We start from the raw sequence: 281,098 nt of genomic DNA on the forward strand, positions 1-281,098 counted from the left end.
GCCCAGGCTGGGCACTCCCTTCCTTCCCTTGAGGGCACGATCCGGACACTCGGGAAAAGCACCCAAAAGGGAAAAATCCCCCTAAAGAGAGGGAAAAAATCCCCTAAAGAGGGGACAGCTCCTTTGTTAAAGAGTCCATGTAGAAGGACAAGCATGTAGGTAGGGAAAAAAAAACCCAAAAGACCTATGTCCCAGCCGAGGATAGAGGCCCTTAGTCAGCAACACTGGGGAGCTTTACCTTGGTCCTACATCCCAGCTCTTGCACCAAACATTTATTTTACGAATGAAAAATGTCACTTGAGATGGACAAAGAGCTGAAGAATAAATTAGATTTCTCTATTAGAAAGAAATGGCGTAATATAATACACACTAAGGTAAAACATTTGCAACAGACACGAAGTCTAAGGTATTTTATTATATTTTATAGATTAAATATATCTTCAGTAGAGTCTCTTTTTAAAACACACAAAAGGAAAAAATACATTCTTCATGTACATATGAAATACTGACCATGTAGCAGGGACCATGTACAGTGCAAAATATGAACACAGCTACACAGACATCACCACCCTGGATGATTATCAAGCTCTTTCTACAGTAAAACTGGAACAAGTTAACATTTCTGTTTCCAAAAAGAAATCCATACCCTTCCCTTCCATGGCATTTTGTGCGATTGTGCAGGAAAGGGTTTAATTTACTTTTTAAAGACATTATAAAATCCTTGCATTGCTTGAAAAATTATTGAACTCCTCAAGCTTTACCACTTTCACACATTCACAACTGTAATACAATTTTTATTGTGATTGCAACCCAACTCCAAAAATCCAGGGAATAACAGTAATATATATAACCTGGTATAGAGAAAGGAATGAATCAGAACTGATTGTTGCAATGGTCAGGATGTACCCAACATGTACACACACATACACAGAGGGTAGATAGCCAGGTGTGACAGAGCATGTCCTGTTTGTCACGAGTTTAGAGTGAGGGCACGGGGTTGCACGTTTCACTTGGGCAGTAGATCTCTAGTGTCTAGTAGGGGATGTCATTCTGGTAGTACTGGATCATGTCATATGTTCTACTCCTAGAGAAGGAAAGCAAACCAGAGGTAAGGAAAAGTTTAAAAAAACACTACACCCATTGTCAAGAAACATTCATCAGGATCTCACAGAGACAAAACACGGGTGAAGGAAATCAGCTGCTAATCAAAACTAGCTCTCCATTCTTTGAAGGCATTGTGAAGGCCCAGTTACTGTTATGGACAGCACAAAACATCCTGCTCTTGTTTAAACTAGTTTTAAAATGTATTTCCACACTTCCCAGTGTGGCAACAGCATCAGCAGCTTGGATCCTGTGTTTGGATAAGCCACAAGCACATTACATGGCATTTGCAGCTTGTTTTAGGAGAAGGAAATGCATAATGAATCAATCAAGATCATCAGGGCTGCATGGAGACAGGATTATATGGAAATAAAAGTCATCTTAATTAAGGAGAATGCTAATTAATGAAAATAAAAGTGCAGGGAAATAAGAGCATTAACAGCAGCATCTCTGATGAGTGACTGAGCAAACAGATCTCAGCTTGTTACAGATAACTCAATTATCCATGGGTAGAGCTTATTCAGGTCACAGATTAACCATGCCACAGGTAGAAAAGCTCAGGCTTGTCAGAACTAAGCTGGTTCTGGCCATTCACACACACCAGTGTCACTGCCTTCACCCCCCAATATTAATCTGAGATTCTGAGCAGGTGCACTAGGGAGCACTGGAACCTCCATTCTAATGGGGCTGTATCTGAGCCAGTGAGTGGCACTGGTCTCAATCTGACCCCATATGGAACGACACAAGAGTTTGTATTAGACTCTCCAATATATCCCACAAAGTCTGTATTATCTAGCAAAATAAAACATGCATTTAAGATGTTTAATTATTACATTTATTCTTTAGTCTAACCAGCCATGCTATTTGACCACCCTGGACTTAGGTCTTCCTTCCCAGCACAAAAGAGAGGAAATGCAGCACATTCAGAAACAAAGCTGCTATCCTGCACTATCAATGACTCAAAAAATTTTGGCATCTGACTGATAAAACTCTACTTTTCAGCTCTGCTCAAAGCCTGATGGCCTTCCTTTAGCCATAGGGAGAAAACATGCATAGAAGCCAAACCTGTTGCTGAGGAAACAATTCTGGATGATCTTGATGATGAAAGTTGCAGCCTCCCTTTCAGTCATGTTGGGGCTGAACCTATGTCTATATACAGAAAATCACAAATAAGAGAAAATTAGTGAGGTTTCCTTTGAACATGGTACAAATGTGTCTTTGCACAAGCTCAGCCAGGTGTGATTTCACTTCCTGCAAGTAGCTACTTCTTGTGAAACCACTTGGTACAAATGACATAACATTTTAATAAAAATCATTTTCCAGTTCACACATATTGCTGACTTACTTCAACAGCTTGATTGTCTGCCCTCGGAAACAGGGCAGCCCCGTATCCAACATCAGGGTAACCAGTGAGACCACAGCATCCATGTAAGGCCTAGAGAAAAAGAGGACAAAACCAGAGCATTCAGACTCCTGCAGCCTTTGCAGGTAAAGCAGACAAACTGAGGAGTTCAATGAACTGGATCCCACCTTTTTCTGTAATTAAATCAACACAGATAATGCTCTTACATTTGCTGGTGAAGCTACACCATTGCTTGCAATCTGTCACTTTAATTAAATGTCACTCCTTTATGCTGGACTGTCAGAATGCTGCAAGATGAAGTCTCAAGAAGGATTATGCAAAGTAATGCTTTAGCAAACAACATTTCTTTGGCATCAGAAAGGTGAAGCAGTGCACCAAAACAGTTCAAAAGGCTGAAACCAGCAACACCACACAGAAACATACTATCTTTTAATCTTAATTACTCTGGGTAATTCATTGCTACATCAGCCCAGTTTCCTTTCTCTTTCCTGTCCTCTTGCTCAGAACATTTATTATCTACCAGGCTATTATTCTGCTACTTGAGTGACACATTTGCTTTGTCACAAGAACTTTGTCCAGACTGTTTCCCCTCAAGGAACCAAAATGATCTTGATTCCAAGACAGTAGTTTCTAATTGTATTAACAGTGCACTAAATTGTGTAAGGAAATGTGTGAAACATCCCATTTATATATTGACTATATAAAATTTTAAAATATAACATAAGGACAGAAAAATACAACAAAGATAAGATGTAAAATAGCAGGATTATTACATTGTTTCAAAGTTTGCAAGACTACCGGGCACAGATTCCCTACAAATCAACATTTGTTATAATTTTTTTCTCATCTGGCTTTGGGCATGCAAGAACTTCCACTCTGAGCAGCTAAGAACACCTTACCTGACTGCCAGATAGCCTCTGACACACATCTCCATAAACCATTTGAATGGTGTTGCCTCCATTTTCCCTCCCATTATCATCACCATCTCATCAGTCAGTTTAATGTCAGGCTCCCAGCCCAGGTTTCCACCAGGTGAACTTTCAAACATGAATCCAAAATCTGTGCACAAAAGATAAACTGCCTCATAAACTTTGTTGGTTAATTGTGTGCTCTTAAAGCTGACAGAAGTAAGAGATGTGGATTGCATGTATTAATGTAAACATTTTAACTGCAACTAGAAAAAAGCTTTGGTGAAGTGTAAGAATACCAACAAAAGCATCATCACCATGATATGAGAATAGATGTAAGAATGGTGATATCAAATAAACTGCTGAAATATTTGTGCAGTTCCAGAAAAGCAAAGCTAAAGCAGAGGTTACAACCTCACACAACTATATAAATCTACTTGTCAAGTTTAATTCATACTCTTTCAGTGATGAAAGGAATCCAAAGACACATTTCTATCATTAAACACATACACACAAGTATCCATGCATGAGTACATAAACATGTGTCATCCATACATATGTGTGTATACACTCTCCTGAACCTGACAAAACTTTACAGAGCTAAATTGACACAGAATCAGCCAACACAAACACAAAACACTTGGCACGAAGGCATGGAAACCTTCCATGAATGTTTACAAACAGTGAAACCAGTATACAGATGGATCTAAGGGGAAATGGCTTATTGTCTGTTATCAGCAGTACTTAAGAGCAGAAAGCAAAGGTAATAACTGACATTCAGAGGTGCATATGACTGACCAATATGAATGATGTGTCCCTGTTTGTCCAGCATGATGTTGCCATTGTGCCTGTCTTTAATCTGGAGCAGGAACAGGAGCAGACTATAGGCAGCCATGCTGCGGATGAAATTATAGCGGGCCTGTACAAACAACAAGTTAAAACAAATCAGAACAACTGACAGAATTTAATAACTCCCCATCAGGAGATGAGACAGACAAACAAAGCTTTTTTTCTTCCATTCATGATTAGTTTGAAGCAATATCCAATGACATTCTCCATACATCTATAGCTGCAATTACTTCCTGAGCTAACTCACTAATAGCTAAAAATGAATTATAAGCATCAGGAATTAGATACAGCATTCTAGTAATCATTATGCAATTATTTGTTATTATTCCTTAAAGGTAGAATGTTTCTCAGTTGATATTTTGCTGTGCTTGCCCACTGATATTTTACCTTCTGGAATGCAAGGGTAGACTCATCTCCATATTGCCTTGTAAAATAATCATACATCCCAAAGTCTGTCTGCCTGCCCAGCTGGTCACGGGACGTGCAGTCAGGAATGCACTCAATAACACCACACTGCAGGGCAAGAAGAGAAACAGGTTTGTGAAGCATGCTCCCAAATATATTTTGTTCATGGCTCTTGGCAGTCATACAGGTTCTCTAGGAAATGTGGGGAAGCCTATAGATCACCAAATAAAAATTTTCTAGTTTATTAATTTAAAAAAAAGTATATCCTCTCTTTTAGGATTTCCATGCAACTAAGCCAAACTCTGTGACTTTCCACTGCTTTGCACAACACAGTCCCAGAAATCAAACAACAGTGCAAGCAGCAAAATTTCAGAGCCAAAAGCTTTAGAAAGGCAGGAAGCAGGAGAGGAAAGACTCTATTGCTGGTACTCCAAATATTTGGCATAAGTGGTGTGAGCAGTACTCCCTTGTAGAATGGAATTTTTATGTATGCTGGAAGAAAGTATTTTTGAATTTTCTACAGCACAACAGTTAATTGCTCACTTACCCCAGGAGCTGTGGCCACCACTCTGTATGGAAACACAAAAAGATCCAGGCCTACCAGCTGAAATATATTCTTGAAGAGATCGATGATTTGTAAAGCTAACATGTCCTGTCAGACAAGAAAAAAAATTGCACAAACATTACAGGGGTTACAGGTCATAAACTGGATTATAAACATGCTCTGAAGAACTCTGAAGTGCACATTAAGTTAAGCAGGTGGGCAGATGTGTGCTTGTGTATGCACTAAGGGGGAAATCAAAAAGGGAACTGATAAATGCTGTGTGAGTGGGCAGCAAGCAACACTGATGATTTAACTGCTGACCTAAGAATGAACTGCCTATCACCCTTTGGTAAAAGGGCTATTAATAACTCCAGGGATAATAACCAGCATTCCCTCTTAATCAATCAAACTTCAATGTACAAGATCCCACCTTAGGAACTAAAGCTATATTACCAATAGCTCAATTGAAAAATAAATTCTGTGAAAAAATTTTTAAGGCTTGGTAAACCTGTCTTGACAGAATGGCCTTTATTTCCAAACCAGAATTTCTCTAGGGGTACCACACAGTTCTCCCTCTCAGTCCATAACTAGCAGAGATTACCAAAGTTCCAAAGGAAAATACTTCTATATTAAAATTATTTCCTTTTTATGCATTATCACCTACAAATCTGCCTCCTCTAAGTGCAAAGCCCAAGAGCTTTGTACCTGTCTGCAGTCATCGCCCACTTTAAAGATTGCAGCCTGCCAGCAAACCTTCTGACTGTCCTCATCCTCCTCCTCACTCTCATTGATGGAGTCAGAGCGACAACGCAGACCTGCAACAAGGGAACCAAGCAAAAAGCACACATGCACTTGAATTAGTCCATGGAATTCAATTTCAACTTTCTGTCATGACAAGCCCTCTGCACTCAAACCCACAGCATTCCACTGCAGTGCACCACAGATATTTCTGCTTTACAAGGCAATTATCATAAGACAGTTTCCTTTGTCTACTGGAATTAGAACATCTCAAACCGCTGTTTGTGATTTACCTGATAAATGCCTGCATTGCGTTGAGCCAGTCAGCTGGAAACTCCCACAAAATGTCTTGTGAGAGAAAATCTGCCAAAATCTGGATTTTGCTACTGTCTAAAAACCCAGAAAAGGCCAGTGATTTCTATTTTAGTCTAAAGTAACTGTTATAATTTCTTCAAGAGCCCTGTGTGCTCTTGCTTCTTGGAACTTTAAAAAAAAAAAGTTTTCAGCATTTTCTTCTCTCTTCCTTTGATCCAGTTTAATTTCTCAGCTGAATCATGGCAGATAAAGTTCAACACAGAAATCCTTTTTCTGCAGTGGTACAGGTCACTAAAAGCAGGCAGTTTTAAAGGCATTGCTGACTATTAATTAGTAATATCAATGATTAAGTTGCAGTTACCTTCTTTTTCAAGCTCACTGACTCCACATCGTTTCACTTTGAATTTGGCAAGATAGGGTGCTTTTGCTGCACTAAATTGCAGAAGAAACAAAGATGATGATGAGTGCAATTAGCCAAACAAAAATTTATAGAAAAATATTTGAATGTCATTAATTAACAAGCATATATATATATATATATATAAAATAAAAATATAACAAGAGCATGGTACCTCTGCATAGGAGTTCCTGATTTGTAATCAATATCCAGAACAATTGCTTCAGGATTGCTGGGCAAGTAACAGCCTGCAAAACAGCAGACAGCTGAGAACAAATCCACTGTGAGACAATGCAAGTTGGACAATAACTGATGTCAGTGTCTACAACTTCAATACATTGTTTTGAATTAATGTTAGAGAGAAACTGGAGATTACAGTCTGTGAGCCATGAAGGATGTGGCATCCTTTGCATTAGTGAGGGATTTCCAGAAACTAATAAAATACAGTTTTGAGCTAATACTGCAGAACCTGTACCACAGAAAGGTACAGAGAGGACATCTCTTACAACAGTCCTGAATTAGATGTGGCAGCAGCCCCAGTGGGCAGTGCCCTCAGCCACCAACACATGGTACAAGGTGTGAGACCTGTTAGAGGTCAGGAAAAGCTTCCATTAAACTCCATTTTAAAGAGAAGATTCAGGCTGGGAAAATGTACATTCAAGATTTGAGAGTATCCTCTGATAATGACATTTCAAGGGAATGCCTGATGGAAGAAAGGGGAGAAATTAAGGAACTGGACATGCTTCATTCTTGAAATAACAAACCTCTCATAAACACCACGTATTTTAAAACAAGGTGGTAGAAAGCAAAAGAGTTTATTTATCCTTCCTTTTCAGACACACACTTCTACTTTTATCCACTATATGCATTATCTAACTTGCTTTTGGGTAAGTTTTGATGCACTATATAGATATTACTGGATGGACAAAAATATTTGAATTTTTTTCAAGAAAGAAATAATCAAACAAGAACAGCCACCAGCACCAAAACTGAAATCTCTACAAACTGCCACTCATAGGGATTTCAAGATCTGCTTGCAGAAAATAAATAATCATGTTGAATGCAAAAGCCCACAATTTTATATGACTAAATGACATCTTACCAGGCTGCACTTTCACCTCAGACAGAGCACTCAAACAAGCTTTTTTTCTTTCATCTCCTTTAGGGAATGGCCTAGAAAGATGAATTACCTTTTAATTATCTGCATATTATACATTACTCTACACACTAGCCTCAGGTTTGTTTCAAACTTACACAAACTGAGCACAATTTCTGAAGTACAATTCTTACTTGATAATGGCTGAAACATTGGTGATTTTATTGAAGAAATCAAACTCCCGTTGGTAGAACTCCTTGGCTGGGCCAGACAATGAGCCAGTTATCTCCTCCACTAACTGCTCCAGAAGTTCCCCAATGTCAGCTGCATGTGAAAAAACGGAAGCATCTGTGTCAGAAGCTTATTTCAGAAAGTAAAATGATATGGGTGATGGAAATCAGCACCTTTGGATGTTATTCAGAAAAAGGTACTGAGGGAACCAGCACCCTGTCTCTCTTCACAGACTCTATCAGGCACTGATGCAGAATGGGCCCTACCTCTATAAGTAAAAGAGAATTTCCCAGCTAAAAGTATTCTTCCTGACAAGCAAGAAGCAGGAAGAAAATTTAGATTGGACTAGGAAAAGGAAAGGAGTCAAGTCAAATTACATTTTAAAGCACTCACGATCTTTTTGATGTCCTTCTTCATCCAGGTAGATATTGGTTTTCATGTTCCAGATGAACTGGTGAGCCAGGAGCTGAGATTTGGAAGCTGCCCACAGGATGTATTCCCTAACGTAACCCATCTGCAACCACAGGCAGACCAGTAAGGATCAAAGTTCTACAACTCTCAGACTCAATATTACTGCTTCTAACAGCGATTCTTCAAACTCAGAAAGTTTAAATGGATGGAAAGAAGACCTCTGCACCCTCTCATTTTGCTAAAGAGATATGAATGACAGTGTATTTTAAAAGGTAGCAACCTGATCTTAAATTGTTTTCAGCTTTGTTACTGACCTATTCTGTTATTCTCATCAGCCTTTCCCCACCTCTAGGCCATTTTCCATCTGTTCTTTTTGGATTTCAAATCTCTTTGAGCTCAGAGCATCTTCTACTACGTCTACAAAGCACAGTGTAACAGGGACACTGGTGTTGCCTGGCATCACCACATGCTCCTGTAATACCAGCAATCTACACAGTGTCACAGGGACTGTACAGTTTGGTAAGAACTGCATGTGCTGGAACAGTTCCACTGAAACTCTGGAAATAAGAAGACACTTACGAAACTGAAGTGTCCAAGAAAATCCTACTCCTTCCAGCAGCCACATTCCCTTTCCTCTACCTGCAATTACTTTTGTAGTCTGTAGGTGTTTCTAGAGGTGTTTGACTGATATTAACAGACAGGTGTCTGATGTTTGTGCTCTGCACTGCAGAGTTCTCAAAGAATAACTGCAGTCAGTCACCTACACTGTGGGATGGGAATATGTTCACCTGAAAACAAAGCACTGACCAGAGTTCACTGCCTTGCTGGCAGGTGGAATGATCTCACATTAATGAACTCTGAACTTGGCTGTCAAGCTTTACTTTGGCTTCTGCAAGATAAGGCTGAGATCTGATTTCATACATGTGATAAGCACAAGCCATGCCGAGATGTCTTCTCTGGTTAACTCTACAGCAAAATGATTAAGGGTAATGATTTAACTTCATTTCTCGTTGTCTCATGCAGACCTCCAAAAGCTCTATTTAAACAGAGTCCTCACCTGGGGTTTCCCATAACAAAATCTCTTTCCTGACAGATAAGCTACACAGTCTTTGTCAAGTTTATGTGTTCATAAAAGAGGTGTATCCAAAACCAGCCAGCCCCTAGAGACAATTTTTCTTCTATGTATTAAAGATAGGATAATAATAATCAGCATTAGATTATGCTTAATTTTTGGTTTATTTACTGCTTTAAATCTAAAAGCTGCATTAAAAATCTGTTTTCTTCATGTGCAGCTGATTCATAATCTCACCTTGTCATACCGCAGTGCCTGAACAATCTGTGGAATGTAGAATAAAATAGCATCCTGAAAGAGAAGGGATGGCAGGGCTTTACTGTTTTGCTTTAGTAGTCAGAAAGGAAGATGAGTCACATATACAGAGAAAAGCTCCTTTCAGTTAGGTGATAAACAAAATCCCACTGCCTCTTCATTTTAAACTATGCATGCAACTCTCTCATATCTAAGTATTATTCTGTTTAGTTACTCCCTTCAAAAATATAATTAATAATCATGTACTTCATAGTCCTAATAGAAGTCTGACAAGTGCTAAAAAACAGCTTTCTGCACCCTTAGAAGAAACAACTTTATCTTTGAAAGAAGAGGCAAAAGAGATAATTTGAGAATGGCAGTCTGAAGAATTCAGCTTAGTGTCATTTACAACAAAGCTGCAAATACATGAGCCAGGTTTACATGTGAAAATCAACGTCAAGTTTCTATCCCACTGTGTGCACATTCTGCAGTGTGCTATGCCCATTTAGCACATGCCTCTCCATGGCATTAAAATGAAACTTGTGGCCACAGTGACCAGGGCCATAACTTCCCCTGGAGTGTTGAGGCTTTCCAGGGACTCTTCTTACCGGAGGGAAAGATCTCAGGACTTTAACTCCGTACTGGGCTGTCAGAGGATGGGGTGGATACATGCTGGAGAAGTAGGACAGGCCAGTTGGTGGATCTGTGGGTGCCCAGCACAGGACGTGGCTGAGCTCAGGTGCATCAGCATCGATGGTGTGCCAGGTAACCAGGTACTGAAAAAGCAGGTCAGACACATCAGGGGTTTGTAGCACTCCCTGGTGTGTGGGTGCTACACATCAGACAGTAATGCTGTCATCTAGCTCCCTCCAGCAGGGCAAGTGAAATATAGAACATTCGTTTTTACAAAACCAGAGCTGTTTTATCGAATGCATTTTTTTCCATGGAAACCTAGCTGTTGGAATCACCTCACCTCCCAAAAACCAAATGAAGTTACTAAAAGTACAATCCAGTTCTTGTACATGGAGAAAGAAGAAAGGATGAGACATTTTGAAAGGGTCAAAAAAGGTTCCATTTTCTTCCCATCTATGTTACAGGTGATATACACAGTTCTGACAAGACTGTCCCTCACAGGACTAAAGTGCTCTACAGCAGATCAGCATGATGAGCCTTCCTCACTTCCAGACCTTGGCCTCTGGATACACAGAAAAGTTTATGCTTAAAATAACTTCAGCAGCACTCATCATGGCTTGGTCCATTGATCTTTTCACTTATTTTGCCAAAGGAACAGAAATGGTGGTTGTGCTGCAAGTGATGAGTTTTGAGCCATTTTGTGTACAGTGAGAATACCCAGAAGTAAAATGCACCATTAGCTAACTGGCTACCTCCTCTTACTGCTGGGATTCTCCTCTCAGCATCCTATTTCCACAGCTATTCTGTTATTCTCTCCTAGCACTAGAACATACACCATAGTAAGTCAAGACTGTATTTTCCAATACATCTGAGTGAAATGGGCCTCCTGGGGCCCTGTAACAGTAAAAATATTCACAGGTACCTTTATTGCCTCAGGAACATCACTAACAGCTCCCGGGTCCAACCGGACCAGACGAGTCACTTCTGTTCCAATAGCTTCAGTGTTCTTAAACCTAAGTATAACCAGGAACACAATAGCATTATTAGAAAATTTTGATGGCTTCTTCTATTTATGTGAAGATGAGAACAGCAGAAGGCAGAAAACTATATGCTCAATAAACATAGTCCAACTATGAAGTAACATACCCCAATATGCTTGTGGAAAGGGGATTCTGAAATAACTGGTCCTCATCCAGTGCTTTTGTATAAACCAGTTGTATTTCAGCCCACTTCCACTAGTGGATTCTTGGCTGAAATATTCTGTCTGGGATTCTACAGCAAGCAGTGTACAGAACTCTACTTGGCAAAAACTATCACTGTCGTAAGGGGGAAAGAATTTCCTTTCCCTTCCGGAGCCAACTATGCAAATTCTCCTATAATAGTAAAGGGCAAACCAATATCTAGCAAAAACACTGCATTCCAAGATACTTTTAGCACTGCTTAAATGCTATGCTTGCTAATGGGCTGAATGCTATTAAAAAACAAACCTGATTTCTTCTGAATCAAACACTGTCTAAGCACTGGCAAAGAGCAGATGGTAGGAAAGGCAGGTGGACTTCATTAGTGACTGAGCCAAATGAGTCTATTAAGTAATCTAGTTCTTTTCAAAGGTCTCAAACAGTTGTGACAGTATACAAGAGGCTGCAACCAGCAGCAAGTGCTATCAGTATTTACTGTAAATACTCATTCAACTTCTAAGGCAGCAGTAATTGCATTGGTTGTTTCTTTTGAAATATCTCACCTGGTAGGCAGCTGCACAGCAAGATAAGGAGAAATGCTCCAAGCCAGATTCACATTATCCTTCCACTGCTTCTCACTAAGACTGATGTATTTAGACCTCCAGTTTGCCACACTGCTCTCTCCAGTTTGATCCAACTCTAGCTCAGGGGAAGACAGTGGATTGTACCATGTGATCAAGCGTTCGATCTCAGTAGCCTGAAGAAAACAGGAAAAATAAAGGGTTTTCTGGAAGAAGCAAAACACTCTCAATGTCATACTTTAGTTTATATATCCTGCAACAATAAGAGGGTCTTAGAAATTCATACAATTTGCCCATCCTTCTGATGACTCACCAGCAATGAGAGCAGTAATGTCCTGCGCTTCATGTAGTACTTGTGCAGCTGTGTCCCCCTGTTTGTTTTCTTGGACATTCCTGGAGAAAAGGATTTAAAAGTTTTCAGTGGCTTTTGTTCAGCAGGTGAAACTGTACTTTCAAACTGTCCACAGCTGGAAACATGGACACAGAAGAACTGAATGGCCACAGGACACCTGTAACTTAGATCAGAGTGGCAGCAGGAAGTCAGCATTGCAGCCACTCATCGTGCAAGTCTTCTTTGAATATATGGAGTACAATACAGAGATATTATTGTAGCCAGCAGTGCATTCCCTTTAGGAACACGACAGTCTTCTAAAAAGAAGGAGCACTAGCTTTAAAACTGTACAAAAATACAGTCCACGCTCTAATGTCACTCTGCCCCAAAAAGCACTAGGGGCATGTTTCCATAAAGCAAAAAATTTCCTTACAGGATTTCAATACAACTTGATCTCTTCTAGTCTTATTTCTCCTGCACAACAGAACTGAACATTCTATCAAAAAACTTAGGTGATATCAGAACTTTCCTCCTTGTCACCAGTGAGACTTTTTCTGCCTTTGATTTTCAGAGTCTGGCACTGGTAGCTAAATAGCCTGCCAGAATATGAGCCTGATGTTTAAAATAAATATTGACTTTAAATATCCGAACATAAACTATGCTGTAAAATTGGCTGTAATGAGCTGGTTACAATCAAAAAAATACCTGATTTTTTAGATATGGTTGACATGCCACTGGACAAAGGATAAGTATTTATCCATCCTTGTGTAGCCTGTTGCCGAGATCCAACATTGATATCCAGGTTGCTCCTGGTGTCTTGATTATCTAAGAACAGAGCACAGATCTGATGTAGAATCCAAAGAAACCAGACACTTTTAAAACAGCACTTAAAGGAACTCACCAGGTGGCACAAGTTGGCTGGCAGTCAGATACTTCTTGTCTGAGAACATTGCTGTCCAAAACTTGATCAATATGCTGATATCCTCACGGAGCCTCTTTTCTCCTTGTGTAGGGAACTTTGAAGGACAGCTTGAAGAAATCACACAAATAATGTAATATTGAATGCATTGGGGGAAAAAAACTCCCAGCAGTCAAAACCCCTCACCAGCCTAATCAAGCTGTACTTTTTATTCTGACTGAAGTCTACAAGGATGAGACCACACATCACTACATTTTATCCTCATGGCTTGATTATGTCTGACTGAAGAGCACAAACTTCCAATTGTTGCTGAAAATTAGGGCAGCAGTCTGTCAGCATCCTAGATTCATTTGAAAGTTATTATTAGGATTGAGTGACCTCTGCACATTCAGACATTCCTATCAATTAAATTTTCTTTTGTGCCTGTGTCAAATGTTGAAATAATCAGATTCAGTGTGTCTGTACTTTGAAAACAATGAAACTGTATTTCAGCCACACATACTATAACAGCAATTCTTTAAACCATATAACTCTAGATATGATTCTGAGCATTGAATAAACTTAAATAAGAAAAAAGGGGAAAAGAACAGAAACATTGCTGCTTTTTAAATCACACATAAAATCTGAAACTAATACCTAAGCCTCTTTGAGATAATTAATGAACCATACTTAAGCACAAGACAAGTTTCTGTTAAAGTGGATAAAAAAGGAAAGGAAGAAAAATCACTATAAGATAAAAACAGTTGCTGCTTTGAAGTATCACTGAAAGTCAAGGAAAAACACAAACGCATTTTCAGTGAGTTGTTTCAAAATAAAGAGTACCTGAAATAATCAAAGGCAGTTGAATAAATTTTTTCTCTCAAAACATTTCGGATAGTTGCATTTGGAACCACATCAGCATGCAGCAAAGACAAACCCAGGGTCAGCAACCTAATAAGCAAAATAGAGAATGGAAATGTTGGCTCTCCTAAAATGGTGACCAATACCCCACCATGCAAACCACAACTACAGCTGTAAGTGCAGCCTGAGAAGTGTCTGTTTCAGAGCTCTTAGCAACCTGTTCACATTATCACCAGTCTGCTTTAAAGCTCTGACTGCTGAACCACAGAAAGTGAAAGCCTTCAAGTCACAAAAGCTGAAAATAACTGATGAAGCAAAGACTAGATTCATTACTAGATCCATGATGTGGGCTATTCATTATATGAAATCATCTCATGAAATTTCCTGAAACACCAAAAAAAGTACTTTCAAGCTGAAGTGATCAACTTCTGCTTTTGAAAACAGAGCTTAGACTGCATCACTGCAGGCGTTTAAAGCAATTCTCAGCACCTGAAGCCAAGTTAAACATGCAGTGTTTAGCTGTTTTCTTCCATCTCTCTATAACCTTATTTCCCATTTCTGTGATTGCAGAAGGAAAACCCAGGAGCACTCACTTGAATCGGGGCCCAATGGCTGCCACGTGCCGGTTCAAGCTGCCTTTGGCCCCCCCGATGTTCAGGGACAGGGAGCGCTGGAGGAGGCTGGAGAAGATCTCGATCTGGTCAGAACTGCAGTATTTGGCTATTTCAAACCTCTGCACCAAAAACTGAGAAAAAGAGACAGACATACCATGCCTCCTTTGACCTTTCTGAATTTCAAAGCCCACCCCTAGACTTCTCTGTTTCAAACACCTTTCTCCCCCTCAATGTTTATGCTCATCTAAACAGAGTGGCTCTCCTGGCTGTGAGCACATGACTCCAGTCCTTCCCCAAATCACAGCAACAGGAAATACAGACTGCCACCGGTGGGACATTCAGAAAAAATACACACCTCTATCCAGATGTAATGTGGGGTCACCTCTGGTGGACAGGGCCTTGGCTGGCTCTCCTCTGAGGCTGCTAATGGATCTGCTTCTTTCTGCTCTGCAGAGAACAGCCCAACTTTCTGCTCCACTGTCATTTGCCAGGCTCCTGCCATTTCCCGCATGAACTGCAAAAAGGAAGGTGACAGAGCTTCTTGTTTCAAGAGCATCTTCTTACATGAAAAGCACAAACTTTCCCCACAGCACACACAAGAACCTACTACATCAATTAAAATTCACTGCAGACTGCAATGCTAACAGAGAGGCAGAGACAAGTCTATACATCCCACCTGAAAGAAAATGTTTCTTCCATATACTACATTACAAAAGGAAGAGAGACACCCCCAGAATCTCAGCTAGTAGCTGAGACTAAAGGCAGCAGCAGCCAGGCACTGCATTTTGTTGAGGACACTGAACTGTTAGATCACCCCAAGCCATCCATCCTCCTGCTCCACTAAAGGTTGCTGCCTCCCACACGAGCCCAGCAGGGACAAGCACACACCAGGTTCCCATGACCTGCAGGACATGGTTTGGCCCCTGAGCACACTGAACACACTCTGGCTGATCAAGCACAACATAAAGATGGCACCTAATTCAGTTTTGCTGATCCTGCTCTCAGGAGCAGCATCCTTTGTAGTAAGGGGGCTGACAAACCAAGGGTGCTTCTCTCTTCTCCTCAACCAGATACAAAGACATTTCCCCAAATGCCCAATGGAAAAAAAATGAAACTGATGCTTAAGAAGTCAACCACTGAAACCTGCAAGTAAACTCAACTAAGTAAATTCAGATGGATGATTATCTCCAGCAAGTGAAACACCTGGTGCTCCCTAAGCAAAGCAATTACCAGAGGCAGCTTTCTTACTGCACCATGCTGAGTTGCTTTATTACCATTACATTGATCCCATCTCACAAAATACAGCCAGCTTAGCCTGTTACAGGATTAGGACATTTGCAAGCCTATATTTTCATGTAATGGTGCAATACCAGATACCAGAGGGTGATTAATGAGCAGGGACACTGATTTCTCTTTGTTTCAAAACACCAATTCTATAGTTTGTGATAGTATAGAGTCAGTTCATGAACAGTTCAGGCATCTCATCAGCAAAGTAAATTCTACAGCTGGGATTCTAACAGGTTTCTTTTGCTGTAACATTTATGTTGTTGAGAAAGGTCTGCTTCCCACAGTCCACCTCGTGGGGGTGCTCAGACTTCCAACAATACAGGAACAGAAACTTCCTGGCAGGCTAAAGTGATTAACAGTACATTTAAACATCCTGGACACAGATTCACAGTATCTGTGAATCTCCCAAAATCTTCTCTCTTCCCTCTCACAGGGGCAGAGAATGAGTAATTAAATCACTTCCTACCGGCACTTCTATTCCATTCTTGGCAGCCAGCAGCCACTCCCAGCAAGCAATTGCTGTTTCCATGCCATGCTCATTGAACATTCGCAGGGGTCCCCAACACAGATGATGAAGGAGCTGGGGATCACAGTCTGAAAACAAGCATTCACTCAGATTTCTCCAACAGAACAACTGCTTTCCACATCAGCATGAAATTGGTGTGCACCATAGGTAATAATCAGTTCCTAATAATAAATAGCTTTTGGTTTAAGGAGGCTTTTCCCCAATATAAGCTTAATTGAAAAAATTCAAAACACAGTCTTGCTGCAAGTTGATACATACTGGGTTGGTATATGGATAGTTTTTGTAGTTTATTATTCTTGGCATTCACCATCAGAAAGCAGAACTCCATTTGGTTTTCATTACCTTTGCTGCTTATTAGCAGTGCAGTCAACTTAAACATGGCCTGGGTGTAGGATTCAGTATTGCTTGATTCAAGAGCAGCATTCAGGTCTTTGACCATAAGTTTATTCAGGTCAGATGTTCGTCCTGTGGCATTTGAGAACTGAATCATTCCAGAAACCTGTAAAATTGAGGGGGGTTTTCAACAAAGAACAGTATTTTTAGGCATCCAGTTAAGTATTGGTCACATGCTGATTAGGGAACTCCACAAACAGAGGCATCTTTTATTACTACTTTACCAAATCCTTAGCTTTAACTGCAATCTAATCTTTAGCTTTATCTAATCTTTAGCTTTATCTGCAAGACTAACACTAAAATGATCTGTTTAATAAGCTAGGAAAACTATACTCTTTATCCTGAAGGGATTTATAGACTATGTTTCATGTAACATAGACCCATACACCAGTATGGGTTGGAAGGACACCATCCCCTGAGAAGTGATGCCAGAGCTTCTGGACACCCCACATTCATAAGGAACTCTGTACTTACTTCTCCTGCGTAACGGTTGCGCAAGTTAAGAGAAGCCATGAAGTTGGAGTAGTCCTTCTTCACACAAGTTGGTCTTTCAGTTAGCTGGGTTGCCTATGGCCAGACCATAACAAGGTGTTTATACTGCTCATATCAAACCATTTGCCTCTTTATCTTTTTATTTCTTCACATATGTTTTAAATTTCCTTATGCTTATAATCATAGTAGTATCAGGACTGTTACATACAACAGCACCAGGACTGATCAAAATCAAGAACGGACTATGTGTATTTCTTCCACAGATACAGGTTCACAGAATATCCTGAGTTGGAAGGGACCAATAAGGATCATTGAGCCCAACTGCTGGCCCTGCACAGGACAAACCCAACAATTACACCACACCACTGGGAGCATTGTCCAAGCACCTCTTGAACTCTATCAGGCTTGGTGCTGTGACCACTCCCCTGGGAGGCCTGTGCCTGTGCCCAACCATCCCCTGAATGAAAGAACCTTTTCCTAATACCCAGCCTTAACCCCTCCCTGCCATAGCTTCATGACATTGCCCCCTGTCACTGGTCCCCAGAGAGGAGATCAGTGCCTGCCCCTCTGCTGCCCCTTGGGAGGAAGTTGTAGGCAGCAATGAGGTTTCTCCTCAGCCCTCTAACTTGTCAAGGTCTCTCTGCACAAAGGAACAAACAATACTCACGCCCAGAGTGGTGTTCTGCCTGTTGTAGCCTGCAAAGTGCAAAACACTTTCTGTAGCCATGGCCAGCCCAGTGTGCTGGGACAACCCTGATACCCAGTTCTGGTGTTTGTTTAGGTACTCCTGAAAAAAAAAAACAAACCAAACTCCAGAATACTTCATTATCTTCAAAACAAGGCAGCTCATAAGCAAGTGCTGCATCACTGCAAACCATGGGAAACTTAATCACACACAACTGTGACAAAAGACTGTCTCTACTCATCCCTTCCAGGCATTCTTCCCCTGGCAGTAAGATTTTCTGAATGTCCTCCTAATTATACAGAGTAAGACTCCTTCTATATTCAAAATGAATAAAGTTATCAAGATAAATGCTTGAAGGTTGTGATCTTCTCTTAAAAGAATCACTTCTGACAAAAAAAAACCCTTATGAGATAAAGTATTTTGGACTACATGGAAGAAGGGAAAGTAATTAGTTGTCCTTTCACACAAGGATAGAATCCCTTGAGGCTCCTTTTTTAGGAAAGGAAATATAAACCTCAGGTAGATTTGCAGTGTCCAAGATGTGCAAAAATCAAATTTTCACAGAAGCAGGCCCATTACCTGTAGATGAGATTTTGTAACAGAGGGAGCCCATTTCATTGCCTCTTGCAGAATCATCCCACAGCGTGCAGCAAAGTCCTTCACTATACTCTAGAATAAAAAGCATCAACACAATCAGTAAAATACAGGACACTTAACAAGAGGAACTGGTCTTAAGGGTGTAATAAGTAACATTGGGAGCAAGACAGTTGTAGCAACATGACATAGTTAGAATTTTCTGTAACAATTGAATGTGCCCTTGATTAAAAAAGAACTGTCATACTTTAAGTCAAGTAAAATAATTTTAATTTAGAAAAACATAAATACTGTGTCATACCCTATTAGAAAAATCTTACCTAGGGAAGTACTTTTAAAAAATGACCATTCAGGGTAGCTCACTAATTTATCTCCAAGCTATGAAATGAGGGATTATTTCATTCTTTGATAAATCAGGGAGGGCCACCCACCTCTCTGGCTTCATGCGTGTCAGGGACTGTTATTCTGTATGGAGCATCAGGAATGTCATAGTATGGTTGGTCCTTGTGAATGTCCTAAAAAGAAACAATTACCAACTCTCAGTAAGAGAAAATTCATCACCACCTGACATTAACACCACATTTAGCAAACAAGAGGCCTGATTACCAAACCTTTTTTGCTGACATTTGCTCTCAATTTGAACATCTCTAAAAGAAACTGTTTACATTCCAGTTTGATTTTTAGAATATATAATTTCAAAAATCCAAAGCACTTTCCTCAACATTTAGTATTAAAATAAAATTCTATAAAGCATTTCCATCTTCAAAAATTCTAGTATATAACAGATTCAGGAAATATGGATACACATACACAGACTGGAGAGAATGCAATCTAAAAACCATAATTCACAGAAGACCAAACAAACCACAAACCAGAAAAACACCACCAAAATTTTATTTCAAATGAGACATTTCAACAATTGTAAACCACATCTGACAACAACTTTTTAGCACTGGTTCTACTACTTAAGAAATAGGATTGCAAAGATAATTCTTGCTTCACAGAATTTAAAATGAAGATTTTATCAATCTTAGTAAAAGGAAAACCAAATTACAAACTCAATTAAGTATCAAATAAATGCAGAACAAAGTAAAAAAGAAAAGTTCTAGGAAAGAAAAGCACTTACTGCACTAAGAGACAGAGACAATGTCTGCAGAATATCTAACATAGTCTTCAGCACAGTTCCACTCCACAGCAAGTGAGGAAATCTAGAGCAAGACAGAAGTCAGAAACACAATAACCATGGAGAGCTGAAGAAGGCCATTATTCCATCAAGGGAGCTGCTCAAAGAGCCAGGTTATACATCCCTAGGTAAGCTCATACTCAACAGAAGCCACAGAGCCTCACAAGAGCCTGGCTTTATCCAGAGCCAAAAGCTGAGGAAAGCCATTGCACAGGAGCTGAGACTGCACTTCTATCATGGGCACTTTGCTTTGCTCCACCCATGGCAATACTAAGCAGACACACATTTTAACCAGGGGTTTCTGAGCTCAGGCTAAAAACACCACTGGATGTAATTTTTCAAGGAGATGTTTCAGCAGAAGTAGCAGCCAAGAAATCCACTTGACCAGTGTCACCAAGTGCCTAAGCAACCACTAAACAGTCATTGTGAAAAGAGAAACATGAAATCTATACTCACTTGTCTACCAGCCCAGATAAGTATTTGTCTGCAACTCTCCTGATCCTCTTGTGAATGTGGTTGAAATTCACCAGCAAGAACTGAGCATGTCTCTCCAGCTCTTCCTCATTCTCCTTAGTTTTAGGCTAAAAAACATGCCAAAGAGAAGTATGAAGCTCCTAAAGGAACAGACAAACTCACTTTCATAAACTGAAATGAGAACATTTATACAAATTCAAAATTTTAGTTGCCAGATAACCTACTTTATCAGCCATCATTGTCAGGAAAGCTTCAAAGACCTTATCAGCAACAGCTATCACACACTGCATCATGCCTGAGGAATGGAGAGAAGTGACAGATTTCATTGTCAAAATTACATTTGTTTTATAAACCAGGCTTAACAGTTAAAAAGTGTTTATGTTTACTCAGCCAATATTGAACTTGTTTCAAAACAAAACCAGTGTTCTTGGCAAGAATAAAGCAGCAGCAATCTGGTGAACATGATTCATTTTGTTATATAGCTGCTTGATTTGCTTCTGCTTTGCAGGCCTGGAGATAATTGCCTCATACCTCAAGTTGAGAGGAAACCTAGACAGGTAAATCTTACCAGATTTGTCTTTCTGAATTGCTTTATCTTCAAAATAGCAAAACATGACTTGGAAGCGATCTTGGTCAGTTGAACGTAGCACCCTAGGGAAGGAGAGTTTTGTAAGTTGGCATGTTTGGGGTTTTGTTTATTTGTTTCAGGTTTTGTTTATTTCAGATTTTGTTTGTTTCAGGAACTAACTGATTGGGTTTTTTTTAGGGTTTTTTTGCTGTTTCATAAGTGAAAAAATGAAATATAGATAGACACAAACCTCATATACTCCAGGCGGTAAACAGAAAGGAGATAGGTGGACATGGCAAAATCCAATTTATTGATCAACGCTGACACCTCTGGAGGAGGATCCAAGAGATTGATGATGGTGCTCCGTAATTCATTCAATTCAGCCTAGAGATGAATACAAGAACTTATCTGAGGTGGGAGTCTTGTATTAGAGTTTGTGTCCTCAAACATTCATTCACCTATTTGTTAACATTTCAACCTTCACAAACAATATGTCAGGATGCTTCTGCCTACAGACTCAGACCAACCTCCCCTGACTCAGCAAGTCACAATGCTTCAAATACAGAACAGAATTCAATCTGGAGTCAAGCTTCTGGCAGAAATAATTGGTACTTCCCATGCAGTTATTCCAATGAAGAAATACAATTCTTACACTAAATGCATGCAAGTTTGACCAACATCAGCACTGTCCAGCTCCTGAAACCTCATGGACTTGTGCCAGTCTTTGGTGTCACAGAACTATGTATCCAGGCACAATGCAGATTTCTGTATTATTTGGGAGCCAAAGGGATTTCATAAGCCAAAAAGAGCCCTTGGGCAAAATCTGTCCTGTAAAATCTATCCTACAAATTCTAGGGAGAGAGAAGAATACCAGTATCAAGCCAGAGCAATCTCAACATTTCTTTGAAAGCCTGAATGTGTTTTTTCCTTTCAAACTTTGTTGATTTTCTTTTTTTAATCAGTGCAAGTTTTGTCAGGTACAAAATGGATGAAAAAGCACTAAGAGGCTCCATCTCCACAAAAACTTGGTTTCTACACCTAATCAAGGTGGTGTTGCTATCCCTCTAAACACTTAGGTCCATAAAACTGACCCCAAGTTACTTATGCACCCTGATGTCAGAAGAATAGCATAACACAACTGCTTTTCACTAATAGGAGGCAGGTTGAAGGGGTGTGCTATTTCAATATATCACAGGTACCATGTCATTTAACACTGGCAGACATAATGGAAGGAGGTAATAGAAGAAATTAATTCCTACAGAAGTCACGGTGTCATTCTTCATGGCAGAATTGTACTGCAGAACAGATCGCAGTGGCTCTTTGCTGGGAAAGGTGAGTAATGGAGACTTGGTGGCAATTTCACACACACCTTCATACCACTCTTCTGGCCAAAGACCTGGAACAGAAGTAGAAAGGTGGAATGAAGCATTAAAAAAAAAAAAAAAATCAAGTTTCACAAAGTTACCTTTACCAAGCTTTGCACTACTTCTAGGGCAGATTTTTCATGCTCTTAAGCACAGACACTCAATGCACATGATCCATGTTCCAAACTTAGTAAGTGTACTTAGGTGAAGTTTCTACTTAATTAACATTGTACCCCATGTGTCTTATCTTCCATTTCAGAAATCTGGCTATCAAAACTCAGAACTAAGGCTATTAGGAATAAAACTAAGTACAAGTTGTATTGTGCTGAATCTGACAAAAAAAAAAACACCTGCAAAGATTTAAAGAAATCCCACCAGAGAACTGTCATGTAAGTTGTTTCCTTTGAAGTCTCTATATGCCTGTATTTTTTCTACCAGCTACTGGGAATGGTTTGCACAGAGTTGTACTTAGTTTCATCAAAAGTTGAAATGTGAGCAGCAATGCAGAGTACCTGATCCTTCCACAGCAAATCCCATCAGCACCGAATACAACCAGAAATCGCGGAACAGCTTCTGCAGCCTGGGCTTGGCCTCCTTGATGGGTGGCAAGCGTCTAGTGAGCTACCAAAGAGATAAAAATTAACATCAGAAAATGGTGGGAGTTAGAATAAATTAACTCCACACTAAGAAATCAACTCATGTACCTTCTTTACTATGATTTACAAAGGTAATATTCTTTGTCACCTGTGAAAACTAGCATTATATTGCTATTGTTATATTATAGAAATTAAGTTCCTTTTGGAGAGCTGAAAGGCTAACTTTGAGATGCCTGAAGTAAGAATTTCCTTTGTTTTACACAGGAATAACACCATGCTGATACAGTAACCTCTGAGGAGAATACATAATACTAGTATACTATCCACTGCAGGGAGGAAGAGACCACATGGTCCTTTAAACTGTCCCAAGGACAATGGCAGGCAGCTTTGCTTCAGTGTAAAGGAACTCCAAACCAAATAAATATCAGTCAAAACCACTTCTGGTTGCTATTGTTTATCAGCTTTGTGGAAATACATTGAGGCACCAATTGGGGATCTTTCATTGTTTGCACCCACGCACAGAATGACATCAGTTCTGAAGAATTTACTATCTAAACAAGAAAGTAAAAGAGCATTATTTTCAACACACTTATTAAAATTCTCTGGTTCTTTTTGCACAAACAGCTGCTACCATTGGAGGAGCAGTATATCCTCTCAGCCAACATGATTTACAATTTTAGATAAATTTATATAACAAAGATCATAGTGTGTTATCCTAAAAAGAGTTAAAGCACAGGCAGTGTAAAAAAAGTAAAAGAAATTGTCCATTAAACCACAAGCTTTATTCAATATGACTGTATATTACTACTGTAAACTTTATTAACAAAATGTTACATTCTAACCTAACTTGAAGAAGTTTTCTCTAACCACAATAATTCTCTCAAGATATGAGTGCCAGCAGTACTTCAGTGAAACCTTACATAAAGCCAACTTCAGATGCATTTGTAAATCATGAGGGAGATTAGTCATTTAAAAAGGAAAAGCATTAAAAAAATCTCTCTATTATAATAAAATCAGTCTGAGTTTAAGCTGGTGAACAACACTATGGTAAAAAGCTGTTTGTGCAATGGAAATCTTTGCACCAATACAACACCAGCTGAAGAAACCCCATCACAACCACAGAGGCCTCAAACACATTTGCACTAAGATGCTCCCCCCGTCCCCATTTCAGCACAAACAGCAGCTACATGGCTTTTCCTGTCATTAACAGTCAAGTTTATGTGCATGCTTGGCTTTGAAACTTTACATACACACTGATTTTTGCTCAAAGATCTTCCTCAAAAGGGAACAAGTACCTGCAAAGCTATAAAAGTAGTTCAACAAACAACAGAGAATTCAGCAGAGATCACTAGGCAAGGGAGGGATTTTGGCTGACGAAGTAAGTTTAGCAGTGTTTGGTTTAGAGAATGTTTACTTTGGGAGATACACAAAAAAGCAGCGTCAAAGTTCAGATTTAAACCCTGCTGTTCCCTTTACTTGAGCTTTTCAACACATCCTTCCCGTACAGTGGCTTAAAGGTAAGCTTCATTTACCTCTCCTGTGATTTTGGGTAGATCTCACCAAAGACATATATATTGCAGAGAAGGGAGAAGTTTTGCCTGTGTAAGTGCAGCTGAGCAATAACTGAAGTTTGGTGAAGATGAGAATGTAAAGTTGGGAATACAGACAGCAAATTCTGCTGTGCCAAGAGAGAAAATGTTTATCAATGGTTACTGGACAGAGTATCTCAGCCCTAAGGGCCTGACTTCTGGGGGCGGGGAAAAAACAAATGAATTTATGGAGAAACAATAAGAAAAAGACTGACTCGAGATGCTCAGTCACAGTGTAAAACAAATTCTTATTTGGATACTTTCTGCAAAACAATGTATTCTTTTATATGGGAGGATCACCTTAAATGGTTTTAGGATTTAAAGCAAATTAGTCTGGGGGAGAGTTTCAAAAACTAATCTGTCAGCTCAGTTATTTCAAGCCTGTTACAACATGTTTGAAAATATTTTCCTTCGAGGTTTTATTCACTGATATACAGGTCAGTGAACAGGTACAGGTATGTGAACCTTTATACTTTGCACAACAACTCTCTTTCCTAATTTAAAAAGCATTTTAATCAACACCTTAGTGAGATTTTCATTTTAACTGTATTCAGTATTTTGTCCTGTATTATATTGTAAATAACTGTCTTTTACTCAAGAAAGTGTATCAATTGAGATTAACTTTATAAATTCATGAAAAAACTTTTTAGTTAAGTCTGAGCAAAACCCCTGGCCTGGCATTCAGACACCCATTCAGTTTCAGGTAACAGATCTATTGAACACCTGCATTTTGATCTCTGACTGTTGCAGGAGGCAATTACACTTTTTCATATATTTTTAAGATCACTTTACTGCACTCAATATTATTGTGAAAAGTCTCTCAGACCTACTTCTTGGTGGAGGGTTTTACAGCTGAGTAAGTCTGATGGAGTCTCTTAAAATATATACTGAAGAAAATTCTTGATTTAAAAAATAATTTTAAAATGCAGTACTCAATGTCTTCAGTAGATGAAGAGATTGATTAAGTTTCCCTAAGAAAAATGCAGGTTCTACTTAAATGTATTCTCAAACAAAAAAAGTGAGGTTACAAATCTACAATTGGGATCATAGTAACCCTAGAGAAACAAAGCTCTGAAGGGAGCCCAGAGAGACTTCACACCATGAAGAAAACAGAGAGCACTAAGAGTTCTGCAGTGCTACAGAAAAGTGAAACAAAACATAACTAAGCCAAAAGCAGAATCAAGCCAATCCATTACAAAAGTGGCAGATGAGGACAGAGAGCTGCAGAAAGGGAGCACAGACATTGAGTAACCCGCCCCAGTAAGGCCCTGAGCAGGCCAGGAGAGGCGTTTATGCCCAACTCTCCCCCCAGTGCAGCCCCACGAATGGTGCTCAGTGCAAACTCGCGTCCTTCCACATGCCCAGATCGCCCTTATTCACCAGATTGCTGCCTTGCTTTTCCAAAATACTCCCACAAAATTTCCATTTTTGTTGTAGCTACAGGATGTTTGTTTTTCAAATTTTTCAGTGCATCTCAGCCTTCTGGTATGTTTCTGCAGGGGATTTGATCAGCAGTCCCTGTTCTTCCTACCAAGCTCAAATCTTCAAACTTAACTTCACACTGTATTTTCAGCACACACTACTCACACAGTTAGTGCACAGTTCAAGTGTAACAGTTTAAAATAAAGGGTCCCACATATTCTGGGTAATGAGTTTGTAACTGTTGAAATATGCCAGTAATGACCATTTGTATGGGAGGAGGTCAACCAATTCTTTGGCAGGCTGGAGGCATTGTGTAAGCAAAACCAATTACCAGTAAAACAGACTTACCCATCTAACTGACATCTGTTCCACTAAAATACAGTGCTGTCGAATAGGGTAACTATAGATCTGCTGCTGCCACAGAAATCAGCATGAACCTAAAATCAGGGAATAGATAACTAAAATTCAATTACCCTTGACTCTCTCAACTGTGTTGTTTTCCAGGCTTTCACCAGTCAGAATGAAGTTCCTATTTCAATTGCTTTCCTTCGCTCTCATCATAACCTCCACATTTTGTGGAGTCAAGGACGTCACTGAGCACTTTGAAAGCCTTAAAGGTGCACAGCCACATGAAAATGGGACTTACATGCCAAACCTACCACTCGAGTTCCACAGAGAAAACACCATCACTAATGACTTGATTCCTGAAGAGGAGGAGGAAGAGGACTACCTAGACCTTGACAGGATACTGAATGAAGATGACTACAGTGATGTTATTGATGCTGCCCCACACATGGTTTCTGAAGTTCAACAAGGAAATATTCTTGAACTATTCCAAGGCAAAACCAGAATCCAGCGCCTCAATATCCTCAATGCAAACTTTGGCTTCAACCTTTACCGCAGCGTGGCAGACAAGGCCAGCTCCTCAGACAATATTATCATGGCTCCTGTTGGTATTTCCACTGCAATGGCTATGATTTCCCTGGGCCTGAAGGATCAAACCCAGCAGGAAGTGTTATCAGTTCTTGGCTTTCAAGACTTCATTAATGCCAGCAGCAAATACGAGCTCATGACCGTTCACAACCTCTTCCGCAAACTCACCCATCGGCTCTTCAGGCGCAACTTCGGCTTCACGCTGAGGTCTGTCAATGACCTTTATATCCATAAAGACTTTTCTGTCCTCAATGATTTCAAAACCAACATGAAAACATACTACTTTGCTGATGCCCAAGCAGCTGATTTCTCAGATCCCAGTTTCATAGCCAAAACCAACGAACGCATCTTGAAGCTGACCAAGGGATTAATAAAGGAAGCTCTTGTGAATATAAACCCTACAACACTGATGATGATTCTTAATTGTCTTTACTTTAAAGGTAAGACTCTATTATTTCAATCTCAGTGATGGATTTTCTCAGTTTGCAATGCACTGCCATATGTCATTAGAAATCCCAGACAGAATTAAAGTCTAATGTACACTACAAAAAACCTACAGACTCTCTCATTAGGAATCTGTATTATTACCCCAATTTTGCCTGTTTCTGTAGCACAACAATGCTCTGAAGTTATTGCATACATACAGCAAATGCTTACTACTTCCAAAACCTTAATGACTCACAGTGAGACAGAAAGACAACATATGCATGCAGAATAGCCCCAGAAAGCATAAGCTTGGTAAAAGTACCAGATGGGGAGGTATAGATGCATATGCAAGTCATTAGTCACATTTAGTCTTGGTGTCACTGGAATGCTACAGGTCGATTTCAGTTAAAGCACTTAACATCTCTGAAGCATTCAGGACTCATACAAATGACTACAAAGAATTTCAGCTTGAAGGAAGCAATTTTTTAATATGATCAGAGCGCGATCCTTGTTAACAAGTCCATACAGGGGACCTAAGAGAATAACCAAACCACTGCTCTTCTACAACTAAAACCAAAAAACATTCACTACATGGAAAATCTCAGTTAATTCAGCATGAATGGTCTGCTGATATGGGCTCCTTCATGCATTAGTAAAGGCTGAACAGTTAAAGAGGCTTGAAGTAGACTCTTCAATATATTCTTATTATAAACCCTTATTTTCCATGTCTTTACATTTAAACTAAGAGCCTGTGGTGAGATTTTCAAGCTAAGTTATCTGCCTCAGGTTGAAAGACTGTTAGTTTTTCAACCAACTTTTAAAATTACATTAAATGAGCCAGAGGTGGGAGGTGTCAATGAAAGAAGAACTGAGGATAAAAGGAAATCTGTTTCTGACTGTTTAAGATGAAAATCAAGTGACTTAAAACACAGGTAAGAAAAGACAAATTACCCCAAAAGGTAACAGTGTTTGCAAGTACAACACACTCCTTTCCATAATTCATAAAGGAGTTTATTTTTCCCCAGTTATGTTCCTGCTTCCAGGAAACAAAGGCCTCTCTTACACCTGCCATCTCAGCAGGTTATAGAAGCAACATTCCTATAAATGTACCTTTTCCCACTCACTTGCAAGGAATTACATCCTAGAATAATGCCACTTAGCCCTAAAAGAATCTGAAGCAATCATTAGCACTAAATCCAGTAATCTCCTATTCTCAGGTACCATCCAACAGGCACTCACTTGTATCCTTGATGACATCCCTGGTGATCACATCATATTAAATACAGGGCTTTACTGCTTGTTAAACCTTCCTAAGAAAAGGACTATACAAATTGAAACAGATACTTTTTTTTTCATAATTAGGTGAAATTTGAAATACCCTTTTGCTTAATTCTGAAATTTTTACTTGTGCCATCTCAAAATAACAAAAAAACCACAAAAATAGACAGTTATGTTATTGGAACTCTTGAGCCATCAAGATTAAAAAAAACTTCAGGGTTTTTCTTCTGTCCTCTTAGTCCAAATTACCTTGGTGCCATCTGCTGAAGGCTGTAATTTCTAACCCTCAAAACAGAGATCAATTCTCTACTGCTCTCATTCTTTTGTCTTACAGTGACAGTCACTTGAGAATTCTGCTTTGAGTGGAACTGAACTTTTTAAAAGCAAGTTCTGCTCCTAGGTTTCTTAGTTTCCACAATACTCCTTCTAACATGCCAAATTTTGTCCACACCTTTCCATTTGCACTGTTTGTACCACTGCAGAAAAGTTCTGTTAAGCCCTCAGGACTCACCTGTAAGCATTTCCAGATATACAGAGATGCTCAGTACAAGTGAGATTGAGTAGTGGGATACTTGACAAACAGTGTGAGGTTTCCATCTCCTTTTATATTAAAGACCATCAAGAAACTATTGGAAATTATTTATGTTGGTAAGAAGCACATTTTATCTTGTACAGATGTCCAGCCTGCTCCCCATCTGCACAGTTCTGAATAATCATTTGAGATTCCTACCAAGTAGGACTTGGTTATTTTAGCCATGACAGTTCTGGTAACTGACAAATGGAGACAACAATGGACACAACATCTCAATGGAGACAACATCTGCCACCACAGATGGATCCAAAAGACATCTAGGGGGAAGATTCAAAACAGAAAGTCACAGAAGTCATGAAGTGCCAGCTGGTTTCAGCTGGCCACACAGCTCCTGCTGGAGATCAGTATTCTACCCCAAGACAAACACATTTGCAAAACTGAATCCAAGAAAAATGTTCCCCAGCTCCTCTCTTTCATCAGGAAGAGCTGAACATGTCTCCCACCCCTCAGTGAATGGCAGAGCTGCTGAGGCTTCCCTGGCCCACAGCAGCCCCATGTCTTTGGACAGCTGGAGTCCTTCACCTGTGAATTCTGCTCCCTGAAAAACAGCCAGATACTGGTTTGGGTTTTCCTTGGGTTTTCCTTGGAAGTGAGACTATTTGTTTGGGAATAGCATAATCCATTTTATACCCCATACCTTTCAGACTACTAACCACAGTCTGATCACTCCTCAAACTGGTCCCTATCAGCCTGACCTGTGCAGGAACTGTTAGAATGAAAGACAGACTTAAGGCTTTTCTTTTCTTATTCACAGTAAATCTGGCAAAGTCAGACTAAGGAATCAATTAAGGTTATATTGCAGGCTCTCCACACAGTCACATTGCTCACATGCTTGCCAATGATGATCTAAATTCCTGAGTTTTTACAGGAAATACTGGTAACCCTACTTTCACTATAATCTTCCAGCTCTGTCTGCCCCTTAAGAAATGATGTTTATTCCAGAGCCACAGTTCTATCAAACGACCAATAGAACACTGCATTTAAAAAACCTTCTTTCCAACAGTTAATAAATACTTCTGGTATCCAGAGTATGTCCACATAAAAAGCTTAAAACCCCGATGGCAAAGCTTTCTGGGCTGCAAAATGTGTTGGACTGCATTATTTGGGCATAAACTTGTCAGATTTCAGCACATCTACAGGAGCCTGTTATCCCATCCAACTGGACCATAGAATTGAGCAGTCAACACCCCAATTCTTCAGGTTAAGACAGAAAATGAACCATTCTGAATGGACTAAGGTAACATAATGCCTTCAGCATAGCACCTTTATGCAAAACAAATACAGCCCTTGCTTAGCTTGATACAGCACTAACATTCTCCAAAGAGGTGCCTTCAGAAATGGATTCCAGCATCACAACTCTCAGAAAACACAGCTGGGTCAGCTGTTCTGCTAGAAGCAAACCCATCTGTTTAAATTTCAAGGTTCCTCACAGGGAAAAATAATACACACCAATCAAATTCTTATTTCTGGTTTGTGTTCACCTGCTTTTCTAATTCAGAACACTCAAATCAGCCCAATGGCAAGTTGAAAGCCAGGAATTTCAAAGTCACTTTAAAACTTGTCTTCTAATTCAGGCTCCACTGAAATCAATAATCTCCTACAGTAAATCCCAATCCAACTGACTTAAAGCTTAGTGTAAATCTATTCTGGGAACATTTCATTAAACAGCCACCTAGGGGTTTATCTGTCTTCTGCCTTGTATGAGCAGGAACTTGGGAGAACAAGTTTCCAGTGGAGATGACCACGAAGCGAAGTTTCCGGCTGAACGAGAAGCAGACGGTGAAGGTGCCCATGATGCAGACCAAGGGCACCTTCCTGGCTGCTGCTGACCCCGAGCTGGACTGCAGCATCATCCAGCTGCCCTTCGTGGGCAACATCAGCATGCTCGTGGTGCTCCCACACAAACTGGCTGGAATGAAAGCCCTCGAGAAGCAGATCACACCTCAAGTGGTGGAGAAGTGGCAGAAGAGCATGACAAACAGGTATCTGCTGAAAAGCACATCTTGGTAAAGTCTTTATGTATTTTCTTGATGAGACTCATGAGGGTTAAGTAAAGCATGCAGAGGATAATATATTTTGATAAAAAATATGGAAAAAAACCCTCCAAAAATGGATTTATTGAATTAAAAAACAGGACTGGTGATCTCTCAAAATTAAAATACCATCAAGAAATCAAGGATGACTGAGGTAGAAAATTGTAATGAAGTTTCAAAATTCTTTCTATTAAGTATTTAATGATGTAGATTCAAAGAAAACATTCTTACTGATTAAGTTTACAATGAGGAAAAACAAGACTGTGAAAATAACATTATTCTGCACCAATAATCTCGGTCACATCAGCTTATGTTCCATTCAGCACTGAGCATTTCAACAGAGCTGGGTGTAAAAGGAACACATTCCATAATCAAAGGACATTGCAATTATGGGAGAGGAAAAACAATAAAGCCTCCCTTGGCAAAGATGACAGGTGTATCTGCCTTCAGACTTGATAAAAGGAGATGATTTGATGTGCTATCCAGGAATTCAACCTATTTCTGTTGTACACGATAAGTGACAAATCTCCAGTTTAGTACTTCGGAAAATCTGACAGCTCAACACTTGTTACAAGCACGCACTGAACTGCTCAAAGTCACATACCTTATACACATAAATAATGCAAATCATTATAAATGAAGCATCAAATTGGCAAACAAACAGTTTTCACAGGGGAATTAATTTGTTAAAGCAGTTTTAAAAGTCATGATGCTGAAGTTTTGAAAGCAAAAGTATAGTCCTGTATATCTGTGTCCTGCTTGCTGGAAACAGCAAAAAATCCAAACCATACAAGGTCTGTAGAGCAAAGGAGTCATGCACAGAAATATCTGCTTAGTCATTTTTCCTTTTTGTGTTTATTTTTACTAGAACAAGAGAAGTGGTTCTGCCTAAATTTAAGCTGGAGAAGACTTATAACTTGATTGATTATCTGAGATCCATGGGAATAGAAGAACTGTTCAATGGAAAAGGAGACTACTCTGGCATATCAGATGAGAAGATCACCATTGACAGGGTATTTACTCCTCACTTCACCTCCTCTCTGATTAAACTCTATCACCATTGACAGGGTATTTACTCCTCACTTCACCTCCTCTCTGATTAAGCTCTATCACCCAAAAACATGGCAGCTCAGTAATAATATTACACAGTAAGCTAAACCAAGATTTTTTTCCTCATCCTTTCTGGAGGATATAGCAGGGAGGATTGTGGGTTTGCCCTTGTCTATTCACATAATGAAGCACATGTTTAATCAGATGCAAAAGCACTAAGAGTGTTGTGGTCAGTCAGGAACAGGCTTCTCCCCAGAACAAACCACAAAGGTTTTGGTGCTGTGTAGGGTGACCAGCAGGGGTGTGGGATATGGAGCAGGGAAGGCTGTGAGCACATCATTCATTTACTTAGGAGAGCCTCAATTTCTCTGATTTGTTTTCCTGTTTTGTTTCTCTGAACAGTTCAATCACCAAGGCACAATCACAGTGAATGAGGAGGGCACAGAGGCTGCAGCAATAACCACGGTGGGGTTCATGCCTCTCTCCACCCAGATCCGCTTTGTGGTGGATCGCCCGTTCCTGTTCCTGATCTACGAGCACCGCACCAGCTGCCTCCTGTTCATGGGCAGAGTGGCCAACCCAGCCACGTCTTAAAAACAGAGAACATCCTCCAACACTCTGTTACACATGGGCTGTGTAATTAATCATATGTTAAAATACCAGTATCATAAAGGAAAATTTATTGTCGTATTAGCCAATACAAAAGTCACTGGTATAAAAAGAAAATGTATTATCTACAGGTAGTTTCTCATGAGTGGACTCACAGCAGCAGATAATTTGTCTGCAATTAGTGTCATGTACTGATACAAGTGTATTACTAGCAAAAAAAAAAATCACAAAGTACCTTACACTTTGTGTTTTGCAAGTGTATAAAATGTAATCAATAAAGTGTTTAGACTATCTGGAGTCTTGAAATCTAGCTCTAAATTTGTGCTAGGATGTCTGTTTATAAATAGGAGTAAGGAAATCCTGAATACCTGACCAGCCATAGACACATAAGTCTCTCCTGGGCATTTTACACAACCTAACTTGAAACAGATCAAATTTCAGTCTCCATTCTCTCTTTTGCTTGCATCATTTAATGTTCAGTGAATACATACAATGTGTATTAACATTCAGACTGATGCACACAATGAGCCTCATGGACCAGTGTATGAAGTATGAGGAGACAGAAATGTCTTGGAGGAATGAAATACTAAGGGACCCACTGCTTTTCCCTGATCTAACTTGTATTGCTTCAATACTTCCTCTGATCTTCATTGGTTCAAGAGGTATCAGAATTATGCCAGCCTGATAAATGATATAAATATCTTCAGAATAGCCTTTAGAGGGAAAGCAGTCAGCAAAATGCTCTTTTCACTGGCTCAGTATCACCTAATCCTCTCTAGAAAAAAAGCCATTTATAGAAATCACTCTGTTAATATTCCAGTGCACTCTCCATGCTTGATTTAATGGACAAAATCTTTCAAGTCACTGCAAACTTTCTGAATTGTTCTGGTAACAACACAAATTCTGTTCAAACGTGTCACATTTGAAAATGAGAAGATTTACCCACACTCTGTAGAATATCACTGCCTACCTGGTACAAGGAACAGAGCTGCACCATACATTCAAATTATTAAAGACAATGAACATACTCACCTCTGCATACCTTACTTTACATCATACCTTTTAAAAAATGTGTCTCATAATCCAGTGAGAGTATTTTTATTAGTTTCTGCAATATCAAATACTGTACCAATCTATCCATGTACATTATAAGTTTGTCTTATGTTAGCAAAAACACACAAGTAACCTTTAAACCAACCATTATTTTAAGAATTAGGAATTTTCTTAAAAAGGTGGTTTTCCAGTATTAAGTTTAACTTGTTGATTTAATATTGCTTTTATATATTGCTGTTTGTAATTTTGCATCTACTCCAGTTATATGCTCTATGCACAAAGCTTTTCAAGCTGCCAGCCAGTGAAATACTGGTATTTGATGATTATGAATGATGAAGAGCTGACACTGAACAGGAAACTCAGATGTTTTCCCCTATTCCTGTCTTTTAAGTCCATCAGGTGATAGACAATTTTCAGTACTGGAAGTACACAACAGAAATTAACATTCATATACACATTTTATTGTTTTATCTGTATGCAAAAAGGAAAGCATATACAAAAAAGAAAAGCATATGCAAAAGCTTAAATATTCATGCCCTAGGTTTAATTAGTCTCTCAATGATTGAATGAGCTGGAGCATCTGCAATATGGGTTTTGGGGGACTTAATTATTCAAGGCAAAGAGGTCAAGCAGAAAAGCAAATCAGCTACTGCTCAAAACTCATGATCTTCATACATTGTGCAAGAAAGTCAAATATTTGCTTCAACAACCATAATGTAACCATTAACTCTTGCTTCAGATTCTGGCACTATCTGACTGCATTTAAAGGTCACATTGGTTAAGAAAAATGCAGTTATCCCCAGCTATTCAGAACAAATATACCATCAATAAAAATTTGAAACAGAAAAGTAATTCCATAAGTTATACATTAAGTCTCTAATAAGCACTAATCTTCTCTCAATATGCAAGGAATGGTCCTGCTTGCACTCAAATCAGCATCACTGACAGCTGAAAAATGCCACCCACGAGAACATCTCAATGCAGGACTAGCTGACTCATGCAAAACCTGAGCAACTATTGAATAAGAGTGATCCAAGACATTTATAAACACATTTCTTTAAAGTTAGGAACTGGTCCTTGTGATCACTGCTGAATTTGGGGAGGGCTGATGTACAAAACCAGTGGAAGAGATATGGGAAGGAAAGGAACAGTCCTCTGATCTTTAACTAGTGCTAATTTTAGACTGATCTCATTGACAAACTTCAGTGAAGGGGTTTGAGGGGGCAGAGTATGAAATGAATTCTTTTTTCCTGCCTGTTAATGGATGTGCAGTATGAACAAACTACAAGCAGACATCCCTACTGCAAGCATGGGATATGTTTTTCCCTTTCGTCCCAGCAGCTGTGCAGGAAAAGTTCCAGAGAATAATTCAGCTTCAAGAGGGAAACAAGCAGCATGATGCCTTTTGTCCTTCAGGAAGTTTGTCTATGGATCTTTCAGATGTGACTGTTTTTTGTAAAAGCTACAGCAGTTAGGCAAATAGACCAACTGACCTGGTAACAAGCCTTGGATGTATCAAATTTTCCATTGGAGATCCAGATCTACAATTTTTTCCTGAATTAGCACTTGCACTTTGTTAAAAAAAATGGGTTTTTTCCCCAGAAAAAAATTATATCCAAGAGTGAACACAGATATGCTTTAGAATAAATGAGTCTGGCATGGACATCAGTGTCCTTGCACATTTCCTAAAATGCTTTCAGCCTGACAGTCAATTCTCATTTCAGAAGACATGGGACACTTACCCCCTTCTTTATCAATGATTTTTTTTTTCCTTTTAAGAAGCAGAATTCACTTTGGTGCCAAATTATTATTTATTTTTTACTTTGTTTCTGTTAATTTTTGCTTTTCACTTCCCCTCAGGCTGCAGATACGTGCTGTTTATTACACTGCAGGCCAAATATTAATCAAAGTAATATTCCCTGCAGTATCATTTAGCTCAAGAATCTCCTGAATTCATGGCTTGAAACAATCTAACCCTGAATCACAAAAGATTCTTTATTTTCAAGAGATTTGTCAGTAAATGAATGTTCCCCTCCCTTAGAGCTAGGTGCATTATTTTACATTAGTACTACATTTCTCCTGGATGGTAACCTCTGCACTACAGTCAATCAAAGCATTTTGCTTGAAATAGCAGCAGTATTTCATAAATGCAAAAAAAATTATTGTTTGCAACAACTGATCCATTGGATACTCACCACAGCAATGACAGGAATAAGCACACCCAGGTTCCCTGCACTACTGGAGGCCTGAGAAGAAAAAGGAAATGCTCAAAACATCTACAAAAGCATTTCTAAAGTATTTGCTAAAAGACATATTTCAAGCATCAAACATTGCAATTACAATTCTGTATCTTGCAAAGAGATGTGCACAGGGTGGTCAGGAGAGCACCCATGAAATCCACAGGACTCAAAACACCCTGGAATCTTTTAACAAAGCTTTTCAGGTTTTCCTCATGGACTACTGAAGGGGATTTTTTTTCCCCTGTTAGCACACAGTCTGCAAATATTCAATAACTGCTAGAAAAATGATCACATTAAATGGGTGGCCACAAACAAGTAACAAATGTTTACCAGAAGTTTCATTTTACTATCAAAATGAAGCCAAAAATAACAAGCCTGTAAAAAGACATAATTTCCAAGAATTTATTTAAACAGGAGGAGCAGCCTTTTCCATTGAAATATAAGAAGCATACGGAAAACACCAATTTCCTTTGGCTTTTTAGGACTTTTTAAACTGCAGCTATACAAGTGTGTTTGCTCTTGGCCAAGTAGAGTATTAAATAATTGAAAACATTCACTGTGCACAGCACATCATTTCTCACCTTTTCTGATCAGGGAAACAGTGATGGCACAGACACCACACTGAGACATCTCTCTGAGGTATTTCCCACCTCCCATATCCCTCCACACTAGATTTGGGAAAGAGGGAATGCTCCAGTTCCCTCCTTACAAGAGAGTGCTGGCCCCACACAGATGAGGCAGGGAAGATGTGCTAACAGGGTACAGCTTTGCATGAAGTGGAATAAACCAAAAGGAAGCAATTTAGAAAAGCAAAAACAAATAAGAAGAGAGCAATAGAGAAACAAAGCCAAATAGTCTGCAGATGAAACAATAACGGTACAACCCAACCAAAACAAATTTCAGTTATCTTTCCTGGAGAGTCAAGATAAAGCAAACAAAAGATGGGTCTTAAAATATTTTTGAAGGGAATAAAATAATAGCACAGAAGATACTCTAAGGGGTAGGGACAACTGGGAAAAGTCACCATGGTTTTTTGTTAACTTCAGGACAATCCACTGCATGTGACTCACTGCTTCAGAGTTAGAGCAGAGACACAAACTAACTGCAATAGCCAGAACCCAGCAGAACTACACAGTTTCTGTAGAAAACCCACTTTTCTAGTAGCACTTTTTGTTAAAAAAATATCAGCATATCAGCTTCTTTATGATAATACATGGCACTGAGGCTGAAAAAGATGGACTGACTTCCATTCTTGGGCATACTCAGAGAAATCCATGTCAACTATCAGCAGTAGCAGAAGAAAAATAAGATTTTTTTTCTTCTTCTCACAGAAATCCCTTTTGAGTGGTTGAAAATAGAACAAAAAAATCACTGAACATTTTAATGTTTATCAAGCAATTTTTAGTGTGTTGAGAAGAAGAGACATAGGCAAACTAATGAAGAAAACCTTGCTTTTCTTTGGGGAGCACAGCATGGGCAGTGTTTTACCCTCTTTACCTCTTCTTGAAAATGAAGTCTTCAGAATACCTTTCATAACCTGTACTCTGCATTGAGTAGAATGTTCTAGTGAGAACTGCTCTCAGGATCTTCACACTAAAGAAACAGTGCCTCCTAGCTCAACCCATCTGCACTCTGTCATTTCTCCATGTGCAGAGTTGCACAGCTTTCAGTCAGTGCAGCAGTTTGTCTCCCATACTGACTCCAGAGCATCCCATGCTTCCCTTTGCAGCTCTGACACTCAGGCAGCCTCAGCTGAACTGCAGCTATGCCCTGGTTTATCTGGGACACTCCACACAGTCAGTCAGGCACCCAGACCTGCACTCACACTCCACCACCAGAATGCACCTCAGGCTTAGCACAGCCAGGGTGTGTTCAGCAGTGCCACCCACATAGAGCACAGCTGCACACAATTAAAAACCAGTGCATTTCTGACCTTCAGTGCTGGTCCTTTTTCACTTGCTCTCTCACTAGCTCTCTTTCCTTCGAGCCCGAGCTGAACAAAGAGCTCCAGCAAGTTCATCAGCAGCTCATCCACAAGGTGCTCCACCTGGATGTTGGCAGCGATGTTGGCCAGGGCGTTAATGACTGCTAAGGAGCAGTGCCTGGGGAGAAAGAACAGTTATGAACAAGCAATTCCTCAGGTTTTATACTGTCAGTGTTTTCTTCATAATACTGGCAGTAATTCTTGTAATAAGGCTACTGACATATTTCCACCCAGTTTTTTTTCTTGCTGTTTTTATGAGCAGCATATCATTTTACTGACAATTGAAATGCAATTGGTATTTAAGTGAAAAACTATTTTTAAGTTGTGCCTTTGGAAGATGTTCCATTTACGATGCTGTCATGGCCACAAGGAAAGGACTCTAAGTACTTTCCTGTAGCAGACAAAAAAGCAGCCAAGGGCAGTGTTTCTGTTTTGGGAAAGCTCTTGAGCAGAAGAATCACAACTCATATCAGTTGCTGAAGCTGAGACTGCATTGTTAAAACCCACTGACAGGAACAGTCCTCTCAGCTGCTCCCATTCTGCATTGAGAGGTATCCAGCCCATCCCAAGTACCAACACAGCCAGTGATGATCTTTACTTCCAGCGGGGACAACAATGCATAACTTGCATACAAAGAATTAAATTGTTAATGGTTTGCATTTAATCCGTAACAAGTACCAGGATCACGTTAAAAAGAAAACAAACCACACTCTCAGCTTTTCTGGGCTAAGAGATTTAGTAATTAATTACTGTAATTACAGATAATGTAAGTCATCAATTATCTTTCACATTCACCGACTCCTCACAGAGATAAAAGTTATCAATGCTACCTGTAATGAAAAGCATTTTCAGGAAACCCTGCGTTTTGAAGGGCTATTATTTCTAAATTAATGTATTTCTTTTTAACATCAAAGAACAGTACAATTTACAACCTTGTAATAAAACTTGATAGTGGGAAAAAGTGAAAAAACCCAAAGCAGCACAAAGAACACTTGATAGAGTTTTCACACATTTAAGGGACACAGCCAAGTGTTACCTGTATCCATGGTCCTTATAGTCTTTTGTGGCAGAGTAAACAACTGAGCTTGCTTTAACACTGATTTGCTGAAATAGATTCCACACCTCACCATAAATGTATTGCTGCAAAAAACCAAAACCAAATCATTAAGTAAAGCTTATTGAATACAATCTCTCTAAAGATCAGCCCTGTAAAATGCTCCAAGTATTACCAAGTTCTTCAGATAGATGTGCAGCCACAACCTGACAATGGTTTCAGCTTCCATGAAGCAAACAGTACAAGGGCTTTTGTGAATATTTTAATTTGATCAAATTTTAGCAAATTTATTATGTTCTTTAATTCTGCCTTCCTGATGGAAACCATTCTTTCAGGCTTCTGAGTTCTGGCAATTAATTTCTTGTTCAGATGCACAAATAACATTTGGAAAAAGTAAGTTAATCTTTATATGAGTAGAGAAGACAATCTTCCATACTTCTAAATGTATGAACCAACAAGACTTTGAAAGTTATTTACTGATACAAAAAGAAAATACCCTCCACTAATTTGTGATCAGCCAAGTTTAAAAAATTTGTGACAGGCCAAGATTTTCTTCTTAATAACCTTTGAAAACATTGAGTTTGATGGGCTTTATAGTCTTTTTTTTATATAAAAGACTTATTTTCTATGGGGACTCATCTTCTTTACAGGGACAGCACTTTACACATTATCACAGCTTTTGTTGTCTGATATCACAAAGACTACAAAGTACAAGTGTCTACCTGTAGTGCAGAAAAGAGAAGCCTTAAAGGCCTTCTGCACATGCACTTCCTAAAATATATTTCCATTTAACTAAAGGAAAGGAATCATGAACTGGCATTCCATTGGCCAATTCTTTTCTTACATTTCCAGTGATGACCAAACAGCCAAGCTGATCAATGATGAGTACATCAAGATGAGAAGGTGGCTGGCAAAACTTCTGCTGTAAGATTTGCAGGATGGGTTCCATCATTTTTGGGGTGTCCCTCAGGGCCACTGCAATGTGCCCTAGAGCACGAATTGTGTGGTCAGGAATTAAATGAGCTTCCCTGTTAGGAAAACAGACAAAAATCCCAACCTGATAAATGGAACTGTTCAACAAGTTATCAAGACCTCAGTTACATTTCAGATAAGTAACAGTTCCTATACTAAATTTAAACTTCACCAGCAGCTTTAATACTGCCACTCTATACATCCCCAACATTAGAGGATATACCTGCACAAGCTGATTTTCAAAATAAAAAATAACCTCTCCCAAACTCATTATTGAGGAAGTCCACACTAACCCATGAACAAACTGTTCTAAAAACATTATAAAAGGCAAAAATGATGGGCAAAATACTAAGACAGTCAGACCAGCAGCTACAGAACCTCTCCAATGAGACTTCTTGGTTAGTGAGGCTCTTAAAAGCAGAGCAAAATGCCACAAGTGACAAGATGTGTCTAGCCAAAAAGGACAGCTGAAGCTTGAAGAGAAAGCATCACTCAGCTGAGCACTCAAAACTGGGTAACATTCACCAAAGATTTGCTGATTCAATCAGCTAAAACTGAAAATACCTCTCAATATGAAAACGGGCTCAGCTCTGCAAAGACTTGGCATGGGAAGACCTTGACCCCATGAACACGCCCATTAATCTCAAGAGACATTTAATTCTAAAATAATGAATGCTGCCAGTACTTGTATCTTAGAATAAGTCTCAGATTCACTGAGTGAAGGAAAAATTGCTTTTATGACTGACTGACAACTCACTTATCATTCTCCTGAGAGATGTACAGACGGTTGGATAAACTGGCAAGAAAGGCCTCAACAATCACTGAATCTATGGTCAGGCCAGCTTTCAAGCACCTGCAGTAACAATGGACAGAAAAAACACAATGCATCAGTAAAACATATCACTTTTAACTACTGTAAATTCATGCTATCTATAAATGAAGGAAGCAGGTTTATACTGAAGAATAAGAACTGATTGCCAAGGAACACTATAGATACATTTTAAAAAATGAGCCGAGTTTCTTCTTCTGCATTCTCCAGAAACAATAATGATGGGAATATACAATAAGGAAAATTCAGAATCCACTGGTTTGAAACTTTAATTCCTTGTCTCTAGTCACTAACTATGTCTTCCCTCTAGGCCTCTGCAGCTGTCTAAAAGGGAAGAATAATCACTGCCCACACGAGTGTGTGACAATCCTTCTGTTACATGAGGCTCAGTCAATGTGACAACCTAAGCTAAAAACAAAAAAAACCTATTGAGTATCTACAAAAGCACCTACCTACTGAAAATGGTGACTAGCAGACATGAGAAGCAAAACAGTAAGACTGAACAATAATTTTACAGTTAGGACATAGACAGAACCAAGAGATGCCTGAAGGGAAACAAAGTCCCGACCAAACAAGGCACAAAGACTTCATGGCAGCACAGAGCAGAACCTTCTAAATGGGCACTGTGCTTTTCTGCCAGGGAGACAGCACATGTCCAGCATGGTGCCAGGGAGACAGCACATGTCCAGCATGGTGCCAGGGAGACAGCACATGTCCAGCATGGTGCCAGCCCCCTCTTACCTGCAGATGTTGTCTATGGCAATGTCACGCAGCTGCTCATACATGGATGGCTGACCCTTCTTGCTAGACATTACATTTAGAGTGGACTCTGAATGCTCGTTGGTGACACTAATCTTAATGTCATTCCCACCTACTAAGAACACAGGAGTACAGAAATCAGCACCACTTGATGAGCTATACAAGCCATTATTGCATTTGACTGTTCCTAAATTATTATTCCTAAATTTAGCCACTTACTACTTTACCGTTTTGCTCTAGCATTACAATACTGCTTTTGCATCAGCAAGTGATTTGAATTGAACATTTTTCTTCAGGAAACCATCCCTCAATATTAAAATCTATAAACAACAACAAAACCCTGCCAAATGCCAAGACAGTCACATGGCTGGAGCAGAGGATGGGTATGGGGAGTGTGAGGAACGTGACCTCGTTCACTCTGGAGAAGAAGCAGCTTTGGACAGAGTCAGTGGCTGCCTCCCAGGCTGCAAAGTAGGCTAGAGGGCAGACAAGCAGCCTTTGAGGAGAATTAGACACAACAGCCTCAACTCCAAACAAGGGAGGTTCCAACTGGGTATGTGATTCTTTTCCCTCACTATGAGGATAATTATGCACTGGCTCTGGCTGCAGAGTCCTACTCAAGACAGAAGTGCTCAGTGTCAGCAGAAGAGACACAGCAATTCTGCTGCTTACCCTTAGATATACTTCTACCAGAATTTCATTTGTTTCCCTCCTCCCCATCTCCAAAAAAATGTACACAATTCCATCTCCATTTCCACCTACAGCTGCATCACCAGAAAATACCAAAATGTATGAAAAAGCCACAAAAGTTGGAAAACAATCACTCTGGAGCATAAACTTTTTTCCTTTACCTGTGTGATACTGGCTGTGATATTTGTAAAGTTTCACAAGCACTGGGGAGGGTATCACAAGAAAGTCTCTCAGTGATGGATTGACAGAATGAACTACAACAGGGAACCTCTCACACAAACGACCCAGACCCTAAAAAGGGGAAAAAAAACCAAAAACCAAGACAAAACCAACAAAACATAGCTTTAGAATAAAACAGCACTACTTTTATTTCAGCTGCAAGCTTGTAACTTCAGCTCAATACAAACAAACAGAAAACAAAACAAATCCTACACAGTTTTGAGAGGTTCATTTTTTAGTAGAAGATTTAGATACTTTAAGCCTCTAACTGTTTTAGGTTATTCCAGAGTGTGTCATATACCACTCAAGCCTTGCTGCTCTCTTCCTGGGTGTTTTCACAGGAGTTGCATGGAATGAACTGCATTCTCCAAAAATAAAGGTACTGTACAAGTGCCAACATTTAGAGGAACCTTATAACTTACAACTTATGTGGTGAAAAACACCACATTTGTAAGACTGGATAAGTGCCCAATAAGAAGACAAAAATTAGAATAACCAAGGCTTAATCTAAAACCTCACCTGCCAGTCCCAACATTTTAATTATTTGTGTAATGGACTAAGAAGCTAAATAGTTCAAAAACTAAATCCTGGTTAAAAACCCCTCATGAATATTATTCTTCAAGAAGTAGCTGAGCTAAGAAAATTCTAAAAGCAGTTCCTAGTTTTCACACCAAATCTCTGAAATCCAAATATAGAACACAGTGATGGAAAGTAATAAAAAGAGCAGATAAAGTGTTCTAGCAACCTGCAAAAATCCCCAAATTCTCATTCACTGATACAGTGAGCAACTGCAGTAATTAATGACAAATACTGTAAAGACATACCTGCAAACAGCAAATTAGCAGTGGCAAGTGAGCAATTATGACTTTGCTTGAGGTTTTTGACTGAAGCTTCTCTGATAACTTGATGCACAGGTTTTCTGCACCTTAAATAAAAAAAAACAACAGAAAAAACTGTTTTTGATTTGTTATTAGGCCACACACACCCCAATCCTTACTGGAATTTCTAAAATAATGAAGACAATTTATAAGCTTCAATCTTGTGGTATAAGATTTAGTGCTGCTTCTGCAAAAACAGTTTTAGAAACTTAGCACCTGCAGCAAACAGCTCTGTCAAACACTGTGACTGAGAGAATGACAGCACTTAAAGCTGATTTTGAACATACTTCACACTGAACAGAAATTAAATACTGCAATGTCCAAAGGGAAAAAATACTCCACATATTTCAGCAGATGTAAGATTTATACAACAAGAAAGAAAATAGAGGAGAAGTAAGAGAGAGCTTCCCAGTCCTGCTAGCAATGAAGCACTTCAGAAGAACCACTGAGAAATATTTATGACATTAAGAGCAATAAATAAAAGAGAAACTAGAAAATAAATATGCATGCAATCCAGCATTTATAGCATCCCCCAGAGATAAGTAATAGGAAGTTTCTGTTTCCATTTCTATAAAGAGATGTTTAACTACCCAGCCAACCTTTGATGGAAGTTTTACCCTTGTATTCTAAAAGTACAAAGTATTCCACTGAAATTTAATATTTCTCTGAGTACCATCTACTCCATAAGTATTTCTACAACTTAGAACACAACAACCAGACACTGCAGAGACCAAGGAGCATTTTTTTACTTTGCTCATCTTTCACAGCCCACACCATGAGATCCACACAGGCAGCATTGGCCTGACAGCGCAGTTTTAATGGGCTCAGCTCGTTGTGCAGTCGATCCACATCGTGGAGGATTTTCTGGAGTTCTGACTGGCTGCTGTTGAACTGCTCCAGCACAAAATCATGGATTTCCTTCACAAATGAGGTGGGAAGGTCTAAAGAAAGAAAAGGAAACAATATTATACTGTTTGACAATATTGACCACAGCATATCCCAGAAAACTTACTTCCTCTCAAACCACAACATACTGAAAGGATGAAAGTCAGTGGATCAGAATAACAGCATATATAACAGTCATTGCTACATTATAAATTGTATTATTTAATCAAGTTTATGTCCTGTCTAAAAGATAAATATCATAACAAGTCCAGCAGCGAACAGACAATTCAAATGCCACCTATTAATCCTTGGGTGGGTGGCCAAAATATTTTTTTCTACTTTCTTAGCACCTTTGTAATACAGAAACATTTCAAAATACAAATTTATTGCCCTAAGTAGAGTTCCCAGCAAATGCAAACCCAATGCTCAAGCACTCAATACAAAGCAGATGATGCTTGTGATCCTAAATATAATGAAGGATAAATAAAAATAAATAAATACTATACCTTTCATATAGTACAGTGTGTCTCTCAGCATTTTAAACTGAGCAAGGTAAAGAGGGTCACTGAAGGTTTTGTAATAGAGATCTGTACTACAACAGGTCTGAAAGACAAAAGAAGCAATTTGCTAGATTCAAAAGGAAGTATTTTCCATTATACAAATAAGTCAATCTCACTCCACCTCCACAGAGTAAACAAGCATATAAAACAGGTACAAGAAATAACCTCACAGCTTTTCCCCCCTCTACTTTTAATAAAAGTACAGCCATTCAATGCATTTAACAAAATTCAGTCACTGTTTGATTTGAAGAGTGTGTCTGTTCTCTAACAATGGGGCTAAAAACAAAACAAAACAAAACAAAAAAAAAAAAAAAAAGGGGGAGGTCTCAAAGCTCTCACTTTACTGAGATGGCAAAAAGAGAGGCTGAACTTGTCTCCACTCAGGCCTACATTTTGAACAGGGCAGTGCTCAATGGGAGGCTGACAGCAAAGCAGAGTCATTTCTGCACATATTTCAGCACACACCCCTTTCACCACAGCTTTATGCCCTGAGGAAATGAGGCAAACTCCATAAAATGTGTGGAGGCTGTGACAGAACTGCACCCAGGGGAGGGGAGAAGAAGAAATAAATCCTTGTTCTGAAAGGAGGACTCACAGACCTAAAGAACCAAATCTGCCACCTCAGAGTCCATGAGCTGCAGCACTGACAAACTCATAGAAATGGCACCTAAAAGAGCAGCAGTGATTTCCAAGCCACAAACTGAAAACAACCAATGCATTTCATATATGTGAAAAAACACAATGTCACTGCAATATGCAAGAAAGACCTTTGTCTACAGTAAACCAGTTTTGGGCAGCCAATGCTGTAATTTATTAAGACAACAGAGCTAATGTAGGAAAATAACTACTTCCTCCTATGTTAGTGAAAAATACCACCCCCCTTCACCCTTTTTACACAGTCCAAGGCTAGATCTAAACCTCTGAAATAACTGTTCAGAAAGGAAATTAGTATCATTTTGCAAAGAGGAGGCATACCTCACATAGGTAAAACACTAATTTTGCAAGTAATAAGGCAAAAAATGAAGTATTAAAGTCATCAAAGGAGGAAGGTAAAACCGTACCTCTGAAACTTCAGCTATAACTGCATCTAAGGTCTTCAGAAGAGAATCCTCAACTATCTGCTTTACCTATGGAGAAAAAAAAAAAAATAACTAAAACAGGATGTTTCCTGTTAGTGACTCTAGATAGGAGCAGAATATCATTTAATAAAATTTTGCTTATGCACAGAAAATACAAGTCACTTCACTATGAAGCCTCAGATGAAATTAAGGCTGCAACAAGAACATTTGAGCCTCTCTGCTGCTCCAGAATAGCTGATGCCAGAAGCAGACAGGGCCTGCAGCTTCTGTCACTTCTGTGAATTCCCAGCAAACCCTTCAGGAAATCTCACTCTCACAGCAAAACCCAATCTTCTATTTCAGCAACTAGCAGTATGCAGGTTACACCAGAACCAGTGGTCTGCAAGACTCAAGCAGGAAGCAATTGACATAAACTTATTTAATTTTCCAAATTCTGCGTGGTTATTATGGGAGCTTTCCAGAATGCTATTGAAGCATGACATTAAATGCCATAAAAATAAAATTACACAAAGCTTGAGAGACAAAGGCTGTTGTTTTACCTGCTTAAAAGCTTAAATTTAAACTGCATCTATTTCTAGCACATATCTAGAACACAGAGTCACTGCAATCTTCAGAAGGAGCCATCACACACCATGTTCAACAGCTGCCGGAGCATTTCCAGTGGGATGTTAAACTCTTTATTGTTGATACCATTGAAGAGAGGAGAAACTGAAAAGCTGGAGCTGATTGTGGAGAAGTAATAATCAGGATCCAGTGCACTCCCATCAGGAAGATATGAACCTGATCAGAAAAAAAATAATAGAAATACAAGTTTGAGGAGAGAAAGGATATTAACTGTCTTTAATGGAAGCATTTAGCCACTACAAAAGAATTCTTTCTAACACAGTCTCTACCTTGGCAGAGGTGCATTTCAGCTCATCTACTGGTAAATTAATACAGAAAACTACAATACAATTGTCATTACAAGTTTACTATCACAACAGAGAAATCATTACAGTAACTTGTGTCCATGTTAGAGATACTTCTGACAAGCCTTTCCACACTACTGATGTGCCTCTACCTGAAAACATTTGTAAATGCCCCTTAAATCAGAAGCACAGAGATGCAAAGAACAGGTTAAATCAAAACTATCTTGCAAGGTTTTCCCCTGGATTAGATGAAACAAAGACATAGCACAGTGTTCATCTTAGAATAGGCATCAATTCACCACAGCAATTTGAAAGCAAAGAGAATCAAATTATTTTTTAGATTCAAGTACTCTATTAAGCAAACAACTTGCTCAGCAAACTGCTCTTGGCTCTGTTTCCTCTTGAGAAATTACATCTCATGCCTTTCTGAAGTGCTCAGCTGGCTGTGCTAGAGTAATGTTCTTGTGATTAACAGGCTTTTAAGCAAGACTATTTATTGATGACAAAAAAAAAGGTCCTCAGCTCTTTTTTTTTTTTTTTAAGCTGTTAGCCTTGGCCAGAATAAAACCAAGGTCACTACTCATCTTCTTCAGAAGGCAAGACTATCACAAACCCTATCAACAGAAGTAATACAAGAACTGACTGCAGCTGAAATATTTGGTAGAAGTTAGTACAGAAAATAAAATCCTGACTGCAATAATCATAACCCTACCAGAGAGAGAACTAAATAATCCAAAAGATTTTACAAAGTTGTCCGCCTAAAGATTTAAGATTATTTCTGTTCTACTACAATAGTAACTCTCTAACCCACAACCTTTGGGTTTTGTTTATTTTTTTAAATTCAAACTATACAGACCACAACACTGAAGAACACATTGGTTCAACACAGTAGACAGAAGATAAAAGGTCTGTTCCTACTTGGCAATTTAAGAATTACTCTGTATGACTGAGGAAAAGATGCCTCTAGAAATAGCAATGTGAAGAAAAAAGAAAAGCAATGTGGAAGAAATTAATTTAAGCTAGGGCTTGAGAGAGGAGAATAGCCCAGAAACAGAGAAAGCCCAAACTGTTAAAAACCTGAAAGGGCCAGACAAAACCAGAGACACAAAACAGCTCAGATGCAGAGACAGTCCTCCATGTGATTCATGAAGGAGAGTTTATTTTTAAGCCCTCCTTTGATTTAGAACTCACAGATGGAGCTCTACCACAGCTCAGGAGTTAAGAGTTTGCATGTTAATTCATGAAACTTTCTCAGGTTTTGGCCTTTCATGGTACAGTAACCAATGCACATTAGTGAACAATGTGAACACTCCACTCCAGTGTCTTTAGTATTTCTGCCTTCAGAAAATTACTGGGTCTTCCACAATGGCCCACATCACACTCACTCCAAATGGAGCAGTTGTTTTGGATTTATACAGTGTGCCACAAGCCTCAAAATTCCAGACCCTAGATCAACAATGTAGTTGTCTACTGAAGCACAATATTAACTCTTGTTCCTCAAAGTTACTCAGCCTAATCTCCTGAAATCTTTCTGGCCTTGCTGAATTAAGCTCCTCAGTACTAGGCACTGCCTAGCAGGAAGGGAATCAAGAAACAAGTAAAAAACAACCGAGCCTGGAAATTACTGCTGTTCATAATTACTTCCTACTGTCTTTAAACCACAATTTTTTAAAAAATCCTATCCAGTATGTGCCACTGAATTCCCATAAGAATTCTAAAGGGCAGAGGAAGGAGTCAAAAGGTTTTTTGTTTTAAATTTTCTATAAATAGCAACAAAACCCCAAATCACAGACTGTTCCTTAAGGTAATCTACCTTCAAAGTAATGAATTGCAGCAGGTCCTCCAGGAGAGCTGGGAGCGGGAAGCCCACGTTCAGGACTAACCTGAAACATTGCATAAAAGCTGTATTTTAGAAAATATTTATAAAACATTTTAAAACTTGTCAGGGAATAGATTGTACACTTTAAAATGAAACACAGCTTCAAGCAAAATTAACAGGAACTACATAGTGCTGGGTCTGACAGCTCAATTCCAGCCAAAAATGGGAAGTTAAAAAAAGCCAGTTCAGTGCTTTTGGCTAAAGGGAAGAGATCAGTGATGACTCCTCTACTATGAAACTGTAGTTTCAAACCACAATCTGAATCCAGTCTTCCCCCAAGACAATGAACATCTACAGCTCCTGGTGAAACCAGGAAGAGCTCCTGTATCCTCTTATGAAAGCTTCAGCCATTAAGTGCCAGCTTCTCGATTTTACACATATACATTACAATGCCTTTTAATGATAATAACACAAGGAATGGGATTTGCCAAATGCTCCATGTAAAGATTTACTAGTACAGATGCTACTTGAACTGTCACTGCTTGTTCTGTAATTCTAGAAACTACAGAACTATTTTGAAACTCAGCTGTAGAACCATAATAAAGACATTTGTATCTGCTCAAACAATGTGTTAAGAGATGCTGCACATCCAGGCTTAAGTCTTAACTCCACTGAGACTGAGAAATCATCTCAGTGCTGACTCCAACACAGAGCAAGTCATACACACCTGGGTGATGCTGCATACACTGCTAGCCTTTCTCTTCAGCGTTCCTTCCTGGCAAACAGTGAGCAGAGAACTGGGAAGAATTGATCTGAAATCATTGAAGGATCGACGGCGAATTCCTTCGAGCTCTTCTGGAACTCTCAGGGAATGTGGGGGAATTTTAGGAAAAAGCTTTGAAAGGAGAGCCTCCTCTGAATTGCTGTAGCGACCAAAGGCTCGAGAAATTCCTATCAGGCAGGGCACTGCATACTTGCATAAATATTCTGGAAAAGAAAAACACATATAACAGCAATTAACAGTAGAACTTCCTCTTCATGGTTTTGCTACCACTTCACTAAACTGTTTTTGCCTAAACTGTTTTACAACAACTGATTTGTACAAGCAGAGGAAAAACCACGAAAGCATCACAAATGACTACAATTCTGCTTCTGTATTTTCCAGTCAGCAACAAACAGAACAGAGAAGTGCTAAGGGAAGCTGAAAGACAAAACTCACTTCTCAGGATTGATCCTGATAACCAGCAAACACACACAAGAGAAGTTCAGAGGACAGGAATTACAAATACAGTAACAATTTTATCACTACCTTTATCATGCATTTGTGGTGTCTGGCACATTCCCAACAGGAACTGCATTACTTGTAGGACTGTATCCACGATCTAAAGTCATCAAGACAGACATACAAAAATATCTTTTGGTAAGGAGATATCATTATCTTACACCAGATCATTCTAACAAATGAAACTTGTAAACATTAACGTAAGCACCTCTGTGATGATTTCTTAATGTTGTGTGACTAAAAGATTACATTGCCTTCACTCAGGCTACAGAGCTTCTCCTGTAAAATCTGCAGTGAGCTGCAAGTACTACAAAGTGCAGCACTCCCAACCTCAGTATCAAAACTGGAATTTTAAACTCTGGGCTCAGCAACTGACACCCAAAAGTAACTGCAGAGCTATGAATATCCTGTAGGTACTCGACTATTAACACAAGCAAATTAATGCATCAGTGCACACGCTAAGGCAATCAGCCCCTTGCTGACAGGGAGCAGCTGTGCTCTCCTCCAGATATTGGTGAGGATTGCAGCACTGGAGATCTGGGTAATACAACAGCACAAACTCCAACTCCACCTGCTCTCGGAAAGATGCATCCCTGTAAGCCACGTCAGATAACAAGGTCACTAAGCAGAAGCTGAAGTTTTCTGCCACTGGAAGCAAACCTGCAAAGTAATCAAGAGAAAATCAGCCACTTAAGCCTTGTTAGAGAGAGCCAACATAGAAAGAGCAAACTATAACAAAGCAAGAAGACACAAGTGACTCTCATGTCAAAGTTCTGAGGCAGACTGTAGACAAAAACAGTAATACATACAAAATTTAGAAGCACTCTAACCATCCTAATTTCAGCATAAATGTTAAAAGAAAAAATCAGAATTAAAAACCGTCCCAGGCTTTCAGCTTATCAGAAAGAAACCTTAATTATGTAATACCGTATGAAAGTATTCTTACATTAAGGAAGCAAAGAATGAAGTGGTTTAAACAGCAAATAAGCATCAAAGCTAAAAGTAGAGCAACAAATCTCATGTTCCACTCTCCTACTGTGGCTACTACACAATCTTCTCCAGTTTAGTAACAAAATAAATCGAACACAGAACTATTTGGAAACTGCAATTCATCAAAAGCAGCAAAGCAGGAAAACAGGGATCTATTCAACTTCCTTTGGCTTCTAAAGAAAATCAATATTAAAAGACATCAAGCCAGGAACTAAGTAAGAACATAGCAGGACTTCTCCCCTCCCCTTGAGTCATGTCCTGAACAACCTTTGCTATGTCTATCTCCTGGCTGGCATTCCATGACAAAGATCAAAAACTCCAAACATCACCTCTGCCTTTCCGTGCATTGCTTTCTTCTATCCACTGCACTTTGGGAAGGCCCTTCAGGAGTCGCAGAAGGTAAGGAACCACATGGTCCTTGTGCTAAAGAAAAAATATTCTATTTAAAAAGGGGAAAAAATGCTGAACCATATAATCTCAAGATATTTTAGAGGTACAGTAAAATTACATTAACACACAGAACTTGCTTCTAATGATTACTCCACAGGCTTCTTGACTATTGCAAAACTGATTTCAAAACAAGCAAATGAAAGTAACCCAATTCAGTGCCTTAAATCCGAGCCTTTCACTCCAGGCAACAGTTCATTCTCTGTAAAAGCTGGAGAAGTCCAGAACAGTATCTAACCCCAAACACTTTATTAACTGACAGTAAGCTCCCAAAATAAATTTAAGACAGGTAAAATTCAGAGTGCCAGTACCAATTCAGTACATGTGACACATCCCAGGGCCTTACACAAGCCACTTAACACATCCATGTAACACTTCAGCTCCCTCACCTGCAAATCAAAGCACAGCACAGCTGCCTTATATAAAAAACCCAACCAAACACAAAAAGGAAAAAGAACAAGGTCAATAATATCCATGCAACCATAGCACATGGGTACTAAATAGGAGGCAATTCAGGCTTGATGCAAACCTTAGCAATATAAAAGAATTTAAAGTGAGGTCTAACAGCATTGGACCTGGAACTCTGTCCATGCTTCCCCTCCTCTACACAGAACAATACCAGGCCCAGCAGTCAAAGGGAAGAGAAGCAGCTTGTGCTGGCCCTGCTGGCAGACACAGAAGGGATGCTTGTGTACAATGCAGCCTGTGTGCCCTGTCTGTCTGTCTGTTTATCCTGGCATGAAAGGGCCTATTGCAAACCTGGCCTTCAGGAGTGCATCCCTGTCAGTCAGGAGCATGTGGGAAGAACATGCCATGACACACCTGGTTTGAGTAAATCCTGCTGGATACTCTTTCCTTTCTCTGCTTAAGGCATGATGACCAGATAACACAGCAGCAGTTTGGCTGTGGCAGTGCCATGGCTCTCCTGACATGCATCCATCTCTTATCTCTGATCTTTTTATCTACTTTTATGAAGACCAAATACCAACTTTTCATTCATTGAACAGCTAAACTTGAATTAATCCAAGATCTTTGAAGGTAAATAGGTAGCCTAAGTGGGAAAAATACCTGAAGGTCAGATTCAATTAGGAAGATTCCTAAAGCAATAACAGCATCCCTGCGACGTTCATCCAACTGGAAAATCCCATGGAAATCCACTGGACACATACAGAGCAGCTTTTGTACCTGAAAAACAGCAGAGGGAAAGAACAGTGGAACAAGATTGGAAACCAAATTGAAGCTTGTTTGAAGTGCACAGTGGTCTCTCCACCTTCTGGGATACATTTGGCAATGTTACCCTCTTTCAGTCATCAATCTCAGAGATATATCCAAGGGCCAGGAAAGAGTGAGGAATGACAGAAACCAGAAAAAGGCAGAAAAATCTCAAGTAGATATCAAACATTTTTACTACAATGTCGGTCAATTTAAAGGTTTTCTTCAACACTTGATCAAAGTGCTGAAGTATGATAAAGCCTTCGTTCCACTACTTCACTTTCAGATGTGCAGGAAATGTACAGCAGGCACTTTTCTTATATTTACTCAATTCTTGTAAGCAAAAAATAGGTGGATGGAGCCTTGATACAGCTGCACCAATGCCTCCTACATATACAGCATTGAACAATTAACTGTTACCAACCTGTGTATGACTCCTGCTCAAATCCTTTCAATGTAACAGATTAAGTATTCAGAATTAATATTCTCCCACTATTCACCTATTACTTTACTCCATACTTAACAAACACACATTTAAAGAATACATCAAACCTCCCAAATACTTTGTTATTCTACGGAATTGTTAACAAATGGGAAAATGCAACAAGTATCTTGTCTTTTTACAAATTTCCGTGATGTTAATGTTCCTTAATGTTAATAAATACTATCTAGAAAGGCCCTTCATAATAAATAACTATGATTGACTCACCTATGTTTGAATGCCAAGTCACTTCCTATTTAGATAACTCTCTGAACATCCCACCTCAAAACTTCTCAAGCAAGAAACAAAGTCCCTAGAGGATCAGAAAAATTGACGGGATGCTCAGTGGAATTCAAGGTTCTGGTCCTTCAGCTGCCAGACCTCCTAATTTCAAGACCTGTAGCACAACACAGATAATCCTCTTGCTCACTATAAAATACAGTAGAGGAAATATGAACTTTGGAAGATGACTGCTGATACATGTGTTCCACATCAGGTTACATTTACAACAACATGAGTGAGCAACTCTGGCTAGATATGAGCTGTTACTGTCATTGAACCGCTGTATTCTGTCAAATTGGGGAAAAAAAAAATCCCTGGATATTTGTGAACCAACAGCAGGGCACAGAAAAATTACTCACCATTGGCTGCCACACCAGTGGAACATTTCCAGAACAAGAAATAAGAAAAGAAGGCTGCAACAGCTGGCCCAGAACAAGCACTATAGTTTTCATCAGCACAGAGCTTTTTTCAGCTATTTAGTCACGATTGCTGCCTGATGCAATTCGGACATGCTGTCACTTGGTGTCCAGACCCAGCACACCAGGCTGTCCATCCCTGCGGTGGGCAGCCCCTCGGGGGGAGGGCACTGCCCTCACAGGGATCCCCGCGGTTCTCCCCTCAGCACAGCTTTATCTCACCCACATTTCACCCGGCACTGATTGCGTCGCCTGGATTTAACCAGATACGTGGAGGAAAGCCACCAGCCCTAATTAGGTTGAGACTAATTATTCCCACAAGACTATATTCTACAAATTTGGGGGACACGCAGCAAAATCCAGTTCCTTGCCCCGAGGGTGCGCTGCTGACCCAAATTTTTGGGTAAAGCTGGCCCACACGAGCATCCCTGAGGCCCAGCTGCCCCGAAGGCAGGGACGGACGAAGCGGGGCTGACAGAGCCCCCTCAGAGCCCTCAGACAGCCCCGCCCAGGCAGGGCAGAGCCCTCGGGGCATCTCCCGGCCCGCGGGCACGTTCACTGCCCCCAGCCCGCTTCCCACGCGTGACAGTGCCGGGGGGGGGCTGGACACCCCTCACGGCACGAACAGTGCCCAGCAGGGGCCACGAACGGCACCGGGCGGGCTGCCCGGGACTCCTGTGCACACAGGGGCCACTCCTCCCGCGCACGGCCCCCCCGCCACACGCGGCTTCCACGCGTGACAGCCCCGCAACCAGCACACACGCAGCGCCCCACGCGTGACGGCCACTCCCCACAAACGCCCCTCACCTTCTCCAGAGGCGCCGGGTTCTGCACCGCCAGCGACCGCGCCAGCGACAGCACCGTGTTGAAGTAGAAGCCGCGCGCAGTGGCCGGGCTGCTCCCGCGCCCCGCAGGGCCCGCGGAGGGAGCCGCGGCGGTCCCGGCCGTGGCAGCCGCCGTCCCGGCCGCCGCCGCCGTGGCCGCCGTGGCCGCAGCCGCCGCTGCCGCCGCCACCGCCGCGGCCGCCATGTTGTGCGGGAACGGCGCCGGCCAGCTCGCCCCGCCCCCGCCCGCGAGAACAGCGGCTCCCGCGAGAGCACGACACACCAATCACGCCGCAAAGATGGCAGCGCCCGGCGCGGCTTCACTTCCGCCCGGTGGCCCGCCCTCCCTGCCCGCGCCCCTCCCTACGCAGCCATCCCTCCACGTATTTCCCTCTCCCCACCCCCCACCACAATAGTTCCGCCCAGCAGCCGCCTGTCCACCAGCGGCGCTGCGGCGCGCTCACCCCGCCCCGCGGGGGGGAGGCGCTCGGTGGCTGCGCCCAGCGCTTCCGCCCGGCGCTCAGTGCCGTAGGCGGAAGCAGTGGAGCGGCCGTGGCCCGAGGTGGGGGCTCGGGGGTTCCGTGAGAACTCCCCGCGGACACTCTCGCGGTCGGCGGCGCCATGTCGGCGCTCCCGAGGAGCTACAACCCGTTCGCGGAGGACGAGGAGGAGGATGTGGCGCCGGCGGGTCCCGGCGGGGCGGGCGGCGCGGAGCGGCAGCGGTACCTGCAGCAGGAGGTGCTGCGCCGCACCGCCGCCACCGCCGACAGCACCACCCGCTCCCTGTCGCTGCTCTACGAGTCCGAGCGCATCGGCGTGGCCACCTCCGAGGTGGGTCGGGCCAGGAGCGGCCGCGGGGCCCGAGCGCTGCCCCTGCGCTCCCCCCTCCGGGAGGGGAGTCTTGTTCTCCCTGTCCCCCGGACAGATTCCTGAAATGCCTCTTTACTCGGGGTTTTCCAGCCAACCCGTCCCTGTGTTTTCTTGGGTTTTGAGGGAAAAATCCCGGTTACAGCTTGTGTGTCTGGGCGGTGCTGAGGCTGGGGCTCGGCTGTGTTTTCAGCTGCTTTCAGCAGTTCTTACTGATTTTTAGCTGACAAAAAGTTTTTAGCAGTTCTCTTGGGTAGATGAAGGGCCTTCCCTGTTAGTTGTTTGTGATGTGCTTCAGTTCACCCTGATTAATCATTTCCTTCATTCCTCGGGCCCTGTTTCAGCACTTTGTGCTCGGGCTCAGCTCCTGTCCATTGTGTCACCTGCTATAATGGGATGTTCCTTGGGTGATGTGGTTGCCTAAATTAACCCCAGAGCATCCCCAAGCTGCAGCCAGTCCTTATCCTCAGAGGGCTCTTGGTGGGACTTCTGTGAACTTTCAGACTCGTGATTTGTTTGCCCAGGAAATCGCAAATGAGGAATCAAGAATTCAGGCTTGACACAGGGCCTGTGGTAAAACTTGAAGTCTGTGTGTTTGTGCTTTATTGAGAGGGGGAAAAAGAGAATATTCAACTAAAATTTTCCAGACTTCAGCAAGAATATGAACACAAGTTCTTTGTTTTGCACTGCTGGTAGCTGCAGGCAACTTTCCTGCCAGCATTAATCTTTGGATTACTTTGGAATAGCGCTTGTGCTGCTGAATTAGAAAATAATGTACTTCTATACAGGAAAATTCCTAAATCCTACACTGCTCAAATTAACTAAAATATTCCAGTCTGAAGAAATTCTGTTTGAGTTTATTTCCTTTGCTTATTCTATTTCTAAATTATCAGAAACATCCTAGTAAGGTGAAAATAGAATCCTTTCCCAGTTAAGGTGCCATTCATAACTAGAAATTTTCCTGCTTGCTCATTCCCCTGCCATAAACCTGTGTATTTCCACCACATCACCCATCTGGTGGTCAGCCATAGATGAAAATATCAGCTTGACAAAAGACTAGTACAGAAAACTCCTGGATTGTTTGTGGTAGGTGCCAGGAACCCAGCATGTCACAGGGATGAGGATTTTACAGCTGCTTAATGCAGTGCCTGACAAGCAACTGTTGATTGAAATCCCTGGAGGAAGGGGAGCGAGGGAAAAAGCTGTTTGCCCTCAGAAATAATCGGCACAGATGAAGGAACGCTGTTATTTTCCTTCAGAGTGTCCCCTTTAGTGTTAATTGTTTGGTGTCTCAGTTTATCCTGGCTCTATGGTCTGTTCTCTCTGTCAATGTCAAATCTGTTTCTGTCAATGCCCTCAGGAGCTCGTCCGGCAGGGAGAGGCTCTGAAGCGCACGGAGCAGATGGTGGATAAAATGGACCAGGACTTGAAAACGAGTCAAAGGCACATCAACAGCATCAAGAGTGTCTGGGGGGGCTTGGTAAACTACTTCAAAGCCAAACCACCAGAGAGCAAGCCAGAGCAGAATGGAGCCCCTGAATATTATGCTAACAGCAGGTAAGTGACATAAACTTTTTATCTGGGACTTGTCTCCCTTAGCATCTCTGAAATGTCACCAGAAAATCAGAAAATAAAACATCTGTTGGTTCTTTCAAACTCCTGTAAACTCCTGACAAATCTCCTGGAGATTTGTATCCCAGCCTTCATGCTTTGAATTCTAGGGAATTATTTTCATTGTTTCCTGAGGTGATCTAGCTGCCTTTTTTCTTTATGCCAAGGTCAATAGTAAGGCTTTTTTTTTTTTTTAACAGGTTAAAAGAAGCAATGATGTCTAGTAAAGAACAAGAGTCAAAATACCAGGAAAGCCATCCAAATTTAAGGAAGCTAGATAATTCAGGTTTGTTGTTAACTTTATTTTGCACTGAATATACCTGTCATCTATGTGGGGCAAACTTGGAGAGTGATGAAGACAGAGACCCTTCAGCCTGCCCAGATGCTGATTTACCTTGCTGCCTAACATCTGGAGATTGTATCCCAGCCTTCATGCTTTGAATTCTAGGGAATTGTTTCCATTCAAATCTTTATCTCCAAAGTGAAGATGTTATACGTGCTAGAGGCTAAAAGCACCCAGTGCTTATATTTGCAGAGAATGCACAGGTTGTCCAGACGGGGTTTCCCTAAGTTTGCCAAAATGTTGCACGCTCAGAGGTTCTCCTTTTAACCATTATTTATCATAGTTTTCAAATACTTTGTCATTGTTATTTCAGACATGGATTCTAACCCTTCATACAGAAGCTATTTCTTGATTCTCAGAGGGTGGTGTATGGAGTTTGGCCTCATTCCTCCTCCTCTTAATCTGTTAACTTCTGTGAGGGCTTTTCCCAACCAAATAACTGTTTCTTTATCAAGTGAGCCTGGGTTATTTCACGCAGTAAGAGTGGGAAAGCAGCAGGATATCGATGATGATGATGATGATGTGTGAGTAAGGGAATGGAGGCTTCCAGTCCGTGCAGTGCCGAGCTCTGTCCAGCAGAGGGCAGAGCGGCTCCGGCCGCCTCAGCCCTTGGTGCCGGTGACCGTCCCAGCCCTCGGTCCCGCCCTGGTGGGCGCAGGGGGCTCGGTTTGCTTTTCTCTCCCAACTCTCTGCCAGAACTACAAGTGGCAACCCAAAAGAGAATAATTGTAGCTTAAGTGTTCATTTTGAGCTGGCCTATAGACAGCTGGTACTCTGGTTGTGTGATTACCTGGTAGCTGTGTGCAAACTAATTTTTAACAGCCTTGCTAAAACTTCAAAACCTCTTCTCACATGCTTTTTTTTCATTATATAATATTCTGTACTCTATACTTATAACAGACAATGACTTCAACAGAGCAGATTTAGTTTCTTCAGTGCAAAGTGATGCCTACCCAAAGAACCAACAACTGCGAGCTTACCACCAGAAAATTGATACCAACTTAGGTGAGTGAGGAAACTGAAGCTGTTTGGTGTCATACAACTGGGAATTTTTGATTCCTAAGCTAGATAGAATTATTGAGTGATATATTGCCCACACTTTTTTGTTTAGTTAATGTGTAAAATTTGATGATAATTAAAAAATCATTTGCTTGTATTAGCATTTCAAAACTATATACGTGGTTCATCAGTTTAGACCCAAATAATTTAAAGCAACGCACAGCTCTTGAAGTACATGTTTTGTTAAAAGTTGCTAAGAACTGAAAGACACTAAATATTAAATTTGTGGATTTGCTGCATTTCTTTTATTACTTCTCAAAACCATCCAACTGAGTTTGCCTTCCTTTGTTGTGTAGCATGTAGAAAAAGTGCCTGTTTGCTTACATGTGTCACTGTGTAGCTGACCCAGAAAGAAGAGGTTGGGGAAAAATCAGAAAGGAATAAATCAAAGAGAAATAATTGGTCATAAGAGCTAGTGGAAGCCCATTTTTTCTGTTCACAAGCTGTGGCAAACTTACTAACTTCAAGAAGCATTTATACCAATCAATCATACAATGAAATTCTCACCTTTTGGTCGCTTAGAAAATCTAGAAATGGAAGTTTTTAATCTGTAATAGATAACTGCTTAAATCTTCAGTGCACTGGTCTCATCTCTGCATGAATTTTAAAGAAAAACAATTGAGGTGGTGAGCATACTGTGTATGCTGAGCAGAGAATATATGGACCAAATTTTTTAAGAGATACCCTGTAATGTAGTTTTTACCTTTTTAAAAAAATGTATCTCTTGTGATAAAGATCCAGTTTGGTGTTAAGCATTTGCTTAACAGCAAATGTAAGATTAAAAAAGGAGGAAGTGACCATTTCTGGTAGTAACAGTAAACTATGAACATACCAGTGCTTCCTCTATTTCAGGGAAACACTCACACTTGAGGAATTGTATCTAACGTTTTCTAACCCAGGCTTTTGGAGAAGAAGGAATCCTGATAGTGTCCATGTAGATCATCTGTGTTTCAGCACTTTGATTCCTGATGGTCCCTCTCTACCCTGACAGATGAGATGTCTTCTGGGCTGAGTCGCCTGAAAAGCCTTGCTCTTGGCCTGCAGACGGAGATAGAAGAGCAGGATGATATGTTGGATCGGCTCACAAAGAAAGTAGAGACGCTGGATGTCAACATTAAAAACACTGATAGGAAAGTCCGACAGCTTTAAAGGATTTTTAGAATTTCTTTTGTTCAGTGTTGGTTCATCCTGAATGCCTCATCTCAACCGATCTCTTAAAAAAATCTTGGGCGGTATCTGTTTCTCTCTTTTTTCTGCTCTGTTCCTGGTTCTTTTGTCATTAAAATTACATAGCCTTAAGTCAGCACAATATTTTACATTTCCTCTTAGTCTATATGGGAAAAGTGCGTGTGGAGTGGCATCCCCCAGCACTGGGTCAGGTGCCCCCTCAGTTGTGTAACCACGTTGTGTGCGTGGAGGGATTCACACTCCACAGAGCTGCAGTGTCCTTAGCTGGGAGTGTGATGAGAAAAGGAACTGCATTTTTGCCTCTGTTTTGGGCAGGGGGCAGGGGGAACAGAAAGTGCTGCTTTGTTCAGAAGAAATGTTGCTAATTCTGTTTACCTACGGATATGTTAAATTCAGAAAAAATGCTGATTTCCAGCTGTAAAAATATTTTTAAGTGACTGTTCTGCAGCATTTCTGGGGCTTAAGGAATGAACTGTTCTGTGGAAGTTGTAAAATACCAAGGGTGTCATGCAGTAATGGTAATATCCTGTGTGTGTTCCCTTTCTTAAGATGATTTTGCCCAAATGGTGCATCCACTGATTGTGGTTTTTATGTTTGGGTAACTAAATACTTTTGCTATTACAGTCTTGTCAGTAAAGATCTCTAAGGGTATCTTCTGGTCTGCAAGAAATGTTCATTGACAGTGACCCAAAATGTTTGGGTAACAAAATCAGGACTTAAATGTGTGTGCTCCTAAAGATTCTTTTGCAGAAATGGTCACCATCTGTTTTTAATTTTCTGCTCTTTCTCACCTTATTCATTTAGGTGGTTATTTGAAAAATCAGCTTCCATTTTAGAAATGGAGAGTTGATCTGATAGCACAAGCAGATTGTAGAAGACTGTTCTTTACATTTATTTCAGATGTGATTAAAGCTAGAGCAGATGCTGGGCTTAGCTAATTAATGTGACTGTGAAGAAACTCCACTATGGTTCACATTGGCTCAGCAGGTATGAATAATTCCTGCAAATGAAGAAAAACCCAAAACCATTTTTGAGTCTTCCAGATAGAATTTGGGCTTTCACTTTGTTTTGTTCTTTTGTAAGGGTCACTGTAGAACAAAATCACAATTCTGCTCCAGCCTGAAGACATGACAGTGAGAACTTGCTGTCTGTCTTGAAAACAAGCAAGGAACTCCTGTTTGGAGAGGCCAAGGGACCTGTGTCAGTATTGGAACATCACAGGTGACAGTGTGTGGCTAGGAAGAGATTGTTTCTTCTTTTGAACTAGTGCCATATTGCCTTATGAATTAAAGAAAGACTTTGGTGTTCAGGGCTGTCAAGCTTGTCCCCCTCACAATGTCACATTCACACCCCACTCATTCCTTTTTCGAGGGATGTGTTTCCTTGAGCTCACTTGCCATAAGGTGCATCCAATTGTTAAGGAGATAAGAGAAACTGAGCCTTTCTTGTTTTACTGTGTCTCCAGAAAGTTCACTCGTAGAAAAATAAATCACTAAAAAAGCTACACTTATTGGGCATAGTATTATGGAAAAAATACTATTTCTGGCATACAGGCAGGGTTGAGTTGTGAATTAGATTTAAGGTGAGCCTCTGTTCCCTTTGTTACTGATGGGATTGATTTCAGTCCCCCCCATAAAACATCTCTTTTGGAGGGTCATAAAACTTCAAGAGCAATTGAGTACCTTTAATTGCTTTTTAATTTTTCAGTTTGTATCATTTATGCACATAAATAATTATAAATAGCCTATTAATATTAATATATCATTTTACTATTTGGGTTTATACCATGATTAATTATCTTACTCTCTTAGAATATTTATTAATTATATAATTTGATGTCTCAAGATAGCTGATACATTTATTTTGTAAATTATATAGTTGCTAGTGTTCATATGTTAAGTACCTCAGTGAAGGAAGATCAAAATTTTGATTATACCTGGTTTAGTATCTTGTTTGTTTAATTACCACTCCTTTTAGTGTGAAATCTGCCTTCACCTGTAAGCAACTGGGTCACAACTCAGTGTTTGCTCTGATAACAAGGGTGGACACTGAGTGAGACTTTCTTGACTAAGTTATGGCATATGAAGGAAAAATGTCACTGAAGGATCTGGTTGTGTTATGTGTGGTAAGAAATCTGAACCTTGAATCCAAGCAAAAATCTTTGATTTAAGGGTGAACTGTGCTGCCTTTCTGATGTAAGCTATTCCATTTTTAGTCTAAATGACTTCACAGAATTAACTCAAGGTTTTGAGCAAACGTTTGGTTGTATTGGCTTTATGAAATAACCAATGCATCCTGGATATCTTTGATGCCTTTAAAAACACAGGCAGGGAAGGGAAATAAAAAATAAATCCCTGTTTGTGCTTTGAGAATGCCCTGATCCAAGCAGAGCAGAAACCCAGGATCTCAGCCATGTGGAATCTATTCAGAGGTCTAACTCCTCCTAACAATCCCATCCACTGCCTCAGTAATGTATGCCTGCCTTTCCTTAGGTTTTCTTGCTCTGTTGATTATTTTGGTTTGGTTTTAATGGCCTTGTTTTAAAGGATCATTTCCCACACTGGGTTTTTTTTTCAGGGGAAAAAATGGTGCATGGATATAAAAGAATTTCTGCTACAAACTGAATTGCTTGTCTCTGCTTTCATATTGATTTTTGCTGATAACAAACTTTAGTCCAACTGACATGAGGAGACACCACTATTTTATAATAGTGATGATGTTTTTTATCTCTTGGAATAATTTTCCATCCTACAGGAAAAGGAAAATAACCACATGATTTTTGTTTTTCCAGGAAATGCCATTTTGCATGTATAGTGAAGGATTTACTTCAGTAGCTTTTCTCACCGTTTCCTCAGATGGACTTTTATTTCTTCTTGGATACTGTTGAAAAACTTAAACTGTGTAGAGTCCAGGACTTTCAGAAGTTTTATTTGCACTCATGTGCTAATTTTTGATAAAATAAATTATTTTGCCTGCATATTCATGTTGGCATATAAGCTGGTGTTCTTGCAGCAAAATAGCTCTGGTTAATTTTATTGGCTTGGGTAGAACTTTAATAAGGTCAGAAGAAGATGTCAGAAAAAGAAAACATTTTAAGTATTCTTTATAAAAAGCAAATTTCCAGTTTCTCAAAAAGTTTGCTAATTAATTTGGAAGAGATCTTAAACACTGGGAAGTAGCATATGCCCTTCATAACTCGGATATAAAATTCTAAAAGCAGCAAGGAAAAAGAATGGGAATAACCAGTATCTGATGACTAGACTCCTAGGTGTATTTGATTTTTAAATTTCCTGAGCACTGAATTAAATCTTGTAACAAATGATATGTAGCTGAATTTTAGACTGTACTACACAGATTTTTTTGCTGTGCTGAGCTGTATGGCCCCTACTGAAATCATTGGGACATGATGATGTCGGGGGTTCTTCCAATGTGTGAAATTCACCTGAAATATTTTGCTGCCTAGTAGTTCTTGTGAAGTGATGTCATTTGTTAAATGGTGAAATAGAAAATACTTTCCAACCAGTCTGCCTTCTGAACAAACATTTTTGTAGGCATTTTTACAAGCATAACATCATATGGAGGATATGTGTTAATTTTTACTTTGAAACACATAGGACTTAATTTTCAAATCACAGGTAGTGATTATTTGTGTCTATGGCTTTTTTAAATAGAACTTTAATTCTGTGCCACCCAGGTATAACACTTTTTGTACAAGTCAAATTGCATTATCTTTTATTTAAATGCTAAACTGGACTGTAGTTCAGCAGTTGAAGAGATTGAATGCAATGAGTATTGAATGGCAAGACAGTCAATAAAGGTGCTTATTGTTCATGAAGAGTCGTTGCATTTATTCCCCAAATTTTTTTTATTACAACTTCATTGATGCTCTTCCCCCTTAATATCTGTTAAAACACAGGACCTACTCTGTTAAATTTGTACCAGCATGGACATAATTTTGCAGCTGGTGGGTTTTGTTTTCTGAGAACAAAAGAGGGCATGACATTTCTATGTTATTTGTAAACAAGCATTTATTTTTGCAAAAGAATTTATTTGTGATGATAAAATAATTCCAGATGTTGCTTAAAAAGTAACCTTGCCACAGTATTTGGTATTATCAGGAATATCAATAACTGGATGTATGCATGAACATGGGACAGGTGAAACAGGAGTAAGGCAAAAAAAGATACAAACCTTTTTGAAAACTTTCTTGTGGTATTTGTGTGGTCCCAAATTTGGTGATGGTAGAAAACTTGTGAATGTCTTGATCTTCAGGTAGGTTCTTACTCGGATGTGAAGGGAGGAACTTGGCTTCTGAATTTTTTTGCAGTAGAGATTAGTTGTACCAGTACTATTTCAGTACCATACCAGTTCTATTTTCAGAAGTCCATATAAGTTGTGGTCCTGCTCATCCATCTGATCTTTCGTCACTGACTTTGGAAAGTTATTTTCCTTAAGCCATATCCCTCATCAATTTTCCATGCCACCCAAGCAATACATTCATTACTGAAACTTGTGTGATTTAATAATTTCCTGGCACAATAATTCCAAAACATGTGGGAGGAAAAATGGAGAAAGATTTTTCCATCTCCAGGTATTTATTTTACTGCATGAATCCTCTCTCTTGACCCTTTTGAATGGCTTTCTTTGAGCTGGATTTCAGGTGCTTGTTGAGCACTTGTCTGAGAAAGCCTTTCATCCTTGCAGCCAAAGCTGGAGGGAGGGAAGCTCATTCAGAGGAATCCCATGTACCCAACTGCTGTAGCATTTCCAGCTTTGGATTCCTGGAGCTGTTTTCTTTTCCAATCCCCATAAGCTAAACAAACACCTTTTTTTTAATCACCTGCTTTACTAATCAGTGTTTGAAATGCAATATTGAGGCCTTACTCTCCACTCAAGCCAGCTGTGCTGGGTTTACAGTGGCAGCCTGCCAGGAGCCCGAGGGCTTCACCTGTGCCCAAGTGAGGCAGGGTGAAGAGCACAACCACAGCAGCTCTTCTGTGGGACACAGCCCCCCCTTGCTGGTTTCCACGTGTTACTGGACACCATCAGCTACTGGCAATGACAGAGCAGTGGGGTCTGGCTGCATTAAACAGCAAGACACTGGAGCCTTAAATTAAGAATGTACTGATTTAGGAAATAGGTGTGTATTTATGTTGAGCACCACATTAAAACCATTAAGGTTCCTTGTATCTTTGCAGTTGGGCACATGCAGATGTACTACTGAGTCAGCCTGGCTGTGCTAAGGACCCCAGGAGCTCTCCAGGGAATGTCTCTGCTTCCCCACGTGTCTCAAGTGTCAGGGTTATGGAGCTGATTCCTGTGAGAACAATTTTCGTTTGTTATTTGAGAGAATCATTAATTCCAACATACCCTTCCCTGGAGTAGTGATAAATAAAGGCATTAGATAACATTTCAAGATACATTTGTAAAGCCTCTACCACCTTTTTTTGTACCTGCCTGAAAGTATAAAATGAGAAATCAAGAGAAGGAAGAGAACTTCTGCTGAGTCTCAGATGCTCTGTTGCCCAATTGCTCAGTCAGCTGTAGGCCATGTAGTACAACATAATGCAGTTTTATTTTAACTCTCATCAACTGCTCTGCTGTTTTAGTACCTCTGTAGTACGGAATGACTGGAAGATTGCCAAGTAAGGGGAAGTCTGTGTGTGAACAGCCGGGAGGGATAATACATAAATCTGCTGGAAAGAGGCAATTAAAGGCAGCATTGAGATAGAATGAAAAATAGACAATATTGAGCCTCATCAGAAATAGCAACATAAACAGCAGCTACTGTACTGTGAAGTGACCTTTGCTGTAAATAACTGCATTTTACAGAAACCAGATGGATTATGAAGTCTGTGAGCAGACTTACAGAAAGCAGTTTGGTCTTCAGGAACACATCCACATTGATGTTTGGCATGTGCTCCTGGCCCAAAGGGACAAGAGGTGGCTTCTTCCTGCTGTTGTATCTACAGAGTCCAGGGGGGAGCTGCAAAGCTGGATTACATGCAAGCCAAGTAGAGCTGAAAATAATTCTGCATGTCATATGTAACTATGAATGGAGATGACAGAGGAAGTGATATCTGAGATCAGCAGTGTCATAGATGCTGCCTTGTTGTTTTGTAAGCCAGCAGCTGAGGAGGTAACACACTTGTGAAAAGGTCTAACACACAGGTCTCTGGTTAGGCAGGACCTCAGAAAGCTCTGCCTAACCAGACCTTGCCCAGAGCTGACCATGACCTTTGGCATCGTCAGCACATCCAACCACATCATTTTTTAACATGAGTGGGTGGACTGGGAAAGGACAGACCATTCCAAAATGTTTATGTCACAAATGAAAGTGGACTCAGGCTGTGTTTTAATCCTATGGCCTAGATTTGACTACCCTTGTTCTAGAATTGATCAAAAAGCTCAAGACTTCCCTGTATTCTACTATGTATTCTGCCATTTTGCTGCCTTTATGAAGGAGTAAGACCAGTCACAGCCCAGACATAGCAAATCAAGCTCCTGTTTGCAGACACAGACTTGGCAATATGCATTAACTGAACATAGTTCTTGCATCAGGCAACATATCATGTGCTGTCTCAGTCACATTCTGAGCTAGGAGAGAAATATGCACATATTTAAAGATCTTTGGGGCCCGTGAAAGTGCTTATTTCTTAACACTAAACATGTTTCTTTCAATTCTTTAGTTTGCCTCTTCCAGCATGACCAAAGAAACAGAAGAAGAGCTGCTTGTTATTAACATGTTTCAGTCCTCATTATATGGGTAGAAACATACAAAGATTACCCACTTTTGGTGTGCTGTAGCTCCAGCCTTACTCCATCTAGAATTTAAGCACTGCACTCTGGTTGAGTTGGAGCAAATGACTTGTGGAGAGCTAAGGTGAAAGAGGGAAAATTCTGGCACTGGGGGTAGAAATCATCCCTTTGCTTCCTGGATGCAGTATGGCTTGGTATAGAAAGCAGGAGGCAACTAAAAGCTACTCCATAAGAATCTTCATATATTCTTTTTGAAATTAGTACTTAATTAGATCACATTTTTTTCCATTATAAGGACCAAAAATCTGCAAAGAAACATGACAACAAAATGCTAAATAAATGATTTAGCTAGCACTTTGTATGCTTCCCTTTTCATTTTTTGTGTTAGCTTAAGAAACACTACATATCTGGAACAGCACAGTTTGCCAAAAATATGATGTAATTTTTTTTGTTTCAGGGCATCCCTTGGGCCTTTAGAAAAGTAGAAAGTACCAAATACTCTTTAAATTCAGGAAGATCTTTCTAAAAAGATTAATTATATTCTAAAAAGACAGCATTGTAAATTCCCTCTGGTGCTTGTTAACGCCTCTGCACAGGTTTTCTCCCTTTTTTCAACATCCCTCACAAAGTAGCATCAGTTACACTGAAAGCTCTGGCAGAAAGGGGCATGTCTGCCTTCATCTTGTGTCATCTAAATTCATTCTAGTGACAGGGTTGCAAAGTGCTGACGTATTCTTCTGCCTTTTAGGCACTGAGCACTAGTAGGATTTTTTTTAGGTAGACATTTCATTATGAGGTCTTCCAGCTTGTAAGCCTGTGCTTGCCTACATTTTATTCCAGCTCAGCCATCTTGTTTGTTGTCCATAATCTAAAAGGTAGTAAATGTGTGATTTCCCAACCTCTCTGGGAAATATCTTTGTGTTGTGTTTGTATCTTGAATATTCTAGTTAAGACTGAAGTTCCAGAAAAGCCAGTCTGCCACATTCAGGTCATTAAGAAACAAGAAATGCAGAGAATGTCCATTCAAACCTGTACCATAAAGAACTCCAGACAGAGAAAGCCAGGAGTGAATAAAAAAATGAGAATGACTTTTATCTTCAGCATCCTGAAGTTCTATAAGCTGATAGAAGAAAAAAAATACCCAGGGCCTTTGTGTTACATAAAACAGCATTACATGGTCTAACAAAAACCTGTTTTTGAAGGGGAGAACACAGTTCAGAAAATAATGGTGGTTTTGGGAGAGGATTTTTGAACCTATATTTAAAGCTAATGCAAAGGTACAGATTCATATAAAAACAGGAATTTGGGCATAAGAAAAGGGAACAAAAATATTTTATGAACAATAAAACTAACTCAAGAAGGTACTGTCCTTGGTCAAAGATTTTTTTTTTCATGATTTGCACTGACTGCTTCATAAATTTGCCAATAAAAGCTGAATTCGCACCTCAGCCATTCCTTCTAAATAAAAGTCTCTCCATTCTGGCTGCCTATGAAACTTGCTGGAATCCAGTACCTTTTGAGCTCATTCCTCTGTATCACATATGGTTGAATTTGGCCAATGATCTCAAAACTGACTGTGTTGGGGAAAAGGACACAGGTAAACATAGCAAAAGCACACTCATAAAGACTTCTTCCTTCTGAAGGTGGGGGAAATTCTCAGATGATGAATTTAGAGAGTACTTCTTTCCAGGAGTAGGAGAATGGGAAATATCCTGTAAATACCCTTTAGAAAATAAAAGGTCTGTTTACCATCCCTATGGTTTACCAGTAACTGCTTTTCTTGGCTTCATTCTCTTTCCTGGATAATAGAATAATGTTAAGAAAATGAACACTGAGGTTTTCCCTCTCAAGGGTCTATTTCAAAGGAAATAGCTAAAAGGCCCTAACAGCCAATATATTCAGCATTTCTCAAATCACCCTATTCATCTTCAATTGGACAATATTGGCCAGGCTGTAGGACGCTCATGATAACCAGAAGACCCCTCCAGGTCCTTTCCAGCCCTTTCTCATCCTCTGTTTATGCACACTGACTAGTTCTGCTCCTAAATGTTAATTAAGGATCAGATACTTTAGGCTAAAATTTTACTTGGTCTATATACAAACATAGCTTGGATTCTGTTGTTCCAAACCTAGTGAAATTAGCAAGAGATGCATGCTGGATTTATATGGGCTGCCTCATCTCTTGCCATTGCTCATACTTCCAAAGAACACATTCACTCTCTACCTGCTTGATGAATGAGCTGCCAGAGAAAACACTCTGGAGGAATTCAGCTTCTAAAAAGGTTGATGTAGGATGCAGCCCTGATGCATTTGTCAGGATTTTGAAGACAGATGTTGCCTCTCCTGCCCTTTATCCAGCTTTGCATCACTGACCACTACATCCCTGTTTTTACAAGGCTGGGCTGGAGGAGTTGCAATTTCAGCTAAGAAACTGCCATGCAAGGAATTCAGCACCTGTGCTGCAAAGCCTGAAGAACAGCAGTGCCCAGGGAGGAGCAAACAACTCTACAAATGCACAGAGAGCATCGATGCTGCTGTTCTGTTCATGAACAGAAATAGCTCCTTCAAATGGAAATGCTCCTGGAAGGCAAGAGAAACATATTGTTTGCACATTGCAGGTAAATTGTGTATCACCATGGCATTCTCTGTGGGGAACCTGAAGACCTCCAGTCTGCAGTGCTTTAGACACTCCTGTTCATTCTGACATTAAATGCTATCAGATTCTGCTGATGGAGATGACAATCTCCAGCAGAGCTTTCATGTGCAGAGAATACAGGATGGAGTCTCACATACTGAAGTAAATTCATAAAGTGATATGCCAAGAGTAAAATCCACCATAACAGGACTCTCTTGAAATGCTAAGTGTGTATAACACCATTCTCTTGTCAAAGAATAAATTAGACATTAAATAATTACATATTAAACAATTCCACAACAATCTTTACATTTCAAATAACTACTTCAAAAACATCACAATTTTTACCAGCTTGCTCTCAGGAGCTTGCACAATGACTTCCAAAAACCACAGAAGAAACTCATCCAGAGCCTCAGAGTGCTTTGTATGACCCAGAGTTATGCATTCAGTAAGAACAGATGGAAAAGGATAATTGAATTCCAGGCCAAAAGAGCATGATTTGAATGGAGCTTTGCAGTGAAATGAAGGACTGTGGGACATGTACAAGGAGTCAGTTCTGGAAGGGAGACAGTGATAGAAGACAGTTCTTGACTCAGCAGCAAGGAGTTTGCTGGAAGGAGAGAGAACAGACAGAGGGAAGGAAAGGGGCAGGCTCGCCGTCTCCAGGAGACAGCTGGAAAGGAGTCCAAGGAGCGAGGGTGTGGTTTGAAAAACAAGGAGTACAATTTCAAACTGGATTCTCAAGCAAGCAGGGCAGTCAGGGCCTTGAGATGCATGAAATGCAAATTTTCTCCACAAGAGACCAAATCAGAACTTTATGAGTTGTTGTGACACGCTATCATTGCTGCACCAAAACATCTTTGTGCTGAGCCAGCATTCCCAAGGTTTGCATTTATCTGTTAGGCAAAACGCTGATGCTCTGACAGTGCCAGGCAGCACTCATCAGCTGAGAACAGATGTGGATCAACATCCTGTGTTCAGTGCTGTGCCACATGCAGCAGCTCTCCAGCAGTTTGCAGTGATCGTGCACAAGGATGTGCAAGTCCAACCCACAGATTCCTTGTTTCCTGGAGCTGCAATTTGAGGAACACTCCAAGTGTTTGGGTGTTCCCACTCACGCAGGTCTCCTGCAGTGGATCCTTTCTCATATGGGCCAGAAGATGTGCCAGTGACTTTTTTACCTTCTTGAATCAAAACAGGAAAGTGGCCAAACATTTGGAAATTGAACACTTGTGTAGTTAAGCAGTGATTTGAACGGATGTTGTTGAGCAAGAACCCGAGAGAAACATTTAAGAGAAATGCACATTGCTTTTTTCAGTGAGACTTCCTTGGCTGATTCTGTGGGAAGAAGACTGGGAACGTACATACAACATTTTTCCATGTAAATAACAGCCCCTCCAAGACAAGAATGTAGCTCTTCTCAAACACTGGAAAAAGAGCATCAGGCTGCCATCCATAGGATGAGCCAGAAACCCAAATATTTGGATGAGAGCAACTTCTGAAAAAATAGAGAAACATTTACCAGGAGCTTTTCCATTTGCATTGTTAAAGGATTGCTAGGGATTACACCCCTCTCAGCTGCTGGCTGCTGTGGCTCTGCCTTGGATGAAGGAGCAGGGGAGTAGCAGTCAGCTAATCACAGGGGCACCAACACAGCAAACCATTAGAGACCTTTTACATTCCCTTTTAACAGACTATAGACTGTAGGAAAAATACCTTAAATAAGGCCAGTAGTGCCTTTTTATTGAGAGACCCCAAACTAAATATAGAAAACAAGGTTAAAAGGCTCAGTTAAAACATCCATGCACACAGCTGACAGTACAGAGGTCAGTTTCTTTAGCTGTGGAAGCTCAGCAGGCTGCAGAATAGAGAAAATATGGCAAAATACTTTTCCTGGTTTTTTGATTTGTGCCAAAATGTCCAACACGTTCAGCTCACTCTTCAGAGCCAATCACACTTGCAAAGAATCCAACCCTTGGGATCAGCAAAGCCAGGTCTTATAAAGGACAGATACTTAAACACAGCAGTGCAAAGTACAAATGAGAAAGACATCAGCAGACAGAAGTGTGGCAAAGCACTTTTACATAAAGTGAGATTTTTTTTTACTACAGAAATTATGGGATGCTGTAATTAGGATTTGGCCAGCTGGGAGTGGGCATGAAAGATTATATTATTAAAATTGGAGTGAAGAAATATAACAGACCTTTAATTTTAATTATACTTTAAAAGAGCCTTGGTTTCCTTAGCCAGTGATCTTTCCAGTTCATGGCAGCAGTCTAGTGCCAGACTACTAAGATTGCACACAGTACACAGTGACTTTGTAATTCTTAATAATAAAAATATTTCAGAGACAAATATGTTGTCTCTTTGTCATAATTTTCTTTAAAATATTAATGATATTAAAATATATCTCTTATAAGTATGTACACTACTTAAGAGGCACTACTTAATTTGTACAATAAGTGATGAAAACATGTGGTTTGTTTTTTGGGGGTTTTTTGGGTTTTTTTAAGCAATAGATATAAATTAGCAAAAATAGGAGCTCTAGATGTAATTAATTAGCATCCATAAAGTGAACGTGAGGGAGAGAAGTTGACAGACTCACTGTACCAAAATGAGCTGGTGACAAATATGCCCTGATGTCCCACTGGTAGTCTGTCTCTGCAGCACTGCTCACTTGCCCTCATTTAGAACTCATAACCACCAAAATTAAACTGCAACTTACTAACCTACAGAGCAGATGCTACTCAAACCCCTTTGGACCACATAAAGGTTGTCTCCACTTTACCTCCAGTTTTTCTTCATTCTTTTGAGAGACCAGACTGTGGTGCATAACCCAGATCCTGAGTCCTCTGGGGAGAGCTACAGATCCCAGATTTCTGCAGGGATGGGGCTTTAGCAGCCTCTCATTCCTACCTCAGTCCACTCTAGACCATTCTTCACCAAGGGATCCCCATGGCTGCAGCCTGTGACTCTGTGTGCCAGTAGGAACCCAGGTGTCTCAGCAAACCATGCCTATTATCCCTTTGGAAACTTAACCCAGTTTTATCAATTCCCATGTATTAAAAATGAATGAGGTTAAGTGAAAATAATGAGGTTTAAATTGTAATGTATATGAAATTGTTTTAATCTGCCTCTGGTTTTGAGTCTTCAGGGGTCCTTTGTTCAGCTTTATATTAGAGATTCTCCTATAATCTTGTGTTTCCCAGAGCTGAGCTCTCTGGGAAAATGTGAACAATACAATGCTCTGGATAAAAGTGCTGGAGCCAGTACCACTGCAGCTGTTTCCACCTCAAAGGATTACTGTAATTTAGGAGAAGTATAATAGCACTAACATTAACTTCACCTTTCTCATCTAATGCTAATGGGCTGACTAGGAGGGAGAGAAAAAAAAAAAAACTGCTGATGAATCTCTTACATGTTGGACTCTTCACTTCTCGCTTACTGAAGAGCTTCCAACTCACAACATCAACTCTTGGGGAAGGAGCCCTATTTCTATTTAGAAATTGAACAGGGCAGAACAGTTGGGTGGTTTTCATGGCTGGTAATTGGTCATAAACCCCTTGAACCTACCTTTGGGCATGACTGCAGGGAGCAAAGCCCGCATGGTACTAGGATAAGTCAGTGGGTGGTGGGCCAAGAGCAACCATCTGACCCAGCCAGAACCCAGTGCCTTTGGGGGTTCTGGGGCTGTCAAGGAGGAGAAGTGTCGCACTTTGGCACAGGCAGCCACTACGAGAGATGCCAGGCAGGCGGCTCCCGGCTTCCAGTGCCCACCTGGCAGATCCTGGGTGTTCCCCGTCTTAGTCCTCACCTCTGGGGCGCTGAGGGGAGCATCGCCCCGGCACCGCCGCGCGGCTGTGGGGAAGGCAAGGGAGAAGCCTCGAGAGCCGGTGTGAGGGGGGGCCGCGGGGACCCCGGGGGGCCGGTGTGAGGGTGGGTCAGGAGGAGCGCCGGGGGATCGGGTGGGTCAGGGGGCAGCCCCGGGGGATTGGGGTGAGGAGGGGTCAGGAGGAGCCCCGGCCGGGGGTGAGGGTCGGCCGGGGGCAGCGCCGGAGGGAGCCGGGGAGGGGGCCGCGTCACGTGAGCGTGTGTGGCAGCAGCGGAGGGATACCTGCACTCTGACAACCCCTCCCGCCCCTCTCCGCTGGCCGTAGCCGCGGCGGGGACCACCCGCTCCTCACAGCCCCATCCCCAGCCCGCGCCCTCAGCGGGAGTGAGAGATAGCGGGGCAGAGTCGGGCGGGAGGGTGAGGGCGGGAGAGAGGCGGCGGCGATGGGCGGAGGAAGAAGCGCGGCAGGGAGGGACTATTTGAGGAGACCCTGGCAGGCTGAGGTGCGGAGTGATCCCGGCGAGTGAGCGGCCCCGCACTGAGGCCGAGGAGAGCGGCGGGCGCGCCGGGCGCCATCCCAGCCAGGGCTCCGCGCCTGCGCCGCTTCCGCCGCCGTGAGGGGAGCACCGGCGGCTGCCCCGTTTCACCGCCCGCTCCTGCCCCGCGCCCCTGCCCCGGGGAGCTCGCCCCCAGCCATGGCCCAGATACTGCCCATTCGCTTCCAGGAGCACTTCCAGGTGAGCGCAGGGGGGGCAGCAGAAAAGGCACGGGGTTGGGGTCCCCCTCTTCTGCCTCACCCCGTCTTTAGGAGAGGGGGGGAGGGCTGCGGCCTAGGCGGGCCGGGGGAGCGCTGAGGGCGGGGAGAGGGGGCCAGGCTGCGGGGGGATCTTCTCCGTCCCCTCCTTCCTTCCCTGCGGAGCGCGGCCGCCGTCCCGCTGCGCGCCGCGGGAAGGAGTACGGGGACGAGCCCGCCCCCGGTGCGGACTCTGAGCTGCCGCTTCTGCTCATCCATCCGTCGGTCCGTCTATCCTTCCATCCCCGGAGCTGCGTCCCCGCGGCGTGCGGAGCGGCCGCGATTTGTGCAGAGTCACTCGTCGCCTGAGGGACCTCCCGCTCCGGGGAGGGGGCGGCGCCGCGCCGGAGCCGCGCTGCTCGCCCCGGGCACCGTGGGCGCTCCCCCGCCTCAGCTTGGGTGGACGCCGCAGTCTTGCAGGCGGATTGTGGGTTTTCCTTTTCACCTAAACGACCATCAGCCTCTGGATCGCGAAGGTTCCTGGGAACCTCTTTTCTGCAGCTGTGAGGAAATTGGTGAGATGAGGTGCAAGAAACCATTTGGACTTGGAAGCTGCACAGCCGCTGTCCCTCTTTCCAAACATAACAATATTAAAAAAATCCTCCCTCGGAATGACATGGTTCTGTTCTTAATATCCTGTGAAAACCATAACGCCAGCACTGGAAAAGATCCCTAGCTAATGGATGCAGCACAGACAAACCGGTTTATGTGTTTCCTTGTGACCTGGTGGTGAGGGAGGGTTGTAAATGGAGTGAGAGAATAGCAGTCTCTGAACGTGCAGTTTGAGGCAGGAATTAAAGGAATTTGCTAAATGAATGAGAGAACAGGAAGTGGACTTGGCAAGTCATCCTTCTGTCGCTGCACCGCCCCTTTCTGTCAAATCAGGCATCCATTTCAAAATACGAACTAGGTATCATCCCCCAGTGTGGACTGCATGCCACTCTGGGCATTTCAGGTTGGGAAATGGTTATGGCCACTTCCAGCTCCCTTTGGTATGTATTTTTTTGCTTAACTGGAAGAACTGTCCTGGTGACCCTAGAAGGAGCTCTAGCCAGAAAAAAAAAGTAGAGTGAATTCCAGAAATATCAAATGTCTCTGTCCAAGGGAGGAGACAAACCTGTGTCCTCTGAGTTTTCATGGGTTGGGAGAGTTTAACATGGTGAAGAATTCTCCCACCCCCTCCCTGCCAGTATCCACTCTAGCAGTGATTATAGTAACCTCAAATAGGTTTGTAAGAGCTGCAGAACAGCTGGCTGGGTAAGAAACTTGGGATCAAAGTGATTTTGTTGTCAGACTCTTTTTAGAGAGCATATAGTTCTTACCATTTAAAACTGGCAAGCATAACCAATCCTGCTGATTGTGTTTGATCTATACAATAGCAATGTGGGGACATCCCACTTAATATGCAGGAGGTGTCCTGTGCTGCTTTGCATGTTAAATGACTGTTCCTGTGATTACCAGTGTTGTGTGTCTTGCAGCACTGCCAATATCAGCATTGTGCTACCTCAGGTTTGGGTGAGGGGCCGGCCCACCTGCTTTTCAAGGGTTTTGTACTGAAGTCATACTCTATTTTTTGCTCTTAAGCAATTTGATCTTATTGAAAAGGCTAAACTTGTGCTTGAGTTAGTTTTTCTCAGCAGGAAAGCTGCATGGAGGAGCAGGGAGAACCCTGGGGTGTCTGTTGCTAGCATGTAGGAACAAACTTCTTCAGCATTCACTCTTTGCTGTGTATTCCTTTGCTTCTCCCCCAGGCTGAGTGCAGAAGCCCTAAAGCAGTACTCTGCTAAAGTCAGACTGAAATCAGTAGTAGCTGGGAGTAGGCATGCAGTAGCCTCCTCATGCTGCTTCTGCAGTTGTCCCTACATGGTGGGATAAATAGGGAGGGAAAATGGAAGGAATGTAGGAACTCCTAGTGTTTGCTCTGGCTGGATATCTGCAGTACAGTTATATCAGCTCTAACTCACTGGATGTTGTAAACTAGAATCAAAAGTCATGAATTAATGTTACGTGGTGCTTGTTGTCTGGTAGAATTTGTGAAGACATTAGGCCTTCTCTTCATAATACTACACTGCCACACATATTTAGCCTTATCAGATTAATCTCTCTCCCCCCCTCACATTCCTTTCAAGTAATTGTCTTGACTATGGTTAAATTATCATATTTAAAATTAATATGGTAAATCTACTGTGCTGCTTTATGATAAAGCCAAAAAAGTTTAAATTCCATGTAATTGTTGTGTGTTCCAGTGATCCCAAGTTGTAAAATCGTTCTGTGCCTTAATTCAATCTGTGTACTGTTTCTACCTGTAGCCTTTTTAATTAATCCAGCTGTAAGTGATTAGAATATCAGTTAGTGCTATAATTAATTCCAAGTTCAGCCTGTTGCTGATGAAACATTATTTCCCTTAAGTTCAGTGTCTTCCCGAGGTAGTTGTCTGTACTTTACTAAAAGAAGAATTGAACCGTGCAGAAAGTGCCCTCCAGAGAAGCTAAACAGAAGTTGCAGTGCTAAATACTGAACGCTTCTCTCCCACTCTCTCTTGCTGGAAGTGGAGAAATGGTAGTGTGAAGTGAAACAGTGATCTTGGTCCATGTAGAATTGGAGGAGTGCTAGGGATCAGGCAGAATGTTTACGTTCTTTGTGCAGCTCATTTTATCTTACATTGATCATCCTTCTAACTGTAGTAGTTCCAAGCCTGTGCAGGAGGAGTGACTGCCAGTCACAGGGCATGTTAAATTTGAAGTTGTTACACCTTGTGTGTTCAAGTTGTGTGTGAGCTGAAGGACAGAGAATGGTTGCAGTGAAAAAAAGATAGCCAGGTCTTGATGTGGTAGAAGGAATTCAGTCTGTTTGTTTAGCTCCATTTAATGCAATTGAACAGTTATTTTTAGATATGAACTCTGTCACTATGAGTCTTCACAAATTCATTAAGAACTTTCATCTTGCTCATTTTTTCCCCAGAGAACATTGGAGTTTTAAGTTCCATAGCAAGGGAGGGGAATAAGACAAGGACTTAGTTTTTATCTGTCTGGTGACTGCCCAGCTGCAGCAGTGCAAACTATGCCAAGTCCCGCTGCACTGAGTTACTCGTGCATACTACTTAAGCTAATGTGATTTAATCAGGTTCTTAACTCCAGCATTTCTGTTGGAGCAGTGAATTATGAATTATTTACCAGATTGAACTCTTCCAAGGGAATTGCAGTTTACAATGGAAGTGCAGTAAAAGACCAAATATACTGGTAGATAGAGTGGAAGCAGTACTACTGGAATCCAGTGTACAAAGTGTTCCTGATCTAAAATTAAACTTTTCCTTCACTTAGTCATTGCTTTTGTCTCCTTGTGCCTCTGAGCTTTTTTCTCACTAGCAAAAATCTTTGCTTGTCTACGGGGAAAACTGTTGCTTAAGCAAGATCTCGGGTTCCGAGATGGGAACCTTGGATGCACAGACATCGTTCTGCTGCCTGTTCAGAAACCGATCCAGCCTCTTGAGCACAGCCAGCTACTGTGAGAAAACTTGGGTGCATGACATGCTCTCAGTATGCAAGTGCTGCACATCTTGGTGCAGCACTGACAAGCTAAAATATCCTGGTTTAAGCATAAAGGATGTAGATTGATTTCCATCATTTTCAAGACAAAACCACTTTGTTTGGATAGTCTGACTTGTCTTATTAAGAATTACTATGTGTTGTGCAATAGGCATGACTGAGCTGGATGGTTTTCATAAGTTTGCTTTGGTTGGATGTGTGCACTTAAGAAGCACTCAGGAATATTTGCAAGCTGTTAGTGACTTTTTAGATTTGTTTTCAAAAGGTAGGGCTAAATATTATGACTTGATTCAGCTATTCAGTGATGAAGAGCCTCAGTTTGCTCATTGGATTCAGAAGTGCCCCTCGCATGGTAGTGATAACTCATTTGATAGATGATCCAATCCTCATCACAAACATACAGAAATAGATTTTTGTGTAGGGAGTAAATGTCACTTTAGATGAAAGCCTGATTGCAACTGCAGCTCCGACCAATGGTCTTGCATGTTTTAGGTCTTACATACTTCCTTGGTGTCCCTCAGCTGTCAAAATGGGAACTATAGCAGGAGATGAGGTGAGGGTGAGCAGTTGAGCAGGAATGTCCAACAATTACATGGACATCCTTACTGGGGATGATTAGAGCTTTATGTAGTTACATGAGTTATGGGAAGCTATTGCTGCATTCTTGGTTTGCATTACATTTAAAAAGATGTGTGCTTACAGAGCTTTTGGCAGGCAGTTTTTATTTGGGTGCATACAGCCTCTGTCCAAGCCTTACTCTTTTCTAACAGCCTTAGAAACAACAGTTGATCACATCTAGCAAGCATTTATGCTAGAATTATGTGGCATGAAGCTGAAATGGGATACTCACACTAAACTCTGAAGAGATACTAAATTCACAGAGTTCTGACTCCTTTTAACTGATGGTAGGTCCCAATTACTGGAGTGTCAGTATTAGACAGTAAGGCTTAATTATTTCTCATTAGAGAAATAGGCTTAGTTTGAAGACTAGAGGTGTCAGTATCTGAGTTGGTCTGTGCTGGCTCAGCCTGGATTGCTGCACTTCACAGTAAGGGAAGTGCATTTGAAATCTCAATATTTAGTAAAGCTCTTGTGTAAAAGACATCTTGACTTAATTTCTTAGCAAATGGTACAATGCTGGTAAAGAAAAGAGAAAGACTAAATATCATATTAATAATGGTCTTTTATCCTAAATATCTTTGTGTCTTCATTCATGTTGAGAAACAAATAATACATCTTAGTTTAATCTTTACCATGTCAGTAAGTTCTCAATATCTGTAAAATGCTTGAAGGTCTTATGGTGTCTAATGCACTCTGTAGTAGTACTGGATATCTATGAAGCAAAAGTCCTTGTTTATCTGTTTCATTCAGCCTGATAATGAAAATGGTTCTATGCTCTGTGTGTAGCGAAGGGGTGTTAGGGCAGGAGAGGCATTAGGGTGTCACCTGTGGAACAGAATGTCACCCTTTCCCCTACAGCAAGGCTTGCTGTAACCTACATGGGGCTGCTTGGTAGGGCTTAACTGGATTACCCAAAAGTAAAGTGTGGGTGAAATAATGGAAATTATGGTAAATGGAATAATGGAAATCGTAATAAATACCTCTGGAATGACTGTGTAGTGGTGAATCTTTATTTTCAGAAGAAAACAGCCTTAGTTTGAGAGAGGGTACTGCTTGACTAAGAAGCATAATAAAAAAATGAAAAATCAGTAGTAGTTGAGAGGCCTGTTATTCACTTCTTTATGAAAATAAACTGAAAAATCGCTAATTAATATATATATATACACCTCAGTAATGATCTGTAGCATCTTCACCTGAGGCTTTTAATCTGCATGGCTAAGTGCTTGCTACTTTCTGTAATAAAGTTATGCTGATTTTATTCATGAGGAAGGGGGGAAGGTGCTTTAGAACAATATTTTTCAGATCATCATGGAAGATTTGTCCCATCCAGGGTAAAAGTGATGCTGGCTGATAGACGTTATTTGATGGTAGAGGGATTCTGCTCATATTCTTCTGTATAGTCAGTAAGAAATACACCTCTTACAGTGCCTCACATATCTCAGGAGGATACAGGCCATTCCCCTAACAGTAGGAACAGTCTTCAGTGTTTTCAGACTGTTAAACTGTGAAGTGTTGTCGTCATTGACTGAGGCTTGCAGTATTCACATGACCCTCCTTTAGGGAGTACTGGCATTTAGCCTTTAGAAGATGTGATGGGTTTCCCTAATAATGATGGCAGTGATACTCAAGCAGAATTTAGCATTACGTTTTCTGAAGCCTTTGCTTGATTTTATCATGTGTTAAAGCGGGAAATTCTAATACCAGAGTGTGATGCAAAATCATACTTGTCTTAGTAAAGATACCCAAAATGTTTTCTTAAACAGGGACCAGACTTTGAAGTGAATAATGGTGGGTTTAAAGCTGAACTTCAAGGAAATGCCTCAAGGTTCTCACTTTGCAAAATGAGTGTCCAGGGGCTGTTTCTTGAAGAGTAGGTCAGACTGAAGCACACTAATTGAGAAGAGACCTTGAAAAAGCTGTGTTTCTGCTTCAATACTCTGGAAATACATCTGAATTTGGATTAATTAAATCAAGTTAGGAACTTAGCTGTGCTGCAGTTAAATTTCTTGACTACTCTCGTGACTCTTAATGAGACTCTTATAATGGACTGTACTCTGTTGGCAGATGGACTCAGAACATACTCAACATCAAAGTACATAAGTGTCAAATAGGTGAACATGTAATTTGTGGCAATATGTGGACATTGTCCAGTGTAGAGCAAGCAAGCAAGAACAGTGGAATTAAGAGCCTGTCATTTATTCTTCTGTTATTCAAGTTCACAGAAGTGTGTGGAGCTACAACTTGCCTGTTTATTGGGTGCTAAAACATTGTGTGTTAAATGTGAAAGGTACACAAGTTGTCTTGGTATGAAAACTTCTTTCCTTCCTGACACAGAAGCATGTATTAGCCACCTACCTGTTAGATTTGTTTTCAAAACTCTGGGTGCAAGTGTTATCTGATGACCTTGTGCCTAAACCTTGATTTTCTTTTGGAATGAATGGCACCTGCTGAAGTTTGCTGTTGTGTATTAAGTATTTACCCCTGAAGTGAGATGTTAGCTGAATGGCTCTCAGTTCTGCTGAGAAACACTAATGGCAATGAGTAAATGTCTTTTTATGCATTTATACATTTGGCTGATACTACATTACTGAAAGTTGAGTCTGTTGAGATTAGCAATTACTGAACTGAATAGCTCTTCATTAGTCAGCTCAACAGGAAACAAACAATTCCTGAGGCGTTCTTGGGCACAGTCCCGACACATCACACTGAGAGGTATCTCTGTTACATCCCCAATTTATGATTTAGTGAGTAGCATTACAGAAACTGTAACAAGCCATGGTCAGCCGGCTCAAACACACTAAGGCAGTGTTTGTGATGCCATCATGGGACTTCTTGCCCAAGGGATGGAGTCTATTGTGTGAGGCTCCTGGTGGTATGTATCAAAGGAGTGTAATGACTCAGTGATGCTGGTGGTAGACTCTATTCTGTCTCCTTGAGGGCAGTAATTTTTCACTTGCAGTGCCCTGAAAAGCAGTATAGGTTAATCCTTTGAGAAGCTTCAGTGAAGCTGATGCAGTTCCTGTGCTTGAAAAGCATTGCTTTGGGGCATAAAGCAGGTGCTCAGGCTTGTTACAGTTATATAAGATGCAGCTTACAGACGTACCAAACCAGGCTGTGCTGCATAGGTAAATCTGATTTACTGTGGACCAATGGAACAGTGATATTTGTTCACTACCACCTCCTCCTGTTGACTGAAATTGAGAGTGAATGGAAATAAAGTTAACACAAAAGGATGAAAATTATATATTTACATAGGTGTCTTGTAGGGGAGTCTGTTTGGCAGCTCAGAATGACTCCAGGTTACATTTAGAGTAACTACTTTGTTCTTACTGTTGTGTGGTTGAGCACAAGTTATGTTTTTAGAGCTGGACGTACAGCTGGAAGGGGCCTGCATCACTACCCTTGCCTTTGTTGAGCCTAAGGCACGACATCTTGGGCAAGGAGAGATGAAATGATTGTTTATTTTAACACATCTTTCTTACCTTCCACTGGTAAGAATTAGGTATTCTGTGAAGTAAGATGAGCAAGTTCACTTGTAGGCCAATTGAGACCTGCTGTGTAGACTTCCTTCTACACTGTTGCTAGGAGGGGGTTACATAAGGGTAATTGATTCTTTCTGTACTACCCTCTGATGCTGAACATCATCATTCTGAATGACATTCAACACCTACATTTTGAACATCAAATTTACCAGCCTTGCTAAAACTGGAATAGTGGTCTTACTGCTGGTGTAGTCTTTAGTACATTACTAGAACCAGGTTAAGTAATAAACACATAAGTTAAAACTCCTTTTAGTTTGCATCAATAATACAACTTCAGAATGTTTTTAGGACCTGAATACTGACAGTTGTGTAGTTCTTTGCCTGTGGAACAAAGAGACTCAGAAGATAAATCAGAGTTCAATAGTGTACACTCTAGTCAGAGAAACTTGTCAGTCTTGCATTTCCTTCTGGAGGAGATTTAGGACATAGAGGCTTGAGTTAGACCTTCAACATGGGAAGGATAATAAAGTACTGTTTTCTTGTCTTTCTAGCTCCAAAATTTGGGCATTAATCCAGCAAACATTGGATTCAGCACCCTAACAATGGAGTCTGACAAGTTCATCTGCATAAGGGAGAAAGTAGGAGAGCAGGCACAAGTAGTGATAATTGACATGAGTGATCCAACAACACCCATCAGGCGTCCAATTTCTGCAGAAAGTGCCATCATGAATCCAGCCTCTAAAGTAATAGCGCTCAAAGGTGAGTCACCCTTTATGACTGCAGTATGAAAACTACTCTTTAGCTGTACTACTTATTAATGCTTTTAAAAATTATCTAAACTTTCCAAGAAGAATGTATATGAGGATAAGAATTCTCGCCTGAACTTGCATGCTGTATTTTTGGTAGTAGATCTTTCAGTAATCTATGGATGATTTGCCTCCAAGTGGATGTGAGTTGCTTGGACCTGGCACTGCAGCCTCCTATCCTCACTGAGGACCAGGTCAGCATCTGGTATACTTTCCCTTTAAACAGGTATTGTAAACGTAATGGAAACTTGTATAGATGAATAGGGATGTAAAGCCATATTTTCTGCCCTGTTCTGGTCCTTTCTTGTAGCTCTGAAGTTTTTACTAGATGTCATAATATCATAAGGATGGCCAGTAAGTGTAAAAGTTTGAACATAACAAACATGTTAAGTTTGACAATCATGAGGTCTTGCAGCTAGAAGACCTTTGCTTACTGCTACCTGTGGTGTTGTTACTGCCTTTAAGTAGCACTCTGAGCTCAAAGTAGTAATTTTAAATTCATGTCTGGCTCTTTTCTCAAATGACCAACATCTGGTATTTAATCTCAATAACTGTTACTGACTATGTACTTTTCTTCCTGCATCTTATCTAAACAGATGGTGAGTGAACTTTGTCCTGATATTGTATGTTTGGTAGTACAGAATGGTCCCATCTCATAAAAAGAACTGAACTTTAAGGTAGCCATTTGACAGTTCACTTCATGGCCAGGTGGGGGAATCTTAATCCTCAGCTGGTATTACAATGATCATGTTCTCCATTGGCTTGTTTCTAACCATTTGGCTGTTTTGACTATTGACTGTACTGAGTGAAGGAGGAGAGTGTGCTTTAGTGTTTGTGTGTATATGTGATGGAAGTACAGTTGATAGACAAAATGAAGTTGCAATATTTTTATGAGAGACCTGCTAGCATGTCCTGTGTGCTATTCATTTCTGCTTAAGTGTGGTTTTTATTGTGAAAAATCATGGTGAAATTACTTGGGGGTCCAAGAAACTGTCCTCAGAACTGGTGCGAAACCTTCAACTTCTCTTCTTTGATCTCAGGCTCATACTGACATCAGGTGAGAACTAAAGTGAATATTGACTTCACTATAGTCATAGTTATGCATCTTCCAAAGGACTGCCTTACCCTGGGTATAGGTAAAGGTAGTAATGAAAAAAAATTCAGATCTGTTATGAGTTTACTCTCCTTTATCTTGGACCCCTTTAAACAGACTGTATTGGCAAGGAAAGTGCCTTCTCTACACTAGCAGAGCTTCATCTACCTCTTAAAAGGAAACTACATAATCAGGTTTGAAAACTAATATACTAACTAAATGGATTATCATCAGCTTCAAAGAATATAGCTTTATTCTTGCCAGTTAGGACTTGTTCAAAAGGAGTATTGTTCTGTCCATTCAGAGTGAGTAAATCTGTCCTCTGAACCGACAAGGTTGAATTAATGATGTTATGTTGACGTGCAAAGTTGTGTTGTCAAGTGTTGCAAACTTAATGATCTCTTCTATAAATAATCTAGTGATCAAAAGGTTGGGTTAATAGAGCTACCTAACCAGTATGTTATCCATGATAACACGTGGATTAAGTCAGTCTGTCACTCCAGACTTTTCCCTGCTGATCAAGTGAGGCTTCAATAGTCAAAATGGTTACATAATGTGACTCAGTGTGCCATGATGGGCAGTTGCTCGTAATCCCAGGATTATTGAGCAATAAATGTAGAAATCCACCCTCAGAAAAAGAAATGAAATGGTTCTTGATTTTAGCTGATGTACAGTATGCACAATTTCATTTCTGGATTGCATGTGGCATTCTCCTGGTGTACCAAGATTTATGCATTGTCCTTGTGTTCTTGGTCCTCTTGCACTGCTCTGTACTGGGAGTGCTCAGCAGTGGGTGTAAGTGGAGAATGCAGCATTCGAGGGTGCTTCCATTCTTTGTGTAATGGAGAAATGTCATGCTCCAGTCAACTGTAATGTAAGTTCTTGTGCTGATGTTCAAAAATCGAATCTGCTTACTTGATTGCACCTGTATAGTCTAAATAGATTCACCAGTTTGGTAGTTTGATCAGAAAAACTTTTAAGTCTTTTTGTCTCGAATCTTGGTGTAATAAAGTGTTCAAGTAGACATAAGACTCAAGTGCACACATGCCCTCACTATGACTGTATAGCAGATCCTTCTTTCTCAATCCAAATAATACAATATAAACATAATTCTTTAATAGTTTAGTTACTATGAATTTTAGTTACTGTGAAGTTTGAATATATGTTGCCACGTTTAGGGAGTTGTAAAGCAGTAGTTTCTGCAGCTCCCAAAATCCAGGGCTAAACTGCCTAGTGAAGCTTGTAGAAGCCATTTCCAACTGTGACATAACAGTCAAATTCAATCTAGAAAAGAGACAAGCATGAGCTCTTAGCTGTTTATCACATTCTCCTATGTTCTTAAACCTAGGAAAGGCATAATGCTTCCTGTTCAGGAAGTCTGTCCTGAAGAGCAGTTTTTCTGTATGGGTATTCTGGGATTGTTGTTTAGATGGTGACCAGAGCCCTTCCAGAACTCCTTGTCTACTGGCTGCATGTGAGGCTGCACACCGTGGGAGTTGAAAATCCATCTTTTGATAGCACCAGGCCATTGCTGGACAAATTGTTGTCCAAGAGAGTAAATACACTGTTTCCAGCTATCAGTTTACCAGGCTTACTGCATCTGTCTAACACAGTAAGTGCATGTGCAGAGCAAAGTGTTCATTAGCAGGCTGCTTTTGGTCCCAGGGAAGCCAACGAGCTCTCCTAGGATGTTGTTGATCAGGTTGACAGTTCTCAATGCTGTTAAACCAGGCAGCAAATGCTGCATGTGATAGCTCTTAAGTCTTGCATTGTCTCTTGGCATTGCATTAAACTAACATGATCAATTTATGTATAAATTATGCTAAAACATTATAGAGCAGTTCAAGATACATATTAACTTGGGATTAGTAACTCCTGAATATGATTTCTCCATGGCCAGCAGCCTTTATCTATCAGCAAACTCCCAGTTTGGCAGTCACAAGTGTTACTAGCAGGAAACACTTCTGAAATGGGGATAGAAATAATGGCATTACAAGCCAATATTCCAGCCGTCTGAGTGGGTGTCTTGTGAACAGAAAAGAATATTCCTAGAGCTGAGTTATCTCATCTGCAGTAAAATAAAGCATCACTTTGACTTCAATGAAAGGAGTGGATTCCCTTATTCTTTATAATTTGGTTCAGTTAGTTTTAAGCCTACTTAGCAGGATAGGGCTTCTGGTTGTTTAAAAGGACTACTGAAATCAAGCCTAAACCTGCAGTGTAGTTTCCTAAATCATGAAGAAGTAATCTTAACTGGACCTAAAGCTCCAGACCTTCCTGTGGGCTTTCTGAGCGTTTGACTGTCCTCTCCAGTAGATACTTGTTGTACGAAGCCCATCTAGTTCAGTGTGCAGTTCATCCAACAGGAAAACAAAATGGGAGCTGTGATCTTTGGCTGTCTGAAGCTGTTTCAAGTCTCATGCTGTTTGACTCAGTCCAGGTCATCTACAGCAGCTACTAAATTGACATAAAGTGGAGCCATTCTTTCTATTAATTATACTGAGTGACATCTACTAGACATCTGTAACTTGGCATACCAGTGCTGCCAACTGGCAGCACAAGAGTTTACACAAGCTCTGTAGCTTAGGTTGTCTTTTTACTACAGCTTACAGTAAATTGAAGTGTCCATGCTTGTCAGTTGTTGGAATGTCTGTGTGAGTGTCCATAAGGAGATTGTGTTGGTTTTGGGATGGTACAAGTGTTGGGGTGGAGAGGGGATTCTATTAAGAGTCAGGTGTCAGAGGAGACTAAGATGTGACAGACACTAACCCTGTCTGTAGCACCACTGGAACAGTGGCTTAAACTGGGTGCTTGTAAATGGGCAAACTACAGGATGGCCATTGTGGTAATTGATCTGTGATGTTTCTTGGATTTTGTCATACTAGCTGGGAAAACACTTCAGATCTTTAACATTGAGATGAAAAGTAAAATGAAAGCCCACACAATGGCTGAGGAAGTGATCTTCTGGAAATGGATATCTGTGAATACGGTTGCCTTGGTGACAGAGACAGCAGTGTACCACTGGAGCATGGAGGGAGAATCACAACCCCAAAAGATGTTTGATAGACATGCTAGTCTTGCAGGCTGCCAAATCATCAATTACAGAACAGATGAACACCAAAAATGGCTGCTGCTGATAGGAATTTCAGCACAGGTAAGTTCCCTGGCAGCAGTATGTTATGAAAGTAATTGGGAGAGCCTTGGCCCCACTTCACTTAATAGCTGCTGTAGTTTAACTCTGGTTTCTGTAAATAAAAAATTCAGAACTATCTTTTGTGTAGAAGTAGCCTGACTTCTAGTTTGGTTCAAGTGTTGGAGGAGGAGATGAGAGGCATTTGCTGCTTTTGAATTTACTGTCCCAAGGGTCTTGGTACAAACATTTGAAATCTTTTCTCTAAAAGCTGACCTTTCTTTTTTCTAGCAAAATCGTGTGGTTGGTGCAATGCAGCTGTACTCGGTTGACAGAAAAGTCTCCCAACCTATAGAAGGCCATGCAGCAGCTTTTGCAGAATTCAAAATAGAGGGAAATGCCAAACCTTCTACCCTCTTCTGTTTTGCTGTGAGGAGTCCTGCAGGAGGCAAGGTAAAGTCTACAGCTACGTTCCTGTAGTGCCATAGGTAGGTTGTTTGCATCAAACTGAATGTGGAATTCAGTAGCATTGGATATGCCACAGCTGCTGAGCAGTCTGTGCAGGGCTGAGGTAACACCACAGTAAATGCCTTGGCTTAACTAGTCTTGTCCTCCAAAACTGATGAATTGACAAGTGTGACTCAAAATATCGTGAATGGGTTGTCTTGAATAGGAATAGTCACTTTCATAAAAAGAGTGGTTGTTTGGGGTTTTTTTTATTCTTCTCCCAGGTTTTAATTTATCAGGTTCCAGAAAATGTAACATTCTGAATATGTGGAGCACAGCTCCCAAGACTGTTGGCCAAATGTGGCAGATGACTTCAGTAGCATATCTGAGGAAAGGAACTTCTTTCATGTGGCTACACTTGCAGGCAATCTTGTGACATGAACTCTTTTCTTCCTAGCTGCACATAATCGAAGTAGGTCAGCCAGCTACTGGAAATCAGCCATTTGTTAAGAAAGCTGTTGATGTGTTTTTCCCACCTGAGGCACAGACAGACTTTCCTGTGGCAATGCAGGTAAATGTTTGACCCTCCCCTAAAAATGAGCTTTATAGCCTGGCAAGGAGCTGACATATGCTGCAAAGATTGCTTTCTATAGTGCTTTGCTGTCATTCTTCCTAGTTCTGGGAGAGGTGTTAATGGGTTTGTGGGAGGTAGCATGGACATTAAAACAATAACTTAAATACATAGACTGCTCCTGTATTTAAAAAAATTAATAAACAAAAAACCCCCAAAAATTCTACCAAAAAACCCCCAAACCAATGAAACAGACCACAAAAAAAAACCCTTGAGAGTGTGTTCAGGGAGAATGTATCCAACATCACTTTGGCTGTTCAGCTTCCTACTAAAGTTCCATGTTCTAGATAAGAATATTAGCATACCTCCTGTAGTAGCAGCAGTACAGAAAAGGCAATTTGGGGCATAAGTGGGAGATTCTTCAGGAAAGAACAGAGCTGGTTGCTATCACAGACCACATTTCACTTAGCATGTTTCTAGGACCAGAAATGTGTCATAAAATCAGACTATTTTGGAGCATAAGACTTCTGACGAGTCTAATAGACCAGCTTCATAAATAGACCAAGAGATGCCCATAACTAAGGTGCATGTGTGGCAGGATTCATGTGGCTCTATACTTCAGCTTAAGGCTTAATTAATAAAACATCCAAAGACTTCCAAGGGGAGAATACTTTTATGTCTGAAGACCCTTTTGGCTTGAAAGCCTCCCCAGTTTCAGTGACTTGACAGATAAACTGGAGTACTCAGTAGATGAGCTTGGTTTAGATTCTGCTGGTGCTTTGGGTAGGCTTTGTTGGAAGAGAATGGGATTATCTCATTAGTATTTCTGAACTAGAATGCTAATTCTAGACTAGAATGCTAATTATGCCCAAACTTTTCTCCTCAGCTTGGCTTATTAGGATGAGGAGTATGTTCTTTGCTGCAGATGAATTTTAATTTCCCTTCAACCTCTCTTCACTGGAGCTGTGCCTGCAAATGGCCAGCAAAGCTGTTCATTGCTTTTGAGTCTGAAAGGAAGAAGCCTGAAGCTATATTTGTTCTTAATGTCAGTACAAAGGCATGTCACTGCAGTGCTTTCTTGTGACTTGGCTAAAGGCAGCTGTCTTAAGTGTTACAATCTTACTAGTTTTTACTAATAAAACCCTGTCTTTGGCAGATTGGAATTAAGCATGGTGTGATTTATCTGATCACGAAGTATGGATATATCCACATGTATGATTTGGAGTCTGGAGTGTGCATCTACATGAACCGTATTAGTGCTGACACTATCTTTGTCACAGCTCCTCATGAACCTACCTCAGGCATTATTGGTGTGAACAAAAAAGGACAGGTAACAAATCCACCATGCTGTTTCTGAGCCTTCTAAAGTTCAAATGGAATGTAACAAACTTAAGGAGTGACTTGATGCAACCAATGTCATGGACGAGAGCAAGTGACTATTTGATTAATCAATTTTTTATGTCTACCAGTGTAGAGCTACTTGAAGAAGAACTTGGTTTTTTACTAATCTGCTCCTTCACTGATGAGCTACATAGCCATTTTGTTGTTGTATTTCATAGTAGTTGTGGAAAGGACAGTACTCCTCAATATGCCTCTTGTCCTTTCCAGGTGCTTTCTGTCTGTGTTGAGGAAGACAACATTGTGAACTATGCTACAAATGTTCTCCAGAATCCTGACTTGGGACTGCGAATGGCTATACGGAGTAACCTAGCCGGGGCAGAGGAGTTATTTGCCAGAAAGTTCAACACACTGTTTGCTCAAGGAAACTATGCAGATGCTGCTAAAGTAGCTGCATCTGCACCAAAGGTAAGTAACTCCAAAGGTAAAGCTTAGAAATCATGGAAACTTGCCTAAGCTTAGTGGATTGTTTAGGTCACTTACATTTCAGAGCTTGACATTCAACACATAAAGAAGCTGTAAGGAGTGTCTGCTATCCATTTCTAACCAGACTGGACTTTTTGTGGCCACTGACTTCCTGCTAGAAAGTCATTGATTTGATGGTCTCTGTCCTGAAGGTTTAACAGTAGATGCTTCAGTTTATCCTTCAACCTGCTTTTTTTACTAATGCTATTCAGTCTTCACTAATCAAACACTGCTTCTCTCTATCTTGTGCCTGTTCAGGGAATTCTACGTACCAGTGATACAATTAGGAAGTTCCAGAGTGTACCAGCTCAGCCTGGGCAGGCCTCTCCCCTGCTCCAGTACTTTGGAATATTGCTCGACCAGGGACAGCTGAACAAGTTTGAATCTCTGGAGCTCTGCCGCCCCGTCCTGCAGCAGGGCCGCAAACAGCTTCTGGAGAAGTGGCTGAAGGAAGACAAGGTAGGCTCAATCGTGACATTAGCCTACTTCTGTTGCCTTCTAACAGTTGAGTGTGAACAGCACTTTGTTGATGCTACAACTCTGAATTCTTCTGCTTGACAAAATACCACTTCTGACTTCAGCTGGAGTGCTCGGAGGAGCTGGGAGACTTGGTGAAGACGGCTGACCCAACCCTTGCACTCAGCGTCTACCTTCGAGCTAATGTGCCAAACAAAGTGATCCAGTGCTTTGCTGAAACTGGCCAATTCCAGAAAATAGTGCTGTATGCTAAGAAGGTAAATAATTTATTACAAACTGCAGGCTTCGTCTTATGTTGAATGTGTCCATTGTGCAAATCATAGTATATTACTACGGTCTAAAAAGTCTGCAAAAAAATCAACTTCAAAGCATCCAGAATTTTATGAAGTATTAATTTAATGGACTGGCTTAAGCTTATTCTATAGAATAAAAGTAAGATACTTCCAGAATTCCTCAGACTTTGTTTTGTAATCCATAAAAAAAGAAAAATTGCTTAATGCCTACTTTTAAGTTTAGGACTTGATAACTATGCCTTTAGGACTATTGAAAAATTTATTCCAGGCAATTTTCTTACATAGCCAGAGAATTGCCCTGGCACAAGTTCAGTTACTAAGTAGGTGAATACTGAATTTCTGTGTCAACAGACTAGAAATGCTTTTGTCTGAGAATTCCTGGAAGATAGGGGATGGGCACTGCAAGCTCACAACAGTTTATAGTCCCTATGCTAAAGAATCTGAAGGCTTAACAGAAGTGTGAAGCTTCTAAATATGTATGACTGTTTCTGAAATCTCTAGGTTGGCTATACCCCTGACTGGATCTTCCTACTGAGAAGTGTGATGAGAGTCAGTCCAGAACAAGGCCTGCAGTTCTCTCAGATGCTGGTACAGGATGAGGAGCCACTGGCTAACATTAACCAGGTGATGCCCACAACAAGAGTACTGGTCTCATTCTAGGCAGAGGGAATAGTGTAGTACTATTCTGGGGACTGGTAAGGCTGCTTCACATCTCTTGTCATCTTGATTAGAGGAGTGACTAAATCATCTAGTTAAGTTTGGTTTCATTGAGTCTTTAGAGGCACGTGTATTCTCAAGTTCTTGTGGAAGCTTTCTGGTTTATTGATAGTAAACTTAGCACAATCTTAGTCTAAGCAATAAAGTGTTACTATCCTAGTGTTGACTTTAATGGAGCATGTATCTCCTCATGCAGATAATTTACAGGAAGATGAACAAATAAACCTAAGTTCAGTTCTGGCTGCCATTGGCCACTTCTTGTTAAATGGATGGAGAAATAAGGGAAGATTTTGCATTATTAAAAAATGAAGCTACTTGGAAAAAGTCCTGGCTTTATTTCTAGCAACCATCCCAGCAGGAGAAGGGATGAACTTTGCATGTCGTGTTAGAACTAAATAACAGTGGGTGGTAAAGTCTGGCGTAATAGCTCAGAGTAATGCACTTCTTCCATTCTAGAGACAAAGGAAATGTGAAACTTGTCTCTCTATTACCATGATAGTAATACTATGAAAACAAGGGAATGCAGCATGGTAGGTGCTGTGATAGCCTGTTCTCTCAGTTTGAGACAGGTTAGGATCTTGGCACAAAGCTGACAATAGGGGATGCAGTATCATAACATCACCCCAGGACACCTGTCTAGCCAGGCTTTTTGTATGCACAGAAAAATGTACATGTGTGTATATAGACCCCTCTTCTGTAACTTGTCCAATCTCAACAGATTGTGGATGTGTTCATGGAGCACAGTCTTCTGCAGCAGTGCACATCCTTTTTGTTGGATGCCCTGAAAAATAACCGCCCTGCAGAAGGCCACCTTCAGACCCGTCTCCTGGAAATGAATTTGATTCATGCCCCACAGGTACGACCCAGTTCCTCCAAAAAGGGAGAGACAGTACTGGACTTGCACAGAATAGGATGTCTGATACTGCTATCTATAAGTCTTTTAGTAACATGAAAGTTTACTTAGTCGCTGCTGTGACTTCTCAACAACTTGTAGCTGCTGTGATTCTCTTGGCAGTTTTGATTTCTTGACAGTGAATATGAAATGTAACCTCCTAGGTTGCAGATGCCATTCTCGGAAACCAAATGTTTACGCACTATGATCGTGCTCATGTTGCCCAGCTGTGTGAAAAGGCAGGCTTGCTGCAGCGAGCTTTGGAACACTACACAGATCTCTATGATATTAAACGTGCAGTTGTTCATACTCACCTCTTGAATCCTGAGGTAAGTGTTGTCCAGAGTAAGAAAGTGATGTGAACAGTCTTCAGCACTTCTGCAGCTGCCATAAAATGGGTTGTAGGTACTGAAGTAGCAGAGTAGCTGTGATTCAAGAACATTTGTCCAGTAAATGATTAAATTGTAATCTGTACTTTCAGTGGCTTAAATCTGACCTCAGTTCCCCAGGTGGGCTTTTCAAATATTATTTCCGAATGCATTTTTGTGATTGTAAATACAGTGAGTGTTTGTTTTTATATCTTTGGTCTTAATTCATGGAAGACTTCTCTCTAGTGGCTGGGGTAGTAACTGTCTAGTTGGCCCATCTTAGACATCAGTCAAATCCTGTGTGAGTTACTGAGTAAAATTTCTTTCTCTTTGCAGTGGCTTGTGAACTTCTTTGGCTCCCTCTCAGTTGAGGACTCTGTGGAGTGTTTGCGTGCCATGCTGTCAGCCAACATTCGGCAAAACCTACAGCTCTGTGTGCAAGTTGCTTCTAAATACCATGAACAGCTTGGCACCCAGTCTCTTGTGGAGCTTTTTGAATCTTTCAAAAGCTATGAAGGTACAGTATTAGAGGGAAGCAGCTTACTTGGAAGCGCTGCTGATTGAAGCTAATAGTAAGGATTGTAGCTTTTATGGGACAGGTACTTTTCACATGTCTGGATCTTAGGATACATTTATGAAAGTGAGCTCATCACAGTGAGTTCTAGGGCTAGTTTTGTTCTAGATGATTTCTTAACTCTCTTGAGTAAAGATCAGAAAGCATGATGAAATCTGAAAGAAGGGAAAAGAATCTTTCTGATACTCCCTGCAGTTGACTGAAAGCTGCTCTGTCAGCCAAGCTGAACTCTTTAAGTCACAAGCTGAGGCCCATACAGCCTTCACTTGCTTCACTTCTAACAATGTTAAACACATGTGACTCTTTCCAGGACTGTTCTATTTCTTGGGTTCCATTGTAAACTTTAGCCAGGATCCAGATGTTCACTTCAAGTACATCCAGGCAGCTTGCAAGACTGGTCAGATAAAGGAAGTGGAAAGAATCTGTCGTGAAAGTAACTGCTATAACCCAGAACGAGTGAAGAACTTCCTGAAGGTAAATATTCTGCCCAGGGGATTGAAGGGTCTTCTGTATATTTTGCTTAGCAGCAGAACTATAGCTTTCTAATGGAGGGAAACACCAAGAAAGTTTAGTTGGCATGGCTGTGAATAATCTTTTGTTGTTTTTTTCTCTTTCACACAAAATACAGGAGGCAAAGCTCACAGATCAGCTTCCTCTCATCATTGTCTGTGATCGGTTTGACTTTGTTCATGACCTGGTGCTCTATTTATATCGCAATAATCTGCAGAAGTATATCGAGATCTATGTACAGAAGGTAAGGACTTGCTCTTTACTTCATTATAAGGAACTACAGCATAAGCTGCTGCCTCTTTTTTTTCACTCTCCCAGTGCAGAGGCTCTTCGTTAACCTTTTGTCTATCACAAAAACATTATTCCTGGAATGTATATTCAAATGTTAGTTACTCAAAGTTCTCCACTCTGAAGCATAATTGAAATTGTTAACTAGAGCTTCCACGTATGGAAGACTGGGGGTGCATTATTAGTAATGCTAATAACTAATTTCAATGATGGTGGCTTATTCTAGGTGAATCCTAGCCGGATACCAGCAGTGGTTGGAGGGCTTCTTGATGTAGATTGTTCTGAAGATGTCATCAAGAACTTGATCATGGTGGTGAGAGGGCAGTTCTCCACAGATGAGCTGGTGGCTGAAGTGGAAAAAAGAAATCGGTAATGAAAATGCATCTGTAGGCACCAGTGTCGGGCTTCCCTGACCCTGCTATACACAAATGGAATTGCATGCAGTTTTGTTGAATGATAAAGTACTGATACTGTTCTGTGTTTCTCTGTAGAAAAGCAGTTCAAATTTGCTGGTCGGTCTTTTGATTGATTGGGTCATGTAGAAATGCCTGACAGCAGTGCATCATGTATAACATGGCTTTTGAACACTGCCATACAGCCAGCCATGGGATGTACCTTCGGAATAAATTTGGATCCAACTGTCTTGACAGTCAGCTGCAGGCCCACAGCAGCTTCTGTAATTAATTTCTAACTATCTGTAAAATGAACAAATGGCTTGAAGCGTGAGGTGCCAGCTAATACAACAGGAGTTGAGAGATTGTAAAACTAGGGGTATCTGCAACAGTCCCTGATGTTAAGCTGCAGGTCTTCCACTCATTTAAGACTCATTAAAAAATAACTGGCTGGTCTGTGTTTGCTTTTAAGTTTGACCAGCAGACTTGTTTGAAGGGGAAGGCCAGGTACTGAGTGGTAGCTGTAAAACACACCTCAGTCTGACTTATAAACCTAAAATGTTTGCTTCTTCAAAGGCTTAAGTTGCTGTTGCCATGGCTTGAATCAAGGATTCATGAAGGCTGTGAAGAACCTGCAACTCATAATGCTTTGGCCAAAATCTACATTGACAGTAATAATAATCCAGAGCGCTTCCTTCGTGAGAATCCTTACTATGACAGCCGTGTAGTTGGCAAATATTGTGAAAAGAGGGACCCTCATCTGGCCTGCGTTGCTTATGAGAGGGGGCAGTGCGATCTGGAACTCATAAAGGTTAGCAAAACTGCATTTTTAAGCATGCTTTACAGAACTACTTGCTGCCTGAAGTGGAAGCCTGTCTGGCTATTAGTCCAACACTTGCAGAATCCTGTCTTGCAGTCTCACTCAGGAGTTGAGGCAGGTGGGATTCTTCTATGTGGAGACAGTAAATTTTATGCTGATGAGAAGAACTTATGCTATATGTCCAAACTAGAATTGTATAACTGGAACTTTGAAGTACAATCCATGTCTTTCATCCACTGATTCTGCTTGAAATTCATTTTTTTATTAGGCCCAGGTAATGAATATGCCTACCATTAAAGCTTTGTTAATTTTATTTTTTTGAACTTTGATGGCTCAGCAGGAGGAGCAGGCTGTCATCTAGCCTGACCCTACAGTGAAAGAAAAGTTTCCCTGAAACTAAAACAGGGCTTGTAGTTTTCCTTTGTTGTGATTGACCCATAGACTTGCTCCAATACTTAACCAGAAATGAGGAAAATAAATGTTGACAGTTGAACTACAAGGACTTACTCCAATAGCATTCCTCTCCTATCTTTAAGCTTGTTGTTCTTAGAACATCCATCAGAATTTCAAGGGCAGGTGAAATTCTCAGGGTTCTCAGATACTTTCTGGTCTCAATGTGAACACCAGAGCTTAATGTCAGATTAAGCCAGTAGTGCTTGTGGTTCCTGAGAAAAATATTCTCCTCCTACCTTCCATATTGGTATATGCAGAGAATGTCAGCTATCAGCATTAGAATGGTAGTATAATCCAGGCTTGCTACTGGATTAAAGTGAATGACTTTGCAGCCTGAAGTATTTAATTTTTAAGTAATATCATCTAGCTGTTAAAAAAGGGCTGGCTACATTTGTCTCCTTTATTTCAGGATATGAAGGTGGCTTTGAGTTGTTGTTTGCTAGGAGGCTGCTAGGATAAACTTTACCATTTGAGTTAGCCATTAAAGCCTGTCTGTACCAGTTTCTTCCCTGAGCTGATGTTCTGTGAAGGTGTTTCTGGTTGTGGAATAAAGATCTTCTTCCTGTAAGAATTATTCTTGAGATGTTGTTGTCTCCTGGAAGAAGGGTCAACTCCTGCAACTGATAAAAGTAAAGTATAAAGCAAAATTGTGTTAGTACTGATTTGCTTACAGCACAGTAATTGAGATTCCATGGACTTATTTGGATACTAGCAATGTGAGCTGTTGCTGTAAGATGACTTAGGCCTTCAGCTTTCTACTCTTCAAGCTGGAAGTTGGAGCTAGTGGTACGAATAGGATCACAACTGGTAACTCTCCCGTGGTGCACTTCTATAAGGAATTTCACATTTATTCTGTACCCTTAACACCTTAACAAGAGAATCCAAGCCACTTGCTATTCTGAACACTTGTAAACATGTGTAAAGCTAATGACACCAAATACATAACCTACTTCTAGATTTAAACAGCTGCACCATTCCTCAGTTCACTACTTAGCACTGCCCAGGCAAGTGGCTCCCCTTTCTAGATTTAAAACTTAAGTTCTTCAGGCTTCTGCAGGTCTTCACTTCAACCAGAAGCAAATAGTTACTGTGAAGCCACAGTCAGAGTGTTTGTGTTGGGCAAAACCAAGAGAAGCTATAGAAATTCTGCTGGAGATCTTCTCCATGAGCCTTCCAGATCAGAGGTTGGGTAAGAACTTGTCTGTGGCATTTAGCATTGGTCAGAAATTAGTTCTAGTCAGTCTTCTAGAGTGTCTGGTTCATAGCTAGCTAAACCTGTTTTGTGGTACTGGCCCTTAACAGTAATGCCAATAATTGTAACTTCTCCTTCAGGTGTGCAATGAGAACTCCCTGTTTAAGAGCGAGGCTCGCTACCTGGTGCGCAGGAAGGACCCTGAGCTCTGGGCAAATGTACTGGAAGAAAACAACCCGTTCAGGCGGCAGCTTATTGACCAGGTACAGCAAAAAGGCTCAACTTCCAGTCTGTCAAGACCTCAGGATGTCTCAAACATTATGGAGCATTTAAGTAGCATTCTTCCCCCACGAGACCCCTTAAAGCCTCATCTCACCATACAGAAGTTTGTAAGAGTTGGAGTAGCAGGTATTAATTCTGACCTTCATGGTCAGAAGATGTAGCTACCAGTAAGATTTTTTTTTTGTCCTGGAGAATGACCTTCCTCTAGGAAATTTGTTTCCCATATAGATGCAAGATGTGATTTTACTTCTGTATAAAATACAGCTAATAGCTGTTTCTTGCTGTTTTTATCAAAATTCTGAAGCTTTAATTTGTACTTCACTGGACAAATAACTTGACAAATGGACAAATACTTAATTTGGGGAAAACACTTACTAGTTTCCTACCTTTGAATCTAGGTTGTCCAAACAGCTTTATCAGAGACACAGGATCCAGAGGAAGTTTCTGTAACTGTGAAAGCTTTCATGACTGCTGATCTGCCAAATGAACTGATTGAGTTATTGGAAAAAATTGTCTTGGATAATTCTGTATTCAGTGAACACAGGTAAGAGGAGAGCTTTGTCCTCAAGTTTAGCCTAGTCAGAACCTTTGTTTAGGTTGTGAATGATCCAGGTTATCATGGGCCTCTTGGTTGCAAGACCTAAACACTCTTCAGTGTTTATAATAAGGTGAAAAGCTAGAATTTGGAGTCCTTTGTACTTGAAGAACAGAGCTAGTTCACACTGTGTAATTTGCAGTGATGTGTTGAGGCCGGAGAACATTAATACTGGTAAGCCAATTCTTTTTGAAGCTAAATGTCAGTGGTTCTCAATCTGGTGATGAAATGTTATTTCTAGTGACAGTAAGTGGGTTTATTTTTTCACGTGTACAATCCATGTCACTTAAGCAGGTGTTGCTGTGCACTGCTTATAGCCTATGCCTTCTGTTAACCAAAGGAATCTGCAGAATCTGCTGATCCTAACTGCCATTAAGGCCGACCGCACCCGAGTGATGGAATACATCAATCGGCTGGATAACTATGATGCCCCAGATATTGCCAACATTGCCATCAGTAATGAGCTATATGAGGAAGCCTTTGCTATATTCAGAAAATTTGATGTCAATACTTCAGCAATTCAGGTGAGGTGTGGTTCCTGCATGGTGGTGTAGAATGCTTCCCTGGACAGAAATGGCTGTTCTAAGAGCAGTTAACTTCATACTGCTTACACAGAGCAGTGTATACACTTGAAGAAAGATTTGTGTTAGAAGGGACAGTGTTACAGCACTTAGATTTTTAACTTGGAACTTCAATTTCAAACAGGTGCTGATTGAGCACATTGGCAACTTAGACCGTGCTTATGAATTTGCAGAGAGATGTAATGAACCAGCAGTGTGGAGCCAACTGGCCAGAGCACAGCTCCAGAAGGACTTGGTGAAGGAAGCCATTGACTCCTATATAAAGGCAGATGATCCATCTGCCTACATGGAAGTCGTTCAGGCAGCTAATAGGAATGGTAAGGCAAAGCATCTTCAACTTCAGATTGCTTGGATGTGAGCTAGGTTATTGCATTTACATTAGGAACTATTGAGACTTAGGAATTCTGTTTCAGAGAAAATGGGAGCAGTCAGTACATGGAATGGATGAGTCAATGTTAAGTGAGATTCCTGTCACCAAGATTGTCTGTCTTGCTACACCAAACATAGACCTCTCCATGGAGATCATTTGGACTGTTATCTAAAGTATCACTAAGTATAATGTATTTATTTAGCTGTATGTGGCAGAATTGCTTGCCAGTTGGATTGCAGAATGGTAGCAAGAAGTCCAGTCTTACCTGGAGGTGACTTGGTGTTGACAGGGAATTCCATAAGTCAAGTGCAAATGGCTTATTATCATGGTGGAGGAGAAGTTTGAGCCTCCTTGTGAAAACTGTCCCTAAGGTGGGCAAGGTAAACAATACAGAATGACTAAACATAGGATCTTGCATATCTCTGCTTTCTTCCAGATAATTGGGAGGACCTAGTCAAGTTCTTACAGATGGCCAGGAAGAAGGCTAGAGAGTCTTACGTAGAGACAGAACTTATTTTTGCTTTGGCAAAAACTAATCGTCTGTCAGAACTGGAGGAGTTTATTAGTGGCCCTAATAATGCCCATATACAACAGGTATGTCTTTGTCCACAGTTTCCAAGTGTGACTTTCTGCTTAGCTGACCCCTCGTTCTTACTGCTACTTTGGTTTACCTTGGGCTCCTCATTCAGGTCGGTGATCGCTGTTACGAAGAGGGGATGTACGAAGCAGCAAAACTTCTCTATAACAACGTATCCAACTTTGCTCGCCTGGCATCTACCTTGGTGCACCTTGGGGAGTATCAGGCAGCAGTGGACAGTGGCCGCAAAGCCAATAGCACAAGGACTTGGAAGGAGGTAACTTAAACTTGTGGGTTTTAATAGATTTTAATTCTAGAACAAGTATTATGGAAATACTTATTTGGAGCTCTTAGTAGACCTCAAATTTGGTAAAGCTTTGTCCTGTTAACTATTTGCTGACTGTTGTGACAGGTCTGCTTTGCCTGTGTGGATGGAAAAGAATTCCGCTTGGCACAGATCTGTGGCTTACACATAGTCATCCATGCTGATGAACTTGAGGAGCTGATCAGTTACTATCAGGTAACTGTTAATATTCTAGAAGACTTGTACAGCATACTTGTATCTGCTAATAAAGTGGTCACAGAAAAAAAAGATACCCTGGGAGCTAATAGTTAAATTAATTTTTTTTTCCTCTCTTATTTCTTAGTGGTGATGTGCATTTTTTCTGTAGTAAATGGAGAGATAATAGTTTCCATTGTGCCTTCTTTTATAATTCTCTCACCTCATTGGAATCAAAAATCCAACCAGTTCAATGGAAAGTCAAAGCATGTTGTATTTAAGTAAATATGCATTTTAGCAAGCTTTATTAATCCTTATTTTCATAACATCCAGGATCGTGGCTACTTTGAAGACCTCATTGCCCTTTTGGAAGCTGCTCTGGGCCTAGAGCGTGCTCACATGGGGATGTTTACTGAACTTGCCATCTTATACTCCAAATTCAAACCTCAGAAAATGAGGGAACATCTGGAACTTTTCTGGTCTAGAGTTAATATTCCAAAGGTATGCAGTAAGGTAGCTGCAAGTGAAGGTGGGAAGCTGCCAGTGAATCAGACCTGGTGCATTTTTTTGTTTTTCTTGTTAGGTGCTCAGAGCTGCAGAACAGGCTCATCTCTGGGCAGAACTTGTATTCCTGTATGACAAGTATGAGGAGTATGACAATGCAATAATTACTATGATGAATCATCCCACTGATGCCTGGAAAGAAGGCCAGTTTAAAGACATAATTGCCAAGGTAAGTAACTTGGTAACTGAAGCAAAGTGCTGAAAGCTTCTTTCAGGACAGAGACAAAAATGCACAACAGAATTGCTGTTTAGAAAACAGTTTGGTTAAGTTACTACTCAATTTCTCTGCTGTACTTAAAACAACTTCCAATTAGTTTAACACAAAGAATTAATCTGATCTTACACTATTTCTTTTTTGCTGTGCAGCACATTCTGTTGAGTGGCAGCAGCTAGCACAGAATGTTTTTAGAGGCTGCACAGGATCATAGGTCACAAGCAAGAGGCCTAACCTCCTTAATACCTTCGAGCTGACTGCTGTTTTAGTCCGAGGCTGTAGCTGTTCTTGAAAAATTTCTGCATATGTTTCCAGCTGTTTTGGTGTGAGAAGTGGGGTGGGCAGTCCCATGAGTACAGCAGAGAATAGTGATTTGAGAAGTAGTTTAAACAAGATTTAAGACTGAGTACACTCTTACTGCTCTTGGGGGTTTCAAGGAAGCAATTTAAAGACTTTTTAAGGCTACAGTCTTCAGTGACTTCAGAAGTTGACAAATGGTCATATTAACTGTAATGGCTGCCTGTGCCAGGACCTCTTCAGTGGATTAGAATTGGTTCATAATGCCCCTGGTAGCCTGTGGTTTCACTGTCTGGAAGCAGATAGTACAAGAAGCAATCATAAGATTGAACAAGAATTCTGCATCAGTGTAAAACTTCTGACCTCTGGAAGGAAACTTAAGCTGTTTTTTTAGTAGGAGTCAAATAAACTTTGTGCTGAGTTAGTGGTCTGAACTAAGCACCTTGGGCTAACTTCTGTTTAAAGTACTAACTAGTATCTGATCATGCAGGTGGCCAATGTGGAGCTGTACTACAAAGCTTTGCAGTTCTACTTAGACTACAAACCTCTGCTGATCAATGATCTCCTGCTTGTATTGTCTCCACGACTGGATCACACCAGGACAGTCAATTTTTTCTCAAAGGTGAGTTTGGGAGATTGTAGGTCAACAAAAAGTCCTCTTGCTCAAGTTAAGATACTCCAGGCTCTGGCTGGAAAACAGAGTTGACATCTGTTGAGTAGCTTTGCCACCGGTATAAAGGACCAAGAAGCAGCCCAGTCCTGGCTTGTTAGGGGAAATGCAGAAGAGTAGCATAACTGGCCTTGGAAACTGTTTTATTTTACTCCTGGCAATACAGGATACCTTGTCTGAAGGGTTTTAACAGTAAGCACAAATTCTTGTAATAAAAAATGGGAACTTGTTTCAGGAGAATACTGTGTCAGGATTGCTGTACTTAATCTTGTATTGGAAACATCTTTCCAGGTTAATCAGCTATTTCTAGTAAAGCCTTACCTGCGTTCAGTCCAGAACCACAACAACAAAGGAGTTAACGAAGCTCTAAACAACCTTTTAACAGAAGAGGAAGATTTCCAGGTGAGCCCCAAAAAAAACAGCTTGCTAAGCCTGAGGAATGGTTCTCTGGCAAAAAAAGCTGCTGACACAGTAATGTCCTTGAGTAGAAGATAACACTTCTCCAGTGCAACAGAGAGAGGGTGTGCAGTCAGATCCTTAGCAGGCAGGAGTCTTGAGATGTCAATGATTTGCAAAAAAGCAGGTGCCACGGATGTTTTTCTCAGAGCAGACCTCTGAAAGGTCAGTATCAGGTATGTACTCAGTGGGACAGCATTTCAGTAAATAAACTTGCTTCTGGCCCCATTGGCTGCTATTCGAAGACAAGCTTTGTCTTTTTATGGTAACTTGCTCTTCTAGTCTGAAGTGGGTATGACCAAGTTAGCATCTTGCTTTGTTAGAAAGTATCCTTTGGAAAGGTGCATGAAACGCTTGGGTAAATCAGTAGTAGCCACGGTATCAACATCCAGCTGGCAGAACTGAGCACTTGTACACTAGGAATAGATGCTTCTCTACTCTAGTTCTCACCTACTGCCATCTGGAAGCACGTGTAACAACTCTCTCTCAAACAGGGTTTGAGAGCTTCCATTGATGCCTATGACAACTTTGATAACATAACATTGGCTCAGCGTCTGGAAAAGCATGAACTAATTGAATTTAGGCGTATTGCAGCGTACTTGTACAAGGGTAACAACCGCTGGAAACAGAGCGTGGAGCTGTGCAAGAAAGACCGTCTGTATAAGGTGAGTTAATGACACTGCAGAAATCTCCTGGATACTGAATGTTTGTTAGTTTCAAATCTAGAGTTTTAATTTGTAATCCTTCACTAGAATGAAAGACTCTTAAAGCAGAAGTGGTTGCAGTTTCAAATGCATGTCTTAAATCTAATTTCATCATGTTGTCAAGTATCTGGGGATGTGTCTCTATCAATCATTGGCATCTGTACAGTATGTACCTGTATCAATATGGAGCATTCTCCAATAGGCCTCAAGTCACAGGCTCTTGTAAGGGTGCAGATGAAATGCAATTATAGTGGTATGCTCTTCAAACCTGTAGTGAGTTCTCACAGGCCAGTTTGTGCATAGTCTCTAGGAATCTTGTTGGATGATGTTAATAAAGTATTTGGCTTACCTCAGAGTTGTTGTGTGTGGTATCTTGCCTCCTACAGAACATGCCTGGTGTTGTTAAAGACTAACTTCATGGTATGCCAAGTACTCAGCTTATCTGGCTCGCAATAATGTGGATTTAAGATGTAGGGCAAGATGTTGACAGGCAAAGGTCAACTTAACTGTTCTTTTCTTTAGGATGCTATGCAGTATGCTGCAGAGTCCAAAGATGCAGAGCTGGCTGAGAAGCTGCTCCAGTGGTTCTTGGAAGAAGGCAAGCAGGAGTGCTTTGCAGCCTGCCTTTTCACATGCTATGACTTGCTGCACCCAGATGTAGTCCTTGAGTTGGCATGGAGACATAACATCATGGACTTTGCAATGCCTTATTTCATCCAAGTGATGAGAGAGTACCTTACCAAAGTGAGTATTGCATAGGCTAAAAAGCTAAGACTTTAGTCTGCTGTATGATTAGCATTATGTAAACCAGAGCTCTTTGCATATATTTGGAATATTACCATTCCTCATAGAGGAAGTCTTCTTGAAGTTCTGTAGGTTTCATCACTCCAGGCTAGCTAGCAAAGTTAATGAATAGATGCCTTGGCACTTGAAGAGGTCTAGTTAAACTTCTGCTTTTACCGGTAGACATAAGCAAGTGTGCTTCTCACAGCAGCTCCATAGCTGATGAACTGAAAACTTTGTGAGGACAACACATATATCACTTTTATCTTTGTGTAACTATGAAAGTAAAGTCCCCTTATTTCCTAGAGTAAAAAGAGCATAGGGCTTTTGAGTGCACATTTTTCCTATATCAGCCATAGGAGTAGACTGCTGAAGGTGTTTGGTCTTTGAAATGGAAAACAGAACTTTAGATTCATAGTCTGGTTGTACAATACTGATATTAAGAGCTGGTCCTCAACTGAGGGAAAAGAGATTCCGATCATGTGTGGTCCTGAAATGCTTGTCTCAAACAGCTCTAAGATACTAAGCTAAGATTCTGCCTTGGAAGGCTGTAGGATTGCATAGGGCATCACAGTAAAGAACTTCATTAAAATGAGGAATGTAAAAGTGACTGCTTCAGGTTGCTGCTAATAAGTCATGTTAAGTATTCCCCTCTGAATTTTCTTGCAGGTTGATGGACTATTCTATAAGGTGACACTCTGATTTCAAACTCTTTGTGTTTATTTGTGTCCCTCAATATCCTAGGTTTCTTTTACAGGAATCTAGCTGTAGCTTCTGCCAGAAGAGCAGTGTAATTTAGCTCTAACTCATTTCCTGTTCACTTTCTAATGCTAAAAGGATAACTATTCACAAGCAACTTGAAAATCCAACCAGACTCTTCTCCTCTTCATGGGACACAAAAACAAGTGCTTGAGGAGGGCTTTACTTTGGGCTCCTTTTCACTGTATTACATGTTTTGTGGCAGGGAGGATGCTGTTCATAACCAAATAAAAGCAATTGCCATGTAACAGGATGTGTTCCAAGGGCAAATTGCTTTTTACACTGTAAATTACCAAAGTGTGCAATAATTCAGGCATGATGGTGAGTTTGTATAGTGCCATGAAGCTTCTGTAAACTTCTTGCCTGTTGGTGTGATGAAAGTACTTGCACAGATCTTAAACATCTCCTACTCATATTTCACTCAGGAGAAACTTGCCACACAAGTTTACCTGAACTCTTCCATATGAGGTTTAGGTCTAAAATAATTTATCTTAAACAGCTGGTTGGATTTACAAGTAATCATGTGTACTAAATATGGGATAACTTGCCAGAAGGAAAATCTGCATGGTGAAAGTGGTTTACAGTGAAACTAATTTAGTCTGTTGAATTAACTGCAAAACATGAAATTGGAGAATGGGCTTTTTAAATGTGGTATGTCTAAAATTGTCATGTAACTAACTTCAAAAGCACAAAGGAATAGATTAGTTTTGGTGGGGTGCGTACATCTTCCAGAGCTTATCTGTCTTTTCTGCATAAAAAAATGTTAAAGCACAGAGTAGCCTCTGTCCCAGGAGTCAGGCACACGGAGTATAATGACACTCACCTGGAAACCTTTTGAACCAGTTCTAGGCAGCAGAGCCAATGTGATCTGTCTTTCCTAGAGCTGCTCATCCCTTGTTGGGGATGGCTGCTCTCGGCATTCCTGCCGTTTGCCCAGCTGAGGGCAGGACTGTGCTGCTGGCCAGAGCCACTGTAGGACAGCTCCAGGGAAAGGCAAACCCAAGAGAGCTGAGGCTGGGGATAAGTAGAGCAGGACAGGTAGTTGGAAATGGGTACCTGTCAGTTGCTTTGATCCATGGTAATTTGGATAGCATTTTTAACAGCAATATTTGGTGTTACTCTGGAAAGCTCTTAGGCTGACACCTATAAATGAACCAGTAAAGACCTGCTGCCACTCAGGTTGTCAATTTGAGTGGCAAACTTCAAAACGTTGAGGAAACTGTTAAACACCATATCTGGATAACATCTCTAAAGTTTAACAGAGATCCCTCTTGAAGCAGTTCTCAGACCAGATGTGATCCTTGCAGTGGGAAAGGAGGAGAGGAACAGCTGAAATATAGCATTGAGCTAAATGTAGGTTTGCCCACAATGTTAATACTGCCTGTACCAGGATGTGAAGTTGTGTGACTTTTATGCCTTGTAGACTTCAGTCTCAGTGGTTCTCTTCTGAAAGATACAGCTGGTTAAACCTGAGAAGGAAAGTACTGTTGCTCTTCAGATTGCCCTCCACACCCACAATCTAAAGTTGTGTTTAGGGCTCCTGCATTACTGTAGTGCTTCCACAAATTCGTTTAGCATGAACAGAGTTTTATGTGGCACAGCACTGAGATCTGTATAAAGCTGATACTACTAGGCCACTTTCCATGATGGTTCTAGAGTTTCCCCTAGAATAAGTCTCTTGTGAATACCAGTATAGTTAAACCAGTACCTTGCAGCCAGGTTAGACTGTAGTCCTAGATTAGATCAAACTTCATGGGCCTGGAATATTTGCAAATATCTGTGAGGTGTCACTGAAAGGGAGAAGAATTGTAGGTTAATAGGTAAATGTAGATTAGGCCCATTTGAGATGATGGACGCTCTGTTGGGTTTGAGTTCTGGATCATAGTTAGCAGTGACTAGAATAAGGCCCCAAAAAATGCTTCCTTTGAAAGTAATGAGTTCCTCATCTGCATTTGAGAGCTGCTGCTTATTGCAATACACCTAAAAGAATTGGGAAGTCAGTTTTACAGCAAAGCTTGCTGGGAAAAGGCAGACTTCGGTAGTCTCCAACTTGGACTAAAAAGGAGCACTTGATAGCTGAAGTACCAGGCATGAAAAGCTTCACACAATGGTGCAATTCCTAGACAAGGCCTTCATAAATCTCCTGTTCACTTCAATGTAGGTGGATAAACTTGATGCTTCTGAAAGCCTAAGAAAAGAAGAGGAACAAGTAGCTGAACCCACTCCAATAGTATTTGGTAGGTTTTAATTGATTACCTGTTGTCACTCTGGTCTCTGTTTGTGGAGGCAGCTTACATGATTACATTGTATCCAAGAAAACTGGTTTCAACTAGATAGTAATTGAAATGGTTGTCTCTGCTCAATGAATTGTGTAAATTGTTGAAGTGACATCTCACTCTTACAGTACTTCTACTCTTCAGATTAAAGTATTGCTCCTCTTACATGGCTCAGATCTCTACTTTAGGAATCATGTTTCAGTATGGTAATAGGACAAGGGATACCAGGGTGTTGCCAACCCCAGGAATAACTTAGCATGAAAATTCCTCTTCTTATTCCTGTCTGAGGAATGTGTCTGCTTTCTGCTCTTCCAAGTAGAAAGGCAGACTGTCTTTTTAGCTCACGCATTTTAAGACATGTGCAGCCACCATGGCTGTCTTCAAGTGTGGTGCTATTTTAGAAGCCCTTCTGAAGAGGCATTCTGCTAACAAGCACCTAGAAGTGGCTGGTAAGGGAAGGATGTGACTGGTTCACTGTCTGATATAAATGTTAACCTGCATTTAACAGATGCATGAGGCATGTGTGGGCCTAGTGATGAAAACAAATCTGTCAAGGTGTGTTCAGACCCTTTGCAGCACCCTCCAGACTGTGAGACCTAACAGACCTAACTATTTGCTTGACTTGCTTTATTCTCTAGATCTGACCATGCATGGGTTAAATAGTACCAGTTTGGCTTTCAGTATGGTCTCTTCAAAACAAGCCATGTTTATTATGACCTCAAGATCAGTGGATATTCATCTTCCCTCTGCATCCTGCCTTGCTCTTTCGTAGCTTCCTGGTAGCAAGAGCAGATGGCATGGGTGCCTTCTCCATGGAATATGTTGGAATAGTGTGACTTGCTGGTGTGTGCTTGCACAGGGGCTGATTTTTAGCTAAAGCCTAGTAGTCCTATCACATTGTACAGCTAGCATTAGGGAAGGTTGGGATCTTTAACTAACTTTCTTTTTGTCTCATACTTTCCTAGGCCAGCAGTTGATGTTAACAGCAGGCCCCAGTGCAGTACCTCCCCAGGCAAACTTCCCATATGGATACACAGCACCAGGATTCACCCAGCCGCCTGTTTATGGTTTCAATATGTAACTAGCTCTCTGACAGACCTTCACTGTCTCTGTTCTCTTCCTTCCCATCCCTTTTTAACTTCTCCAAGAAGTGTACAAGGCACAGATGACCTTCTGTTGGCTGAACACACTTGCTGCCCAGCTCAGTGAGGAGATTTCAGCAGGATGCCTGTTACTGTTATTTATTGATTATTGTCCGGTTACATTTCAACCTCTGAAAGGCAGCTTTTGTTAATGACATTGTGAGACTCTTGTCTGAAGTTAAGGCACTATTTCACTAACTCATATAGCAATAACTACTTGAGGCCAGGGGGAAGAGAGCATAATTTTCTTTCTTTGGAAAAGCCCATTGAAGGCAGCTGGGAAATTGCCTGGCACCAAGTTGTTAAAGCTTTAGCTGAAGCTACTGATGTAGCAGGGTTGTTAACAATTCAATGAAACATCTCTTTAATAATGAATTGTTGAAAGCTTGTGTACATCTGACCACCCCATTTTATTTGCATTCTTATGTGCAAAAGAAAATGGGCTTTTCTAATACTTGTGCTCTGAATGTTTAGAGGAATATTGGGAAAGTTTCCTTTTCTGGACAATAATGCTGTTGGAGTTCAATACTGTTGGGGTTCAATACTGTTGGAGTCTGTTCTCTATTTTCTGGAGTAGATCTGAGACTTGAAGAAAATAAATCTTCTCATGCCAGAGAGCAAACACTTCCCAGATCCTTTTTGTTTAACAAGAAGAGAGCATGTTACTTATTGACGTTAAATGGTACTAAAAAAACCTCAGCTGTGTGTGGCAAGAGAACATGGGAGTGTGCATGGGCTGCCAAAGCACTGGAGATGCAAGAGCACAGCGTCAGGGTTGGGGACGTACTGCTACCATCTTGAGGCAGTAGGGAGGGCCATAATCCTGACTTTTTATTTGCACCTTTAACTGATTCTGGCATTGGCTTCCTGCCACACCATGTTCTGACCCTGTCTGGTGGGCAGAGTCAGCACCACCTGAGTGACCAGGGTGCACTGACTCAGTTCTGCTATGCTGCAGTAGGATCAACAGCGTGTCCATCACCCACCTCTTCCTTTGAGAATGCCAACAGGGATATATTATTATTTTGTGCCACTTCAAATACATGTATCATTAACGTTTTATGTACTTAGATAACAATGTATAATTTATGGTTATGAATCTTGTGCTAATCTTGAATATTATAAAAGTTCAATTATAAATGTAAAACTGCAGTATCCACCGTGTGGTTCTAGTCTTACTGTCTTGGGTGTGGGGACTGGCTGGTAGTAATACACTGCCACTCATAGCATCAGGTTTCTTAAACTGACAACTGAGGATGCCAGGCAGGAAAAGGGAGATTTGTGCCAAGGCACGGAACAGGGGAGGCCTAGTAAGGAACTGAAGGGAGTTGTGGTCTCTTCACCAGACACATCAGCACAGGCTGTCACATGGGGAGGGTGTGTTGCAGGAGGCAGTCACATGTTCTCATGCTTTCATTCATGGGCCTGGGAAAGCTTCAGTCCTGTGTGGAGGGAGATGCTGCAATGAGAGAGAGTCTTCTCTGCTGAGATACATCAGCACAGCAGTGGTTTTGGTAAGCTGCACCCTTTCATACTGAGTCCCACTTTGAACAGGGCAAAACACCTTTTAATGCAAACCAGTGGAGGTTGTCAGGGTTGTGGAATCAGTAGCAGCAGACTGTGCTTTGGCACAATTTTAATTGTGTGTGTTTAATTTTAATTGAGTGTATTGTCTCCTTGGTCACCACACCATGGCAGCATTGGCAAGGGGATGCAGCCCTCCTTCATGATGGATGCCAGAATACCCCAAGTGTTGTGGTAATGTACTAACCTCAACTTTGTACTGATCAGCACTCACAGCTCAGCTTGAAATGCTGAGCAGGTAATTAGTTCAGGAAAATCTCCACTCTGTCCAGACTTACTCACTGCAGGAATTAGCCAGGTAGCTTGCCATTTTCCAGGAAAATAGTACTTCTATTTTGTAACCAGTTCCTTGTCAGTTGAAATAAATTGGGGTAAGTCAGCTGAACTGAAGACCAGCTCTAAGATTAGTATCACTGTAGGACTTTCCAACATACTAACTTAAAAACGGGCTCTGACTTTATAGCAGCAAGTGCAAGCCAATGATGGAACACAGTGAAGTGCTAGATCAAATGCTGGAACAGCTCCTGACTGTAAGAGAATTGAGGTAGCCTGGGGATCCTTAATAGCCTCAGTCTAGAAATCTAATTACAGGAGTGACTGAGCTCTCAAGGAAAGCAAAGCTGCCAGCTCTGATCAACAGTCTTGCTTTAGTTACTCTCCTGGTATTTAAGCTCTTGCTAAGTAAAATGGCTTTTATAAATTTTGTGATCTTGCACTCTGACATGCATTCAAAACAGACTCCCTGCCAATACAGTGCAGCTGTACCTAAAACGTGGAATAAACTCTTGTTTGTTACCAAGGTACTTCACTGCTTCTCTGAAAGTGAAGTCACAGCAGGAAATAACTTCTCTTTTAGGGGTTAGGTGAAGGATTTACTTCATTTCATGAATTTGTGATGTCCAAGTTTTTGAAAACTTGGATAAGATTGTTTTGCTGAGAATCTGCTTTAAAGCTAAGCTTCTTGCTAATTCCCACCCCAGTGACACAGGGCTGGTGCTGTCCTGTAGAATGATGTGGTCATGCAGAACCTGCTGCAGCCTGCAGCATCTGGAGACCAACTTCCAGACTTACGTCAGAGGATGAGTTGCTTGAGACTACATACAGGCTTTTACTGCCTCTTGTTTTCACTGTGAGAAACAGAGTATGGATCTCCTTCTGTGTAATGGCTCTTGCTATTTGTCAGACCTTAGGGGAATCTTCCCTGGTCTGCCAAACTCTGGGTGTGTATGTACAGATCTGGCATCAGAGAAGACAAGGAATTCACAAGGGGAATTCAGGAGGAATGCATTGCTGGGGTAAGTCCTGTTTCTTATTTCATGTAAAGGTGTGGTATTTTACAAGACTTCATTTCCCTTCCTCCTTTTTAAGGACTCTATAATTAAATGATAGCATAGCAGAAGGAAATGATCTGGAGTATATTAGCTCCTTAAAAAAATAAAAATTCTAGGCAGATGAAATCTGTTGAAGTTTGTGCAAATAATAGGCATGATACAGTGAAGACAGTAGTAACTGTAGGGTCAAAAGCCTAATTCTGATTTAAGAGTCTTTTAGCAGCTGCCGTGCTGAGAGTTGGCACTTCCAGCACAACATGGATCTTTAATTGGGCTGTGGGAAACAAGGAACAACTTCCCCCCCCCCCCCCCCCCCAGCAAATTCAGCAGCAGTTACTCAAAAGCCCAAGAAATTTCCTTGATTTATTGAACTCTAAAACTGAAAAACAAACCTCAGATGCCTACTCAAATGAGTGTGAGTAACTTTAGTACTTTGGCAAAGCTGACTGTCAACTGCTTGTAATTAATGCTTATGCCTGGATGTGTGATATCCTAATTGGCAGGCTAGGACTTGGCCTCTGAGAAATTCTTAGTGTGACTGAATCAGCATGACAGTTTTTCAATCTGCTGAAAAAAAATGAGGCGAGAACTCTTGCAGATCTTGGTGCAGGTAGCACTGTATGTACCAGGTTCTCATTACAAGCAGTTTATCAAGTGTATGCATTACCTTATGACAGTGTTATTTCTCATCTTTAAAGCTTCTTGCAGTCTTTCTGGGTCCCTTCTGTTCTGCTGTAAATAGTTTGCTTTTGCACTTGGTTCCAAGCTGACTGTATTTCCTTTTTTGCTTTACAGGGTACCCCAAGACTGCTTCAATCTCATTTGTTTCCAGATAAGGACATAAGGCTGGAAAATGCTTGACGACACCAAAGTGCTTTGTGACACTGGTGTGTAATTAGGCTGGGGTTTGCAACTGAATGAGGGTTTGCTATAGCAACCTGCAGGTGCACCAGTCCAGTTTAATGCATCTGGAGCCATTATTTTGCACCTTCAGCAGGTGTCCAGCCTCCAGCGAGTTGTCACTAGTCTAGCTTTCTCATTTTTCAATATTGTGCATTTTCTGTGGGCACCTTTCCAAAGGTAATGACAGATCCTGGCTCATGTTTTACTAATACAACACTGCAAAATTCTTAGCATAGATGTGTTTTTCAGTTTGTCTGGAGCCTTTGCAATCTTTCTAAAAGGCAACAACATCCATCTGTTTTCTTCCAAGCTAATATAAAGTTGACAGCTTTTAAGCTTAAGATGAATTTGAAATACAGGCAGTGAAGTCCTGTCTTCTATGTGTCTGAATTTAAAAGTCCTGAGTCAGGTTCTGAGCTTATTCAGTTATGCATTTCCTGTGTAGTTCAATGACTCATGATTTTTTTTTTCTTGTCTGTTATTTTTAATCAAGATTGTAAAATTTGTTTGTCTAAAAATCTCCATTTCTCCTTTCCCCCCAGTGGTTATGAAAGGAAGGAATTACAAAGTCTTCTGGTATGTTGTTTTCCACAGCACTGTTCTCCAACATTATGCAGAGCAAAAATTCCCCAAGCAGTGGTTATCCAGATGAGGAGCTAGGAGTGAGTTTGGGTGGGAAATGGTGCTTAATAAATCTTTGAATTGCTCTCCTTTTGTAAGGTACTTTTTTTTTTTTTCCACTTAGGGGGTGGGGAAATGGCCTTACCAACTGCTAATAGAGTTTGTCAACTGGAGTTGCTTTGCTGAGTAATACATCCTGCTGTGAGGGATTCACGCCATGGCAGGGTAGCAGAATGATAATCAGTACATGCTGTACATGGGCTTACTCTCCTGAGCTGAGTAAGGCCCACACAGAACATAACAAGGACTTCTGTGGTGCTTATGAGAGGCTCAGTCCTGGTAATCTCAGTGAATAATCTTGTGTAGCAACAGGAGCTCTTTCTGCATGTGTGCTCTGCTCAAGTGGGAATCGTTTGGAATAGCATCATCTTGCTTGTAATCACAGCAGCTCCTGCAGCACACACTTCAAAGCTGGGGAAATGTTGACTCAAATCGGCAGTATTTTCATTTCTTGAAGCCAGTTTTATGCAGGATCTGTTTTGCATAAAGGAATTGTTTTGCCTCAACAGAGAACCTGAGAGAAAATGAGTCTTCTTATTTTATCATAAGACCGCAAGTGATGGGAATTAATAATGCATGGAAAGGTTTGTAGTAGTTGATGAGTTGTAACAATTGTGATAATACATCTGTTAACTCAGTGAAATGAAGAGGTTCTTTGATCCCAGGATATATAATAGGAAGTTATGTGCCCCATACTGACCTCTCACGGTCTCTGAAACCATGGTGTGCTGTCTAGTACCAATTAAATAAAAGTAATCATAATTTTAGGGAGGGGCAAGGGAGGAATAAGTTGGAACTAAGTGTCAACATGTAAGTATGTGCTTCTGAGGATCCAGAAAACTGTCTGCAATTGCTGTTTGTGTTTGAAAAAATAAATTGTGCAAGTTGCTTTCATTTTCAGTAGCTCTTTTAAATTCTGATTATTAGGGCTTGGAGAGGTGCCATAAGGCACACAGGCTGCAGCAGCACCTAAGAATTTCACAAGTCTTTGTATGCCAGCAGAAACAAGCACCAGCCACCAGCAAGGGAAATGAGTTCAGATTGTCAGAGGGTTGTTTCCATGAAAATTCCTGAAGCGAGAGCAGTAACTTGGTGGGTTTGATGTTGCTTTTCTATGCTTTGACCATGCATTTCTTTGGAGATGCTCTTGACTATGTAAGCCTGGTTAAGTATTTACTTTCACACAACTAATGGGATTTAAAACATCCTCTTGCAGCCCCTGGTATTTCAGGGATTGTTTATTATGTTTCACTGTTTCTCCTTCAGGCTTTCTGCTGACAAGTGGTGTTAGCAGCTTCTTGGAGGTCAGGTCCTTGCAGGAGATGGCTTGCAATCTGCATGTGATTAAATATGAATAATCCTTTCCCTGTTCAGCAAGGTAAGCACTGCTGAGAATCCCATTGAGTCTGATGTGAATTAAGCATGTGGTGTGGTATTTTCTTGGACAGGATGAGGTTGTGCACTGGCCTTGGTGATTGGGGAATCTGTAAGAGCCAGTGTTTGTTGTGAAGGTAATCATGGCCTCACAGCACAGGCGTACGTGTCTGCAGGCAGATGTGAAAGCCATGATGATTTGATGGAAAGGTATGAGGAGTTGCAGAGGTTAATCAGAAATCCAAATGCATTTGTTTGTTTGCCGTGTTTGAAAGAATTTATCTTATCTTTACCATTCTAATAATGCTAACCTGAACATGAGTAGCTGCTCTGCAGTTGTGACTATGACTGTTCCTCCCGTTCATATGGTAATTCCTCCCCCTCCTTTACTGCCCTGTGTTAAAGGAGGGGGGGGCCTTAGACTTGGCATGAGACCACTCCATGCCTATTTTAACTCTGTTGTGAAACCACATACAGTTCTGATCTCACCTGGGGGTGAGTTTTGCAATGCAAGTATGTTTGCTTTTAAGCCTGGCAGAATAAAGATGCTTCAGTTTCCCAAAGGCTTCTTCTGCCGGCGGTTTAGCCATGAAGCCAGGGCTGTGTAGCAGCAGAGTGAGCTTTTGGATGGGGCTGCCAGATTGCTGAGTTTTGTTAAGCAAAAACCATGTCACAAAGCACACGGAGAGCAAGTCTGGACAGAAGCACGTTTTATGCATAGCTGAAGGTGACTTCTTGCACAAAATGTTCGCTCTTTTGAGTAATGTGGCTGCTCCCGGTGTAAAGGAGAGCATAGTTCCGGAGTACAGCTCCAGTGTTCCCTGCTTTCTGCGAAATCCTGGGTGGAAATGAAAACAGTGTTGGTTTCTTTCCCTGCATCCTGTAAATACAGCTTTTGGACATAAACTAGAGCAGGGCAGTCTTCCTCTGTCTGTAGATAAAACAAAAAAATATCCTAGTGCAATTTGCACAGCCCAGTCATTAAGGAGCAATAGATAATACACCCAACCCCCCTCCCCCCAAAAAAAACCAACACAAACAAACAAACAAAACCCCTCAAAACCACAAACCAAAAAAAAAAAAAAGGCACCCAAAAGCACCAACCAACCCCGGCTAAGCCCGGAGTGTCATTGCATTCACAGCAGCCTTTTAATTTGAGAATGTTTTTGTTTCTCTTTTTCTCTTCCGCCTGCGCTGGGCGTTCACATGCGCTTCCTACCCCGGGAGTTCCTGGTCTCCTTTCCTCACTGAAACAGAAAGGATTCAAGCCAAGGGCCTGAGATGAGCAAACCCTCCCCTTTCCCTCCCCTCGGACGGTCGCCACGGCGCAGGAGCGCACTGCTGTGTATCCTCGCTGACCGAGGGCTTTGGGCTGGTTCGGAGCTAGTCCTGGCCTAGGCGTGCCCGGAGGTGCTGATGCCGCTCAGGAGCGGGGGCACTGCTGCCCACGTCCCTCCGGCCGAGCCGGCATCTCTCCGTAGCCACACGGAGGCTTTTCCCGTGGATTCCTGGGAGCGGGCTGAGCAGCTTCTTTGCCGCAGCACCGAGGGCCGGGCGGGGTCACGCTGCCGCTGTGCTGCCGTTCACCCGCCGCTCTGCTGCCGTTCACCCGCTGCCCCGCGCCCCGCAGAGCCGCTCCCCACGTCCCCAGGGGCCGCCCCCGCCCCGCCCTGCGAGGATGTGACGCCGCCGGGGCCGCCCCTCGCGGGCGCGGCTCTGAAATAGGGCTCGGCCGCCGCCGCCGGGCAGCCGGAGCCGCGGAGCAGCGCGGCCATGCCCGCCCCCGCCGCGCCCCGCAGCCTGGCCGCCGCTGCCGCCCCCGCCGGCAAGGCCAAGCTCACGCACCCCGGCAAGGCCATCCTGGCAGGTAAGGGGCTCCCGGGGCTCTCCTGGGGACGGGGCTCGCCCCGCCGCTGCCAGCGTGGGCATCCGGCTGGGCGGAGGCTGCCGGGCCCGCCCCGGGGCGGTGGCGCTCCCGCAGGTGCTGCTCCATCCCGGGACTGCCGCCCTTCTCCCGCTCCCCGCGGAAGGCGACCCCTTTGGACCGGGGTTTCCCTTTAGCCACAGCCCGGGAGCTCCCGCAGCTGCATCCCGAGCCTGGACGCTGGCTGCGGGCTCCCGCTATCCGCGGAGACCCCAGCGTCTTGCCAGGCTGTTTGTGCACCCGGTGGTCCAGCTGGGAAGCTGCTGGTGGGCTCGGACATGACGCGGGGCGAGCGGCACTCGGGGGTTCAGCAGGAAGGAGCGGAACTGATGGGAGAGGCTGGTTGGCAGCAAGGGCCCCACATGCTCCCCCGAGGGTGTTGAGGGACAGGGCTGAAGCAGCAGCAGTCGGTTGTGTCTGCCCCAGCTGTGTCCCACAGCCTGCGCTGGTACAGCTCCTCTAAAGGCTGCTTGGTCCCTCCTTTGTGCCTGAGCATCAATCTCTTGGATCAGGGCGTGTTTTCCCGTCCAGTTCTGACCACTTCATGGGATCAGATCAGTAACTGCACCGAGGGCAGCAGTAACTGCAGAGTTAACGCTCTGCCTCCTGCTTGTGACTGTTTCGAGCTCTGAGCTGAATGGAGTCCAAGACAGTCGCAGGCTTGTTAAACTCCTTTGTAGCTGTTCATTAGCTCCCTGGTTTCTCCTGCCAGTCGCAGGACAATTCCCAGAGTGGAGATTAGCGTCTTTGTTTTGAAATGAGCCATCGTAGCCTCGACATGATTGGCATGTTTAGAGCTTTTGTGTTTTCCAGCCAGTTCCCCCTCCTACGATTGTGCCTTTGTTTGTCAGTCCAACTCCCTGCTCCCCTCCAAGGGCAGAGCTCCAGCTCCAGTAGCGGCACCGGGGAGCAGCGGGGCTGTGCCCGCACGGGGAGCGGAGCCGCGGCCGCTCCGGCTCTGCCCCCCGGCCCTGCCCCGGCGGGCGGCCTCCCTCGCAGCACCGGGAGAACTGTCGGAGGTGGACGCGGCCGCTGGAGCGTGCAAAGGGTGCCGAAGCCTCCCGGTGTCACGTCTCCGGGAAGGGACTTTGCCATCACTAGTCTGCCTGGCCAAAGGGCTGGGGCACAAGGAGGAGGCGGCCTCCAGCGAGAGGGTGACTTCTCACTCAAGTGAGCCCTTCGGTGAGGCCAGGCTCCTCCAGAGCTTTGTGCCCCTCCCTGCTGCCCCATCTCAAAATGGGTTGGTTTTTTCCAGGCCTCTTGACTTAAAGGTCTTTTAAATAGGATTTAATCCGATTTTAGGATGGGAAGGACAAGATGTTTCCTTTTTGCCCACCCTTCCCAGCCTTTCCCAACTTGCTGTCCATGTGCAATGAAAGCATCAGGTTGTCACTGCCTGGACCAATGTACCAGGATACTTTCACAGATCTTGTGTAGATCTGTAATCAGGATCATCAGCTTACTAGAATCAGCCTCCTGTGAGAGAGGTTGCAGCAGACTTGCAGAGGTAGAAGAAGGACTCTATTGAGATGCTGGTCTTCTCCTCACAGGCTGTAATCAGAGTAATTGGTTAATGGGCAGAAGTCCAGCCAAGCCTCTGTGGCATCTAATTGTATTAGAGAACCACAGAAATGGGAGAAAGCTGCTGTTAACTCCCTGTGCCCTGGTCTGCTCAGCCCTCCAGCCCCTTGCTGGGGGATACAGTGCTGTTTGTGGCTGTCTCTGCTGACTTTAAGGGGTCTGCTGACACTCTCAGAGTTTCTCATGTGATATCTGTCTGCACAACAGGGATGTGCGCTTCACGTTCTGGTGAGCTGGAGTTCTTAAGATGGAACATTCCTGCTGTGCTTCATCAACAGCCTGTGCTAGTGGAGTTAAATAAGCCATCATCCCTCCCTGTGTGCGTATCTGCTCCCAGACCCTGTGGGTAATTGGGATCCTCTGCCAGGGAGGCACAGCTCCCTTGGCTGCCCAGACCTCAACAGGCTGGGGTTGACTCTTTTCTGAAGAGATGCAAGTAAAGCTCTGTCTGCCAAGAGCTCTTCTCCTTCAATTGTCGCAACAGACAAAAAGCAAGGTTAAAAATTAATTTGTTAATGGGCCCTCCTTTGTCCAAGCAGCTGTTGTGTGCCAAGGCAGCCCTTCACCTTGCAATGACAACGCTGCTGGTGCTGCTGTGGCCACGTGTGACCTGAGCACATGAAGGCAGCTCGGGCTCTTCTGCTGGATAACAACCTGGTGGCAGGTGGGCCAGGAGCCCAGCTCTGTCTCCGGCCTCCCACAGCCAGCTTTCCTGTTTTGTGCTGTGGTTTCCAAACAGACCACCAGACTCCTGTCCCTCCCACCAGCATCCTGAAGGGCTGGGTGCTGCTTGTCTACTATGCTCCCAGCACAGGGCCACACTGCAGTGGGGAGCTTGAAATAAAGGCAGTTAAGTGGTGAGACAGGAATGGTGGTGGCAGAGTCATCAGTCACCTCTGGGAATCCTGAGAGTGCTCCTTCACTGGGTTTTTGGATGCCACGTTGGCAGCTCATTTTGGTGCTGTTGGGTCAGCTCAAGTCAGCCTGCAGTGTGGGCTATTTCCAGCTCAGCAAAAATGGTCTTTGCCTCGCACCCCTTCCCTCCTCTTGAGAACTTTGCTCATGGTTATCAGTGCTCATTTGATGAAAGGCTCTGCCTGCCCTTGCCAGAGTTAAGTACAGCCTTATTCTGTTTCTAGCCAGCTTTGAAGCCTGGGGTCTGCTCCCTCCCACGGAGAAGCTCCCAGCTGCTCTATGTATGGGATCTCTGCTCACCCGGGGGCTGTTGCACAGTTGCTGTTTCTACCTACACCTAATCCTGCCTGGCCGGGGAGGCAGGATGCCTGGATGTTGTCCTAGACGGTGCTGGATTTGGAAAATGCTCACAGGGGTTGTGGCTGCTGCCCTGGTGTTGAGTACCACTGGAAAATAACAGTGATGTGCACCAGGGTCCTAGGGGGGAGCGTGGGCAGGGGAGGGGGACTGCAGGGAGAGGATAGGGCATGAAGCAGGGTTCAGCAAGGGAGCCCAGGCTCCAGAAAAAGCAGTAATTGGAGCTTCAGTCTCTTCTTCTTTGTTAATCCTTGATATTATCTTTCTTAGGAAATGCTGTACCTGCAGAGGAGAGGAGTCAGGGACTGGGTGTGAAAGCTGAGACTTGCCTTTTGCAGAGCAGGTCTCCTTTCCCAAAAGTCCCAAGTCCATCTGGATTTCCAGGGCCATTGCTCTCAGGAGAGGGTGTGAGGGAGGTTGTGCTCCTGTGAATGGCTGTGGTCCAGCACACTCCCTGGTTTTGAGATAGATGCCTGGTGCTCACAGCAGAGTAGGGGATGTTTCTCTCTTCATGCTGAGCTGGGTGGAGGCCAAACGCAGGCAGGGGGAAAAGATTGGAGAGCGTGGAGGGAGCCGGTCCTGCCAGGTCTGCTGGCCCTCAGTGCATCACTCCTGGCTGTGGCTTCTCTCTGCAGTTGCCTCCTGTGGCTGTCATCTGTTTGGGGAGTGGGGCACAAGGACCATGCTGGCCTTGAGTGAGTCCCTGCCTGCCTGGGAGCCCTCATGGGCTGCAGTGGAAGCCTATAAGAGCCCCAAGGCTCCTGGTGGGAGGAGGATGTCAGCCCCAGGGCCAGGAAACCATATTGGGGTGTCCCTTTGGTCTGAATGGATTCTGTTTGAGCTGGGGTTAACCCTGGGCTCTGAAATGTGAGTTTCTGAGATTTCACATGCCTGATGTTCTGCTTGACATTCTGCAGGCAACCATTTTCTCTGGGTTGATGTAAATGATCGGAAGGGGTCGTCCGTCTTCCCGAGATGATGAGCACCATGAGCTGACAGCTTGGGGATGTTGCAGCATCTCTCAGCTCTGATGGTGCTGTGTGGTGCATGCCAATGCAGCCTCCCTGCTCCTGCTTGTGCCCTGAGGTCTCAGGTCATCTCTTGACAGCAGGGATTGGTTTTTTTGGCCATCTCTTCTCCCTCTGTGCTCCAGTGTTTGGTACAGCAGTCATTCCCCTGTGCTGGGGGCTGGGAGATCAAAGCTTATCCCCAGGGAAGTCTCAGTCCTGGCAGTGGCTCCTTCATCCAGCTATGGGGCTGTGCTGGGGGAGTCATCCAACAGCCCTGGGCTCTGACATTGGCTCCCTGTTGCATGTCTTAAGAGAGTTTTTGACACTTGAAAAGTTGGTGTCTGAAGTGGTGGGATGGCCAGGAGGCAGCTCATGGTGACAAACCTGGGGCCTTGAGGTGTGCAGAGCAATGGGGAGAAGGTGACTTGAGCAGGACAAAGAACCTGACAGTCCCCAAAGGTGGAATCAGCACTAAAGGCAGAGGATACTGTGACTGTGAGCATGGGGAAATGGCTTCTGCCATTATACTCACAGTTGAGAAGTTTAAATTGCAATAATGATTAATTGTCATATTGAGAAGTGAATGCAAAGAGGTGATGAATGAGTGAGTTGTGAAAGGACAGCCTGTTCAAACAGGACAGTTCCAGTAAGATTCAGGACAAATGGTTTCATCCCATCCGTAGCGTTATCTGCAGCACTGTTTGCACGGGGCTGTTTACCCTCAGTGGCACAGGGTACAGAGGGGCACCTCTCATGTTTGCCATTCTGTTTCACTGGGGGTTCAGACTGTTGCCAGCCTGCCTCTAGCATGCTCCCATGACCAAAAAAACCAGCTGTGAATGTCTGCTTACTGCTGGGCATGCTGAACCCCTGTGCTCCCCACTGGCCTTGCCCCTGTCAGATGGGAGGGAGACCTTCCTAACCCAGCATGGGGACAGACACCCTCTGAGCCTGCTGACCTGTTGCAGGACATGTTTTTTCCCTTCTAACCAAAACACAGCTAAACTTCTGGCAGTCTGGTTTGGGGAGGCAGCCTTCCCCATCTCAGCACTGAGTCAGACTTTTGGTGGCAGAGCTGCCCCCGTGGTGGTTTTCCTCAAGGATGTGGCTGTGGATGGTGGTGAAGGACTGTCCGTGGCCAGAGGAGGTGCCTGGGTGAGGACAGCAGCGCTGGAGCTCTGCTGAGAGCCAGCTGTCCTGGAGGGCTGCAGCCCCAGCGAGGCTCCTGCCTGCTCCTGAGCCCCCAGTTTCACAAGATGGCCCGTGGTGGGAAGTGCCGGGAGGGTGGAGCTGTCAAACCCGTTTCACCGCTGCAGGGCAGGATTGCTCCACTGGCAATGGATGGGTGAAGAGCAGCGTGGATGGCTGCCAGGGGGGGTTGGTCCCTCGGTGAGGGGAGCAGGCGGCAATCTGGGCTGCAGAGACCTGTCACAAGGTGCTGGTGGGTATTTCTGCCTTCCTGGTTCATAGCAGCCTGGTGGTCTTTGCTTCTTGGGGTTTTTCTTTCTTATTTCTCCATCTCCAAAAGCTATGTTGGCTAATTAAAAGGGCACCAGGTGCCCTTGTGAGAGTGCTGAAACTGCAAGCACAGCATCCAGGAGTTGGGCAGGATTGCACCCTGTGCCTGTAGCGTGTGGTCTGTGTCACCCGTGTCAGCTGCTCAGCTCACCCCATCCAGCTGCACCTTCTGCACGTCGGCTGGGAGCCCCCAAAATGGGGAACTCAGGGCTCAGCCTGCACTGGGAGCCTGTTTGTGCCTTCCCACCATCCTCAGCCACCCAGCTGACAGAATGGAGAAGCTGCAGGCATGGGCCCTAGGAGAGCTCTGCTGCGTTGCTTCCAGACCCTTAGGAATAATTTCCTATGGCTTGAAAGGATCCTAATGAATCTGAAGTTAAAAGGTGCTTTTTATATGGAAGTCAGGTGCTGGTATGTCAGCATGTGAAATTACTTTTAAAATGGAGAGACTGAAATTGCTCCCCAGGTGCTCACTTCTCATCAGAGCTGCACAGAGACCTGCTGCTCCGTCACTCTGCAGGAGCAGGATGCTTTTACAGGCCACTTGCAGGAGTGGCAGAGGGGCCAGTGCCACCCCCTGCCCCTAAGTGGCTCCCAGACAGGGCAGTGGGTGTTCATTGGGGCACTTGCCTCTGGGTAGGAGTTTGCAGAGGGCGATAGTGCCAGTCCTGGCTGTGCAGCCTTGGTTTGTGTCAGTCCTGGGGCTCTGTTTGTCTTCCCCATCACAGCTGCATCCTCCTGCCTTCAGCACTGCCCTGGTCTGGAGCTGGGTCCCTGGGTCAGGGTGGTCAGTGGTGTCCCAGAAGCTGCTCATGGACGGTGTGTGGAGCTGAACCTGTGTGTGCTGATGCCATCACGTGTTGTGTGAGCATTGCAGGGGCAGCACCCTCCCACTGTCCCCAAAAAACCCTCTTTTCCCTCCTGCCAGCTCTCCCCAGCCGTGCCCAAGGGCTGCAGGCGTGTCCTCAAAGGACGGCCTCCCCGGGCCTCTCTGCCGGGGAAAGCTAAACTTTTTCTAGGAAAACTCTGCCAGGGTATTTTTCCCTTCTCTCCCTTCCTGCTGAGCCTGCAGTGTCAGGATAGCTGGCAGCTGGAGCCCTTGCAGGCTTGCTGCAGGCAGGGAGCCATTCCTGGTGCAGGGAGTGGGATCCCCCCTCCGGGGGCACCTTCCCTGGGGCCGGGCAGAGTGACCTTCCCTGAAGGACATTCCCTGTCCTCTGGCTCCTGCATCCAGCGAGCAGCCAGAGCCTTGGCCCGGCATCTCAGCTGCCCCGAGTGCTCTTTCACCTCCTGAGTGCTGCTGTTCCTGCTGACTCTGTGGTGTTGCAAGAGCTGGAGCTGCTGTGTAAAGTCCGGGTAAACAGGTTGCAAAGTCCCTGCAGCTCTGGAGAGGAAGGGGATTGGACAAAGCTGCTGCTCGTGGGCAGTGGGGTGATTTATTTGCATAGAATGAGGTTTCTGCTGGGGTAAAACTGTGGGGGGAGAGGAGATGACAGCAGAGCAGAACCTCTGATGGGTCTTGCTTCCAGGGGGCTGCAGGGCAGGTGGCCTGTGCCACCCTGTCTCTCTGTGGGCAAAAGAAAATGGATTAAAATTGCCACAAATCATGGAGTGTGTCCTGAGTCCCTGCTCTCTGTGCACCTTCCCATGGGATTTTAGGCCAGAACAACACTGGGGAACAGGGAGGGGACCTGGCAGCACGGGTGGCCTGTTCCTTCATCCTTGGCTAGGGCAGCCTCATTGCCCCAGAGGCTGCCAGTTCCCAGGAACAATGTGCTGTTCCTTTGCTGGACTCCTGGGGATGGCTTTGCCTGTGGGATGCTGAGCAGAGCCTCTGCCTCTCCTGCATGCAAGTGTGACCACTGAGGCTGTGAGCAGGCTGCAGGAGGTGCAGCATCTCCCCCTGTAGCATTTGGTGTGGCTGCCATGAGCTGAGGTTCTGGTTGCCCCTGGACTGCTGCTTGTCCTGGGTGCTTCCCTGCTGTCCGGCTTCTGGGTGTGCTGGGGGAGGAGCTGGTGCTGGGGGACCGAGAGAGAACAAATATTTATGGTGCTTAAAACATCCAGCACTTCAGTTCTGCAGTGTGGGAGGGAGGGAGGGAGGGAAGTGGCCTTGGCAGCACTCTGGGTGTTCGTGTGGCTGTGGTGGCACAAGGCTGGTGGCACAGTGGTGTGTGGAGAGGTGCCAGTTGGTGCTCAGCTTTCTGGGGACTGGACCCAGATGCAGCACATTGCTCCTCATCGAGCTGTTCTTTGGGGCCTGCCAGCTGCTCCTGCAGGAGCTGTTTGTCTTTGCAGGAGAAATGAGTGTTCAGCCAGCCCCCCTGCCATAGGACTGGCAGTGTCTGCCTCTGACGGACACGCCAAGGGCAGGAGAGGGTTGAGGGGGCAGCAGGGGTGTGCTGGGGACCCTGGGGATGGTGTCTGTCCTCCTGTGATGTCCCAGGGGAGCTGCTGGCTGGCTGCAGTGCCGTGGGCTGGCTCTGTGTTTCCTGCCATGTCCCCAGAGCAGCGGGTGCATGGAGGCATCAGGGCTGGCAGTGGTCACCCAGCACCGCCTCCTGAGGGGAGCCTGCCTGGGCTGGGCTGGGCTGGGCAGCTCCAGCCCCCCTGGGAACACAGTGGGAAACAAGGAGCCTTTGTTTGCTGTGGCAGAGCTGGGCTGGCCTCACGCCCCATCCCCAGGGGCCGGGATGCTGCCCAGCTGGGCTGGCGTGTCCTGCCTCGGGCACTCAGTGCCACGGTGTCCCCATCCCTGCCGTGCCTGTGGGAGGAGTGGGATGCTCAGTGAGCACGGAGCTGAGCTTTGCATTGCCCCAGCTGTGTTGAGGCTGGCCTGGCTTCTTGGGTCCCTGGGTAAGAAGTGCAGCCTGGTGCTTTTTGTGCTTAGGGGGAAAAACCAGCATAAGGCTCTTTTAAGATGGGTGCTGTTCTGCTGCTGGGGACAGGGCTGAGAGGAGGCAGCAGTGTTCCCGAGGATGCCAGTTGCCAGTGGCATCAGCAGGGGGGAGCTGGCAACACCAGGGAGATCTCTTGCATGTGTGAGGGCCATGCATAAGAAATACGACTTTGTGAGAAAGTCTGCAGGTCCAAGGAGTTGGTGCTGCCTATTGTTGTCACAGGGAGCAGCCATGGGCCGTGGTGTCCCCTATCAGCATCCCTTCATGGGGGTACTTTGGGGGGCTGCTGATAAGCAGAACTATGCCACGTGGCACCAGCCTGTGCTTCACTGCAGAGCAGGATAACAACCACTGCACACAGTCCCAGCCTCTCCTGCAGAGGCAGTGTGTTCCCTGCTGGGGTGTCCCCTGGGCCCTGATGGGCCTCCAAGCCTGTCAGTGGGGGCCACAGGCCTGCTGAGTCACACCAAGGACATGGCCAGGCTGGAGGAACCACTGGAGGTGGTATAGGAGACTGGGAGCCCCAGCTGGGAGCTGACCACACGCTGCACCCCAGCCTGTGGGCTGAAGCATGGTTCACCTTCCCTGGGCAAGGAGCAGGAAGATCCTCAGGGCGTTCAGGGTCGTGTTGCCCCCAGTGGCAGCACCCTGTGCCCTGTCCTGGGCGGAGCAGAGTTGGCCCTGTGAGACCTGAGGGAGCTCAGGGTTGGCCCTGTGAGACCTGAGGGAGTGCTCAGCCCTGTGCTTCCTCCTGGTGCCCTGTGAGACCTGAGGGAGCTCAGCCTGGTGCTTCCTCCTAGTGCTGCTGGCACAAAGGGCTCCTGCTGCTCGGCAGGACCTGGCCACACTTTGATGCTCTCTGATCCATTGTGGCCGGATGGGCCAAGCCCAGCTCCCCCAGCACAGCTGGGTCCAGCTGCAAGGGCTCCAGCCATGCTGAGGGGAGCCCCAGAGGTGAGAGCCAGCATCCCTTGCTGCCCAGGCCATCAGGAAAGGCTGCAGCCGGTGTAATCAGTGCCCAGCAGCCACCACTGCGGGAGCCCAGGGCAGCCAGACAGGCTTGATGATAATTGTGCTTCCTGCCAGCACAGCCAGGTCTGCAAATGAGCTCCTGCTGGTGTGGCCAGTGGTGCTGGGCCTGCGTCAGCACCGCTGGGTTTGTACATCCCACTGCTGGCAGCTCACCTGGAGGTGTGAGGCTCCAGAGAGGGAGAGGTGCCTTTGAGGGGCAGCACACCAAATAGGCAGCCATGGGTGTGGTGTTTTGCCCTGCTTTCCCACCCCTTTGTCCGGTCTCCTTGACAGCTCTTGTCATGGCAGGGTAATGATGCCCATTCAAGGCACCAGGTTGGCACAGGGCCCTGCTGCTGTGTGGAGTCCTCAGGGTTTTGGTGAGGACAGGGATATTGTGTCCCAGCCCAGACCTGGCTGCCAGAGGTCTCAGGCTCAGCCGTCATGGAGCTGGGAGCAGCCATGTGGCAGTGAATGGGCACAATGCTGCTCCTGCCTCAGTGTCCCTTCCTCTCCCATGCAGGTGGCCTGGCTGGAGGGATCGAGATCTGTATCACATTCCCCACCGAGTATGTGAAGACGCAGCTGCAGCTGGATGAGAAGGCAAACCCTCCCCGCTACAAGGGCATTGGTGAGCAGCCCCTCTCTGGGTTTGGGGCTCCTGGGGAGCCTGGCTGGTGCTGGGGGTTTGGCAGGGCGGTGGTGGGTGGTCCTCGGCGTGGTGGGTGACAGCAGCACCTCTGTGCTCTGCCGCAGGGGACTGTGTGAAGCAGACTGTCCGTGACCATGGTGTCCGGGGGCTGTACCGGGGGCTCAGCTCGCTGTTGTACGGCTCCATCCCCAAGGCTGCTGTCAGGTACGTGCCCCCATGGCAAGGGCTGAGTGGGGGGGACCCCCAACAGCAGCAAACAAGGGGGTGGCTTTGCCCTTGGTGTCTCCGTTGGTGTTTTACCAAAGCCACGTGGTCTCCCAGGCAGGGAGGGTCCTCTCACAGGGGGTGCAGCTGCTCCTGGACCCTGAGCAGGGGGTGCAGACTCCTGTCCTGGTGCCCAGGGGTTGGCACAGTGGCTCCTTTGCAGGTTCGGGACTTTCGAGTTCCTCAGCAACCAGATGAGAGATGAGCAGGGGCGGCTGGACGGCACGCGGGGCTTCATCTGCGGGCTGGGGGCTGGTGTGGCTGAGGCTGTGGCCGTGGTCTGCCCCATGGAGACTGTGAAGGTGGGTGGGTGTGCCTGCCTCTGTCCCCTGCCTTGGCACCCCTCGCTGGGCTGGGCTGGGAGGGGACAAAACCCGGGGATATCCTACTTCTGGGGTCCTGAAGGCTGCATGCATTTGCCTAAGACAGTTTTGTAGGGGTGGATCTGATGCTGGAAAGCCCTGTGGGAGGTCAAGTCAGGTGGCCCTGGACCCTTCTCCACTCCAGGCAGGAGCCCCACACCCAGGAGCCATCTTGTCACCCATTTTATGAGTGTAAGACCCACATGGCTGCTTGCAGGAGCAGTTTCCCACGTTTTCCTCTGCAAAATGCACTGCTGGCCATGGGCACAGGCTTCCCCCGTGGTCTCTCCCAGAGCTGCCTGGCTGCGTGGGGTGGCTCTGGTCTTGGCACTGTCCCTGGAACAAGGCAGGAGGTGGCTGCCAGCCCTTGGGGCCACCACATCTGCATTACCTCAGCCAGGACAAGCACATCATCTCCTTGTAGGTGAAGTTTATCCATGACCAGACCTCTCCCAACCCCAAATACCGTGGTTTCTTCCATGGCGTCCGGGAGATCGTTCGGGAACAGGGTGAGTCCCAGGAAAGTGCCACCCTGACTCCCTGAGTACTGCCATGCTATGGGGACAGGGTGGGAGGTGGTGGATGGGCACAGGCTGGGACAGATGGCTTGGGGAGAATTTTCTCTGCCACTTGAGGCTGGTCTCCCCTCCAACACCCTCTTCTTGCAGGACTGAAGGGGACCTACCAGGGCCTAACTGCAACTGTCCTCAAGCAAGGATCAAACCAGGCCATCCGCTTCTTCGTCATGACCTCCCTCAGGAACTGGTACAAAGGTATGGTGCCCTTGGTCCCCCAGGCCACTCTGGCTGTGCCTCTGGCTCCCCAGCCACCCTTGGGAGCTGGGATGGTTTTTCCTTCCACACACCCCCTATTTTTCATGGCTCAGTCACTTGGAATGGAGGAAAATTAATACTGGTTGGGGTGGCACCAGCTTGTGGGGTTGATGGGTCCTAGTGCTGGAGCATCACTTTCACACCCACCCTGGGCCCCACAGTGAGGTGTGGGCTCTGTGGGGCAGGTGCTGCTGGACAGTCCCCAGCTCAGCACTGCCCCCTGACCACAAGCAGCCAGACCTGGGACCTTCCTTCCAGGCTCCTTCGGGAATGTACGTGGGAATCCCACCACCACCACTCTGCCCTAACCCTCTTTTCCTTCCTAGGGGACAATCCCAACAAGGCCATTAACCCCTTCATAACAGGGGTGTTTGGAGCCATTGCTGGAGCTGCCAGTGTCTTTGGCAACACTCCCTTGGATGTGGTGAAGACCAGGATGCAGGTACAGTGCCAGGGCCTGGTGTGGGGCTGCTCTGCCTGCAGCAGGCTGGGGGCACCCCCTGCCTGGGAGCTGTTTGCTGCTGTCCCTGGGGCAGGCACACAATGCCTGCAAGGTTTGGTTTGGGAGATGTCTGGGATTGCTCTTGAGCCATGGCTTGCACAGAGTGGGGACATCCCTGTGGGGACTGATGTCCTGCAGCAGTGGAGAGAGATCAGTTCCCCATGGCACACCCCCAGTTCTCTGCCTCTCCCCTGAAATCCCCCAGAGCATCCTGGCTCTGGCCTCTGATCCTGCTTTTCCCTTCCCACAGGGGCTGGAAGCACACAAGTACAAGAACACCTGGGACTGTGCCTACCAGATCATGAAACACGAAGGGCCCCTGGCGTAAGCTCTACACTGGGGGTGGCTGGTGGGGAGGATGGGCAGGGAAGGGGCTGTGAGGGGACCCAGCTCCATGGCCCTCCTCTCTATTCCTGGCAGGTTTTACAAGGGTACAGTGCCTCGCTTGGGCCGTGTGTGTCTTGATGTGGCCATCGTCTTCATCATCTACGATGAGGTGGTCAAATTCCTCGACAAGGTGTGGAAAACGGACTGAGGGGCCAGGCCAGGCAGCCCCCGCCTCCTGTGCCCCGCAGGGCTTCAGCTGGAGAGCAGAGACCAAACCCACACCCACCTGCGGCACTGCTGGGGCCAGGTCTGCCCTGCACACCCCAAACCTGGCCACCTTTATCTTTAGGAACAGGCTCTGGAGCAGGTTAAATTACTAGTTGTGTGCTGAAAGGAGCAGGGAGGGAGCTGCATCCCACTATCCCAACACCCAGCATCCCCGTCATGCCCACCCCAATCTCCTGGTGACGCTTTCCCTCAGCCCCACATGAGCTATGTGTACTGGTTAACCAGACTGAGATGTCCCTTTAACAGTGGCCTTGGGGCTCCCAGCAGCCAGGAGCTCCTGACTGCCTCAGGAACAGCTCTTTTGGGGGTGCTGAGAGCCCCCTCAAGCCATGTGGGTGCAATGCCAAACTACATCGCAAGCTGACAATGGGGCTGATACCATGGCAGGGTCACAGCAGCTCTTGGAGGGGGCCCAGCAGCCCTGCACCCCCTGGGATGGGAGAGCAGTGACCCTCTGGTGTGACCCCAAGCTCCCTGCCAGCACCAAGACCACTGGTGCACAACATCCCCTCCCATCCTGGGGATCCTGCTCAGCCCCGGGCTGCTGAGCAGCAGTTGCCCAACATTGCACATAGACCAGGCCTTTAGTTCTGCTCACTGTGGGCTGGGGTTGGGGTGAGCCGGGTGCCCCCTCAGCTGCCGTTTACAGCCGAGCCGTGCGTGCGAGCCGGGGCAGGAGGTGCAGCCCCAGGCCGCAGCCTTGGCCCCTCGGCCAGGGGTGCAAACCCCTTTCTTCTGCCACATTCCCCGCATCCGCCCTCCTGCCGCGTTTCTGTGGTGCCGTAGGTGATCCCGTAGCTTTTGGAGCTTTAGAGCTTCACGCTGACTCACTAACACCCATGGCCGTGGGGCTAGAGCCCTGCCCTGCCCGTGCCAGGCTGGCCCCACTGGATTTGTGCCAAATTTCTCCCTGAGGGAGCTGGGGGTGCAAGAGCCAGGGCTCAACCCATCCCTCCTCCCTCTTGTAGCCAGCGATGAGCTCAGCCTTAACACTGAAGGGTGAAGGAGGAAAGCCTGGGCACGGTTTACCTGCGGCTTTTGGCTCTGAAGCCAGTGAGGGTTGCATTAGTTTTTTTTTTATTGTTATTCTGTTTTACATTCGCAATTTGAATAAAATCAGTCTGGCTTTAGCGGCTGCGTTGGCGTCCGGGCTGTGCTGAATGGGCAGTGAGTGGCTCCTGCCCTGTGGGTGGGGGACGGGGCTCCCCTTCGTGCCAAGATGGTGCTCCTGGAGGAGCATCAGCTCCAGCCCAGCAGTGCCCAATCACAGATGCTCCCAGGCATCTGGGAGGCATCAGGGTTGTGTTGTCTCATGCACGGTGCTTTATTAACAACCCTGCTTAATTGTATGAAGTCCTTGCCCCGCCATGGAGCCGAGGGGCGGTGGAGCAGAAGGGAACGGGCTTTGTCCCCCCGCCCAGCCCGGGGGCGGTGCGGCACGGCCGGAGCTCCCACCCGCACAGCCCTCGCTCACCCAGTGTCGGCTGGAGCGGGGCAGAGCCATCGTCCCGCGGGGCTCGCAGGCTGCCGGTGCCATGCGGGGCCCGCTGCTCTGGGCGGGCTGGCTGCTGGCCACCGGCTGCCTGCTGGGAGCCACGGGCAGCTGCCGGCACCGCTGCTGCCCCGGCAGGAACAACGCCTGCTGGGCCCCCGGCGCCCGCCGGGCTCGCTGCTACTGCGACTCGTACTGCCAGCGGACCGGAGACTGCTGCCAGGACTACCTCACCTCGTGCCGCCGTGCCGGTGAGTGCCCGAGGGGATGGATGGCACCGGCCGGACCGCGGCTGGGGATACCGGCCTGTGCTGCCGTGCTCGGCGGCGAGTGTTTGCTGGCACCTGTTAGCCCCGTACTTTGAGTGATAACAGGATGTGTCTGGGGATGCTGGCTGGGCTGGATTTGTAGCAATGTCCCAGTTGTCCCCTTTTTGCCACACTGAACGTCTGGCTGGCCCCAGTGCAATGAGAGAGCTCGAAGGGGTGGCCTCTGCTCTGCAGCTGATGGTGGTGTTGTCACTGCAAGTCTCAGCGGTCAGTGTGGGACCCGGCAGGACAAGCCCCGGTGTCACTTCTGCTACTGTCACAGGCAGTGCCTTGCACAGGGACAGGGGAACCGGGGGCTGCACTGAGGGTGCCAAACAGGGCTCATGTGCTTGGGGAGTGCAGAACCAGCCTGCCCCGGGGACCTAAATCTGGGTAGGCAGGCACCGGCCACGGCCCCCTGGACAATTGCAGCAGTCAGCCCTTCCTAATCTCCGCCGAGATTAGCAGGGTCCCAGCTCAGCGCGATGCACACAGCGATAAAGTCCTGCGGAAGCAGCTCACAAAGCCCTGCACTGGCAGGGGTCAGGGGAGAGGGGCTGCTGGGGTCACTCTGGCCCTTGCCCTTCCTCCCCTCTCCCCATCCCCTGTGCTGCATCTCCCCTGTTCTGCTCTTTCCGTTGTTCATGACACTGAAACTCTTTCTTTTGCCTCTCCTCGGTCCCTGGCAGCGGTGGGCTGTGCCGTGGGGCCCTGGGGGCCGTGGAGCGGGTGCAGCTCCCCGTGCGGGGTTGGCAGCAGGGCCCGCAGCCGCCAGGTCACGGTGCCGCCCCGGCACGGCGGGGATCCCTGTCCGGACCTCAAGCAGCGCCGCGGCTGCCTGGGGCAGCACCCGACCTGCGGCACGGCCCAAGGTAACGGGGCTGCCTGCTGCCCTCCTGCCCTCCTGCCTGCTGTCTCCGTGTGCTGCCCTCCCGGGGTGTCTTTAATCATCCCCGTGCCCCTCACAGCTGCTCTTCTGCCAGAGGTAGCCAAGATTCTCCCCAACCCCTTGAGCCAGGACTTCAGAGATCCCTGGCGAAGAGCTGGGCTGCCACTGCCGGAGGAGCCCTCTGGGTGCGTGTGGGGTCGGGGCCCCTCTGCCGTCCCCAAAGCCGGGACTCCTCCTCTATCCCCTGCAGGCATGGCCTCTTTGCACCCTCAGACCCAGGGCCTTTTTGCTTCCCCCAGCCATTGCTTTTCTCCCTGCCCCAAACCACGGCCCCGTTGCACCCCCATACAAAACCATGGCCCTCTGCATGCCCCACAGAAACACCACCCTTCCCTCCCTCCAAACTAGGATCTCTCTGCACCCCCCCAGAGCCATCACACTTCCCACCTCCCCAACCGAACCCCCTCTGCCACCCCCCAAACCCACATCCCCTTTATACCTCAATCCATCAACAACCCACGCCAACCTCTGCCCTACCTTCCGACCACCATTTTCCCTCTTTTCTCCTCCCACGTTCCCCCTCCCCAGCTCCCCCCTCCCCAGCTCCTGCGGCTATTTCCGCCTGACCCAGGTGGGGCCCCCGTGCCGCGGGCGCGCCTGGAGCCGCCGGCTGCAGCGGGACCAGCAGGTCTGTGTGGAATGCCGGGGGAATCTGCCCCACCGCCGCCCCCACTGTACCGGACGCGGCCTGCAAGGAGCCAGGTAGGTGCTAATCTGTGCCCTCCCCACCGTGGGATCTCTCCTGGAACATCTCTCCCTGTCTCTAAGGCATTCTCCTTTTATATTCTAATTATAATATTTGTATACAAGGCTGTAATTATGCTAAAATATGCCACAATGTTATAGTATACCATCATATTATTAAATGAATCAATAATATGTCCTATAAACAGAGACTATAATATAAAATTAAACATATTTAAATAGAATAGAATATCTGTTGGAAGGGACAGACAATGATCATCTAGCCTGACTGCCATTATTATATATGTAATATAAACCCATATATAAAACTATATATGATTTTTAAAAATTGTATTTGTTAATGGCTCACCCTACTTCTCACTGATTTTCCCTTCCAGGACATTTTGGGTGGCTGCTTCTGTGGTGGGGTGCCAGGGCTCGTGGGTGCAGGAGGGCCTGCAGGAGGGCTGTGTCTGCTCCCCCCCAGCTCTCATCTTCGTGTAGGATCCCCCTGGGAAGGTGAGCTGAGCCTCCCCATGGCACCACTCCTTGCTGGGGAGGTGAGGAATTAAATAAAAATGTGATGTCTTTCATAATTTTACCCTCATGCAGGTTTGCTGTTCACCCTGGGTGCCAGCTCCATTTTCCATTAGATATTTTGCTGAAGAATTGAAAAACCCTTCTTATAAAGACTAAAAATAAGGGAATTGCTGAAGTGTGGTGATTAATGGTAGAAGAACAGCATGATGAGGTTAAGTCTGGGTGAGAAGACAATGTGGCAGTGACATGGTGTGACAGTGTCACGTTCAGCCATGATATCATACTTTACAAGCTGCAACTGGCAAGCAATGTGAGGATGGAGGCAGCACCCCTCCCCTTGTCTGAGCTCACTCGCTGCAGTCTCAGGTGAGCCATGCAGGGCAGTTCAGCCCTGCTGGGCTTTGCAGAGAGGAATTAAACAGACACCCAAAGTCTGCACACAGGCGATGGTGCCGGGGCCAGTTCCAGCCGTGGTGCTCAGCAGCCCCCACTGGAAGGAGTGAGGCTGGGCTAGGTGGTCCTACCACAGCCTGTGGTGGGAGGATGTGCCATGCCAGGGCTGGATCTTGCTCCACTGCAGCCAGTGGCTGCTGTCTGTTTGCTGCCCCAGACTTGTTTGGCTCCTGCAGCCTGCTCTCACACCACCCTCCTGGGCAGGGGAATTAAAAGGCTTCAACACTGGGAATGTTCTTGGCCTCTTTATTTGGGATAAAAGCCCAGGTCGGCCAAGGACCAAAGTGCTGGTTAAAAAAACAGGTGGTGGGAGTTGAGCATGAGGGGGTGTGAGAGTTCTGGAGCATAGGTCCCCTCCTGCAAGCCAGAGTTGAGGGCAAGGAAGCCATGGACATGGGCCAAGGCAATGCTGCACTGGAGTCCTCAGCAGCAGAGTTAGAAACTGGGAACAAAAGTGAGTGTGTCCCACACTGTGAGTGGGGTCCCCTGAGTTACACCACCAAACCTGCAGGCCTGGCTGCTGGTCAGAGAGAGCATCCAGGAAATGGAGGGCGATGGCTGCAGGATTCCATGTCACACTGCTGCATGCCTGGAGCTGTCACTCCCCAACAGTGGTGCCAGCTCTCCTGGTGCATTGTCCTGCTTTGGCACAGGAGCCAGCCCGTGCTGCACCAGCAGCCCCTGTACCAGCTCCAGCTCCTGCTCCAACTCCTGGGAGCCACAGCCCAGGCCTGGCGTGGTGGTGGCACCTTCCCCCAGCACCCGCAGCATCTGTGCCACCAGCCAGGCCCTCACCAGCAGCACGGCCAGGGCTGTGTGGAGTTTGGCACAGCCCAGCGCCTTCATCCCCCAGCGGGCAGCAGGACCTGTGCGAGAGCAGGGAAGGAGCTGTGAGTGTGGCAGGGTCCCCCTGGGCAGAACTGGCCTGAGGAACAAGGACACTTGTTTGAGTGCCCCCAGGCACTCCATGCTCACCATACCTTGGCTCCAGCAGTGTTTGCAGTACTGCAGGTCCCTCAGCACACTGGGGCCTGTGGCTTCCAGCCACTGCAGAGCCGAGGCATGGACTGGGCTGCCAGTAGGAGCCTTCTCCAGGAGCTGCACCAGGACAGGGAGCAGCTGCTGTGCCAGGACAGCTGGCTCTGCAAAAACATTGGGTTCATCCTCTTTGTACAGGCTGGCAGCTCTGGGGGGAAAGCAGAGGTGTGAGTGAAGCCAAGGGCTGACTCCATAGTACCCCACACTCCCTCATGCCAATCCACAGGTCCAGCAACTCACTTGTTGGCCTCCAGCTCCTCCACAACACTCCTGACATCTAAGACGGGGATGTGTTGAAGTAGTGAGTTGAAGGTCTCAGGGTGCTCCCCGAACTCTCCCAGAAGGAGCTCTAGGAGGCTCTGGAGCCCCACATTGTCCTGCACAAAGATGCAGCCATTTTGGAGCAGCTCCCTTGGGCTCTGCTGCAGGAGGCTGGCGAAACCTGAGGCCTCATGCCGGACATCCCGCTCCTCATCTTGCAGAAGGTGAATGGCCATGTTTATCAGCCTGAGGAAAGTGAAGAGAAGGGAAAGGAAGCATACTGCATGTCCCAAAGCATCCTGGCCTGCTTGGAGGGGAGGATGAGACCTCAGAAGAATGCTTCTCTGAGGGACTTTTTCCCTGGACTGTGAAAGACACAGCCACCACCCAAGAGCTTGGGAAGGCAGGGGCTGTGCTGGGGATTGAGGACTCAGCAATGCCACCTGGTGCTCATAATGGACTGGCTGCTTGTATTAAAATGCCACCCACACGGTTTTTTGTAGGCTGTGAGCTCTTGAGTGTCACTGATTTTTGAATGATTGGGGTTTTCTTCAACACCCTTGAGTTTTTGCAGGGGACACCTTTTGCAGAGTCCATTAACCTGCAGCAGGCTGGGGCTGGGGCTGCAGGGAGCAGTGCTGCAAGCACAGCCATCCCCAGAGATGGGCTGAGTGACCTACCTCAGAGCCACGGGGACGAGCGAGGGACGGGCAGCACGCAGGGATGGCTGCAGCAGGCTGGGCCCCGCCAGCTGCAGGGAGCGGGCGGCCGCCAGCCGCAGCAGCTCAGAGCCAGCGGAGCGGCTGCACTCCTCCAGCGCCGCACACCAGCGCTCCACCAGCACAGCGTCCTCGTCCCTGCACCTGCCAAGGCCAGGGAAGGAGAACGAATTCAAGCACACCTTGCTGCTCCATTAGGGGACCAAAGGTCACCGGCTGGCCTGAGATTGCAGGAGCCAGGTGCAATGGTGTGATTTATGGGAGGGAAGGCAGGGCTCTGTTTCTAGTAAGGACTAAGGAAGAATCTGCTGGAAGAGTTGGGCAGCCCCCCAGCAGCAGCAAGGACCTACTGGTGGGCAAGCAGCAGGCTGGCAGCACACAGTGCCTGGAAGAGGAGATCAGGCCCAGGACACTCAGCCTCCACCATGTGCAGCAGCATCTCCAGACATGATCTTGAGGAGCCCTGGAGCTTACTAGAAGCTTCCTGGGACCATGACGAGGGATCTCTGTAAAGATGCAGCAAAGCCTCAAGGTACAATCTCAGGAACTCTTCGTCCCTTCTCTCTTGCAGCACCGACTGCAAGCTCTCCTAATTGACAATGGGAAAGAAGGTACATGGTTAGTGGTGCTAGCACTGCAGGACCAGGCAGGTGCCCTGCACCCATGCACCCTCAGCCTGGGGAGCATCAAGCTTCTCAGCAATGGGATCTCAGGGGTCCCATCTGTGTGGTGCACTGGGGCCCCCCTGCTTTACTTGGTGACTTTTGAGCCCCATCATACCAGCAATGTCAGCCCAAGAGCGTTCTCCACCTCCTTGCACGATCCTCCCTCCCCAGCAATCACCCAGTTCAGGATGGCAAGCTGGATGTCGGGGTTGGGCTGCTGGAGGAGTGAGCAGACAGCAGCAATGCGCTCGCTGTCTGCCAGCCAGGCTGCCTCGCTGCACACGAAGTGGGCCATGGTTTGGTGGAGGATGGCTGAGCCCACCTGCAGGAAAAAAACAGGATTCCCCTTCCAGTGCTCAGCCTGGAGCGATGGCTCCCCCTGCCCCTGCCCAGGCTCATTGCCAGTCAGGCATGGCCATGACTTTCCTGGCAGGAAGCAGTACCTGTGGCTCGGCACAGCCTGACTTTGCCCCCTGCAGGAGGCTGCCCAGCTCGCTGCTGATGGTGTCATGGATGTACTGGGCAAAGCCAGGGCTGAAGGATGTGGGCAGGAGGGTGAGGACCTGGAGGAAGGCAGCTCGGACGAGGGGGCAGCGCTGAGCCGGGGTGAGCAGCCAGCCCCGCGCCTCCAGCTGCAGAGCCACGGGGTGCAGCGCCTCGGCCGACAGCCTGAGTGGAGACACAGCCTCACCACGGGGCAAACGCTGAGATGGGCACTTCTGTGGCCAAAAGGCTGCGTTTGGCACAGGGTGGCACTGCCTCCTCCAGCTGGGGAGGCAGCGTGGAACACTCACCCCCCGGTGCCTGTGGCACAGCCCAGCAGTGCCTGTATCTGCAGCAGGTGCCCGTGGACGGCGTTGTGCGAGCGGATCTGCCCAGGTGCTGCAGGGAGCTGCCGGGCCAGCTGCAGGAGGAGCCTGCAGCGCTGGGGAGGGGCCACAACAGGCACCAGAGCCTTGGCAGCCATCGCTCGTACGGCGTAGATGGGGCTCTCTGCCAGCCCCAGCAGTGGCTCCAGGAAGGGAGCAGAGGAACTGTGGAGCAAATAGGGCACCATGTGGTGATGCTCTGGCTGGAGTGAAGTCTCACAAGAGCCAGGGCCATGGGAGCCCTTCCGACTGCAGGAGCCCTTGGCTGAGGCACAGCATCCCCACTGCCCCCATACCTGCCAGCAATGTCAGCGCCAGGCTGCAGCTGGGCCAAGAGGGTGAGGACGGCATGGAGTGCAGGGTGCAGGCGGGGCCCCCCTGATGTGGGTGCTGTGGCCACCTTGAGCTCTCCAAGCAGCACAGCACCCAGCTTTGGGTGCTGGCTGAGGAAGGCGTGCAGGCTCAGCCCCTCTGATGGGCAGCCATCCCTGTGGCTCCACGGCTGTCCCAGCAGCCGGGATGTGAGGGCACCTGCACGGACAGAGAAGGCAGTGTCGGGTCCCATCCAACCCTGCCAACCCCCTGCACTTCACCTCACACAGGCTCCGAGCCCTGGGGGCTGTGGGATCTCTCTGTCTATGTCAGTACTCACTGAAGAGCTGGATGGCCGCGTTCCTCATGGCCCAGCAGGGTGAGCCCAGGCCCCGCAGTGCCAGGGCCATCATGGGTGTGGCATGGCACAGCACTGCCCCGCCCAGCCCCGCCCCGCGGACCAGCGTCTGCAGCACGTGGAGGGCACACACCTGGAGAGAGCACACGGGGCTCAGGGGCACCATGTGGGGACAGGGCTCATGCTACCATGTCAGGGGAAGAGGGTGGGAAAAGACAGGGGAGCCAAAAGGCCATCAGCTCCCAGGCTGCCAGGCTGGACAGCGTGACCAGGGCTGTCTGAGTTCTCAGGGTCTCACATTGGGTACCTGGCACAGTTCAGGGGACCCAGCATAGATCACCCTGTCCCCAAAGGGGCTCCAGCAGCACCACACTGACCTGTGGGAGGTCGAGGGTCTGGTCCCAGTCCTGTGGCAGTGCCATGGCAGCCAAGCTCAGCAGGGTCTGGATGCAGTGGGTCAGGAGGGGTCGTGCCTGCGCCGGGGCCTCCCCGCTGACGATGCACAGGAAGAGCATGGGGAAGCCGGCAGCACGGCGTGTGATTGAGCTGCTCCGGGGCCCACCCAGTGCTTCCAAGCCCTGACAGAGAAACAAAATCCACCTGAGGTGTGGCTGGAAACCTGTCACCTGTCACCTGCAGCTGCCCTGCCAGGAGGGCACCAGCATCTCAGCTACCAGGAGGGTGCTTGCCCCAGGGAGTGCAAAAATGCCTCTGGTGCTCCCTGGGGAAACAAGAGGCACCATGAGTACTGTACCTGCTCCAGCACAGCCCGTGGGATGGCCTGCAGCTCCGGATCTGGGTGGTTCAGCAGTGCAGCACAGAATTTGGTGAAGCCCATGCTGCAGCCCTCCACTGCTCCCTGGGGCAGAGCAGTGTCAGGACAAGCACTCCAAAGGCTGCACCCACCAGACCCCCATGCCCCCAGAAAACTCTTTGTGAAGGGGAAGAGCAAGTGAGAAGACATGATGGTGCGGTGATGTGATAGGGTCTGGAACTGGGATCCCAGCCAGGGGACTTCCAGCCATCCCCATGTCCTGCCCCCCAGCAGACCCTGCCCCATTGCACTCACCCTCCCTCCCCCCAGCATGCCAGGGCAGGGACAGGGCTTCAGGGATGGCCAAGGGCCCAGATCCACCCTTACCCAGTGCCGGCACCGCAGCAGGATTTCCTGGAACACCCTGGTGGCCATCTGCAGGGTGGGGAGTGGCAGGAGGGGCCCCACTTCAGCAGGCAGTGCTGGGGATAGCAGCAGCTCAGCCAGGCCCCCCAGGAGCAGCCCAATCTCCTGGGAAGAAGAGGAAGGTCAGCAAGTCTGGCAGGGAGGAGGAGAAGCTGGGATGGGTGGCAGCAGGGCTGCAAGCCAGGTAGCCTGGCTGTGCCACAGCAGGGGACTATCAGTGTCTGGGAAGAAGCTGGGCTCCATAAGGGCAGGGAGGGGGCTGGTTTTGGGAGCCTGCTAGCTGCATCCTTCCTGGAAGGGGGTGAGGACATCTGGGAGAGCACTGAAGTAAGGACAGAAATTCTCCTGTGTTCATCCCCAGCGAATGCCCCAGGGAGAGGTGAAGCTGGAGAAGGCTGGATGATGGGTGCCATGCTAGGCTGCCCCTCTCCCAGTGCCATAAGGAGGAGTCCCTACCTTCACTGACACCCAGCAGCACGTCAGGATCAGGCTGTGCTCCTCTGACAGCAGGACTGAATCACTCTCCTCTTCCTCTTGCCCCTGGCCCTTCCCCAACATGATGAGGGAGCCAATGGCATTCCCCATCTCTGCAAATGATGGGGCAGCAGCTGCAAAAGGAAAAACCAGGTCTGAGCAGGGTGTAGGGCAGTGGGAGGGGGACGCTGTTAGGGTTTGGGAGGACCTGTAGTCCCCTGTCAGAATGCACACAAATGGCAATGGCTCCTGCCCTGCCACATGCCCCACTCAGGAACGCAGCTGCATTTTTCCCACTGCTCTTTCCAAGGCCTGTAAGGTCTCTGCCAGCCCCTTCTTTCCCAACTGTTTTTATCTGGCAGGTGCCTCACTGCTCCTGGAAGGCTTTTGCCTCTAATGCTCCTGTTCTCCCATGGAGTTGAGAAAGGGACCCAAAGCCAGGCCCAGCCCAACAATGGTCCCCTGCTAGAGGAACTGAGCCCAAAGTAAGTGCATTCCCCTGGGGCTGGAGGGCTGCTGGGCCAGGAATGACTGTGGTGGAGTAGTCAGTGGCTCCCAGGGATGGATCCCAGGGCTGGTTCTGCCGCCATGGGGACACACTCACCTTGCTCATCAGCACCAGGGCCTTGCTGGCTCTGCAGAGCCCCCAGGAGGAGGGAGGTGATGTCTCTCACTGTGGTCACGAGGCAGGTGAGGAGCTCCTGCCAGCTCTGCACCAACTCTGCTGCCTGCATGGAGACGGCCACCTCTGGCACCTGGAGCAGGCACCTGCGCAGGGCTGCGATGGCTCCTGCAGAACACCCACCTCTGCTCACTGTGCTGTCAGCACAGCCCTGCCTCTCCTGCCTGAGCTGTGGCTGACGTGGCTCAGGGGCAGGGGAGTCAACAGGGCCCTGGGTGAGGGGTGTGCAAGGCAGGGGCAGTGCCAAAACAGGGAAACCAAGGCAAGGATGTGGCACCAGCAACGAGCTGTGACCAGAGTCCTGCCATGATTCTGGGCTGCTCCAGGTCCCAGGCAGCTGCTGCAGGAGCTGCTCCCTGCCCTGCCCTGCCCTGCCCAGCTGGGGCCGTACCGTGCATCGGTGCTGTGGCTGCTGCCCGCAGCAGGTCCTGGCGTGCCACCTTGTACTGGGCCTGCAGCACGTGCAGAAGGTGCTGGGCAAAGCACAGCCCTCGGCTGGGCAGTGTCAGGGCTGCCTCAGCCTCCAGGGACAGGCTCTTCATGGTGCCACTGTCTGACCTGGGGCAACACGCAGATCCTGCTGTGAGTACCAGGGAATTTCCTGCCCATCTTGTGATACGCAGCTCCTTCCTCCCCCAGTGCAGACACCTCAGCCCTCCCCAGCTTCCCGCTGCAAGGCTATTGCAAACCCCATCTATGACCACAGACTGGTGAAGCACCAGTGCTGCCAACACACTCTTGGAGGGTCCTGTGCCACCACAGGGAGAGAGAGGGCCATGCCAGAAGCTCATACTTCTGCAGGATGGTCTTCATCAGCACAGATCCAGCTTCAGCCTCCTGCACTCGGGGGCTGCCCAGGGTGTCCTGGGCCAGCTGGAAGAGAGCCTGGGCAATGGGCTCAGGGAATGTGGTAGGGAAGTAGCGGACAAGCAGCTCCGAGGCCAAGTCTCTGATCTGCCAGGACAGAGAAGACATGGGGAAAAGTGGGACATGGGAGAATGGGAACCATGGTGGGCTTCTCTAAGTCTGCTGGAGGCCATCTTTATCACCTCCCTTTAGCTTTATGAGGCTCACCTCGTTAGTGCTGTCCTGCAGGCAGCTCAGCAGTGCCAGCAAATTGGGCTGGGAGAAGAAGTCCCAGCAGCCTCTCTGCCTGGCATAGCTCAGCAGTGTGGCCATGGTCCCTGTGATGAGGACATGGGGCGGTGGGGTGGGATTGGCTGGGAGTATCCCCACAGCTACAGGTGATACTCCAGGTAGCTTGCCTGTACTCACGTGGGGGCTGGCCTTTCTTCCTGTCAGGGCTCCAGGTGTCTGTGCAGGTCTCCAAAACAGCAGCCAGAAGGAGCAGAGCCGTCTTCTTCCTCTGGTAGTTGGAGCCTGGGCTGAGTGAGGCGATGCTGAGCTGCAGCAGCCATTCCACAAAGCCTGTGGGCAGAGAGCATGGCAGCAAGGGATGCCGGGGCACACGTGAATCTCCGAGGGCTGGGGTGCAGGTGCTCAGTGGCCGCCTCACCTACTGCCTGGGCGAGCTGCTCTGCTCCCTCTGCCGGCCCGGAGCGCCGCGGCGCCTTCCCCCGCAGCTGGGCCAGCGAGCTGTCCCGCAGCCGCACCAGCGCCTTCCTCACGGCTGCCTGCAGCAGCTGCCGGAACGAGGAGGAGTCGCAGTTGAGGTTGAGGGGCAGGAACTCCCGCAGCAGCCGCACCTCGGTGCCCGAGAGGGGCTGGTTGGTGTTGGGGCTGCAGCAGAGCAGGCCCAGCGCTGCCAGCCGAATGCCCTCCTCACGGGTGCCCAGGCAGCGGGAGAGCCGCTCCAGAGCCTCCTCCCCCAGCGGCAGGGCCCCTGCCACACTCTTCTGTGCCTTCAGCACGGACACCCAGGCCCGGAGTGACATCGTGTCCTGGCCGCCAAACTGGGTGGCCAGCAGTGCCTGGGTGTCTGGGAGCTGCCGCAGGGTCCAGGTGAGGAGGTGGTTGGCACTGTTGCTCTGCAGGATGGGCAGGGGAGAGCAGAGGCCCTGGGAGAGCAGGGGGAGCCAGCGCAGTGCCCACTGCTCTGCCAGGGCCTCCGCTGTGCCCCGCTGCCCATCCCGCCACTCGCTGCACTGCTGCCGCACCAGGACCTTGTAGGCCTCGGCCGCGGCAGGACACAGGTGGTTGGTGGAGAGGCAGCTCAGGAGATGCTGTGGCAGGTCTGGGTAGGCATCCAGCACCTGGGAGAAAGGCAGGTGACCCTCATCTCCCTGTCAGGCTGAAAGCTGCATTTGGGGGAAAGACAGATGGGTACAGGCCACACTGAAGTCACCCCTGGCACTGAGCATCTCTGGTACCTCAAAGCTGCTTCTGGTGGGCACTGACAGGCAAAGCTTCCCTTCCCACTGGCACTCCCCAGGGATGCACTGATGTAGCTCACTACCCCAGGGATGCTAAAATTGCCCCTCCGGGTGGGAAGGTTCCCTGCCCACACAGCTGAACTGGGTAGAAGGAGACAGGCAGTGGACTGAGGCTGTGCCACCTCAGCAACAGAGCCAGGTGGCACTAAAACTCCCAAACCCCTGCCATCCCTACCTGCTGGCTGCCCATGTAGGGGACGATGGCACACAGGGGCACGTATCTTGCTTTGATCTGCCAAGGCATTGAGACCACCCTCTGCAGCATCTGTTGGTAGAGGGGTCTCTCCTGGTCCTGGAAGTGCTGGCATTCCAGGTGGTAGATCTCCAGGAGCAATCGGAAGGAGCTATGGATGAACTCAGACACACCTTCCACCTGTGGGAGAAGGACAACAAACAGGGGGGTTAGGGTGGGCTCCCTCTCATGTCTTGCTGTCCTGTGGCAGGTGAAGCACTGGGACATGGCCCTTTAGAGCCTGTATGTGACAAATGCCACAACCCCAGCAGTGTGCCTGCCCCTGCCCTGGCAGCTACAGGCAAGGGAGTCTATTTGGCTGATGGAGCTGAACAGCAGGGATGTGTTATGGGCTAGGGACAGCAGCTGAGCCAGGTGAAGGAAGAGCTGTTCCTGGCTGCCACATTTGGTGCCCTTTGGCACTGTGTCCTTACCGGGGTCTCTGCGTTGTTCCACAGCAGCTGGGTGAGCTCCTGGAGGAGCTCAGAGTCCTGGGCCAGGACATGGGTCCCCGTCAGGTGCCAGAGAGCAGCCAGGCCCTCCCGCAGGCGCTGCAGCCACAGCGCACAGGCTGCCAAAACAGAAAACAGAGAGCTCTGCTGCAGCCCTCCCCCAGACTCACCTGCACCAGGGCCAGCACAGGCTGTGGCCTTAAGGACCCTGTGTGCAGGGGCAGCAGTTCCCCTGTCAGGTACACAAGACCCCAAGAGGGCAAGTGTCCATTGGGCAGGAACAGAAATTAATAGCAGTTTCCAAAACAGCTACCAAGAAACAGAAAAGCATCTTCCCTGGAGAAGATGAAGCACACGGGGACTCCATGCACCACAAGCACAGTGAACCTTTCATGGCAGGGTCACTGTCTCCTACCTTGGAAGCAGTAGTAGTGGCAGTCCTTCTGCTCCCTGGTCAGGGCACACACAGCAGGAAAGACCACATCCAGCAGCAGGCAGGCCTGCAGGGGCACAGCAGCTCAGGGAGAGGGCAGGCACAGAATTTCCAGGGAGAAAACCCTGCCATGAGACAGGCAAGGAGAGTGCTGCCTGGTTCTCCTGCTCTCACAGAGCACATCTCTGCTCCCTGCCTGGCAGTGCTCAGCCCGTGAAGACCTGGGAGAGGCTAGAGCTGGGCAGAGATGAGGCTGTGCTCTGCAGGGACAGCCCCAAGTTCATGCCATGGGAACACAGGGTGAACACTGCTTTGCTTGTGTAGGGGCCTTTGGCATCACTTTGTTTCCCAGCCCCTCAGGAAAGAGAAATCCCTGCTGGGATGTCTTTGGAAAAAGCTCCTTGGCCAACTGGCTTTGCTCAGCAGGATGCATGGAGCTGCTGGTGTAGAGGGGTGCAGCCTGGCTTCATCCCCCAGGGATCTGCAGGCAGCACAGGCGGCTGCCAGCCCTCTCCAAGGGCTCCCTCGAGCCCTGTCCACCAGGTTTGAGCTCTCCTACCTTGTTGGGGAGGCCCTCCAGCTGGCAGCTGAGGATGTCCATCTTGCAGCACGTCAGCACACCTCTGGTAAGCACCAGCTTCTCCAGCCCATCTGGTTCCAGGACGGGGGGCACTTCCACCACCAGCTCCCCAAATTTCAGCTCTCCAGTGCCTGCTGGAAAATGGCTCCAATGGATGGAAGGAAGGTGGCAAACCCAAATGCTGCTCTGAGAGCAACTGCCATGGCTCATTCCAGGACATCCATGGGAGGTGGCCAGACACAGCTGGAGCTCCCAGACCCCAAGAGAGGCACAGCAGCAGAGTCCAGCCTGGCACCAGCCTCTGTCCCCAGACACTCCTGCCACCCTTTGCCAGAGGCCCTCCTCAGCTCAGGATGGAGCACACACCTCGGTTGGGGAGCTGGAACAGGGTCAGCACTGCACTGGCCCCATGCTGGGGCTGGGGGGCCGTGTTCACCAACATGCTCAGGGCTGTGCCTGCCAGCAGCCTCGTGTCCTTGTTCAGGGCCTGGACTCACAGGGAGGCAAAGGCACAACTCAAAACACCATTTAAACCCCAGCCACATTTAACTGCCCCTGCAAACAGCAACATGGGGTGCCTCAGACATGCCAGACACTGAGCTGTCTCTGCAGGCTCGCCTTGGGGAGGGGAATGGGGAAAGCATCGGGGAAGGACAGCACTGCTCTGCTCCTTGGGACAGGCAGCCCCACCCCTCCCAGGGCTGTACCCACCTTCCCCCAAGCCACCTCCAGCAGCAGTCCCAGGAGGCTCTGCAGGGTCTCACTCTTTCCTGATGTGCTCCACGCCAGGGGAGCCACATCCTTTGGCAGCACCTGGAAGACCTGGAGGCAGGCCTGGAGAAGCAGGAGGTGCCACAGGGATGATCAGTATTCCTTACCTCTGAAAAAGCAGCAAAACCCCAGGAACGGCCATTCAAAGCAGCTCGATGCATTACATCCCTCTGGACACTGCTGCCAGTGCCCAGCCTGTCCCTGCAGGTACTGATCCCTCCCCCCTGCCCACGGTGGCTCTTACCTTGATGACCAGGTAGCCCCAGGTGCTGCCAGGTGTGGGCTGGCCCTGCAGCACCCAGTGCAGGGTGCTGGCCAGGCGCTGCAGCAGCAGGGGCAGGTTCTGCTGCCAGTGCTGCCGGCCCAGGCTGCTCTCCTCCAGGAACATGGACACTGCGGGCAAGGGGACAGCATCAGCCCCCAGCCCTCCTGCAGCCTGCCCTGCTCCCAGTTCAGCCAAGGGTGTTGGTGAGTGAGGTAAGAAGCGGCTGGGATGCAGGGGATGCTTTGGCTTGTCTGGTTTCCAGCTGTGGGTGGGCAGAGCTGGATGCTGCTGGGACCTCTGCAGAGATCACACAGATCTGGCTGATCCCTGCTCCCCTCCCATGAGCACAGAGGACCCAGTTTGGGTTGGCAGGAAATGTTCTGTGCCCTCGTGGTGTGAGCTGGGAGAAAACCCCAGAAGGTAAGGAACAGAGGCTGACCTGACTGAAGGTCCTCAGGAGACAGCACCTGCAGAGACAGAAGGATAGTTTGTCCTCTGTGACAACATGCTGGGGCTCAGTGCCTTGGGCAGGAGGGTTCTGCCAGTGCCATAAGCTGCCCCAGGGATGAGCAAAGGGCTGGTGTGATAGGCAGCCACCTGTTGCCAGCTGTAAGCAAGGGCAAATCCCCAGAATCAAGGGAAGTGAAGTGAAGGACCAGAGGCAGCCCAAACCAGGTCTCTGTGACACTTGGTCTTCAGACAAGTCCCCACGAAAGCCAGTGACACTGCACAGCTGGGGTTCTCTCACCTCTCCCTGCAGTGCCAGGCCACTCAGCAGTGTGTCCACCTCCTGGGCCAGCAGGGCTTCCTTCCCCACTGCCAGCTGGGTCACCATCTGCCAAGAGACACCCCAGGTCAGCTGCTCTGCCCAGATCCCTGGGAGACACCACTGCCAAGTGCTTCTGGGGGAGCCTGCACCACCTGTGAGCCCCTTTGCTGGTAAGGATGGCAGAAAGCTCCAGGGCTGTGCCAGGAGTGGGCAAAGCCAGCCCAGCCTTACAGACCTGTTCCAGTTTCTGGAAGGAGCTGCAGCTGCTGGTTGCCTCCATCTGGAAAGCCAGGACACAGCGGAGCAGGGGTCGTGCCTCTGCCTCACCCAGTGCCTGCAGACCCTCGCTCAGCGCCCGTGTCAGCTGGAGAGCCTCCTCCAGGTGCTTCTCTTTGCATCTCTTGGCAGTGCTCCTGGAACGGGACAAGGACAGGGGTGAGGATACCCCGGCTCGGTGAAGTTTGTAGTGGGGGAATACCCCGACTCAGTGGGATCTGGGTTTGGGGTGCCCCAGCCTGCGGTGCTGCTCTCTCCCAGTGCGCTCAGCATTGCCCTGGAGCGGAGACAGAGGGGCGGCGGCAGGGGGGGAGCTACACAAAATCCTCAAAGCCCAGCGCCTGCAAACCCTTGGTGGGCAGAAGGGCACGAAAATCCTAAAACCAGCAGTCCTGCTGCTGCTGAGCAGGCTGGACGGGAATGGGGAGCACCGTGAGCGTGGCTCGAACCATCGCTGGGTATCGATCTGCCCACCCTCCCTTCTTCCCTCCCGACCCGCGCCCGCGGCATGCACGGCCGCTACACGCCGGGGGTTTCCCGAGGCAGCCGCCACCGGGGGACACCGGGAGCTCCCTCCCCGGGGCTCTCCCTCTTACCCCGCGAAGTGCCGCAGGCAGCGCAGGCAGGAGAGCACCGTGGGGGCGAGGCCCCGTGAGCCGTAGAAGGCGGCGCAGGCCCGCGCCTCCCGCTCGGCGCCCATGGCTGCCGCACCACAGAGCCGGGCCCGCTGCGGCGCTCGGCGGCGCCCCCTGGCGCTGTCCCGGCGCAGCACCGCCCGCAGCGGCGACCGGGACCCGCGGTGCTTCCCTCATTCCTTCCTTCCTTCATTCATTCCTTCCTTCCTTCCCCCTGCCCGGGAGCCGCGGTGCTTCCCTCATTCCTTCCTTCACCCCGCCCGGGACCCGCGGTGCTTCCCTCATTCCTTCCTTCCTTCATTCATTCCTTCCTTCCTTCCTTCACCCTGCCCGGGAGCCGCGGTGCTTCCCTCATTCTTTCCTTCACCCTGCCCGGGACCCGCGGTGCTTCCCTCATTCCTTCCTTCCTTCACCCCGGCCGGGACCCGCACCGGCTGCAAGGCAAGAGTTTAGAAGCATCATCATCCCAAACTGTTTCCGTAGTCGGGGAAAAGCGAGACAACCCAGAACTTCCGAAACCCCGGTGCTGCCTGCCGAGCACAGAGGGATTTGGGCAGTATGAGGCGGTGTAAGATCTCTGAAATGCCAACTGGAATGCTCCAGGGTGAAGCAGCTGTCAGATTCCATCGTGGTTCATTGCGGAAGAGGAGGTTTGGTACCCCACGTCCTCCACCACGGACACCATCTCTGATAGCCAGCACCACTACTCGTAGCATCCCTACTAGCAGTATCACTAATAACACTGCTACCCAGTGGAGAGATTCCACTTCTTCCTGTGGAATAAAATGGCCTTTGGGGAGAGAGACATGTTTATTGTAATTATCATCAAATCAAAATGAGTTTATTGGAGCTCTTAATCTTATTTGGCACAGGGCTGAACAATTTTAATTGGCAGAATTTTAAGATCATCTTCAAAAGCCAGGGGTCCAGGTATGCCCTGACTGCTGCCAATATCAATGAGTCAAAGAGCCCAGGATTTGTCCCAGGTAAGGCAGAGGAGTGCAGGAGGATGGTTACATCCCTCAGATGTGATCCTCCATTTCCTCAGCATCACAGCCACCCCACACTGGTAATAGGGAGTGGGGAGAAGCACTGCCAAACAAGAGCTCCCACAGGTGCCAACGCACAGGCAGGGGCAAGGCAGAGGAGGGTGCTACCATGCTGTAGGGTTTCCAGCACTCCTGTTCCCATCACCTTGTGCTGCCTGCAGAAGGGAGGGGCAGAGGAGGGAAAGGGGGATTTTTTTCTTGTTTCACCATAGGAAGGATTTTCAAACCCTATAAATTCACTTTTGACAAGTGAACAGCTAAAGCAGATTAACCTTTTTGCTAATCCTCTATAATGGCTTTGGAATCTCCTTAACCAATAAGAAAATTATAAGAACCTGTTTCTTTTCTTTTTATCTATATCTATATTGTCCTCTCTTGTCTGCATGTTTTTTCTTTCTTGTTTTATTTTCCTTTCCTTTTCTAATATGAAATAGCCCAGCGATCCTATCTCCCAGAGGCTCAGTAAACAGTACATCAGAAATCCCTTTCCTTTATTCCCCTCTGGTAACAGGGTGCAGAGAAGTGTCTGCCGATTGGGATTTGATTACCAGCAGCTATCAAAAGTCTCTTTGTACAATCTGGGTCCTAAATCCCATAATTCTTTGATAAAAGAAGTATTACCAGTCCATTTTCTGTAGTGAAAGGTATGGGAGGAATGAAAGAAAGCAATCAGCAGAGATCCTAATAGGCTAAGTGCATGTGTGGTAGGAAGACAGGGCTGGGACAGGATGCCCAGGGAAAGGCATCCTTTGTTAAGGATGGGGAAGGAGAATTAATCCTCTTCAGGCATCTGAACAGAGCTGGTCGGATCCTGCCCCTGCCCATGGCACGTCCCAGCTCACCGGCTCTGTGGCCCCTCTGGACCAGCACAGAGGGGAGAGCAGAACCTGACCCCACATCCACCCCTTGTGTCAGTGTTTGGGTACATGCATAAAAGCTGGGAGCAGTTTCAGTGATCTCTGGAATTAGGGCATCCCCAGTGCCTGTCTGGAGCACTGACACCTTGGCAGGGCGGAGTGAACACGTCCAGACTGAGCCGCTACAAAGGTGCCTTCCTCCCAAAAGGTAAAGATTTGCAGAGCTCAGTTATAATCCAAGTTACACCATTGGAACAGCTGAAGGAGAGGCAAATAAAGGGATGGAAGGAAAAGCAGCAGTTTGGTTTGAAGTGAGTCACAAGTAGAACAGCTATGGGGCATCTCTTCCCAGCACTGAGGGACCTGCAGGTGAGGAAGGACAGGCAGTGAGCAGGGATGAGGAGAGAAGGGAGCTGAGAGAGGCTCTCCTGGGGAGTGGCTGTAGGTTTTTCAGGGTGCTGGAGGCATTGCTGAGCTGTCCAGGGTCTTTGGTGTGCAGTTGTTTCACAGCACCCACCCGTGTGTCTCCTTGGGGTACCATGAGTGGGACTGCAAGGAAACACCAGGTGTGAATGCTCCCCACATGAGCTCCAGGGCCTCACTCCTCACCTGGGCTTAAACTGCACTGAGGGCAAGGGAACTTGGGCTTAAACTTTGCTAAGCAACCTGATCTCAGCCACACCTTCTCTATTTTATTCCCAGCTACTCAGTCAGTTAAAAACACAGGATCCGAGATGTGGATCCAGATCCTCCTCCTGTGGATCGCAGCTGCCAGGCCTTGCTGTTTGGGAGGGGCAGAGCCAGGCTTCCCTTCTCGTCCTGAATCTTGGCCATGGCCTCTCCCCAGCTTCTCTGGCTGGGCAGGAGCTGGGAATTGAACTGGCTTTGGGAAAGTTGGCTGTGGTACTGCGTCCACACTCCTGCCTGGATGGCTGTAGGACCTTGCTGAGAGCACACAGAGGCACCAGCAGCAACAATCCTCCTCTTCCCTTCCCCACGCAGAGCACAGCTCAGCTGCATGGGAGGTGGTTACATGCCACTAAGCTGTGGTGCAGAGCTGCTGCAAGCAGTTTGTAATCTAATTTACTAAGGGCTTTGAATCCTTACAAAGAGTATGTTGGATACATGCAAAGCATCTGCATTATTACAGTGATTAGGGCAGCAGAGATGGGGGAAAGGGGAAGGAGGGAAAATACAATTTCTCTGCTTTCAGCAGAAAATAAATCAACTTTCACAGAGAATTCTGGCAAAGCCAAAGGCTGTGCTGTCATTAAAAATGATTTTTTATTAAGCTGAACTCTCTCTTCTCTCATATTGTATGATATGACAGCTCTCTTTTGATGGGAAAGCTTTCATTTGGCCAGAGAAAGGGATAATTTGCTTCTTTTAAGGAGTTAATCCTCTGGTCCATTTCCGGGCTGGGAACAGCTATCCTCCCCCTTCCTTGGATAGGAGCTGCAGCACAATGGAGATCATAACCACCTCAAATCTACACCCGAGATGGAGAAATCAGATTTCCTTCTCCAGTCATTTTTGTGGGATTAGCTAAATCTTAGATCCACACTAACCCTTCACAAAGCTGCCAAGATTAGTTAGAATTTATTTTATTTGCAGGGGGGTTTACGGTTTTCTTTCCAAAGGGATTATATCTCTCTCACTATATATATATTTAGAGTGGTTTCAGTCATAACACAGCTAGGTCAGAGGGAGGAAAAGAGTGTGTGTATAAAATAAAAACTCAGCTGCAAGAATGACAGTCACTTGAAACGCCAAGACAAAGCCATGGTTCTGGATGGCTTTGCCAGTCCATTTTAAAAGCTATCCTTTGCCTAGCAAAACCCCACTAGGGAGCCAGTGAAGGGAGAGCAAAGCCCCCCAGCTGGGCTGCCTGTTTGCCCAGGATGTCTGCAGAGCCAGTGCCAGGGGCTGAGGCTGCCAGGAGAGGCCTGAAGAAGCCACGTCCGTTCAGCATTGAGGACATCCTCTCCAGCCCCACGGAGAAGAGCCCCCAGGTCGTGGTGCCACTGTGCCTACGGAGCATCCTGGACTGCACACCTCAGAGGCCCTGTGAGCTGGAGACCATCCCAGCCAGCTCCCTGCAGGAGGAGGAGGAGGAAGAAGAGGAGGAAGAGCTGGAAGGGGCAGGTTGCAGCTGCTGCTGCTGCTCTCACACGAGTGCCCGTTCCCTGCAGGAGCTGCCGGCGTGGCTGGGTGAGTGTTTGGGTTTGGTTCAGGGGTTGGGCTTGCTGAGGGGCTGGTGCCAGTGCTGGGGGCAGGGGGAAACCTGGCTGTTAATGGCAATATGGCATCTGGCCACAGTGGTCTTGGGCCCGAGGCCCAGCAATCCAAGCTGTTCCTAGCAGGGCTCCTAAGAGTGGAAACTTTCACCTGAAATGCTGCCAGGGCTTGAAAAGCAGAGGGTGCTGACTGTTAGTGGATATTACTGATTAGTGTGAAACTCTTGAGAGAATGATGCTTCTAGGGGTGTAGGCTCTCTGTGGAGTGTGGGATCCCATGGCCATGCTGCCCATGTGCAGAGCTGTGCCTGTGCTTCCTGACATCACCAGCCCTGGGGAACCACACCCATCCTTTAAGGAAAAGAGTTTTGGCTACATCTAGCAAAATTACCGTGGAAAATAAAAAGTAGCAAACCATTAAAAATGCAGTTCAAGAGCATCCTGAAAGTTCAGAATTCCCTTGTGTCAGGGCTGAAACACAGATCTTTGCTGGTCTGTGAGTTTGCAGTTATTTTCTGGAGCTGGCCATAGTGCAACTGGTAAGCAAACAAAGAAAACCCAATCAGCGCTCACCACCTGTATCCTTCTCCCAGGATCATGCCCTAAACTCTTCTCTCACTTGCATAGCCACCACTCAGCTTGGCACCCACTCCAGGTGCCTGGCTGCTTCCTTCCAAACAGAAGCAGGGATACAACTGGAGCCTGAGCTGCCTTGAGCACGGTGAGTGTTTGAGCACCACCCCTGTAACCCTGCTGCTGTCCCTGTCCCCTGGCAGATGCGCGGCTGCCCTGGCCCATGCGGCTCCTGCAGCCGGCGCTCAGGGTGTGCAGGAGCTCCCAGGAGAAGGCAGGCGAGCTGCAGAGCCTGCAGCAGCAGCTGCAGCGCCGCACGCGCCGGCACCGCACCATCTTCAGCGAGGAGCAGCTGCAGGCGCTGGAGACGCTGTTCCACCAGAACCAGTACCCGGACGTGGTGACCCGCGAGCACCTGGCAAACCGCATCCACCTCAAGGAGGAGCGCGTGGAGGTGAGATCCTGCTGGGGGCAGAGCTCTTGTGTTCCTGCAGCCCCCAGGAGCACACACTGGGGCACTGTGCTGTCTTTTTTGGGGAGCTGCAGACCCACGGCCTCATTTTAACATCCATCCTTGTGCATTTGACAAAAAAGAGTTTAAGTCTGGTGAGCAATGGAAGAACATAAACCATTTCAGCTGGGCTAATTTGTACTGGCACCCAGTCCCACACACTCACATGATGCCTCTCTCCCAGAATCACCCACAGACATGCTCAGCTCTGCTGCTCATCCCCTGCACCCAAGGGTGTATCCCTTACCTAAGTGATCTGCCTGACTTCTGAACTTGTCCCAGCTCCCTTGTGCCCCTCACATGTACCTGAGCAAGATAGCAGCAGAAGCACTGATTACATTTTGTATCAAGCCTTTCCAGCACAGTACCTTACAGCCCAGGAGGGCCACTGCCTGTCCCCCTCCCAGTAACACCTGACATGCAAGAGCCCTTTTCCTGTTTTGCACTTTCCAGGTTTGGTTTAAAAATCGTCGGGCGAAGTGGCGGCATCAGAAGAGGGCGACTGCCTCGGCACTGACCCTGCAGGCCAAGCAGCCCCCCAAGGAGGGCTGTTAGTGCCCACAGGGAGCACCAAGCACCCCCTGCCCGTGGCTGACAGGCTCAGGGGGTGACCCGAGGGGGCTAATGCAGCAAAAGGGAACCTCTGTGGTTCACAGGAGGAGGACAGGTAAAAGCAGACATGGCACTGTCACATGCCTCTTCCAGACCGAGTTCACATGGCAAATGACTGAGCAGGCAGGACCTGCAGGGGACAGAGCTGTACCGGTGTTAAATCTGTGTGCTTTAAGAGAAACTCCCCTTGTCTTTGCTCTGTGCACGTAGTATTTGTGCTTGTTTTAATGATGTAGATTTGCAAAATACTCTGCAAATGAATGTTTCCCGTTTGCAGCACCTCAGTGGCATCTATAGTTGCTTTTGGGGTTGAACTCGCTGGACAAGTGATTTGTTTCAAAACAAAGGAACGCGGGTCTCTCCCCATAGCCCTGGGGAGAGGTGATGAACCTGCTGAGCTGAGAGGGCTGGCACGGGCAGCGTTCGCCTTCACCCCTCTGCCAGCCAGTCCCGGGCACAAGGAGCCGTGTCCGTGTTCCCGGCGGGGCCGAGGAGAAGCCGCGAGCTGGAAAGCAGCGACACCAATAAAAGTGCCTGGGCAGCCAGCCGGGGTCCGCTCCCCGCAGCCCGGGTGTTTCTGAGACGGTGGGGGCGTTGGGGGGATCGGCCCGGCGCCCAGCCCGTGTCCTATCCCGGTTCCCATCCCGGCTCCCATCCCGGTTCCCACCCCTGCTCCCATCCGTGTGTATCCCGGCTCCCATCCTGGCTCCCATTCCGGTTCCCACCCCGTGTGCATCCCCGTTCCCACCCCGGTTCCCACCCCGGCTCCGCCGCTGTCACGGCCCGGGACCGCCCGGCTCCTCCGGACCGGCAGGGGGCGCGCGCGCTCCTCACGGGGCGGGGCGCGCATTCCGATCCCGCGGCGCGGAAATGTGACGTCACTGCCCGTCGTGTTCGCGGCGGCGGAGGAGGAGCCGGAGGAGCGGAGCGCTTCGGACGCCATGGCGGCGATACCGGTGCCCCCGGCCTCTCCCGCCGCTCTGGTGCCGGCTCCTGCCGCGGGCCCCGTCGTCGTGACGGGGAAGGAGGTGGTGTCGCCGGCCGCGAGGCACCCGAAGAAGATCCTGGATGAGGAGGCCTATATCGAGGTAAGGTGACGGGCCCGGGAGCCTTCGCCCCGCCGGTGCTTGGGCCGAGCGCTTCCAGCGCGACGGGGCTCGGCTGCTCTCCGCGGGGAGGGGACGGCCCGTGGCCGCTGCCCGCTGCAACCGCGGCTGCGGGTGGAAATAGGGCTGGGGCCGCCCCTCGGGCTCCCGCCCGTCCTGCGGCGGCAGCTCTGCCACCGGCCCGGGGCTGCCCGGCCTGCCCTGGCTTTGCACCGCTGGCCCCGAGCTGGGCCGGCGCTCCAGTGTCCCAGCGGGGCACTGCAGTTGTCTCTGTCTTTGCAGAGCTTAGAGAAGATCATCCAGCGAGACTTTTTTCCCGATGTGGAGAAGCTGCGAGCACAGAAGGACTATCTGGAGGCTGAGGAAAATGGAGACTTGGAGAAAATGAGACAAATTGCTATCAAGTTTGGCTCTTCCTTGAACAAATCGTCGAGGGACACACCTGCACCCTGTAAGAACTGGCTCTGTGGGGCATAAGGGGTTTGTATCTGATATTGCTGCCCTTCTTTATCTTACTTTGTGCAGGCGATGCTTATCTTAAAGATTCAAAGTTGATGTTGCATGAGAGCTAAGTGTACCAGTTTGGGCAGCAGCCAGTGTCTGGTGGCTCATGTTGAATTTCTCTTTGATGGTGTCTAATAACTCCTTGAGGGAAGGGTTTTGGAAAAAGCAGCCTTTTAATAACCATTCCTTTTAGGCATCTTTTGCCAAGTTCCTGCTCCCTAGGGAATGTTATGTGCTCTCTACCATGAGAAATTCTAATGTTTTGAATCCTTATTTTAGTTTGTAGTTTTAGGGGTTCTTGTTGCATCTACAGACATTTGAGATTTTCATGTATGAGGGACAGAAGGTGTGGGAAGCTCGTGGTTATCAGAGGTTCCCACACAGATATACTGGGCTGTGGCTCTCCTGGGGGTTTCTGCCAGCAGGAGAAAAATGTCTTAGATGAGGCCAAAATCTTGTTTGGAGGTTTAGACAGAATTGAATAGAGCACTGTGGAGTTCTTTTCACAAGTTTTTAATTTAATTTTTATTCTCTTGATATGACTTCTGTGCCTTGTTTGGTACATCATCCTTACAGGAAATCCTGTTGTGTGCTCCAGTAACCAGGTGAAATTTTTTGTTGTTTTGTTTTTTGTGGCAGATGTTACCCCAGCCACATTTGAAACCCCAGAAGTGCATCCAGGTGGCCTTCCAGTGGGAAATAAATCTAAAGCTGGCATCAAGACTGCAGAGGAAGGTAGGAGAATTATCTAGCTGAATTCTTCCAAAAATAAATTGTCTACCAGCAGTTGGCCACTTGTACATTTCACGTTTAAGATAAATTGCTATAAATGCCATAAAAGGGTTTATTGAAAGCTGGTTATATGTGTTCCAAACCTGATTTCTTACTGCACCACTCTGTGTGGATCTATGTCTTGGCCAAGCTTGATGGTAGTTATTGGTGTGTCTGTGGAAGAAGGTTAAGAGGTACACACGGGGCTCCCCTAGAGAGGGAGGCATTAACCTTCCTCAGGCTTCTTCCCTTCTCTTGGTAGGAGAAGCAGAGAAGGATGATAAAGATGCTCTTCCCAGCCTGGACACGTTCCTGGCGAAGCACACGAGTGAGGACAACGCTTCCTTTGAGCAGATCATGGAGGTGGCCAAGGAGAAGGAGAAGGTCAAGCACGCCTGGCTGTACAGTGCAGAGGAGGAGTACACCCGGGTAGGGAACGGTTCTGCTAAGGCTCAGCTCCCTGGGTCCTGTGACTGCTCTTTGCTTCCTTGTGCAGTCCTGTTTTTCTGTCACACAAGAGCAGTGCTGACTTAGTTGCTGAGGCTTTGTCTCTTCTGTAAGTAGCAGCACCAGGGAGAGCAGCTGAGCACAGTTCCTGCTGTTTGTCCATCAGACTCCCATTATTTGCAGTTTATCTGTCTTATTTCAGTTTTCAGTTTCTATCAGTGGTAACCTGCTCAGCTGCTGAGGCACAGAACTGAGCATGGCTGGCTGTGCTGCCTTCCTCAGCCCCCTGCAGGGGAGCTCCAAGTGCTGCTCTGGGCCTGCCTTGTCACTCTGAGCAGCTGGCACATTGATGGATGTGGGATGCAGTGCCCTTTCGTGAAGTTTGGCACTGACATGTGGGTGTTTGCTGCTGTTTTTTTGAGAGAGTGTTATTTTTGTTATCCCAACTATCCCTCACCTTATGCAAAGTGTTCTAGGGCAGGTGGCTGAGCTTGTGACTGAGCTCTCCAAGTTGTGACTGCCTGAATAAAAGATTGCAGGAAGCTGCTTCAGACTTTTTTTTTTTCCACCTTTTAAATTTTTTTTCCATTGCCCTTTCAGCGACAAAATGAAAACCTGGCACTTCCTTCAGCTGAGCAGCAAGCTCTGGAGAACGTGAAAGCTGGGCTGGATACCTGGGAATACACAGCTCGAAACACCCTCATGTATTATCCCACAGGTGAGGCATTGGCTCCAGACAGTGCTTACAGCATTTCTGCATGTGACTGAGCAGCTCTTACCGGTGTTTCTGTGCTTTTTCTTCTGTAAGGTTGCTTTTAAAAAGTGGGTTTTTTCCCTTTTTTTTTTGGCCTCTGATTCCAAAGTTGGATCATGTTCTATTTGCCATTGAAAAGCTCATCTCTTTTACAGCAGTACTTGTTTTCAGCAGCCAAAGTTCTTTCCTGGCCTGTCTTCTTTAGGAGCACTTGTTGTCATCTTCATTCATTGTTTGCTTCTGCTCAAAGAGCCTTCCTTGGACTTCTTAGTCTTTTTGTTGCTATAGAAAAATACATATTTTTGTAGATGTACTTTTCTTTTTTGGCTGTAAATGTACAGTTGATAATTTCTGTGAACCAGTGAAGGAAAGAGCTCTTTTTTAAAAGGCATTTTGCTTTTCTAGGTGTACCTGATGAGAGTGAAGTTTTTAAGAAGCCCAGGGAAGTTGTGCATCGAAACACACGTTTTGTGAAGGACCCTTTTAGCCAAGCTGTCAGCAAATCACAGCTCCAACAAGCTGCAGCCCTCAATGCTCAGGTTGGATGATTTTACTTCTGATTCCAATCTAGTTAGGCTTTGCTCTCTGGTGTGGTTCATCCCCCAGAACTGTGTGTGTGTGTTGGATGCAGCTGACTCTCACCTTTCTCCACATGAACAACATTGTCTTTTTTTATTTCAGTACAAACAGGGCAAAGTGGGACCTGATGGGAAAGAACTGATACCCCAAGATTCTCCAAAAGTAAATGGGTATGGATTTGTGGCTACCCCCTCTCCTGCCCCGGGTAAGAGAGTTTTCTTATTTCTTCTGTTCTAACAGGAGTATTACTGCAATTATTTGATGCCCTGTTCAACACTAGAGTGTCATTGCAGGGTTAGATGAGGAGTAAAACCTCGTGCTGTGTATGCCAGCTGCATGCAGGGCTTAAATCCTAGTCCAATACAATGGTAGGAGAAGTCACACTGCACCAAGAGGCTCTGAAGTTGCTGTGCCATTGCTCAGGAATCATCAAGCTGTGGGGTACTTCCAGTTAGAACAATCTGATTATTTTTCTGCAAGTTAAAATGTGATATCTGAATTTGCAGCTGTTCTGCCCCAGCCATGCTGTTTCTCTGTGCTTTTTGTGGTTATGCCAACACCTGAATAAACCGGGGCTTTCCCTCTGGGAAACCTGTAGGTGGCGTTTGGAGCACCTCCTTTCTCCATTGTAAATGCCTTCTCCAAACCCTGGACAGGGGGATTTTCCAGCCAGAGACTTAAATGGGATCTGAGAATCCATTCCATACCTGTTAGACAAGGTGCAGCCACTGTTTGGTACAGGCTGCCCCTGAGATGATTGGAGGGTACATCTGGCTATTACATGTCCTTAAATCCTCTGCCTGTTTTCTTACTTTTAAAGAATTTCCTGTGTTCAAACAGCAGCAGAGGGGAGGACTAGTACTGCAGAGGGAAAAATGAAAGTGTCACTAATCAAAAGCTTAGCAAATGGAAAAATGAAGGCATGGAAAGGGTGGTGCTTGGTTGTTATAACTGAGAGGGTGACACAGCTAGAGGCAATCCCTTTAATGGGAACCACATGTTCCTATTCACATTGGCTGTGATTTCCTCTGCAGTAGAGGGGCTCCTTTGTTGATGAATTTGCTGCTGCATTTCCTAATTTGCTTTGCTTCTCCCTATCTTCTTATTTTTCCCTTTTTTTTTTTTCGTGATGAATGAACGGTCAAATGTCTTGCATGGGCATAACTTGTTGAATTTGTTTTTAGGTGTGAATGAGTCACCTTTTATGACATGGGGTGAAATTGAAAGTACCCCTTTACGTCTGGAAGGGTCAGAAAGACCTTATGTGGACAGAACACCTGGCCCAGCTTTCAAGGTATTTCATGTCAGCATGACATTCTTTCCTGGGGGGGAAGAACTAAGAAGGGAAAGGCAAGTGAGTAAGTAATAGATTAATATGGAGTGTGACACATCTCTGGGTGGTGTTCCTAGTCCTTGAAACTAATAATCTAGTTTGTGCTTGGAGGGTGGAGGTGAGCATGGATCCACATGAAATCTTGTTGGTGCAGCTACCTGAGGTGGAGCACACACTGCTGGCAGGAGAATGAGATTCTGCATTTGGGGGTGGGCCCAGGCAGAGGACCTTTCAGAGGAAGCTAAAGATACGCTCAATTTTTCTGATTTTAATGTGTGAATAGGTGGAAATTTAGTATTTCCCTCTGTCTTTATCTTCTGGCTGTTGCAGCCTGAGGCAGATGTATCAGTTGAGAGTAGAAAAGACACTCTGGCTTTGCTAACGGCACCTAACCCTGCATGCTACTTGTCTCCTGCTGGTGTCTTTGAATGTGAGAAGTCTGAGACTCTTAGTTTAAGAAAGGTGTAATTTGCTGTATGTGCCTCTGTTTTGTCAGACTCCAAAGGCCTTGACTGGTTCTCCTGCTGTTTAACAATGTCTGTGTATGGCTGAGAGCTGGCTGGCTACAGGCCAGGCAAGACACAGGTGACATTGTTTGTGTAGAAGAAACAGCAGGAGGAAATGCCAGAGGTAATGGCTGCTTCCTTGACTGGACTGGTTTTACAATTTTTGTTACTTGCTAAGGCAGGCTGAAGGTCTCTGTGTCCTCTCTGGCTTTTATGCAGGAGCAAAGAGGTGTGGGCTGACCCCACTTCCCCCTGCTTTAGATCCCTGTACATTGGAATCCAGCTTTGAAGGTGCTTTGACTCATTTTTTCAGCACTCTTGAGTGCCTTGGCAAGTGAGCTGTGTGTGATGCATTTATAGATCCTGGAGCCCGGACGCCGTGAGAGGCTGGGACTCAAGATGGCCAATGAAGTGGCAGCTAAAAACCGAGCAAAGAAGCAGGAGGCACTTCGAAAAGTGACAGAAAACCTGGCCAGGTGAGACTTCTGTTTGGACAGCAGAACTGGGGGTAGCTGGTTATCTGATGAGATGTAAATCAGCACATGTAGAAAGGGAGGAATGATGGTAAGGAAGGATAGGAAGAGGTACATTTGGACAGAGAGTTTTTAGAAATTAAAAATTTAGAAATTAAAAAACTTAATTCCTGAGGGAAAGTGGCTGGTGGCTGTCCCTGACACTCTTTGTCAGCATTACTGCTCTGCCCTACAGCCACCCAGTGATGCCTCTGGATCAGTGCCTTGTCTCATTGCAAAGAGGAGACATCATAAGAGTTGCTTGGGGGGGTCACAGGAAGGACAGAATGGGCTCAAAGGAAAAGTCAGGCAGTGCCACTCAGGTTTGGGAGGGATGTTTGAGGTTTTTCTGTCACTTGTTTCTCTAGAGAGACAGGCTGCATTTACCTGCAGGCAGAATGACTTCTGCAGGCAGTGGGTCTGCTCTGTGGGGGAACTCATGTCGGGAGGCAATATTGCTTTTCCTGATAAAGGCAGATTTTTTTTACTGTAAAATCTCCTAAAACTGTTTCTTCTGTTTCAGCCTTACTCCAAAAGGACTAAGCCCAGCAATGTCACCAGCTTTGCAGAGACTTGTAAACAGGACTGCAAGTAAATACACGGACAAAGCCCTGCGAGCCAGCTACACCCCCTCCCCAGCCCACACAGGAACTCCTGGTTACAAGACCCCAGCCAGTGGGCCTCAAACCCCCCAGAGCACCCCACAGTCTAGGACAGTATCTCAGACACCAGTATCTCAGGATACCACATCCATCACGGACAATTTGCTGCAGCTTCCCAAAAGAAGAAAGGCATCTGATTTCTTCTGAGCATTCCAGTCACCGCCAAGGTGATAGTGATCTGCCTGTGCTCAGTGTACTGTGGACTGGAAACTGGGAAAATGGAGATCATTTCTTAAAGATATATTTCTGTTTTTAAGAGGGCTTGCATTTAAATTAATTTCTGTACAGCTACATCTGTTTCTTAAGTGGGGTCAGCCTTTCTTAAAGGCTGAACTGGACTTGGCTCTAGCTTGTCAAACTTGAGTTTGCAGAAGAGGGGACACAACCATGTGTATACTGAGGCATGACACAGAATTTTAGAGAGGTTCTCTTTAACTTTAATTTAAACTGATGCAGTTCACAAGTTTGACTAATTTGGTGATCTTGTTAAAACCAGCATTCCTTAAGAGGAGCCCATTTCCTCCTCCACTGCTTACACTTTGCAGTATGGGATTTGCCTTCCTGCTTTTGCTCAGACTTTACTTCTGCAGCTTTTGGGCTTGCCCTGTTCTGCAGCTGGCAGAGGGAAGGGATCAGATTTGTTTTGTAGCTGCTCTGTGTGTGACTCCAGAGAGTTGATGATCACAATGCAGGGGCCAGAGACAGTCCTGTGTCACCCACCAGGATGACAGTGCCATTCTGAAGGACAGAAATGATACTTCTGATAGCCACACTGGGGCTTTTGTTTGGTGTTCTCCTCCCATTCTTTGGAACTTTTGGCTTTAGTTTTTATAACTGGCCAAAAAAAGGAAAAGCAATTTTAACCATACATAGTCTGCACTCAGTGCTGTGGTTGCTGCACATGAGCTGATGTTTGTGTGTGGATGAGCCCTTGTGTGGTGTGATCCAGCCTGGAGAAGCACTGTGCACCCTTTAGGAGGAAGCAGGTGTAGCCAGATATTTTCATTTCTTGCACCACACCTGAGTACAAGACAGTACTGTGTAACACTTGGCAATGTTGGCATTTGCTGTAGTCAGATGATGTTTTCCTGAGGGAACATCCATGGAAAGTCTTACCCAGCAACTTGAGGAGTGTCTGCAGAGTTCTGTGAGGTCTGGGGCATTGGGTGCTGTGTTTGTCTTGGTGGAGAGCTTCCTTTTGTGTGGTTTCCTCTGCCACTTCCAAAACTTGTGCCCCTGACTGTGAAAAACCTTTCTGAGGGACTCAGTTTTTATAGTGCACCTTGTAAAAATAAATGTATCAACATGGCGTTGCTAGGACTCAAAAATTAGTAATTTTTACCTTTTTAGTCCAGAAATACTTAAAGGCTATGTTTTTTCTTTAAGCAAAAAAGTTATTTTCAGGTACTCATGAATTAATGTAAAAGGAGTGTGTTTACTAAAGTTTTCATGCTTTCAGAATTGTTCTTTAAGGACTGAACTGACTAAATATGAACCAAGTTCTTAGGTAATTTCAAATACTAATTATTTATTTCATAGTGAAATGCTTGTCTCCATGAGGCATAGGACTTCTCTGTTAGGGACACAGGCAGGAGGTCAGACCCTGGTCTGCAGTTTGGGTCACTGAGCAGACCTGGGATGTGGGATTCCTGCCCATTGGTGGGTGCAGGAGCTCCTCTGAGTGTGGGATGCACAAAAAGGCTGAGCAGCATTCGAGGGACTGCAGATGGGACTCCTGACACATGGATCAGGAGTGGGATGTGGCATCTCTGCCACAGCATTTCAAACTGGCTGTGCTCATACCAAGGAGCAGCTGGAATAATAGGGAAATGTGATATCTGAGCGTGGTTAGTTCCACATTGTGCAGTTCATGCTTAAAAGCAGACTCCATTAAATATTCTGTGGATGGTGTTGGTTTTGTGTTTGCCCTCAAGTGAATTAACCTAGACAGCCACACTAAAATCACAGTCTTGATTCTGCCACTGATGGGCCTTCACATGTTTGTTGGAAATGGAACTTATTTTCAGTTATATGCTGTAAAAGTGGATCTGCTGAAAGGGCGGTAGTGCTCTTCAGATTGGCTGTTCCTCTAATGCCTGCTGTAATGTCTGTTTTCTGCTTCCTGCTGCAGTTCAGCCCCTGCTAGCTGTAATTAGCAAATCAGTAAATTCTTCATTGCCAGATATTTTTGCTGCTGTAGCAGTGGCAGATCAAGTGCCTTACAGGGCCAAATCCAGTGTGAAAGAACATCTTGGTTCTTGATGACTGGTGATTTCTTTTTCTCCCATTTTCAGCACATTATTTTTCTTTTGCTGTTGCATATATCTGCATTTTCCTATGTGCAAGGCCCAAGCACGCTTGCTCTCTCAGCCATAAGAGCATCTGGAGCTCTCCTGATGCTGCAGAAGTAGCTGACAGTGAGCAGTGGTGGTCCCAGGCCTCTCCTGGGTGGTCAGGCTGGCTGTGGTGTGTTACTGGATTCTTGGAAGTCCTGGTAGACCTATGTCCATGTGGTATGAACACCATCACATCCAGGGGCTGTTGGGGCTTGCTGTGAGCAGCCTGGGCCTTGGCTCCTTCCCCAGGCAGGAAAGAAAATGGGAGACCACAGGAGATTCTTGTAAGTCTAATCCCTGAGCCCCAAGCTGGTTCTCTGAGCCCTTCACCTTCAGGGCCAGGGGCCTCTCCCTGGCCCAGGGGTAACCAGCTCTGCCCTGGTGCAGGGACTGCAGCTTCTCACCCTTCCAAAAGCAAGTTCCAATAAGGGAACTGATTCTTTAGGTTAAAAGGGAAGCTGTGGTTGGAGATACTTTGTTGTTTTGGAGGATTGGGTTATTTCTCTGCAAAAGTAAAGGAAACGGGTCCACTCACTCAGGGGAGAGGGAAATGGAGCAATTCTCAGTTCCTCATATTTGCACGTGTTGTCTCAATCCCAGCTCACAGCTGCTGGATTACAGCAGCTGGTTGTGAGCCCCAGCTCAGGGTCAGGCCAGGGCCAGGGATGGGTTCAACCACCCTCACCATGAGCTCCTTTCCCCACCTCTCCCTGCCCCAGCAGCTGACCTGGCACAATCTGGGGCACTGGGCACCTCTCACCCTTCACTTTGGTGCTGCTGGGCCATTGGTTCATGGCCTGTTTGCTCAGAGGTGCTGAGGGCTGCTGGGCACATGGGTGTGCTCTGCCCCCCCCCCCCTTCAGAGCTGGGGTGCTGTGGGATGTGGCATGGGGGAAACGAGGCCTGTCTTGCCTTGGGACAAAAGCCAGGGATCAGCACCCTGCTCTCATGGGGGAGGCATCATAGGATATTTATTTATGCATCACCCTGTGTGGTGTAAGGCCCTGGCCCTGGGGTGGATAAGGATACCCTGATCAGGCCTGTGAGGCAGTGCTGTACAAACCAGGCTCAGAACAGTCTGTGCCCACAGCATCCCATGGGAGGGGCAAAGCTGGCGAGTTTGATGCTCACACTTTGTGCTCGAGGGTGTTGTCATACTTCAGGTCCCCACAGGCTCTTGGATCATGGCAGTATTTGGCAGCTCATGAGAGCTGGGAAAGTGGGTTTTGGCCTAAATCTTCAGGCAGTGCCCTGCTGCTTGTGACGCACTCCAGCGGGTCCCCAGGCACGTTCCTGGGCACACAGTGCTCCTGAGCCCCAGGGCTCACAGCTCCAGGCTCCTGCTTGCTGCTCCCCAGCTCTGAGGAGCTCTTGACAGGCACCAATTTCCCCTCCCATGTTAAACTGCACATTTAGGTTTGAAAGAGGCACCTCCTGGAGCTACTGACCTGAGGACAGCAACAGCTCCTGGGGGGACAGAGGCAGTGAGTGCTTGAGAAATCTCACAGAAGCCCCTGTTCCCTGCCTGCAGGTTGGCAGCTGACCCATGGGGCAGTCAGTGACTGAGGGGGAGCAGGAGCCATGAAAGGAGAAGTAGCTCTACATCCATCTGGAAAACCCTTGAGAAAAGTTTGCTGCTGGGTATAGCGAGTAATTGGTATTGACTGAGAAAAGGGAAGTGGGTAAATTGGATCAAAATGGACCTTATTGGAATTGCAATATTTTATTTGAGAACTACTAGTTCTACTGTACTAGTGTTGCAAAAGAGTAGAAAACACCTCATTGTAAATATTAAAAATATATAAACATTTCCAAGGCAGCTTCCCAGGTTTTGACTTTGAATAGGTTGTACCAAAAAGCTGGAATTCCCTGCAGAGGAAAGTGACAGCTCTCTGCTGACCCTGGGTCAGCCATTGTGTCTGGCCTCTGGCTGAGCCTATGTCCTGCTGCTGCCCAAACACTTCCCCGAGTCAGTGGAAATTCCAGATGAATTTGGAAAGTGGATGTTATGCTAAAACTGCCTTTTGATCCCAGATGCCACCTGGGCTGACCTCCATCCAGCGCCAGGAGAGTTGTGGCACCAGGCCACTGTCTGCAGCCAGGGACAGCCACCACCCTGCCCGGCCGGCTCAGGGTCAAATTCCTACAGGCATCTGTCACTTGCAGGGCCACTAGCAATGACCTGAGCCACACAATTAGTTCCCTTTATGCATTTCCTCTCTGTCTGGGCAGGGAACGGGGAAGGCAATGTTCCCAGGAGCTATGGAAACACCTGGCTGGCTGTGGCACTGCGGGGTGCTGGCTGTGGGAATGTCCAGCCCCGGGTGCTGCTTGTCCTTGTCACCCTGCAGACACGAGAACAGGGACTGTCTCATCCCGCTGTGGGCAGGGGCGACCAGAGTAATGAAGAAGTAAAAGCTGATCAACCTGGGAGCATGCTGGGGCTGGGAAAGGCCAGAGCTCTGTGCCTCTGCTGTGGGGCAGGCAAGGTGGTGGCAGGGGGAAGTCCCTGCAGAGGCAGGGAGAGGCCATGGCAGCAGAGATGGAGGGGACATGGAAAGGCTGTCCCGGGGTACAGAGGAAGCTGGTTGGGGGTGTTCCAGCAGGAATGGAAAAGGCTGTGAAGGAGTGATGGATGTGAGCAGGAAAGGACAGGGAAATGCTGTTCTGGCGAGAAGAGGGGACTGATAGAGGCTGCCCTGGGGAGGTAGAGCCAACTGAGCAAGACCACCCTGTGGGTAAGGGGGTTTCCATTCTGGTGAGGACGGAGGGGCTGACAGAGGCCGTGCTGGGGGCATTGTGGTGCCCATCAGCGCCATCCCGGGGCACCGAGGGCTCGGGGCGCGCTGCGGGGGTCGCCCCGCCACCGCCCCCTGCCGGCGGCCCCGCCTGGCCCCGCCCACCGTCGTAAATGGGCGGGGCGTGAGCTGATCCGCGCGCTCGGCCCCGCCCCCTTAGCGCCGATTGGGCGGGCGGCGCGCGGCGGGAGGGGGCGTGGCGGCGCGGGCACGGCGGCGGGGAGGCGCGGCCGCCATCTTGTGCGCCGGCGGAGCCCTGCGAGCCGCCCCAGCGCGGCCGCCTGACCCGCGCCGCTCCCGCCGCTCCCGCCGCAGCCAGGGCCGCCGGCTCCGCCCGGGGCGGCGGCGAACGGCGGAGGGAGGGCAGGGGAAAAGCTCTGTGTGGACCGGGGCCCCCCGCGGGCCCGGCGGCGGCCCCTCCTCCCGCCGCTCCGCGCGTCCCTCCCCGCGGGTTTGTGGCGCTGTGCCGGGGGAGGATGAACGGAGGATAAATGGTGCCCAAGGCGGACAGCGGCACCTTCCTCCTCCTCTTCCTCCTGGTGCTGAGCATCACCGAGCCGCTGCGGCCAGGTAGGGGCGGCGGCGGAGCCGGGGGTGCCGGGCCCGGGCGCACGGCAGGGAGAGCCCCCGGGGTCAGCCCGGATCGGGGGCCGGAGTGACCGGAGCCGGTCCCGCCGGGCAGGTTTGGGCTGTGCCGCTGCTTTGTGCCTTTGAACAGAGCCGGGACGCGGCCGAGCATTGGTCCCCTGTGCCGGCTGCCGGGATCCGAGAGAGCCTGGATTTACCCTGGGAGTCGGGGTAAAACATTGGTGTCAAAGTGTGAAAGCTTGGCTAGAAATCTGCATAACCCTACGGGTAATGAGCGCAGAAAATGTGGTGACGAAGTTTTCAGGTGCTTGTTGCTTACCTGTTCCTATGCTGTGGGCCTTGGATGCCTACACGGCCAGACAAAATGCTTGCTTTCGAAGTGCCATTTAATCCTGCCAGGAAGAGAGAAAAAAAACCTGCCGCACCTGGTTCGTCTGTCTGGTTCTGTTTGTGCTTCTTTTAGGGAAATAATTCAGCGATGGAGTTTGTGTGCTAGCTGCTAAACATGGTGCTTAAAGTCCTAAGATGATTAACTTAAGCGAAATGGTTGGTGTTTGCGGGTAGAAAACTACAGTTTTTCTAGGTATATCACTCAGCTGGAGTTTCTTTTTGGGTGTTGAACTCTCTTGGAGCTTGGCAAAGCCCTCGGCTATCATGGGCAGCTCTTGCCAAAGAGCATCAGTAGCCAAAGCGTGAGGCTGCCTGGCGTGGCTTTGCAGGTTTGGGAATCGCCCTCCCATCTCACCAAGAGACTGTTCCTGGGTGATACGTGCTCCTAGAAAATAGGAGAGTAAGAACCATAGTCTACTTTGAAACCCCCATGTTCTTTCTCTTCGAAATAACTTTTATGACCCAGACTAATAAAACGTAACAGTATTAATGAACTGCGTCTAAGCGAGTTCCCAGCAGAGCTGAAACACAATTGGGTCAGTGTAGGCAGAGTTATTGAAATAACTAACTTGGGTGTTGAAACGTCTCTGTGTCTGCCTTGTTTTGTTTTAGCTTGGTTTTTTGGCAGTGCAGTATGTACAGGGCTTATGATATGCACTTAAGTAGCCAAAAAGCCCCCGTTGTGTTGGTAGCCTAGTATTATTACAGCTAGAGGCTTTTATGGCTGAGAATGTACTATGTAAAACTGATTTCAAGCAGCTCCTTTTTGCTGGCACTAAGTGCTACAGGCTGCTACATTGCTGGGTGAAAAGGTTCAGCTTATTCAGAGCTGTCTTTGTGCTTTTATAGGTGGGTAGACTTGACCCTGAACTCTGCTAGTGTTGAGCCTCCTAGAAATTCAAAAATGGCCTTTTTCATGTTGTGTCACATTTGTTACTCCAGTTTGATATTGTACCTCTGTCAAGAGCTGATGCTTGATGGCTGAACACAAGTTTTTCACTTAGATTTACTTTGTTAACATGAATGATATTTTTCCACTGGTGCTGTACCTGTAATGTACCTGCTTTAGAGATTTGTGGTGCTGTAGCCTCACTGGCAGAAGTGTCCTTGTGAGCAAACCTTTACTGATCTACTCAGGTTCTACACCACTGGCTTTGAAACTTGGGGTGTTAGAATTCCCCTGTGGCAGCTCCATAAGCATTCCATGAATTTTGCTTAAACCATATGTATTCCTGAGCGCAAGGTGATGCATCTGGATGTGGTGTTGCAGCTGGAATTCCTTGCTGTGTGAGGAGTTTGAGTTCCATGTGGAATAGACTCATCCATCCTGTTTATGTGGTGGCTGAGCTGTCCATGGTGATGCTTCTCCCTCTTCCTCAGAGCAGAGTCCATCACTTCTGGGTGGCCTCACAGCTCTCTGCCGATGTCACCTGGCTTGTTTGGTTTGCATAATTTATATCTTGAATCTGCTGTCTCTAACAAATCACCCATTTGATAGATTAGGAGCACATGGTTTGATCCTGAAACATGAGGTGCAAGTAGGGAAAACCTGGCTCATTCAAGTACAGAGGACACACAGAACCAAATTTACCTCTTTAATCAGTGGTGAAGAAGTCTCCCATGTCTACTCTGGGGAGAGACAGCAGAAAGAGAAGAGTACTTGGACTTAGAATTTATTTCCCAGGTGGTGTTTGCTTTCCTTTTTACTTCTTTAAACCTGTGTGTTGTAGCAACTGTCTTTTTGGTTTAGGAAGGATGCCTGCAGCTTGCTTAGCTTAAATCTGTACTTGGAACTATCAGATGAGTGCTGCAGAGCCCTGGGAGGTTTTGTACTCCGAGATGAATGTGTAGTCCCTTCACAATTCAGTCCCGGCAGATCAGGCATCTCTTTGTATTTCCATGTTAATTTGACACTAGCTTTGTATCCATGTTCTTGCTGTGCTCTTCAGACAAATAAAACCTTCTTTTAAGCCTCCTCCACTGTAGTATCTTTTCATGCAATCTGAAAAGCAGTGATTTTACACGGATCTATTTTTTTCTGCATTTAGGGTGAGGTGGGCTTTAGTAAATTAGGAAGAAATTCATTAAAATTTACTTTTTTCCTCAGTTTTTTTCTGTCTTGGTTACATGAGTCTGTTTTGTGCTACTGCCGTCACTAACAGCACAAGGTACTTCCAACATATGTTGATACTGGCCCCAGCTGTGCAGACTTGGGTTCCTGAAGGCACTGTGGGCAGTTGGATTTTTCTGAACCTGTGAACTTGTAATGGTAATTTTGAGCCCTTGAGAATTGCCACTTAGATTTTTTTTCCCCAGTGTTTCCATCTTTTCCATTCTGTTTTGACCATATCCTTCTTGGTTTGACTAGTTGCCTGCTGTATAGTGCATTTTTGAAAGTGTTCTTTTTTTTCAAAGTAAGGCATTTCTCTTTGAGTTGTGTTAGTCACTGTTTTTGGAATCTGCTAATGAGAATTGAAGCTGAATGTATCAAACTCTTCCAACTATATGGGTGTAGAGTGAAAGACTAACTTATTATTTCCTTTAAACACTTGCTGATTTTACTCTATCTGTTGCTTTTTGGGGATATTTACCACAGTAGGGTTTAATTTAATAAAATCTTTTCCAGGACAACTCAAACCCATCTGCTTCAGGTTATCTGACTAGCTGGCTGAGATAGCTGATGTCTTTGTGTGAGGAAATATTTCAGTGGTGTGTTAACTGAGTTGCAATAAGCTGTTCTGGTGCTAGCTTAGGTTTTGCCCAAGGTTCTGAACCAGTGCATTTCTGCTGGTTGTTGGAAGAGCATCAGAGATGTAAGTTGTTATAAATTCAGTCTTTCACAGCTTGAGAATGTTTAAGAAGTTTCTTTTTCTGTTAACACCCCAGTGCATCCCACTGAGAAGTGGAGGTTTTGGTGTCTTTCTGTAGTGTTGGGAGCTTAAGCAGTCTGGAATGACCACACTGACATGTTTCAGAATACTGTTTAGAGGATTAATTAAGGTCATCATCACTAAAGACAATAACATGTTTTCATATTTCTCTAACAAGATACTGCTGCTTGCTAATGGAAAACACTTAAACATGGTCAGGCTTTATATTGGATTTTGTAATAGTGGTTTAGTACAGAGCCTTGTGAATGTAGGTCATCGGGCTTTCTTATTAGAGCATTTGCCAGGCAGCTAAAAGCCAATTGAGTTCTTGTTCTTGCAGTGTTTTTTCTCCACTTCAAAGCCAGCTAGAGGAAGTAATTTTATTACCCAAGTTCTGTTTCAAAAAAATATTGCACAACATACTTAATCTGCAATGCTTAGAAAGACTTTCCAGTGCAAGTGGTCTGGTTAAAAACCCCCATCCAGCTCCCAGCTGGAACTTCCCATACGCTTTGGAGCTTGCTGGCAGCTGTGGTTGTGTTCTTACGGGTGGGGTGTTGGTGTTTTGACACAATACAACTGACAAATGTGCTCAAATTGCTAACTCTTCCTTGTCTTTTAGTCAAGGGGTGTTGGTCTTACATGCAAGGCAGAAATATCAGAGTAGAGGTCTAAGCAAACCCACAATCAGCACAGTTTCAAGGTGATCCACTGGTGTGCTGTGACTGGATGGGTCTGGTTTTGTCCAGTTGGAGTGTATTGATTAATTCAAATGGAGACCCGAATATATGAGTCATAAAATTTGCTCTGGCCAGTGTTCCTCTGCTCTGGACAGACTTTGTTGGTAGGCAAACATGAGCCCTTATTTTGCTCTTTGTTCACTGTCTCCACGTCAGTGAGAGCTGTGGTGAGTGATATTTATTCAGGTTCATGTTGTTGCTAGCTGCAGTTCCTGTCTGTGTATTTAGGTGAATTCCCAGGAGGAATGTTCTAGGAGTGAGGGGCAGAAGGGTTTTTATCACACCTCCTCAGTTAATTTTGCTGAAAGTAGGGCTTGGCCTGTCTTCCAATCTGGTGTATTTCCCCCTCATCCCTTTGCTTCTTAATCTACTGGTTTTAAGTTTTTTTTTCTTCCTACTGTTATCTATTATTGAGTTTTGTTCTGATGTTCCTTGCTCTGCTGTTTGTTGTTTTTACAGCTGCAGAGCGAGGCTGACGGATGCAAAAAATCTTTTTTGTGGCTGATCTCAGTGTAGCAGAGAGACAAAGCAGAAGGTATCAGACCTTATTAGCAGGTCTGATACTTTAAGACTGGTAATTCCTGATGTTAAGTATAAAGCAAAATTTTTGAGGTGCAAGTGGATTTGCTGCTAGCTGTGGCTACAAAGTAAAGGAGAAAAAAAGGAGTCAGTAGGCAGGGCTGTTTGCATTGCTCTGGCTCTGAGAAGTGATAAACCAGAGGGGCACCTTGGGGGTTTGCAGACACATGAGTTCTGTGTCCCTACAGTAGGTCTGGGGGCAGGGGAAGGTTGGTCCAGAATAGCAGAAGTGATGGAGGATAAAGCACTGTCGCAGCCTCTCTCTGCAGCAGGAGGAAGCTGCTGTGCTTCTTTCTTGGTATGTGAGGGGAAAGGCACAGCTAGACTGAAGAGAGGAATTTTAGATACCAAGTATGAAAGATGTAAAATCCCCTGGTGAATGTCAGAAAACCAGTCAAGACTTCAATGAATCATTCTGTCCCCTGGCATTACCTTTGTTAGGGCTGGTGTTGATGTTGAATTGTAATGTAAGCATAGTAGGTACCTCTGTGGTCCATCTTTGAGTAATGCCTGGGTCTCTGGGTTTTTACGTGGTGATTTCTTGCAACTTTTATAAGTTCTTGTTTGATGCTGTGAGGTGCATATGAATAACTTCTTTTGTGATTAGCAGAACTTCCCATTGTGCAGTGCAGACCTGTGTACCCTGAGTGGAGCTTCTGATACCTGAAGGAAGGAATTGAGTGGAATCACAGCTCCTGCCCTTCAAGCCTTAATGTGTGTGCTCAGGGTTGTTCTGTATTTTGAAGTGGACAAGTGCATTGGGCTCTTGCAGTGATAGCTTGGACAAGGAAGAGCTTAGATAAAAAGGGAACAGAGCACAGCTAATGAGAGGCTCTGCAGATCTTTGCCTGTGTGATCTGAAGGGTTAACCTGTGGTGGGGAGAGCCTTGCTAATCTTTTATTCTGTGTAGGCTGATAAAAAGTTATGGCTAGAAGGAGTAAAAGAGGTGGGGTCGTCTGTGCTCCTGTCCCAAAAGAAAATCTGGCAAACCCAGGCAACTCCTGAAGGTGTTTGTCCAGCACATTGTTAATGATTTCCTATGATAAACTCCAAACACCAGATTCTTTTGGTAACTCTCATGACCAGTCTGTTTGTCCTGCATCTATAGCTCATTATTTGTATAAATGCAGTCTAATGCACGGGTCCCTCATAAGCTGCAGCTTTAAGGAACAGATTCACAGTTTTCCAGGACAGTTCAGGTGCCAGTTTTTCTGCAGCACCAAGTGTGGTGGGTGCCTGCCAGTGCCCAATCCTTCCTGGCTCTCCACTCCCTCAAGGGTTTCTGTTTCATGCTGGATCCTTGCATGGCAGGCTCACGTGTCTGCCCTGCAGTTCACAGGTGGTTTTGTGCAGGATCCCGAGTCCAGGAGGAAACATGGATTGGGTGGTGAAGTCGTTGATTTGCTGCAGCAGGACTCGAGCAATTTAGTTGCTTAAAACCATGAGTTTGGGATTAACCTTTAATCCATATTCCCTGAACTGTGAAATCCTCTGGCATCTTGTGGTTTCCTGTGAAACTTTAACTTTTTCTTTGTTTTAAAGGGTCAGCCTGCTAATTCTGGGTTTCATGAACAGGGTTTACATGGTATTTGCTAAATGGATCTCCTAGGAAAGTTATTTGTAGTATTTTCCTGCCATTCAGAGAATTTAGTAATACGGTTTTAAGTTTAATGGCAATTGATAGTTACTTCATTCTCTGTAACTAAACTAAATAACATTCAACTTCCTACTTAATTAAAATTAAAATTGGTTGGTCTGACATTATATTTAGCTTCTGTTCTGTTTATTGATTATTGTGCTTGAGAATTATCAGGGAGCTCGGGGTGGGGGGGGAATGTAGAAGTAGCTTTTGGGTGGCTGCTCTGGGGATATTCCCTGTTCTTTTGTCCTTTAACTGATTTTTCCTTGTCATATTTTCATTTGTGTAACTCTTTTTTCCTGTGTTGTCTTTTCTTTCATACACTGCTGCTGTTGTGTTCCCTCATGCCTTTCCCACTATAGGACCAGTTACTTGGGGTGCCCAGTGGAATTATTTGAAAGTCAAAGCTACTAGAAAAATGGGATTAAGTGCCATTTGTAGTAGAATGATGCTGAGTGTTCTGGGCTGGCTGCAAAACTGGGTTGGTGTTGTCCCTTAGCACTTCTGTGTTTGGTTTGTGTTACTATTTCTTTAGCAACATAAATAAAAAGATTTATTCTGACTTTAAAGTAATTTACCATCTTTTATACACTTTAGAAGAAAACAACCCTGTTTCTAACACCTGCTGGGTTTGAGTTTGTGCATGAGTAGCATTTTGCTTTTTTAAGCCTCTAAAACTTACTGGAGCTTGTTTTAATCTAGGGATGGTTAAAACTACATTTGTGTTTTGTCTCTGATGGATTTGTGGAAATTTGATACACTTAAATTACTCTTCACTGGTTAAAATCCGTGACATAAGAGTACTCTATTAATGACATCTGGGAAAATCTGCATGAAATGTTGGGAATCTTGCAGGAGGGAGATCAGAGACTTAAGAAGAGGCATCATGCCACCTCAATTCTGGCAGTAAGCAGGTTGAAGGAAATGATTCAAGAATGCTGTAGTGCCCATCTTTGTCTTTCTGAGCACTAATGGAATTGAATGTAGTTTTTCTATTGAGGTGGCAGCTAAAAAATGGCAAAGTTCAAGTTTTGTGGCATAGTACCTGACACATGGGCATAGCAGATATTGAAGAGTCCTGGCAGTACTTGAGTTGTTAGAAGGTATGGGGGATGAGAAAACTGCTCTGAGAGGGTTCTGTGCCTTTTTACAGCTGGGTTGGATCAGTATTTGCTGACTTCTGGTGGAACTATTAAACTTAGGAGTTCAATACGTGGAATTTCTCCTCAGGTGTTTGTTTTGCTGGAGAGGAGGGAAGCACAGGATCTCATGCAGTGTGGACAGCCAGAGCTGTGGCTGACATTGGCCACATTCCTGCTGTGTTGGGCTTCAATGGAGCAGGGGAATGCTATTCAAAGCATGAGCCATTTGCTCCAGTACAGACAGCCACTGCACCAGCTCCTGTGCAAGGATAAAACTGGGTTTCTGTATTTGAGGTCATAATATTTCTGTGTATTGAATTTTTGCTCTTAAGTGTTCTAGGTGCTTGCTCATCGAGTCTTGTACAAGATGTGAACAAAAGTGAAACAGGAGCAAAAGCTTTTTTTAGTGTGACCTGCATTTGCATAGTGCTCAGGCACAGCTTTCCTGTCTCCCTGAATTGCTAGATTCTTGTTTAAGACCTTTAACTTTCTTAGGGCTTTGTGGAGAACTTCTTCCATGTTCATTTGGTTTTAAAATTAAAAAATTATGTTAGTTTTTGGAGAGTGATGTAGTTAAAAATACCTGATTTCATAGGTAGAACTTTGTCACCTATTTGCTTTAAAGACTACTGCAATTCCTCATGTTTTACTTCAGCAAAGTTTTTAAAGTACATACTTAGCTTTAAGTTGTGTATTTTCATTTGATTTGTTAGGATTGCTCATGTGCTGAAAGTTTAAGGAATATGCTTAAATACTGCTGAATCGTGTACTAAAAAAGAAAAAGATGAGATAGGAACTTTTTTGTTTTCCTGCAAAGAAGGAACATGTGTTGTCTTGCTGAAAGTAAATGGGCTTGCTAAGTAATACTGCTGAAATCTGGCAATTCCTACTTTCAGTTTAAATGGTGGCTACAAATTAGCCTTGATTGCTCTGACAGTTCTTGAATTGCTGTTATCGTGTTTCATCTGGGTACTCTTCTTGTTGAAACGTGATCTAAAGCAATACAAATTCAGTTCATGTCAAATTTTGGATATGAATTTTTCCTCTGAGGAAAATGAATTTCTGTAGATTATTTGCTAGCTTTTAGTTGTTTGAGTTTTTTTTTGTTTGTTTGTTTGTTTGGTTTTTTTTGTTAGGTTTTTTTTTGTGGGCTTGGGGTTTATGTTGGTTTTGTTTATTTGTTTGGGGATTTTTTTTGTTTTTTGTTTGTACACCTATAGTTTATTTGGTCAAAGGGAATACAGCCTATTCCTCTGCTGATTCTTAGTGAAACTGTTTTGTATATGAACAAACACTGATCCACGCTGACTCGGTGAGATGTATTAATCTTGAGAATACAGGAAGAGGAGAGGAACCATCTCACATGCCTGAATTTTTTTGGGAATAGTTCTGGGTGGGCAGCTACCAGGTAATAGCTTTAGATACAGCAGTACTTTGAGCTGTGGAACCCAGGTAGTTGAAGGATTTGTGGTGTGTGTGGGATAATCCATCTGCCCTGACCTGGTGTATGGATTGTAGGGAGAAATCACTGTTGGTGTTGGTGCCCTTTTCTGGACACAATTGATGACTTGCTGATTATATCAGTGCTGATGTTCTTCTTAATGGACTTTTTCTTTGTTGGCTCACTTCTTGGGAGAATTACTGTATTGTGTGTGTGGCTGTATTTAAATTCTGTGTGAGGAATAATGCTGTTTACTTAGCACTATTTCCTGTGAGCATGTTTCATAAGCAGTGGGGCTTAATGAAACCTGGGCTCCAGTGGGCTTGTCCCTGTCCCTCTGTCCCTCCTCTGCTGTAGTACCTTTGCTTGGCACTGATTTAATAAGGCCACATCTTGCCCGTGTCCCTCTGCCTGTCCACAATATGTTCTCTGGCATGAAAAAGCTGGGGGTCCTGCAGGGTCTCTTGCAAAGGTTCAGTTAGCCCAGCTCACCACTTCCCTCCTCTGGGAAACCACCCCCGGTGGTGACAGTGTGACACCAGGTGTGCTGGCAGGCTGGCACCTGCTGAGCAGCGCAAGCCATCTGGGGCTTTCCTGCCCTCTGAAACTCAAGAAGGTCAGAATTTGCTTCCCTTGTGCAAGCTTTTGAAAGACATATGCTATTTTCCTAGTTTTTACTTCTCTCAAGCTTGCTTGAAATTGTTAAGTGAATTTGTGAGGTGTGATTGGCACTTGCACTGATCAGCTTTCTTTAGGTAAAGCGTTAAAAATTTGGTGCTGCACGGGTGTAAGTCACTTGTCACTGTTGTACTAAAACACTGAAATCCTGCCTAAGGCTGTACAAAACACTTGAGGTCCTGAAAAAAGTTGTTAGTGAGACAGAGGGCATGAATTTTGAGCCATATTAGAGGCTTCTCGAGTACCAATGGCTTGGGTTTTGTTTGTACTGACTGCTCTTTGTGGCTGTGCTGTATTTTGCTTTTCCCTTCTGCCTCTTTACTTATTATCATAATATAACAGTTTCTTGGGGGGAAAAGTGCAAGACTGTTGCTTAGCCTGGTATTCTCACTATGAAAATAAACTGGTTTTCAGTCTGGAATGCTTCATTGCCTAATTCACAGTATTCTTTCAGCTTAGTCCAAGTAGCAAGTTTTCTTTTCTCTTTGGTATTAGCAGTGCTGGGGAATTGGGAAATACTTTTTTTCTCTTTCAGTTTTAGGAATAAGTGCCCACTTTCATGCAGCTCAAAGTCTGTATTTTCTGTCTTAAAAAATTATAGCCAGGATTCCCATTCAGGAAGCTCTAATGTTGTTGCTTTGGCTGAATGCTGTGTCTGTTCCCTGCCTGTGCTTTTTTATTTTTTTTGTAGTTATTTTGATTTCTCTTTCTCTTTTCCTTCCTTCCTGGCCTTGAGTTTGCCCTCCAGACAAAGAGCAGACAATGAATTGCAGTGAATGACACTTGTGAGCAAGGAAAAACTGGGTCAGTTCCAAGCTCGTGCAGGGTGTAGGTGTAATAAATATAGAATCACAGGATCATTTCAGTTGGAAAAGACCTTTGAGACTCTCTAGTCCAACCATTAACCCAGCACTGCCAAGTCCACTAGCAAAACATGTCCTAAAGTCACATCAACACCTCTTTTACATATCTCTAGGGATCCTGACTCCATTTCTCTGGGCAGCCTGTTCCAGTGCTTGGCAACCTTCTTGGTAATGTCCAATCTAAACCCCCTCTGATGTAATTTAAGGCTCATTGCTCTTGTCCTGTTGCTTGTTACCTGGGAGAAGAGGCTGACCCCCACCTTGCTGTAGCCTGCTTCCAGATGGTTCTAGAGGGTGGAGAGGTCTGCCCTGGGCCTCCCTGACTGAAGGTTTTTTACTGAGTGAAGAGTTTACCCTCTGAACCAGGAGCAGCCAGTTCATCCAGGAGAATGCTGCAGCAAGTGCTGTTAAAGATTTACTAAAATCTACCAGGTAAATGAGATCCACAGCTTTTCCCTGGACCACTAAGTGGGTCACCTTGTCCTAGGAGGAGATCAGGTTAGTCAGGCAGGACTTGCCTTTCACAAACCCACGCTGGCTGGGCTGATCACCTGCTTGTCCTGTGCGTGCCATTCATGGAGGATGATCTGCTCCACAACCTTCCCTGGCACTGAGGTCAGACTGACCAGCCTGAAATTCCCCACATCCACCTTAGGACCCTTCTTACAGCAGCTGGCTGTCATTCTTGCTGATTTCCAGTCAGCTGGGACCAGCTGAGCTGGCCAGGACTGCTGTAAATGATAGAAAGTGGCTCAGTGAGTGCTTCACCAGCTCCCTCAGGATCCCTGGGTGGATCCTGTCCAGCCCCATAGACCTGTGTGTGTCTGAGTGGCCATAGCAGGTCACTGAACATCTCCCCTTGGATTGTGGGGGCTTCATTCTGCTCCCTGTCCCTGCCTTCCAGCTCTGGGGAGTGGGTACCTGCAGAACAAACGTGAGGGGAAGGAGACTGCTACCATTCCTTACTATGCTGTAAAATTTTTTGATGGATGTTGAGGTGATCTAGCATAACTTACTATGACAGAACACTGAGTAATACTGAATGTTGATGAGTGTTACTCATTAAGGATTTACAGTTTTCAGCTGGAATGCTGTCACAATTTTAATTACTTCATGGAACAGCATGCTGAGGTAATGAAGAAAATGCCAGTGCCTCTAACATGTATTATTTATTTATTTTTGGAACTGATGTATTCCTATTAGATGGGATTATAGCTTCAGAATCTCCAATTTTTGGAGCTGGAATTAGATTTGAGAATAAGTGTGGGCTGTGTTTTGGCTATGAGCATACCACATGGCCTTTTTTTTTCCCTCCAGGCTTTGTGCTGTTAGGTACTGTTGTGCTTTCATATTCTCCTGCACATACTCAGGCCATGATGAACCAAAGCTACATGCTTTAAGGGTACTTCCTAAGCATGTTTGCAGTATCATGGGTGAATCACCAAGCATTTTATCTTCTGTGGAATTGGACATGAAAATGGAATGCTCTTTTTCTCTAGCTTTTATTTCTTCTGAAGGTTTTAAATTTTAATTATTTTGTGGGCTTTTAATTTGAAGAACAGTAAGTAGAACCAGAAATGAATAAACTATCTATGAAATGGGTAACTGGTGGTGACACATGAGCTTCATAAATAATTTTCTTCTCTGGAAAAGATCAGTGTTGTAGGCTGCTTTCCTCTTACTGTGACTTTATTATAAAGTACTGTATTTATTTATTCTGCTACACTGAACGCAGCAGTGGGTGCTATAATGATAAACTCAAAAATACGTGAGATTCACCAAGTGACACAAGGACCTGCTGGGAAATGAGTGGTTAGTGGGGACTTCTCTGAGACCTGGAGCTGAGGGAAATACCATTTATGTATGGCTTCTCTTCCCTGAGAGCAGAGCCCTTGTATGGGATTGGGGGTACCTCAAAGACAGGTTAAAAACAAGAAAGCCTGTTTAGGACTGAGTCAGAGCATCCTCAGGTGCAGTTTGTAGCGAGCTGCTCTGTCCCCAAGAGCTGTTCAGCAGCTGGTGTTGGCCACTGTGAGCAGAGGTGGGGCAGCACAGCCCTGCTCCTTCAGGCTGGCAGATTGGCAGGAATATTGTGAGATGTGCACTGTACCTGCTCCAGTGACCTTCACCTGTGGACTTGGAACACATCCAAGTTAGGGAAACTGCTTTTTAAGTACAGATGATTACCTTAAGGACAGTTTTTTCACATATCTTCTGAGGACTACATTATGATAACCATCATTATGTTGTTGTGTTGGAAGTATTAAGAGGATTTTAAAGTTTATGTTACTGCAGTAAATACCAGGGTAGAGCAATATTGATTGTGTTGTGCTTCCTCTTGAGCATAAATATTAGATATAGAGTGGTGTGTGTTTGTTTGATGGTGGTGGGTGTGGTGTTCTTTCTGCTGTTTTGTTTGTGGTGCTTGTTTGCAGGCATTTGGTGAGCACTGGTGTTCAGCAGAATCTCCAGGAGTGAAGGACTTAGGGAGTTGGGCATTTGGCTGGCAGGGTATGGGATCTGATCATACTCATGCAGTGTAGCATGGCTCAGGTTATATAGAAACAGTGATTTAAGAAAAAAATAATTTTTCAATTTTAGTAAACTTGTTCCTAAATGTGTTAAAATACGAAAGGATAGTGCAACATGTAGGTACAGGTCTTAAGTATGTAGGTTGAGTATTACAAAACATAAGAAAGACCTGTTGGACAAGTTAAAATCTGAATAAGAAGAGTTACTGGTCTAAGCACTTGTAGTTAGAGTTTTTGTTAATGCTTAATCAGCTTTTGATGACTGTAATTGCCTCTTGAAATCTGAACAGAATATTCCCTTACAGGTTGGTTCATCTGGTCTGGGACAATGAGTGACTTACACTGAGAAAGAAGGAAGTATTTTTGTCCTTTGTTTTCCTTTGGTCTGTAAATAAAAATGATGCCAGAGGATCTACCATGTCCAACCTTGAGAAATGTGATCAAAATAAGCAAAGTAAGTTTGATGTACACAGACACCTGCCATTGTTCATTAAAAGCTTATGTATAAAACCAACCCATGTACTTCAAGCTTATCTCTTCCAGTACATGAATTTCAGAGTAAGAGCTTATAATTCAAATAACATTAAATGCTGGGTGTACATTTAATAAAATCTCAATTTCCATACAAATGAAGCTCAGCAGACAAGAACAATTAGTGTAGCAAATAAAAAATTACATTTCTTTGTATTAAAAACTGAAATAGATTAAAATCTATATTTGCTGTGTAAACACTAACACCTAGTGCATCTGTAGTCTTAGCTACTATAATACTATCTTCTAATGTATCAGACTTTACTATCTGGTGAATCCTTTAATAAAGAAAACTTCAGTAATTGCACCCAGAAGAACCCAAACTTTCATAATCAGTGATTGTAGTCACTGAGTTTAATTTCTGTGTCAAAGCACTTTGCTGAATTGAGAGTTATATTTTGGAGGCTTTAGTTTTATCCTCTGGTTCCTCATCTGTACCTCTGAATTTGTGAATTGCTGTGATATCAAGGTTTTTATATTGCTGGAGAGTTTATATTTTAGGGCTAGGAATATAGGTGTGGGGATGTTCTGTTTGTCAGGGATGCATTTCTACTTTAGAATCTATTGCTCCTTTTTCCACAGGTTTCTGTAGTGTTAATCTTTGGTGTCTTGAAAATATAAGGTTGAAATTTAGATTTTGAGAACTTTGATGTGTTCACCTAATGCTTTTCAGCAGATGTTTATTACACGTGCCTGAGATAGGGCCTCATCATTTTTATTGCATCTAACATTACTTCCAGCTGAATTTCTTCTGTATCTCTGTCTTCAATTGAAGCAGGATAGATAATCCTGCTAAAACAGTATCAAAGTTTTCTCATTTACCCAGCAGCTTATCTGTGCAGGAAATGTTTCCAGCTGCTGGCTTTTGCTCATTGCCACGAGCTGTTTCCAGCCCTGCTCCTTGTGTCACCCCAGTGGTGTGACCTGGGACCAGCCTTTCGTGCCTCAGAGCTGTGACCCTGCTCCTCACTCCAGGCTTTGCTGCTGCTGTGGAGGTGAAGGTCCCAACTGTTTCAATGTTTGCTGTTAGAACAAATATTTAAAACAACAGACACATTAGGAGACGTTCTGTCTTTGGTGGCAGACAACTGTTATGATGCCCCAATTCCACATGAATGTTACTGGATTTGTACAGCCATATTTCTGCTGAATTAGCTGGAGCATGGAATCTTTCTGCTTGCAAGGGGACAAACCAGAGCTGATCTGACCTAATGTGGGCAGACAGTAGCTAATTTGATCTAAAGCTTGCTGTTTCAAAGCCAACTGATCACATTCATTTAGGAAACTGAACCAGCAAGGTGAACTTGTTTAGAATCAACATTTTGTCTCATGTCTGTTACAGTCTTGCTTTGGTGTTGGAAGCTCTAAAACGAGATGTACTGTGTTGAAAAAATAGTTTCACATACTGGATATAGATCCTCCCTCCCTGTCTTTAAAATAAACCAATTGTTTTGAGTAACCATTTATCCCTTATGTCTTGCATAAAACAGGGAAGATTAATAAAAAATTAGTTTCAGTTTAGATGTGAGCAGGAGGTGTCTTAGTCCAAATGAACCTCTTTAAAATGATGCAGAAAATTCAGGTTTCAGGACGTGTAATGCTCAGGGCAACTCAGTGACCAGAGTGCATCTGCTCAGGAAGGATGCACTGCAGCTTCTCAGTGCTTGGGCTCCAGGAGGAAAATGTTCTCAATTACACAGAGGGAGTACATGAGGTGTTAAACCTGAAAGGGCTTCCTGGATCATTCTGTAGTGGTCAAAATCTGTTTGTTTTGTGAACCAGATGAAGCTGGCTGGAAATTAAGGGAGTGTGTGTGTGTGTGTATTTTATTATCTATTGTGAAGTCCTTCCTGTGGATAATGCTTCTTGTAAATGTGGTTTTTTTTGAGTACTTTGCAGAAAATCAGGAAGCTATCCTGCTGTAAAGATGTAAAGAAAATTCAAGAGCTAGTTGACCCCTATGTTGAAATACACGAGTTCTGTGAAACACCTAGCATTCAACATGCAGTGGGCGAAATCTTCAGAACAAAAGCTTTCTGTGAGCATGTAAGCAACTACCTTGAAAGATTAGGTTTTTCCTGTGTGAAGCCTCAGTTTTTCTGTTAGTCAAAAATCTTGTTGGTTTTGCTGCTTGCTAGCTTAGAAAAATATGTGACAGCTAAAGCAGATGAAGGCCTCTTGTTTGTGTGGCAGTGTTTAAATTGATTTGTAATCTTGTCATTTCTGGTTTGAGGAAATAAATTTCCAACTGTTTTGTAAGTTTTCTTTTAAATTTTGAATTGCAAGTCCACAAGTAGCCTTGGTAAGACTTCTTTCAGATGAGAGACTTGTGGAGGAGTTATATTATCTAATAACATGGCCAAGCAAGTTGGTGTAAGTTTTTTTTGGCCATCATTTGACAGTAAGTTTTATCTTGTGTTATATATTTAGCTTGTAGAATTGATGGTCTGAATCTGATTTCAGTTTTTCTTCTCTTTTTATATCAAGTTAAGGAATTTCTTGTTTTCTGTATCCAGTTTATAGTAGAGAAAAGGGTGAAGTATTACCAGAGGACACACTGTTGTTACTTAATATTTCTGGCAGACATTTGTTCAGGTGCAGGTGTGCTGGTGAACGAGCACGTTGCTTGTGGTCTAGGGAATAAACCCAGTGTGATCATGAAAGCACAGAGCCAGCAGTCAGGACAGCTGGGCTCCTGCAGGTTCATCTTGTCTGTAGCCTTTGGCAGACTCTTGAATTGTTCTGTACTTTGCTGTAACTGTGGCATGAGGATGCACTGGTTGGTTGAGGGTTAATGCTGTAGAAGTGCTCTGAGGCAGTGAAATGAAGAGACTATCATGACACCTCACTGTTTCAAGTGTTTTCATGTTCTCACGCTGCCTGAACTTTGTGATGTTTTGTAAGCTTATACTCTGTATAGTGCAAAAACTACAGTTTCTGCTATTTTCAGTGTTGTAGTTGTCTCCTTTCTTCCCAGCAAATGCCAGATAAATTTAATTGCTCTGCAGTAAGGTTTCAGTGTACTGAATTTCATCGTGTAGCATAGCAAAGACTGCATCTGATGCTGAAAAGAAAAAGAAGCCTTTAATGTTAGAATTGCACATGTGAATCATTATACTGCTGATGTCACTCATCACATCATATGTGAGTGCTGGGGGAGGTTGCATTTCCACATTTTCACCTCGAGGCAATTGTTGATGCCCTTGGCTTAATGTTGTCTTGTGCTTTTGCTCCAACAGCTGCTTGCTCTTAGCTGAACTTGTGCCATTGCATATTTACTAATGATTTTGAGAATATGAAATGTTTCTGCATTTAACAGCTGGTAGAAAGTATGGTTTTAGTGCTGTGTGGAGGTGATAGTTTAAGGTACATTCTTCATCCTTCCTTGCTGTGAGTTACCATCAACAGCTGTGAACTGTGAGAGATATCTGGCTTTAAGGACAGAAATGTACTGATATTTTTGAAATCTTTGCTATTCTTCAAAAGAACTGAAAATATATGGGTGAAGAAACAGTTTTTATTTACCACACTCCTGGAAAGTACAAAGTCTGACCGTGTGTTAAGTGATTACTTGCATTCCAGGAAAGATGGATGGTCACATAATGTTGTACTATTCAGTACTGCTCATACATCTTCCTGACTCTTGTCCTGCTGCTGGCAGTGTGACTTCCCTTTTCTGTGGTGGAGATGGGCTTGAGATGTTTTCATTTATCTGCTGTTTTAACTTAAAAATAGGCTACTGACATGAAATGTTTCACAGGGTTCTGGAGACCAGCACGTGCCCTGTGCATCCTTGCCTCTCCCAAATATCTCCATTCCTGGGCTATGTATCTTACAGCTTTGTTATAGACTTCCATCTATTTTTATGTCTGTATCTTACTCCTGATGGCTATGAGTTGGGATGGCTTAGGAAGGTTTATTGACAGAGATTATAATTTCACAGGATTTCTTTGTGTCACGTTTCCCCCCTCCACAGCAGAATTGCATAGCAGTTCATGTTCCTTGGTCTGAAATAATTAGTGCATCTGACAGCATGATCTCCATTGGGAACAATGGTACAGCTGGTCTGAAAGGTGTTTTACTAGAAATGTTTTGTACTCTTCCATGTATCCACATTCTTCAGAGAGGAGTGTCTGTAACACAGGAAGTCATGACATTACAGCATGTAGCTGGCATTTTTTTAATGCCCATAATGCTGAGATGGAGTCATCCTTTTATCTGAACCACTCATATGTAATTGTACATAAAACAGTAATAGCATGTATGAAATTGCAGACAGACAGAAGTATTCTTGACTGTTTCTCCCTTGTGCAGGTTGGCATTCCTGGTGGATGCTGCCTGTGAAGCCAGAAGGCTGCAGAATAACTTTGTTCACAAGGGTGTATGTGTGAATTCCATTGAAAATAAGCAGTAAAAGAAAAAAAAAAAGTTTATTTTAAAGTACTGAATTTTGCCATAACTATGGGTGGATGCAGTGCAAACCTGGAGCTGGGCTGAGAATAGTCTTTGATGTGTTAAAAGATCTCCCACAGGCCCTGGTGTAAATTCTGTACTTGAAACTGTAGTAGCAAGACTTTCTAAGGAGCCTCCCACTGTGTCCTGACCTTGTGCAAAAGTGGCAAAAGAAGCTGCAATCATTTACCAAATGGTGCTCTTCTGTGGACTTGGAATCTGAGTGCTTTCCATTTCAGCTTGAGGTTTTGTATTTGTTTGATTTGGTTTCTGTGTTGTTGGGTTTTTCCCTCTAAGTTTAGGAGATTTAATTAACTCATAGATATTAGATTTGAAATTATTTAACTTAAAGATAGATTTTAGATTCTCTCTCTTGCTATATTGGGTAAGTGAAGCTTTTCCTCTATTTTTTACACAGCCCCCCCGCCCCCAACCGTTTAATTCCTCTTTCCCTCTTCAGGCTAAATAAATTATGCCTTTTTTTTTAATCTGAGGGGGAAGTCATTATGACTGGTAATTGTATTTTTTCTGTTTGGGCTGAGTAAAGCTCTAAATGGGTGAGAGCACTCGTTGTGCTGTCTATTGCCCTCAGTAGTCTGGCAGGTCCCTGTGAGTTCTTAGCATCTTGTGACCTGAATGTTTGCTCTGAGTAGGTGGTTGCTAAGAGGATGTGCCTGCTTTTATTTTTCTAGAAGAGCAGGTCTGTGCTTCACAGAGGAACCAGTAGTAGGACTGGATTTTAGTCTAGCATGGAATTAGAGGCCTGTTATCAATATGTTATACCAATTACCAGGTGTATGTGTACAGCCTTTATTCAGAATGCCTGGTGACTGGGTTTATTACGCCCATTCGTGTTGTTTGAACATTAAATGTGACCTCTGTCTTGATTTAGCTTAGGCATGTGTTTCAAGAAGAAACAATTGCAATTACAGTCTGCTCTTATGTTGTAAGCTGTGGATGAGAGTGCATACCTGTATTTTAAATTCTCTTTTAGTGATTTCCTTCTGCAGGACAGTTGCCTACTGGATCCATTCAAAATCAGTATGTTTTGCATATAAACTTTTTTTTTTCTGTTTAGAAAGGTGCTTATTCTCTAGATGTAAATTACCTGGGATTAGTGCAGCTCACTGAGAGGAAAATGTGCTAAATTGCTCAAAAACAACGATTGGAAAATTGACAACCGCTGTCTAGAAGAAAGATGGACAATGATGGTTAGGTGCAAAACTGAGCCTGTGGATGGTGTTGGCACTGGCAGACCGGCTGTGAACAAGCTTAGAATTGTTCACTTTTGTAGACAGACCTTTTTATTCCCTGCAAAATGTTTTGAGGGACATAAAATGAAGTTGAGTTATTAGGTTCTGGCATTTGATAGATGGAATTGAAAAAAAGAGGTTTTAAAAAAGTTGTATTTTTTATAATGCTAATTAGGTGTGACAGTGTAGTGATGGCAAGTAGGCAGTGAACTCACAGAAGCAGGAGCAACATGTTTGCAGATAGTGACAGTTTCTAGTAAAGGATATGTTCACATGGAGAAATTCTACAAAAGAGCTGAAGCTAGAAAGTGAAAACAGGTTCATGGATATAGATATTGTGTTACAAGTAGTTCTGTGAAATGTCTCTAAATCAGATGGGGCATTTGTGCAAGTCTGGTGGGTTCTGGCATACACAGTGATTGGAATGGAAATAGGATTCTGAGGCTGTTGCATAATGCAGCGCTCACCTATCAAAGCATATTTTTGTTGAACTTCAGCTCTGGGAAAATTGAACAAGCACTCCTCAGTGCCCCACAAGAAGCAGATGGGTAATGCTGTGGTAATAGCTGCTCACAGGCTATCTTTATCAGGAAGGTTTTACCACGGATGTCTTGAGAGAATGATTTCCCATACCCTCCTGTCTGTTAAAACCACAAACACGCAGTTTGAGGCATGAAGTGATCTGAGCTGAAAGAGTTTTTAACAGGCTGAGTTAACCAGAGATGTTATCCATTACACTTCAGTGATCCATGACATGACAGATGATTAATATATGTATAAATTTGCAAGAATAGATAACATTTCAAACAAAGCACCATTTTTCCCTTTCCCAGAGCTGCGCTGCACCCCGGGGCAGTTTGCTTGTCGGAGTGGGACCATTCAGTGCATCCCCTCAACCTGGCAGTGTGATGGGTGGCCCACCTGCGAGGATGAGAGTGATGAAGTTGACTGTCCAGGTAAGTAAATCTAAAAGACTGCTCAGCCCTGTACCAGCTTACTTTGCAGCAGTACTTTGACTCTTTCAGGTTGAAAGGAATAGTGAATTTGTCTTTACAAACAAGCTGTGGGTCTGCTGGTAGATAAAACTAGCACTGGGAGATAAAAAATAATGAGAAGGATTCCACTGATTGATATTTACTTTTACAAATAAACTTTAGGTTTGTTGATAAACGAAAAAAGACATTGAAAGATGAAAGAAACAATGGGGAAGAAAAACCCCTAAATTGAGTAAGAATTAAAAATTAAAAGGGAGGGTTATACATTAGAGGGAAATCTTCAGTGTCAGGCATTTTGGGGAGTCTGTACCTCTCAAGTACTTCAGCCAATGAGCTAAGAGAGAAGGGAAATGTGTCTGGGAAATTGGGATAAAAAGGAGTCTGTGTCCTCCAAAAATTCGAGAGATCCCAGGGGGATGCCCCATGGCCTCTCCCTTTATTCAAATAAAGCCAGAAAGGACTCCTCTGTCTCCTTTTTGGACATAAACCTCTGGTGTTTGTGGATTAATTTTCCTAACAAGGTTGTTTGGTTCTTTTTATTTGAAATTGGTGATTGTTTGGTAGAACTGTACCCATTATTAACAAAGACTGAGATGGCTTCTCTTCATTTTGAGCAGCTAATACCACAAACAGTTTTTTGCTTGTCTGAGTTATCCTTCCATTCTTATGGTCAGAGCAGGTATCCTGAAGATGAGGAGAGTTTGTGGTCTGAAAAGAGACTCCCGACAAGGAAAAAATGTTGCAGTTGAACTGAAGTGACACATAGGCCTGTGGTTAAATTTGGAATTACTGATTTGGTTATATATCACTCAGACAGTGCTGGGTGGCATTGCTGGACTTGGGTAGAGAGCTTGTTTTATTGCTCCCTCTTCTGATTATGCTTCTTGTGCTTAAGTGGAGAACTTTGTTCTGCCAGACAAGCTGGTGTATTTGCACTTCATAAGCTCCTATGACTATATGCTTTGAGGAGCCTGTCAGCAGCAGTGGATCTCTGCTAAAGCTACTGGATACTGAGCTGTGATTAAAAACAAAGAAATATTGTGACTGTACAATCACAATTTTGAATGTTTTCAGTTGTTCTTGAAAAACAGGCTAGTGCAGCTCTGTGTATCTTAAAAGTGAATTAACCTGTAATTTTTTTCTGTTAAGAACAATGAGACAGGTATCTGAAAGCATGAATTCAACTGTGGCATAATTGAAAACTTTTTATCTTTACAGTGGAACTAAATTACATTCAAAAACTATTTTAAGAAGTTCTTTTCCAGTGAACTCTACTTCATTTTCTTGGCAGAGAATCACGTGAACTCTGTGGCATTGCCATAACAGCATTCATCATTCTGGGTTCTCAGCTGTTTTAGAGAGGTGCTACAAAATAGTAACATTGATATTTTACAGCAACAAATTCTTTTAAATATTCATATTATCTAGAGGAATTAGAGAAATAAATCTAACATTCAAACTTTGAAGCTGTGCTAGAGTTAGCCATCTCCCTAGTGTGTATTATGGACAAATAATTGAAAGAATGTCAGTGCTCTTTCAAGAAAACTTTTTGTTAGTGTGGGTGTGTGAATGTGCAGTAAAGGGGAAAAGCAGTTGGTAGTTTGTTCTGACACTGAAAATTAAGCTGTGCCATTGATAGTCTATTTAAAGATATTCTTTACAATGTGGATGTCCTAAAGAAAATTGCTTTTATAGCTGTGCTGTTATTCTTCCTTTTTAGCTAACTTTGGACAAATGTAAAAAAGCTGTGGCCCTAATAAAATTCTGGAGTATAATGGAATTTCAGTGGCTCTGGGAGGGCAGAGTCATGTTAGTGTTTGGATTTACTCAAAAAGCAGAAGACTGCTTGTGGGAACATTTGAACTTCCACATTAATAGAAAAATATTTTTATCTTCTCCTGTTCCTGATGTATTAGTCAGCAACTTAAGTTATTGCCTGGAGTATGCACCAGGATGATGTTGACTAAGGACTGGAGTTCCAAAGAATGTTTGGTATATTGATAGGAGGAGGGTTTTATGGGAGTAACATTTCTCAATACATGGGTTTTGGTGTTGTGTTTGGGGTGTAGACTGTCTAGCCTGACATGATAAGAAGAACTTGAAGGTTAAAGAAATGAAATGTAGGAGAGACTTGATTCACCACCATGTCTATGTGCAGGAAGAGAAGAATAATGCATGTAAATACCAGAGGGGAAAATGCTGGACAGCAGAGAGAGGAAAGTATTCCACTTGATGAGAGGAGTAATTCGATAAGTAATTGGTGAAAAGGCTGTGCTCAGTAAAACAGCCAGAAAGCAGGTGTGGTGTTTGTGAAAGAACTGAGATATTTGCACAGTGATGTGAGGAGTGCAGCCAGCAAACCAGAGGAACAAGAACTACTCGTGTAGGATGTAAAAACTATTATACCTGTAACAATAAACTGGGTAGGATTGCATGGTGACCTGCAATGGGTGTTGAAGGGCTGGTGTTATTCAGAGCTGTCAGGAATAGAAGAGGTTGGTGTGCACGGGAATGCTGTGCTGGAGCATAAAGAGGAGTAGCATCAATGAAAGTGAACCTGAGGGCAGAATCAGTTTGGAATAGCACAGTGTGCCTGTGTTGAGGAAAGCAGTACACATGTGAGGAGTCACAGGAGACACTGTCTTGGGACATTGATGGGGAGCTAATGCTGCTAATAATAGTAACACAGTCATACCAGGAGTGGCAACTTTCTTCTTTGGCCACTGAATTAACAAGAAATGATGCAGCTTTAAATGTAGAAAATACCTTTGGATTAGATGAGCAGTTGTGTGATGATTCAGCTAAATGTAAATACTTTAATTAAAAAGTTCTTCCCTTCAATAAAGGCAGTCTGAAGACTAAAAGAGCTAGTTAGTGAAGCCACCTGGACTTGTGAAACTTGGAGAATTATAACATCTTTAAATTAAAAGGCATGAAAGCTCTCTGAAGCATGAAAAGAAAGCATGCAAGAAAGGGCCCTGAATCTGGTTGTGAAGCTTGTTATTCTTCAGCCTTTGAGCCAATAATGGCACACTCCAACATGAGCAACTCAGAAGAGAGCAATGGCAGTGAATTAGGGTTTTGTGGTGGTGTTAAAAATGTGTTTCAGTGACTCGTTAGTTGGTGTTTTGAAAGGTTTATTACAAAGCCATTGTAAATTGTTTGCCACTGTTGGTTCACCTTTTTTAGGCCTAATTTCATTTGTGTTAGTAACAAAGGTCCTATTAAAAGAAGAGGATCCATAATTAATAAATTAGTTTGGTAATCATATATTGGCTAAAGTGCAAGAAACATTCCAAATTGTGAGACTTTTTGTTTGAATTTCTTCTGGCATTTTTTTCAGAACACAAGTAAGACATTTAATTCATTGACAATCTGAATAAGTGTGTGAGATGCCTATTTTTTGCTATATTTCTCTGAAGATTGTCATTATAGCTGTTTTTATTCTCACTGTCTCTTATCATAATGACCATTTTCCTTTAAAACATGGAATTCCTCTCAGTCACAAATTTTCCATGTGCAAAGTGCTGTTCCCCCTGCCCTTCCCACTAGGCACCCATGTGTCAGTGGAATCTGCTGCAGTGATTACCCTCAATTCATCTCTCTGACAGACTAAAACCAGTGTCTGCCTACTCCTGTGAGCAATACTAAAAATTGCTGGGAGGGTTCATTATGTAGCATGTGCCTGTGACTCGCTTCTGCTCATCAGTGGAGCTTCAAGAAATTTGTGGACTCTTCCATGTCAACAGTAATTGATCCTAAAAATAGTTTGTCCCAAAGTGGTGTATTTTATGAAATGGTAGAAACAGGCATTAATATCTTAAACAAGGACTTCTACAAATGGAATTTATTCTTTCTAATCACTTTCTCTCATGTTTCTACACAAGCAATCAAAGTAGAAACATAACTTTTTCACCTTTATAAAAGTTCTGTATTTAAACCCGTAAGAGAGAAGGGATCTGCAGTTTACCTTTTACTGCTTATTGGATTTCCAGCTTTGCTTCTACCAGAATATCAGATCAGCTTCTGCAGATATCCTGCCTTCTTTGCAGGCCTTCTGGTGTAACTCATTTTCAGGAAGCTGAGCAGAGCAGGGTTTAGTATAGCTCTGGCTGTGTTTTCCTCCCAAACTGCAGGCTTGATGTTTTTTTCTGTTGCCCATGAATGAAAATGGATGTCTTAAATTTGAGTGCCCTTCATAAATCCTATCCATATCAGTTTCACATCTTTCCCTTCTGATGAAGCAGCAGCTGCAGCAACCTGTTTTGAAGTGATCAAAAACAGCTTTGTGTTTTGTTTCACCAAGGATGTTTTGTATGCTTGAAGTGACTCTTGACATTTGTGCACTTTTTAGTACCTCTCTTTTTTAAAACCTAGGTATTAATGATAAAAACCTCTGAACATTTCCACACCTTTCCTGAGCTCTTGCTGAACTCCTATTTTTTTTTTACCCTACCTTGTGGTGTTTAATTTATAAGCTGTTTTCTGCCAGTCCATTACTTTGAATAGCACTCAGCACAGCAGGATGCTGTTCTTGCTTGGCATTGATGTCCTTGCACAATAACGTTGATAACACACAGCATGGAGCTGCTTGGTCTGAGAAGAATCTCTCCTCTCTAGGAGCTTCTGAACTATATTTCCAAATACTGAGGCACAAAACTGGACTTAATCTTGAAGTTCTCTCACCTCTCAAATTACCAGATGGAATTAGAAGCTTTCTAAGCTTTCAGTATGTAATATGCTGGGCAGAAAATTTGAAGCTTTGGGGACAAGGCAGCTTTTATGTAAATTCTGAGAATCTGTGTGTTTAAACAGGAACAACTCAAATCTTGGAACTAATAAGATATGGCAAGACCTGGTTGTTTCACAGGCAGTTTAATTTTGACATCATTTGACATAGTACATCCATCCTTATGAAGGGATTTGCTTGAGTGACTTGACGTTCATGACACAGTTTTCCAAAAGGTAGAAGGAGCCATCAGCATGGCAGACTTCCATTCTGAATTGGTAGCTTCAAGTTTTAAACAACTGAAAATAGCCACAGAATCACCACTGTTAGACAACTTTCTCTTGATGGATAGCCCTGTACTTAGGCTATAATTGTGCTGGAGTGAATTAGATAGCAACTGTAAATTGGAAGGAGCTGGGTGAATACTAATCATGACTTGATCTATTGGGAAACACATTGGAGGATGCTTGTGTTCACCACTCTGATATTCAAAGGGTGAAAAAAAATAGTGCCCCAGGGTTCTTCCTTGAACCCATTTTTTCATTTTCTGCACCAACTAGCAAATGACATTTCTGGAGTAATTATATAAAGTCAAAGAAACAGATCTCTATATGTCTTGGCTAGTAAAAATACCACTGTTGCTGTTGTTGCCTGTGATTGTAGTATTTAGAAGAATAAAGATCTTGGAAAATAACTGATCTTCCAAAGTTTCATTTCTTTTCAGGATATGAAGTGTAAGCACTGAGAGTGATGGCTTCTCCTTTGTGAAACACTCAGAGTTAGGTTCTGATCTTCTGAGTTAAGTTGTTATCTAAAGATGAGTCCATGGCACTCTAATTTATTTTTAAAGATAAAATTATTTGTAAAAAGGAAGTAGGAACAGCACATAAAATTCTATCTGCAGAGTATTGCAGAAGTGGAATAGAAATCTAGTCCAATTACACCTTTGCCACCAGAATCTGCAACAGCTTTTCATGCCAGTCAAGTGACTTAGAGGCTTGTTAGCATCTCTTTATTGCCCTGGAAAAAGTTGTCATCGTTGCTTTTCTTGGGAGACAGATATTCAGGTCAGATAGAAGCAATTTAATATTTGAAGAACACCAGTTTATTAAGCAGCTGACAGTGTTGGGCTTGAAGAAGTGGCTTGTGGTGGCTGCTTTGTGCCACTTCAGTCCTGGTTTCAGCATGAATCTGCTGACAAGGGCAGATGCTGAGGAAGGAATGAGTTCTGCTTCCTGGGTGGAAGTGATGGAACTCTCTTTGTGTGGGATCTGTGTAGCTGTTTTTCAAAGCATCTGGCATAAATTCTGTTAATTTAGGATGTTAGCCTGTGTAACCCTTCCTTAACCTTGCTTGTTAAAACCTGTGAACTTTTGTTTTATTCCTGGGGGAGATAAATTGTTAAGTCCTCGTGGGCGTTCTGTTTAGCTGCGGAGGGTCAGCCATATGGTGCTGCATCTGCTCTCACTTCTGAGAGGGAACTGATTCTTCATGTGTTTGCTTCTGACTGGTTCTTTGGGTTTAGCTGTTACCATTTAATGCCATGGGAAAATAGAGTTCCCCATGCTGAGCTCAGTAGAATTTGATAAAGCATTCTACATTAGTTAGCGCTATTTTTAAAGCCTTGCTATAATTGAAGATTTGCTTTTTCAGTGTCTCAGTATCACTCTGAAAATCATAGTGTAAATAGTGCTACTGAACCATTAGGATTAAAAACAGATTCTAAAAATAGATTAGCCTTTAAAGTAATAAAAAATCAGTAGTCTTCACTGTCAAATAATTTTACCATTTTGTGTCCTTTGAAATGTATGCTGAGTTTCTTGGCACTGACTTCTTGCCTGTGATAGATAACATATTCTAATACTGAACACCAGAATTTCTGCTTTATTCCTGTAAGGCCATGTGAGCGTATTATGCACAGCCATTCCTTAATGGGTGATCTCTGTAGACATGTAATTCCTAGGATAATGTGATAATTAAATAGCCCTTGCTTATCCCATTAACCCAGGGCAAACTCAGTATGCTAGAGAGATGAATGCAGAGCGACTCTGCTGTTCCTGGGCTCCAGCTAGGGATTTGTTTTGCTCATCAGTGCCTACATTTGTTCCATGGAGTGCACTGTTTGATGTTGGGTCTTGTGGAAGTCTTTCCCCCAGGTAATGCAGTGAGCAGCCTGCAGCTCAGGGTTTATATTACCATGAAATTGCTGTGGACCTCTTGCTTTCCAAAGATAGTCCAAAAAGAGAAAGTTTTATTGACGTGGTTTCATATGTATTTCAAAGAGATGTAGTTAAACCTGTTGAAGAAGACTGTGTAGCTTCTCTTTATTTGGGATCATGTCTTTGTTTGTTTGGTTTAGTGAGGCTAAATGCAGCTAATCAGCTTTAAAGGAAAATAAGCAGATTTTTTATACAGAAATGAATGTCTACATAGCACATGTGCTGGTTAAACCCTATTACCTTCAATAACATCTAGTAGTATTAAGTAACATACAAGCAGATATTTATAATGTTTATATTGTTGGGTTTTTAATTTCTCTCTTTTTAAGGTTAATCTCTTGTTTCCACATTAATCATTCTTGGTCCCCACCTCCATCTTTCTCTAAGGTTTCTCCCCACCACCATGCCAGCCTTCCTGCTTAGGAACCTGCTAGTTGTGCTGGCTATGGCCCACCCTGCCTCCACCTGAACTGGGTGCTCCTTATTTACTCCTGGTAGGCACATGGAGCCCTCCAGCCCCTTTTCTTGAATAACATCTTACACTGTGTTCTTCCTAAGTTACTGAATCTGGTGGTCATGTGCACCTGGTAACCCTGACACTGAGATGAGGGGGTATGGGGGTTTATTTCAAAAGTCATCAACTAACTTTTCCTTTAGAAGCTTGAGAGTGAATAAAAAAAAGCCTTGTTCTTCTGGCTGAAGATCAGTCTGCTTTCCTGGTTTTAATTACATCCTACATCTCAGAGCATGTGTTGGAAAGTGTATTGGAGGAGTTATCTTATGTCCTTGGACACACAGCTGAGGAACAAAGCAGCTGGGGAGTGGGTAGTTCTGTAAACAGGAGCAGATACAATGCGCTGGGGATGATGCATTTGCTGCAGCAGTTGAAATGATGAACAGCAAGTCCTGTGTACAATTGCAGGCTGGTGAGAATCTGCCAAAATGTTTCATTTACCCTGCACGAGTATGTAATGGCTTGTTGGTTCTTTTCAATTGAAGGTAATTCAGTTACCTGCTGAGTAAAATGGCCAAGCTCTTACTGCAGGGACCTGCCATCTTTGCTTACCCGAGTCAGGTATCACATATGTCTTGAATTAAAACCCAGAGAAAGTTTAATAAAACGAAATCTGCATTTGCTTGCATCTTTCACCAGTACTAACTATTCCTCCTGGTCCCCAGGCTTGACAGGGGACCAGAGAACTTACCATGGGAAGGAGAACGTGGACTCGAGGCACAGTCGGGGGAGAGGAGCAGAGACCACCCGCTTCCACACCGTCAACGTGGCTCAGCCCGTCCGCTTCAGCAGTAAGTTGCAGACTGGGAAATCTGGGCCATCTTTCTTTAATTAATTAATTTAATTAATTAATTCACAAATTTAGGTTGTTTTTGAATTAAAAACTAATAATCTTTTCTGTTTCATAGCTTTTGGACCAAACTTTGACATGCAATGCTATTTCAGGTGTTTGTGCATTTCTTTTATATATGTCCTGCATGGTTTATATAGCAGACCAGTACATGCAAACAATACTATGTCCCTATTAATCCTCTCTTTGTGAAACCAGAGTTGCAGTTTTCTGTTACAACTCATTGCAGAGTTGTAACAGAATAAAAAAGGATTAAAAAACCAAAAGAAACAAAACAGAATAAAGAGGCTGGAGAACAGAACTGTGAAATGCAATGAACAGAAAAGAGTTTCTGAATTTTAAGTTTCTTAGGCAATTCAAAATTAATAGTGCAGGTTTAAATGTCATCCTCCTGTCCTGTGATTCTTTCTGCTAGCCCATGAGCCTATATCGTCCAGAAATGCCACAAGGCTTTTGTTTCAGGTTCCCTTAGTTGAGATAATTGAGAGAAAGCAGAGACAGCAGTTCACACCATCACCTTCTTATATTCCTAAAGATCTGCCTTACAGTGGTGATTTTTCCAAAGCAACCAAGAATTTCCCCAGAACTTCTATCATCTTCAGTGATTCACTCTGGGGGCAGGATTATATGAATACTAGGAGACTCTAAGAGTAGGTTGAACACTTCACAGCATGTTGAGTGTATTGCTAATCATCTAATAGAAAGACAGTCATTAAATTGGCCACCTCTGGCGTTTTTGTGCTGCTTGTTTTTGCTTGGATTAATCACATTTATTGGTTTTATAAAGATGTGCAGGGAAATGTCTTCCACAGTACATGGTCAGTCTTAATTAAAGATTTTAAAGGCTGTGACAATGTGATGGGACTTTGCTAGGAGCTTAATCTTTTTAAAAACATGTAAAAAAAAAAAATCAACATTTATCAGAAACTGTAGTAAAGTAACTCTTCAGGGATCTGTAATGCGTGCACCTCCTCCTCTGGAGGTGAAGCGCATACACTGTTGTGTTTACGTGCCCCAGTGATAATTGATTAGGATGCATCACCTTAAAGATCCTAATTTGGGGGGAATGGTTTCCCTTCTATTCTTCATGTTTCCTAGGGAAGTGCCCAACAGGATGGCACCACTATGAGGGCACAGCCAGCTGTTACAGGGTGTATTTAAATGGGGAGAACTACTGGGACGCTGTGCAGACATGTCAGCGGGTGAACGGGTCCCTCGCCACCTTCACTGCAGACCAAGAGCTCAGCTTCATCCTGGCACATGAGTGGAGCTTGGAAGAAAAAGCATTTGAAGAGGAGGATGAGCGTAGGTGAGTGGAAGAAAAGGACAAAGATCTCATGTTGCAGAGAATGGTTTCTGTGTGCTGCAAATGCTGGTGGTTCAGTTTGTGTAGAAAATCTAATGATAAAATTTACATCAGGTGAATAAGCCAGTGTGAACGTGCTGGTTGGCTGTTAGGCAGTGCCTCATCTCTAGTTTATGTTTGAATAATTATTAACAGATAATTCAATTCAGCAGAGTCTTTTTATCAGCATAGTCTTCTTATCTTCAGGTTGTCTTAGCAAGGTACAGGTATTCTTGAGCTGCATCAGGGAAGGTGGATTTAATAATGACTGCTGCTGCACTGCTGTGTATAGAAATAATTATGTAAATTTTTCAACAAAATTTTGATTTCTATGAAGTACCTGTAGCTCTAACAAAGAGCATCTTTGAGATAGGAATGAAGTAAAAAGGCATTTTGAGTTGCAGCTACTGTGTTTGGGTGGTTTTAGATATTTCTTTCTGTTAGTTCACAGCAAACAATTCCTCCTTTTTCTGTGTATGGGTTTTTTGTCACTCCTGGCTGCTGTATCAGATCACCAGGAGTGGCTGAGTAATGGTGTGCTTCTGTCTGTGAAGAGTTAAATGGTTTGATCCAGAACAGTCTGACCTAAGTTGTTTATGCTCAGAAATACTTGACTTCTGGATGCTGCTGTGTGATTTTTGTGTTTGAGATACTGAAATGCTGCCATGACAACAGAATAAGGTGGTGTTTGTGAGTAGAAATAAAGGACACAGTCAGTTATAATTTGTAAACCTAGAAAACTAATAAGCATTTTATCAAGTATTTTCCTCTGTTCCTCAACTGTAGTCTCTCTACATTGCTTTTACATAGGAAGACATTAGAAGGTTCTGTGTAATTTAATTTGTTACCGTGTTTTTGGCCTGTATCTTTAGAATGTAACTTGATTTGCAGGTTCTGGGTGGGATATCAGTATGTGATCACCAACAGAAATCACTCTCTGGAAGGTCACTGGGAAGTTGCTTATAAAGGTGGGTCTCTCAAATTGCTGCTTACTGCCCATGAAAATTGTATTAAAGCATGAATATGATTTTAAAGAACAGCATGACTTCTTTCACTGGTAATGTTGAAATAGTATAGGTGAACTGCTTGGTGTCAGAGGGCAGAAGTGGAAGAGTTTAATACTCAACACACATCTTATTTTAAAGTTAAAGTTTTATGGGTTTTCACCCTGGCATGGAAAGAACATGTCAGTTTATTTGGGCTTTCCCCTTGATTAAATGAGAGAAGGGGAATTACTCTGTAATTTCTCATTCTTTGTGGTGAATGTTTAGATGAACTGCTGATTCCTGGTTCTAGTGTTTGCAGACTAGTGGAGCATGTTTGGAGGTTTTAGCTTTTTAAAAATTGGTAGAATTTTGCATACTGAAACAACACACTTGAATTTTGCAGAATTTACACAGATTTTTTCTTTCTTAAAGTATTTCAGGTAGTTTACTTAAACCATGTCAGAATTTGCGTAATCCCAGGAATATATATCCTTTTATTTAAAAAACTGAACATTAATTTGATGGGTGTCACTGGCTAAACCCTTTCAATTGCAAAACAAGCAGCTCCCTCTGCTGAAAATGCAAAGCTATGTTTCTACACCCTTTATTATTAGCTAATTCAGTAGTGAGATTAAAGTCATAATACAAACTCTTATGTGTACAGTTGCTGTTTAATTCCTGTACTGGTTTAGATAATGGAGAAATTATAACAAAGGTGTTGTTTTTTAAGCATCAGCACTGTGAATTCCAGTGTAGCATTTGAAAACTAATCTGAATAGGTTTTTTCTCACGCATAGTTTTCAGTAGCCATGGATAATCTGGAAGGAAAACTCTCCTTTAGGTACAGACACATAATTATGATCAGAATTTTCAAACAGTTGGGTCTTGAAAAAGACTTCCTTTGACACATGAATACAAAGATTCCCCTTAAAAGGACCTTTCTTTGCTCTTTGGAAAGCTGACTGCACTGCCATCTGCTGACAGAGTGGTCACAACAGGGAGGCATGAGTTACAGAAAAATCATCGTAACTTTATCATTAGTTTTATTTAATTTGATGCATTATATGAATTTAAACCTTCTCAATAACATATAATCTTCTGTTTTTAAGCTTTGTATTTAACAAAGAGATGCCTCTACAAAGTAAAGTACATAGTAACATTCAGTAGTTTGTGAAAAACTTTTCTTAGGCTTTTATTGATGCAGACTCTGAATTTCTAATACCTGTTTGAAAAGTGATTTAGGCTTTTAAAGCTTGACAATTTTAATTTATTGTTGTGACATGTGGAACATAAGTCCTCCAAAAAATGCCCTCAGCACCTTTTGCACTGTTTGGAGCCCATCAGGATGCTGTTTCATGATTGAAAGGACCAAACTGTGGATGCCCTAGTGCATCCCCCCAAGCATGGAGCAGCTCTGTGAGGGCTGCACAGGCAGATGCACACCTTTGGAAGCACTGGTGGGTGCATAGAGTGCCATGCACAAAATTGCTGTGTGGGTTCTTGCTCCACTGGTAGCAACTGTGCCCAAACTCAGCGTGGTTTGAGGAGGTGTATGACTATTGTCAGGCAAACCCCATGGGGCTCTGTGAAGCAGCACTTGTGGAGATGTTGGAGTATCGCTTCTGGTTCAGAGTGACAGAATTACCCAGTACTCTGAAAACAGCAGCCTCTTTTCTATGTGAGTCACCCCTTCCCTCCCAGCTGTTTGCCCTCCCCCAGAGCAGTGCTGGTAATGGGAGCTGGTGCTGGAGGACTCTTTGTATTGGAGTTGGCGTGCAGGAAATGGGTGATGTTACAGAGACTCTCTAAAACTTTACATACCCACAGGCTGCTAATGCCAGTGTATCTTGTTCCAGGCTCTCCTGAAGTGTTTTTACCCCCTGTCCCTAAATTTGGTACGGCTATGTCTGAAAAGGAAAACGTTTTCTGTGCCCAGTTCGAGTACTTCACTTCTCCTGCCTTCCGGCACAACGGTTTACACAGCTGGTATGCTGAAAACTGCTATAAGAAATCTTCATTCCTCTGCAAAAGGAGTAAGTTGGGTTCAGTTCAGTGTTAACTGTGCTGTGTGTTTAAATATGCATATAATAAGTAGCTGGAAATTGTTTCATTACCCTTTCTAATTTTGGCCCAGTGAATTAAGAAAAAAAGGGTGGAGTTATATTTCTGCTTGATTTTAATAAATAAGAGCATCATAATGTGTGGTTCTCACACAGTACAGAGTTCTACTAAAAAGTCATTAGGCAGCTGTGTCAGCCCCAAAATAAACTTGGGCAAAAACAGTTTTTTGTTGTTTTTCTTAAATGCCTTGTTAGTAAACATTGCTCTTAAGTTATTAATTTCACATTAAAATGAGGAAACACTTATTTTAGAGTATAGCAAATTCTACTAAATTCTTTCTATCTAATTATTAGACCTAGAAGGGAAAGACAAGTGGAGCTGACTGACTTAAAAGTGGAAAAAAAAAGGCTTTTGTTCTGTATCTTCTCTATCTGCATTCCTGTACTCCAAAAGCCTTGATACCAGCAGAGGTCTTTGCAATATTATCAGGTAATCTTAAACATTACCTGATCTAGATGGTGCTTCTTTGCAAGGAGAAAATTGTTTAACTTGAGGGTTATACAGGGTGCAGCTGACTGCCAGGGAAGTTGTGCAGCCTCTGTCCTCAGAGGTTTTTATGACCAGATTAGATTAAACCCTGAGCAACTCATTGGGATGTCATGGCTGACTCTGCTTTGATCAGAGATTGAGCTGGTGACCTCCTCAGGTCTCTCCCAGTCTTATCTTCCCTTTGGACCCCAGCAGCTGACTGTGCACAGGCTGGAGGGGACAGGCCATCCTCCCTGAGCAGTCAGTACAGCTGCCAGCTCCCAGCACTGTTTTCTCTCTCTGGTTTTGGCACCTGCTTTTAGGTCAGTGGGCAAAAGGCAGCTAAGCTTCCCCTGCTGGGCAGGGATCAGGATGCTGCTAGGACAGTGGAAGCACTATTGCATGGCTCCCTTTTAAAGTCCTGGCCTGTTAAAAGGCCTAAAGATTTGGTCTAGAAAAGATACAGCTTTTCTTAATTCCATGGAAGAGGAAGGGAGCTGCAGCAGGCTTTGGCAGTGAGGTTAAACTCAGACCACTTGCTTTCCTCTGTCTTGGAGGGGATGCTTGGAAGTTTGTCAGTTCCATTAAATACCTAAAACTCCCCTTGCCAATGAGCTGAAAATCGTCTCTGTGTCCCTGGGACCATCCATTATCTTTCCCGCTCCCTGGAGACCCTTCTTCAGAGTTCTTCAGTGTGAAGGCCTGGATTTTAACTGGTGCTCTGCTTATGTTTACAAATCACTTAAAACAACAAATGAAGCTGGATTCCATGGACATTGCTGTGCCTGTCTGTTCTAGGCCAGACCTGTGTTGATATCAAAGACAACATTGTGGATGAAGGCTACTACTTCACTCCCAAGGGGAACGATCCCTGTTTGAGCTGCACGTGTCACAACGGGGAGCCTGAGATGTGCGTGGCCGCCCTGTGTGAGCGGCCCCAGGGCTGCCAGCAGTACCGCAAGGACCCCAAGGAGTGCTGCAAATTCACCTGCTTGGACCCAGGTATGACTCTGTTACAGTTTTGTCAGTAAAAATCAGCTGAGTGCTCAGTTTGGGTTTCTTTGGGTGTAGCTTTGTTTGAAACAGCACATCCTTGCAGTGCCTCTGTGGTAATGTTCCTCACTCAGGGCTCACCAAATGTGGTGGTGTTCGCAGGGGTCCCAGGACAAGGGAAGAGATGAGAATCTTGACTTCGTGTTTCAGAAGGCTGATTTATTATTTTATGATATATATTCTATTAAAAGAAAATTATATATTGAAACTATAATAAAAGAATAGAAGAAAGGATTTCGTCAGACGTCTAGCAAAGAACGTAAAGGAATGGAATGATAATAAAATCTTGTGACTAACCAGAGAGTCTGAGACAGCTGGACTGTGATTGGCCATTAATTAAAAACAACCACATGAGACCAATCAAAGATGCACCTGTTGCATTCCACAGCAGCAGATAATTATTGTTTACACTTAATTTCTGAGGCTTCTCAGCTTCTCAGGAGAAAAATCCTAGCAAAAGGATTTTTCATAAAATATGTCCATTACATGCCTCTACATTGCTGGGTACAACCACCCCGTGGGGAAGGGTCTCAGATCATGGGAAACACTTCAGGCTGTGGCTGGTAAAAATTAATTATCCCTGATGCTCCTTAGAAAGGAGAAGCAGTCGTTTATTTTCAGTTTGGAGGGGGATGATACTGTGGGTTTTTAGTAGAGCATCTGGTACATTTCCTTTGTCATGTTTAGTTGTCATGAAAACAAAACACTTTTCTCTTGAGCACTAATTAAGCATCTTTTTCTGGTCATGAGCATATTTATCTGTGTGGAAGTGTTCATGCAGGGATCATATGGGAAGCAGAGTTTTTTAAATTAAATAGTTTCAGTAATAATCCAGACCTACAACCTTAATTATTTGATTTGGCATATCAGTGCAGGTTTTTGTTTTGGATTGATTAAGAGAATGAAGTAGACTTTGAACTGTTTGTCAGTCAATGTGCAGATTTTGGGGAGGTTATTTTTCTGTACAGAAAAGAAATTTACCTTGCTTGAGAGTGGTCAGATACTGGAGTAGATCATGGAATTGCCTTCTGTGCAGATATTCAGTGCCTGGTTGGACTCTGTCCTGCACAGCCTGCTCTAGCTGATGCTGCTTGAGCAGGAGTTGGACTAGATGATCTCAGGATGTTCCCTTTAACCTCAGCCATTCTGTGATATTGGTTTTATTGGTGTTTTAAAAGAACCTAATCTTATCTGAGTGCATTAAGAAACTATTTTTCTGAACTCCTGTGGAAAACACAGAAGGTCAGCTTTTCCATCAGAGGCTTCTATTTCAATCTGTTATGAATAAAGGGGTGCTTATTGGCTTCCAAATTTACAGTCTTACTGGTCCTAACTAGAGAGATTAATCATTAAAGGCCACTGTCTCTCCTTGTGTCACATTTGTTCTGAGCTTTAAGCTTAACAGATGTTTGCAGCTAGTGTGGCAGGTCTGCAGTGAAAGAGTGGGGAAAAAGCAGGAGTCTTCCTCCCACTCTTATCAGCTGAGTTAAGACTTAGGCTTCACTTTTTTTATCTGCAGGAACTGTCAGCAAAGCATCATCCAGCAGACAGGATCAGATGACCTGGGATAACCTCGTGTCATGTTCTTTAATCCTTGCTTATTGCTGTGGGTCTTAACTATTTCATGAATACTGATTTGAAGAGTGTATTTTACCACATCCTTTCTCATCCTTAAGCTCTTCTTCTGTATTGATGCTAAATGAGACTCTTTCATTATACTCTAGCTTGAAGTGTTCTGGTGCATTTTTTAGAAACTTAGTTTTTTAGAGAGGAATTATCAAGCAGTCATCCAACTTCTTTCATGATGAAGTTGCTTCAGCTAGTGATAAACACTGAAAATTTTAAATTAAACATTTCAGTTTTCCTTCTGGGTGGTTATAAATGACTATTCCAGATGACAAAAATTAATGAATTACTTTCTTTAATCAGCATGTATTTATCTTTGTCCGATTCTTTCATGTATCTTCCCTAAGTTCTGTTGCAAAGGAAAGAAAACAGTTTACTAATCAACAGTAAGTAAATTAATCACCCAAGGAGAGACCTGGGGGAAATAAATCCTACTGTTGGGTTGGCAGGTAATCAGCTCTTGCAGCGTGAGCGGGTGAGCAATGATTACAAGTGGTAACAAATATTACTCAAGGACTTGGTAGTAGGGGGATTTTTCAGTGGTAGGTGTAAGCTGAGCAATCCCAGCTATACTCACTTAAAAGATGCTTCTCATTTAGCCAAAGATAAATAGCAGAGGAATATTTTGAAACCAAGATAGTCTGTCTATTGCTGCTCCATGTTGTGCTAGAAAATAATTTTTCTCTTGTGGCTCTTGTTAAGACAGACCTGCAACTGTGAAGAGGTAGTAGAAGAAATAAAATACTTGGAAAGAACTGATGTGCTGAAGCTTTTCTAGTGACTGAACTGGTGCAGTTACAGGGCACTACTGAGGGTAAAAACAAGTTTTCTGAAATAATTAGTTTTGTATTTATGTGGGCTTCAGGTGTCTTTGGTGATCTCAATCCCACCCTGGAGTCCATGTCCACTTCCTGCCACACATTTTTGCATCTGCACTGTACTGAGATGTGGTTCTTTCTCACAGAAAAGTGCTGCCCTATCTCCACCTGGCTTCTCTTCTCCAGACAAATCTTGTTCCCTCTCATGGCATGTTAATACCAATAGTCCTTGGTTATTAACAACAATTCTTGTCTCTGTTATTACTAACAGTCCTTGGCTGGCTCCACAGCTACCTGGTTGTTGGTGTTTGAGACACACACATGAGCCCCTTATCTGGGAATTGAGAGATCAGAAGGATCCCACTTTGGGCTCCTGTTTATAAGGTCACAAGAGAATGGGCTCTAGTTGTAGTAATTTTCCATCCTGGCTACAGTTTGAGTCAGGGTTTAACTTTCTTTGAAGGTACAATAACAAAAATACCACTCCAAGTGGATTGTTATTCAGGCAAAAAAAAAAAAGTTTCCAAGGCTGTTCATTAAGAACCAGATGTTCTTTAGACACCTGTTAGTTCCTGGGAACAGACAGTGTTTCTGATAAGCTCAAGAGGGCTTAGCCTAAGTGCAACTCATCAAGGTCTAATGAGCATTTCTCAGATCATAGTGCAGCCTGCAGAGGGGGGATGCAGCACCAGAACCCATCCCATGACTAAAGTCAGCTTCTCTGGGCCTCTGCACCTCTGAGTGTATTTTACTGAGGGCCCTTCAGTGTTACTGACAGCCTTGAGTATTCTGCAGGGATGATGGAGTCGGTGTGGCCGTGAGATGGAGGAGGAGCAGGGCAGCTCTGTGGTGTTCAGGAGGCTGTGCTGGTTGGAGGTGTGTGACTGCAGCAGTTGAAGCTCTGTCAGTGGTAGTTGCTAAAGGGTTTGACAGCACCCAGGCTTTTGTGCTGCACAGCCGGATCTGAGAGGGTGTAATGTTGGAGCTTTATGCGTGGTGCACTATTAAATGGATTCCTTCTTGCCAAGGAGGTGTTACATAATAAATGCCAGCCTGTTAGCCATGGACTGGAATGATACAAATTAGGTGGATTTTTCTGTTACTAGCATGTGTAGCAAACTAATACTTAAAATTTTTGTAGAGCTAAAAGCCTTCTTTTATGAGGAATCTTTGCTAAAACTTCAGTTGCTGTTAGTGAAAGGAAAAGTATGGAGTGGGTGTGGAGAGGTGGCCAGGATCTGGCTGGTTCCTCTGGTAGTGACTGGGAAGAGGGGCCATCCCTGCTAGTGCTGGCGTCCTGTAGCAGTAGGTGACCATGTTGTGAAGCCACCTCATCTGTTTCTTATCCACCCCTAACCTGGGTGTGTTTCTCATTCAGAACTCTTCAGTGGGAAGTTAGTTCAAAGAGCACAGTACATCATCTTTAGGTCATTTTTGTTTGTGTAGAGTACCTGTGTGTGCATGTGCTGAGAAATTAGTGCCTCTTGTGCCTGGTGCTGGGAGTATACAGTGGTAATTTGTTCACAAGAGCCTTCCTTCCCTGTGTGGGTCTGGTTAACAATGGGATAAAGCTCTCCAAGTTCTGAGCTCCTGGGTCTGTTTCTTGTTCTGCCACTTGCTTTTGGTATGACTCTAGGTAAAGGTTTAATTCCCATTCACCTTAATCTCTTCAGTTCATGAGTGATTATTACCATGTTCCAATCACTTAGTGGTGCTGACCAGCGTACTGGTGACATGTGGAATTTAGATAGCCACATCTGGGTGACAGTGACAATGTTCAGAGATTTTTTTAGTGGAAATGGAAGGGTTAGGATGTTCAGAAGTTATGTAGTGTATATATATGCCAGTTCTCAAGCCTTTTCCTCTTTAGTATAATATGATCAGCCATGCAAGGGAAACAAGTGGATGTGCAAAATGCCACTAACCTTTCTTTTTTCCGATTTTCTGAGGCCCAAAGCCTTCAACGTTTTGCCCCTTTTCCCAAGGAAGATATTCTTAGAAACTCTCAGATCTTCTTGCAGTAAAAAGATAAATCACCTGATGATTCATGATTTTCTTATATATTTGAAATACAGAGAAGTGTTAAACCAGGCTAATGAATCTCCACTCTACGTTTATCTCTCCGTTACTGACAGAAGAACATCAAGAGAAATGAAGCTTGAACAAAAATAACAAGCTGTTTTTCTATGTTTGACGAACAGATGGCAACAGCCTGTTTGACTCCATGGCCGGTGGAATGCGCCTGATCGTGAGCTGCATCTCCTCCTTCCTCATCCTCTCCCTGCTGCTCTTCATGGTGCACCGGCTGCGCCAGAGGCGGAGAGAGCGCATTGAGTCTCTGATTGGAGCTAACTGTGGGTATCAGCTCTCTCCTTGTGCTGGATATTGACACATGGGGATATGGAAAGGGGAGAAATGTCATCATCTTGCCTGACTGTGCCTTTGTCTTGGTGGGGTCTTCAAACTTGAACTTTTGTAGTGGATAATGGAAGAATATTTTTGTTTGTACGTGCTCCAAATCTGAATTACCTCTGTGTGAACAATAGTCTGTAGTTTGAAGAGGTTAGAGTCAAATTTAGATGTGATGCAGGACAAACAGACTGGGACCAGGTGGGCCTGGGTATTGTGTAATTGCAGCAAGTTGACTTGGATGGGTTATGTAGACTTTTCTAGGTCTTCAGGAGACCTAAGTTCCTGGGGTGTGAAAAGTGGAAAAAAAGTGTTGAGATCTGACTTAAACTGAAGAAGACAGCACGAGATAAAGTCACTTACTCCTTTTCCTTCTCTTGAAATAGTGCACCATTTCAACTTGGGCCGCAGGATGCCTGGTTTTGATTACGGTCCCGATGGTTTTGGAACTGGCCTTACTCCACTGCATCTTTCAGACGATGGGGAAGGTGGAGCATTTCATTTTCATGATCCCCCTCCACCCTATACTGCTTACAAGTACCCAGATATTCAACATCCTGATGACCCACCTCCTCCTTATGAGGCTTCTGTCAATCCAGACAGCATCCTTTGTTCCACTCCAGGTATGCAGACAATAATTTCTCTTTTCTCCCACTTTTTCATTTTGGCTAGAGGATGGATTTTTTTTAAGCTATAATTATGTGTTTTAGCAATTGTGATGAGAAAAGACATTTTACCAAAAAAATCTGCAATTTCTGTGATGGAAAAGTCTTTCATTAAAATGTATCATTAAGCTTGGTTTTTCTCAAAGGTTTTTTGAATCACCTAAATTAGCAGTGGAATCCAATCTGTAAGCAGTTTACCTCTTAAACCTTACCTATTTTTGAGCCTAACCTTGGATGGATTAGCTGGTTACCTTTTTTCTAACATGCTGCTACCATTTTTGGCCTTTTGAAGATAGGTTGATAGAGTTTGGTATTAAGAAGTAGAACAAATGTCAAGTACAAGAGATTCTGGATAAAATGTATCCAGCCTCTTCTCTCCTCCCTGCTTCCCCCACCCACACCCCCCAAAAATTGACCAAAAATACCACTGTCTAATGATTCACCCAGTGCTCTTCAGTTTTGCAGCTGTGATATTCACATACTGTAGAAATCATTCCAATTTGGGATTTTACAGCAGCATATTTCACAGGATAAGTGAGCCTGATTAGTGCAAGCATCTTATTTATATGTCAAAGTTTTATTTTTGTTACACAATTTTCCTCTTTTGCAGTCTCATCTTGTTGTGCATTAGTTCAAAACCAGGAAAAACTCAGAGCTCCCAGAAATACGGATCATAAATCTGTTTGGGAATGTGAAATGGTAAACTTCACGTTCTGATTCTGCTTGGTTTTTTGTCCTTTGCAGATGGAGTTCTTTCTCAGGCTGTGCAAAGCAGTCCTCCATCACTAGGAAACTGTGATGTATCCCCACAGCTGACAGAGGGGTCGCTTCCTCCCTCAGTTGGTCCTTCTCCAGTGGAGCTGGAAGACTCTGCTGACAGCAGCACCTTTCTTGTCCCTCCTGACACACCCATAAATGAAAACACCCCAGCAGAAACTTTGACAGGCAGCCGCCACAGCCACTGTTCCCTCAATACTATTGTATAAAGGAGTGAAGCGCCCAGCACCGCTCAGAGTTTTAGCAACTGTTTGCACAGACAAACACTAATCCGTGGCTTGAACTTCAGAAGGAATCTCCACTTTGTTTTTCAAACACTGCTTTTATGTTCTAGATTAGGATCGTGCCTCTTGTTTTTTGGCTGTCGTTATTCATTCACACTAATCAATTTGTCCTGTAAATATGGATTGTACAACTGCTCTTTTTTTCCATTGGCTATGGAAAGGAGAGCAGAGAATTCCTTTGACTTCTGAGGAGGTGAGAAGTATGGGTAGTTCGGGTTGTTTTTTTTTTTTTTTCTTAACCTGAGAGGAATCAAAATCTACATCAGAAAAAAGCTGCTTGGATTTGGCTGGATACCACTGGACCCAGGAAATAGACAATGGAAAAGAAGGGTGGGGGCAATCACTGTTCAAGCAGAGAAGATGGAGCTGCAGAGGAGGGGGCTGGGGGCCTGTTTTATGGAGTGGGACACATGCCATCAAGAGTTACACTGTGTAAAACACAGTGCCTTGATCAGAACACCAGAGGAGCTGGAGCAGGAATGGTCTACGCAATATGTGACAAATGGGTACTGAGAAAAACGGGATTTGCAATTACAGTTATTTGTTGTATTGTTGGATAAACTTCTGGCCCATGAAGAAAACTGGGTCTGTGTGATGTCCCTTTAGTAGAACCCTCACGTGTGTTAGGAAATATTTTAGGGAAGAGATGGGGGGCAATTAACTTTGATGCAGCCTGAGTTCACTGTGTGAAGCCCCTGTTTGTTCTAATCCCATAAGTATGATTGGAGTATTTTCTCTCTGGTTTAACTTCTTTACAGTGAATGGTTGCACAAAATTGGCCTGGATACAAGACCACTGTTCTTGCTTTTCTTATTGCATGCTATATTTAGCATGTGTGTTCCCTCCCCTTCATTTCACTTTACAGTTCTACAAATATCACTTAAAAATGGTGATCAACATGTACTATAGGTGATGTTTAATTCTAATTGGACACCTCTTCCTTATCTCAGTCCCATAAATAGCCAACCCTGTTCTAGAGATTTCCTCTGTGCCCCTCAAGTCATTTATCCAGGTCCCACAAGGGGTTATAATGAGGTTAGTGTACTTAAATCAATAAAGCAGTTTGCTTCAGTCTGATATGTCAACTTAAATTTCCCCCTCGTATTGAACTCTTTAAGCTAAGTTAATTTACAGATGGCAAAGATTCATTCAATCCCTCACGATACCCAAAGTCAAGCACTGTTGGTTTTGATAATGAGTATAAAATAATCTTTACAGGCAATTTTAAATTTAAGTTTGGATTTCAGTGTACAAATAGTTTACCCTTTTCTCCCATACTCCCATTGCCTCTGCTTCTCCTTGATTTACTCTAATAGTCAGCAGATGAGATGAATTTTAAGGAATTTGTAAAGAATGCCTCTTGTGAGCGGTCTCCTGTTACCTTATGAAGGGTACAAGCCTAGAGGGACAGGAAGAAAGCACTGCATGGGGCTGTGTATGTGATCTATTTTTCTAGTAATGATGAGAAATCATACTTGTATGACAAATCCTAACCCACTGTTGTGGTTTCCCAGTGCAGCTGACTCTTTCCCCATGGAATATGCTGCTACTTTCTATTCCCTCTCTTGCCTATAGGCTTATACTGTACTTGGGGATTGGTCTTGACAGTTCAACTCGTTTTGCACAGAAAACTGTGAGTTTGGTTATCGAGGTCGTATCTGGTGTCTCGACTTGCAGACACTGCAGACAGCCCTGACTCCAGTGAGAGCGTGAATCGCAGTTCTGGGAGCGCTGCTGGCACACGAGTGGGAGGAAGCACTGGTAGGAAGCCTCTCTCTGCCTGGAGCTGTTCCACCACCCCCTCCTGCTCTCTGCTGTGCCTGGCTCCAGCAGCAGTGGTACGAAACGAGAGGAGCAGTTCTCCACCCTGTGGGATCTCTGACCGAGTCCTCTCCGAGTTCCAAGTCCTGGTCTAATGAAGTGGATGGATAGCAGTAGTCAGAACCATGCATACAAATTATTGAGCATTTCTGAAGTATGAAAATAAAGCGGGTTTTGTGCATTTTTGAGCACATTCATACGTTTTATACATTGTATGTACTGATTTTTCTTTAGTTTTATAGGTACGAATGCGTGTGTGCGTGTGTGTGTTTCTGGGTGGTGATATATATATATATATATATATATATATACACACACACATATATATATATATATCTATACATACTGTAGACAGTAACCTTTGTGCTGTGTCCAGCTAGGTGAAGCTAAGCACTGAGATAGAAATTAGGCTCTAGGGTTAATACTTCTCTCGAGCTGGCTACACTCTCTTGTAGGACAGGCTGTGATAGCGTACACTTAAATAGGATGCAAAGTCTATGCTACTACAATCTGTTCCTGAAAAATTACTTTGTTAGCAATGCAAAGTAGAAAATTTCCAATTTCTTTTGAAGCCAGATGGAATATTTGTTCTTTGTACTCTCCTAGCGCAATAACAAAAGGCCTTTTGGCTTGGTTCAGTCTCTGAGGCTGTATTTTGTGGCTGAGGTGAACAGATACCTTACCTCACACTTCTCCTAACACTGCGGGAATCTGTTCAATATTTTTGTATTTTACTTTTGGTTCTGTGGTGAATTTTATTTGCAAATAAGCTCTGTTACAACTGGCAACTTCATTGTGGCTCCTGGTTGTAGCTATTCCAAATGGAGGCTTCTTTGTAGAAGCCTCAGTGTGATATTTTCCCTATTGCTTCTGAGCCTTTCCCACTTGTATATTGGCAGGAGGCTGCTATTTTCTGTTTTCTCCTATCCTTCTTCATCTTAAATGTAAACAAGGGAAATTCTGCCTTGAATGGAGCAGCTCACTAAGTACAGTTCATTTACCTCTCAGTGAGCTTCTAATTTGGCAATAAAATTGTCATTTACTCCTCCCTTTTAATGCAGCTTTTTCACATTGGGTACTTTCTCTTGGAGTAAGAGCCTTTGTAGCAGAAAATGTCTCAACTACTCAGACTGCTGGACCAACTGGGGAAGAGTTAAGTTTTCTTGACAACAGTGGACTCCTCAGCAAACCTTCCTTGCCCTTGGCAAGGTGACTGGTGGGCAGTTTGTCCAAGGGCTGAAGACAGAGAGTTGGTGCTTGCCCAAGGAAAACCTCTCTGGTTTGATTGCCATTCAGTGATGAGATCTTTGGAGTTACTTTCTGCATTGATTTTTCCCCACTGCCATTCACATCTCTGGATGTTCTTCTTGACATCTGGTGCATCCTGAATGTCCCTGCAGCCCCAGCAGGGAGGTGGCATTGCCGCATGGTTTCCAGCAGCCTGGGGGAGCCCACGGTGTGTTTTTCTTGGGCTGCCCTTGACTGCAGTTGTTGTCAAGTCCCAGCACTTGGTTCTGTGCTGGGCTGGTCTTGTCCCACTGTGGCCTCAGACAAAGCTGCTCCTCAGCTCCCCTGTTCTGTGGTGCCATATTGAGGCCTCTGCTATTCCCTAAGAGCAGCCCCAGACACTATGGTTTGTCAGTGATGCCCATCCACAGTCCCACAGCAGCCTCTGGCTCTGTACTGGGAGAGTTCAGAGTTAAAATGTTACAGGGGTGGTGGGTTCTGTTGTGCAGGATCAGCACCATCATTCAGGGGTGCAAGGAGCTTGTCTGTGTAGTGTTCAGTCCTGTTTAATTTGAGGCCTCAGACTGTTCCTTCAGCCATGCACAGCAGGGCACTGATCTAGATGAAATATGAAGTAGGTGGACATTTTCTTCTGAAGGCTGAATCTCGCAGTTGGTGGGTGCTCTGCCTCCACAGGTGCCATGGGGTGATGGCCTGTTTCAGTACTTGGGGGAAGAAAATGTTTTTTGTGACCAGTAATTATTACCATTCTTTTCCCATCTCATGTTAAATGAATTTGAACCTGGTACTTAAAGATGTTTTTATCTTTCAGATGTGACTTCTCAGTGGCAAAACACTGATGTTTTAATGTTGCCTCGTACAATCCATAATGTGCATCTCTTTTTTTTCAGTTGCTGAAACGTCTTTTTTATCCCTAGCTAAGGGACATGTAATATGCAGAAATTTCTTTTAAGTTTCCCTTGCAAGTTGGGAGCTGGACCATAAAATTAGAGCAGTTGAGTGTAGAGGAGGTGAATCAAAGTTCATGTTTGCTTCTCATGTTCCCCAGTCCCAAGTGAAATAGATGTTTCCTTGGAATAGATGCTTTCAGTGATGACGATGTGCTTCCCCCTAATAACAGTCAGCATTGCCTGCCTGCTACGGTACCACATAGCTTTAATTTTCTAGGATGTGCCCCTCGAGTGTTGAGTGGGTCAGGGTTGCTGCCAGCAGAGGTGGCTGTGCTGCACCATCCCTGTGTGTTGGGCTGAGGGTGCCTGGGAGGCTGTGAGAGAATGAGACACTGCTTTGTACCTTCCTCTGGAAAATCATTTTAGCCAGCGCTGCACTTGCAGGCTTCTCCTGTGTAGTTGGTTTGTGACTGGACTTAACTGTGGCAGTGTATAAAAGATTTTGATATTCTGTGAAATACCATGTAGAATTTAAATTTGATACTATAATAATTGAGTCCCTGTGACACTGGTTTTTGTTTTTAACTTCTTTGGGGTTGGCACTAATCTCTTTTTTTTTTCAAGATGCTGTGAGAAACATTTCATCCAAATGCCAAATAAATTGTGTTCTGTAAGAGAAATGCTGTGTTCCAGTGTCTCCTGATTTCTGCGTCGATGTGGTTGCCCAGCGTTGTGAAGGAGGGTTTTGTTAAATCACCCTTCTGAGCTGTGATCTTGCAAAAAGATCAATAAATGCATTTAACTTTGAGCAGGTAGTCTGCCAGAGTTCCTATGTGTACAGGTTCCAGTGGGATTCACCTGTATTAGTGTAATTTTAGGAAGGTCTTGAGTGTATACCCAAGAAAATGAAGTGCAGTGTATTCGTACTGCTCTCCCCAACCCCATGGGAAGCTGCTGAGTCCAGGGACAGGGTGTTCTGCAGGATGGAGAGGCTGGTCCAGACTCCCAGCTCGCTGGTTTTTCTCGAGCCGGCGGGCTCGCAGTGTTGCAGCGGGCGCTGTCGCTGTGGGGCCAGGCAGGGCCCCGCTCCTGTCCCGGTGCCTGCAGAGGGCAGCTGCCACCGCAGCCGCTCCATGGCCCTGACCAGCGCAGCTCCAGAGAGCTTCATGGCCGATAGAGCTCCAGAGAGCTCCATGGCCGGCGCAGCTCAGAGAGCTCCATGGCCGGCGCAGCTCAGAGAGCTCCATGGCCAGCGCAGCTCCAGAGAGCTCCATGGCCGGCGCAGCTCAGAGAGCTCCATGGCCGGCGCAGCTCAGAGAGCTCCATGGCCGGCGGAGCTCCAGAGAGCTCCATGGCCGGCGGAGCTCCAGAGAGCTCCATGGCCGGCGCAGCTCAGAGAGCTCCATGGCCGGCGCAGCTCAGAGAGCTCCATGGCCGGCGGAGCTCCAGAGAGTTCCATGGCCGGCGCAGCTCAGAGAGCTCCATGGCCGGTGCAGCTCAGAGAGCTCCATGGCCGGCGGAGCTCCAGAGAGCTCCATGGCCGGCGCAGCTCCAGAGAGCTCCATGGCCGGCGCAGCTCAGAGAGCTCCACGGCGGCTCCAGCCGGGCGGTGCTGGCTCAGCTGGGGCCGATGGGCGCAGCCCTTGCCCCGCTGCGTCTCTCCGCAGCAGCTGCAGCATGAGGGGCTCCTCTTGGAGGGCTCAGTCTGGCCTGGAACTCGTGGGGCTCTGCGGGTTCTGGGACATCCCGTACAGATACAGCCTGCCCTTGCCTCCTGCCCCTTGCCTGGGGACAGGACAGCTCCTGTGGGATTGTCCGCAGCACAGCCGGGGCTCTCGGGCTCCCCCCGCCCTGACCCGGGGACACGCGTGTCCAGAGGCAGCTGTGTGTGTGCTGACCCTCGGCTGCTGTGGCAGGGCGTTGCTGGGCAGCCTCCTGCTGTAAGCTCTTAGCAGCTTAAAATGCGTTTTTCTGAGCGAGTGCTGAGCAGCTGCGCTGAGCACGGCGTGTCCGGGGCGCTCAGCCCCTGGGAGAGCGCCAGGGCCGTGTCAGACCCGCCGGGGCCGTGTGCTGGCACTGACCCGGGGGTGCCAGGCCCGGGGGGGAGATGTCGCTGACCCCGGCGGCGGCGGGAGCGTGGCATGAATGAAGGGGCTGTGCAGCGGCGTGTGGCCAGAGCGCATCTGCCGGCCACAGTGCCTCCTTTGTGTGCCCCGGAGGGCCGGCCCCTGCTGCGCTCCCTGCCCCGCTCCCGGCTTTCTTCCTGGGCTAGCACCAGCTTATTATGGTGATCAAAGATCAGAGTATTTACTGCCTGTGAACTTTGCCTCTCTTCGTGCACCCATCCCTGTGTGATGTGAACCACACTCTGGAGGTTCAAGTCTTGGTCTTGCCACTGTCCCTGTCTGCCCGGGTCCCCGGCCAGGCTCCCAGGTGAAGGATTTACCTCCAGGAGCTGCTGGCACCTCTGCTTTGTGCTGGCACAGGGCTTGCTGATGGTGCACGTGGTGGAGGTTCCCACCAGGGTGGCATCGTGCCCACGACCAATCGATGGTTGCAGCTTAAGGAATTATTTTTATCTTTCAGTGGTATTTTCCCCCTTATCATGGCTCTTGCCCTTGGTGCTGTGTGTGTCTGCAGGGACCTCTCCACCTCCTGGCTCAGTGGCAGCAGGCTGATGGACGTGGTGTTGCCCTATGAGGATGGCACAAAACTGCAGGATCAGCTGTGAGCTCACCACCACCACCACATCAGCAAGGCCGTCAGTTTCAAGGCTTGATCTGGTTCCTGTAGAAACTGGAGGTTGCTCCTGCCTGGCACGAGTTCCAGCAGCCAGCCGTGCACCCTAGGGAGCAGTGCAGTGGGGATGGGTGGCAGGAGGGCATGGCTGTGGTGCTGCCACTGCCTTTCCACGTGCCTTGTAGATCCCACTGCTTCCTCACTCTGCTCCTGCTTCTTGTGGGGGCTGTGCAGAGCTCCACACTCTGCTCTTGTGCCCCTCTTGCTGCAAATCACCACTAGAGAAGCCTGAAAACCTAAAAAAGCGTCCATGGGGCAATGAGTCTCATTTTCTGACCCCAGGAGTCTTGGGTTTCTACCCTACTCCTGGCAATACGGGCTGTCCTGCTGTGGGCATGTAGGAAGAGGGATCCCTTGATGGGCCCATGTTTCCAAGGGAGGTGCTGATTCCATGAGTGCTGGAGCAGCTCCTCTCCTTCCCGGCAACAATCGGCAGCAGGCTGAGGAGCTGGTGCGACCCTCTGCCGCACCTGCCCGCCCCTTGCGGCTCTCCGGAAGGATGACCGCAGCCCTCTGCAGACTACCTCATCCCTGGAGCAGGGGCCAAGTGTCAGCCACGGCACAGATCCAGCCCGGCCCAGCGGACACCTGCGCTGCCACCCTCCTCTGCGCCCTGCACCGGGGCCCAAACGTGGCTCAGGGCTGGTACTGCCTGGGGGGGGAAGAAGGTGCCCCAAAGAATCCCTGCTGAGGATGAGCCCGTTGTAGCATTGGCAGCCGAGCAGCTCTGCTGAGCCAGAGCCCATCCCTGGCCAAACCGGCAGCAGGGGCTGCTTCCCACTGGCCGGGCGCTGCTGCCGGGTTTGTTCATCCTGGCAGGGACCCGCCGGTGCTCCCGGCCAGGGCCAGCGAGGGGAGCTGCGGGCTGGGCCCCTTGGCCTCCTTTCCTCTGCTGTGTGAGCATGGCACGGATATTTAAGGAGAATGTGATAACAACATGCTCCTGTGTTCTCACCCCCTTCCCACCTACCTACCTACCTGCTGAGATCCTGGCTCCTGTGGGACCTGCCTGGACAGGTGCAATGGGATGGCATATGCTCACTCTGTGCTGAGGAGCTGAACAGCTGCCTCCACCAGCACAGGATGCCTGCACTGTGCTGTGGTGCTGCTCAGATGGGTGTGCAAGGCTTGTGCCCCAGCACTGCCCCATGGCTGTGAGAGCGTGAGCCACTGCAGCCTTGTGCCCTCTGGAAAGGGCTGAACCTGCCCCAGCACTGTGCAGCTCCTTGGTGACTGCAGGGACTGAGGGTCACCTACAGCGTGGCTGTCCAGGCTGCCTGGGCCCCCGAGGATGGGGCTTCCAGGAGGTGCTTGCTGGCCTTTGTCCAGAGAGGGGCCTGTGCTTGCAGGCAGGAGTTGGGTTTGGTCTGTGGGTCCCCATGGCACCGCCTGCCCCTCATCACCACACTCAAACATGGGAGATGCAGGACCCGCTGCTGGCTGGGGAGTTCCCAAAGCTGGGGGGAGGATATATCCCACAGCCTGTGTCTGCAAGGAATGGGGAGGGGACGGGCCAAAGCTGCTGTCCCCAGCCCGATCTGCCTCCTGGCAGGCCCCTGCAGTCCATCTGTAGTCCCACACACTGTGCGGGGGCGGGCTGGGGCACAGCGGGGATGCTGCCGACCTCCAGTTTTGGGGCTGGCGAGCGGGGCGGGGAGCGCCGCACCCGTGGGTTCCGCCAGCCCCCGCTCCCCGCCTGTCCCTGTCCCTGTCACCGCGGGCAGGGACCCGGCGGCCGCGAGGGGCTGGCCGGGGGCCGGGCTCTCCCCGCTCCCTCCTAGCAGCCGAGGAGTTAAAAACTCAGCCCGGGTGATGAATATGTAAGAGCAGAGCCCAGGCTGGAGCCGAGCATCTCCCGGGCTGCGGGCGCTGCCAGCGCTGCCGCCCGCCCCAGCCCGGCACCGGGCGCACTGCGGAGGGACGGGACGGGACGGGGAGGTGCGGGGGTCCCCCCGCTGCCCCGCGCCGCCATGGGCCCCACCGGGCTCGGCATAACTTTCCTGGCACTGCCCCTCGTCGTGCGAGCGGCCGCGGGAGGTGAGCTGCGCCCGGGGCGGCGGGGCCGGGGGTCCCGCGGGCGGAAAGGACGGGGGCGCGGGGCTGGGGGGCTTGGGGCTGGGGGGCGCCGCTTTCTCCATTCCCTTCCCACGTGTCGAGGGGTGATGAGGGCTGAGGGGTTGGCAGCAGGGACTGGGGGACCTAGTCTGTCCTAGGACCCTCTCCTGCCCTCCCACCGGCCCCTCCCGCTGCTGGATGGCTCTGAGTGCTGCCGGCCTCGGGGGGGCTCGAGGTGGTTGGGCCAGGGCCCCCTTGGGACAGTGGGGTCTTGGGCTTCAGCCCATCCGCCCCACAGACCTGCACCACCGGGAAGCACCAATGAGGACGAAACCTCGGAGCGAACGGGCGCTGCCGTCCCGGGGCGCTGGGTGCTCACCTGCATCCGGGCCAGGCTGCGGCGCCCAGCGCTACCATGGCTCCTGCCGGAGGATGCTCGAGGGCTGGTGCGTGCAGGTCTGAGGATTTCTCAGGAGTTCTTCTTGCCCCTGGACCCCAAGATCCCTGCTCTGGGAACCGTCAGAGTCCTGCCTGCTCTGTCCCACTCGCAGTTCTCCTCGGGGGCTGGTGTCTCCTGTACCACTCCAGTGAGACTGTGGATGCAGTGCCGCAGGCTGGGGCCTTGAGCAGCACAGGTGGAGGCCGGCAGGGCTGCCTTTGTCCTGCTGCTCCGAGCGGCTGTGGCTGGCACGAGAGCGTGGCTCGGCTTGCCTGCAGCCGGCCCGCTGGCATCGCCCTCGGCCACCAGCGGGGACCCTTCCCGTGGGCTGGGCCCGGGCTGCACCGGCTCTTCTGGGCCTCCTGCCAGGAGCAGAGCGGGGAGCTGAGGAGGGAAGGGGTGCACTCCATCCCCTCTGCAGAGCTGATGGGCCTGGGTGGGTGTGCAGCCAGCAGAGCAGGAGCGGGGCTTGCTCGGCATCCCCTCGGTGTCCCTGCACCTGCTGCGCCAGCCCTTGTCATGGAACCCGTGGTACCCAGCGCCACCCGAGCACTGGTGGGAGCTCGGCAGCTCTGGCTGAGGTGGCCCTGAGTGACGAGGCCGGTCACCATCCCCACAGCATGGGCTCGGGCCTGCCCACCGCCCCCCTGCTGCCGCTGCCAGCCCCCCGGGAGCCACGGGGACACCGGGCACGGCGGGGAGGGACAGCGGGCACAGGGGAAAGGGACACGGGGCACAGAGGGGAGGGACAGCGGGCACGGCTGTGGCTGCTCCCCTCGGCTCCCGCTCGCCCCTGCCGTGGGGTGAGCCTTGGCTCCCCAGGATGGAAAAGGGGGGATGGCTCCTCGAGAGCTGGGGAAGGAGCACAGTGAGCAGGAGGTTTGGCTGCCTTGGAGCAGCGGTACTGAGGGAGGTTTCCCTGTGAAGCGTGTGGGGGAGGCAGGGAGGGTGTGAAAACACTGGCGCCAAAAATAACCGTGATGAACACAAGTGTTGGCGGGACCCCGGGCTGCACTGGGGGATGTCCTCACTGTCGGGGGGTTGGGCATGGCCATAGGTGGGTTTGGGAAAGGGTGCCTGTCTCCATCACCTGCCCTGAGCTCTCCTTTCTCTCACAGGGCAGTGGTGTTACGACTCACAGGACCCCCGATGCGGTGAGTGGTGCCAAGTGTGGGTGTGTTGGGGCTGGGCGGGGCTCAGACCCTCCTGCCTCCCCACAGTGCCCAGCTGAGAGCACCCTGGGCAGCATCAGCAAGGCCCAGTGGGGAGCGGGGCATGGAAAAGGGTAAATCCCCCCATGGGAATGGTTAGAGGAGCTTCAGTTTCGGGGGTGTTGCTGTAGAGACTTGACAAACACCTGAGCCCCTTGGAGCAAGCCAGCCCCACCCCTCACCTCAGCCAGGTCCAGGTGCTCCTGGGACAGCACCAGCTTTCCTCCTTCCACCTGAAACAAATTAAGTCCAGGCTTTAAAATACTCTATTAGAAACCCCAGGCAGTGTAGGCAGCATTGGGGCCTGAGGGTCCAGGGGCCTGACTGAGGAGGGACAGCTCCCTTTGAGCAGCCCTGCCTGGATGGGGAGGGAAGCATGGCTGGGGGCACTTTGTCTCAAAACACATAAATACAAATTACAAATAGCTTGTAAAAGGTTAATTAAAGATCATCAAGCATTTAATCAGCTGTTACGGCCCAGCTGTTTTATAGCTCTTGGGTTTCCATGCCCTGTGGCTGCTGAGCCTGGATTGCTGGGCTTGGTCTCACCCGGTTCAACGCTGCTGGGCTGGCAGCGAGGGCAGGTTTTGGCAGGGCAGAGGGGCTGGTGGGAAGCGGCTGGAGCAACGTGGAGCCGGCTGTGTGCCTGCAGCAGGGCCATGTGGAGTGTTCCCTCCCCCCCTTCCCCATTGAAGGCACCTGGGAACCTGTGGGACCACCCAGTTACACCGTGCCAGGAACCCGGTGGGATGGTGGCGTGGACAGGCTGCAGCTCCCAGGGCTGCCAGGCAAAAAGTAAAGTGCCTGGAGTAATGAGAGGAGAACATAAAGGGTAAGGGCTGAGCCCAGGGGCGCAGGAGGTGAGATACAGCCCACAAGTGTCTGTGGTTTTGTCTGCCCAAGAGGAAGGTAAATGTCAGAGCTGAACACTGGGGCACTGCTGGGGGAACAGTTCCCCAAACCCTGGTTGAAGGCAAAGCCATGAATGTCTGTGTGAGGAGAGCCAACAGTGCCTGCTGGGATGTGCTGAGCTCCCCTGGGAATGGAGATGCTCTGGGAGGACAGGGCTGGAGACACTGAGGGAGCTCCTGTTCCCCAGCTGGGACTGAGTACAGATACTGATTGTGCCCAGTGCTGACACCTCAGTCCTGGGCTGCACCAGGAGGAGGACTGGGGTGCCATGGCAGCCACACTGGAGCAGTGAACAGCAGGGTGAATGGCTGGCTACATCCTACAGCTGTGGGCTGCCACAAGGGTTGCAAGAAGAGATGATGCTGGGGCAATGGGGACAAGCCACATATATGGGTTGGTTGTGTGGTCTGGCCATGGGGACCCTGGTTGTGGTTGTGTGGTGGCAGCCATGGGGACACAACCATGTGTGGGGACACATGGTTGTGTGGTGGCAGCCATGGGGACCCTGCTCACAGCCCCCAGTCAGCGCTGTGGGTTTGCAGTGGGTGCAGTCAGCTGCCAGCATTGCTGTGTCCCCTGCCAGCTCCTGCCAAGGTTAACCCCCCCACCCCAGGAGCTGCTGATGGGCATCGTGTGGTCACTCTGGAACATGTGTAGGATTTGTCTCAGGATGAGTTGTGTGGCCAGGTTGCACTGTCCCCTGTCACAGCTGGACAGAACCAGTGTGAGTAGGTTGAACATCCTACAAAAGGCAGAAGGGGCAGGGAGAAAAGCCTGCCCCTCACCAGCATCAATGTGGACGCTGCTGCTGGGCTAAATATAGCCCCCAGCCCCTCGAGGAAATCCTGATGAATTATGGATGAGGCTGCAATAAGCCCCTGCTCATCACTAGGAAGGAAACTTAGCCAGGCAGGAGAGCAGTTCCCATGGGATGCAAGGCCGGGCTGGCAGGGACAGCAGAGCTGGTTGGGGACACAGCCACCTCTGGGCTTGTGTCCCCTTCTGGGGGCAGCAGTGGTTTGGTGGCTGCCCGTGGTGCCCCTGCTCCTCCTCTGCAGGGCCCAGCCACTGGAAGGAGCTGAAAGCCACGTGTGGTGGCGACAGGCAGTCCCCTGTGAACATCGACAGGCGCCGGCTGCAGCGGGATGGTGGCCTCGGGGACATCCTCTTCGAGGGTTATGACCAGGCTCCCCCTGGCAAGTGGAGGCTGACAAACAACGGGCACACAGGTGCGTGCTGAAGCTGGGCACCTTCCCCTGTCCCAGTTCCCCAGGCACCATCCTGACTGGGGCCTGGCTCTGGCGCCACTCCTGGGTGCTGCAGGATCCTATGCAGGTGAATGTTAGTGCTGGGATGAAGCCGGGGAGGAAGGAGCTGTGCCAGGGCTGTTCCCCACCCCGAGCCTGCCCTCAGGCTGTCCTGCTGCCCTTGCAGTGATGCTGAGCCTGGCGGGCGAGTCGGCCTCTGAGCACATCGCCGTCAGCGGGGGGGGCCTCCCCGGCCGGTACCGCGCGCTCCAGCTCCACTTCCACTGGGGCAGCCCGGCTGGGAACGGCTCCGAGCACACCCTCGATGGGCGCCAGCTCCCCATGGAGGTACGTGAGAAAAACCCTCCAGCACATTCTGGGTTGCCCAAGCCCTTGGTGAGGTGGGAAGGGGAGATGCTGGGGCACCCCAAGGCTGTTGTGCAGCAGGTGATGGGGCTCTGTGACTCTGCACTGTGCTCCTGCACAGGCACCTGGCTGGTGAAAAAGCAGCTGATGTGAGACTCGAGGTGCTTCTTTACCATGCATGGGCCAAGCTGCTTCGTCCAAGGCACTCAGTGGGGTTTGGGGGGCTCTGTGCCCTGCTGGGACCACACACTGAGCTAGTGAGTGCAAGTGAGAGCAAGCAGGAGCGTGCTGTGCTAAGCACATTGGGATCCTTCTGGATGAAAGAGGCTCTGCGCCTCTAAAATATTCATTAACTGCCAGAGGAAAGCAGAATTTATGTTCTGTGTCTGGCGAGCACCCCGGGACTGCTGGCCCCCTTTTGCACACCCTTCAAAGGATGCTTGCTTCACTGGGGTGCTTTGATCCTCCAAGCACCCACCCCACACAAGTGCCAATAGGACCAGAAGGGCTTTACTGGGAGAGGTTGGCTCAGAGTCTGGCCAAGCTGGCTGGAAGGATCCACAGCAGAATGTCCTGCTGCCAGGGTGTTGGCTGGGGGCAGCTGTGCACATCTGCCTCCTCTGTGCTTTCCTCAGATGCACATTGTCCACATGAATGCCAAGTATCAGACACTGGCAGAGGCCAAGGGGCATCCCAATGGGCTGGCTGTCCTCGGCTTCTTCTTCCAGGTGGGTCTGCAGGGGCCCCCTAGATCTGGGTGCTGGTGGCGCAGCCAGGTGAACGTTGTATGGGTGTCCTGAAGAAGTGGGAAGGGGCAGGAAGGCTGGGTCAAGGCCAGGAGAGGCTGGGGAACCCACTGACTGCAAGAGAACCTGGCTGGGAACCTTCCCCACTGCTCTGCAGCAGGGGAGGCTGGCTCTGCCTGTGGTTGCTTGGCAGGACAGGATGACCCAGCTCTGCCCTGCTCGGGCTCTGCCCGACTTCAACCACTTATTCTCCCCGGACACAGGTCTCTGAAACCACTAACACCAACTACAACACCATCGTGGCAGGGCTGAGGAATGTCTCCCATGCTGGTGAGTCACCTCCTCATCAGGGCAGGGCAGGAAAGGGGAGACCCTGCAGTGGGAGGGCAGGGATGCACCCCAGTGGGCTGGGTGGGGGAACCTGCCAGTCTCTGAGCTCATCTGGGATCGCCTGCTGAGGGGAAATTGATGGGGACGGCCCTGCTGTCCCCACCACATCCCTGGCAGGGGACAGGCTGAGTGCCCCTGGCTTGCCCCACAGGGGACTCTGTGGATTTGGCCTCCACGTTCCGCCTGAGCACGCTGCTGCCGCCTGCTGCCCGCCTCTCGGGCTACTACCGCTACCAGGGCTCCCTGACCACCCCCGACTGCAGCGAGGCCGTGGTCTGGACTGTGTTTGAGGAGCCAGTGGAGATCGGCCGGGAACAGGTACTGGCATGCACAGCCCCATGTGCCAGCACCCGACAGGCTGGGTCCCAGGGTGACCTCTCTCCTTGTCCTTCCTGACCCTAGAGCAAGAGCACAGGGAAGGTCATCTCTATAATAATGCTCCTGGCAACTTGGCAATTAATTAATTTTATGAAGGTTAAGTAATGGAGATGTGGCCACCTGCCAGTGGGGAGAAATCCCATCCATACTGCACTCCTGCCCAGCCTTGGCATTCAGAAAGAGAAATGGGAGTGAATCCATTGAAGCTCAGTAGAGGCTCCAAGGAGATGGATGGATGCATGGAAGGAAGGAAGGAAGGAGTTCTCCTCTGCTGCTCAAGCATTTTAGTAGATGTATTTTCTTGAGAGAGTCATGGGCCAGCCACTCTCTAAGTGCTCACTCTTGGCACCAAAACACAATTAGCTCCTCTAAAACTCAAGACCTGATCCTTGTAAGGACCTGCTCTGTGCAGGGTCCTGGGTCTGGCTTCAGCAGAGCACTGGGGGGTGGTGGGAGGACACCCCCTGGTGTGCGGCCCTGCCCTGGGTCCTGTGCCGCTGGCAGTGGGCAGGGGCCTGGGGTGCCTGGCACTGCAGCTGCCCACCCTCCCTCTCTCCCTGCACAGCTGAAGGCATTCGTCAGCACCCTGCACTTCCCACTCGAGGGATCCACGCTCCTAAAGATGATCAACAACTTCCGCCCGCCGCAGCCCCTCCGCAGCCGCAAGGTCTTTGCCTCCCGGGGGGCCACAGCCAGCGGGGGGTCCCTGCACGGGGACCACCACCAGCTCCTCTCACCCCTGCTCCCCCTGGCCCTGCTCAGCCTCTTCTCACCAGCCCCATAGGGTCTGGCCCTGCTGCAGCGGAGATGGAGGTGATGCGTCTTGTTCATGGGAAATGGGAAACAAGGAAAAAAAAGCACCTTGAAACCTTGGCTGGGTGAAGATTTTGTGAAGCTGCATCTCTGCAGAGGTGAATCTCTGCAAGCCTGGAGCTGCCCTGGGCTGCCCCTGTAGATGGGCAGTGGGAGCTGCTGGGAGGGGGATGTTGTATTGACTGGAATAAAGCCAAGGTCCCGTCAGTGGGTTGCTGCCTCTTTTTTGCTGGCTCTGTGTCCCTTCAGCAGGTGCGGCAGGTGCTCGGCATGGCACTGCGGGGTCAGTGTGGAGGGAGCTGGGGCTGCTGTGTGGGTGGCATTCAGGGATATCCCCTGCGTGGTGGTGCAGGCAGGAGGAAAGAGCCGAATCCCGGCCCTGGCTCGGGATGCAGGCCCCGCATGCAGTCCCTGTGCTGCAGACCCTGTCACCCTCCCCAGGGTTGGGGCTGCCTGTTGGAGGGGTGAGGGTGTCACTGGGAGCACAGCACCTGCAGTGCCCTTGTGCAGGACACAGGGATCTTTCCACGGAGCTCATTTTGTGCTGGCAGGAATAACTGCAGCAGCCAGGGCAGGGCTGTGTGAGCGGGGTGCTTCATAATTAATGTACTGGAGCTCCAGGCATGTTCCCATCTTCTCCTGAATTATGGGTGGAGAGCACAGGCCGTTATCCGGGAGAAGAGGGGGCAGGCTGAGGTTTTCCATCATTTCTGGAGGGAACCACTGCCAGTGCCGGGCTCCAGCCCCCAGCCCCTGCGGTGGCCGCCCCACCCGTGGGTCCTGAGCATCCCCCGTGTGAGGCTCCTGGGGTAAACCCTCGCTGCACGAGGCTCTCCGTGGGCGGAGGGGACCCCGTCCCAGACCGCCGATGCTCACGCCGGGGGGATGTGGCTCTGTGATCCCCCGGAGCTGAGGGCTGGAGCAGCGGGGCACGGGGACACGCCGGACACGCGGGGGCGCCGCGGGCACGCGCAGGGAGAGGAGCCCGCAGCGCCTTGGTGCCCGCCAGGGGGCGCCCTCTGCACGGCCCCGACACCGCCACCCGTGCCCCGTGGGCTTCTGTCCCTATCGTGTCCCTGTGTCCCTTGTTCTTGTGTCCTCATCTCTGCCATCTGCGTCATGTGTCAATGTACCTGTGTCCTTCTGTCCTGCCATCGACGCCTGTGTCCTCCTATTCCCCATGTCCTTGGGGCCCTTTCCTTTGTGTCCTTTGGCCCCTGACCCCTGGGCCCTTATCCCTTTGTGTCCTCATTCTCTTTTCCCCTCTGCCCTGTTTCATATGTTCTTGTCCCCTGTGTCCTCATGCCCCTGTACCCCATGTTCTCCTGCTGCTGTCCCTTGTGTCTCCATGATCCCAGCCCTGGTGTCCCATGTGCCACTGGCACCCATGGCTTCTTGCCCCTGGCCCCCACGTCTGGATACTATTGTGCCCTGTGTCATCATGTCCCTGGCCTCAGTGTTCCACTGGTCCCTCTGCCCTACCACCCTACCTGCTGTGCCCTCTCTTCCACCCATGTCCCACCATGCCCCCCTGTGCTCCCTGCCCCTCTATGTTCCCATGTCCTCTATTCTGCCTGTTCCCTCATGTCCACCCATGTCCCACCATTCCCAGCTGCACTGCCCAGCTCCAGCCCCTTGTGCCCAAAGGCCACAGGGCAGCTGCCCCATGGACATGCCCAGGTCCAGCCCAGGGTGGGCCCAGCCCCAGCTGGTGAGAATTGGGGGCCCAGGCAGCCATGGTGAGATCCAAGTGGCTACAGCCGCCCAGTCCAGGCCAGTGCCAGGCCAGTGTGTGAGGGGCACCCAGGCAGTGGGACCAGATGCCTGCCCAGGGGGACCATGGAAGGCACAGGCTGTGGCTCCCAAAGATATTGGGGACCAAAATGTTGGGCAGTAGCTCTGGGAGCAGGGACTCCACAGGGTCCCCATCACCTGGGGGACCTGTCCTGGCTGGCTGTGGTGTCCCTAGCAGAGGACAGTAGTGGCACCAGGTATGGTCTGGCAGCAGAGACCCTCTGTACAACTGGACACCAAAACCACCCCAAAGGCTCAGCACACACTGGGCAGCCCTGCTGGGACCTGAAATCTGGGGGAGTGCTGTGCCTGTGCTGGGAATGCCGGGCTGCCTGGGAAGGAACATGGCAATGCCCCCCTCCATGAGCCATTGCTGAGCTGGGGCCAAACCCCGGCTTTTCCCGCCCTTGCCCTGCCCTGGCACGGCCAGGCAGCGGTGCCCGGATGCCACGTGCAGGGCAGTTTGTGCCAAGGCAGCGGAACGTGCAGGGCCCGGGCTATTCCTGGCTCCCAGCTGATGATTGGCCCAAGTGGGCTCTTGCTTTTGGCGGGCTCTTGCTTTTGGCGGGCTGTAATTTTAGCAAGGGCTGTTTCCAACCTGCGGCGCTGCGGTCAAACAGCTGCCTGGGAGGGTGCCTGGCTCAGCTGGGGGGCTGTGATGTGCATCAGACCCCTGCCCACAGCCAGCTGGGGGGTCTGGCCAAAAGCACCCAAAACATGGCAGAAATGTTTAAACCTGGTGTTTTTTCCCCGCAGTGGCTGCAGAGGAGGGGGAAAGGGCTGTGGCTCTGGTGTGGGGCTGGCAGCATGTGCACAGGGTGAGGAGCTGTTGGTGAGGGTGTCGCTGCCTGGGGTAGGAACCCAGAACCCTTAGGGGTGGAAAAGCTGTCTAAGATCATACTAACACTGCCATCTCCAGCCATGTCCCTGAACACCACATCTACAGGATGCAGGGTCCAGCCCCAGGGTGCACCCAGTGTTCTCCTCCACTCCCCATCCCACTGTCTGCTCTGCCCACCCTGACTGTGGAGAGGGAAAAAGGCAATTTGGCTAAAAGTCCTCCCTAACTGGGTGAGCCTAACCCTGAGGGCCTGATGTGAACCCTGGCAGCCACCCCCATCACACCCCTCAGCCACCACTGCCACCACCTTGTTGTCACCATGCCACCAATGTTCCCTACCTAGAAATTTCTTAACATTAAACTAAAAAGTCCCACACAGGGAGTCATAACAAGGTCTGCAATTCAATGACCATGTTTCTCCAGAGAGGGAGCACCAGCCCTGCAATCAAATCTTTATCAGCACACCTGACTGGGGATCAGCACCTGTTTACCTCAAATATGAGAGAAAACAAGGGTTTGCTGAGTCCCCAGACCAGGCTGAGGCTCTCCTGGGAATTACATTTTACTGCCACAATAAAATTGAAATAATAAATATTTTGAAGCAGCTGAAAGGTGTTTATTTTTGAGTTGGTTCAGCTTGTTTACAATCTGCTTACAAGGCCGGGCACTTATCTTTGGGGCTGTTTACTGGGCTCTCCCCCAGGCTCTGGTGTGGTTTCATACACATCTAAATAACCCCCAGCTAGGGGGTACCTTCCTGCCAGCTGCATGCCCTGGCAGTTGCTGTTTTGACACAGTTATGCAAATGATTGCTCTCGTCTTCACAAATGGGCTTGAATGCTCAGGTTGTGTTTTCGACCACACCAGCCTGAAACATTTATTTATTTCATTTAATTCTCTTCCAATTGCAGGGCAATGAACCCTGGTCTTGCACTCTCTGGCTGCCTCCAGCTGGGGCTTTGACCCAGGGCTGCCTAGGGGTGTTTGATAGTATTTTGTCATTCATTACTTGTATTTTATAATTTGTATCTTGTATTTTATTAATTTATAAAATTTTTACCAGATTTGGAAAAACCTGTCCCATATTTTGTGAACCTGGAGGCTGCCCCTGGACCCTGCAACAGGTCAGACTGAAGGATGACCCCAGAGAAGGGGCTGCCTTGGCAGCAGGCAGGGACTGATTAGTTTAATTCAGTAAATGAGTGGATAAATTCAGGGTGACCTGACAGCAGGGTAGCAGCAGGAAACTGTCCAGGCTGGTTCCCCTGTGGTGGTGGCACAGGGAGACAAGGCCACAATGTGAGCAATGTCAGGGTCTCTCCTGGCCTCAAAGCCCACAGGTGTGGGGTCAGTGGTGCCCAGCCCAGGCTGGATGCACTGGGGTCACTGGAGGGGAGGTGTGTGTGCACATATCTGCACATATTTGTGCAATGTGTGTGCACACACGTGTGTGCGCGTGTGTACAGCAGCTGGGCCATCCCACACCAGGGCAGGGACCACCCTGTCAGGCAAGACCCCACTGGGTGCCCTGTCAGGGACACTCAGGGGACAGAAGGGGTGACCCTGGCCTGGGGACACCCACCCTGGTATGGCACAGAGTCTGCACAGCCTTGGCACCAGCCCCAGTGGGTCCCTGTTCAGCACCACCCACCCTGCCAAGTTTGGGCAGCATCATGCCACCCCAAGGCCTTTCCCCCATCTCAGGGCTGATGTCCCCCACAAGGTGATGACCTCCCAGGGTGAGAGCCCTGGGGACACAGGGCTGGCCACCACCTCAGGGCTGATGTCCCCCACAAGGTGATGATGGCCACCATCTCAGGGCTGAGCCGGCTCGGGCTCGGGCTCGGGCTCGGCCGCGTGGCGCTCGCTTGCCTTCACACGTCAGCACCCACTGGAGACAGTTTCACTTCCTTTTTTGGGGCGCCCTTTCGAATTTCTGATTGGGGACTGTAGTGGGTGAGGATTAAATTTAGCCAGGGGATGCCCCACTGCTGCACAGCTGCACGGTGGGGCTGGCTGGGTAAAACAGGGGCGAGTGCTGGCGTGGCACAATGTGGGCTCTGCACAGCCTTTCCCCAAGTCCTTCAGAGAACACAGTGATGCGAGTGCAGGGTGTGTCAGGATGGGGTGCAGGAACCAGCAGCACTCTCCAGGTGCTTGGGGGGCTACAGCCCCCAGGCTCAGGCAGGGCAGAGGCCATGGGTGACACCTGGGTTTGGCACAGCTGTAGCACCAAAGCGAGGGCACTTGTGCCATCCTCCCACTGCTGTCCCGGTGGCTCTGGCTCTGCCCCACTCCCCCCTTCTGGGCTGGGGCTATTCTGGGACCCTGCTCTTGCTTTCGAGTTTCAGCACTGCTGCCTCCAGGAATGCGGCTGTTTGTGCGGCTGCAGCTGCCTGGGGGCAGGCGGGACCCATCCCCTCCTCTCCAGATGAGCTGTTTCATCAGCTCCAGGTGCACTCTCTGTGCTCCTGCCACGTCCCCACAAAAAGAGACCCCACCTCCTCCTGGTACCAGACGTTGGGGCTTGCCTGGCCTGGGGAAATCACCCACTGATGTACAATAAAAAAATAGCAGGTCATGGCTGTTTTTTGGGACACAAGTGTGGCCAGAGGTGGTCGTCATGAAGGGGACCCAAGGAGGGTTTGGGGACCAGAGCAGAGCTTTGTGCTCGGGGTTTGTGGCGGTGGTTTAGGAACGAGGGTTGCAAGAGCTCCTATGGTCCCACATTCCTTTGCCAACATTCCTGCATCCTTCACTCTGTTCTCAGCTGTGGGACCCCTCCAAGTCCATGATGTCCAAACCCCCAGGGTTTATCAAAAGGCCCCTGAAAGCTTTGTTAAGCCCTCATCTGAGGGCCTCAGCCTGAGAGAGCAGTTCTCACCAAGCCCAAACTCTTCATGGGATCCACTGCTTCTCTTTGCAGCTAATTAAAGCCTTCCCGAAGCATCTCATTAACTAAATTAGATCCCCCTCATTTTAAAATTACTGGCAAGCTGGGAAAATGAGAAAATAAATGACTGTTAAAATTGCAGTGCAGGAGCAGGCAGAGTGAGAGCAGGAGCTGCAGCTGGGGAGGGGAGGGAGGTTTCGGTTCTGCTCAGCACATTTGCTCACCAGACACCCCCAGCGAGGGTGGTGATTGCTCTTCCCAGGCGCTGCTTCCCTCCCTGCCAGGGGATGGATCAGGCCCAGCATCCCTCTGTGATTCCCAGCCGAGGCTCTCTGGCCCTGCTGAAGGTTTGTTAAGGGTAAAACTCTGGCTGGGAATTTGCCAAGTTGCAGCAGCGGGGGAGGATGGGAGCCCTGGAGCGGCCAGGGCCACTGATCTATAATTAATCAGGCTTTTTTCTTGACAGTTGTTGCTTATGGAAAAGATTTAGAAAAATCTTTTAATCAATAATTAGTGAGGTTTCCTGCCTCCTGAGCCAGAGATGTGCTGTGCCCTGCCCACACAGACCTGAGCTGAAGCGAGACCCCAGCTCATGCCCCAAATTGAGCCCACAAAAGCTGGGGCGGTGTCCTGTAACCAAGGAATGGGCTCTACTCAGGAAATGTCAAGATGAATCTCAGGACCTGGGGAAAGCATTGCCCTGCCACTCTCCTCCAGTGCCCCCCTCCAGAAATGTGGCATTTCTCAGGGTAAAACCTGGCAGCACAGTTGGGATGGGGGCCCTGTGTTACCTGTCATTCACTGCAGCCTCAACCACTACTAAGGTGATTCAACAACTGCTGGAATTGGTAATTATTGAGGCTTGATCTTTGCAGCAGAAAAGAAGTGAACATCCTCCCTGGCAGCAGGTCTGGGTCATTGGGGCATTTCTGGCTGGCAGAGTCTCAGCTCTCCTGGCAGCACCACAGGGCTGGGGATGAGATGCCAAAGGCAGGGGTATGCCAGGGAATAACCTTGCTTGAGCAAGGAAGGGGATCAGTGGCAGTGTGGAGGAGCTGCTGCCATCTGTGTGCTCAGATTCCCAGCAGTGAGCTGGAATGGATGGATGCATGCCCAGATGTGGCCGTGCTGCAGGGTCCCTCATCTTTAGCACTACCTGCTGTAGCCCAGTGGTCCCCCAGAAGCCAGCCCTGCACCTCTGCCATGGTGGGCCCTCTCTGCTCAGGAAACTCGGTTAAAGAAGCTTATCTTGAAACACAGTGGGACATATCTCTCCATCATCTGCCCTTCCTTCCTTTCCCTGGCTCCAATGCAGGATGAGCATTGTGCTGCTGGCTCCTTCCTTGAGGCCAGCAGCAGCCCAGGGGTCTGGCCTGCACATGGGTTTGCTCTGTAGCCATGGGATTTGGGATTTCCTGTGAAAACCATGAGTTTGTCACCTGCACATGGGAAGGGACATTGTGACTGACCCCCTGAGCAGGGTGCTGGGAAGGGGGCTTTGCCCTGTGCATGGGGCTGCTCCATGGCAAGGCCTCCTCTGCCCAGCTGAGGAGGATAAAGCAGGATTAAAGCCAGTGAAGCTGTTTTGGAGCTTTGGCGGCTCAGATGGGGTCAGAGCCTGCTGCCAGCTCCTTGACAAAAGGGAAGGGGCACTGTGCTCTCATATCAATACAGGCTGGGGCACGAGGGAATTGACAACAGTCCTGCTACAAAGGATTTGAGTCAATCAGTGGATAATGACCTGGCAATGTGCACCTGCAGCCCAAAAAGCCAGACATATCCTGGGCTGCATCAAAAGCAGTGAGGACAGTAGTTTGAGGAAGGGGATTCTTCCCCTGTACTCTGCTCTGGTGAGGCCCCACCTGCAGGCTGTGTCCAGCTCTGGATCCCACAACATAAAAAGGACATGAGCCTGTTTGGGTTAGTCTGGAGGAGGTCACAAAGATCTCAGAGCACTGGAGCACCTCTGCTATGATGAAAAGATAGGGGAGTTGGGGCTGTTCAGCCTGGAGAGGAAAAGGCTCTGGCAAGACCTTGTAGCAGCCTTTTAGCAGGCCCTGATGCAATAGGACAAGAGATAATGTTTCTTAACTAAAGAAAAGTCAATTTAGGTTAGGTAAAATTAAGAAATTTTTTACTGTGAGAGTGGTGAGGTGTTGAAACAGGCAGCTGAGGGAAGCTGTGGATGTCCCATTCCTGGAAAGATTCAAGATCAGGATGAAAGGGGCTCTGAGCAACCTTATCTGGTTAATGTCTCTGTTCATTCAAGGGAGCTTGGACTGGATGATTTTTAAAGGTCCCTTCCAACTCAACTCCATTCTAGGGTTCTATGATTCTGTGTCCCCATAAGACATTTGCAGGGACATGTGGCATCCCAAAGCCTGGAGCAAGGCATTCCACTAGCACAGCCTGGGGAGGGGGATGTGCTGGGGTCATCCTCCCTTTCCCAAGAGGCTGGTGTGGGACACCTCCCCCGGAACTGCACAGGGCATGGCTGGGTGCTCCCAGCCCCTGTCCCTGGAGTGGCTTCTGGCTGCCCTGATGGGGTGACAACAGCAGAGCACTGGTGCTTTCAGCACAGCAATGGCTGTCAGCCCTTCCTTGGGCAGGGCTGCAGGGAAACCTCCCCAGGGCTGTGCTGGGGATGGGGACAGGGCATGTGGCATGCAGGGGTCCCAGTTGTGGTGGCACAGGGTGTGATGGACAAGCTGCTGTTTGTGCTCAACTGGCAGCTGCACCAGGACCCCCATTCCAGGAAGGACGGGGGAGACAATGAAATGGGGACAGAGCCAGGCCTGGTGGCAAAGGGATATGGCTGGCTGTGCCTCCACCACTGGCCACATGTGCCTGCAATGTAGCTGGCACCCAGAGGCACAGGAGCAAGGGTCAAGGATGGCACAGCCAGGGCTGTGTGTTCAATGAGCGCATGGGGGCTGAGCACAGGCTGTGCCCCAGGCTGCTCATTCCCTGTCTTGGCAGTGCCAGGGGGGTTTCATTGGGGTCCCCAGGGTTGAGCAAAAGCTTCACAGAGGCCCTGCAATATAAGTGTGTGTGTACACAAATGTCACTGACATATTTTATGAAAAATCCTTTCATTAGGATCTTTTCTCCTTCAGCTTCTTCATGTTTTGCTGCTTTGGAATATGATTTGGAGAATTGTTTACCCAGCATGTGAAATTGTTTTTACTTGATGACCTATGACAGCCACCTGTGTCGAGGCTGTGAGCAGTCACAAGATTTTATTATTATTCCTTTCTATTCCTTGCTAGCCTTCTGATGAAATCCTTTCTAAATTCTTTAAGTGTAGCTTTAATATATCATTTTCTTTTAATATAATATATATAAAATAAAATAATAAATCAGTCTTCTGAAACATGGAGTCAAGATTCTCATCTCTTGCCATGTTGGAGTTGCCTGCAAATTCCACACACATGTGTTCCCCTCCCACCCTCCCTACTGGTAGAGGTGTTCCCATCCCACCCTCCCTGAGCTGCTGCCAGACCACGAGTGGGGAGCGGGCGCGTTGGAAGGACACAGAGCCAGGGATGCTGAGCCAGCGCTAGTTCAGTGTCAGTGTTTATTTGTGTGACACTCACAACAAATGGGGGGACAGGAGCAGGGGATGGGTGGACATGGGCAGAGACACCTGCGGCTGGGGGAGCCGCTGTTCCCAGAAGTGGGGGGGAAGGAGGGAGCCAGCAGGGTGGGTTAGTAGCACTCGGATCTGTTCACGGTCTTCTCCACATTTCCAGCCACGTGCCTGACCTTGCACGAGACAGAATTGTAACTCTGCCACTTGGTGGCCTCCAGCGACAGGTAACTGCTGGCCATGTACTGGTTGTTGCTCTGCCGCTGGGGCTGGCTGGTCTCCACGCCAGCGGAGATGGTCTGGCCATCAGCCACCCATTCCACCGTCACACTGCGTGGGTAGAAGTTCTCCATCAGGCACACCAGGGTGGCTTTGCCCTGTGACTCCATCTCCTCGGAGGATGGCGCGAAGAGGTGCACGGTGGGAGCGACCCGGGGCTGGCCTGTGAGGGATGAGAGTGGTACGGGGTCAGAGAGGGCCCTGTCCCCCACCACAGCCCCTGCCTGCCCTGCTGGCACAACCCAGAAACTCCCCACTTTCCCCACAGCCAGAGCTTATCACTCCTAACTGTAATGTATTTAAATTTGGGATATATATCTATATATATCTATATATATCTATAATATATATGCATATATGTGTGTGACATACACATACATCTCATATATGCTTGTATATATGTTTTATATACACTATATGCACATATATGTGCATATATGTATTACATATGTAGATATTTACAGCTAAAATACATTATATATATGCAGTGTACAATGTACATACATAGGTCATCCATATCATATGAACAGATGTATAATTCTATAAAATGCATTTAACATGGATATTTATACATTTCTGTATCTCATATATATAAAAGAAGACTTATTTTATATATATTTTTATATATTATATATATATAAATATATATATATAAATATATATAAAATATATATATATAATTAAACCTTAATTTCTTTGCCATAAAGCCATTTCTTTCCTTTTACAAGGCATTTTTTTTTAAAACCCAAAATTTCACAGACAAACCATCCTGTTTTCTGCCCAGTTCTGCTTTCAGACATTCTCTTGTCTCTGAAAACTACCACTAAAAATCACACAAAGGAAGATGGAAAAAAGATCTTTGGTCTTTCTGGTGTGGTTCTGCTGCCTCCTCAAATGTGCAGTGTTTCTATTTCTATCTTCACCTCTATTTCTATCTCTATCTCCATTTAAAAACCAGGATGACTCCATTAAACACTTTTTGATTAAAAAATGCCCAAAGAACATTTTTCTTCGTCTTAGCCCTGCGCAATTTGGTTCAAATTGGGATTTTTCACCAAATTCTTTTAAAAATTACAGACAAAGACAAACGATATTTCTGGCAGCATTTTCAGCCCAATAATCTCCATTTTTGACATGTCTTACCTGGACGATAGGCTCTTTAAGATACCCCTGGAATCTTTTGTCTAAGATTCCAAGGACATTTTAACACTAAGTTAGGGTGACTGTGGGCTGCTCACAGCTGAGGACAGGCTGCCCTTTCACAGCACCTGCACCCCTGGACCCCGCAGAAGAGCCCCTGCCCCTCACCAGGGGTGACAGACTTAGTCCTCAGGACTAAGAGTTGAGGACTTAGACTTTAGACTGACAAATTTCTTTTACAAAGACAAAAATCACATCTTTTAGGGGCCTTGAGTTTCCTTCCCCCTGAGACCTCAGACCTTAGACTTTAGACTGACAAATTTCTTTGACAAAGACAAAAATCACATCTTTTAGGGGCCTAAACTTGAGTTTCCTTCCCCCTGAGACCTCAGACACATTTCCTGGACAAATTTTAAGACTTTTCAACTAAGAAAATACGCCCCAAATCTCCGTGGCGCGCACAGAGTCGTCAGAGTCCACAGGGACGAGACAGAGCCCCCAAGGCCGGGCTTAGCGCCCGGCCCCAAACGGGCGGCAGACCCCAGCCCGGCGCCAAGTCCGAGAAAAAACCCCAAATCGCCCAAAATCGACAAAATGTCAAAATTCCGCGGTGGGAGAGGAAAGACCGAGGGGAAGTCGGCGACTCACCTTCGACGGTCAACATCGTCCCGGCCCCGAATACACCACACAGTGACACAGGGCCACACAAAAACCTCCTGCCTCATGGCTGAGCAGTCCTGGACCCCACGGATGTTGGAGGATGGAGAGGATGGTCTGGAAATATCCCAATGGGTGCAGTGGAATGAAGGTGATGGGATGGAGACGCTCCGATGGACACAGCAGGATGAAAGTGTGGACACAGCTGTACCTGTGGAGTTTTGGTCCTGGCTGGGCTTTTTCAGTGCAGCTCCCACCACCAGCAATGGAGATAATAGCTGAAGGTCTCTGCAGGCAACTTATTTTTATTCATATTTACCCTAAAAATATGAAAAGGCAAGAGGTGGAAATGCCTACATAAAGCTGAGATAGCCAAGGAAGGGGTGAGACAAAATTAGTTTCAGCTCAAACCAATTAACTTCAAATTTCCCTGTAAAGGCTCAGCTGCTTCTTTGAAAAGCGTTTTCCCAGTGTGGTGCCAATCCCACAGATTGGCAGATTCAGTGCTCAGCTTGGACCATTGAATGCCAACAGCACCAATGTAAATTGAACCCACAGATTTTCAAATGATGTGGTTTGTGCAAGTGGTTATAGAAAGAAGCAGAGTCAGTGAACTTCCTGAGTCACAGGAACTCTATAAATAGTTCACTGTAGAACAGGTAACACTTCGAAGATTTTGTGGTTTGAGACACTTTATCTTTCAGAGGTTTGCTTTGCCTCTGGGAAGGTTTATGCTTTTGTGCAAAGTCTGAAACTATCCAAAAAAAGAAAAAACATCATTGAAATTGTATATGCAAAACATTTAGCTGAAGCCACTGCCTTCTGTTGTGGATGATCATTTTGTGAGTGTTTCTCAGGCTTCAGTGGGGTTTTGTTTTCATTTTGTGGGAGGACAAGAGGGGGACAATGTTCATCTCTTCAGTCCTGCTCTCCATGCACAGAGGCATGGAGGAGGACAGAAGCTGTGCTGGATGCAGCAGGGTGCTGCTGAAGTAGATTTTGGCATTGCCACCAGAGCAGGAGATCACCAGTCTCTCCTAGGCTGCCTGACACCTCGGAGAGCTGACTCAGAGATGCTGCCTGGACCAGGGAATGTAGAGAGGGAGAGGGGAGAAGAGAGGTGTCAGTCAGTGCCCCAGGACAGCCCTCTCTGACCTGCAGGACGGGGCTGCTGTGCCAAAAAGTCCTGATGGAACAGAGGGGTCACTGCCTCAGACAGAGCCCAAGGCCTGAGCTCAAGGCCAGGGCTCCATGAAGAGACCTGGCAGAGCTAGAGGACGTGGCTGGCAGCAGAATGAGGTGATGGGGCTGAGGACAGTTCCAGGCACAGCAGAGCCCCAGCTCTCCTCGTGCAGAGGCAAGCAGGAGGCCATTCAGAGCCAGTGGTGATGGAGGGGGGATATGAAGCTGCATCAACCCCACAGCCTTGCTCAGTCCTGAGAGAGAAAGCAGAGAAACTCCATTTTTAACTCCTTTGTTTCCAGAGGTGGAGACGGTCCAGAGGTTCCTGGTGCAGCAGCGCTGGGTGGCATCAGCAGGGCCCTGGGCACTAACCAGGGAGATCAGAAGAATCTTGGCTCTGGAGCACAGGCAGGCACAGGAGGTTATCCCAGCATTTCTTTATTGAGAGTGTGGGCAAATATTGGACAGATTTCCTAGAGAGCTGGATGATACTCCAGGCCTTCAAGTGCTATACAGCAATGCCCTACATTTTTGTCATCACTGAAGTGGCCACGCAGTTGAACTGTGTGATCATTGAAGGCCTCTTCCATCTGAAATGGTCTGTTCAGTTCTATCCTATCTGCTCTCATCCACCAATGACAAGGAAAGGGCTGTAAGGATGGAGATGTGTCACTGGAAACAGCCACATTCACCACGGGGCAGAAAAAAGACAGGGTTGTGCCAGGGACCTGCCCCACCAAACAGGGACAGCAGAGGCTCCTAACAGGCCCCTGCCATGGCAGGAAGACTTTGTACCCCATCCCCATTGCTCCATTTCACCATGGTAATATCATCACTTCCATTTTGGTAGCTACCACATTAACAGACAGCCTTGTCCTGGGCTTGGACCCCAGAGATGGTTACTGTGATGATGGAGCCGGGCTGGCATCCCCAAAGGGATGTCTGGTGGTCCCAGCTCATTGCAGCAGATCCCAATGACCGGGGCACAGCCAGGAAACTTAAGTTGGTACTGGTCAGAGCTGCTGCCATCCCTGGAGCAGATGACTTTGAATGGTTTGTCCCACAATGCTGACACCGAGTGGAGGTGACAGAGCACTGCCTGGACCATGGAACATGGAGAGAGAGAGGAGGGAGAAAAGAAGATGAGGGTCAGCCAGTGACTTGGAGCATGGCCCTCTCTGATCAAAGGAACAGTGACAGGACAAATCTGCCTGCAGTCACATACATGGGACACCCTGGGCCATGACAGCATTGCTGGGAGGTCATAACTTCCTCAAATGACAGAGGATGGGCACAGTCTTGGGGCTCCAAGGGTAAGCTGAGGCAGGAGGTTTTTGTACCACTTCCCCATTGCTCTGTATCACAGTGCAGTAGTACTGCTGCTGTCATAGCCACCACAGAAATAGACAGCCTCGTCCTCGGCTTGGACCCCAGTGATGGTTAACGTGGCCGTGGAGCCGGACTTGGATCCGGAGAATCGCGAAGGGATGCCCGAGGGTCTCTTGTCATTGCTGTAGATCACAGTGACAGGGGCAGTGCCAGGGACCTTCTGCTGGTACCAGCCATAGCTGTAGCTGCTACCAGAGCAGGTGATCCTGACGGTTTCGCCGACCTTGGCCGATATCTCGGATGGCTGAGTCAGCGCTGCCTGGACCAGGGAACCTGGAGAGGGAGAGAAGAGAGGGGAGAAGACGGGGGTCAGTCAGTGTCCCAGGAGCACAGGCCTGCCTGGGCAGCAGAGTGGGGTCCCTGTGCCCAAAGGCCCAGAGAAGGCACAGCCAGTGAGTCTGGCCATGGCACCTGTGCTGTGGGCGAGCACCACGAAGAGAAGAGGGGCCCAGGCCATGGTTCAGTCCCACCGGCTCAGCGTCCCCAGAATGATGGGGCTGTGCCGTGGACCCTGACTCCCTTTTAAGCCCCCGCCCGCCCAGGACACGTCCCTTCCATGCAAATCTGACCCTGCGGTCACGGCCGGATCCTGCCCGCGCCTCTCTCCGCACATCCCTCCCTGCTCCACCCTCAGCCCCACCACCCCAGATGTAGCAGAGCTTGTCCCCAGACGCAAAGTGGAGACATACCCCAGCTCTGAGCCTGAAACCCACCAGCATTGACCCCCCTGTCCCCAACCAGGCTGAACGGCTGCAGTGCCTAAAAAGGGAGAGCTGGGCACTGTGGCAAGGGCAAACAGAAGTATCTGCCTCTCCCAGTGATGGGACTGGAACGATGCCAAGCTCTACCATTCCCCAACTCATTTTTGGCATTTTTCCCTCCCACAGGTGTTCCAGGCCTGTAAAGTACCCCCTTGATCTCCTGCTTTGGTGTCCTAGCCCTTCCTCTGACAGCTGAGATCCACCACTCAAGACCAAGACCTTTGCTCTTCCCAGGCATTCACACCCCAGAACAGTGGGAGTGGGCCAGCACTGAGCCCCAGGGTCCAACAATGCCTCCCCATTATCTGATCATGAGGCCAGTGTGCTGGTGCTCAGCAGACAGAGCTGGGGCAGCTCCTGGTCAGTCCTACTCCAACTCAGGGCACAGGGATCATGGCTGTCTCTAGCAGTCTCAACCCAGACAAAGAGTGGCTGCATCACAGGAAATTCCCTCTCCCCCAGGATCCTCCCTGTCCCCAACTATGCTGTCCCCAGGGTGCCCAGGGCACCAGGAGCCTGGCTGGCATGGGCAGGGCAGGGCTGTCTCCCTGTGAGCAGCATGGAGGGGACCTGCTGGAGCACAGCATGTCCCCCATAGCAAGAACTGCCACACAGGCACAGATGCTGCTCCATGTTGTGCCTGGGCAGCTGCAGGCACCACCCAAGGGTGTCCCACTGGGACAACAGTGGGCCTGTGTCTCCCTTTTCCCGTGCTGGGAGTTACCATGGTTCTGGTCACCACTGGTGTCCCAGCCAGAAGAGTTAGAGCCTCCTCCCACTTCTCCTCCTCCTCTGCTTGGACCCAGCCATGGGTAATGTGGCCATGGAGGTGAATGTGTTTCCAAGTGCTACATATCCCCTCCCAAAGTGCCAGGGAACAGGCAGGGACCTGGGGCTTTAAGGGAATGCCAGGCTGAGACACCAGGCACAGCCACATTCAGTGCAGGGCAGCAAGGGCAGGGCCATGGTGAGGGCCTGAGCCTCCATCAAGCAGGCACAGCAGAGACTCCTGACTGATATCTGCAATAGCAGGAGGTTCTTGCATCACTTCCCCAATTGCTGCATGCCACTATCTAAGCACTGCTGCTGCTGTCCTCACCACCACAGAAATAGACAGCCTCGTCCTCGGCTTGGACCCCAGTGATGGTTAACGTGTTCGAGGAGCCGGATGTGGATGCGGAGAATCGCGAAGGGATGCCCGAGGGTCTGCTGTCATCAGCATAGATCACGGTGACAGGGGCAGTGCCAGGGACCTTCTGCTGGTACCAGCCATAAGCATTGTTGCTGCCCCTGCAGCAGATCAAGGTGTTTTGCTGCAGAGACATGGACACTGGGGACAGCTAAGCCAGAGCCATGTGAGAGCCAGGGCTGAGGCAGAAGCTCTCCATGCCCAGCCAGAGCACCCAGGGGTGGCAAATGCCCACACGCCCAGTCCTGAGCTGCCAGGGCAGCTGCAATGCTGCCAGGCCCTGGGCAGGACTCAGACTGTGGAGCAGGTATGTGGCAAAGGTGTTTTTGGGCAGCTCCACTGTCTGCAGCTCCTAACATTGTCCCAGGCTCCTCTGCCCCTCGCATGGCTATTGGGCAGTGAGGATGAGTCCAGGTCAGGGCTTCTGCAGCACCAGGGCCCAGCCACTGGGAACACAGTCATAGAATCATGGAACGGTTTGAGTTGGAAGGGACATTAAATATCATCAACACTCCTGCCTTGGGCAGGGACACCTTTCACTAGACTAGATTGCTCAAAGCCTCATCCAACCTTGCCTTGAACACTTCCAGGGATGGGTCATCTACAAGTTCTCTGGGAAACCAGCTCCAGTGCCACATCATGCTCAGAGTCACAGCCCTGAGACCTGGAACACACAGGGAAGGGAATAGAAAAGTCCCAAAGCTGGAGAGGTGGTCATGCCTGGTGGAGTGGAATGAGGCACCAAAACCAGGCTTTTTGACACTCAAGATCTTGCTTGCCTGTGGGACAGGTGTCACCATGAGATCAGCACTGCTGCTGCCAAAGCTACCACAGTAGTAGACAGCCTTGCCCTCAGCTTGAACACCAGTGACCTTCTGGAGCCAGACACAAAAATAGAGAATCGTGAAGGAATGTCTGAGGATCTTAGGTCATCCCAGTAGATCACAGTGACAGGGGCATTGCCAGAGACCTTCTGCTGGTACCAGCCATAGCCACTGTTGCTCCCAGAGTGTATAGCCCAGACAGTTTGTCCCAGGTTGGTGGCACCAAGGATGACTGACTGGACCAGGAAGCCTGGAGAAGGAGAGGTGAAAGGCAATAGGAGGGTGTGAGCCATTGCCCTGGGAGCACATCCTTGCCCAGGTACCTCCTGTACCCATGGTCCTCATGCCACAGTGGGACAACCTCAAGACAGAGAAGAAGATTAGTGACCCATGGCCCTGGAAGGAGCGCTGGCAGCAGCAGAGCAGTAGAAGATCACCCTCTGAGGGCAAGGGACCTGGTCATGGGTACAGAAACATGGGGGAATCAGGGCCCAGCCTGGCCCAGGGAAATGCAGCAGAGGCAACTTCAGCAGCAGCAGCAGCAGCAGGAGGGAGCAGCTGAAGCAAAAGGCAACAGGGCTGGGAATGAGGCAGTGCCATTCCTGTTATGGGGGACAAGGGCAAGAGTCTCCTCCTGTGCCTTGTCATGCACATTCATGTCCTTAGGCAGGGGACAGGAACCTGCCTCAACTCCACTATCACAGCTTTGTTTGTCCATGAGAAAAAAATGGCTCAAAAGCTTCTTCTCTTGACATTAGCTTCTGTGTCTCACTTCCCCATTACTCACTGGCTTCATCATCCCCACCAGTACCGCTGCTGTCCTCACCACCACAGTAATAGACAGCCTCGTCCTCGGCTTGGACCCCAGTGATGGTTAACGTGTTCGTGGAGCCGGACAAGGATCCGGAGAATCGTGAAGGGATGCCCGAGGGTCTGCTGTTACTGCCATAGATCAGAGTGATACAGCCCCAGGCACCCCAGCACAGAGGCAGCAGGAGGAGGACATGGTCATCAGTAGCAAGATGTGATGGGTTGGGGAACAAAGCCACACTGATCTTTGTAAGAACAAGGACAATGACCTTCAGACATGGTGGAGAACAAGAGAACCTCCAGTTCTGTGGGACAGCAGAAGAAGGGCATTTGTAGTCATTGCTGTACAGAGGGGACAGGAACCTACCCCACAGCTAGCCAAGAGGGTAAAGGGCTGAAATATTTTCTTTCATTTTGGAATTTGGAAATCCTTGGAATTCTCACTTCCTACATCTTGTTGCCACTATACACCATAGCCACCACTGCTGCTGTCCCAGTTACCACAGAAATAGACAGCCTCGTCCTCGGCTTGGACCCCAGTGATGGTTAACATGCCCGTGGAGCCGGACTGGGATCCGGAGAATCGCGAAGGGATGCCCGAGGGTCTGTTGGTATTATCGTAGATCACAGTGACAGGGCCACTGCCAGGGACCTTCTGCTGGTACCAGCCATACCAGTTGCTGCTAGCTCCAGAGCAGGTGATCCTGAGCATGTCTCCCACATTGGCTGACATTGAGGATGGCTGAGTCACTGCTGCCTGGAGCAGGAGAGGGAGAGGAGAAAGGGGAGAAGAGGAGATGAGTCAGTGCCCAAGGAGAGCAGACCTGCCTGGGGAGGAGGTTTACAGGGAATGCCATAGTCAGAGAAGAATGAACCCAGACACAGGCACCAACATATTTAAGGAGTAGAGCCCAGGCCAAGGCATCTGAGCAGAAGGTGGACATGGTTGTCACTAGCAAGAGGCAGTGAGGTGTGGAACACAGCTATACCATGAGTTTTGTTGAGGTGAGGACAATGGTCCCCAGCCTCCTGTTCAATAAAAAAAAATAGTATCATAGCTATGCTCTTGCAGAAGAGACATGTACCTGCCCCAGCCCCACATCCACAACTCTGCTTGGCCATGAGAAGGACTGAAAATCTATGCTTTTATTTTCTCTGTCTTTGTAACTTCACCAGCATAGCTGCTGCTGTCCTGGCCACCACAGAAATAGACAGCCTCGTCCTCGGCTTGGACCCCAGTGATGGTTAACGTGCCCGTGGAGCCGGAGGCAGATCCGGAGAATCGTGAAGGGATGCCCGAGGGTCTGTTGGTATCCCGATAGATCACAGTGACAGGGGCAGTGCCAGGGACCTTCTGCTGGTACCAGCCATAATAGTTGCTGCTACCCCCAGAGCAGGTGATCCTGACAGTGTCTCCCACCTTGGCTGACATCTCGGGTGGCTGCTGAGTCAGTGCCGCCTGGACCAGGGAACCTAGAGAGGGGGAGAAGAGAGGGGAGAAGAAAGAGATCAATCTGCACCCCAGGAACACAGCTTTTCTAGAGCAGCAGGATGTGCCCTGCATGCAGAAGCCCTGTCCAGGCACAGTGAGTTTGGCCATGGCACCTGAGCTGTAGGTGAACACTGTGAGGAGGGGAGGGGCCTAGGCCATGGTGTAATACCACCAGCTCCATGTCCTCATCCTTGTTTGGGCTGTGCTGTGGTCCTTGTCTAGCTTTTAAGCCACCACATGTCTGGGTCATGGCTCCTCCATGAAATCAAGACTCCATTCACAAGGCAGGAACCTGCCAATATATCTTTCCCCAGCACCCACTCAGCTCACTCATTAGAGGATACTTCCCATACCACATTTCAACTGCTGAGAAAAACTGCCAGATTTATGATGAGTTACACCTGACATGGTGATGGCCAAATGTCCAAATGGTAGAACAGGGTGTTGGTCCCACCAGGGATCCCTAAACCCAAGGGCCTCTGATGCACTATCAATCTGCATAACCAGTCCTGTAAACTGCAGTTCTCAAACCTCAGTCATTCCTCAGAAACAGCATCCCCCAGCATCCACGGTCAACAACAACCATCCTGCAGGGGGCTTCAATCCTGACCAACACTGCTGTCCCAGCTACCACAGAAATAGACAGCCTCGTCCTCGGCTTGGACCCCAGTGATGGTTAACGTGCCCCCAGAGCCAGAGAATCGCGAAGGGATGTCCGAGGGTCTCTTGTCAGTGCTGTAGATCACGATGACAGGGGCAGCGCCAGGGACCTTCTGCTGATACCAGCCATAGCCATAGTAGCTGCTACTGCCAGAGCAGGAGATACTGACAGTCTCTTCCATGCTGGCTGGCAGCAAGGATGGTTGCTGACTCAGTGCTGCCTGGACCAGGGAATGTGGAAGAGGAGAGAAGAGAGAGGAGAAGAGTGGAGCCAGTCAGTGTCCCAAGAGCACAGACTGCCTGGACAAGGTTACAGGGAATGGAACAGTCCTGGACAGAACACACAGGGACATGGTTACAAGCACATTCCAGGAGCAGATCCCAGCCCATTGCAAATGGCTGCAGAGAAGCAGCTTTGGCAGCATAGGAGCACAAGGACATCTGTAGCAAGAGGCTGTGGGGGACACAGCTATACCAAGAGCTGCCAGGAGGGAGAAGGGCCAAAATCTTTCCTCTGCATTTGGAGTCTCAGTCACTTTCTGTTACTCATGGTCACCACACACCATAGCTGCCACTGCTGCCTTCATAGCTACCACAGTAATAGACAGCCTCGTCCTCGGCTTGGACCCCAGTGATGGTTAACGTGCCCGTGGAGCCGGATCTGGATCCGGAGAATCGCGAAGGGATGCCCGAGGGTCTCTGGTTATTGTTGTAGATCACAGTGACAGGGGCAGTGCCAGGGACCTTCTGCTGGAACCAGCCATAGCTGTAGCTGCTACCAGAGCAGGTGATCCTGACCGTGTCTCTCATCTTGGCTGTAATCTACGGTGGCTGCTGAGTCAGCGCTGCCTGGACCAGGGAACCTGGAGAGGGAGAGAAGAGAAGGTAGAAGACGGGGGTCAGTCAGTGTCCTAGGAGCACAGGCCTGCCTGGGCAGCAGGGTGGGGTCCTTGTGCCCAAAGGCCCACTGCAGACACAGTGAGTCTGGCCATGGCACCTGAGCTGTGGGCGAGCAGTGCGAGGAGGAGAAGGGCCCAGGCTAAGGTGCAATCTCACCAGCTCCATGTCCTCACGGTGATGGGGCTGTGCTGTGGGCCTTGGTCCACTTTTAAGCCCCTATCTGACCAGGCACAGGCTCTCTATAGATATGTGGCACCCAATGCTCCCTAGCGCTCCTGTCCCACTGCTCCCTCCACCCACTGCAGGCACCTCTGTCCCACCAAAAGGCAGCAAGATTGGTCTGGGATGCCTGCTCCTTCCTCACCATGCCTGCTGAGCTCTCAGATCAGCCAGGGACCACCCTGACCCTATTCCTGCCCAGTAGGACCATGGCCTTGCTGCACACATTCTGCTTCAAGCGAGGGTTCCACCCTGGGCCTCTCTGAATGGCCACAAGAGAAGTGCAGAGCAGAGAAATGGGGCTTTGAAAGGGAATGGGAACCACACCAAGACCAGGAGCTTCCAGGCTCAACAACACAAAGGAAAATCAAGCCCCACTTCCTCCAAATTCCAAGTGAGCTTAGGGTCCCCAGCAGCTTTGCAGCAGCTGTGTGTAGAGCTGGTCTGGTGTTTGTACCCATCAAGAGCGAGCACGTAGCACCTGCATTCTTGTCCGGCCGGGGGCAGCCCCTCTGCCTCCTGCGCACAGCACGGCCCACGGCAGCCACCAAAGGAGCCGGCGGGGCTGCTCTGAACCTCGCTGGCACCTGGCTGGCCACAGCCTCTTTGCCTCCCACCTGGCCCGTGAGCCTCTTGCCTGTGCAGTGGAGCCACACTGACACCGTGTGGGGACAAGAAAGGCCTCAGGGACAGCACTGCAGGAACTGAGAGCAGAGCCAGGGACAGGACTCTGCCCTTGCTGCCTCTCACCCCTGCCACGGCTTCCACCAGGTCCAGAGATTGCTCCAGCCCTGGCCACAACCATCAGGGTTTCTGCATGGCACCGTGGCCACTCTGTTCCGAGGGGAGAGCCTCTCACACAGACACAGGGTCCTTTGGCACAGTTGCTGTGACCAGAGATGAGTGTGCATCAGCCCTGAACTGGCAGGGACCAGCACCACTGTGGATCTCCTGCTGCTATCATAGATGACAGTGACAGGGACTTCTGCTGGGAGCAGGCATAGCCATTGCTACTGATCCTGAAAGTCTCTCCCCTGTTGGCTGATACCTCGGAGAGCTGACTCAGAGATGCTGCCTGGACCAGGGAATGTAGAGAGGGAGAGGGGAGAAGAGAGGTGTCAGTCAGTGCCCCAGGACAGCCCTCTCTGACCTGCAGGATGGGGCTGCTGTGCCAAAAAGTCCTGCTGGAACAGAGGGGTCACTGCCTCAGACAGAGCCCGAGGCCTGGGCTCAAGGCCAGGGCTCCATGAAGAGACCTGGCAGAGCTAGAGGATGTGGCTGGCAGCAGAATGAGGTGGTGGGGCTGAGGACAGTGCCAGGCACAGTAGAGCCCCAGCTCTCCTCGTTCAGAGCATGAGGCATTCAGAGAGGAGGCCATTCAGAGCCAGTGGTGATGGAGGGGGGATATGAAGCCCACAGGCCTACTCAGCTCTGAGAGAGAGGGCAGAGAAGCTCCATCTTTAACTCCTCTATACCTCATTTCCACATGTCTCTTTATCACCAACCCAACTGCCACTGCTGCTGTCCTCACTACCACAGTAATAGACAGCCTCGTCCTCGGCTTGGACCCCAGTGATGGTTAACGTGCCCGTGGAGCCGGACTGGGATCCGGAGAATCGCGAAGGGATGCCCGAGGGTCTGTTGGTGTTATCGTAGATCAGAGTGACAGGGCCACTGCCAGGGACCTTCTGCTGGAACCAGCCATACCAGTTGCCATAGCTAGCCCCAGAGCAGGTGATCCTGACTGTGTCTCCCACATTGGCTGACATCTCAGGATGGCTGAGTCACTGCTGCTGCCTGGACCAGGGAACCTGGAGAGGGAAAAAATAGAATGGGGGGGGGAGGAAGTCAGTCAGTGTCCCAGGTACATAGACCTGCCTGGACAAATTTACAGGGAATGCAACAGTCAGACATGGACACGGTCACAGTGATTTGAGAAGCAGAGCCCAGCCAATTGCTGAATGGCTGCACAAGCAGCTTTGGCAGCACAGAAGGACCTGGCCATCAGTACCAAGTGTCTGTGGGGGACACGGCTATACCATGAGCTGCCAGGAAGGAGAAGGCCTAAATCTTTCCCCTGTTTTTTGAGTATCTGTCACTTTCTGTTACTCACTGTTACCTCACACCATAGCTGCTGCCACTGCTGCCTTCATAGCTACCACAGAAATAGACAGCCTCGTCCTCGGCTTGGACCCCAGTGATGGTTAACGTGCCCGTGGAGCCGGACTTGGATCCGGAGAATCGCGAAGGGATGTCTGAGGGTCTGCTGTTATCCCAATAGATCACAGTGACAGGGCCACTGCCAGGGACCTTCTGCTGGAACCAGGCATAGTAGCCGCTGCTAGTTCCAGAGCAGGTCCTGACCGTGTCTCCCACCTTGGCTGACATCTCAGGTGGCTGCTGAGTCACCGCTGCCTGGACCAGGGAACCTGGAGAGGGAGAGAAAAGAGGGGAGAAGATGGGGGTCAGTCAGTGTCCCAGGAGCACAGGCCTGCCTGGGCTGCAGAGTGGGGTCTATGTGCCCAAGGGCCCCAATCTGGCTCAGTAAGTCTGGCCATGGCACCTGAGCTGTGGTGAGCACCATGAGGAGAGGAGGGGCCCAGGACACAGTGTGATCCCACCAGCTCCATGTCCTCACACTGTGGCACCCAACACCCTCTTATGTGCCTGCCTACCCGACACAAGCTGGCCAGGGGAATGTGGCCTCTCTGCCCTGCAGGCACAATGACTCTGGCCATGGCACCTGAGCTGTGGGTGAGCACTGCAGAGGGGGAAGGGCCCCAGGCTATGGTGCAATCCCACCAGTTCCATGACCTCACACTGATGGGGCTCCTGCCACGGACCTTGACCAGGAGAGCCACTGCTGTCCTGGCCACCACAGAAATAGACAGCCTCGTCCTCGGCTTGGACCCCAGTGATGGTTAACATGCCCATGGAGCCAGATCTGGATCTGGAGAATCGCGAAGGGATGTCCGAGGGTCTCTTATCATTAAGATAGATCACAGTGACAGGGGCAGTGCCAGGGACCTTCTGCTGGTGCCAGCCATAGTTGTTGCTGCTCCCAGGGCTGGTGATCTTCACGGTATCACCCATGTTTAATTGCACTGAGTATGGCTGACTCAGTGATCCTGCCTAGGCCAGGCAGCCTAGAGAGGGAGAGGGTTAATACTAGAAGGATCAATTATTTCTCCCCAGGAACACAGCACTGCCCAGGCAGTGTGAGAGTCCACTGTGCCCAATGGATCTGATGCCACATTGGGAAAAACAGCCTCAAGACAGAGAGGAAGATTAGTGACCCATGGCCCTGGAAGGAGCGCTGGCAGCAGCAGAGCAGTAGAGGATCACCCTCTGAGGGCAAGGGACCTGGTCATGGGTACAGAAACATGAGGGAATCAGGGCCCAGCCTGGCCCAGGAGAAGCAGCAGCAGCAGCAGGAGGGAGCAGCCTGAAGCAAAAGGCAACAGGGCTGGGAATGAGGCAGTGCCATTCCTGTTATGGGGGACAAGGGCAAGAGTCTCCTCCTGTGCCTTGTCATGCACATTCATGTCCTTAGGCAGGGGACAGGAACCTGCCTTAACTCCATTATCACAGCTTTGTTTGTCCATGAGAAAAAATGGCTCAAAAGCTTCTTCTCTTGACATTAGCTTCTATGTCTCACTTCCCCATTACTCACTGGCTTCATCATCCCCACCAGTACCGCTGCTGTCCTCACCACCACAGTAATAGACAGCCTCGTCCTCGGCTTGGACCCCAGTGATGGTTAACGTGTTCGTGGAGCCGGACAAGGATCCGGAGAATCGCGAAGGGATGCCCGAGGGTCTCTTGTCATTAGCATAGATCACAGTGACAGGGCCACTGCCAGGGACCTTCTGCTGGTACCAGCCAGCATAAGCATAGATGCTGCTGCTAAGCCCAGAGCAGGTGATCCTGACCGTGTCTCCCACCTTGGCTGACATCTCAGGTGGCTGCTGAGTCACCGCTGCCTGGACCAGGGAACCTGGAGAGGGAGAGAAGAGAGGGTAGAAGATGGAGGTCAGTCAGTGTCCCAGGAGCACAGGCCTGCCTGGGCTGCAGAGTGGGGTCTATGTGCCCAAGGGCCCCATTCTGGCTCAGTAAGTCTGGCCATGACACCTGAGCTGTGGTGAGCACCATGAGGAGAGGAGGGGCCCAGGCCACAGTGTGATCCCACCAGCTCCATGTCCTCACACTGTGGCACCAAACACCCTCTTATGTGCCTGCCTACCCGACACAAGCCCTCCACAGAAATGCGTCCCCCAACATATCCTGATGGCTTCTGTCCCACTGCTTCCTCTCTTTCTGGCCCATCAGTTCAGCAAGATAACTTCAGGCCACCTGCTCCGTTGGGCACTCAGCTGGGAAAAATGGGTCCTGCTCCAAGCACAGGTGGTGTATCTTAGAAGCTGCTGTGCTTCAGGAGCCACAGGACTATGCTCAGCTGGATTGAGTTGTGCGGGCAAAGGCCTCTCAATCTTAGCAAAGATCAGCTCTTCCAGCTACTCTCTTTTCATGCAGGGGCTCTGTGCAGGGGTCTGCACCTGCAGCTGCCCCAGCCAAACCCATGGCTCCCACCAGTGCTGAGGTGCCACGACACCCCTACTGCAGGCACTGCCCAGCACCAGTGACTCTCCCCCTTGTCAGCAGCACCACAGTGAACAGAAGGGCTCTGTATCCTGAAGCCCCTGGAGCACAAGGGCAAGTGCCCAGCCTGGCCAGCCCCACACAGCTGCACAGACCTCTCCACACCACCCTTCCCCGACCTGCCTCTGCCTTTCCATGCTTTTCCTTTGGCTGTGGAGGCAGACAAGGAAAATTGCAAAGGGTGCTTGAGGGTATGTTGTTGCTCTAGTGACAGGGACCCCCTCTGGGAACAGCCAGCATAAGTCTAGATACCGCTAAGACCAGAGTGGCTGATCTTTGAGGTTTCTCTGAGATTAGCTGAAAGCAAGGATGGCTGACTTGGCAATACTTCCTGGACCAGGGGATCTGGAGAAGGAGACAAGAAAAGAGAGGTTCAGTAAGGCAGGGAGCTCTACCCTCATGCTTGATACTGGAATGTAGGGAATCCTCACAGAACTCTTCCATGGTAGGTTTTGTATCAAATCAACAATCCGTATATATACAACTATAGCAGCATCGCTGCTGCTGTCATAGTTACCACAGAAATAGACAGCCTCGTCCTCGGCTTGGACCCCAGTGATGGTTAACGTGTTTGAGGAACCAGACCCAGATCCGGAGAATCGCGAAGGGATGTCCGAGGGTCTCTTGTCATTCTGGTAGATCACAGTGACAGGGCCACTGCCAGGGACCTTCTGCTGGAACCAGCCATAGTCGCTGTAGCTACTCCCAGAGCAGGTGATTTTGATGTACTCTCCCACAGTGGCTGACACTGAGGATGGCTGACTCAGTGATGCTGCCTGGACCAGGGAACCTGGAGAGAGAGAGAAGAGAGGGGAGGAGAGGAGAGTGGGTGAGTCAGTGACCTGGGAGCACAGATCTCTCCAGGCTGTGGGACAATGATTGGACCCCCATGCTCAAAGTCCCCAACTGGTCACACTGAGTTTGGCCTGGATATCTGCACCAGAGATGAATAATACTGCAAGGAAGGTGACAGAATCAGGCAGGTGCCAGCTGCTCAGACATCACAGGATGGGGATGGGCTCAGGCTCCTTGCTGTTGTGGGGTCATAGCAGGATGCTGTCCTTGGTCAGGAGCTTCCCTGAGGGCCAGAGGTGCTTGGGGGATCCTGCACAGGCTGAAAGTGAGCCCAGTGGGCTGTCACTGAGTACACACAGCCAGTGCAGCCTTAGCCCAGTAGCTCCTCTTGAACACAACAGAGCATTCCCTGACTAGTGCAGGTCTGCCCTGGCAGCCTCATGCATGATCCCAGAGCTGCAGTATCCATGGGAAATATCCCTTCCTAGGCTTTGAAGGCAAAGATTTGGCCCATCCCCCTGGCACTTGGTGGTGGGCCCACAAGGCTAAACCCCCTTGGGTGATGTTCAGGGACTCCCAGAGCAGCTGGGCTGGGAGCTGGGCAGGGAGGCAGCCAGCAATGCCCTGGATGTGCCCTCCTCAGTGACCAGCTGAGGAGCACAGGGGGACATTTACCCTGGCACAGTGTACAGGGCCAGGGCTGCAGGGAGGTCATCCCTTCCCCAGATGAGAGAGGATGGGCACAGCGATGGGACTGTAAGAGACACCTGAGGCGGGAGGGTTTTGTATCACTTCCCCATTGTTCCATGTCACTGTGCAGCATCACTGCTGCTGTCAGCACCACCACAGTAATAGACAGCCTCGTCCTCGGCTTGGACCCCAGTGATGGTTAATGTGGCCGTGGTGCCGGAGGCAGATCCAGAGAATCGCGAAGGGATGCCCGAGGGTCTGTTGTTATCCTGATAGATCACAGTGACAGGGCCAATGCCAGAAACCTTCTACTGATGCCAGGAACCTTCTACTGATGCCAGCCAGCATAGCTCCAGCTGCTAATCCCAGAGCAGGTGATCCTGATGGTGTCTCCCATGATGGCTAACAGTGAGGATGGCTGAGTCACTGCTGCCTGGACCAGGGAACCTGGAGAGGGAGAGAAGAGAGGGGAGAAGACGGGGGTCAGTCAGTGTTTCAGGAGCACAGACCTCCCAATTGCAGATCATGTGGCCCCTGTGTCCGGAAGCCCTGTTCAGGCACAGCGAGTCTGGCCATGGCACCTGAGCTGTGGGCAAGCACTGAAGCACTGAGAGGAGAAGGGCCCAGGCTAAGGTGAAATCTCACCAGCTCCATGTCCTCACAGTGATGGGGCTGTGCTGTGGGCCTTGACCCGCTTTTAAGTCCCTATCTGCCCAGGCACAGGTTCTCCATGGATATGTGGCACCCAGTGTTCCCTGGAGGTCCTATCCCAGTGCTACCACTGTGTGCTGCAGGCACCTCTGTCCCACCAAAGATTGCTCGGGTTGCCTGCACCTTCCCCCCAGTATAACTGATGTACTCTCAGATCATCTGGAGACCACTCCGAGCCTGTTCCTGCCCAGAAGGACCATGGCCTCTCTGCACGAGGAGTTCTGTGCACAGAGCAGGGAACAGCACCATTTGGCCATGGGGACACATCCACATGCCCTTGAGCACCCAAGGCTGGTTGGTGCCTCCTGGTCCCAGGGCACTGCACTCCCTGGGTGCTGATCATCAGCCGGGACAGAGCAGCTGGGGAGACCACATCCTGCTTCAACCAAGGGTGCCACCCTGGGCCTCTCTGAATTGCCACAAGAGAAGTGCAGAGCAGAGAAATGGGGCTTTGAAAGGAAATGGAGACCACGATCAGGAGCTTCCAGGCTCAACAACACAAAGGAAAATCAAGCCCCACTTCCTCCAAATTCCAAGTGAGCTTAGGGTCCCCAGCAGCTTTGCAGCAGCTGTGTGTAGAGCTGGTCTGGTGTTTGTACCCATCAAGAGCGAGCACGTAGCACCTGCATTCTTGTCCGGCCGGGGGCAGCCCCTCTGCCTCCTGCACACAGCACGGCCCACGGCAGCCGCCAAAGGAGCCGGCGGGGCTGCTCTGAACCTCGCTGGCACCTGGCTGGCCACAGCCCCTTTGCCTCCCGCCTGGCCCGTGAGCCTCCTGCCTGTGCAGTGGAGCCACACTGACACCGTGTGGGGACAAGAAAGCCTCAGGGACAGCACTGCAGGAACTGAGAGCAGAGCCAGGGACAGGACTCTGCCCTTGCTGCCTCTCACCCCTGCCACGGCTTCCACCAGGTCCAGAGATTGCTCCGGCCCTGGCTACAACCATCAGGGTTTCTGCATGGCACCGTGGCCACTCTGTTCCGAGGGGAGAGCCTCTCACACAGACCCAAGGTCCTTTGGCACAGTTGCTGTGACCAGAGATGAGTGTGCATCAGCCCTGAACTGGCAGGGACTGACAGGTTACCCGAATGTCCAGAGATCATGACAGGGATTGTCCCAGCTCCTCTGAGCAACCATAGGACAGGACATTTTGAGGACAGGGACTATTAGCCCCACCACAGATCTTGACTTCCATGAGCCATGTCATTTCAATGTCTTCCAGCACCACTGAAGGTCTCTTCGAGTTATTATAGATCACAAGGACACCATCAGAGGCCTTCTGCTGGGACCAGGTACAGCCACTGCTACCCCTGGACCAGGAGGTCTTGATGGTTTCTCCCAGACTGGCTGACACTGTGGATGGGTGACTCAGAGATGCTGCCTGGGACAGGGACTGTGGAGAAGGACAGGAGAGGGGAGTAGATGGGCTTCACCCAGTGTTCCAGGAACATGGTCATCTCCTGGGCAGGGGATGGGGAAAAATACAACACTCAAAGGAGAATAGGTGCAACCACAGCCCCTAGTGAATCTGGGGAACAGAGCCAAGCCAAATATACCCCAAGGTATCCCAGCACGAGGGCACCTCTGGCAATAGCAGGAGAATGTGGTCTTCAGTAGTAAGAGGCAGTGGGATGGGGGAAAAAGCCACATCCTGGGTATTGTAGGGACTGGGACAATGATCCCCAGCCCAAGTTTGCTTCCAGTGTGCTAGGACACTAAAGGGGGGACATTTGTAGCCATGGTCATTCAGAGGAAAGAAAAACCTGCCCCAGCCTCAGATTCATCACTCTGCTTTGCAATGAGAAGAACAGTAAAATGCCATTTTTATTCCCTCTGTACATCATTTGAAAATCTGTAATTTTCATTACACCAACATAGCTGCTGTCCAAGCCACCACAGAAATAGACAGCCTCGTCCTCGGCTTGGACCCCAGTGATGGTTAACGTGCCCCCAGAGCCGGAGAATCGCGAAGGGATGTCCGAGGGTCTCTTGTCATTGCTGTAGATCACAGTGACAGGGGCAGTGCCAGGGACCTTCTGCTGATACCAGCCATAGTAGCTGTAGCTGCCACCAGAGCAGGTGATCCTGACCAGAGCAGGTTTTGCCCACCTTGGCCGACATCTCAGGTGGCTGAGTCAGCGCTGCCTGGACCAGGGAACCTGGAGAGGGAGAGAAGAGAGGGGAGAAGACGGGGGTCAGTCAGTGTCCCAGGAGCACAAACCTGCGTGGCAGCAGGATGGGGTCCTTGTGCCCAATTGCCACAAAGATACCATGAAATGGACTAGAGACACACACAGAACACAGGGTCTGAGGGTGCCTCCACCGTGCTGTCCAGCATTGCTGCCATCATTGCTACCACAGAAATAGACAGCTTCACCCTCGGCTTGGACCCCAGTGATGGTTAACGTGCCCGTGGAGCCGGACTGGGATCCGGAGAATCGCGAAGGGATGCCTGAAGGTCTCCTGTCATTCCAGTAGATCACAGTGACAGGGCCACTGCCAGGGACCTTCTGCTGATACCAGCCATAGCTGCCGCTACTCCCAGAGCAGGTGATCCTGACGGTTTCGCCGACCTTGGCTGATAACCAAGGATGGCTGAGTCACTGCTGCTGCCTGGACCAGGGAACCTGGAGAGGGGGAGGTGAGAGGGGAGAAGGACAGGGGTCAGTCAGTGTTCCAGGATCACAGGATTGGTCAGATAAGGTAATGGGGAATGCAACAGTCAAAGGAGAACAGACATGGAAAATGGCCACAGGCACAACTCAGGAGCAGAGCTCAGCCCCAGGTGTCCCAGCACACAGGCAACAACAGGATGACATGGTCATTACTGTGAGTCTTAGTGGAGTGGGAGACAAAGACATTAGTTTTGTAGGAAGCAGAACAACGATCCCCAGCCCTAAAGACACCTTCTAATCTTTCAGACATTAAATGGGCCAAATTAAGAGCTATGGTAATGCAGAGGAGACAAAAACTTGCCCCAGTACCACATCCACAACTCTGCTTAATTATGAGAATGACAGAAAATCACCATTTTTACTTCCTCTGTACCTTATTTGAAAATCTCTTTGTCACTATAACCAGCACCACTGCTGTCCCTGCCACCACAGAAATAGACAGCCTCATCCTCGGCTTGGACCCCAGTGATGGTTAACGTGGCCGTGGTCCAGGATGTGGATCCAGAGAATCGCGAAGGGATGTCCGAGGGTCTCTTGTCATTGTAGTAGATCACAGTGACAGGGCCACTGCCAGGGACCTTCTGCTGGAACCAGCCATAGTCGCTGTAGCTACTCCCAGAGCAGGTGATTTTGATGTACTCTCCCACAGTGGCTGACACTGAGGATGGCTGACTCAGTGATGCTGCCTGGACCAGGGAACCTGGAGAGAGATAAAAGAGAGGGGAGGAGAGTGGGTGAGTCAGTGACCTGGGAGCACAGATCTCTCCAGGCTGTGGGACAATGATTGGACCCCCATGCTCAAAGTCCCCAACTGGTCACACTGAGTTTGGCACAGATATCTGCACCAGAGATGAATAACACTGAAAGGAAGGTGACAGAATCAGGCAGGTGCCAGCTGCTCAGACATCACAGGATGGGGATGGGCTCAGGCTCCTTGCTGTTGTGGGGTCATAGCAGGATGCTGTCCTTGGTCAGGGGCTTCCCTGAGGGCCAGAGGTACTTGGGGGATCCTGCACAGGCTGAAAGTGAGCCCAGTGGGCTGTCACTGAGTACACACAGCCAGTGCAGCCTTAGCCCAGCAGCTCCTCTTGAACATGACAGAGCATTCCCTGACTAGTGCAGGTCTGCCCTAGTGAGGTGAGCCTCATGCATGATCCCAGAGCTGCAGCATCCATGGGAAATATCCCTTCCTAGGCTTTGAAGGCAAAGATTTGGCCCATCCCCCTGGCACTTGGTGGTGGGCCCACAAGGCTAAACCCCCTTGGGTGATGTTGAGAGGCTCCTGATGCAGCTGGGCAGGGAGGCAGCCAGCAGGGACCTGGGCACCAACTGAGGAGCACAGGCACAGTGTACAGGGCCAGGGCTGCAGGGAGGTCATCCCTTCCCCAAATGACAGGAGAAGGGCACAGTCATAAGACTCTTCAGAGGCAGCTGAGGCGGGAGGGTTTTGTATCACTTCCCCATTGTTCCATGTCACTGAGCAACATCACTGCTGCTGTCAGCACTACCACAGAAATAGACAGCCTCGTCCTCGGCTTGGACCCCAGTGATGGTTAACGTGCCCGTGGAGCCGGACTTGGATCCGGAGAATCGCGAAGGGATGCCCGAGGGTCTGCTGTTACTGTTGTAGATCACAGTGACAGGGGCAGTGCCAGGGACCTTCTGCTGATACCAGCCATAGTTGCTGCTGATACCAGCCATAGTTGCCGTTGCCACCAGAGGTGGTGATCTGGTGGTGTCTCCCGTGTTGGCTGACACTGAGGATGATTCACTACTGCTGCCTGGACTACAGAATGTGGAGAGGGAGAGGGCAGAGGAGGATCAGCCAGCCTCCCAGGGGCACAGACCTTCCTGGATAAGGTTACAGGGAATGCAACAGTCGGGGACAGAATAGACAGGGACAAGGTCACAGGCACATTTGAGGAGAAGAGCCCAGCCCATTGAAGGATAGCTGCACAGAAGAAGTTCTCGCAGCACGGGAGGAGATGGTCATGAGTATCAAGAGGCTGTGGGGGAAACAGCTACACCAATATCTTTGTAGGGAGCAGGACAATGGGCCCCATCTGCACAGTAACTTCCTGATCTTTGCAACACCAAAGAGAGGACATTCTGTGCTGTGGCCATGCAGAAGGGACAGGAATATGCCTCATCTGCACGTCCAGCCAAGATGGAGAAGGACCAGAATTTTTCCTCTGCTTTTGGAATCTCTCTGACTTCCTGGTACTCACTGTCAGCATAGACCATAGCTGCCACTGCTGCTGTCAGCATTACCACAGAGATAGACAGCCTCGTCCTCGGCTTGGACCCCAGTGATGGTTAACGTGTTCGAGGAGCCGGATGTGGATGCAGAGAATCGCGAAGGGATGTCTGAGGGTCTCTTGTCATTGTGGTGGATCACAGAGACAGGGACCTTCTGCTGATACCAGCCATACCAGCTGCTGCTAGCCCCAGAGCAGGTGATCCTGACAGTCTCTCACGTTTGCTGACATCTCGGGTGGCTGAGTCACTGTTGCTGCCTGAACCAGGGAACCTGGAGAGGGAGAGGAGAGAGGGGAGAAGATGGGGGTCAGTCAGTGTTCCAGGAACACAGACATGCCACGATAAGTTTATGGGGAATGCAACAGTCAAAGGAGAACAGACATTGAGAATGGTCACAGGCACAATTCAGGAGCAGAGCCCAGCCACAAGTATCCCAGCACACAGGCACCAACAGGAGGACATGGTCATTAGTAGTAGGTCAGAGAAAAGCGGGAGACAAAGCCACACTATGGATTTTGTAGGGAACAGAACAATGATCACCAGCCACAAAGTAACCTCCTAGACTTTAGTACACAAAATGTGCAAAATTCAGGGCCAGGATCATGTGGAGGAGACAAAAACTTCCTCCAGTCCCACATCCACAACTCTGCTTGGTTATGAGGAGGACTGAAAATCGATGCTTTTAGCTCCTCTGTACCTTATTTGAAAATCTCTTTGTCACTATAACCAGCACCACTGCTGTCATAGACACCACAGAAATAGACCGCCTCATCCTTGACTTAGACCCCAGTGATGGTTAATGTGCCTGTGGAGTCGGATCTGGATCCGGAGAATTGTGAAGGGATGTCTGAGGGTCTCTTGTCATTGTAGTAGATCACAGTGACAGGGTCACTGCCATAGCTGTTGCTGCTACCAGAGCAGGTGATCCCGACCGTGACTCCCACCTTGGCCGTAATCTCGGGTGGCTGCTGAGTCACTGCTGCCTGGACCAGGGAACCTGGAGAGGGAGAGAAGAGAGGGGAGAAGACGGGGGTCAGTCAGTGTCCCAGGAGCACAGGCCTGGGGTCCTTGTGCCCAAAGGCCCAGAGCAGGCACAGCAAGTCTGGCCATGGCACCTGAATTATGGGTGAGCAGTTTGAGGAGGAGAAGGGCCCAGGCTAAGGTGCAATCTCACCAGCTCCATGTCCTCACAGTGATGGGGCTGTGGTGCAGGCCTTGACACTCTTTTAAGGCCCTACTTGCTCAGGCACAGCCCCTTCATGGATACATGGCACCCAATGCTCCCTAGCGCTCCTGTCTCACTGCTCCCTCCACCCACTGCAGGCACCTTTGTCCCACCAAAAGGCAGCAAGATTGGTCTGGGATGCCTGCTCCTTCCTCACCATGCCTGCTGAGCTCTCAGATCAGCCAGGGACCACCCTGACCCTATTCCTGCCCAGTAGGACCATGGCCTTGCTGCACACATTCTGCTTCAAGCGAGGGTTCCACCCTGGGCCTCTCTGAATGGCCACAAGAGAAGTGCAAGCAGAGAAATGGGGCGTTGAAAGGGAATGGGAACCACACCAAGACCAGGAGCTTCCAGGCTCAACAACACAAAGGAAAATCAGGTCCGGCCGGGGGCAGCCCCTCTGCCTCCTGCGCACAGCACGGCCCACGGCAGCCGCCAAAGGAGCCGGCGGGGCTGCTCTGAACCTCGCTGGCACCTGGCTGGCCACAGCCCCTTTGCCTCCCACCTGGCCCGTGAGCCTCCTGCCTGTGCAGTGGAGCCACACTGACACCGTGTGGGGACAAGAAAGGCCTCAGGGACAGCACTGCAGGAACTGAGAGCAGAGCCAGGGACAGGACTCTGCCCTTGCTGCCTCTCACCCCTGCCACGGCTTCCACCAGGTCCAGAGATTGCTCCGGCCCTGGCTACAACCATCAGGGTTTCTGCTTGGCGCCGTGGCCACTCTGTTCCGAGGGGAGAGCCTCTCACACAGACCCAAGGTCCTTTGGCACAGTTGCTGTGACCAGAGATGAGTGTGCATCAGCCCTGAACTGGCAGGGACCAGCACCACTGTGGATCTCCTGCTGCTATCATAGATGACAGTGACAGGGACTTCTGCTGGGAGCAGGCATAGCCATTGCTACTGATCCTGAAAGTCTCTCCCCTGTTGGCTGATACCTCGGAGAGCTGACTCAGAGATGCTGCCTGGACCAGGGAATGTAGAGAGGGAGAGGGGAGAAGAGAGGTGTCAGTCAGTGCCCCAGGACAGTCCTCTCTGACCTGCAGGATGGGGCTGCTGTGCCAAAAAGTCCTGCTGGAACAGAGGGGTCACTGCCTCAGACAGAGCCCAAGGCCTGAGCTCAAGGCCAGGGCTCCATGAAGAGACCTGGCAGAGCTAGAGGACGTGGCTGGCAGCAGAATGAGGTGATGGGGCTGAGGACAGTTCCAGGCACTGCAGAGCCCCAGCTCTCCTCGTTCAGAGCATGAGGCAAGCAGGAGGCCATTCAGAGCCAGTGGTGATGGAGGGGGGATATGAAGCCCACAGGCCTACTCAGCTCTGAGAGAGAGGGCAGAGAAGCTCCATCTTTAAGTCCTCTATACCTCATTTCCACATGTCTCTTTATCACCAAACCAACTGCCACTGCTGCTGTCCCAGCCACCACAGTAATAGACAGCCTCGTCCTCGGCTCGGACCCCAGTGATGGTTAACGTGCCCGTGGAGCCGGACTTGGATCCGGAGAATCGCGAAGGGATGCCCGAGGGTCTCTTGGTGCTCTCATAGATCAGAGTGACAGGGCCACTGCCAGGGACCTTCTGCTGGTACCAGCCATAGTTGCTGCTTCCACCAGAGGTGGTGGTCCTGGTGGTGTCTCCCGTGTTGGCTGACACTGAGGATAATTCATAACTGTTTCCTGGACCAGGGAATGCAGAGAGGGAGAGGGTAGAGGAGGATCAGCCAGCCTCCCAGGGGCACAGACCTTCCTGGATAAGGTTACAGGGAATGCAACAGTCAGGGACAGAATAGACAGGGACAAGGTCACAGGCACATTTGAGGAGAAGAGCCCAGCCCATTGAAGGATAGCTGCACAGAAGAAGTTCTCGCAGCACGGGAGGAGATGGTCATGAGTATCAAGAGGCTGTGGGGGAAACAGCTACACCAATATCTTTGTAGGGAGCAGGACAATGGGCCCCATCAGCACAGTAACTTCCTGATCTTTGCAACACCAAAGAGAAGACATTCTGTGCTGTGGCCATGCAGAAGGGACAGGAATATGCCTCATCTGCACGTCCAGCCAGGATGGAGAAGGACCAGAATTTTTCCTCTGGTTTTGGAATCTCTCTGACTTCCTGGTACTCACTGTCAGCATAGACCATAGCTGCCACTGCTGCTGTCAGCATTACCACAGAGATAGACAGCCTCGTCCTCGGCTTGGACCCCAGTGATGGTTAACGTGCCCGTGGTGCCGGACTTGGATCCGGAGAATCGCGAAGGGATGCCCGAGGGTCTCTTGTCATTAGCATAGATCACAGTGACAGGGCCACTGCCAGGGACCTTCTGCTGGTACCAGCCAGCATAAGCATAGCTACTGCTAAGCCCAGAGCAGGTGATCCTGACAATATCTCCAGTCTCTCTCACCCCTTGGCTGACATCTCAGGTGGCTGCTGAGTCACTGCTGCCTGGACCAGGGAACCTGGAGAGGGAGAGAAGAGAGGGTAGAAGACGGGGGTCAGTCAGTGTCCCAGGAGCACAGGCCTGCCTGGGCAGCAGAGTGGGGTCCTTGTGCCCAAAGGCCCCACTCTGACTCAGCAAGTCTGGCCATGACACCTGAGCTGTGGTGAGCACCATGAGGAGAGGAGGGGCCCAGGCCACAGTGTGATCCCACCAGCTCCATGTCCTCACACTGTGGCACCAAACACCCTCTTATGTGCCTGCCTACCCGACACAAGCCCTCCACAGAAATGTGTTCCCCAACATCTCCTGATGGCTTCTGTTCCACTGCTTCTCTTTCTGGCCCATCAGTTCAGCAAGATAACTTCAGGCCACCTGCTCCGTTGGGCACTCAGCTGGGAAAAATGGGTCCTGCTCCAAGCCAGGACACTAGAAGCTGCTGTGCTTCAGGAGCCACAGGACTACACTCAGTTGGATTGAGGTGTGTGGGTAAAGGCCCCTTAACCTTAGCCAAGTTCCATGTCAAGGGATGGCAGGAACATTTTCTACCCTACCTTGCCAATGCATCCTCTGCTGTCACCTTCACCAAGCCTGTGACCCTGTTGTCATTCACCCAATGTGCATCCCCTGAGCCAGCTCAGCTCTTCCAACCACTCTCTTCTCATGCAGGGGCTTCTGCGCCGGGCTCTGCAGCTGCCCCAGCCAAACCCATGACCCCCACAGTGCTGAGGTGCCACAACACTCCTACTGCAGGCACTGCCCCAGCACCAGTGACTCTCCCCCTTGTCAGCAGCACCACAGTGAACAGAAGGGCTCTGCATCCTGAAGCCCCTGGAGCACAAGGGCGAATGCCCAGCCTGGCCAGCCCCACACACCTGTTTAATGATGTCCTTGTGCATGAAGGAATTAGAACATCAGAACATGGTGCAAACCCTCCTTTGTGGTCAATGTGTTGCATGAGCTCAGCTAAAGTCACGATACTTTTGATTGGCTGTTGGTCATACTTGACATACTCTGGAATTGTGGCCTGATCAACAGCCTTGGTTCTCCCACAGTTGCTCCTAGCTCTCTAAATCTGCAATTTCAACTCTCTCCCTCTAAAGACCATACAGCAGAGAAAAGGTGGGTAGAGGACTTGTAAAATGCTGATTAAATTTTTTCTCCCCCAGACTAAACAGTGCTGTTCCTGTCTATATGCAGAGCCTCATTTCTCTTCGTTTTGTCCCATTCATCTCCCCCATAGTTTTGACTTTGTGTATGCTTGCCTAAACTGCATAAAATAAAAATTAAATAAAAACATAGATGAAAGTCTGTCTACAGAGGTGCTGAAGATAAAAACCACAAAAACCAAACAATGGTGGAGTATCCTGCTGCAAAAGATCTGTAGAATGCTATTGCAATCACAAATGATATACACAAGTAGTACCAGTCATCAAATAAAATCTACTTGCATTGTTTTCATTGTTATTTCCCAGAAGTCATCGAGTGAAATAATGGTTCCATCAGGAGATTGTCTTGGAAATCTTGTTTTTCCAAAAGCTTGAGAGCTTTAGCCTTAGCAGTTTATCCAACTGAAAATCTGCCTCCCCTTTGCTGCCATCTTATGGCAATTTACTGCAGCAGAGTGCTGCAGCAGGGTGAGGATGCAGTGTGAAATGCTGTCTTCAGAGGGTAGCAGAGGTTGCTTCTCTTTTCAGTGTTAAACAGATTCTTCACCCCCTTTCAGCACTTCATAATAATTTTCCCTAAGGAAGGCCATCAGCTTGGTCTATCATATCATTCCTGCTGAGACATATTCCAGCACTTCATATGTTTGCACCATGGCTGATGAGGTCACGATGCTGATGGCTTGCTCTTGCTTTTTTTTCCAACTTGGTATTAATTCCTTAGCAGGTGATACTGCGTGAAGCTGTAATTGTAAGAAGTCATAAGAACAAATGTGATTTGGACAACTTTGTGGGAATTCCTGGCCCTTTTCTCTCCTAGAAAAACAGGATGTGTTCAGAAGTGCATTGTTACCTTTGTCCATTCAATGGGACAGAAACAGCATTCTCCTTCCTTAGTAGTACTGTTCAAACAGTGTCTGTACATGTTAAATCATTAAAAATTTGTGTTCCAAAATATTGCCTCTTCTCATGTCTTTCTTTGAACTATAAAGCAGCTGTATCAAAATGTAAGTTTGAAGAATGTCGTGGAGCAGAGAAGGATTTGAATATGTGTAAAAAAGGCAAGCAGGTAGAAGCAAACAGAAAATCTATTTCATTTTATCATAAGACAAGAGCATGCCTCTATCAATGATTAACAGAAAGATCAGACCCTTTGCAAAAGTGGATCAGGCAGGGGAAGGAATGCAAATGATTGCTTAATGTTGGGAAGATATGATGAGAAATGTCAAAATCTGTGCTTCCTGATAATACTTCTATGTGGTTTAAGTGATGTCCATCCCTCTTGCAAAAAGCCTGGTAATTCCGTGGGTGTCTGACATCTTCTTTTTATTTGTCAGCTGAGAGACTGGGCTGTTTGATGTGTGTTTGGCAGCAGATTTAATGAGAGCACCTGATGGAGAAGTAGCTCTGCTTATCTACACTGAGGTCAGTGCTGGGGATAATTGGATGGGTTCTATACTGCCTGATTTCTGTAGTTTACAAGAATATTAATGCTAGTGAAAAATGGTAGCAGTTGACATGTAATGAGGAATAGATATAGAATTTAGCTGTACCGATTTGGAAACAGCTATCTGTGGCAGAAGGGAAGGTTCTAACTGCCAGCTTTGCTGAATTTTAACTTGAGCCACTGGCCTTGAAAGAACCCACTACTGCTTCACTAGGATGCTACATGGAGAACTGGATAAGAATCCTTCCTGTCAGGGGCTGGAGTGCTGAAATGCAGACCTCTGAGTTGAGCCTACCACTGAACAGTTGATGAGTTGGCCTCATGTTTTCTGCAGTCTCAGAATCTCTCTCATTGCAGTAGCAATTCTTTATCTCCAGGCTTGTAAAACTTTCTAACAAACTATACTGGGAGTCAATTTCTGAATATAAAGAACTAAAGCACAGCAAATCCTAAACATGAGTCTTTGTTCTGATATTCTTTTAAAAAGCAAATGCTTTTTTTATTTCCCTCATCATTTAGCTGGACAGGTTTGAGCTGTAGGATTTGTTCTGTCTTGTGCTAGTCACTTAACTGCAAATACAGTTGATCCTTTTCCCTAGCACCATAATGTGATATTTGTTCTTCAGTTCAATTCTAGTCAAGGAGGGGTGGGGGAGGAGGTGAAAAGGAATTTTCTAACTCAGCAAGTTCCACAAAAGATGGAGTTCAGCAAATTATCAGTGCTTTAATAACAGCCCTCTGCATTTCTTTACAACCCGAGGCAAACAACTAACTATATGCAGAGGGGGAAATGCCAACTTCAAAACCTGCAGGGAATGATGGGAAAGTACTTAGTTCTTCATTTTTGATCCGTGTCTAATTAAACAGACAGCTCTATCTAATATTTTTGGTCAATTAAGGTCTGACTTGTAGCAACATGCACATTGTCTACACGATGTTTTCCATTTTGAGGCAGTTGTGTGGCCACGGATTTTTCTTACAAATCATGGTTTTGGTAGATTAGAAGTATGTGTCTTAAGCAGGAATTCTCAGGATGCCTTTAGATTGAAGCATGTTTGTTGCTGTGGGCTGCTCTTTCAGCTATGGTAAAATAACAGAAACCTGCAGAGTAGAGAAAATGAAATTAATTCTGGCTGAAATCTTACCTCATAGAAGCTTTTCTATTAAGTATTTCAATTAAGGAGATTGAAGACCATTATAGTTGCAAATAGAATGGAAGGCAAGTGTTAGGTTTTCCATGGATGAGGTGACAATCTGTTTCTACTGGTAATAGTTGAAATGAAGACTAGCACCTGATTCCTTGCCAATGTGATAGAAGCTTCCAGTAAAACCCAGCTCTCATTTATCCCATATGTATTCCATCTCTCTGCAGGCACCTACAGAGTAAGGCACACTAATAGGAATCCAGAAAAATCAGAATCCTATATCAATTGCCTGCATTTTGTTCCTGTCCTGCCCAAAATCTGTTTAGATTTTAAACTTCTCAGAGCAAAAAGACAACATTTGTAGTTCCTACACCTTATGACCATGTCCTCACCTGGAGCCTTTAATGTACCTATTGGTATGAATAGTACCTGTCTTACACAGATATGAAATATCACTATTTGAAGAAGTGGGACAGGGTTGGATATAAGTCACAAGTGTGACATGTTTGTTTAAACACTGAAGAAAAAGTAGCATTATTGACATTATCCTATGCATAAGAGGCATCCCTCAGGTATGTCAGATGGTGTATCCACATCTTCAAACAGAATAATGTAGATTAGCTGCAAACTACAGTTACAGACCTGCTTGGTAATAAAAGCTGCACTGTCTGAGGAAATAAACATGTTCATACTTGAATGAACAGGGTCCTAATTTATCTAAATCACCGATGCTTTAAAAACACACATTCAAATAAAAGGTTCCAATACTCTGTAGAAGCAAATGCATACAGAAGTATGAGTAAGCAAATGTGAAATACCTCTTCCGATGTCTTTTTGTCTGCTTAAGTACAAGCTCACCGCTAAGAACATCTTAGCCCATGTAGCAGCCAGGAGCTGCCAGCAGAGGTTACCACAGCCTTTGGAGAAAGGCTGGTCCCTTTCCATGGAACTTGCCTGGCACATGGCCCCTAGAGCTGGATTCCCTTTGGTGAAAGGCAGGCAAACTTATGACTACAGGACATGAATCATTGCACTGCTCCAGGAAAAAACATGGAGTGTGTGTCTGGAATTCCTCCTGCTTTGGCCTGGCTACCTAAAATAACCTACAAAATAAACTTCTGTGTGAGGACTGCCTGGGTTTTAAACCTCTTGGGTGATCCTGTGTGCTAATATGAGAAAAGAGACAACAGAGGGGTAGCCTCATTAATAACTGAGTAATAATAATAATAATAATAATAATAATAATATCAGCCCAAGTGAGGCTGTATCTGGAGTATTATGTTCTATTCTGTTCTCCACAGCTCAAGAAAGACAAGGAACTACTGGAGAGGGTCCAGAGGAGGCCACAAAGATGAAGAGGGGTCTGAAGCAACTTCCTTATGAGGAAACACTGAGGGAGCTGGACCTATTTAGTCTACAGAAGACTAAGAGGGGATCTCATTAATGCATATAATTGTCTCCAAGGGATGGCAGAGGATGGTGTCAGACTCTTTTCAGTGGTGCACAGTTATAGGAAAAGAAGCAATGGCCATAAAATAAAACACAAGAGGTTCCATCTCAACATGAGGAAAGAGTTCTTTCCATGGAAGGTGGCAAAGCACTGGAACAGCTGCCAAGGGAGGCCCTGGAGCCTTCCTCTCTGGAGACATTCCAAGCCCACGTGGACACCTTCTTCTGTCACCTGCTCCAGGTGACCCTGCCTGGGCAGGAGGGTTGGACTGGGTGATCTCTCCTCCCAAATTGTTATTCAGTGATTCTGTGAACAGCAATAATAGTACTAATAATTATTATAATACTGCTGACCCTCACAGTAGGGGAAGGAATTGGACAGATTTGCCCAGCAGCTGCTGTCTGGGCTGCGATGGTAGCTCTCCTCACACCTGATGGGTCACTGCAGTGCACTCTGAGGGTACTAGGGGACCTTCCCGCCTTTTTCCCCTCATGCACCCCGATCCCATTTCCTGCCTTTTTCCCCTCATGCGCCCCTGATCCCATTTCCCGCCTTTTTTTCCCCTCATGCACCCCCAGCCCTGTTTCCCATCTTTTTTCCCATCACATATCCCCAGTCAAACTAGATTCCTGCCTTTTCCCCCTCACGCACCCCTGGGTCCATTTCCCGCCTTTTTCACCTCACGCACCCCTGGGTCTGTTTCCCGCCTTTTTCCCCTCATGCACCCACAGACCCATGACCCCTCTGGCAAGGAGCTGCTGTGACAAATTCATCGTGGGATGAAGCTGTCAGACAGGATGGAGTGTGTCACCCTCACAGAGGTGTCCTGTGGCTCACGGAATTCCATGACCATGCCCAGACTGTGGCCAGGGACTGAAGCGGCCCATCACCGACCAGGGAGTTCTGAGGTGAGGCCGAGGGAGGTGGCAGCCATGCCATGTTGACGTCCTGCCTTGTCCCTGTCCCAGCTGTAGCTTTGCTTACACTTCCCCTCACTGCCTGCAGCCCAACAAGCTTGCTGCAGCTTTATGTTTGGTTTAAAGACCATATTTTAATGTGTATTTAAGTGTTAACCTCTGTGTGGGGCTCAGAACCGGCCCTGCCCTATGGGACTGGCCCAGCCCCTTAGCCTGACTTTACTTTTCTCAGCCCCTCATTGATGTAAATTTGCTTTTAAACCTCCTGCCACCCCTAAACCTGCTTTCATTTTTATCCACTCAGCTCATTGAATGCTTTTGTTTCTCTTTTTCTTTTCTCCTTTCCTCAAGCCACTCTGTTTGTTCTCCCTTCCCCTGCTTTGCCTTAGCTTTGTCTCAGCTGTAGTTACTGAAGGCTGAAACAGGATAGTGGGAATTCTCCCTCCTAGAGATAAAGTTGTTTTTTAAAGAAAAGCACTCCTTGTTTTTGATAAAAGAGGGCATATCTCCTTTTTTCCCCCCTCCCCAGTTTCTCTTCACCTCTATATGGATCTGGTGCTACCTGTGGCTTTCCATTGTCTCAGTCTACCTTTACTGTGTATATTTTTGCATAATTTCATACTGTCTTGGTTGCAATCTGTGTAAAAAGCACATCCATCCAAAATTTCAGGAGAGAAAACTTGTTTCTTCACACCTGTGCCATCCACTGGGCTGTGAAACAGAGTATGAATTTTCCCATTTATGTTACATTTGTCCCTAAAACCAGATCTTGGACCTGGATCCCACTGAGCAAAGCATCTCAAATATATGGATTTTGCTTTGATAAACATGCATTTAGTTTTTCAGCCATAGGAGTTGTAAACTTGATTGAAAGTCACTGAAAACCCCGATGTTGCTAAAGAAAGCATTTGTCCTCATTCCAATATCCCATCCTGCTGCCAGCAGCAGATGAGGTTTGCTTGCAGGAGATAAATTATTTATGGAAAGGTGTACATGCTATCTGATCTGAATCTTTACTGTGATAAGTTTATATTTAGAACCTTTTATAATATCAAAATAGCACCAGCATCAGTTAAGCTTTTTTTTTTTTTTTTTTTTTTTTTGTTGCTATCTCTAAATGAGCCCAGGTAAGCTGTGCTCATGAACCTTCATCTCAATGCATGGAAACCCAGTCCTATGCTTTGCTTAATGATGTCTGGGAAGACTAGATCTCAGTGCTCAACAGGCTTTTATCCTGTCCTGCCATTTTTTAAATTCAGTGTGGGTTGTCCCTGTATCTTGTATGTTCCTGTTTTTAAAAGCTTGGCAGTTGGAAGTGAAATGATTTACAGGTGATACATGAACTCAAACAGCAATGTCAAATATTCAGAGTTCTAAGACTAAGTATTCAGCAATTGTGTGCCAGGTCCACTCCTAAAATCATACTAAATTTAAAAATAACTGAGAATGTGCTTGTTTATCATCTGGAGATGGACCAAAGAAGCCTCAAAGTTCTGAGTTCCTCTTTACAATTGCAGAGGTTGAATTCTTATTTCTTGTGTAAAAACTAAATAACTATCTTACTCCAGCAGCTCAAAAAAAGCGCCACAAATGTTTTCAGACCCATGAAAACATTGTGGGAGTTGGCGACTGACAGCGACTGCAAGATGAGTGAAATAAAAATCCAACTTCAACCTGTGTTGTCTCAGTTGTTTCTGGTTATGAAATGGAAATGCATTCAGGTTTGAGGGTGTTTTTGGTACACAAGCAATGCTCAGCTACAGGGGATGTATTAAGAAGCTGTAATTTTTTAAAGTCAGTATTTCAGATCCCGAGTCCCGCAACTTAAAAATGGTGCAGCTGGGGGTGGGTGGAATTCCTTTGGAATTTATTAAGTGCTGTAAGCTGGGTAAAGACTGAGAGCTTCGGACCTCTCAGGATTCTCCTTGGCTTCCTGCCAGCTGGCTTGCAGGTAAGTTCCATGTGAAGAGCTGATATATTCTGTCCTCAAACCCAGAGTTTGCTGCTGAAATGCTGCAAGGGACCGGGCTATTAAAACAAATTAAGCTATCTATTCGTGAACATTTTGTGATGTTACACTGTATGCACTTGTCACAGTGCTGCCACATCAAGGTTAGAGTGAGAAGGTGACTAGCTGGCAGTCACTTAATCAAAGGGAGCTGTTGATGTCTCAGGTAGCCCAGGCAGGGTGAGGCTTGCATGCTCCATTGCTTTTAACAGCCAGATAATGAATATGCTTTCCAGAATCCGTGTTTCTCATAGGGGAAGCAGCAGCTGCCTGTGATCTGTGTTGCTGTCAAAGGAAAGTGAGATGTAGTTAATTCAGGGCTACACAACAAAGACATATTGATCAGGGTTCTTTTGGCTCTGGTTGGATTTCTGCAATAACAATGACTAGGACAATGAAGCAAATCGGGATGCCAAACCCAGATATGCCTTGTCTTACCCCAAAAAGCATGAGTTCTTACCACCAAGATCTGCTGCTGGGCATCAGCAGGTTCAGAGCAATTCCACTCCAGAGGGTCAGTAAGAAACTGAAATCAAGTGAAAAGGGCACATCTTGTTCACGTCATTATAAATGCACTTCATTTGTAGCTCTAAGTTAAAAATTCATAGATTCAGTACAAACAGCTTGCAGTGTATAAGTTCCACAAGATTTAAAGAAAAAACAAGCAACCTTGTGTTTATGGTATCTGGATAAAGTCATACAGAGTTGCTTCCAGAGGTAATGAATGTTGCAAGAATTATATAGAATGAATGTATACATTATGTTTCCTCTGTTCCTGCTCTACTAGTAGGACTTGGATGTGGATGATTATGTGCTGTATATTTATTAGAGTATTGCAGTGTATTTTTTATTGCAAAGCTAAAAATCCTTGTGTACTGGTTTTGTAATATAAATATGTAATTACTATTTTTATTTCTGCAGAGTTACCCAACTCATTGCCTGTCTTCCCACCTTTTTTTTCCCTGTTACTTTCTCTTAATAGCTGCATCTGCTTTTCTTTTGTTCATGTGTTGTGCAGAAGAAAAATGGGCACTAACAGGTTTGCTAATTACTATAAAAATCTTCCCAGCCTTGTTCAGTTCAGATCATTCTATTAGCTAAAGTAATGGAGTGCAGTGGCACGATGGTGCTCTCACTTTTCATTGTCTGAGGTCTTTCTGGTGCAATATATTACTGGGATTGTATTCTGGGGCTGTCACAATAGCTTTTGATTTCCCATACCTGCTGTTTTGTTTTATCTCAACGTCTCTTTTTTTACTACTACTTAATTCTCCTTATCCTTCCTAAATGACTTTTAAGGGCACAGGACTTTTTGCCCCTGCTTCCTCAGTTGTTTTTTTTTGGAATCAGTAAGGCTGAGGATTGTTGTGCTCAGTCCCTTGCAGATGGACCTGTGACCAGTGTCAGGGTGTTCACATCACTGCAATAGCTCCTGGCAGTTTTCAGCTGTACCATTTTACCTAAAGGCATGGTCTTTACCCTCACTGCATCATTTTGCTCCTGACACCTATTTTTTCTTGCCTATCAGCATTGTCAATGTCATATTCCTTAGCAGTATTTACAGCAGCAGACTTTTGTCTCATCACTCTGATTATATTAGCTCCAGTGATTGTACTTTCACCTCATTACTGAAATAAAGTTAACATTAATGAGAGTCATGCAGCTAAACCTCTGCTCACCTCTCCGGAAATTTATTCTAATGATGAAAAGAAGATGCATGTGGATCCATTTGAAAGCAAGCCAGCTTTTTTCCCCACCCCCACCTAGATACCTGCCAAATTCAGTGTTAAATAAAGTCTTTTGTTATCAAGAGCTGATGATGCAAAAGAAACCAAATACATGATACAACATTAACAAGGAAAAATGTGATTGGTTGAACACTGATTTATGTACTGGTCTGCTACGGAGTTCCTTTATGACCCAAATTTCTTTGTTCCTGCTGCTTCAGGAAAGGGTTTTCTCATATCTGACTCTCACTGTAAATTAGCCATGAAGTACTTGGAGGTTCTAAGGTTAAGTTGTGTGCTGGGAAAGTTCAGGATATTATCAAGGGTAACAGTAATCACACTTCTAAAGAAGATGAAGCATTGAGAGGTAGAAATTTTCTATAGAAACACAGCAGGGCTTTGAGCCTAAAGAAGAAATATAATTTAGATAAGCAAAGTTCATTAGATAAATATACATGCTGCATGTGCCAAGCAAAGGGGTTCAAAAGGTCTTTTACTGATCAGAATTTGGATTTACATTTAGAGCAGTCCTTTTGCCACTGGTCACTGCTAGGGAAGCCATATGAATAGAGAGAGTTTGTTTGTGTTTTCCTTTGTTTACTTGTTAGTTAAGGTTAGAGAATAAGAATTCACTTTTTATTAAATCTTCTTAGAAGCAGCTGCTGTGACATGTCTTTAGTTCTGTCTGAGGCCACTGCCTGCTCCAGCAACACAGGTTACCTAGAAGGATATAGACTGAAAGGAATGCAGCTTTGGAGTCAATCTCATTGTTTGATGTTTTCCTTAAATTTTACCTCTTCATGTATGAAACTAGGCTGGGCCTGGTGTGGTGGAACAGGGCCAATATTATTCTTGCTAAATATTTGCATATCTTTAGGATAAGATAAAAGAAGGATGTTCACTCTATACAATATTGTGAGCAAACAAACCTGTGTGTTCAAAAAGACAAAGTTATGTTTTACTAGAAAATACCACTGGCCAGTACAGTCAGTGTAATATTTTAAGTACTAAGTGATCTAAAATGCTTCCTTAGGCTTTCAAGGAAAAAAGTAATTCAAGAATTACCAAAGCGTGATTGACTCAGAAAAGGGAGTGAAATATGACTGTACTGATAATCACATTTTGACCTATTTTAGATTCTGGGCTGTAGAAATATTTTCTCTCTTGTGAAGGCTTGTGATTTTGACCATGAAATTTACAAGGAAGAATATCTAGACTTGTCACCAGAAGAAAAGCTTTCTAAGAGGAAGGCTGTTTAAGTTAGCCTTTTCAAATGTCAAAATCCTAAACAAAATAGATTAAGTTGGATAAAGGTAACCCTCTACAAAGGTTGATGAAATAACATTATCGCCCTTTGGCAGAGAGAGAAATTGTAACACAGTGTTTAGGACATCGGTCTTGCCAGACGGTGCAGCAGGAATGGGCTGGGGCACCGCATCTGAAACTGGTCCCTGGATCACTGTCCTGCTCTGCCCTCTGGACATTTCTGCCTCTCTTTCTGAGCTTGCTGCTATTGTGCCTGAAGCACAACAGCACTGACTCATGTCTGGAGCCACAAACTGAGTGTGTCAGGTTGAAATGTGCCTTATGGAATAATAGTATGTACTATGTTTAGTTTGAGAGGATTTTACAAGACTATCCTAAAGCAGCTTTTCTTACAGATGCAGATTAAATGAACAAACAACATGAATTAACTAAATTTCAGCTCATGTTTCATGGTCATTCCCACTGCTCCTGCAGCATTCTTTTTCAAAAATAGTCCATCGGTTGCAGGTATTTATTTCACAATTTGTTCTTTTTCCTTTATGTGCACATCTCCTCTTCTCCCACCTGCTTCCCAGCTTGGCTTTTCCTCATCTTGGTGCCCAGGAAGTGCCAGTGTCTGGTTGAATGAGCTCTGCTATAAATCAAAGTGTCATCACTTAGCTGGTAGAAGTGATTTAATTAATGCATCATGCCTTCCCCAGAGCCTCTCCTCACCTGACTGCTAATCAACCTTCATCAGCAGGAGGAAAACGCAGCCCTTCTTACAACTGTGCAGGAGAGACTGAGGAAAGACAGTTAATTGCAGCTGCCGAGATCAGCCTTGTCACTTGTCTGTAATCTGTTGTCTGCTTCTTGAAATATTGCTGTCTTGGTCCCTTACAAACCATGCTTAACTCCATTCATACAGATATGATCCAGTATCATCCCAGGGATCACTTTCTGTCAGAAAACGTATTTGGCAGATGACATGTTTAAAAGCACCCTATTGTGCATAGCAGTACTGGAGCAACTTTTACAGCCTGAGTGCTCTTTTAACTGGAAGGAGCAGTTTATGTGTGAACATTTCTGCACTTCCAAGGTGGTGCTGTGCAGTTAGCACTGCAGATTCTGAGCCAAAAAATTGTTGTGCCAGTATGGAATTACAGGGCAGATGTTGTTAGCAAGCGGTCCCCTTTGTCAGCTGCTGAATAAATACTAGATGATTTTATCTCAGGTAAATATGTACCAAAATGATAAGCTCTGTACAAGCCAGAGCACTTGTCCATTTCAGTTTGGTGCTTCCACCATTCAAGGCAGCATCTGTGGTAACGGGAATCTCAGATTCCATCTGCTGGATAATATGAGCAGAAGAATTTAGGGAGTGTCTTATTTGTGACTATTCATAGTTATATAGGCAATCAAGATAAATATGGGGAATAGCACTTGTGGGAAGCGGTGTTTTTTTTCTGGCAGCTGGAATAGGAAACTGAGTCAAGATTCCTGCTTTCTAGGCTTGACCACACCCAGGTTGCCAAATGACCATGAGAAAAACACTTGACTAGTTTTTATCTGGGTTTGCCCCAATATAATGTTTGTTGGAGAAGGACATACTGTAATTAGGATGGGCCACACTCTCTCCTCCCTTCAAACAGCTGGTGCTACGGAAGCAGATGGGCCAGGGCCACCTTCTGTGGAGAGCAAGGAGGCTCATCAGTGAGATGGACAGCTGTGCTCCCAGAGGTGCTTTAAGGTCCACGGGCCATTTGGATGACAGAAGTGCAATAATGATAATTTCAGTTGTAATACTGCAGGTACTGGGGAGTACTTTTCTGCTTGTGGAGCCCAAGATGGTGTCTCAGTATGGGTTTTGGGGTCACCTTAAGACACCAGTGGGGGAAGGACTTGGCTCCCACTACCTCTCAGTGAGCTAAAAGCTCCCACAAGCTGTACAAGATGTGAGAGTTGGGCCACAGTGGGTAATTTCTGATATCCCACCACCTCCTGATGGTGCCCTATGGCCTGTATCAAGCACACCCAGCCTTTAGTCCTCCCTGGGAGGACCTGTCACAGCCAGCCAGATGCACTGACCTGGTCCTGGTCCTCAGCCTACACTGTGACAAAGGGCACACATGAGTCAGTGCCAAGCTCTGGGCACTGGCACCAGTTCAGTCCCAGCTCTGTGTCCTGTGTTGCACCAGTCGGGTGCCCTGAGCCGCAGCCTCAAGGTTGGGTGCTCTCAGTCTGACCAGGGTAATTACCATTATGGCCAAGCAGCTGTTTCCTTTGTAAGTCCGTAATTTTGAGGGTTCATTACATGGACATAAAAGTCCTCTCCAGGCAGAGATTTGGCAGACAAAACCCAGCCAGGGAGCTGTTTCATCATTTGTTGGTTTGTTTATTTTTGCATCTGTTGGGCATTTCTTTGGGTATTTTGTATACAAGGCTGCAAAAGATACAGCTGCAATCATTTTCAATTGCTTACCATTAGGGTCTTCATTGATCTTTATTCTTCTATTGGTCACTTATGATTCAATTGAGGAAACAAATTTGTATTGCTGTATTAAAAGAAATAACATAATTTCCAGATACTATGCTGATTCCCTTGTTTCATAGGTGCATTGTTTTACTTATTCTCACTTCAGTGCTCTGATTATTTATTGCTGGTTCTGTTGTTTTATACTACAGTAGTAGACAAAGAGAGTGTTCACTGCATAACTTTGCTGCTGTTTTTATTCTTTCCCCAGTTTTTTTTTGACAGAAGTGAAAATCTGGAACCAAGCTGCTTAAGTATCTATCTTTTTGGGGATTTAATTGAGAAGAACTCTTAAAGTAGTGATATTACTGTAATTTTATCCCAATGCAACTTGTAATAGAGTTTGTGTCTATTGAGGAATTATTTTTTAGGAAATGCTTTTGAATATAACATCTTTAAATATGATCTCTGAAGGGAACTGCATCCTCAGGCTTTCTCAAATTCCTCAACGTCCCTTATTTCTATTGTTTAAACCACACTTGAGCTAATTTAAAAGCAAGATACACTGATATCCACAGCAACCCATGCCAAATAAAACTGCCTTCCTTTGTAGGATTTTGATGAGGGCACAAGACTGAATAAGTGGCCTTGTTGTAAGTCCTGTGCTGCAGGTGAGTGAATGGAGCTGTTCTTTAGCAGATATTTGGATGTTAGGGAATCCTGTAGCTGACAAGATGCTGAGCTTGTAAGTGCTACATCTATGTTTTTTCTTCTCTTTCTTTTCCTTCTTAAGAAGCCTTGACGCTACCTGATGACTTAAATCAGAGTTGTCATCTGGCCAGTTTTCATCTTGCATTGAAAAATATTGCAATGACTTCTTTCAGAGAGGGGAAAGGAGCTGTGACTGTGTTTTCATTTCACACTTGTAGTTCATTTTAGCACTCTAATGAGTGCTGTCTGTGAGTGAGCAGGTCACAGAATTGCTGTGCTGCCCTCTAAACCAGGAATGTCATCTTTTGTGAGCATTGTGAGCACAGGCAGTGTCATAAGGAAGGGCTGTGCTCTCTGTCTGTGTGCGAGGTGCTGAGGAGGGACAAAGTCAGTAATTCCTGTACATCATTACATCACTGCCTTTGGACTGGGACAGCATGACCTGCAGACAGTGGCCAGGGAGAGCAGAGCCCTGTGCCTTGTCAGACCCCTTCAGCTGGGTCTCTTTCTCCTCTGCTCATGCCTCAGGAAAACTGGCTATTGTGCAGGAGAGCAAAGCTTTTGTTCTCAAAACAGAACAAAATTTTGTTACTGCTCTCATGACAAATGCAGTACTAACCAGCCCCTAAGTTTTTAAGGACTTACTAATTCATTTGGTTTATGTAAAAATGTTTTGCCAAAGGCCTTCTATCTTTGATTTAAGAGTATTAATTTCTTGGGGATGGGGGGTGGGGGGAGAACAGTGGCCAGATGTTTGACAGAATCACAGAATATTCTGAGTTGGAAGGGACCCACAAGCATCAAGCCCAACTCTTAAGTGAATGGCCCATACAGGTACCAAACTGCTGTACCTGGTGCCATTAGAATCTTATCTTGATGTAACCAACAGAGCTAATCTCAGGGTCACCAATTCAATTGATTTCAATTAAAAACCTAAACCTTTAAAGTATTTGTTTTTTTTCTTAAAATTCTTGTGTGATACAATTTTTTTTTAACGTAATAAAATACAAGCATAAAAATAAGTCCCTTTCAAAGAAAACAACTCAGATTAGTGGATAATGTGCCAGAGTGTTGGACTGGGAGCCTGGTGAGAAAGCTACCTTTATGTGGGGAGTGAAGGAGAAGAAGACTGTCATTTCTGAAGGTATCAGAAATGCAAGGGTTTTATTCTCTTCTGTGTTCTGCCTCTCATTCTCATTTTTGTGTGTGTATTAAGTGGCTCTTGCTGAGACTGGTGTTGAGATGTCATTGTGATAAATCACCTTTTACTGGAGATTATATTTTTTCTTCAAATGAAGCTGCCAGCAAGACACATTTTAACAGTTGCAAGTGACTGCAATATTTTCTGTCACCTTTTCCCTTTCTCTCCTCAAAATTTTATACAATAAATTCTGACTTAATTCTGTCGATGACCATGTTTTCCAATGCGAGAGAAAAAATGGCAGAGCTGGCAATTAACAACTGTCAGCCCTATTGAAGGATCTTTATATGGGTATGAAAATTGGATTTCCTCCCATGCTGCTTATACTTGAGGAATCCCAGCTGCTGTAGTATTATCCAATGAATCTCTCCAAGATCCCCATGGAACCATAGAAAAGTTCAGAGTTTCCTGGGATCAAATTTCAGAATCATGGTGTGTCTGTTACGAATAATCATCAGGTGTTTTTATGTAGCCAAATGAATCCATGTTGTTGGGTTTAGACATCAGGTATCAAGGTCATACAGTGTCTTCAGTAAATTTACTTACTTTTAACAAAAGTGCCATTTTGTCTTCCCTTCAGAACTGCAGAACTTTGTTGTTATGCTAATGTCATTGCTCTTACCCCCTAAAAATTCAGAATGAATGTAGGAAATAGTGGATCATATTTGTAGCAAAAAAGGAGTAAAATTATTTAATTAATATAAAAATATAATTGATTTAATTAATATAAAAATATTATTTAATTAATATAAAAATAATTTATAGAACACTGTTCTTTTCAGAGCTAGCAACTGGGAGACAGGATATCTGCAAAATTGTCTTGAAAAGTCTTATCAAGGTCATCAAAAGATTACGTTTGTTTTGGTTTTGTCAAATTGTTAATTGGTTTTGACATTTTTGCAGAAATAATTTTGGCAGTCCAAGTCACAAATAATAAGTTGTACGCTCTTAAAGCCTTTTGGTGTGCTTGACAGTCACTTCAAAGGTTACAGTCTTATTCCTCAGGAAACAGCTGTTTGAATCCCAGCTGGAACCTCAAGGCTAATCAGAGAAATGAATTAGTTCCTCAGAGTTATGTAAAGTAAAACATCACCCCCTTCCAAAGGTGTCTGGGTTACTCCAGTGTAAGATTAAGTCACCCTGTTGGTGGAATGAATGGTGACACTTGGTAGGATGCAAGTTGTCCAGGGTGACCCCAGCTGGTCCCCCTCTCTCAGGCTGTCTCCGCTTGGTGACCAGCTTTAGTTTCTTTGCTCTAAAATTTCTGAACTCACTTCCACTTTTTTTTCCTCCAATTGTTACTTTCAAATGAATTCCACATCATTTTGCCCTTGAAGTCCATTTATAGCAGTGGTTGTGAGTGAAAAATCTGTGGTGTGATATATTCCCCTGTGAAAATCAACCCATTTGATAGTTGTCTTAGTACTTCATTCAATTCATCCACCTTTTTAAACTTTACATTGCTGGTGGATACTCTCTAATTCTTGTGAGATTTGGGGTTTTGTTTTCTCTTGAAACAGATCTGAGAAAACACCAACATTACAGCAGGCCCCATAGAAGCTTCTCTTCTGCAAATGACCTGGCCAGACATTCTCTTCTGTTTTTCTAGCTGAAACTCATATTTCAAAAATAAATTAATTTTTTTAGAAAAGGAGGGGGATACAGGTTAAATTTGCAGAGCTAATTTCCAGGTGTTAAATGCCAAATTACAAATGCCAGACACCTTATTTTGTCAATATCTTATGAAGGTCAGTCATATCCTAGACAAATAGTGACTGTGTGCTGGTGTCTTGGATAACTCCTGAGGCAGTTGTAGCAAAGATAACAGATAGGCACATTAAATAGTCCCACCACAATGAGGAGTGCAGCTTGGTCATGGAGAAGAGCCCCATTCCTCTGTGGTTACTTGATAAACACTTTTAATTATCAGTATTGTCATTTGCATAATGGAATTGTACAGCTGGCCACACGCAGCGAGTGCAGTTGTCACATGGTCTCCCAGTACCCAGGCACAAGCAGAATTCCTGGAAGAATGCTGGCTCTCTGAGGGAGGTGAGCAATTGCCCAGCACAAATGTAGGGGCTGCCTGCTTGGGAGGAATGGGTTAACTGGGCTGGACTGGGAGCTCCTTGGGCAGCCCTCAGGCAGAAATTTGCTGGCCCATACCAAGAACCACTTGCTGTTGGTTGCAGGAAGCTACTTTAGGGCAGACAGTCTTTTTTTTCTCTGCCACCGTTCAAGCTGTAATTCTGGGGAACAGCTTTTTGACAAAGATCCAAGAAACTAATGCAATGGTCAGCTGTGCTTTGATATATCCCGTGGTTTTGGCTTTGGCTCCAGCTGGAGTATAGCAGAGCTGAGCAGACCCTGCATTTCAGACTCTGCTGCAGCACTGCTGAAATCAGAGCAGGCTGTGGGCAGAGATGGATGGCTGCCTTACCGTCAAGGCTCCAACACAGCTGTGTGGATCAGCAGATGGCAGTGCTGCCAGCCATGGGCCACAGACAATAGGAACTGCTCCTCTTCCTGTGCTGTTCCAGATGGGAGGCCTCTAAAGGGAAAATGGAATATGCTTATTTTGCAGTGGTCTTTCCAGCTCTGCCATCCCCGCACTTGGTTTGCTCTTCCCTTCGGGGAGACACTTTCCAACTGTGACATGTGATTGAAGATGACCACAGCCAGCCTTAGTGTGTTGTTTTCACTCTAACCTTGTGATATATACAACCCTACTCTTTAAGCTACCACCAATCTCAAATGTAGAATGAGATTTAATAAATACCGTGATTTCTGACGCTTCATGGAGTTACAAGTGAAGCTTTTGGGCTACAAAGCCACAATCAGTGGATAACATTCAGAGAGAAGGAATGCATCAGAATTAATCTGCTCCATCTGGGGCAGTCAGAGCTTGGCTGCCAGTGCAGTAAGTAAACAGGATTGCATCTTTGAGAATGACACAGTACTTGGCATAAATAAGTTTTAATTTCATCCCATTGCTGAGGCAGTTAACGCTGCCCATCACAAAAGCCACCTTAGGTGCTGCTCTTCTGTGAGAGTGGGTGGTTATAGAGCACCTGTACATGGAGAAGTATTGGCTGCTTAAGATGATGGAGCTTAAGAGAAAGAAATTGATTTTCTGGTTATAAAAATTAACCTTTTACTTGTGTCTTCATGGTATCAAGAGTTTCCAAGCAGGAATACTTTCCTTAGTGATGTGATTAAAGAGAAGTGCTGTGTGTCAGCTTGTGCCAGCCTCTGCCATCCGCAGCCCGAGGGTGCTCGGTGATACACCTTGGTGATGCCCTGGTAGTGCTGTGCTATAAACAGAATGAGTTGTCAGAGTACCTCCAGTTCTGACTGAGGGCTTACAGATAAGAATCATGAATTCTGAAGAAGGATTTGGGAAGTCAGTCAGCTCAACAACAAATACCCTTCCCAAAGAGCTGCTGTTATTTTCCAGACACAACATTTTTATAGGACTATCAGAGTATTTTACAGAAAGATTTTCCTCTCACACATGAAATATTAGGAATTGGTTTTGGTTTACATTTTTTCTCTGATTCCCAAATGTTTACTAAATGAAACAAGCATCAGAGGATGAATATTCTCATCAATCATCTTTTGTTGGTATATGCTAGTCAAGGCCTAAGAATCCTCTTTAGGAGGGAAAGGGGAAAAACTCTGGAAGCTTTTGTTAATCTTAGTTCAAAAGTAAAGGCTTCCAATTTAAGCTCCAAGCCCCATAAAGTTATTTTGTCTACTGGCTGCATAGTGGCAGAAGCCCAAGAGAGACAGCCAGTCATGAAGGTTGTCCCTTCCATGAACACAGTTCTGACTTGGCAGGGCGGACTGGCCCCTGGAGCACTCAGTTTGGGGCTCCCTCACATGTTTTGGAGGGAATGTTCAGCAGACCTGAGGGCTGTTTAGAGTTTTCGTGTCACATTAGCAATTGCAAACATCCTATTTCTAACCACAGCCCTGAAGACTCTCTGAGGAAAGAATGCTGCAGCAGACCCCTCAAGATAATTTTTTCCACAGAAAATTTCCTGCTAATCCTTCCTTGCTAGATAAAAATTCCAGTATATCAGGTTTTCTTTTTCTTAAATGACTGCCAAGTTTAACCAAAAGTATTTTTTTGTGAGCACATCTTCAGATGACCTCTTGGAACCAGAAACTCAACAAATACCGAGGAGGCCTCTATAATATGAATTTACACATTGTCTGGAATATCCACTGTTTTGACACAAAAATAGCACCTATATGAATCCATTTAGAACAGGAGGTTAATTGTGCGGTTTCATTGCAAATTGCAGCATTAAGGAAAATAGTTAAGATTGGCTGCAACTCACAGTGAAACAAAAACTGTAATTGAGTATTCCAGGGTTTGCTGTTGAGGCTGACATCCTAAATTTATTAATGACCTGGAAAAAATAGACCATAAGCTTTCAAAATTTGTGGTTAAAAGCTATGGAGCTTGTAATGTCCGTTCAAAGATAAGTAAATCACTGGGACAATCATTATTACAGTAGATGAATTTTCAGTTGGCTATGTGTCAAGTGCTATGTGCAGGCCAAAATAAGGCATTTTCTTGGTAACATGCTGGTGGACTTCAAGCTTCCCATCTCCTCTAAGGAAATATTGAGCAGTCTGTGTAAATACTTAATTCAAAAAATGTCCTCCCAATGAGCAGAAGCTGTAGCAGAACAGCTGGGACATCTTGTAACATTGTACCTGCACCAGGGGGGAGAGAGAACAGGTGTGCTGCCACATTGAATGTTTATTTTAATATTCTGTGACCTAAGATTTCCCATAAGCCTGGCATTTATTCTTATTCAACCCAGATAGTACAGTACTGTTGCTCAGCCTACTCCCTCTTTTACACTGCCGGAGCTTTTGGCACCTGTGTAGCCATAAATGCCACAGAAATTTTAGGGATGTATCACAGCAAATGGAAGTTTGACACTTGCATTTGAGGCCTTCAGTTCCTGCCTTGTGCATTAAAAAAAACCCTGCTTTCCGACCAGCACAGCAAGGCTCAAGGTCTGATTTCCCAGCTCAAGGTCTTTTTCTCATATTCAGTACATTTTATACTATGCCTTGGCTACTGGTCATCACCTTTGTAGGACAAGAGCATCTCCCTGTCCCAGTGACATGGGGCCATTCTGGAATTAGATGGGAAGCTGGGGAAAACCAGATTTGTTCCTGCTGAGATGATGATTCTGAGCTTTCAGTTTTTTATAACAGTAAAAAAATGGTTTACATTGCTCAATTTGTCATCAGTTGCTCATCTACACTTGCTTTTCTCTTTCCCTTACATGCTGCAGAAACACCGGGATTTTAGCCTTTTAGGGATGTGAGAGTTGCATAAGAGACAACCCAAAATCAGTTAACACTTCATTAAATACAATCCAGCATCATCCTAGAGTTTCCATAGACAGTTTGTGTAAATCTTCTGGGAACACAAAAGTGTCCTTTCTGTGGTGTTATTCTTTGATTACTTTATCAAAGATTATGAAATACATGTTTTGAAAATGTGTTTGTGTAGCAATATCACAAATAACTTTGGCTTCATAACTAGTTTTCTACTACTTGTGAAAAAGTATTAAGAAAAACTCTCAAAATTCAAAATGAAAAAGAGTTTGTGGCCTCCTCATTTCCTTCAGTTTGTTCACCCTGGCTTGAAGCAGTCTGGCTTTTTCACAGTATCTCAGGTCAGCAGCAGCAGCAGTGCCTCTGTAGCTGTACTAAAGTTGTAAGCGTGAGAAGGGCTCAGAGCACCAAAAATCCATGATCTGTGCTGTCTAGAGAAGCAAACCCTCTGAAATATTTCTAGGCCATGCTAGCATTTTTCAGTCTAATCAAAGAAGAGAAGAAATGCAAGTTTTCCTATAGTCCCTTTGAAAACCATCTATAAGATCCAAAAGGTCACAAAAGGAACCTGAGAGAAGTGTTTGGCATGTGGGCATGTGCCTAAAGACATTATTGAATCCATTGGGGAGTAAATGATGGAAAGAAAAGGAAAGGACGTGGATACTGCTGGATGTTATCTTTGCAAGATGCAACAATATTAAATAGAGGGGACACCAGAGTGTCATGAAGAAGTCTGAAACCAGAGCAGCCATCCTTATTGCTAAACTGGCCTTGTGATAAGCATTGCTGTACAGTCCTATAACTTCAGACTCACTATTTGTTACAAACTCATACCGTAGCACTTAGAAAGACATCTTCAATCACTCAGTTTCAGAAATACTTAGAAGACTGCATGCAAGACACCAGTAAAACCTGCCAATGTTGCCCAAGTGCACCAGATAAATCCCTTTAAAGCACTGAGGCAGCTAATGATGGCTTAACAGAGTATGTAACAGCAAGGGTGAGGCATTCCTAAGGCAAAGACTGCTTTAAAGTATGTAACTAAAAACTGAGCTCGCTTTGCATTGCTACAATTTGACCATTGATTTGCAGAACCCAGAAATACAATATAAAATAGGATTAATTTTAATTTCAATTTCTGTAAATAGGCTAAATTTAGGAAAGCGATTGAGGGATTTGGCTTGAAGTTTTATAGCTGCTTATAGCCAGCCAGATGTGGTTTAGGAATCTGCAGATCTGCAGCTACAGGTTTAGCTACATGCTTATTGATTTTGGGAAAGATCCCAAGTGAGTTCATAGCTGTAGGAGTTCCTGCTCAGGCCATGCCTGATGGCAGAGGATCATCCCAAAGTTTCCTACCAGCTGGCAGCCTGAAGCTGAACCAGCTCCTCTGTGAGCAGCCATCTGACAGCAGCCAGGAAGGAGGGCATGAGATCTGCTCTCATTATCAATTAGCACTTGGGATACTTGCGGCATTATTCCCTGCAAACAGCTGGAATGTCTCCTAGTTAAGGAGTCTTCCTAGAAATCCCTGTTCAGCCACTGTGGATGAACTGATATTGCTGTAAGTGTGTTTATCATGAACCTGAGGCTCAGCTTCCTCAGCAATCTCCCCCTCCCCTGTTCACCCAGCAGCAAGCACGTAATTTCCCCATAGGAATCTTGCTACACTTAATCCAGTGTCCTGGTTTATTTTGTGCTGCTCAACTTCAAGTGCTCTTAGCTTTACTGAACGTGTCTGTACTGTTTTAAGTGTCTGCTAAATTCCAAAAGCTGTTGTGCTGTGCCTGCTGCAAATGCTTGGATATGATCCAAGTCCTAGTCTGGCATTTAAAAGGGATTTTCCAGGATGTTACAATTCACCCAGCACTGTAACTGTGCCAATCCAAAAGCTTTGCTGCCTTCAAAGATACACTCCTGCATGCAGTAAAAGCATGTTCCAAGGCACACAAAGCAATAAAAAGACCAGCTCAACCGGTGGCTTTATTGGCATAGACATTGAGCTCTCCAGAACGGCTTTCTCTAAGCCACTCTCAGGCTGTGAGAGCTGTTCAAAGCTCTCATGCTGCTGTGTCTATGGAAGTTTCTGTGACAGAGCACATCCTTGAGTCTGTTCCTGCATGCATGTGCCTGCCTAGAGAATTCCACACGAAGGAGGAATGCCCACTTCCTTTTCCTCCAGTAGATCACATCATCCAAACCCAAATATACAGATCCTCTCTACACTCTCAATGCTTCCATGGAAGAGAGGGGCAAGAAAATGTGTGGGTGCAACTCTTTGAGCAAATTGTGGGTCTGTTTATTCTGAAAATGGTCACTTCTGCTACAAGTCTGTAGCAGCAGTGACATGACACTGTTAGAAACTAAATTACTAAATGCTTAAAATATAGGATGAGTGTGAAATAATATATTTAGCAATAATTTAAGTATGGCTGCACTGGACTGAGTGCTCTACTCTGTCTAATAGAAACTGAACTGTAATGAACAAATTGACCCTATCTCTGCATACAGTATGAAACTGTCAAAAATGAAGTAAAATACTGCTGAAAAGTTAAAAAACGCAAACAAGAATAATTCTTCAAAGTTACATTTATGATTTAAACCGTGCTATTGAAGCCACTGAAAATTTAACTTTATTCAAATGAAGTTGCCTTGTACAGGTTCTTCAGATCCCAAAGCTGCCCTTTGTTATGAACCTAAATTACAAGCTTTAAGCAAATACAAGTTACTCCGATCAAATCTAAAGTGAGTGGCTGAATTATGACTGCCTGATACTAAAAGACCATATAAAGATACTTAAAGGAATATGCCAGACTCAAATTATCATGGAATGATTTAGGATGAAAGGGAGTTTAAAGCTCATCTCATTCCATCCTCTGCCATGGGCAGGGATACCTTCCACTATCCCAGGTTGCTCCAAGCCCCATCCAACCTGGCCTTGGACACTTCCAGGGATGGGGCAGCCACAGATTCTCTGGGCAACCTGTGCCAGGGCCTCCTCACCCTCACAGAGAATAATTTCTTCCCAATATCCCATCTAAACTACCCTCTGACAGTTTAAAGCAAATCCCATTGTTGTGACACTGCTTGCCCTTGCACAGTCCCTCTCAAGCCTTTGTCTCTGCCCACACTACATGAATTCTGGTGAGCCTGAATGTTCTAAATATGTTGAGTACAGTGCTCAGGGTGATGGCTAGGAGTGAGTTTTCCTGGCTGGCTGAACCATTGCCTAAGCTGAAGGCTCAGGTCCCAAGTTATTCCAGAATGCTGGAAGAGGTTGCAGAGACCAGAGCTCCTGCTCCATTTGGATGGCACAGCCCAGCCCTGGCTTACAGAAAGCTGCAGCCCATCCCAGGCTCATTTGCCCTGGTCTTGCTGGTTTTTTACAGTTAATCTACAAGTGTTCTGTGTCCTGATACCAGCAGCACGGACAGCAGTGGTTTGCCAGGACAGATGAGCTGGTTCTCTAGGATATAATTAAAGTACTGACAAGCTCAGACATAAGACACATAATAAATTAGTTATAGGACCTGAGTAAGAAGGATGAACTCTGCCACAAAGGCAATTAGACAGAATTTCAGCCATGGGACCACTTCCACATGTTCTTGTGTGTTGGGAAATCACATATAAATTTTATGTGTCTTTAGCAAAACTGAGAAATTATTAACATAATATTAACATAAACAGATATAAATTTTTAAGTCAAAGTGAAATCTAGGAAGGTTGTTGCAATAGCACCTGGTTTTGATGGTGCTGTCATCCTTCTGGCTTTAGAAGCAAAGCAGCAAGTATGGAAATGCTCTTAATCTGCTCTTATATAGAACAACTGGACTTTTAATTACTGAACTGATATTTAAACTATTCATCAATCTGCTATTAAAAACCTACCAGACCTGGGTTTCACAGATTGCTTCTTCAGAGGTGATAAACATGCTGGCTGTATT

The 281,098-nt window shown here is 46.4% G+C and overlaps 11 protein-coding genes, 2 long non-coding RNA genes and 2 gene segments (V, D, J or C); 9 read left to right on the forward strand and 6 right to left on the reverse strand.

The window, feature by feature from the left end:
• Positions 1-382: 382 nt before the first annotated feature.
• PI4KA (phosphatidylinositol 4-kinase alpha) lies at positions 383-54,953 on the reverse strand. Of its 2 annotated transcripts, none has more exons than XM_071445437.1 (55): positions 54,701-54,953; positions 52,571-52,687; positions 51,385-51,478; positions 50,637-50,725; positions 50,093-50,165; positions 49,511-49,770; positions 48,778-48,847; positions 46,688-46,836; positions 46,039-46,104; positions 44,924-45,020; positions 44,282-44,473; positions 43,479-43,579; positions 42,597-42,726; positions 41,728-41,857; positions 40,915-41,010; positions 40,030-40,213; positions 39,168-39,271; positions 38,081-38,249; positions 36,103-36,153; positions 22,839-22,947; positions 22,222-22,358; positions 21,213-21,346; positions 20,963-21,045; positions 20,619-20,689; positions 20,377-20,501; positions 19,864-19,945; positions 19,169-19,252; positions 18,723-18,812; positions 18,126-18,245; positions 17,441-17,533; positions 16,916-17,072; positions 16,514-16,641; positions 15,116-15,274; positions 14,740-14,891; positions 14,129-14,236; positions 13,289-13,416; positions 13,093-13,212; positions 12,370-12,449; positions 12,039-12,232; positions 11,220-11,310; positions 10,273-10,440; positions 9,668-9,721; positions 8,341-8,461; positions 7,911-8,040; positions 7,723-7,793; positions 6,796-6,868; positions 6,585-6,655; positions 5,876-5,985; positions 5,174-5,278; positions 4,609-4,734; positions 4,171-4,291; positions 3,364-3,523; positions 2,447-2,536; positions 2,167-2,250; positions 383-1,084 (listed from the first exon to the last, which is right to left on the reverse strand). In XM_071445437.1, exons 1-55 carry the CDS (start codon positions 54,920-54,922, stop codon positions 1,033-1,035), a joined length of 6,375 nt encoding a protein of 2,124 aa, XP_071301538.1. In that variant the 5' UTR covers positions 54,923-54,953; the 3' UTR covers positions 383-1,032. The 2 variants fall into 2 exon arrangements, with proteins under 2 accessions (XP_071301538.1, XP_071301537.1); XM_071445436.1 differs by having other exon boundaries at positions 41,728-41,860.
• Positions 24,286-33,151, forward strand: SERPIND1 (serpin family D member 1). The gene is made up of 5 exons (XM_071445438.1): positions 24,286-24,439; positions 26,438-27,306; positions 30,871-31,144; positions 32,064-32,208; positions 32,648-33,151. The coding sequence occupies exons 2-5, from the start codon at positions 26,454-26,456 to the stop codon at positions 32,837-32,839; spliced, it is 1,464 nt and encodes a 487-aa protein (XP_071301539.1). The 5' UTR covers positions 24,286-24,439; positions 26,438-26,453; the 3' UTR covers positions 32,840-33,151.
• Positions 31,387-32,653, reverse strand: LOC139598712 (uncharacterized). The gene is made up of 2 exons (XR_011681990.1): positions 32,284-32,653; positions 31,387-32,228 (listed from the first exon to the last, which is right to left on the reverse strand). It is a non-coding gene; the product is annotated as an uncharacterized lncRNA (long non-coding RNA).
• A 195-nt stretch (positions 54,954-55,148) lies between the features above and the next one.
• SNAP29 (synaptosome associated protein 29) lies at positions 55,149-63,620 on the forward strand. The gene is made up of 5 exons (XM_071445439.1): positions 55,149-55,548; positions 56,945-57,141; positions 57,396-57,481; positions 58,439-58,543; positions 59,589-63,620. The coding sequence occupies exons 1-5, from the start codon at positions 55,339-55,341 to the stop codon at positions 59,744-59,746; spliced, it is 756 nt and encodes a 251-aa protein (XP_071301540.1). The 5' UTR covers positions 55,149-55,338; the 3' UTR covers positions 59,747-63,620.
• Positions 63,621-73,450: 9,830 nt separating this feature from the next.
• Positions 73,451-108,262, forward strand: CLTCL1 (clathrin heavy chain like 1). Of its 3 annotated transcripts, XM_071445442.1 has the most exons (34): positions 73,451-73,748; positions 82,004-82,211; positions 86,237-86,505; positions 86,773-86,934; positions 87,386-87,499; positions 88,656-88,829; positions 89,108-89,305; positions 89,621-89,821; positions 89,944-90,096; positions 90,634-90,756; positions 91,568-91,705; positions 91,906-92,070; positions 92,446-92,626; positions 92,994-93,157; positions 93,312-93,437; positions 93,708-93,850; positions 94,450-94,684; positions 96,479-96,601; positions 97,019-97,164; positions 97,556-97,739; positions 97,921-98,113; positions 98,603-98,760; positions 98,856-99,020; positions 99,156-99,263; positions 99,576-99,743; positions 99,826-99,975; positions 100,808-100,939; positions 101,279-101,389; positions 101,938-102,108; positions 102,670-102,891; positions 103,600-103,620; positions 105,851-105,926; positions 106,331-106,414; positions 106,931-108,262. In XM_071445442.1, the coding sequence occupies exons 1-34, from the start codon at positions 73,707-73,709 to the stop codon at positions 107,044-107,046; spliced, it is 5,124 nt and encodes a 1,707-aa protein (XP_071301543.1). In that variant the 5' UTR covers positions 73,451-73,706; the 3' UTR covers positions 107,047-108,262. The 3 variants fall into 3 exon arrangements, with proteins under 3 accessions (XP_071301543.1, XP_071301541.1, XP_071301542.1); XM_071445440.1 differs by lacking the exon at positions 106,331-106,414 and having other exon boundaries at positions 73,458-73,748; XM_071445441.1 differs by lacking the exons at positions 103,600-103,620; positions 106,331-106,414 and having other exon boundaries at positions 73,462-73,748.
• A 5,413-nt stretch (positions 108,263-113,675) lies between these two features.
• LOC139598718 (uncharacterized) lies at positions 113,676-114,594 on the reverse strand. Its single transcript, XR_011681992.1, has 2 exons — positions 114,340-114,594; positions 113,676-113,818 (listed from the first exon to the last, which is right to left on the reverse strand). It is a non-coding gene; the product is annotated as an uncharacterized lncRNA (long non-coding RNA).
• Positions 114,595-114,661: 67 nt separating this feature from the next.
• Positions 114,662-128,559, forward strand: SLC25A1 (solute carrier family 25 member 1). Its single transcript, XM_071445445.1, has 9 exons — positions 114,662-114,847; positions 124,720-124,827; positions 124,953-125,052; positions 125,276-125,414; positions 125,899-125,983; positions 126,143-126,247; positions 126,634-126,749; positions 127,060-127,133; positions 127,230-128,559. The coding sequence occupies exons 1-9, from the start codon at positions 114,754-114,756 to the stop codon at positions 127,342-127,344; spliced, it is 936 nt and encodes a 311-aa protein (XP_071301546.1). The 5' UTR covers positions 114,662-114,753; the 3' UTR covers positions 127,345-128,559.
• A 133-nt stretch (positions 128,560-128,692) lies between these two features.
• On the forward strand, positions 128,693-132,078 carry LOC139598716 (somatomedin-B and thrombospondin type-1 domain-containing protein-like). The gene is made up of 5 exons (XM_071445446.1): positions 128,693-129,167; positions 129,914-130,096; positions 130,193-130,298; positions 130,702-130,875; positions 131,256-132,078. Exons 1-5 carry the CDS (start codon positions 128,792-128,794, stop codon positions 131,359-131,361), a joined length of 945 nt encoding a protein of 314 aa, XP_071301547.1. The 5' UTR covers positions 128,693-128,791; the 3' UTR covers positions 131,362-132,078.
• Positions 132,079-132,080: 2 nt separating this feature from the next.
• Positions 132,081-145,397, reverse strand: LOC139598714 (tRNA (32-2'-O)-methyltransferase regulator THADA-like). Of its 2 annotated transcripts, none has more exons than XM_071445443.1 (31): positions 145,176-145,397; positions 144,539-144,716; positions 144,283-144,369; positions 143,974-144,001; positions 143,514-143,662; positions 143,210-143,332; positions 142,865-142,985; positions 142,478-142,632; positions 141,901-141,985; positions 141,468-141,604; positions 140,977-141,174; positions 139,925-140,621; positions 139,684-139,836; positions 139,483-139,592; positions 139,202-139,362; positions 138,800-138,966; positions 138,331-138,516; positions 137,709-137,860; positions 137,214-137,357; positions 136,827-136,931; positions 136,450-136,650; positions 136,055-136,205; positions 135,699-135,933; positions 135,328-135,567; positions 134,977-135,202; positions 134,649-134,855; positions 134,219-134,457; positions 133,830-134,012; positions 133,129-133,395; positions 132,831-133,036; positions 132,081-132,716 (listed from the first exon to the last, which is right to left on the reverse strand). In XM_071445443.1, the coding sequence occupies exons 1-31, from the start codon at positions 145,277-145,279 to the stop codon at positions 132,424-132,426; spliced, it is 5,688 nt and encodes a 1,895-aa protein (XP_071301544.1). In that variant the 5' UTR covers positions 145,280-145,397; the 3' UTR covers positions 132,081-132,423. The 2 variants fall into 2 exon arrangements, with proteins under 2 accessions (XP_071301544.1, XP_071301545.1); XM_071445444.1 differs by having other exon boundaries at positions 142,478-142,629; positions 145,176-145,396.
• Positions 145,398-149,021: 3,624 nt separating this feature from the next.
• On the forward strand, positions 149,022-150,996 carry GSC2 (goosecoid homeobox 2). The gene is made up of 3 exons (XM_071444897.1): positions 149,022-149,331; positions 150,134-150,384; positions 150,895-150,996. The coding sequence occupies exons 1-3, from the start codon at positions 149,022-149,024 to the stop codon at positions 150,994-150,996; spliced, it is 663 nt and encodes a 220-aa protein (XP_071300998.1).
• Positions 150,997-151,933: 937 nt separating this feature from the next.
• Positions 151,934-159,537, forward strand: ESS2 (ess-2 splicing factor homolog). The gene is made up of 10 exons (XM_071445449.1): positions 151,934-152,141; positions 152,442-152,610; positions 153,303-153,398; positions 153,697-153,863; positions 154,482-154,599; positions 155,041-155,174; positions 155,317-155,419; positions 156,399-156,508; positions 157,414-157,529; positions 158,089-159,537. The coding sequence occupies exons 1-10, from the start codon at positions 151,995-151,997 to the stop codon at positions 158,372-158,374; spliced, it is 1,446 nt and encodes a 481-aa protein (XP_071301550.1). The 5' UTR covers positions 151,934-151,994; the 3' UTR covers positions 158,375-159,537.
• Positions 159,538-163,564: 4,027 nt separating this feature from the next.
• Positions 163,565-209,557, forward strand: DGCR2 (DiGeorge syndrome critical region gene 2). 2 transcript variants are annotated; one of them, XM_071445447.1, is made up of 10 exons: positions 163,565-163,931; positions 183,893-184,015; positions 192,182-192,307; positions 193,456-193,675; positions 194,603-194,679; positions 196,554-196,730; positions 198,085-198,288; positions 202,985-203,137; positions 203,579-203,815; positions 204,602-209,557. In XM_071445447.1, the coding sequence occupies exons 1-10, from the start codon at positions 163,853-163,855 to the stop codon at positions 204,841-204,843; spliced, it is 1,638 nt and encodes a 545-aa protein (XP_071301548.1). In that variant the 5' UTR covers positions 163,565-163,852; the 3' UTR covers positions 204,844-209,557. The 2 variants fall into 2 exon arrangements, with proteins under 2 accessions (XP_071301548.1, XP_071301549.1); XM_071445448.1 differs by having other exon boundaries at positions 163,566-163,931; positions 193,465-193,675.
• A 3,812-nt stretch (positions 209,558-213,369) lies between these two features.
• On the forward strand, positions 213,370-220,440 carry LOC139598721 (carbonic anhydrase 15-like). The gene is made up of 8 exons (XM_071445450.1): positions 213,370-213,713; positions 215,289-215,324; positions 217,352-217,522; positions 217,728-217,888; positions 218,542-218,634; positions 218,916-218,982; positions 219,194-219,360; positions 219,986-220,440. The coding sequence occupies exons 1-8, from the start codon at positions 213,647-213,649 to the stop codon at positions 220,202-220,204; spliced, it is 981 nt and encodes a 326-aa protein (XP_071301551.1). The 5' UTR covers positions 213,370-213,646; the 3' UTR covers positions 220,205-220,440.
• An 8,867-nt stretch (positions 220,441-229,307) lies between these two features.
• LOC139598722 (Ig lambda chain C region-like) lies at positions 229,308-239,028 on the reverse strand. The segment is given in 4 exon segments: positions 229,308-229,792; positions 231,418-231,459; positions 235,837-236,011; positions 238,933-239,028. Coding segments are annotated over 4 exon segments (621 nt in total).
• An 11,728-nt stretch (positions 239,029-250,756) lies between these two features.
• Positions 250,757-251,530, reverse strand: LOC139598880 (Ig lambda chain V-1 region-like). The segment is given in 2 exon segments: positions 250,757-251,082; positions 251,497-251,530. Coding segments are annotated over 2 exon segments (360 nt in total).
• Positions 251,531-281,098: the final 29,568 nt, after the last annotated feature.

This window comes from Agelaius tricolor, unplaced genomic scaffold, assembly GCF_023055355.1.
Source record: "Agelaius tricolor isolate 1412-34295 unplaced genomic scaffold, bAgeTri1.0.p SCAF_20, whole genome shotgun sequence".
NCBI classification, from domain to species: Eukaryota; Metazoa; Chordata; class Aves; order Passeriformes; family Icteridae; genus Agelaius; species Agelaius tricolor.

Bases quoted from the DNA above. Each gene is read 5' to 3' on its own strand.
- PI4KA (XM_071445436.1), bottom strand. From the start codon at position 54,922: ATGGCGGCCGCGGCGGTGGCGGCGGCAGCGGCGGCTGCGGCCACGGCG. The intron at 22,359-22,838 runs GTACTCTGCATT...CTTCTGTTCCAG, and splicing joins ATTTGCTGTGGAAGGATCAG to GTCTTTGGCCAGAAGAGTGG. The intron at 4,735-5,173 runs GTAAGTGAGCAA...CTTGCCCTGCAG, and splicing joins TGGTGGCCACAGCTCCTGGG to TGTGGTGTTATTGAGTGCAT.
- SNAP29 (XM_071445439.1), top strand. From the start codon at position 55,339: ATGTCGGCGCTCCCGAGGAGCTACAACCCGTTCGCGGAGGACGAGGAG. The intron at 55,549-56,944 runs GTGGGTCGGGCC...CAATGCCCTCAG, and splicing joins TCGGCGTGGCCACCTCCGAG to GAGCTCGTCCGGCAGGGAGA. The intron at 57,142-57,395 runs GTAAGTGACATA...TTTTTTTAACAG, and splicing joins GAATATTATGCTAACAGCAG to GTTAAAAGAAGCAATGATGT.
- CLTCL1 (XM_071445442.1), top strand. From the start codon at position 73,707: ATGGCCCAGATACTGCCCATTCGCTTCCAGGAGCACTTCCAG. The intron at 99,021-99,155 runs GTAACTTAAACT...CTGTTGTGACAG, and splicing joins GCACAAGGACTTGGAAGGAG to GTCTGCTTTGCCTGTGTGGA. The intron at 102,109-102,669 runs GTGAGTTAATGA...TCTTTTCTTTAG, and splicing joins AGAAAGACCGTCTGTATAAG to GATGCTATGCAGTATGCTGC.
- LOC139598721 (XM_071445450.1), top strand. From the start codon at position 213,647: ATGGGCCCCACCGGGCTCGGCATAACTTTCCTGGCACTGCCCCTCGTC. The intron at 217,889-218,541 runs GTACGTGAGAAA...TGCTTTCCTCAG, and splicing joins GGCGCCAGCTCCCCATGGAG to ATGCACATTGTCCACATGAA. The intron at 218,635-218,915 runs GTGGGTCTGCAG...CCCCGGACACAG, and splicing joins TCCTCGGCTTCTTCTTCCAG to GTCTCTGAAACCACTAACAC.
- SERPIND1 (XM_071445438.1), top strand. From the start codon at position 26,454: ATGAAGTTCCTATTTCAATTGCTTTCCTTCGCTCTCATCATAACCTCC. The intron at 27,307-30,870 runs GTAAGACTCTAT...TTGTATGAGCAG, and splicing joins TAATTGTCTTTACTTTAAAG to GAACTTGGGAGAACAAGTTT. The intron at 31,145-32,063 runs GTATCTGCTGAA...TATTTTTACTAG, and splicing joins CAGAAGAGCATGACAAACAG to AACAAGAGAAGTGGTTCTGC.
- GSC2 (XM_071444897.1), top strand. From the start codon at position 149,022: ATGTCTGCAGAGCCAGTGCCAGGGGCTGAGGCTGCCAGGAGAGGCCTG. The intron at 149,332-150,133 runs GTGAGTGTTTGG...GTCCCCTGGCAG, and splicing joins GGAGCTGCCGGCGTGGCTGG to ATGCGCGGCTGCCCTGGCCC. The intron at 150,385-150,894 runs GTGAGATCCTGC...TGCACTTTCCAG, and splicing joins TCAAGGAGGAGCGCGTGGAG to GTTTGGTTTAAAAATCGTCG.
- LOC139598716 (XM_071445446.1), top strand. From the start codon at position 128,792: ATGGAGCCGAGGGGCGGTGGAGCAGAAGGGAACGGGCTTTGTCCCCCC. The intron at 130,299-130,701 runs GTGCGTGTGGGG...CCCCCTCCCCAG, and splicing joins CTGCCGGAGGAGCCCTCTGG to CTCCCCCCTCCCCAGCTCCT. The intron at 130,876-131,255 runs GTAGGTGCTAAT...TTTCCCTTCCAG, and splicing joins CGCGGCCTGCAAGGAGCCAG to GACATTTTGGGTGGCTGCTT.
- SLC25A1 (XM_071445445.1), top strand. From the start codon at position 114,754: ATGCCCGCCCCCGCCGCGCCCCGCAGCCTGGCCGCCGCTGCCGCCCCC. The intron at 125,415-125,898 runs GTGGGTGGGTGT...ATCTCCTTGTAG, and splicing joins GCCCCATGGAGACTGTGAAG to GTGAAGTTTATCCATGACCA. The intron at 127,134-127,229 runs GTAAGCTCTACA...TATTCCTGGCAG, and splicing joins AAACACGAAGGGCCCCTGGC to GTTTTACAAGGGTACAGTGC.
- LOC139598714 (XM_071445443.1), bottom strand. From the start codon at position 145,279: ATGGGCGCCGAGCGGGAGGCGCGGGCCTGCGCCGCCTTCTACGGCTCA. The intron at 136,651-136,826 runs GTACAGTACTCA...TTTCTCTGTCAG, and splicing joins CACGGGCTGTGCTGGAGCAG to GGCTTGGAAGCACTGGGTGG. The intron at 132,717-132,830 runs GTATGGTGAGCA...GCTCTCGCACAG, and splicing joins CAAACACTGCTGGAGCCAAG to GTCCTGCTGCCCGCTGGGGG.
- DGCR2 (XM_071445447.1), top strand. From the start codon at position 163,853: ATGGTGCCCAAGGCGGACAGCGGCACCTTCCTCCTCCTCTTCCTCCTG. The intron at 194,680-196,553 runs GTGGGTCTCTCA...ATCTTGTTCCAG, and splicing joins CTGGGAAGTTGCTTATAAAG to GCTCTCCTGAAGTGTTTTTA. The intron at 196,731-198,084 runs GTAAGTTGGGTT...TGTCTGTTCTAG, and splicing joins TTCATTCCTCTGCAAAAGGA to GCCAGACCTGTGTTGATATC.
- ESS2 (XM_071445449.1), top strand. From the start codon at position 151,995: ATGGCGGCGATACCGGTGCCCCCGGCCTCTCCCGCCGCTCTGGTGCCG. The intron at 152,142-152,441 runs GTAAGGTGACGG...CTGTCTTTGCAG, and splicing joins ATGAGGAGGCCTATATCGAG to AGCTTAGAGAAGATCATCCA. The intron at 153,864-154,481 runs GTAGGGAACGGT...TTGCCCTTTCAG, and splicing joins CAGAGGAGGAGTACACCCGG to CGACAAAATGAAAACCTGGC.